Here is a 288,358-nt window from a genome sequence, read left to right on the forward strand (position 1 = left end):
TTCTCTAAGTTGACATTATTTCGCAAGGTATATTTTTTCCCCTTTTTTACAATCGTGATGTGGCACACCTGATTTGACGGTTGGGGGCAAGAAACTACTGAAGGCCAAGTCTTTGGGTGCTGAAATTGATGTTACAGGAAGGCTACTGGAAAGAAGGCTAAATGCTCTTGCAGTGGATGAGTACTTCTGGAGACTTTCTGCTTTTCAGTTCTGCTAGGTCAAACTTGGAACCACCAGTTAAACCATAAGTCTTGGTTAGCGGAAAGTATCGGAGATCTGGTACTTTGGCACAAACACACTTTAATAATATTTCTGTGAAAATCCTTAATTCACCTACTTTAGTTTCAAGAATACTGACTGAGATAAGGTCTTATTGCTCACAAACAATTATGCCCTGCATAGTTTTGTTGATGTTCATTTGCAAGGAATGTTCGTAAAGTTCAGTCAGTGAAGACTGCATTAGATGGGACACTGAAGGCATTAAGGGAACAGAAAGGAGTATGTATAGCACAGCCTCTCTGCGAGACAAAAAACAGCTTAGTGCTGCTGATGTATTTTTTTTTTTTTCCCACTCTCCAGAAGTTGGTTGAGACCAATAGCTGTGGACAGAAGGTCAACAAGAGGCCAACACTTTGGTGTGCCTCAGTGGAGAAACGCAGGTCCACTCAATCTGACTGCATTACAAGTGGCTTTCCACAAGATAAGCTCAGCCTGTTATGGACTGTTTCCAGTAGCTGTATTGTGCTCTGGGGGGATGGGGCTTGTTATTTATGTGCTTAACACCGCATCCAGAATGTGCAGAGGCTAAATTTTATATTGCCCATTCGAACTCTTGGTTTTGGTGTTTTGGTTTGGTGTCTGGGTTGTTTGGTGGTTTTTTTACCGGCAAGAAAGAAAAAACATATAGGGTTAAAAATACATACTTCAAAAATAGTATTGTGTTTCTAAAATCAGAGTCTATTTTATAAACAATTTAGTGGAGCTTCTTGAAAATGTTATATATGTCTCCAAAGGCAAAATTTAGAATACTTTATGTAGCAAAAATAAATTGCACATTCATAGTAAAAGTTTTGCATTTTGCGAATGCTGTGAAGGAAGAGTTGTTTCTCAAGGACCATTCAAACTTCTTGAATGCTTTATTACAATCTTAGAGACTCTGTGAAGCATGGTATTCTTGAGGCAAAGAATGGGGTCAGGGGAAGGACATACTGCCTCTTTTTACACTGTACTACTGTCCAATGGCACTTGGGGGAAGTGTGTCCTGATCCTAAGGTCACTGAATATTTGGAAGAGGTATGACTTTATCCAGTGTAAGGAAACTGATGGACAAGTAGGATTCTTTCTGCCATTAAGATACACTTTTAAAAGTCTCATACTATTCTGGCAGCTTGAAGGACAGAGTAGAGTGCTAATATAAGGAGAATGAATAGAAAGTGCTTTAGACTGCCATTTCACATTTAAGCAAAATCTATGTTATACTAACTGCTTCTTGTGATATAAAGTCTATAGTGTTTTTTTTTTTTTAAAAAACTCACATGCAGTATAACAGAACATAGTACATACAAGCTTGCTATTATCACTGTCAAAATCTACATCCTTCAGCCAGGGAAAACCAAACAGGAATCTGGAAATATCCCCCAGGTTCTAAAAATTCTCTTTTTACAACCATGCCTACACCAGGGAATTCTGCCAGTAAACAGGTAACAACAGTACACACTGATCTAAATGATATATTTGATTTATCTTCTTGTTAAAAATGTCCTCCTCAAGAGAAATTCTGACAGCAGATGGGTGGATACTCCTGTGCTTCCCATACCTTCACCTAGCTCATTGTAGAGTAGAAACACTTCACTTGGAGAATTTGGGGCACTCAAATCCAAGGAGTCATAGCTCCTCTTCTTGTTATGATCTTATCCCATACCGTCTAGGCCTTTGCCCTCCAATCCCATGGTCCTCCAAGGCTGCTCTTTGCTCTCACTCTTCTCTCAAAGGTAGATCCTGTGTAGTTAACAGTGTTCTGATCTCTGTTTTAGAAACAAAATGCATGGTTTCTATATCATTTCAGCTACGAAACCACTATGTAGTCCTAATTAAATTTTGTATTTTAAAGTTAAGTGCCAGCTTTCTGCTTAACCTTTTACTATATATGAACTTTAGCACTGTTTTCTAAGTGGGAAAGGTAGTGATATGGCTGTTGGCTTGGCTTGGGTGGATGGCTTTGCTGCTTTGAAATATACTTCCTAGGCAGCTTAGTGTAAACATTTCCACAGAAGTAAAGGTTTTGTGGGTATTTTTGCCGCATTTGTGTTTGCTGCCTGAAAATGACATACTGTCCTGTTGCACTTCTTATTACGTCTCTGGGCTGGGCTATTTTCTCCAGGAAGCATTTCTTTTCATCTTGCCTCCTTTGTTATATCAGAATTATGACCTGTACATGAATTTTCCTTTTGTTTTCCTGAAAGTGGATTTATGTTGAACAATGAATTTGGTTTTGCTTAAATCTTTTGCACAAAATATTATCTGTAGGAAATAGTAGTAAAAAATGTTCAGCCATTTTGCATGAAATTGACAACAACATCAGCAGTAGTATCTGGTTATATGACCCACATATTTTCTCCATTATCAAGAGGCGGCCTTCCCCTTGCCAAATAATCTGGTTTACTACACACACGTACATAGATCTATTAATTTGTGACAGGCTTACACTTTGAAAAATTGTCAGATTTCCTTGGTATCCATGGAACAATTGCAGATGCTTTTCAAGCATGCTAAGAATAAGATAAGTTGCTTGTGTCAGGGTACTTTAATTCCAGTTTCTGTTGTCTTCTAAGGGAGCATGCATTTGCAAGGAAGGTTATGGGACTTGTGTATCTACCATAGTGTTAGTGTAATGTGCTAGCACTACTTGCCTTCTCACTGCAGTGCTGTAGCAGGGAAATGACATCCTGAGAGGAAATACAAATGATTCTAAAAACAGATCTACACAAATAACTTCTATTGACATTAAAATGCTAGTCACTATAAGAATCATAAGGGTGTATGGCTCTTACTGACATTCTTGCATTAGCTTCTCAAAGAACAGCAATCCTAAAACACATATGCAATCACACTGGGGTGCCAGAAAAGCTTAGGATAACTGTAAAGGCATGAGTTCTAGTATCTGCAAGCAAATTTTCCAGGATGAAGAATTTTTATAGGTATAACTAGTTACAGCATAAAGTACAAACAGAAACCCTCCTATTGTCAAGTAATATCCATTTTTACTAAATAAAAAAGGAAATAAAATATTTTAACTTAAAAATAAAATAAGGAATGGAAAAAAATATTGCTAGGACTATGTGTAAGTACAGGAATTGTAATAACTCGGCTTGCGTCTCTAAAACACATTTTCACTGATGTTCCAAAAAATAAACGTGATTTTCAGTTATCACTAGGGGGCACTCCTCTCCTATATACATTAAGAAAAAGGCACAAACAGTACATTCCTATAAATAGTTTTTTCTCGGTGAGATGTTAGGAACATGCATATGGGTCTATTTAAAGAGTTTTCTATGTTTCTAAAAGTAAATGCTAAAAGGTAAGAATATGTTGGCAATTAACCTTTTGTCACATTCCTTGAATTTGTGAAATTTTTACTAAATTCAAATAAAAAAGTGTAGAAACATTGGTTTCTACTTTAAAAAGATGACTGTGTCTTGAAGAACTGGGATGTTTAATGTATTCTCCTTGATTTGTGTCAGTTCATGAAGATTACTATTAAAGATCTTATTCCTGCTTAGAACTCAAAGATACTCTCATAAGACTTTCATGTTCTTAATCTTCATTGTCAGTTTGTAATCATTAACTTAACATTAGTTAATACTTCCCTATTCATTACCCATATGATTTTGAAGAAATTTATAATTTAATACTCTTTGACTCAAAGGAACAAAAGATAAAAGCTTTCCAAATTTTCAGTGTATGTAAATTGTTAACTGTTAGCCTTCAGACCTTTAACCCAAGTGTGTATTTGATTCTCTGCAAGTACGTTGGCGCTGTATATAGGATGAAACAACTTCATTTCCAGCTGCATAAAGCAGTCTGTGAGTAGATCTTAACAGGATCAGAGAAACGGAGAAATGAAAAAGGGAAAGATCTGCCATTCAAAAAAAAAAAAAAAAGTGGCACTATAAAACATGAAAACAATATTATTACTCAAACCTCATAGATTTCAGTATTTACTTTACAGTTTAGTTTGCTATAACCTCTTAAAAAAAACTCACTCCAAAAAATAATAAAGGATTAGAACAATGGACACTTTAATCAATATGTACACATGCTTTTTCAGGTTGGGAAAAACACAGTGAACAAGTTATGGAAGGGACAGTTATATTTTAAATACCAAGTTTATTATTAAGAGAAAAGCATTAATTGCATACTTTATAACTGCCTGTCTTTTTATATTCTCTGTGTACATGGCCTAGGATCAGGGATAATCAGATTCAAACATAATTTCAAGTCTTTAGTGATTAGTGCAGACTCCTGGCATACATAATGTGACCTGGTATATATTGATCAATGCAGTCTACTCATTTAATGTTCTGTGTGGAAGATATAATTTGCTTCTGTCGTTCTAAGTCTATGCACCATTTTCAGAACAATTTCTGAGAGGAGGCATCAAGATGAAAATTTCATACGCACAAGTTCTGTATAAAAATGTCCGTGCTATGTCTGTCAAAATATTACCTATCCCCATAGCTTCCATTTTGGTCTGAGAGATAATGTCTATTCAAAAATCATGGAGTTAATTTTCATGCTACTCAGATAGTTACAGGTTGATGTCAAAAATCAGAAAGCTCCATGTCATTCCCTGCTGGCTTTCAAGCTTCTCTTGGTGCATGATTCTCTCCCTCTTCTAGGAGTACTTTAGGTGAAAATGTAATTGTTTGTGAGTCTCTCTCTCAAAAAAAAGGATTGAGTTACCCCAGCGTTCTGATTCTGATATGGAGTCAGCAATATAAAACATTACGGAGTGATGAAGAATGGGGATGTTCCTCATTCTTGATTAAAAGGTCTTCCATCATGTGGCTAAAACGGTTCCTTTTCTGTAACTCTGAAACTCTGAGAGAGACCCTGTTATTAGGAACAGGTGATTCTTTGATAGAGCTATAATAAACATGAGGCTGGATGCTATGCAGTATTATGGAAAAACTGGGACATTGATTTCTTAGAATTTGTCTGGATTTGTGTACTTTAATGAATGCAATGTAACCCTTCCTTCAAAGGTGTTGATAGTTTGTGGTTTGGATTCCCAAAGATGCCAGCGATTATCAACTCCTATGTTCTTGACTCTCCCTTTTGCTATTGAGTGTATGAATCAGAGTGGCACGTGAAAATTAATTTTCTGTATAGAGTCCAGAGCTGTGCTTGTACAAACAAGTAAAAAATCCTGGAAGGACCAACCTTCTTTCTCTCTTATATTTCAGTGATAACTTATTTTGGTACTTGGAGAGACTATGCTGGGTATAAGAGGTTTCTCTGAAACACAAGCAGTCTCCTTGAGATGCATGCTGGAGCTTGGAAGAATCACTCTAGGTTATTGATTTTAATCTGTGATATAGGGAAGTTATGTGGCTTCCACAATGTTTGAAGGTTAAAGGAAGTCTGAGATTCTTGGTGTTTATCTTGATGACCTGAAGTAGAGGGGAAAAAACCCAAACCCCCAAACAAACAAAAAATCCCCAACAAAATACCAAAACACATAGTACTGACAGATCAGAATTACTTGCTGCTGTACACTCATGGGTTGGCATGGTTAAGATGGGTGTGACGTGTGTTAATATAATAAAAGGATAAATCAGAATAATTGATCATGGTGACATAGGTATAGAAAAAATAACGATCTTTAAAATCTTAAAAAATGGGAAGTACTATATTGTGTATTAACATACTATTATTTTGTTCTAATAAATTAGGAAACCATTGGATACCTAGTGTTTTAAGCTAATAAAATATCCAAACAAGGACTCTCTGAAGAGCTATTAATTGCAGGTCAACTTATGGTCTAGTATATAGCCTAGCCGCCTGTGAAGACAGAGAAAGGGAAGAAGGACATTTCATCAACTGGGTCAAACTTCTGCATTTCTGTTGAGCTCTGTAGGAGTCTCTGGAGGAGATGATGTCTCCTGAATCTAGAGCGTAGCTCAGTGGGTTACCATCAACCTGATGCTAGCACCTCAACTGCTGTTTGTAGAGGCACCATAGAATACCAAAATATGCTGTAGAAAAACATGTGATCCCCATTCAAGACTAGAAAACTTCAGTAGAATCGTTAAACCTGTGACCTGACTAACCTAGTCAAACCTAGCTGGATTAAAGTCTGGATAGACTTTTAAAGGCCTATGCTCATCAGCATGTGTGGAGGGGCAAACAACAGGTTGAGCAATGTCTTCTTCCCCCCTGCTTCCTCTAGATGCACAGCCATTTGGTATAGTACGGGTCCATGTTAGGAAGAAATTGTTTGCTAGGAAAAAAACCACCTCAGAGGGATTTAGATTTGATATTGGATGTATGGCAATTCTCCCAGTGGTATCTTGTGCCTTTTGAGACAGATCTTCCTAAAGGAAAATCATCATTATGTAAAGGGCATGCAAGTTGCAAACAGATTTATAAACTGCTTTCCAGACTCCTGAATATGTATAAAAAAAATTAATTCCCTTCACATTTTCTTCCATGTTAAATCTAGATGAAAATTCAATGTCCTAAAACTTTCTGTAGAATCCAAACTTTAAAAATGGCTTTTTCTTTTAATTGTAGCATTTTGATTGCCCTGAATTGAAACATTAATTTTAATTTAATTTAATCTGAATATTCAGAATTTGAGTCTGTCAAATTGCATCTACTGGTATCTCTAAATTAATTCTTTGTCTCAACACTTTGTGTTCCTATTCTCTCCTATGGTCTACCTAAGAAGCCAGATGGTTAGAAATTTCCAGGTCTCTGACCAGGCTCTGCGGCAAAACTACATCTTCTACAATTTGTGGTCTCCTCTGAGGTTTAGACACATATCTGGCCCACAGAGACGGGGACTCTGAGGAACTTAGTCTTTGAAATACAGCAACTACAAATTGCAGCCAATTAATTCTGACCAACCTGGAAACTTACTGTTCAGTTACTTTTTGACAAAATGAAATCTTTCAATTTTGTTGAATAAAGTGATTAATTTTGCTATGTGAAAATGCCCACTGTATAAGCAGAATTAGCATCTCACAGGAAAAAATTATTTTGCAGAAACATATTTTAACTGCTTAACTGGATTATCTGCTAACTGGAGTACCACGGAACTGCAACTGGAGTTCCTTTCCTCAGTTCCTTAAGTATATTTTCTGTGTTTTTATATCTCTTTTTTTTGCTTTGGAACCTTGTTTCTGACTTTGATGTATCAAAGGTGCTGAAAAAATTAAAATAGTAACAGGAATGATCATATAGCAAAATATTGATTTAGTTCCTAGATGTCCTGATTAAGACAAGCTGCCAATTGCAAAACACTGCTGCCAACTCAAAATGACCAGCTCAATATAGAGAGATTTGGCTGGATGTTGCAATAATTTATAAATTTGTACCAGTCTACTCCTATGAGCTTCATCAACCCCAGTAATCTGGAAGGTCAACTGTACTCTATAGCAGTGGTGTTTGTGTTGTGGTGGTCTTCTTCCACATAAATTTTCCACTTCTGAAATAGACTCCATGTAATTATTAAGTTAAAAATACAGCCAAAGCAGTCAACTGAAGAAGGTAAGAGGATGAGGGAGAAAAGAAAAATATGGAAAAGAATAAGTAAAAGAGAAACTAGGTATTTGTATTCTGAAAATTATAGAGAAGGAAGTAAATTGGAAGGAAGTCATTTTGAAAGACAGCAAGTGACAGAAAGATGGGAAAGGTATAGATGGTTTTAATAAATGAAATTTCTATAAAGAGGGCCTGTGAAGCAATATGTCATTGAAAGGTTTTGTCCTGCAGCAAATTGATATTTTCATATTTCAAAATTGGATAGAAATGTGTGGAGCCTCTTCTGAGTTGTATCACAAAAATCCAACCTTATTTTTTGCAAGATTTAAGATTAATTTCGTTTACTTTTAAATTATACAGTAAGTTTAATGATTACAGAACCAGTTTATAAACAAACAAACAAAACCCCCCCACCAAGATCATTGCAGAGATCTAGACTGCATATCAAGGTTATTTGTAAAGAAATTGCATGTAATTGTGTAGCCTCCTCTTGCCTCTAAATGATTTGGTAACAAGGTAAGACATATAGCATGTGTAATTGTGCCTACAGGCCCAAAACAAATTAATGTAATGGGCACAAATGTGTACTCTTGTCAAATTACATATTTGATTAGAAATGGACTTGGCTCCAAAAGAAGATGTGGTTTTGAAGAAGAAAAATATGCCAGTAAAGTAAAACCATGTAATTCTGAAATGTCTTACGTAGGTATAAAAACAGAGCAAAAGAATGGATGTGGTTTGTGATCTGACTGTAAAAGCGAGTAAAATTCTTCTCCTGTTGTAATACAGTCCTTTAATGCTTACACTTTGCTCCAAAATCTAACACGATAACTAAACAAAGTCATAATTTCCTTTAAATTATGGTTGTATCAATAAATCTTCATACTGATACTCCCCAAATCCCAGTGACTTTTTTCATAAATTTTTTTCATAAATTACACTTTATTATGAACATTTTTAGGCATTATTAGAACTCTTTAGATTTTGTGAAATCCTCTGTAACAGTCTCGATAATAAGTCAATGAATACATTAGAAGTGTGTCATAATATGTGTTATATTCAGAAGATACAGCTTGATAGATAGTGGTGTCCAACATATAACAACCAAATATGTTGTGTTGTATCCAGTGCTTTGGGTATCATGCATAAAACATTTTACAGGAAAGCATTCATTTCTCAATAAATGAGATTTCAAAAAAGCCTAAAAAATGAACAGCTATAAAGCAGAATATTTCTTTATTTGATAAATTTGATTAAAAATTGGTTTAATTGTTTGAGTAAGCGTTGCCATTTTGATTAGTATTTTGGTAAAATAGAAAAAACTAACCTCAGTTTTGCACATAAAAAAGAAAGCAGAGCCATGTAGAATGTTGAAAAAATGAAAAATGTCTTAATGTTAGAATTTTATTTGTCATTAAATAATTTTCTTGCTTGACACATTATGTATAGGCTAAAGCTATTGTTAAGAGAGACATTCAAGAATTTTAAGAACCCTGTTTCTTCAAAATAAGATGTAAAAGCAGACAATGGCTTCTAGTCAGGGAGAGTAAATATTAGAAAGGAGATAATTAGCATACCAAAAGATCTTTACTAAGATGAGGAGGCTACAATGGGGCTGAAAATCTCCAGCTGTGCAGAACTATCAGGAAGGAGGAAAGTGGTAAATGAAGAATCAAAAAGGACCCCTACCTGTTTAATCAACCGCAATGATTAGAATAATTCATGGATTTTTCAAACTGTATGATGAAAAGATATTTCTGAAGAGATGCTGGTGAGCTCCATAGTAAGGAAAAACAGGAGAGCTTGTTTCAGAGAGAAAATAAATAAAAAAAAGTTTTCTGCAGATATGTAGCATGTGGTATTTTATGTTGTTTTCATTCTTATTCAAAAAATGAAGACCTAACCTGCACAGTAACTATCTGGGTTGGGATTTGTAAAAAACAGTTTCATTACATACTTCATCCTCTAGCTTTGTACCGGTAAAGCTCAAATAACTTATACAAGTGGATTTATAAAATGCTTCTTATAACTTATTTCAGACTTGAAAATCCATAATGAAATAAAGTCACCCAGCAACAATATACTTTTCACATTGCAATATCATCCACAGTACCTTTTGTCGAGCATAACTCAAATTGTACCTCTGTATTTCTGACCAATAAATTTGGGCTAACAGGAAACTTTCAGTGGGTAAAAGTAGCAGAAGTAGCTAACGCTCTTTGCTTATCCTTATTTCTTATTTTTGCCCGAGGATGAAAAACGTGTGGAAGACTTTCTCCAGTCATATACTTTGGAAAACAAACTATAGGGGATATGAATTAGAGAACTGCTGACCTACTCCTTAAAATTCTAGGATACTTAATTATGGAAAATTGTGAAGTAAACAGTTTTTCTCCTCTTGGGACCTGAAGGAACAAAATCACACAACTGAACAAAAACATCATATAGCTTGCAATATGTACACTCCTAATGACAGAGTTCACTAAAGCAAAAAATATGAATTTCCAAAGTATGTCTTGAATGATAAGTAGCAGAAGAGAATCAGGGGAATACAGTGGCAGTTGAGTCCACTCTGCTAATAAGGGAACCTGAACTCGCAATACTCTTGCCTTATTAGTAAGAAAGGAATTGAGAAGTCAAAGCTCACAAAGGGTACCTATGCCCTACCCAACTTCTGAATTGCTTCTGTTGAGATTTTATGGTATGAGATGGTTAAAACAGGTCATCATGCAACACAAAGCTCTACTGGCTGCCCAACGTTTTTTGGTGCTTAAATGGAGTCAAGGCTGAAAATCCATCCTCAGACATGGAAGCTGAATACTTCTGTAAGGCACATATAAAACAGCTAGAGGTGCCTAAACTAGGAAGGTGTTTTTTCAAGGAGATTGTGAGTAACACATGAAGGTTTTAACAGGCATTGCTTTAACATGATTTCAGTTAAAGGGTCCATCCATTTTATGATGTTATTACTGGGTTTTTTTTTCTACAGAATACCTATTACATAAAATGTTTGTTTGAAAGGGCGTGTCTGGGACTAGGGCATAGGGAGATGTTTGCCTTTTTCTGGAAGCTGTGATATCTGCCAGATGAAACTCCTGGGTAGGAAAAGATTCTGATTTTTTACAGAACTACTGAGAACAGTCAGATGAGAAGACTCTTCAGTTTATAATGAATAAACAGCATCTAAAAGATTTGATGTGCAGACATAGAAGATTGTCCTTGGCATCAAGACACTGCATATTATTGTGTTCTAAATTTTAACAGTTTAAATTGTTCACTGGATATGAAGAGTATTTTTGAACATCAGGAAATACAAAATTTCATTGTATGCTTTTCTAGGGATATAACCTTAACTTTGCCAATGACAACAACTGAAAATATTCAGTAGTCAAAGTGAAAAATTTTCTATCTAGACAAGGTCTTGAAAAGGCTGGGTCAAACATGAGCTGCTCAAGTTTGTGTGGAAGTTAAAGTTCTGCAGCTTGTATTATATAAAAGGCTAGATCCTTCTGCGTTGAAAAGTTTTGGATTAAGAAGAACTCAAACCCCACGAGATTCTCCTATTTTTGAAGGTTTGAGTTCCAGTATTTATCTATGTGAACTCCTGTTGCATCTGTTGTGGTTGTTGTGACTATATGGAATGGCAGAAAGATGACATGAGATGTCACTCCCGTAAGATGTTCTCTCTTTCAGTTCTATGCTTGTAAGAACTTTGCTCAGACCTGTCTTGAGGTGGTCTTCTGCCCTGATCTTGGACAAGCCCATTCATCAGTGCCTTATTCTGAAGGGTATATAAGCTGTCAGTAAGCACAGATGGATGTGTGGTTAATGGTGATCACCTGAGCTCCTGTGCTCTCTGGATCTTTGTTTGTGATTTCTGGCTTTTTCACAGTAGTTGTGTCAGCAGAGGTCCACAGATGTTTAGCAACCTAATCATATTCATGAAGAATGAGAACTATTAGCACCTTGGAGCATTCACTGCACAGGAAAAATATTAAGGATTAAATAGCAATAATAGCAGAAGAATAGGCAAAGTCATAGAAGACCAAATATATTAAATCGTGAAGTCTGCAGCAGCCTGAAGTAGAATATGAAAGTCAAGGAAGATTATGAGTTATGAATATTTCAAAGCAATTCAAGACACAAGTACCAAAAGCCAAGTGGAAGCTGAGATGCAGCTAGAAAAGACGTCAAGGTTAATGAGAAATCATTATGAACATAGTATGTATTAGTATAAAGAGGGTAAAAGAAAGGTCACTGCCCCATTGTGGAGGAAGAATGTAGGAAGCAGAAAAATGGAAGAAACAATAATTTAAAATCTACGTACCAAATGTCAATGGCATGTAGGTGGTTAGCTCAGCTACCACCACAATGACAAGAAAAAAGAAAGGCCTTAGATTAGACTTTGTAACAACTCCAACAACTCCATTTTGTGATTTTTGTAAAAATGTGATTGCTTTAATAATCTTATGAACTCAGCCACTGAATATTTACAAAATTGTTTGAAAGGATCTCAGAATTATTAGCAGTTGCTTTTGAGAAACAGTAGACAGCAAGCTGGGTACCTCATTACTGTAAAGAAGCAAATTAAAAGTTTTTTTTAAAAAAGGGACCTTCAAAGAGTGGGTTGAAAAAGGGTCAGAAGATGAAACTCCTGTAGTCCTACTCTCAACTTCTAGAAAATACAGGGATGGGTAATTCAGTACACTATTTTAAGTGTCTGGTAGATACCAAAAAGATGCATAATGGTCAGCATGTATTTGACACAACAAATCATATCAACCCAAAATAATTTCTGTTTGTGAAGTAATCTTTCTGCTCTGTTCAACAGTGGGAAGGCATAAACAAGGTATTCTAGTGCTCTAGACACTGATGGTGAAAAAACAGGTAGCCGGATCTGAAAGAATCAACAGGGTAATAGAGCAAGTGATCAGGGGTCTCAAAACCATGGTGTAAGATTAAAAGATTTGGGTAAAAAAAATGGTAATAAACATATCCCAGGGAGGAACTACCACATGGGGTTACAATAGTTTATAATATAGAAGAGACTGCTGAACAGCAGAAGATAGTGATTTGTTCTACATGTTTTTGGTGAACAATATTCATCCTAAGAAGTTGTAAGCTTATATTGCAACAAGAAAAACTTGTTTCAGGTATTGGAAACCTCTTCTGAAGTTAGACTAGTAAAAGTCACTGACATAGTGTGGAGTTCCCACCACTGACAGAGACTCTACCGATGATGACCCTGTGGTCTAAAAATAGATTTAGATTGACATCTGCCAGGAGTGACAAGGTATATCTGGTTTTGCTTGTGGGCACTGGGATAGCTAGATGGTCCCTTGGGATTCCCTTCAGCATAATTTAAAAAAATTATTTTAACTGCAAGGGCTGTATTGTTATATTTGAATAAACTTAACTCCATGCTTTAGTGCCTTAAATGAACCCATTCTTCATTTGCAGGAAGTGGGTAAAGCTCTTTTCAAACACAGTGTTCAGGGCATAAATTTCTTTGTATTTCCTAGTAATTTCTCAGCATGTCCCTTCTGTTTCATCAGTAACCTATGCATACAAACTTTTCTTCCAATGTATCTCAGCGTATCTATTACATAATTCTAACACCCTTTCATATAGCATACAGATGTGTATACAAAATATGTACTTACATACATACTCCCTCTTTTTTCATCTCTCTATCCTTTTCCTTATGCAACATCCATATTGTTTATGACAATCTTGTAACTTTCTGCAAGTATATTACCAGCTACATCATCTTCTTTGCTATCTTCCTGTAGACTTCATCAGCTAGTCAGAGGTAAAGCAACCTGAATAGCTGTGATTTTAAACTAGTAGGTATTAATATTTCAAAAATTGTTATTACTGAAAACTTGGAAAATATATCATATTTTGAAATTGAGAAAAAAGACGATTTTTTATTAGTAATAGCAATGTTTCTTAACGAGACAATGATGAAAAGAGCTGTTAGAGTTTCTGAACTCTCCATTTAAAATTATGTACCTGTTACCATTAGTATTATTCTCTCATCACTACTGCAGTACTGGATTCCCTGTCACATCTTAAAGATGCTATTGTTAGGCACATCAGTATGTAACAATACAGATATATTTTCTGTGAGAAATGTATGTACATTTAAAATAAAAGAAAGGATAATTGTGAAGATATGTGAATTTAATCTTTGAAGAGCAGTGAAATTATTAAGGAAAAAAAGAAAACTTCTTAGTTTTGTATCTTCAAAATGCCATTTCAATCAAGTATCATTTTTTGTGTGCTTGAATAAATGGAATTACCAACTTGTGTAAAGTCCTTGATCAGAATGAGGCTCTTAAACCAATTATGTGGAGATCAGAGTGCTTAAAATTATAAGGAATACATTTAGAATTATTACAGCCTTCAAATAGCTTGGTTCAGGCAAAATTACATGTAATTGATCATTTAGTATGTGTTATCAGTAGAAACTGCAGTCATAGGTGTGGAAGATTCCTTTTTAGACAAATTGCAGTGAAACTTTTGTAAAACCCAAACCGTGCCAGAGCTCCCTTTTCTAAGGATTTTTACTGAACCCAAATCCCAGCCACTTTTATTCTTCTTCTCTAAGTATGGAAGATGCACCATACTGAAGTACTGAATAATATTATCTGGATGAAAATGTGAAGCACGGATGAAGTTAAACCGAAATAGATTACCTTGATTTCTATATAAGTGAAACCACAAATTTGGGGATTGGGATGCTTTTAAAAAAAAGCTTAAATAAGTGATTCTTTAAAAAAAAAAAAAATCATTAGCTTTATAGAGAAATTTCTTCTTTGCCAAAGGGCAAAGTGATTTGTAGGAAATTAACATTAAGAGTGACAAATACAAACTGGATTGTCAGAGAATGATTGTATAAGGGACTGACTCTATAACCCACCCTGAGAATAACATGACTGTTTTATTGATTCTTATTTAGCCTCTGTGCAGTCCCTCTATCCCTTTGCTTTGAATTTTATGATTCATTTATTATCGAATATAATATCATTCTGGATAGGTAGCATTTTCAGAGTCAGGCACATAAATCCTAATCTGGCAATCATCCTTTGTATCTGTCAGACTGGTGACAAGATTCTCATTGATTTTAGTGATACAGGTTTAGCAAGAAAATGGCATGTATTATGTAGTGTAAGATGCAGGTTAGCGGATTTAATTCATACTTTACTATACTTGTCTGTAGTTACAGTTTATGACCAAACTCAAAACTTCCTAAGATCAGTCACAATCTCATATTCACTTCTTTTTTTGCATTAAGTGGCATTTTTCTGCTTATCAGATCTGAGAACCTCGTGATGGACTTGGCCCTAGTTTCAAGTTTGAAAGTAACTCTCAATTTTTACCATGGAAAATACTTTCAGATACCACACTAGGAGTGTTGTGTTCTCTTAACATACTTAGCAACCTTGTGGTGTGTTAGACTTGGCTAACAGCCAAACTTCCACCCAGCTGCTTGCGGCGCCCCCACCAGCAGGACAGGGGAGAAAACAGGAAGAACAGGAATGAGAAAGCTCATGGGTTAAGATAATAGCAGGGATATTGCTTACCAGTTACTGTTGCAGATGAAACAGACTTGACTTGGAGGAGACTAATTTATTGCCAATGAAAATAAAAATGTAATTCCTAATTTGGGTAGTGGAAACCAGGAAGACACATGTTAAAACAACACCTTTTCTCTCCCCTTTCCCACGCTCAACTTCATTTCGGACTCCTCTCCCCGACCAGCACAGGGGGAGCTGAGGGGGGTGGGAAGGGGCAGAGCAGGGGTACAGTCAGTATGTAATGGTTTCTCTTCACCCCTCCTTTCTTCTCATGCTTTTCCTCTGCTCTGGCATGGCTTCCCCATGGGCTGCAGTCCTTCAGGAAAACGTGGTCCGGTGCGGGCTCACCACAGTTCCTTTGGGTATATCCATTTGCTCCGGCATGGGTCTTCCAGGGGCTGCAGTGCTATGCCATTGAGCATCTCCTCCTCTCTCTCTCTCTCTCTCTGACCTTGCTGTTCCCTCCTTTCTTACCCTTTTTGTTCCCACCTCCTCCCTCCACGCAGCATTTGCCACCCTTTCTTAGCTATGCTTTCACGGAGGCACCACCAGCTTTGCTGATGGGCTCAGCTGTGGCCCACAGTGCCTCCACCGTGGAGCTGCAGGAACCAGCTGTCCCCAACATGGGGCGGGCAGCCCCATACCTCTTCCCACAGAGGCCACCCCGCGGTCCGTCCCCCCCCCTCCACTACCAAAACCTTGCGACATGCAGCCAAGTACGAACCTAAAAAGCAGAGTGTTACTGAAGTCTAGGGAATAAAGCTCACATTAAAAAATTAGCTGATGTAGGTCAACAGGATGGCAGATGGAATTCAAAATTAAATATGGAGTCAGCTATGCTGGAAAGGTAATTGAACTATTTATGCACCTTGCTCCTTTCTAAATTAAACTTAACTAATTCGGGAAAGAAACTGGATGGTGCCGAAGGCCTTGTGCTAACATACAGCTGCAGTTTAAAAGACAAAAAGCAAGAGAAGGAAGGGCGCGCGATTCGTACAGAAGGGACGAGCTAACGCAGGTGGCGTTACAATGCCAGCAGGTACCTGAACCGGCATTCAGAGGCGATGTGAGAGCTTGCGTGTCTCCTTTCCCCTAAGGTGCAGGAAGTTTCGTCTTGAAATCAGTGGGAGTTTTTAAAGACTCTGTCTGCCTAAGGATTTCCGCAGACTTGACTTGGGGGACGACGCGCCAACATCAGCCGCAGAAAACTTCCAGCGGCTTCCGCCCCCGCCTGGAGGTGCCGGCGGCACAGCGGGGCCACGAGGGGCGCGACGAAGGCGGCCCGTGCGACCGGTCCCGCAGCCGTTCCCGGCGGCAGCGAGGCCGAGGCCGAGGCCGAAGCCGAGCCCCGGCACGGCCCCGCGGCGCTCACCTCAGGAGAGCGGGCTCCGCAGGAGAAAGCCCCTCCCGCCGCGCGCCCGCCCGCTAGACCGTTAGCCCCGGCGCCGCGTCAGCGGTGGCGCGCGGAGGGGAGCGGAGCGGAGCGGGGCGGGGGCGGAGCGGAGCGGGGCGGGGCGAGGGGCGGGCGGAGCGCGGGGCGCGGAGCGCGGGGCGGACGGCTGCAGACGGCGGCGCGTGCGGGGAGGGAGCGGGCCGCCTTTCCGGCCGCGGCGAGGAGCGCGGTTGCGGGGCTTGCAGCAAGGTGACGGGCTGGGCAGCCGCCCCCTCCTCTCCCCTGCCTTCCGCGCCCCTTGCCCCTTTCGGTCGGTCGGTCGGTCGTCCCGGTCCCCCGCCGGCAGCGCCCGGCTGGGGTTCGGCTCGGGTGTGGGTAACCCCCCCCCCCCCCCTCGTGTCTCCTCTCGCCCAGATGCTCAAGGTAGCAGCCTTCGTGTGCGTGTGTGCGGCAGCCTGGTGCAGCCCGGCGCTGGCGGCGGCGGCGGCCGGGGGCAGACCGGACAGCGGCAATTTTCTGGACGATAAACAATGGCTCACGACCATCTCCCAGTACGACAAGGAGGTCGGGCAGTGGAACAAATTCCGAGACGTAAGTTCAGCCCTTCCACCCTGCCAGCCGGCAGCCGCTCCCGGCCCGCTCCCCCGGCAGCCCCGCGGCTGCCGGGCTGCTCGCCTTCTCTGAGGGCGTCCCTTGGGCAGCCAGGGCTGGGGCGCAGCCCCAACACCTCCCCCCCCCCCGAATTTTAATCCTTATTTTAATTCCCGGCGGCGCCTCGGCAGGAGGAGGGAGGTCCCACCGGGCAGTTCGCGGCGCGCTGCCGCCGCTGAGCGGCCAGGACCGCCCGGTGTGCCCCGGGCCGTGCTGGGCGCCCAAGCCCCGCACCTCCGGGGCCCAGCGGGCCCAGCCGCGGGCGCCGCTTCCCGCCCTGCGGGTCGCCAGCCGTTAGAAGGTGGCGGCGGCGGCGGAGTTGCGTTCGTTCTTCCCTCCTCCCCGTTTCCCGCTCCGCGGCGGGGGAAGCGGTGGCTGCGGGGAGGGCTGCGGCCGTTGGGCTCCGCTCCCCGCCGGGGCGGGGGTCGGACCGGTGCAGGGGGGCTCGCCCCGCCGCCGCCCCTTGAGTGGCCGCCTGGGGCAGAGCCCCCCGCCACCTGGAAGCGTGCGCCGGGCGGGACTGCCCCGTCTCACCTTGCCGCTGTCAGAAGGGCCGAGAGGGCGGGCTGGGGGGTGGGGGAGGGAAGGGGCTGCGCGCACGGCCGGGGGGGGGGGGGGGGGGGGGGGGGGCTGTGTGTGGGGTGTTGGAGCGCGGATGGTGTGAGGGAAGTCCACTGAGTAAGGCGGTAAGTTGTATGAACGGTGCGTCCGGGGTGCCTTGCACGGAGTGCTTGAACGGCAGACCCAAGTCTGACCCGAATCTCATCCGTTACGAAACCTGCTCCCGTGAGGTGGCTCTGGTCCTCCAGAGCGCTTCGCTTGCGCGCTTAGTTCGTTCTGTGTGTTGCAAGTTGAGTAAAACCCAATCAACTTTCAAAAGTCCTTCACGTTTCTTTCAATCAAAAACATTTTCCTTGATCTTCCGATATCCTGCGTTCTTTGTTGCCGCTTTTAAAAATCTGAACTCCAAGCGTGCTGAATAATTTTCTATTTAGCTTTACTGTATTGCTTAGTGGATTTCTTAGATTTGGTTTAAAGCTTTGCTTTGGCTTGCAACTTCAGAGTCAACAGGTTTCTCGTGCTACAGCTTGCCGGTTACTGTGGATCGCTATAGCGAACTGAAGTAAACGTCTCCAGGAAGTCTCTTTTTATTTTTTCTGAGAGCTGTAGGGTACTTGTGATGCGTGTATTTTTGCGCTTTATATATACGTTGCATGTGGGATGCAAACTTGGCTATTTATGTTAAGTAACTGGGAAAGAAGAGCTACCGTTAGAGTTCTGGGAGAACTTATCCCTCCAATAGTTTCTATTAAACAGCATAATTTTAGTGTTTGAGAACACTCTAATTAGTATTCAGATATTTTTGTTTGCTTTGAATATCTGAAAAAACTTAAGTTCATGTGAAAAAAACCCTATTCAGTGTACTGTACTTTGGGACCTATGGTTTTGGCAAAAAAAAAAAAAAATGCAGTGCTATCTAAATGTTTTAGGATGAAAGGCTGCTGCTAGGAAACTCCAAGATAAGCACATCAGTTATGTTTTATAATTGGGCAAAGTCATTTATGTAAGGACTACCCTGCAAGGCTGAAGAAGCTAAGTGCTCTCTAATGCCTGTCTCCTGGGTGCCTGCTGACATATACAGTAATATTGGAAATTAGCCAGATAATTTATTCTGTGACAAGTAGGTGTCCCCAAGGGTTTTAAGAGTGACTGCTTTGAGGAAGTACTGCATACCGATTCTTCTGAGGAAATTTACAAATATGCTGGTTTATTTATTTTTACACTGTAAACTTTTATAAGGCTGGTACTTCAGTGAGGGATATGCTTTTATTCCTTGTGCAGAATGCTTATATCCTATTGATTGGTACTCAGTCTGGAATATTTATGGATGGTCCTAATACTTCACAAGGCTCTCCCTTTAAAGCATAGATGGTTTTCAGTAACTCACAAGACGTAATTGTAAAAAAAAAATTTAAAAATTATGAGTTAATCTACCTGCATGAGAATGCATTGGAAATATAACTTACTTGTAAGAAGCACTGATCAGTTATCATCTTTAAACATAACATGGTGGAGAAGTTTTATTAACATCCTACAGTTTCATATCATTGGTACATTTACTTGTATGACTATAACTTGTTGGTTTTGAAACTGTGATTAGCAATTTAATCAGTGATTCAAGTGTTGCCTCCTGTTAAGGAACAGCACAACTGCATTTTAAACGTATGTAGGGGTAACTGTCTTGCAGAGTTAAAATCAAAATAATGGTATGCAGTGCCTGTGTTTGTAATTTAGTTCTCTGGTCGGAGAGCAGCATATTTTTTGTGGGCTTTAAATACCCTACAGAGGTAAGGGTGAGATGGAATTCTGGTGTGAAAAGAAGTATTTAAAGGCTTAACTTAAGACTTAACTGACAGGACTGATTAATGTGGAAGATAATGACCCTGACTTCTGGCTCATTGGCTCAGTTTCTTAAGAGTTTCAGATCACAGTGAGAAAGTAGATAGTCATTCAGAAAGGGAACCCTTACAAAACCTAATAAACCAGGATATGATGTTTTATTTAAAAAAAACAACCCAAACCACACCAAATGCAAAATACCTGAACCTAGCTCTCTTAACATCCTCTAAAATGTCAGATTTGTAGTAAATGTTATTATTAACATGATAATATTAGCTAAGATCTTTTCAGTACTTTGTACAGGCAAAACTGTAACAGTCTCTTGAATTTTCTTGAAAGATCTTGATCATTCTGACAAATATGTTGAAAATAATGCAATAGGTCTAGGCAAGAACTGTGCCTTAATGTGGAACAGTAGGAAGCTACGTGCTTGTTAGGGGCTATCTTCTCACATGTTTTTTTGTGCAAAAATTGAGAATGGGCTCTTTCTTAAATAGGAGACTTTCCATCTTAAAAAGGGCCGGGGGGAAGTGTATTCTTCATATGTCAAATACCAACTCCCTCAACTTGTATGTGTGAGTCGAACATTCTGGGTTATATACAAGGATATGTTTACTTTTTGCCTGCAGTAGCTGAGGAGGAAGACTTTTTAACCCAGTCTTAGTGCTGCTGCAGTCCAGTTGCTGAGGAGCTGCAGCTCTCATGTCTGTCACTAAAATAAGTCTCAGGGTTGATGTGTTTGTTAAAGTTTTTCAAGCTGCCTGGTTAGGCTGCTTCAGCATCCAGTGGTGTCACGATTCTGTGATGTGCTAGCCCATGTGTATATATTCATTATTTAATGCTTGAGAACTGAGGTTCTTTAGTAAATGCTAAGTTAGGGGAATCTTATTCATTCATAGGTTGTTACATCTTTAGTGCTTTGTGCTAATGGTCTTGTCTATGATGCTTGTACCACGTTTGATAAAAATGTATGTATAAATTGCAGTTTGTCTAAAATGAAGATTACTCCCTTTAAAAAATATAATCGGGTAATGGCATTAGATTTACACACTCCTACTTATAACATCCTAAATCTTAGTATCAAACCTTCATTACTAATAATGCTGTAAATCTGTAGAGGAAAACAAAATATAGGAATGATTCTTTATTCTCTTTATGACTTGGTTCTAAATAATAGTATTATTTTTAATCCTAGAACATGACATAATGGCTTTGTCATTTATAATCACTTTGTCTTTTTATGTGGTCTGTACAGCCAGTCAGACAAAACTTCATGTAACCGTAATTGTGTGTTGGATCACTATCTGAAAGCCTTTCAGAAACTTTAATTTTTACTTCTGTAAAATTCCATGAAGCAACATTCTTCAGAGTAGCTCATTTTAGTCATTGATATTTGCAAACAGCATCCTGTCCATTTGTGTTCATTAAAAGCACTGCATAATAAATGCATTTTATATGGGAAATTTTACTTGCCACTCAAGGAGAGTTATTTATGATCTAACTTGCTTGTTAGTGATTTTTTACTTAAGAGATCATAATTTAAGCAATTCCCGTCTTTGCAAATTTAAGATGCATCAGACACTTTGTAGTGAAAGATAATTTAGTATATAAATAAACTCTGCATAACTGAACTATGGCATAGTACTGTTATGAAATAATATGATCAGTTGATTGATGTGATCGGTTTCATCATAGCATGGTGTTACTATCATCCTACCATATTAATACAGTTATCAAAGGTAATAAAATTCAAGTAACAGACCTTAAAACCTATCAGCTGTGAAGGGGAAGTTTGCACTGGTAATACTACTTATTACTCTTCTTCACTATGAAGTGTTCTCACATTGACCATCAAATATATTGCCTTCTAAAACACTTGGCAAGTTTGGGCAGCTCATGTTGGCCTCCCAAATGAGTCTTTTGCAGATATTTAAAGAATGTGTTTTTTCAACATTAGTGCAGTGTAAACCTCTGTGTTTGGAGAGAGGAGACGAATCAAATAATAGGTGTCCATAGCAGTTCAAATTGCAAGCATGCATTATTCTTTTGTCTGTTTGGAGGTTTAAGGCTTCTCAAAAAGAAGCGCACATTTCCCCCCCCCAACTAAGCTCCCCACCAACTATACACCTGGTGACCTGGTGTTTCTTTAGTGTTGTGAGCAGAACATCTCTGCCCAACTGTACATCCTTACTACTGCATCTCTGTACAACTAAGAAGGCCAAAGTCTGCTTTAAAACGCATTCATCACAAGTTTTTTGCACTTGATTGTGTGATCACCATGTAAATACTTGGAAGGTTTTCATGTTTCCAGAGTGGAGTACTGATAACCTTATTTGAAGAGGAGAAGGACTTACGTTCAACAAGTTTCTTGCACTGGACTAGAATCCCTCCTAGTTTATGGAGGATGGTGAATATACTTTGGAGGAAGTCAGTATTTGGGATTGGATAGTGCAGCACCCTTCAGTCTTTACTCACTAGTTTTAACTCATTAGCTGTGAAAATAGGTCCAGTAGGCTTATTTGTCCTGTATTTTTTATGGTTCAGGGTAAATAAAACATACCTCTTTCCTTATTAGTGGGTAGGGCAGCTCTTTTACTACATACATATGTCTTGATAGAAAGTTATGATTATGACGTCAGGAAAAATTGGAATTGCAGAACAGGAAAGATGAACTTCTTCATTATGTTGTCCTAGGCCTAAGTTAAAGTAAGAACTTGCTAATAAATTAAAGTTACTTTCTCAATTAGGGTATTGGATCTGTTTTCAGCATGCCAGTTTGTTACTTGAAATTTATTATTGGCTATTCTAAAGTGGTATCAGTCTCTTTTTTTCATGACTTATTTTGTATGATCTTAGTTTTATTAATATGGTGAAGGAGGAAGAATTTTGAAATGTAGGAGATCTGACAGAAAGAATGAGTATTTCATACCTACATCTCTAATTACTGCCTTTGAAATGAAACTAATAAAGTAAGACTTGACCACTGTTTTTTAAACTGTGAGATACAGGAAAATGTTAGGAATTTGCATTAATTTTAGTTAATTAAGGGAATTTAAGAAGCTATTTAATTGTTCAGCACTTCTAAACTGAACATGGCAAATTATAATGGGAAGGAGTAATGGAAATCCTAAATTTTAATTTCTTCTGTATTGTAGAAAAAGGCTTCTGATTTTTATATGTGCTTTTAGTTCGTTCCCAAGTATTGATTCTTTTTTTTCTTTTATGTGATTACTTTTCCTCTGGTCTGTTTGCTACTTATTTCTAGTGACAAGTATTTTTTTTTGTCTGCAAAGGCAGAGTCTACTAATCTCAAACTATTGTTAACGTTGAACTCTTAACTGTCTCTTGGAAGGCATTAGCTTGGAAGCTCTTTATATAGCTAACGTTTAGGAGTTAAGTAAACTCTAATGTGCTTTTCCTTAGATTGCCCTCATAATCTAAAGTAAAGCTGATAACATTGTTTCGTCTTACCTTTATCTCCTTTCTCTGAAGAATAATCTTTATTTTATTTGCTGTAGGTTGTTTAGTGGATATGAATACCTAGTCTTCTCTTGTCTTACCATTAAATCTCATTGGAACTGACTCTAGCCATCTGTGCTTATTATAGTGTAGTATAAATAGCTTTGTAATACGCTAATAGATAGTAACAGTAACAGAAACTGCATAGGCTGTCTTGGTTTTATAATCAGAAAGGAAAGATGTCTGGAGCAAGAGGTATATTATAAGGGGAAGCTGAATGTAGAAAACAATGGAATATGAGAGGAATTGGAATACCTATGTTTTTAGCCTAACACCATCAATTCTTTTTTTCTGTCTCAGAGTATCTCTATTACTTCATAGTTTTTGAAGCATTTGAAGTAACTAGCTGCAGAAAGGAGAAATAATAGCATGGCTTAATATGTTTGCAAGTCTTGGCCAGTTCTCAAGTGTAACTCTTTCCTTTAAATAGGCACTTAAGTGTAAATAGTATGTCGTGTCTCTGTTGTCCCAGGTCATGTGTAGTGTCCCCTCTGCCCCCTCCCAAGATATGCTGAATGAAATAAGGAAATCTTTGAACAGTTTATTTTTTTTGGTACCTAGCTTTAGAGTGACTCCTAAGTTTTCAAGCGTAATGAAACTTTTATTCTAACCAAGGGATTTCTGTCTTTTTCCTATCAGTATATGAAAAGTACTTATTAGTAAAATAGCTTCAGTTTTGCTTTGTGGATATTTTTCTAATGTAGACATTTTTAAAAGTTGTGACGTTGATTTTACAGTAGTGTTTTTCCTATTGTGTGTTTGTCTTTAATCTGGCATATTTGAAGGTACTAGTAACCACAGATGAACATCATCTTTTTCTGCATCTGGTGTTAAGTCTCACTTTGACTATGTTCAGTGCTAAAAATCTGCCTTGCTTGCCTTAGAAACAAATAATATGGAGGCAATGGTAGTAAATGCTAACATACTATATCATATTAAAAGTTCTTGTAATTTTTGTATTTCTTGAAGTTTAATTTCTGAAAGAGAGAAGTTTTTGGTTAGTAATATCAGTGTTCAAAGCTTCACTGGGCATTCTTACCTAATGTGAATGATCTTTAGTGATTTGTTAGACTTTTTTTTTTTTTAAATGTTTATTCACTTTTGCTTTTCCATCTCACCTCATTTCACCCTGTTAGATTACGGTAGTGAAAATTAATGTAGAAATTAATGATTTACCTAAGAAAGGTGGTGCAGCGTAAGGTAGTAACCTTGGACAGGACACAAGGAGAGATGATATGAAATTCTAACACATGACAAAGCTTTCATTTTACAACGAGGACGTGATTTCACTGCTCAGTTATTATCTTCACAAGTGACTGCTTTAAGAGAACACAATAAGAGAATGAGTTTAAAAGATGTAAATAATCCAAATTTTTTTGGTATTTTGCCATTTCCAGAGAGTACTGTCTTTATACGCAGTTATTAAAGACTATCCAGTGGTTGACATTTTTCTGCAGAATATTCTTATCAACTAGTTTTTTATTTTCTCAAGTGTTGTATAATCATTGGCTCAAAGGAGACTGTCAGTTCGCAGCTTGTTCAGCATCTCTCTAAAAAAGCCTGTAAGTCATCAAATAATTTTATGTATGTAGTGTACTTACACTGGGGCCTGCATACAGCTGAAAACAAACTCCTTTGACATTCTTGAGCTTGTATTGATGATGAAATTCATTCCAGTTGTTAAATCTGTGTAGCATAACAATGAGAAGTACAGAATTTACTCTTTGGTATATGTTTCTAAGTATGGAAAATTACCTGTGTTTTAACAGCTATTTATAAAAATTGAGGGAAGTTATTAATATGAAGACTGTGGGATATATATTTAATGAGGTATGTATCTTTAAGGATTTGGTGGTAGCTGTGTTGGTGACTGAAACATCACTTTAGCACAAAAAACAATGATTCTTATAAGCAGAATCAATTGGCTGGTATGTAAAGCAGCAATACCAGGAATCCATTGTATAAAGTGCCCTTGAGACTTTTGCAGAAGTACAAGTTAACCAGTTTGGTCAGATTTAGGAAGGCCAATGTGAAACTCTGAGAACTGTTTGTATTCATAAAGTTTAGGTCCAAAATAGACCATTGGATTTGATAATATGCTTGCCCGTATGTAGTGGCTCATTAACTTTTATCCTGACAGATTGTATTAAACCCCAAAATTCTAGTTGGGCAAAAGTATTTCAGGTTTCAGGAGGCTGTACTGTATGCTACTGGCACGGATTAAGATAAAGATTTGCTCTCTGAGGTCTGCAATGTGCGGGAATTAATTAGCTGCAATATTCCCATATGATCTAGGTAGCAAACTTAATGCTGTTTTGCAGCAGAATAAGGAAGAATACCATTTAAGTTCATACTAATCTGATCAGGAGTGTTTTCTTCTTTGGCCCAAATATGACAATGACTAGGACTGGTGCTTGATTAATCCTTCTTATATTAATTTCCTGTTTAAAAGGAATTCTGTTCTGCCACCTTCATAGCATTTTCTTGCGTGTATTGTCAGTAATTGTGGCCAACTACTTTTACGCAAAAAATCACAAATGATGTTGGAATACAAGCCAATTTGAATCCTAAGGAAGATGGATAAATGGCTTCTGAATTTCCATTAAGATACTCACTGAGATACATACTTGTTGTCTTAATCTGAAGTGTAAGTGTTTAAACATACTAAGGATTAGGCAGGCAGTCTTGTTTTCAACACCCAGGCATGAAAAGGATGAACAGGAAGAGCTCAGTAGGCTCATATGTTCCAAAGTGAGCAAAGGCCTATTGGATCCCTCAGTGTACTGTAAATAGTATGCAATATTTCTTACATGAACTGGATTAAGCCACACTAAGTGCATATTTATTTTTTTTAATAAATCTAACATTTCCCTCCCAAACTGTTAAGCAATTTTTCATCCATGTGCTTATTTTATTTTAAAGTTGATGTATCTAACTTTACTCAGGAATTCTTGGTGGGCAGTTACAAGGTCCTGTTTTGCTGAACTTTGATACTTGGGGTGTGAATGGACAGAATTTCTTTATAGTAGTAAGAAAAAGACTTGGTTATGTTGGGAGAACAGGCAGTCAGTCCCACCTGTGATGTGATATTCATGGGCTCCTCAAAAGAAAATATCCTCTCAAAGAATGCAGGGATGTATGGCCAAAACTTGATTGGAGTTACTGTAAGTAACACCCTAACAAAGTTAAGTGTAACATGATGATGAATCATGGGATTTTGCTCTGAAATTTGCAGGTGTGGTCTCTTAAAGATGGAGAGGGAGGGATTTGCAGAAGTAGACTTAACTATGTAGTTTTGTACTGCAGATTAAAGCAATATAGATGTATAAAACCTCAAAACATTTCAGTAGGACTGAATGTGTATTTATAAACTGGATTCTACGCAGCCTTAATCTTGAAGGACCTCTGTGCCTCGTTGGGACAAAAGGTACCATACCTTTCTGTCTTTGCATACTTTTTACATACGCTGAATATTTACAGTTCCTTGTTTTTTTCTTTCCTTCATAAAAATGATAGTTTCTTAGGGCATATGAAACAGTTTTTTTCCTCCAAGTTTTCTAAGTTTGGATTATAGCATAGCTTCTGTAAGTTGAAGACCTAAGTAACATTTTTTCCCCAGCTTTTAATGTACTGATATTATGGAGTATTTGATGTACAACACATTGAAAAGTTGAGCTCTTATGTTTTTTTTATAATAAATATGAATGCATGCCATGTACATGTGTGAGTGCATGCCCACACACATGCGCAGGCTAAGTGGTATTTCAGATCAATAACAATTTAAAGAGTTTTTACTCTGTTTATCCCTCATGCTGGGGAGCCAAATACCTCACAGAATATTAGAATTATTTCATAGGTCCAACCTTATCATGTCTGCAGATCTTATCTTACCATCAGATTTTGTTCTCCCATTGATTGTGGATAATTTTTGGGTGTGTACCGAGAGTGAAATGGATTTAACCATGTTTGTGCTGTGAAGAATAAAATAATAATTCTGAACTCGTATGTCAAATATGTGAAGCAGTTGTCTACAATAGTTTCAGTTCATTGGCTGGAAGAAATACCTAATTTTTTACATGCCTTTACGTATCACATAAGAACAAGACAAGTATGGCTACAAATGTCTAGACATTTTCAAGAAGATGTTTGTGTTGAACTCCACACGAAAGGTAGGAGAAAGTATCAAAAATATTACAATAAAATTTGTGAAATTATTCTGTGAAGCAAAACTGAAGTTAGAATCTAATAGTGCTTATCTGGTTGTAAAATGTGATAGTATCTTACACAGGTTATGTTTTAAAAAAAGTTTTCTTGTCAAACTGATATTCCTTTAGTTCAAAAGTAAGGGAATCTTTATAATTTTTTTAACAAAGAGTCGGATGGTGACTTTGTGGCCCAGTTTGAAAGTAGTTGGACTATTGAATAGCATGAATGTTAGGAAACTGTTCTTAAAATGTTGCAAGTTACCGTCAAACATTAATAATAATAAAAAGTACAGCTTATTAATAATACCTGTATAATGCTGTTTTTTCCACAGATATTTCTGATTTTTAATCTTTATTCTAGTGGTTAGTAATTTGCACATGCTTAATTCCCGCATACGCAGATCCTACCCTTGCTTGATTTTATCAGAAAGAAACTTTTTTACTGAATGTACTAGTTGAAGCTAAAATTTCCATAGCTGTAAAATTATACACATTAGTTATACAACTGATTTAAGATATATCAATGTTCATCATTTACTTATACTGTGATAAAATTAAGCTTGAAAATCAAGCAGATATATTCTCAGATTTGACAACTGAATTTTTCAGTCGCTTATATTAGGTAGCTTTAGCGAAACAGCTTGCTTGTTAGACTAAAAAACCTGTAAAGAGTAATCAAGCATAGGGATGAAACAAAAGACATTGTGATTTACTATTTTATGCTTGACATTTATCAAAAGACATGCCTGATTGAAGGAAAAAAAAAAAAGAAAAATCTTCATAATGCTGAATTACTATCATAAAATTTGAAAAAACTCAGTGATGTATAGTCAACTAACCCTGTAATGCCTGAATTATTATAGGAATTCTTTAAAATGGAGTATTTTTAAGGAGTTTTGCAGGAAGTGAAGGGCTTCTGCTGAAGGTTTTTTTTTTGTTGTTGTTGTTTTGTTGTGGTTTTTTTTTTTTTTCCTCTCCCACCTTTATCAAACCTTCATTGTGGATTTCACTGGGATAATGTTATATTAGACTGAATCTCAGTCCATTTTATGTGGAGTCTTTCCTTGTCTAATTGAGGTCACTGTGAGAATATGTTCACTGATGTTTGTGAGAGGTGGTGTAAATATTTAATTATGCCAGTCTACTTATTTAAAATCATTCTTTGAACATTAAGTCTACAAAACAGACTGAATACGTTTTGCATCTTTAAAAAACAGAAAGAAAGCAAACTTGAACTGGAAAACAAATGAAGTCATCCATGCAATGATAAGTTCTTATCATTAGAAAATTCTACCTAGTGATCTATAGTAGAATACATATCAAGAAAATTGTGTGGTGGTTTTTTCTTTTTTTTTTTTACTTTTTGCTTTATTATGTATAAGGGAATTCTTAATTCATTGCTGCTTCTTGGAGCACAATGAAAACATTGTTTCTTTATTTCCTTAAGGTATTGGATTTGATTGGGGATTTTGTTTCACTTTTTAAATTAATTATTTTCCTGATTAAGTTGTTACTTGTTTTTTATTCTGCTCCTCCCTGCCCCGCCCCTATTAATGAGGTGAGAGTAGAAAACAATCTTTCAGTTTCACTGACCTGAATCACAATATTTCATTCTGGCTAATTAATCTGAGAGGGTTTCTGTTTCTGTATTTATAGTCTGTGTCTGATTCATTTGCTGCATTGCTTCTTGGAGTTTTACGTAGGTGCCTCTGTACTGCCTTACATGCCAGGCTTCTACAATGAATTGCATATTGTATGATGCTCTCTGCTTTCACCCCTAGCTGAATCCCATGTAGTACTGTGCAAAACAGTGCAGAGATTCAGTTAAATGGGAGGGTGGCAATTACTAAGTAGAAAAAAAGAAAATCAGACAAGCATAAAAAAGCTGTGCAGTGCATAGGAAGACTATTACTGAGGGAAGACTTTCATCCTATATCAAAAAGGCCATTTATATAGATAATACTATTAAAAACTAAAGCTGAACAACCTATTTTGTGAGAAGTATTAAAGCATCTACTGCATGGCATAATTCTGTGGGAAATTATAAGAGTTTATGGCAAAGCTAAGCACTGGGATGGATTTACCTAGTATTTGATCTTTTATCTGAAACTGTTTTGTGGTTTGGTGTTGTTTGGTTTTTTTTTTTTTTTTTTTTCCCCCTCTCCCTACCCATTCCGCCCCCCTCTCCCCCCCCCCCCCCCCTTCCAGAATCTGATGATGGAGTAGATTGATCATCTAGTATAGTAATTCTTAGATGTCCAAAATAAGGCACAAATCTGTAGGCAGTGCTTTATCTTGATTTGACAAGTATATGTTGTTTCTTTTTGCGTCAGAAATGTCACATGAGCAAACTGCAATGTGCCAAGAAACCAGGGATCTAGAGCAAATCAAAACCTGCTTTAAGATATACCATATTATAATTCAAGCTAACTTTTTTGAAGTCTGTAGTTTATTCTCTGTTCTTATTATATCCTGCTTACTTCACTTGTCTTAAGAGTTCTGAAATTTTGTTACACCTGCCTCAGCTTTATTTTCTTACAAGGTTGGCGAGTCACTTGATGTTTACAATGTTTGTATTTTTCCTCATCTTTATTCAGAAATCTATTAAACTCTTAGTTACTTCCCTCCTTTGCCTAGGCAACAGAGATTGTGTGTTTTGTATGTTTAAATATTTTCTCTAAAACCAAAACATTTTACATCACTTTCCTTTTATGAGGTTCACCAGAAAAGTAGAAACGAGGGGACAGTGAAATGAAAATCAAAATGTATTGCCATTATATCAACTATAAGGATTTGCAGCATGTACGCTCTTTGTATGGAGATTTCGTTGATACTGGTCATGCTGATAAATTGTCCCTGTCTATCCACTCTTTACACCAGGTTCAAGTCCTGGTTGTTCCCTTAAACATTTCAATGGCAGTGTCCTTGCTTAGAGGCTCCAGACAAGAATCAGTGATTTTATGGCTTCTTTACAACAAATAGTTGATACTATTTTTATATATCTGGTATGAAGGAACTGGAAAAACAGGGGTGAAGAAAGAAACCCTTTCTCTTTCAGCCTTGATCTAGATATTCAAGATCTCTTCTGTTTTAATCAGTTAAATGCATGAGACTAAACTCTTGAAACTGAAGGTCAGCACCACCAACCGTTGAACAGTTCGGAGAATACTGTTAGTAAACATGTAACTCCATTCTTTGAGCATAGATTAGTAGAAAGCTGCTCAGTATAGCTGCATTGTGTAAGAAATAGAACTTCATATCTAATGTGACAAAACTTGAGTATCAATTCAGATCAGAATTCCAGGTCTTATCATCACACCATGAATTCGGAAGAATTTTTTATCATTCTGTTTGAGATTTAAACTTCGAGTGAGAGTTCAGAGTTGTAATATTTTTGCCCTTTCTGACAGTAGACTGTGCGTATCTTTAAGTCTTCTTTCTTGACTCCTGCAAGTTTAAATTTTTTAAGGAAGGATTTGATTGAATGGTGTGCTTGCTTAAGTTAAATATCTCTAACAAAAATCTGTTTCATTTGTGTGTCTATTCTGTGGAATTTCACTGTGACTCTTAGAGAACGCTTTCTGCTTTTCAAAATACAGTTACTGTTATTTTTGTATTTTTCATTTAGGAGTTAAGATGTATCTGGTTTCTATTACAAACTAGGGCAATTTGGCAGGGAAGAAATCCTGAAGACAGTGTACATTGTTCACTGGGAAAAGGGTTTAAGAAATGATCCAGTTATATATGATTAAGAGGAGGTTAAGGGCTTCACTCCAATGGCATAAAATTAGTTAAGGACCTGATACTGTAATTTAGCTGTGCATTGCTGCTCTGAGTGATTTTTGGCTTGAGCTGTTAGGAACAGGTAGTTGTAATGACTGGCTGGTATCTCTGCTGCCAAGTAGATCTCTAGGGCAGGGGAGAATCCTGAAATCGTCTTCCAACACTATGTATTAGCTTTCTAAGAAAAGTTTGAGAAAGTATGTGAAGTCTTACAGAACAACAGAATACTCTAAGCATTTTATTTGTTAAATATAAAATAGTATTAGCCCACCCCAATAATCTTTGCTTTAAAGTTAAAAATAGGTGACACAAATATGAAAGAATTATTCCATTTTGTCCTTTGGTTTACTGTTTCTCTCCTAGTTTAATGTCCATATTCAATTTATGTTGTTTCTTCTCTCATTTCTTATAGCAATTAAATCAGTACTTTAGGGAGAAAGCTTAAGAATAATTTAGAGGGTTCTTAAAGAAAAAAAAAAAGTCAGTTTTATGATCACATGAAAAGAACAGTATTATTTAATGATTTTTTGTTGTGAAAATGGAGCAGCACAATTTCTCAGAATATGTTTATCCAAAGGCATCTGGGTACCCAGAGTTCTTATCTCATTGGTGTCTAGTTACCCTAGCTGGACAATCTACTATATGTGCTTGCTTGGAGAAGTGGAATTTATCTCTTTCTTTTATCTGTATCAGCTTCCTAGTTTATTTCTAGGGGTCTCTCTTTTACTGCACTAGAAAAATAACTTATTTCCTTAAAATCTCTTAGTAATGTGATGAAAATAAGACTGAGTGCCAAGTGTTAAGTTTTCACAATGATCATTAATGTTTGAACACACAAGTTTATTGCATCCTTAACAATGAATGATGAGATGGTCTAGTAGTCTGATCTGTTAATATAGCATTTAAACATAAAGATACATTTTTAGTCCTGTGCCATTGGTCAGTATGATTGACATCAGTCTTTGAGGGGTTCTGACACTGGGTTTCTAAGTTGAACCAAACTGACAGTGCAGTCATGCTTAGATATTCACTACTGGAATTGTAGATATTTCTGCACAATGAATTTGAATTTCTCATGTCCTGAGTGCTCTGTGGTTTATCCAGCAAAGAGTTTAGGCCTACGGTTTATGTAAGCCTTATGAGTAGGCTTCCTTTGAAATCACTTGCTATGTTTCAATTAAGTGAGACTCTTAGTTTGTGTTAAGATCGTTCCTATCTGGCCAGTTTCTTTTTCTGCTTTTCATTCCAATAGTTGTTTGTTTTTTTTTTTTAAAAACATATAATTGTTGAGTTTGCTTTTGGTGTAGATAATGCTATTACTGGTGGGCTTAAAATTTATTTCTCATTAAATGTTTTTCCCATAAAGCTTTTTAATGAAACAAACTTGGTTTAAAGTAGATGAGATTTAATGAAAAAGAGTTATGGGTGCTTTCTTCAAGTGGAAAAGTTATAGGAGAACTTCTGTGAATTGTTGCATGTCTTTCTCCAATAGGATATACAACAGTGCTATTAGGGGCTTTGTTCCTTTGCTAAACACCTTCCATAAGATGTCTATTGCAAAACCTGAAATTGGAAGCAGGAATGAACATAATATTGCGTAGGCTACCAGGGATGAAACTTTTAATTTTCCTCTTGTTAATTTTAATTTTTTGTTGCCTTTCCCTGAGTTTAGAAGCTATTTTCTCCTTACAGCAGAAGGCAGTTTTATTATGTGTTTTACTAACTACCAAAACTGATTTTTGGTGCCATCACCATTTAAAGTAAGGTATGTAAAGTTTTGAAACTTTGTTTTTCCTATGTTGACTAAAATCCCATTTTTTAAACATAGATTAAAAGTGTACCACTTGGTTTGACTAATGATTAGTAGACTTCTCTGGAACATGTAATGAGGTAATAAATTATGTTCAGAAAGAAATAATGTGGAAAGTGAAGTACTCTATGCCTTACATTCCTTTAAATATTCAAAAATTGAGGAATTTGGTTGGATTATTCATATTTTGTGTTCGATAAATTTCTTAAATAGCAAAACACAAATCTCAGTCTCTGTTAATTTTAGAGCAGAAAGAAAATAAAAGTTGCAGGCATTAATTCTGAGGTGGTCAAACAAGCTGCACCATTATATTTTGGTAGGAGAAAAGATGGATTTATTGCTCTACCTGACAATTATGCTACTATTACGATGTGATCTACATGATTGTTGAATCTACTTTTCTGAGATCAGCTTCTTTTCACTAACGTTTAAAAGAAATGTTTGCCTTTTTTCTTTTGACTTTTAACAGATGTTTCTCTGTTGAAAACCAACAATTTTTATCCATAAACATTAGTTGCATGGGAAATCAGATGTTAAATTTAATGGAACCAACACCAATACTCAGAATTAAGTTTTTATCCTGATTCTGCAGTGACTTACATTTTTCTGCACAGCTTGGTGTGTGTGTGTAGTATTTATTGCTGTGTAAAACAATCTCGATAGAAGATTACTTTGACACTTCAGAAAGTAAAACTCTGTTACTTTGGAAGGATGAATTGTAGCACTAGTTTCTTTGACAATCTAGTTCACATTTTAGACACAAAAAAGGAAATGGAATGTCAAGCTACTTGAAATGTAGTGACCGAATTTTTTTGCTTCTTTTTTTAGAAAATGTTAGTACTGCTGCTTTTGTGGACCAATGAAACTTGCAAACTTATTTTTAATTAAGTTCTTCATTACTATACAATATAAGTATCCAAATCATATAAATTGTGGAGGGATCTGCTGTGCAGGAGCAAATAATTCTAGTGCCAGTTAATATCAAATCAGGTGTGTAGAAACCTGTAGTTTAATTTCTAGATAGTTATTTGCAGGTACAACTATCCTGAGTATGCACTATTCTTTTCAGTATTTTAAACATTATTCAAGAGGAATTTACATCAAGAAACCAAAAGTCTTTTCAATAGTTTACAGAGTTTATCTTACTTGGGACAGCTTTGACATTTTTAGGCTTAACAGTAAAGCTGAAAGGAAGATAGTGTTCGAATTTAAGATGTCACTCAGTTTCTGCAACTTCAGCTATGAATCGCATCTTTTTAGTGTACTTTTCTTTGCCTGAAAATTCTATGATACTTCCTTTATGTCTGGATAGATCCTACCCACCCCTGCCTATGACTTGTTTCTTCTAAAGTTAAACTTTTCTGTAATACAGAAATTGACAGTTTGTTTTGCACCCTGACTTGCAGGACATGGATTTTAGGAACTTGCCTTATTTGTAAACCTACTTCTTGTTCTGTAAATGTGTTTTTGTTGTAGATCTTTCACAGTAACTTACTGAAGAATAAACTAATAATAGCTAATAAATAACTAATAACTAATAAATAACTAATAAATAATAACTAATCAATAACTAATCAAGCACAGCAGAAATCAAGGGTATGAGCCCAAATCCTAGGGGAGCGCTTATTATATGAAGTGTAATATGCATATCATGAACTATGGGCCAGGTTTCCTTTAGCAACCACATGCCGTAGTTTTTGTGCTTTCATTACAGTTAGAGCTGCTACTCTGAAGACGCTGTTCTAGATTTGTATGTTTGTCAGGTTTTTTTTTTTTTTTTTTTTTTTTTTCCTTCCCTGGGAGTTTTGTGTTGGTAAAAAATCATTTCAGGTTCTGTAGGGCTATTGATGAATTCAGCAGAAGAGTAAAAGTTAACTTTAAATTGAACACATGTATAAAGCAGTTGGCGTTTAGATGAAAGCCAACCTTATCCAGTGGGATTTCTGTATAGTTTTTTATAATTATTAAAAAAAAAAAAAAAAAAAAAAAAAAAAAGAAAAAAAGCAGTTGGGACTTTTTTGTGTGAAATTAATAATATTCATGAGACCTGATGATTTGCACTGAAATGTTTGAAACCATAAACGGTCAATTTGTCTTTATTAAGGCCTTTTTTGTAGGAGATGAAGTGACATGTGTTTGAGAAACTTGGTATGGAAAGTTGCATGCTCAAAGACTTGTAGTATTCAGTGTTACACAACACCATCTGGAAAAAAAATTTACCAGATGTACTTTTTATATGTGAAAGGTTCTCATGGGTTGTGGTGAATTCAAGGTAGAACTCTGACCTAGGAATGAAAATGATGTATGCTATCAGACTACTGAAAAAATACTGTAAAATACATTATGAAAATCCTTGAATGAAAACTAGGATTGTGATATATTGCTATTTACAATGCAGTGGTATTATGCACAGCCAATTCTTACAGTTGTTTAGCAATGCTAAAATTTATTTGTAGTCTATGCATTTCTTGGTTGTTTCTATCGGTATGTATTCTTCCCTCGCTGCTCCTGTATCACTGATTTAGTGTGAAAGCATACAAGATGATACTGCAATGTGGTTTCACAATAAGCATTTGGTTTTTTTATGGATTTGGTGATTGACTGTATGTAGAGGTATATGTAGTTCTTACACTTGTATTTAAAAAAACCAACAACAACCAAATCAAAAAACAAAACAACCAAAAAAGAAACAACCTGCTGCATATAATTAAATTTTCTGTTTATTTAGTTAGTATTAATGGATTTTTTTTTTGTGAATAATTCTTTATTTTTAGCGTACATAGTCTAATTGAAGGGACAAAGTATGCTTAATGTTTGCTTTCAGTTTTTAAGGAGTAGTTTCACATGCTTTACATTTTCATATACTTTCACGTTTGTTTTTATTGCTCTACTACCATGTTTTTCATATCGTCTTGTCTTGTGATTGCTTTCCTGTTGCTTTATTAGATAACTAATGGAACAAAGGAAGCTGAGAGGTTCTCTAGGGGAAAAAGCAAAATAAAATGTTGATAAATATACAACATAAGCATTAGAAGATATTCTCACTGATGTCAAAAATTATAGCAACAGTATGGTAATTTCTTCATAACTGGATTTTTAAAGTCAGTATTATGTGTTTTATATTTATTTAGGAGTAAAACAGCAGTGCAAATATGTGGCTGTTTGCAGCAGGAGCAGGTTTTTGTTTTTTTTTGGTATGCATATATGTGCACGTGGTGGATTTTTTTTCAGCATAGAACTCCTTTAACTGTAGGATTGAGACATTAATATGCTTCTATTTTTTTAGACTGCAAGAAAAACAGGTGAGACCAGATGTTCATTTTACTTCTTTAATTCTAATTACAGAGCTAAGCTTGAGGAAAGGATGTTCTAGGTTCTTTTTATTGGATGCCTTGCTATATGGTGTGGCACAGATTAAGTTTGTAGGAAAAATAAGTTTTTTTTTTTGTCTTTTGCAGGTAAAACTTCCATTATAAGTTGTCATAATTTTACTTTAAAAGGACTCTTGCAAAAATACACACTTGTTATATTTGTCATGTGTACATTTAAACCTTTGGTCTCATATAGAAGTTTTTCATTTAAGTTGGGAAGGTTAGGAAGACTTAAATCAGTTTGTGATAAATGGACAGTATGTTATCCTTGCCATCTCAATTTTAGTGAGCATAGAGAGAACCTTGGAATTACTTTTCTCCCCAAATTAAAATGGAAGATCTTACTACAGTTCTCTGTCATTTGCTCAAAAAAGTATTTGTCACCAGGGCATCAGTCATTCCTGTGAGTATTCATTTCTACTGAGTACTTTTTCTGTTGGTGATGGAAATATGTCTTTGAGTTTTATCTTGGAAGAGTGATGTAAGCTACTGATTCAGGTAATATTTTGCTGAAGTCACAAATAATCTGCTGAACTGAGTCCTGATTACAAAATTGCTATCAACTACCAATACGTGTATGTGAACATTAGTGTAGAATAAGTAGGGATGGAGAGCAAACAACAATGCTTTAGCTATTCCTTCTGATACCTTTCTGTGGAGACACTGAAGGTGCATCTACATGGCAAAATGGTCTCAAGAGATATGTGTAACGAGTGAGGATATGGAAGTAATAATAATAATTTAGGAATAGTATAGCCCCAGTAATGCAGGGTATTAAGCAAGCAAATTTATCCCATTTCTGAGCAAAGCCTACAAAAAGCAATATATGCTCACACTTTTATTGATTTTGGTATTTGAATTTGGTGTGCAGAGATGATTTGGATATACCTATGTGGTGCTTTGAATAAAATGTATGGTTATGTGACAAAGTACTTAAGTGCTTTTGTATGCAGTAGCTTAATATGAAACTTATTTTTACTACCTCCAGTTGAAAAGTTATTGCAGAACAATAGTTAGTTGTCTTGCTTGTACACAGCAGTTAGTTCATTGAGCTTATTTTTAAACAACAACCACTGAAAAAATTTACATATTGTGGCTAGTGGTTATGTATTACTGTTGCTTTCTGAAGCAAAAAAAAGTTCAGTGGCAATGTTGTTAAAGTAGATTGTTGATGTGTGGTGATTTGGATGCAATTGAAAATCACTGCTGTTATCAAAAAGGTTCCAAATATATTTAGCTTATGAATTGTTAAACCTGAAACTTGAAAAAATATTTCAGTTGTTGGTGTGCCTAATTTCCTGATTTGGTAACTAAATTTTAATTCAAACGAGGAAGACAAAATACTATTTTAAAAAAACAAACATATTTGACACATTCCAGAAGTTTTACTTTCTCTTTCAATAATACTTCAGAGCTGTCCAAATGCTTATGAGTATGAGAGGAAGACCCCATGGAAATCAGTGGCTCTGCTTACAAATATTATTCATAAATCAACTATACTGCTATAGCATTTTTGATATTTTAGCTGAGACGCAATTCAGGACCCCAAGGTTTAGAAGTGACTATTTTTTGATTTTTCAGAGTACATGTTTTCTTTGATTCCTTTTGTTGTAGCAACTGCAGTAGGTATGACAGAAGGAGAGATTCTTTAATCTATGGGGGAAATTCTTTGGGCATTTTTTCAGCCATGGTTAACCTCAGCTCTTAACTAAAGGAGTAAGAGCAGAGAGAAGAATTAAACTGAGACAGGAAAATAAGAGTATACACACTGAAAGTTTTAGATCAGAAGGGAGAGATGGGGCTTTTCTTGTCTGTTTCTGACAGTGGTTGGAGAGGGGAGAAGATTTCAAACAGAGTGAAAGCATTGTTTGAGATCTGTATGTCCTTTGCTATATATGCACATAATATTTAAGTAATTTGCCTGTTCAGCAGCAAAATGAGAAACCTCTTCCTATCGATGTGCTGCTTCAAAGTTCTCAAATACAAACCAGCCTCTGGGAAATAAAAATATGTGTTCAAATACCTTTTAGAGGTGTAGTTTAATTTACTTTAGGCTATTGCATCTTCCCTTTTCCTGTAAGTACAGATTAGGAGCTTGACCCCAAAGTACTGAAATAAAAGATCATGCTTATATGGGAAAGCACGTGATTGATGTTGGATATTGTTATCGGTGTTCCAAGATAGCTTTGTGATTATGAGAGTATTTAAGACAAGCTTAAGACTCTTTAAGTGTGTTTATAATAGTCTTGACAGAATTGATATTAGAATAGGAGTTACTAGTTAACATTACAGTAACCTTTATTCTTTGTTAACTATGTTCTTGTACATTAGACCCTTATTTTCTGTTTTTCATTGTGAGTCTATCTGGAAATGGAGGAATTAGTAAGACATTTATCTTTTTAAGCCTTTCAGCTTTGATTACTGTGACAGGTGGAGAGGGAGAAATTTTGCTAAAGTTTCCATCTGCTGAAAGGTCATCCCTTTTCCACATAATTTGAGTTGTAATTAAAAGCAAGAGTTGTTTAAAAGGGGAGTGAGCTTAGTAGATACTACACTTGATTAAAAGGGCAAATCTGCTATCAGTACAAATTCTGCTTCCCAAGTGCCTGCTGGGTTTCCTTCTCAAGAGATCTTTCTCCTTTCTCCCCCCTGTATGAGCCCTTTAAAACCTTATGTAAGTTTCTTTTCCCCTCCATCCTAATCATTAAGAATATAGTCCAGGCAGGGGTAAATTGCTAACATTATCATCAGAGGAATGAAAAGCCTTCAAGCTCTGTAGATGACCGCATTGGTTTTGCTGACTGGCTGTTACCATCACTGCCTTAAATCAGGTGTGGTGTGTTCAAGTTCTGTGCTCTCTACTGTTACATCAGTAACCCTGGTATCCTGGTCTGATAACTGTGAAGATTATTGCAGCTGCAAATAATAAATACTTGACTTGCTTCTGCTATACCAGGGTATGAAATTTGCTAGGGAATGATTTGACCAATATTGCTGTCTTTCCTGCTTTTGTATTTCTTTCCTGTTTCCTTCCCCATCTCTTGCATGCTGAATTTTTCTTGTCATCTATTTGTTCACATATGGCAACAGTCAGTTGGCAGAAATATGTCGTGTGAAATTTTCCAGGGCTGAATAATTCTATAGTAGCATTGCTCAGGATCAGTTCCACTGTAGATAGTTACTGGACTACTAGTGTTTGTTGCCTTTCTTCACAGCTATGAACATAGTCCTCATGGAGGAATTTTGCTTTAATCCAAATGTCACATACCTCAAAATCCTATTGCATTTCTCAAGGCTAGGAGGGGAAAAAAGTGTCCTGTGATAGGGCAAGAGAAGATTTTTAATTTTTATTCCAGAACAGTTTTGGTAGTAGAAATATAAGTGAAGAAAAAAATTTCTGACACCCATTATCCCTCCTCCTAAGCTCCATAAAATTTACTTGTGTCGTAAGTTGTATCTTGGTCATTGGGATACAAATTCTTTGAACCTGAGAAAGAACCAGGGCATGAAAAGTTTTCATAAACAAGAATGCTGTTTCTCAAGGATGTTGGGATATTGTGCAGTTCATCATGGCTAGATACATCTATAACTCTGAAAATTAGGTAGCTAGTAGTGAGAAAACTTTAAGGAGAGACCTGCTTTGTATAGTTCATATATCTTTGTGTATTCATTTTTCTGTTACAATTATTACTGGGCAAGAAATAAAGTTAGAATATGACTTCTGTGGCTTGTGTTGGACTAGGAAGGCTGTTCAATGACAGGACACTTGTTCCTTAAACAATCAAAATTCTTTCCCCTTATTTCCCTTACCTAATTCCTGTCATTACATTTCTGCTATTTCTCGTCTTCAAGTCTTCCAAATTATGAATGTTATTTTTACCCAGACTTGAGGCTAGACATGTACATTTTCTTTCCTTAGGAGTAGTGGAGAATGTAAATTAGATATTGCCATATTATAAGTGGAGATGTTGATTGCTTTTGCCTAGAAAAATGATATCAGCGTTAAAAATACTTCAAACTTTTTGTTTTGGGAGAAAAAGAAAAAAATGTAAGTGAACTACTTTTACTAGCTTGCAGAAAGCTAATTCTGATGGAGGTTGAATTAACTGTGATAGCAATGTATTGCTTCTTTTTGTTTGGAGTTGCTTAATGTTACAGCCTAAAACTATTACGTAGATTGAAAAGCCCACCCCCCCCCCCCCCCCCCCCCAGAATAGCTGCATTGGAGAAGTTCCTTATCGTTGGGTAAATTTTGCAAAAAAACCCACCCTAAACCCAACCTGTTCATTTTCCTAGGTAAAGCAGTACTGAGTTTGTGTGTCTTGTGATAATCAGGGTTTCCGTGCTTAACTGAGGAACTATTGGGAAGTGAAACTGAGTTATTCAGAAGGTAAAGCTGAGACTCCTCTTGCCTAACTGTAATAGTTTAGAAGCCTAGCATAAGCTCATTTTCTGCAGACTTCCTATATAGAAAGTGGAGACAGATGTCTGCTTTAAACAGTTTTTTGTTGTAATTTTGTGTATGATGTATCACCCTTTTAGAGTAGACACCCTTTTCTGTCAGGAAGGCTAGTTGTCTTAGATGCTCTGTACAGCTGAAATGGCTAGTTTTTAAATGGCTAAAGTTAGATACAATTAGCCTGTATTAGACCAAGACCTAATTTATGGGTGTTTTGTACAAGTGGAGGAAAAACAATTCTTTTTTTCTTCTGTAAATCCAGTCTGTAATAATAGAATAAAGTATAGAACCTTCATGTTAAAGAGTTGCTTTATGTATAAACTATTTTGTTTTTTTTCAGCATTACACTGCTAAAAAAATTTTAGAAGTTTGGACCTCATATGTGTAGTTATTATGTAGTTAGCTGACCTTTCTCTAAAACCTGTTTCTTCAAACATCTACTGAAGCCTAAAAATTATTTTGTCTCAACATTCTTCCATGTCCAACCAGGTTTAAGCTTATTACTTAAGAATAAGGTAGACTTTCAGAGTTATTCCCTATAGGCACTTCTCAGGATTTTTATTTCTTTTCTATCCTTTAATTTCAATAAAATTGTTGACAAATAGATACCGTTTTATGAACAGTAGATAACCCTTTTATGATCACACCTATGTTAGAGAAGATACATTATATACTTTATTTCTCAGATTTTTCACAGAAGTGGCTGATTGTCAGATTACCTTGTTTAAATGTGAAATACTGCAGTGTATTTTCTGTATGATGCAGGACTGATAAAGAGCACGACCTGAAATTCTTGGAAGTCTTCAGTGTGCTGTGGGTTGGACCTTGAAGACAAAGTGCTGATTAATGCACTCAGTGGATGCAAATGTCTCGTAAAAAACTTTTTCCCTGCCCTGCATGTGATATGGTACAGTACACCTGAAGTAGGTGTAGGCATATGTATTTTGTCAAGAATTCTGTTTTTTGCAGTACTGCTGCAGGCTGCAGAGCAGGTGTTGCTTTCTTGAGGGAGATACAGAAAGTACATTTTTATGTGTGGTATAGTTTGTTAAGGAAGTGTAGCTGTATAGCTGTGAATTGCTCTTCTGTCAGTCAACTAACCATATCCATTTATTTTCAATAGTTTCAGGGAGAACCTTCAAAAGCTGCTGGTCAGAGTAACAAATTGAAGGATCAGTAGTAAATTCTGTAGGAAAAAAAGGAAATGAAAGCAGATGAGGTCAATGTTTAAAAAACCCCCAACTTCATAAGTGAAGCGAAAATGACACAAATATGAGGTATAATATGCATGTATATTCATGCATAGGTAAAAATGTTCAGCAAAAAAAGGGAAAAAGCCTAAAAACAAGAAATGAAGCAAACAAAACAGCTTTGTATATACTAGATGTCATACTCTGGTTATCTAGGGATGCATTATATATATAGTATTTATGAAGTTGCTATTGTACATACAAAGAAAAATTGTGAAACCTGTAAGCTTTGCATTGCAACTGTTCATTTTTGAGCCTGAAGTGAAAAAAAAAACACCAAGAGAATTGCGCAATGTATTAAAATACCTGTGCAGAGATAAAAGCTTGGGACTTTACCCCAGAATGCCCAAAACATTGAAAAAATGGATGTGATGACTATTTTCAGCATGTTTTCTGAAATGAAGCATCTTTCATTATGAACATTCTTTTTTCTTGTCCTACATAGCCTTAGCCTGAGAGGCAATGAGATTTCAAAGTAAAAATATTCTGAATGTAGGGTCTTACCTAAGGGACTTTATTTTAGAAGGGGGGGGATGGAGGTGGGGGCAGGGGCATTAGGCTAAGAAAGGATATTGGTGGCTGGTTAACACCCAAAACATCCTGGCTAAAGGCATTCTTTCTCCTTCAGCTGAAAGAGAAGAGGCAGCTTTCTGTCAATAGGTGTTTGTAAGTAATTCTTTCACAAGCATTCACTGATTAAATTTATTTTTCTAGTTAGTCAAAAAGTATTTTATTATGGACTATGAGAACTCTTGTCTTCAGCTTATAAAATTACAGTGATTTTGGGCCACAGGATATACTCAGGAAAACATTCTGGAAAGAAGAATCAAAAGTAGACTGTTTTATATGAATGAGCTATGTAAAATACTTTTAAATTAAAAGTCTTTTGAGTGCATTAAATGGAGGCTTTATTTAATGGAGTAAAGCGAGCAAAGAAATTCTGAGCAGCTGGAAATAAGTAAGTACTGGTTTTGAATACAGAGTAATGCTTTTAAAAATTCTTGAGCATTAAAAATTCTGGTCTGTGTTGTGCAGAGAAATTAAGAATGATGACATGATCATCATTGCTTTTGCATTTAAAAGCAAAGGATAACTGGTACTGGGTACTGTACACTGGAAGAAAATCTTAGAGTTTACTTTTTTTTTTCTTTAATGTTCCTTCAGATAAGCTAGATATCTTCTATTTTTTGAGTGTTACAGCAACCTGTTCAACAAAATCTTACTGGGATACGAAGTGTTAATTCCAGATCCTGATCCCTCAGTCTATATAAGGTTTGTTTAAAGATGGTACTCTTGCCAGTTTGTTTTTCCATGCTCTTGGAACATCACAAGTGTAGAGGAGGATATAAGTAGGTTTAGTCCCATCTTCCTATTTTTTGTTTAAAACATACAGTGCAGTTTCATAGTACTAATTTAAAATAATTAGGTTACAGTTATCCTTACAGAGAATAGTTAATCCACTGTAATAGGAAAACAGTTCTTGTGTGAATACATTGTTCTAATGTCATATGGCAAAGTAGTTTTAAGTCTTGACTCCTTTTTACTCAAATTGAATGTACTCTCAAGCCTTAGACTTGTGACTTCACCTATATTGCTGTAGCCTAAAGATGAGTTCTCTAGTTTTTGGCAAGCTCTGATCTCTTTTTGGAGAGTTTTTGTCTCACATAGCTGTGACCATCTGGTGGTAGATGTTTTATTTTTTCTGGAAATATACTTTGTCCACTGAACCTAAATATTCTCTAATCCCTTTGAAAGTAATTAACTCTTGTTCTGAAGAGCCCTGGCAGTCCTTTTTATCTAGAATACTCCTATCTTCTAATAGTAACCTGGGAAAGAAAGCTTACTTTCTTTACCCAGGAAGCCTTCATCTCTTTGTATACTGAATGATAACGTAACTTTCTTTTCAGAGTTTCTGTTTTGTGTTTTCACTGGTTTGGAGGAAAAAGGTCTGTCTTTTATCTTCATTAGAACTCAGACTGTCCTCAGAGCCTAAAGTCTGGTATGGTTGCTTTGCTGCTCTTGAAAGTTTTGTTGACATTAAGCCACTTAATACTGTTCTGCTTTCTTTTTACCTTTCTAGAGAGCCTTTCTCTTGTTAAGACAATACAATATATACAATTATAAAGTATGCTAATGACTGGGGTGTTATGAAACTATTATAGGACAGCCTTAAATTTCTAAATGATCATAAACAGGAATAATTCCCTAGTTATTTTAGAATAATTACTCTTCAGTAGGCACTGAAATAAATTACTTTTCTGTAAATGTTTTAATTGTTGTTTCTTGTAAAGGACAAAGGCATTCTAAAATCTAGAAACAAGAAATATCTTCAATTTTACTGACACAAATTGTAACTTTAAAGATGGAGGTAATGCGCACATTTTCTTACTTAGGGTTGCATTTCAATGTATCGAATTTTATGGTATGAAAATAATCCTGATGCACACTCAGTGGCTTACCATTTGAAGTAAGGGCTTTCTGGCATTAGTGGCCTTGTTTATTGGTGAATTTACTGTATTGACTTTTAGATAACAGAATTAAGAGTGCTCTGACCTTGAGTTTATAATTTTTCTTTACACTTCCTTACAACACTCTGGAGAAGTTTTCTGGAAAAAAAAGAAACTTCTGAAATTTATGAACTAAATACATGGTGTGCTTATCAATCACCTGTCTATTTTTAGCAAATTTATAGGAAATTGCACTCATCTTTAAAATATAATCAGTATTGTTAAAATGAACTCCAGTACTACTTTTGTGTCTCATGTCAGTGGCTTGTTTCTTATTCTAGATTATCATAGATGAATCTGAATTCTAAAGAAAAGAAAAGATTGCTTTTGACTATGAGTATCGGTATGTTTTTCTTGAAAACTGTGTATCTGTTTAAAAAGAAAACTTTTTATTTTAAGAACATCACGAAGTTCTATAGAAAGGAAGGAAAACAATGCTGAATTTCTCCTGAAAGGAGTGAAATGTATGGACAATTTCAGAAGGTAGTTTAAAAAACAACAAGTTATTCTGATGCCAGAATTAATGTCACTGGTAAATAAACCTTGAATCAGGACTAGTAAAATGGCTTCTCCACTGATAACTGGTTAGATGTTTATATTGCAAAACTGTGAAGAGAAACCAGGCAGATATTGTCAGGTGGTTTTTTTCCTCCTCTGATTGTTTTCAGTAGCCTTTATTGCTGACAAGTGTCTGGCTTGCAATCTTGTTTTAATAAAGATATACCTGGAAAAGGAAGGCTTTGTGTAACTTGTGCATCCAAAAATGTGTTCTTCTATGACAAAAGACTGTCCATTTACTCTACTATATACTCAAGTATTGAAACTACTTAAGACAGAAATGCAAAAGCCACAGAGGCATAATGCTGTCATTTCAAAATTATACAAAGGCCCTTGAGCAAATAATATTACAGACTTCATCAGCATTGCGTCAGTTCTTTCTTCCATAAACTCCTTTACTATACAAATCAAAATAATCGGGTATGTGACAAAAGTGATATAAAGCAAAAGATGCTACTCATGTCCAGTATAGTTAAAATGACTGCGACTAAGGAAGACTTCATTGTTCCATCCACAATTCCCCAATTCATCTATAAAATGTATTCACAAGGACTTTCTAATTTTGGCACTATGTTCATTGCAGGTTGTTTTAAACTTAGTTGGCTCAGGTGCAATAATATGTCATCTTATGCAAAAGTCCCTTGAAATCTTGTTGTGGGTTTGTTTTTTTTTTTTTTCACTTAGTGACACATAAAAGTCCCTTTCCTTGGCTATATTATACAGAATACAACAAGGAAATATTTAGAATTGTTGCTTTAGCTGGTGGGCAGTCATTAAATGGTAACAGATGTTCTCATCTTGCTTTTGGTCTTTCCCAAAGCTCAGGCACCTGCCTCTGTACATTTATTTAGTGTGTGAGGCAGAATTGGCAGCTTATTGAATGTTTGCATTCAGAATACTTTTGTTGGATGTGGCAATAATGGGGCTGCAGGATTGCCTAGAATCTTCATCGGGATAAACTGTTAATGTCAAGATTGTTTGCTGAAAATACAGGCTTTATTTGCCAACTCTTGAAGTCTTGAGTCCTTTTTGATTTTCCTGCACTTGAAACTCTTTGTGCAAAAGAAAGCCCCTTTGAGAATCTACCAAGCTAATTGGTTTCACAAAAGGGTGACAATAGTCCTGGATATGATGAGAAGTATACAGTTGAGGCATATATTTGTTTCAGATTGTTGCAATTTGGGGAGAAGAAAATGGAAAGGAGTTGTTTTTTTTTTTTTTTTTAAACAACTTGGTGTCCTGCTGCATGCTCATCGACTTGCTGTTCAGAATCACAGAGAATCACATATTCTCAAGTAATGCTTATCTGACTAAGTGTCTATCTAGAACTGAATATTGTGAAATTTTTAGTGTGGTATTTCTGTGCAGCAGTTAGACCTGATTCCCTACAGAGATATGAAAGGGCTTATCTTCTCGTTTGACAATTCAGTAGCCACTGTTTATTTCAGGTTTGTTCTGTCCTGCTATGAGTTTCTTCATGAAAGTCTACCAAGAAATGTTCCCAAATACTCTACTGAATCAAGTTCTCTACACTTAGAGATGTATAGTGGAACAATCTGCTTTTGAGTGGTAGTTCTCACTTATCTATACAGACAATTTCACAAGTGCTTTTGAGAAGCTCCAGTACTTTCCTCTGGAGTTCTCTGTTTTTATCCTCTGATTTGCTAAAGTCTAGTGGCATAAATCAGCCTGTTATGTCTGTCCTCCTCTGTCCTCCTTCTGCACCTCTTTCTCTTTCCAGTAGATTAAAGAAGTTACATTCTTTTAGTTTTTAAAGTGTCTTAAATCTGGCCAAAGTCTTGGATCTGTACCAGTGGTTTGGTAGACACTCAAAAGTATGTAGCCAGAAACTGTAGGAGGAATATCATGTTAACAGCTACGGTTGTGTGCTAAAAATATATGAGGGGATAGATGAAGAACTGAAAAAGTAATTGTAACATACTTATTGCCTTTTAATTATACTGATCCCAGTGTACATTCTTGTTCTCTCCTCTAAACATAGCCAAGGTTGGAACTGGCCACCAGAGGGCAAAAAAAATGTACATGCTCCCCTCTTCTACATGTTCTTGAAAATCAGCTACAGTTGTTCATGTCAATATAATTTGCTTTTTCTCTACAGTAATTGCAAATATTTTTTCAAGAAAATGTTTTTTCACTGAAGAGGTCGTATTGTCTAGGCTCGTTGTGCGGTAATAATAACCTGGAAGACAACTCTGAAACAGCAAGGAGCTGTTCAGTAGGAATTACACATCTTATTGCTGGATGGGTTTTGATGGCATCTGTAAGCAGAGCATAGTCTGCGAGTCTTTTGCTTCTCCTCACCATCTGAAAGAACATTAATCAGTATGAGGCTATCAAAGAGGCTATTCTGTATACAATAGGACATTTTCAGTCATGTAAGAATGGAATAAACTATTCTGAAGTCCCTTTCCCCGATACTGCAAACACTGGCATTCAGAGGGAAGTTCCCATATGTTTGAAACAACATAAAATTTTGGTGTTCTGTAATTCAAAGTACTTCCAGGAGTTTCCTTTTACACTTGAATATAACTGTTGTTTACATTCCCTTTAGATCAAACCAGTTTACTAGACAAAATTTTAGGAAAGTTTTGGCTGAGGCATATACTGAATTGGTTCTTAGTTTACTCATGATAGATGACACATCTCAATGTTTATATATTTTTAGGTTAATAGAAATAGAGACACAATATATTTCTTTAATGAATTATGTATGAAATTAAAATGTATTAAGAATAAATAAAAAATCCACTCTGAAATAACAGTTTGACTGTTTAACAAGAAGGTAATTGATTATAGTCACTAAATTTAGTAGCTTAAATTGAGATTATTTTCTGTCATTGTGTACTGATAGATATATTTTAATTTCAATTTGGCTTTCCTTTAAAGAATCTTTCCTATTTGAGATAATCTTATGCCTGTCAGACCAAATAATATATGTAAAGAAATGCCTTTCTTGTCGGAATGTAATGTTACAGTGACTTAATTTGGTGTCAGTTTACATGCTGATTTTAGAATATAGGTGAATGCACTTTCTTCCCAGTGTTTGTTGATACCAGGCTATGATTTGGTGTGTTTCTGTTTGAATTCAGGCTTCTTGGCCATGGTTAAATTTATTTCATCAGAACTTGAATATGGCCTGGATTAAGCCACTGTGAAGGTAGATGAGGTATTGCAGGATAGAAAGAAATGCTTTGACAGGTTCTATATTGAGTAACTTTGATTTGCAGAAATTTTGGATTTATTAACCCTCATGTGCATTTTAGCTGTCTTTGCAAGACAGTGATTAATATGGCCAGTAAGTTTATCACAAAATTTCTGTCATTCTTTGTCAGAATTTTTAAATATACCTCTTTCATTTGTTACTTGGGATTCATATGACCTTGTAGAAATTTTGGATTGGGTTTATTTACAATTGTTCATTTTATAATGAGACCACTTCACAGCTGGAAAATGATAGTGACAGAGTAATTTAAGTATTTGACAACTAATAAGTGGATATGTTTTGTAGACAGAATGTAGTAACATAATTATGTTTTTGTTCTGTCTGATAGAGGGAGACTTTGAACTTATACATCTGTATACACGTACCTACTAAAATGAATTTTAGTAAAGGACCATTTTCTTTAGTGGCAGTTTGATGTATTTTCCAGAACATCTTGACCATATGTATTACACTTCACAAAGCTTTTCTTTTGAAAGAATGAGAGTGGGCAAGATGAACATGTCATTGTGTGGAGGTGTGTCCCTGAGTCATTAAAAAAATATAAGAAAACAAACGAAAGACCAGAAACTCTCCTAAACCAGAAGAATGGCAAGCTTCACACATTTGTTTCGTAAAGAAAATATATACATCCTCATACATACAGAATTGATTCTCAGGCTATTTCAGACACAGTTTTTTTGCATTTCCTTTTTATTATATGACTCCAGAGGTTGGATGCTGTTCTGGAGCAGTGCAATTCAATGCCAAAGGAAGGAACAGTCTCTCAAAAGTCTGTAGAAGAGGAGGAGGGCCCTGAAGTCAGCAAACACAGAAAAAGTAATCTTAATGGTAGATTTTTTTTTTTAGAAATTCTGTTGTATCTTACAAGTTGGAAATCAACACATCCAGAGTTCTTATTCAGGATTTAGTTACTCTATTAAAAATACTGATTATTCACCTACATTTATTCTTCCACTTAACAGCTCGAGAGAAAGTGTGTGTGTTAAACTGCATATAAGTGAGAAAGTGTAACTATGACTGTTCTTAAGAGAAAGAACAGCCTATGAGCAGAATGACTTCTCCTTTATTGGTGGCTCCAGTGTTCAATAGGTGGGGTTGGAAGCTAGAAAGGTGAATGAAGGGAATTTTTTGCTTGGAAATGTAAAGTTTTCAGAAACAATTTCTACATAATGATATTTCCCTACCTTTTACTTTCCAGTGACTTTTGTAAAATACTTGTCTCCTCTTTGTGGTGGATTAAATAGCTTAAAGACTCATTTGATAACATTCAATACTTTTTTGCTGTTTCAACAGAAGTTTCTTATCTCAGAAGAAAATTTGGTTGGATTTGAAAGAGATTCACCTGAATATAATCCAGAATTAACTGACTTGCATTCATAGGTTCTGATCCAGTCTGATTTAAAAAACCCAACCAACCAAAACCAACAAAAAAAACCCCCAAAAGACAACAACAACAAAGTGAAAAAACCTAATAAATGCTCCCAAGTAAGTAGGAAATGGAAGTAAATCCTTCCAAGTTATTGATATGCAGGAACCCATAATGCCTGCTACTTATCTGATTTCTCTTTTCTTTTTGAAGTAAAACACAGTAAGCATGAGAAGAGTCAAAAAATTGTTTGTTATTTTGGCAAATTGCACTAAAGATGAGGCATAGTCTATGTATAACAATGTATATTGTTCCCTTTTTTTTCAAAGCAGATGAGCACATGAAAATACTCTGTATTCAATATATACGCATACGTTTTTTAAACTTTGAACATCTTATTTTAATAGGAATTTTTGGCAGCATTCATTCAGAATTTCTACTAAATTGCCATGAAATCTCCCAGAGCTGTTTTGTAGCATGCAGCCTTGCATTATAGGAAAGAATTGACTATGCTACAATTGGAACAATGGTCTGCATTAATATTCATATGTTTATAATAGTAATGTGGGAGATAATTTTACAATGCCTTAATAAAAAACTATAATAAAAAATAAAAACCTAAAATTTTAAAGAAAAAGTACTCGGTCCTATTATATTACTGTTTCATTCTTTTAAAACTAAAGTGGTGGGTTTTGGCATGTACAACTGAAGGAGGTATACCTGTGGTATTACACAAGATTCTTTCCTGAATGTATATTGAAACATGTTTTAGAATTAATTTATAAATTGTTGTTTTCATGGCATTACTACCAACTCCTGTCCCATTTGAACTCCCATCTATATTGATAGTAAACATTTCTTTTCCCTCAAATAGACTTGGCCTACCTGTTCATGTTCTTCGTGAACAGATGTAGGAATATCTACTCCAAATGACTCCTAGAGAGGAAATGTCTTTTTTTGGGAGGTAACTGCAAAAATAGGAACTTGATGTATTTCTTAGTGTATTACTTATTGTTTTGGGTTTGTGTGACAGGGTTTTTTGGTAGCGCGGGAGGTGCTGCAGGGTGTCTCCTGTGAGAAGCTGGTAGAAGCTTCCCCGGCTCCCAGTGGGACCCACCTCTGGCCAGGCCGAGCCCATCAGTGACGGTGGTAGCGCCTCTGGGAGAACAGATTTAGGAAGGGGAACCTGCAGTGAGTGGGGGGATTGGAACGTGAGAGGAACCCCTCTGCAGACACCGAGGTCAGTGAGGAAGGAGGGGAGGAGGAGCGCCGGAGGAGGGGATGCCCCTGCAGCCCCGGTGAGACGGCAGGCTGTGTCCCCCCCCTGCAGCCCATGGAGGGGAGCGGGGGAGCAGATGCCCACCTGCAGCCCGGGGAGAGAGGAGCCCACGCCGGAGCAGGGGGATGACCCTGAAGATGGCTCCATGTGACTCCATGGGAAGGCCTGCACTGCAGCAGTCTGTGACTGAAGGACTGCGGCCTACGGAAGGGACTCAAGCCAGGGAAGTTCGTGAAGGACTGCAGCCTGTGGGAGGGACCCCAGACTGGAGCAGGGGAAGAGTGAGGAGTCCCCCCCTGAGGAGGAAGGAGCAGCAGAGACAAGGTGTGATGAACTGACACCAACCCCCACTCCCTGTCCCCCTGCACCACGGGGGGAAGAGGTAGAGAGAAACGGGAGTGGGGTTGAGCCTGGGAAGAAGGGAAGGATGGGGGAAAGGTGTTTTAAGGTTTGGTTTTACTTCTCATTATCCTTGTTTTGATTTGATTGGTAGTAAATTAAATTGATTTTGTTTTTTCCCCGAGTTTAGTCTGTCTTTTGCTTGTGACCGTAAGAGGTGAGTAATCCCTCCCTGTATTGTGTCTACCCATGAGCTTTTTTTTATGTCTTCCCTTTCCTATCTCACTGGGGAGGGGGAAGGAGTGAGCGAGTGGCTTTGTGGTGTTTTGTTGCCTGCTGGGCTGAAACCATAACACTTAGGTTTCATGAACAGAGTATATTGAACAGTGCTAAGGGAGGTGATTCATAATGTATCAACTGAATTATTGAGATGAATGAATTCCCCCAAATGTTCTGTTCACACATCAACAGAGGGATTTCCAGACGCATCAGAAAAAACTGACATAGATGGCTTTCCTTTCTCTGCCTTTTCTATTCCAAATAGAAGTTCTTGTTGCCTCTGCATGAGATAAGTAAGGGACAGTTCAAGGATGGAACACTGGAGATAAAAAAAAATTGGCTTTTCATTAATTGTATTTCTTATGACTACTCTAGCTTATATTAAGTCAAAACTGCCTCAGATATGGTGTTGACAACTTGAACCTTAATGACTTAGGATGCATGTTTTCTCTCTGTGGTTCTTTTAAAAACCTGATATTTTCAGATAATCGTAACCAATTTATTATTCTATCATTATGAACATATGTTGTATATATTACTGTGATACAGCTTTTTTTGAAGGTAATTTTGCTTGCTTGTTTAACAAAATGTCTAACTTTCAAGATTTTTTTATTATTATTGTTTTAATAATGGAGAGTTAGTGAATTATAGACTGCACCTTAATGAAGTAATTATTGTGGGAAGAAGAGTCTGCATCCACTTTATAATTGTCTTTTGCTGGGTAATGCCATCAAATTTGTAGTTACAGCCATTCAGCTTTTTGTGTCTCATCTCTAGGGTCTTTTAAGTGGATTGTTCTATAAATAAAATAGTTGGTCTATTTGATCTTGTAAATACTGTGGGGATTTAAAGTTTAAGGTCTTCTAGAGGAAAAAACCCAGTTCCTTAATTGATAGACAAACCCACACATGTGCAAGGTTGCTTTTTATGATGCTAACTATTAGCAGTCTGTTTTGTAACTCTTCCACGTTTTAATTGAATCTGGAGTTTTTTAGGAGTCACTTAGCAACCATCTCAGCTTCTAATAAAACATAATTGGACCTGATCCTTCTGCAGAATAGTATCTGAAGTAACTATATCAATGTCTCTGGAACATTTTCTCCAAATGTAGCAGAATTCAGAGAAGAAATAAGGTCAATTTTTCCTTAAGTTACGCAAAAATTAGGTTTGGAACCAAGGTGTTCAATCTATACATCAAACATTAGATATATATGTAACGTTTAGATTCTGGTAAGATTGTATGCAGATTTCTGTATTTCAGTTCTCTCCTTCAGTATTGCTCTCATAATCAAATAAGCTTTAAAGAGTAGATAAAGCGTATGACATATACGTGACACTGAAGGGCTCTGAAACAATAGCAGTACAAGATATGAAGGTTGGTAAATGGCTTTGGGGTGATGTGTTCATGATGTAAAGCTGTTTACCTATGTGTATTTTAAGGGAGAGGTATGTTAGGCAGACAACAGTTGACCAAAGTTAAGACGTATAGAGTGCAACTGAGTTACCTAAGCACAGACACCTACTTTCAGTTTAGGTGCTGTAAATTGTCTGCTCTCCACCTGCCAGTCCAGGAGTACAGATTTCCCTTAAATATTGTGTCATATACAACAGCCCCATGCAGATGTGTAGAATCTCCTAGGTAACACAATGTTTAGGCAGCTGCATCCCAACTCAAGTCCTAATGGGAACATTTTCATAAGGTAAGCAACAGATGAGCAGTATGAAAAGCCATTTTTAATTTGCAGTGTGAAATCTCAGTGTCATTTGTGCTTCTGAAAGCAGTATGAGATAGAGAGAAATTGAGTTAGCCCTACACAGTCTTTAGTACCTTTTTCTTGAAACATTGACTGATTTGAAAATGCTGTTGAGTAATAAATAATATTCGTAAGTATTTGGACTAGCTTGTAACCTTCATCGGCCAGTTATCAAGTTAACATAAGCACTTAATAGCCAGCAATCAAAAGTTTCCCTTATACACCAAAATGGTATCCATGGTATGAAGCAAATTACAGATTTCAGGTTATTGTTTTGCCTTGTCTATAAAAATTATCCTGTTTTATCAATTAACTCTTGCTTGTCAAGATTGCTGTTAGAATAGTGTGCCTAGTTCTGGTGCCCACATCACAGATGAACAAGTTTACATTGTGACCCCTATCCTCCTGTTTAAAGTTTCCCTTTTTAATATATTTGGTGATAGCTGTCCTATTTGAATTGAACTGTACTTCCTGGTCATAGATTTATGGCTTTGTATGAAACTTGTTTGAAATATACACTGTTTGCTTGCAGAAGGCAAGCCAGTGATGCACAACTATAGAGATGTTAAGCTACTATTGGCTTGCCTTTTGCATTATTTCTTTCTTGCTCTTGTTTTGGCTATATTCTCTTAATTTTTTTTTTTTTAGTATAGAAATACTGAAAAGGTAAAAGTTATATATGGTTAGGAACCTAGTGCTTATAATATCCTACAAGAAATGAATCTCATATATACATATTAGTAACTTCTCGTATGAAATACGTGTGGGAACATCACACAAGTCAAGCTCAATGTCCATCTAGCCCAGCAGCCTATGTCTGATAGTTGCTGATAACAGGTGTCTGAAACAGCAGATAAATGCAGAGAAGCAGTTAAAGATCCTTCCTCAAATTGCTTTTCCATCCTCTTTAAAATATTAATTTATTTTGTGAAAATCCATATTGCTATGGTATCTTTCTGTATTTCTGTAGTGTGATGTAGCTGCTCCCCTTTATGTTCTGTTTTGCTTTTCGTGGCTGTAGTTGCAGCCTTGAATGCAATTTACTATCCTATTAGTGGGATAATGATTTTATTTCATGTTCCAGACCTTGTCCCATGGAGATACTTTAAAAATTAAGGACAACATTCCACATAACTCAGTTACATGAACCATATCTAATCCATAGTTCCGTAGAATTTAACCAGGAGCTGATGCAACTGTGGTTAAAATAGATCAGATATCTTGTTACTTTTGAATAGAAGGGTATGACTACATGATTTGGCTTCTGCCAAAACAAGGAGCAAAAAAATATATTGGATATTTTTTACTTTGAATTTTCAACAGTAAATCAACAGCATTTCCATCTGATAATGAAGGAAAAACATATTTAGGGTTATATTTTGAGCTTAAATTACTTTCAAGATTACTCCTGCTTTCCTTAAGTTTGACCATATATTTCTCCCTTTTTTCCTCTTCATCAGTTATTTTTGGTTTCCTAGCACTTGATTTGTATCTGTGACTGTCAGTTATCCCTTTTCCTACTTTTGAAAACTTAAAAAAAATAGGCTTATCTTCCTTTTAATGGGGCTTTTAACTGTTATGAATGGCTGTGGGATTACCGCTATTTGGAAATCAGTGGTTTCTTAAAGAAATCTCAGTTGTCACTAGCATTGCTTGTTTGGGTTTTGTTGTGTACCAGTAAAACAATTCTAACAATTCTGATCAAGCTACAATCAATTCTGCCTTTTTTTTTCCTTTACCTTTGGTAAACAACTGGTTTAGTTTGTTAGAAGCAGTGCTTTCAAATTAGGAAGTATCATCTATAATACTTAAAAATTCTGAAGGTGTTTGAATTTTAGCAGTGCTGTTTTTTCATCAGATTATCAGACACGAGAAAGGATAAAACAACAAATTACCAGAGAATTTAACTGAGTACCATAGCTCTTTATATCCTACCCTTCTATCATTCTCATGTATTCTAACCTGTAATCTTTGGCCTTCGGTAATGAATAATATTATGGTGCATATATTCAGGGTGAACTTGATAGTCATGTTGAACTGGGCTCTCATTAGGTACTATTGTGGTACTTTAATTGCCTTTTTGTGGGTGTGGAAATCTCTTTTCACAGAAACAAAAACCTGTGCATTGTGGTAGTCATGACTGCATTTACAGTTTTCTGACTATATTTAGGCATTTTTTATAAGGTAGGCTCTTTTGTACTTTCTCTTGGCATCAAATTTACTAGAATGAACTGGTGTATTGCTGCTATTATGAACAGGAGAGACGCAGCAATTCAGGTTAGAAAGACAAATGAGTATCTCTAGAAATATATTCTGATAAGGGTTGGTCTACTGTATTCAAAGACAAATTTCACCTTTTATCGCAAGAATTTGAGTTGGAATAATTTTATACAGTGCTCTATATTTTTAAGCAGTGTACACTGGCTAAGTATTGTTTGTTCTCTTCACAGATCACTCATCTTCAAAAAAATTAACATAAAGTAACATGAAATTTTCTGATAATGTAGGGAACAGTTAATAAAGGAAGGAGAAAAATTTCAAAATTACTTTAATAAACTAGAAGTGTGATAGTTAAATGGCCTATTAAATTAATTGTAGAGGAATCTAAAACAATGAGGCCATTGACAAAAACTTAGTAGATATAATGGGCCCTCAGTGGCCCTATGGTACCAAACAGTGAGTTTGTGAAATGTTGTGGAAAAATGGTGGATAAAAGTCTTAAACTTGTAATGGTGCCTCGTGTCTCCAATTTGGAACACACAGGCTTCAAATAGGAGACAAGGAACAATTTTAAGATTGTGCAGATCACCTCTAAGGTTACAAAATCAGTATTCTTCACTTTTGCTCCTTTGTTTTTCTTTCTCAAGAAGAACATTAAATAAATGAAGCAAAGGGCAACGTATAGTTTTCAGTAACTCCAGTGTAATTCAGAAGATGAGTCTGTGAAGTACATTTTTGGAATGTGGTGTTCAGAAATTTTGAATTTATACCTAATTTAGGTTTGCTATGGAGGTAATTGAAGCTAATATTATGGATCTGTCCCACATATAATGAGGAAAAAAAGTAAAGGATATCATCTGGCAATTGGTGATGGCAGAACAGAATGTGTAGGCACGTGCAAGAGCTTTGCCACTTTGAATGAGCGTGTGCGTTCTTTTAGGTTAATAATGTTGTGTTATATTTTTATCATCTAGTGCAAAAATGTTTGCATTTTTTATATATATGTGAGTATATATATATTTAATTTCCTAAAGCTGCATTAATGGCAAAGAGTGAGGTAATCTTAAAATTCAATCATCGAAGTAAAATGCTACTTGTCATATACTTTGCAACTAGCTATTGCGTCTTCCAATGTCAAGGTTTCTTTGTGGTCATAGACTGAAGGTCATTGTTTTTTCTCTCAATTGTAAGCGTAGGTATTCTTTACCTCCAACAGAACTGTGTGGTTATGGTGTTGTGTCTTCCCCTGTGGTGCCCCCCTCCCCCCGCGCCCTTTTTCCCTCCCTACTTCTTTCACTTGTCAGTATATAGGAGGCAAATGATTGCAGGACAAAGGCGTCTTCATATGTGAGTTGTTTTTTTCCTTATTCTAGCTCCCTGAGTTTGTGTGAGGGACCATAGAGACTGTGTAGGTTATTAGGTTGTGGTATAATAACCTGTGTATGATAGCACTATAACATCAAAAAAAGATTTAAAATAGGAAGAATTCAGTTTGTGATCCCCTCTTCCTTTAAAATGTATGCTGGATTTGGGATTGTGGGTATTTTAATTTAGATGTATTCTGTACTCTAAAGAAACATATGATTTAGGTTTGAACAAATTAAATCATCTTCATTAATATTGTTAGGAAGAAAATGCAGATTGTACCTACCCGTGCAATAATTACCTATGTTTGAAATGGGCAGGCCGATGATGTGCACTGATAGCACTACACAGATACTTAGACTTGCACCTTCCAAACATGGTCTTGGGGAATGGAGTGTTACATGCTAATAACTTTAATTTTTCCCTTAGTGTCAAGTTAGATAATGCCCCAGACCAAGCAGACAGTATTTTTATATCTGGAAGCCAATGTTTAACAGCTTTAGCTGCTTTACTGATGCCCCTGTGTGGTGGGTTGACCAGCAACTAAACCTCCAGCAGCTGCTTGCTCACTCCTGCATGGCCCCTGCTTTCCCTCTCTGCAGGATTTGGGACAGAACAGGAAGAGTAAAAGCAAGGAAGAACTCATGGGTCAAGATAAAGACAGTTCAATAAGTGAAGTAAAAAAAAGAAGAAAAAAGAACTAAGTGATGCAAAGGCAATCACTCACCACCTCCCACAAAGCAGCCTGATGCCCAGCCAGTCTCTGAGCAGCAGCCATCTTGGAAATACTCTCTCCTGGTTCTTACTGCTGACCGTGATTTTATCTGGTATGGAATTCGGTCAGTTTGGTTTAGCTGTCCCCCCTCCTATCCTCTTGCCTACCTCTAGCCCACTTTTTGGGAGGGCAGAGTGAGAAATAGAGATGGCTTTAGTTTTGGGTTAGTCCTGGGACTAACTGATGCTGTGCAAGCACCGTTCAGCAATAGCTAAAACATTGGCATGTTACCAACGTTGTTTCAATTGCAAATCTAAACGCCACGCTGCTAGGATGAAAAGGAACTCCATCCCAGCCAGACCTAGTACTCTGTGTTGCCAGTTCATATCTTGCATGGCTCTCATCAAAGCTAAATAAAATTTCTGAAGTTTTGAGTACTCTTTTCTGTCTTGCCAGAGTTCTGGCTCTTCCTTGCTTCTTCCACGTTTGTTTCCACTACTACCCTGCTATGAAGCCTGCTGTGAAAGACAAGACCTTCAAATAATTTGCCTTCATTCTATCTGTAAGAGCACTCTTCAAACTTTGATTTGCTGCCGTAATCACACATTGCTTATCAATGGTTGAAGTCAGAGGTAGCTGCTTCTCCCAGACTCCAATTTAGCTTCTAATGTAGAAGCATTACATGATGAATTAGTGGTAAATTACTCCCCCGCATGTATTCCTCTCTTAAAAGGACAATTACCCACTTCATCAGTGTTGACTGATTTGAGTACTTTCTTAGTCTTCTGTCCCACTCCGTTTGCATTACTGTTTCGTGGTTTTTTTTTTCTTCTTTCACTTGTGTTCACTGTCTTTGACCAAAACAGCTGGAGTCAAGGCAGATCGCTTATTTCATTTTTTATGTACTTAAATACATGTGTAAAACTTGTTTTTGATGAACTTAATTATAGTTTCATCTTTTTAAAATTATTATTGTCCTTTCCCTAATGCAAAATGAGCACTTTGATTTGGCAAACAGACAAAACAAAGGATGACTCAGACATTTTAGAGTCCCAATGACCCAAACTATGTAAGAAACACTATGAAATGTTACTTCTGTATGGAAACTTGCTGAATTCTTGAAATTGTCAAATTGAGAATGGTTGACTTAACTCTTCAGGGGGTTTTGAAATTATGCTGTTGGATAAAGTGTGCAGAATTTTACGAAGTTTTAGTTTTAATGTTTTTTTGAGAAGTAAGATGTATCAGCACATAGCATGTGTGTTATCAGATGTTCACGCTCATTACAGCACATCAGGTTATAGGAGGGAACTTTTGTTTTTTGGTGTACTTGGCAGATTTTTGCTTTACATACAATTTCTGTAACATCAAAGTTTATCATGAAACTTTCACTGTAATGGATAATATGTTGCAGAGTCCTGCGCCTGACCACCTTCAGGAATTCATCCTTACTGTGTATTTATGTATTAAGGGTACTATGTACCCTGATTCTTTGTCAAGGATCCTTTTAAGATTGCAACATTGAAAACTTTATCACTTTTCATTGTTAGATGTGGTTCTTGTGTCACTATTGATTAATTATTTTTTTTTTTTTATTAGTTGCTGGTTGTCAGTGAACTTGAAGACACTGGAGATCTAAGGCTTTTTGCTTATAACAGTCATTACAACACAATGCTGTTAGAGTTACATTTAAGCATTGTCTTGCATTTACTCTCTCCTTTCTCTTGTTTGTAACCTTGTGGGATCATTCCATGGAATAAGGGAGAGAGCGCAAAACAGTGGAACCACTTATTCGCATGAAAAAAGTTTCTACTTAGTTCTGTTGAGTAGTGTTTTTTCTGCAAGTAGTCCAGTTAGTATACATCCAAAATTAAGGTGATGAGTTACAGAACATTATTGCTAACAGGAGCCAGCTGACAAAAAAAAAAAGGTCAAATTGTATGTTAGCAACTATTAAAAACAAGAAAACAAATTAGAAGATATGGTTAAGTTTCTGTATAATTCTATGGGGCACATTGTGTATATTGTAATTCCCCCTCTGCCCACCCCCCAAGATACAGTAAAATTAGAATAAATATTAAAAAGAGCAAAAGAGGTGACAAACAATATGAAAAAGAGCAGATTTTCATAAGAAGTTACTTAATATTTTAGGACTCTCCAATATGGAGAAGGAATGGTGACGAAGGGATACTGCTTTCCTTTTTTTCTCTAAAGACCTCAGTCTGTTTGTGTATTTTATCAGTCTATCTGTTCAATAACAGATCATAGCTATCTGTTCTTGGCTCAAGTTGGAGATGGAACTTGGGGCAGATGGTTGCATGGGGGGTTAGTTGCCTGAATACAGTGGCATATATTTTAAAAACAGAAACATGTATGTAAATGGAAGCATTTAAATGCTCAGGAAATCTAATGGAATGAAGACAAGATGGATTCATTTGAAATTTAAAAGCAAAGACAGTAGAATAGTTTTGACAAAAAAAAAAAAAGGAAAGGTCTATGTGTCATAAGTAATGGAAACATTAGTGGGTTCTCAGTCTTGACAGGGACCATGCATTTTGAGAACAGAAAAGAGGTACTTTTCATTGAATCTGTGTTCAGTTTCACAGGAGAAACCCTTAGGGTCATAGGAACACTAAATAAAATATTCTCCATGGCTTATGCCAGCCCTAGCAAATGTACAAGTTGTGTGAATTTTTTATTTAATCCAATTTCCATGCCGATACTAGTGATCAAAAAGAATTCTGAAAAACAGGTGGTGATATCATGACATGTTTTTGAAGCGTATTGCTAAATTCATTATTTTATAATAACAATAATCCTCTGTGGAAACGAGCTGTTTCCATGCATAAAAACCAAAATTCATGTGTATTTCATAATGTAGTTTTCCTTGCTAGTTGCTGAAAATCAAGATGGCAATTAAAAACCAGAAAAAACCCCCGACGAAAAGCTAGCAAACAAAACTAACAAAAAACACTTGTGAATTTTCCTTTAGCTTTTATTGTCTTCAGTTCCTCTCTTTCCTATTTTTGTTCAAGTTTAAAAAAAAACAAAAAGAAAAAAGAAAAAATCTGCAGATAACTAAGCACAACCTTCACCTCCATTAATGAATTGGGATTCATTAGCCCTGTTCTGAGACGTTCCGGTCTCCCATATTTATCACTGTACTTCCTATGAATAGAACTGTTGTAGTAGGTTTTAGTAATTGAGAAAGAGTGGAATCTTAACTACGGAGTATCACTGCTGCAAAACTGAATTAGCTTCTCTTTAGGTAAACTGCTGGAAAAAAACACCAGCTGGTGACTGATATGGTTAAGGAGAACTCTTTCTTGATTTCACATTGCTTTGTCCTTATCACTGAGATCTCAGTATCTTTCAGGACTTTTGTAATATGGCATGAGTAAGGTTTGACATGTGATTATTATTTTTTTTTCCCCATTTCACTAAGTGAATTTTTAAACTTTGTTTTTGCTGTATTTATTTTTCTTAGTTTCTGGTAATGATTTTCTTTTTTCTGGAAAAGTATGATCAGAGGAGGGGACATTGCATTTTGGAAAGGCAAGCTGTGATGCCTTTGAAATGTGGTCCTTTAAATCCTGTTGCTGGTATTGATTGTACAAGATACCCAAGAAAAAGAAAAACGGAAATATTCTGGAGAGTCTTCCAGGAAACGTTGTGCCTGGCAGATAATTCATCGTGGCAGAGCTAAATTTGAGTGCACTGTCAAAAACTGGGTCTGAATGATGAGCATTGAAGCTCATTGCAGAGGGACAGAAGAACTTGTACTTGGCATAAATTATGTAAGTTGCCTAAAGAATGAATTTCTTCCTGCTACACTTGTTTGAAATAGATGCAGTAACTGAATGAATAATTGGCTTTGTCAGTCAAAGCATGCACATTTTGTTCTTGTACAAATTCTACATCCAGATTCAGGGGAAATTTGACTCAAGCCTTAAAATGCTTGAAACTTGCAGGTGTGACAGTAAGCTGAATTCACAAAAGAGAAGTTGGCTGGCAGAGAGGAGCTGAGCACGTGGAGTGTTTGACACTCTTGTTTGGCAGTTATTTCAGTGATACCAAATACATCCTAACCCTGTTTGTGGCTATAACAATTCTTCAGTAAGTGTTTTGTTAGGTTTTTCTGGTGTTTTTTTTTTTTCTTTAGGTGCTTTGGTTTTTATTTTTTTTTTTTTTGGTAGATTGTAGAGGAAATACATAAAATATAGTTTTATAATAATAAAGATGCATGTGTTTTGGTTTTTTTTTTAAAGTAGTTTTGTTCCTTTTGATTTTTATTCCTTTTAAGTTGAATCAGCTTGGGCCATATGTGACCATAATTTTTCCTTTTCTTCTCAAATACTTTTGGAGGATTTTGTGGAAATAATAGGCTGCAAATCTGGCAATATTTTGGCATCTTGATTCATATCTGCTTGATGGTGTACACAGGAGAGCTGTTGCTTAAAGTTGCCTCCTCATAATGGAGGTGGAGTGTTTAAGGCTGTGTTGGATGACTTATTTAGTATCATAGAACCATTTAGGTTGGAAAAGATCCTTAAGATCGAGTCCAACCTTAAAAGTATTGCTTTTGCATTATTCTGATCCTTCTCTGGTAAAGCTGGAATAAAGCAGTTCTGAGTAAGGTCAATGGAATTTCAAGTATGCATTTTTATGGTACATGCTAAGATAATGCCCCTTAAATGCAGTGTGAATAGGCAGCATCATGTTTATAAAGTTTTGTCTTATTTTCTTTTGAACTTGCATAGTGCCATCCATGTCATTTCTAAAGTGTCTTAGGTTAGAAAGAACCTGATGAGTAAACAAAAATGAGTACTGAAATTAGGTAGCATCAAAGTGTGTAGAGTACCATTAAAGTGTCTAAGGTTAGAAAAAAGCTGATGAATTAAAAAAAAAAAAAAGTTACCAAAAGTAAGGAGGTCTTAGGTAGCAGAGCAGTATGTCTTCTTCCATGTAGTGAATGATACATTGACATAAAAGAAATATGGCAAACCAGCTTTTTCATTCAATTGAAACTGAAAAAAATTCTTTTTCATGTATTTAGCAGGGATTTGTTTGACTAATGTGGCAGGAGCTGGGCATGATAATAAAGGGATTTTACAGTGGGCTCTGCATTAGTAGTGCCCTTCGCAGTGTTAGACTCCTTGGAATACAAAGATTGATACTGCTGATTTTTTTTTTTAAATCCTTTCTAATGTAATTGAGTATTTTTATCCTGAGGTGTGTCTAACTCTGCTAATGCTTTTGGCCTTAGTTCTTTGCAGTGAATGTAGGTAACTTGTCATTTACTTTCGAACGTCTGTCCAAACTTTGCCTTGTCAAGTATTTCTAATAATGTAACCTTTTTTAAAACTTGACAGTCTCTATTTTTCCATATACTGTTTCTGAAACATGACAAGTAGACCCACAGAGAATGTTCAAGGAATGGGAAGCCATGTTCTCGATTGATAATTTTAAGGCCAGAAAAAAAAATCAGTACTTACTTATTCTAACTTTGTGTGTTACATAGGCCAAGTAATTTCACTACTAATCCCTGAAAAAATAAATAATTCCTTAATAGTCTCAGTCTGATTTGCAGGTATCAGGCTGATCCTGAGAATATGACAGTTATAAAGTTAAACATTGAGAAATTATTAAATACTTAAACTTTTGACCTGATACCTGAATTGGTCCTTTTGTTGATATGCATTATGATACAGGCTGTAACTGGATGCTCTTATCTTTTACTTGTTAAGTTAAAGGGATTTTCTGTGAACTGGAGATGAACCATGCTTGTTCTTTGAAGGACCTTGAGTCATTATACTTGTGTTTCAGTCACGTTTCAAAGTACAGAAAAGGTACTGCAAAAAGGCACAGGGCTGCAGGAAGTAAAAGGAAGGACTTCTGGTGAAGGTAGTCGATACTTCAAGTCATGTGCTGTAATGTAATCTCTTGTTTCCATGTTTTATTTCGTAGTAAACACCCCCCTTTTTGAGTATTCAAGCTTTCTAACTTGAGGGAAGTAGTATTGTTCTGAGTGTAACTTAAAGTTAATTGAAGTAAATGTTTTGCGCAAAGGCAGCTTTTGAAATGTTTCATGAAACAGAAGTGATGGATCAGTATTGTAGTACTGTCATGTCTAATGGAACATACACTTGGTTCTCATACCTGAAGAGAATGCTACGCTTAGAAGCCTGACTCTAATCCCATTCAAAGATTTTTTTATTTTTTTTTTTTCCGAGGAAGGTCCCAAAGGGGCTTTTTGTCTGTGAAACTCAGAGAAAAGTTGCATATCCCCGGAGTGAGTATACCTGTAAATCAGTTTAAATTCTTAAGCCTGATGCTACTTTAAAATATAAGGCAACTGATGACTCTGGCATGTTTTGCTGCAGAATAAACTGCAGAGACTAAATATAAAGTTTCAATAAAGTTTACTTCATGCAAGTTGTCATAGTGAATTACAAAATTAAAAACCCAGCTGAACATGGCCCTGAGCAACCTGCTCTAGCTGACCCTGCTTTGAAGCATGGGGGGAACTAGACAGTCCTCAGAGGTTCCTGCCAACTTGAACTTTTTTTTCTCTGATTCTGTGAAATGTAGGTGCTGATAGTTCCCTGAATGAACAGATGAAGGTATCAGTCACTATTTTCAAGTTTACATCTTACAGTAGGCTGTTGATAAACCCTTAAATGTCTTCTATGTTTAGGTTTTTGGTTGTTTGTGGGTTTTTGGTGGTGTGTTTTTTTTGGTTTTTTTTTTTTTTTTTTTTTTTTTTTGTGGGTGGTGATTTGGTCATGTGTTTTTGACGAGCAAAGGCATTTCATATGTCCTAGCTACAGGGATAGCATGCAACTCTTGTTTTGTTAAAGTGTTCTATTGCAAGTCCAGTGACAGCAGTGCAAGTGTATATTATGTGTACATACACACACACACATATATATATAAAAATTAAGTGATACAACTCTTCAAATTGACTTTTTTATTGTCCTACAAGTGCTTTTTTGTAAAGAGTAAGAAAATATACTATCGGGTTCTGTCCGGTGTTTCCTTCTTGCACGCTTAAATTGTTCAAGATGAAGTAATGTCATCCTCATTTTTACTCAGGATTATATTTAGATATTTGGGTTCCCATGGTAGTTTGTTCTTTTGTCTCAGTAGGACGTGAATATTGTGTTTCTTCATTGTCTTGTCTTTGTATTTTTTCTGGCCATTCTGTTTCTGTGTGTTTAGTAGAATCTTTCTTGCAGCTGGAAAGTATGTACTTTATATGTTGTGTAACAATACAATGCAAGTTGTGGCAAGCACAAAGTTTATTTCTGATATGTCTTTTGTTATCTGTATAGCATCAGTTTATACTTCCAGAAAAAATACTATAAAATTGTTATGAAATGTTGTTCTAAAATATTGTAATGTAAGTACTGCAGTGCTTTAGTGAGGATTTGTTTCTTGCTTTTGGCAATAGTATAGAGAGCAATTACTCAATATTTGACTTTTTTTGGGTGATTTTGGAGAACTTGGTGAAAAGTACTTGTCCAAAATCAGATATCTATAAATATTCCAGGAACAGTCTTAATATTTCAGTATAAGTAAGAAAGCTGCAATGAGGCTACTGATACGGATAGTAGGAGGATAGGAACTGAAAAGCACTTTCCCCCTGTATGTTCTTCAGAATCTGGAACTGAACACTTTAGCTCCGAGATACTAAATTCCTTAATATTGGCCAAAGCTGTTCAATTTGTATGCAGATATGCATACAAATTGCGGGAGTGGTATTGCTTCTTCTTCCTTCTTCACCGTAAGCCAAAGGAAATAAGGTCCAGTCTCTCTTACTGTCTGTGTTGTCATCTGAGAACTTAAAAGATGACTTAGTATAAAGGAGCTTGGTGTAAAAGGCCAAAGGAGTGTTAGCAATAAGGGAGTCTCCTCAGCAGGGTATCATGGTTAAGTTCAAATATGTTGCTCTCCACATTCAGAGGAAGCACAAAAATGGGATCTGGAAGGTGACAAGAGAACTGAAGTTTGCAAATGGATACAGCCATTGGTCCTGACATAGCTGCAAGCAGTGCTGTGAAGCCAGAATGGACAAGGAAATACATGCTTTTCTTTACTGAATAGGTTTTATCATAAAAGGCTATCAAGACCTTTCCATGTATTGAGTAGAAATCTGTAATAAAGATGTAGTTAGCGTTATAGGACAGTTCTACTCTTAGTCTTGGTCTTTCAATTATTATCATTTGGAGTAAGATACTTTAGCAAGATTGATGGTCAGTTTTGCTCAATGTAGTTTGGAAAATAAGAAAAGGCATTAATATGTTTGAATGTATTTCATGGAATGGGTTGGCTTGGGAGGGACCTTTAAAGGTCATCTAGTCCAACCCCACTGCAATGAGCAGGTATGTCTTCAACTAGATCAGGTTGCTGAAAGCCCTGTCCAGCCTGACCTTGAATGTTTCCAGGGATGGAGCATCTACAGACTCTCTGGGCAACCTGTGTCAGTGTTTCACCACCCTCATTGTAAAAAATTTCTTCCTTTTATCTAGTCTGAATTTACTTTCTTTTAGTTTAAAACTATTACCCCTTGTCCTATTGGTATAGGCATATTTGTTGTGCTTCTGTTATTTTGTAGGTCATTTTTTTATTAGCTAGGCAGGAACAGTCAGTAGCTGTCCTACAAAAACATCACACATGAAAGTACTTTATTAAAAAAAAAATATTCTTGGGCAGTGATCTTGAAAATTTTATGTGAGGCTGGAAATTAGGCTTGTCAATGCTGATATATGGTAACAACTCAGAAATTGGCAGGATATTCTTGGGCTCAGCTCTCAGTATTCAATCTATGCTGTAGAAGAACAGCTGGTTTGAGTATATTCTAGGGCCTGACAGGCAGAAAACAGATCTGTATTTTTTTTTGTAATCTGTAAATTATAGTCAGAGGATAACAAATTTATGTTATAGATTGGATCTGTATATATGTGCTATGTATATTTTAATCCCAAACTTGGGAATCTGTTGTAAAACTGAATGTCCAGTGTAATAAAATAAAAAAACATGGGCTTACTTATTTTTGCCTATTGCCTCTTTAGAAATATTTACAATGTACTTGAAAAGTGTTTGCATGAGAAGAGTGTGAGAAGTGCGTTGGTTCAGCCTTAATAAGTCAAGACTAAGGCAGATCTTGTTGCTGTTTTCAACTGTCTTTTATGGTAGTATAGAGAAGATGGAGCCAGACTGTTCTCCTCACTGATACACAGGGATAGGATTAGAGGTAAAGGACATGTTATAACATAGGAAATCCTAATTACGTAAAAGGAAAAAATTTGTTGTGAGAGTGGACAAACACCAGAATGGGTTGCCCAGACCAGGAGTTGAAATCTCCATTCCTAGACATACTCAAAGCTTGACTGGGCACGACTCTGAGCAACCTGTTCTAACTAGGCATGCTTTAAGCAGGGGTTAGACTACATGTCCTCCAGAGATTGTTTCTAACCTAGATTATTTTATGATCATAAGGAAAATTAGTATCAGATAAGAGACTTTGTTATACTTATGAATTATAACTTATAAGGAAACTATTAAAACCTTGTTCACTAAAGTTTTTGTGAAAATAATTTGTGAATGTAAATTGGAAGCTTTAAGTATTAGATCTGTTACTTTTGTGCTTAGTAAATTTACAGGATGTTCCATCCTTCCCTAATTGAAAATGTGTGTTACAATTATCCATTATTTCCTAGGTTGTTTGTCCAGCAGAGTATAGGAAGTATTTGAGGGAGAATGATACAATAAAAACCTCATTTTATTTTTAGATATAACACAAATTATACATAATTATAGAAGTTAAATTGCAGAACACGTTTTAGAAAAAGATGTGTATTTATGTGTACATTACACGCACATACATAGATACATGCGCTGGTTTACAAATTCAGAAATTCTAAAGTGTTACTGTCAAACTAGAAAACTTGCTTTTAATCTCTAGTCAAAAACGAGATAGAGCATAGGATAGACAAATGGTTATATCTTACAAAGGAAGTTTTCCGTTTATGCCATTTGGCAGCAGTAAGTATTGTTATTTAAAATTTTTGTGGAAAACCTGTAATTTTATTAAATCACAGTTTCATCTTGATCTTTAACTACATTTACCAACAACAATGCATTGAAAAAAGGTTGGTTTTTTTTTTTTTTTTTTTTTTCCCCACTGTTAGGTCTCTGTTTTCAGGGTATTTTGGCTCAAGTTTCCTTATCTGTTACGGCCTGTCTTACTGTCTCCCCTTATCTGTATCCACAGTGGTTTTGGTATAGTAATTTCCCCATCTCATGAAAGTAAAGATACCTGTTTGTGTGTGTTGATCATGATAGCAAAGTGTAGACTACTAATACCTCTTGTCTTGTATCAGTACATTTTTATTAGGACTTCTCCAGCAGGGCAGCTTAGAGACATACTTTTCTGCTGAGCCTTTTAACTGTTTTATCGGCTGCTGCTGAGGCAGCTGATTTTTTTTTTTTATTATTATTTTTTAATTTAACTTAATAGTGATATGGGGGGCAAAGAAAACACAATCTCAGACCCAGGATTTTTTTGAGGGCGGCTGGTGGAGTGTCATCTGCTTTTGGATTTAACAGCATTGTAGAAGCATCTCTCTTAAAGCCTGAGAGAGATGTTGTGATAGAGGATTTGGGAGAATGTATTGTGTTCACAGGCACCATGATTTTCCTGCAGTGCTTTTACGTCTATAGAGAAAATGAGTCTGAACGCAGAGGCTTGGAGTAAGGCTTCAGGTCCCAACTGACGTCATAGTCCAAAGCAGACAAGTACTCTGAAGTATTTCATGGGGAAGATTGTTGTTCCAATGCAGTAGGTCATAGCTGTTGACCTGGAAAACATTTTCTTTTTCGCTTTTATCACTGTAGTGAACTACAACTGATACTGGCAAAATTATGAGTAGTCGAAAATCGGAACTCTATCTTTAAAGTATCACTGGGAAGAAATGAACTCAAATGTTAACGTACTCAAATGCCCTTTCAGGCTGTTGTTTTTCTTTTCAGCAGAAAGAAGGTGGCACACATAGAGCATTAGAGATAATAAATGACACTCTTCTCCTATGATTGCAATTTATATATAAAGTGCATTATTACTGAACATTTTTGGTAGACTGAAGCAGGGAGTTGGAATCTAGTCTTAAATGTTAACTGTAGTTCTTGTTAGCATTGAATTCACTGCAAAGATTTGGTATGTTGTTTTGTTTTCATTTTGTAACTACCACATTGACAGCCATGACATTCTGCTACTGCTTGTTTGTCACCGTAACTAAGACAACCTGACATACAGAACTTGTAGGTGGACACACAGTAAAGGCACTAAAGCTTTGATCTCTGGTCTTGATATGTAACTTTTTTGTTGTGGAACTTCAGTAACAGAGAAAGGAAATATGTGCAGTATTTTAGAGGTTAGTTTTATGGTAGATCAAGATTTTCTAAAATGCCATTAGCATTGCACCTGCTGCATTGAGCCATCATTCTCTACAAGTATAGTTGTTTTCACTACTAAAGTCCCTCTGTTTTTATTATGTTCTTTCAGTCTACTTGACAGCTGCAAAACCTGTGCTCTTTACAGGATAAATCAGAATCAAATACCAACATCAACATTTCAAGGAAAGGTCAGGCAAAAAGGACACACAGACCAAGTCTGATTCTCCTTCCACTTACATAATGTACGTCTTTGAGAAACAAAGTAGAATTAAACTAATACAATGAGGTATCCATGATGTTTTCCTTGCAATCTCCAGTTTCCCTATTTGGAAATGGGAGGTCACAGCTGTTTTCTACTAAAGTAGTCTCCTCTGTGCCAAGCTTTACTTGGGCAGGGATTCTAGGTTTGTACTGGCAGACACATAAGATATCTTGCTGAATTTGGTATGCCATATTTAATAAACCTTGGTTAGAAAAATACTTCATTTCCATAGTGACATCACTGTAAAATGGAGAGCTATAAAATATAAATAAATATAAACAAAAATATAAACTATATTAGTGATATAATTTAATGCTAGTCGTCTGTTAATAAAACAGATTGTGCTATTTGGTATTTCCTAATGAAATAAACTCTCAATACAGGTGGTCTGTGTTAAATAAAAAGTAGTGGTAAATAGTACCCACCCTATTTCTGTTATTAAAAGATCAGTAATTCTTTTTTGTGTTACAGTTTGGGATGGTATGAAAAATGCAACTAGATATATGCTGGATGTGTGAAAACCACCATTTCAGCAAATTGTTATAATTAGTTGTACTTTGAAAGTCTTTTTTCCTGCATACATTAAGTGTGACTCTTCATTCATATTATTATTATTTTTTTTTAATACTAGAGATTAAACTAATGGTGAAGCCTGGTCCCAAGGTGAGGAAAATCTTTGGAAAAAGCTTTTATTGGCTTATGCAGATTTTCGGTCAAGTCTATGGGGAAATGTTCCTGAAAGCTAGGCTTAGAAACCTGCTATGATAAGATGAAAAATGGGGTGAGGTGATTTTCAACAGAATTTTTCAGTATAATGCTGTGGAGGTTCTTACAGAGGTAAGTATATAGACTGGGTTTTATAGATACTATAAAAATACATTTAATTTGATTTCATATCCTTTTAGCTCAGTTTAGGCTTTTAACAAAGATAAGCTTCAATAAAGTACTACAGAAAACTTCTGAACACAAGAGATAACATCGTTTGTTGAGGAAGAGTAGACAGTTGTGGTTTTTTCATTCTCAGTATAGAGCACTGCATCAGAGCTTAATTCAAATACTAAGAAAGCAAAGGAAAGAGTAGGAAGAAGCTGAAGTTCACAAATTGCCTTCTATTTGGAAAGATCCCAAAATACATTGCACTGTATGCTGTACAAATGATTAACATTTGGTAACACTGAAATTAATCTCATTCTGGGGCAGGATATAGCAGATTTTAGTGCTCAGCAATATGATTCTATTTTAAGGCAAATTGAAGGCTCTCACTGTTTTTGAAGCATAGGGAAATCTCAACAATGCAGAATGTAATTTCCTAATTGGACACTAAAAAGGCTAATATTGCCTCTTTTTTTTTTTGTGTGTGTGTGTATATAAAGAGTCATGTCAGTTGTAATTATAGCTGCCAAGACTTTAGCCAAAGTAAAATAGTCGAGTCTTCAGTATTAAGTCCCATAGAAAAAAAAATGCTTCTAGCAGCACAGTCCTTGCTAATATACTGCTCCATTGTGAGTTCAGCACTGACTCTGTGTCACGTACTTGAAGCATCAGCAGGGTTTCCTGCAGCAACTGGGATTATCCTTTGTCAGTCATCCTGGCAAGGTCCGAGTCTGGTCGGTTTGAGATTAAAGGCAATAATAACCTGACATAAGACCTGAGGGACTGAGATAACAGAATGCTCCTGTGGATCAGAGAGGAAGATGATGTTAGAGGTGCAGTAAGGTTGTGAAAGTAGGACAACGTAATTTCTTTAACTGTTGAATAACCATTTGTGTTGATTCTGGTGTTTTATTGTAATAGTTCTAAGGTTTTTAGCAGAAATCGGTATTGGCAGCTTGCAGGTAAGAACCAGGCTTTGTGATAAACCTACCTTTACATCTTCATGTGAATAAGCTAATCCTTTAGTAGAATCAATGAGTGGGAGTTACGCATTTGAAAATTTACCCTGTCTCACTGAAGTCAGTGAAAATATTCCTGCTGATGTCCTTGAGTTATGGAGAAGCCCTAAAGGCTCTAGGATTAGACCACTATTTTTTACAGATTTATTCTATAATGATTTTGGCATAGTAATACCCAGGGGACGTGTTATTGATTAGGCCAGGGCGCTCACTGGATTCTCCCTACCTCTAGCCCCCATCTTGTATTTCTGCTTACACTGTGCATGTCTTCATTGGAAGAGAACAAGATAGTCACATGTTGCTTTTCTTCAACTCCACTTAAACTAGCATTGTGTCTCTTATGGGATATGTGTGTAGTTTTCTGCTCCTATATAGGACCTATGGAATTAATTATAAACATTAAATAAATCAGGGTTTTAGATGAGGATTTGCAGTAAGTCAGACTAATAGACAATAATTTAAGCACCAATAGTATCTGTGGTGTTAAAAGTATAAAGTAGAAATCATTGCATTTTATTGGAATAGAACATGCTAGATTATAGTGCTGTGCTAAACTGACTGAAAATTATGCCAGAAAAACTGGTATTTCAGAAAACTTCCTGATCCCAGTAAGCGCTGGGATCTTTGCATCTGCGGTGGCCCTCATTGGTGAGCTGTCTGAGGGGGATACGTCAGTTCCCAGGCATCTGGTTTTAGATAATTAGCATAAGGTTGCAGCTCTTATGTAAAAATTCGGCAGGAAAGCAAAGAATATGGGAAGGAAACATAAGGAAAGATTACGAAAAATTAATGTGGTGGGTTGACCCTGGCTGGATGCCAGGTGCCCACCAAAGCTACTCTATTACTCCCCTCCTCAGCTGGACGGGGTAGGAGAAAATATGAAGAAAAGCTCGCGGGTCAAGATAAGGACAGGGAGAGATCACTCACCAATTACCATCACGGGCAAACCAGACTTGACTTGGGGAGAATTATTTCCAATCAAATCAGAATAGGGTAATGAGAAGTAAAACCGAATCTTAAAAATATATTCCCCCCACCCTTCCCTTCTTCCTGGGCCTAACTTTAGTCCTGATTTTCTCTACCTCCTCTCCTCCAATGTTGCAGGGGTACAGGGAGTGGGGGTTGGGGTCAGTTCATCACACCTTGTCTCTGCCACTCCTTCCCCCTCAGGGGGAGGACTCCTCACTCTTCCCCTGCTCCATGTGGGGTCCCTCCCACAGGCTGCAGTCTCCCATAAACTTCTCCAACATGAGTCCTTCCCATGGGCTGCAGTTCTTCTCTAACTGCTTCAGCGTGGTCCCTTCCATGGGCTGCAGTTCTTCAAGCACAGACTGCTCCAGTGTGGTTCCAGCACTGGGTCACAAGTCCTGCCAGAAAACCTGCTCCAGTGTGGGCTCCTTGCTCCATGGGGCCCACAGGTCCTGCTGGAAGCCTGCTCCAGCGTGGGCTTCCCACAGGGTCACAGCCTCTTTCAGGTGCATCCACCTGCTCCGGTGTGGGGTCCTCCCCGGGCTGCAGGTGGAGATCTGCTCCACCCTGGACCTCCATGGGCTACAGGGGGACAGCCTGTCTCTCCATGGTCTTCCCCACGGGCTGCATGGGAATCTCTGCTCCTGTGCCTGGAGCACCTCCTCCCCCTCCTTCTTCACTGAACTTGGTGTCTGCAGGGCTGTTTCTCTCACATGTTCTCACTCCTCTCTCTGGCTGCATTTGGACAGGTGTTCCCCCCCCCCTCCCCTCCCCTCCCCTTCTTAAATCTGTTATCCCAGAGGCACTACCACCATTGCTGATGGACTTGACCTTGGCTAGCGGTGGGTCCAACTTGAAGCCAGGTGGCATTGGCTCTGTCAGACATGGGGGAAGGTTCTAGCAGCTTCTCACAGAAGCCACCCATGTAGCCGCCCAACTAGCAAAACCTTGCCACACAAACCCAATACAATGAAGAATGGGATAATGTGTCAAAAGACTGAAATAAGCAAAATGTACTTTTTGAAGAAAAAAACGTGAAAAATTTCAAGGAAAAATTCAAAAGGTAAACAGTAAGTTAGGACAGAGTAGGTGATTAGTAGATGAAATTTGTAGGATACAATAGTGTACATTAGTGCACATTGCAACATGCTGCTGAAGCAGGTATGCCAGCCAATAGACTTTTTTCTTTCAAAAGATTGGATTCCAGTCTCAAATTTAGGGTAGCTTTTCCACTGTCAGTCTTATCCCAGTGCGGGAAAGGAGAATTTCTTTATTCATGCTTCTCTTTGATGACATGTCTCAGTGTAGAACTTTGTCCTGTTACATGTTCAGGATGTCTCTATAAACAGAGAGGATCTATACCAGTATTCAGGGAACCATTTAGGAACGGGCTGCTTCTTGCTCCTTATTTTGCTGTTCTACAGGTGATGCATTGTGAAGCATCTTACAGCACTATTGGCCAAAGTTGACCAGAGTTTTCCATATAAAGCAGGAACTTCATGTTATACTGTATATGAAGATGTCATATATTATTTCAGAATGCAGTCACTAATGATCTACAAGAAATGGGTCAATTAGTTTCAGTTAAATTGCATGTAAGAATAATTCCTTTAAGAGATACAGCACTTGGTGACATACTGGTTTCTTATCCTAGATGAGTCTAATAAAAGAATAATGCAGATATTTCAAACTTTCATTTGTGCTTAAGATTAACTAGATTCCTTTACTTGAACTGCCTTTGAACATGTTTATTTCTTTTTTCTTCAGGTTTCATCAGTAAAAGTTACACTTTTAGGGACTGACAAATAATGTTCTCCTACAGAGACCTGCATGTTGAAATGCTCTTTTTCTGAATAGCTACTGTTATTTGCAATGAGAATGAAGACAGTCTTTGCTCTTAACAAAAACTACTAATGGCTCTATTTTCTTTAGAAACAATGGAAGATAGCCATTTTGGAGGAGAACAATTGTTCATTAATTTCCCTGAAGACAACTATTTTTATGCCGCAGATTTTGCAGATAATATTCGGTGATTAAAAACAGTCGTAAAAAGTACATGGTTCCAAAGTGTGGTTTTGTACATATTATCATTTCTGCTCAATAGGGAGGTTAAGGATGAAGTTAAGGGTAGTATCTATACATACATATGGGAGAAAGAGATAGCTGAGCAAGCTAGGAAAAGAAAATGAAGGTAAGATGTGTATAACTAAGCAGAAGAATGGAGGTGCAGAAAGGATACCGAGCACATTTACATGCCCAAGGGAAGAACACTGTAGGGGCTGACTTACAGAAACTTCTTTAGGGCTGTTCCCAAGTATTTGGACTAGAATTGTGGCTAGATCAGCTGCTCTGGAAATGAATGGGCAGGAGGGGAAGGAGAGTGTGTCGTCTAACAAAGACTGCATGCTATATCTGGAAATACTAATAGAGGAAGATGAACCTGAATGAGCCCTATTTCCTGCAGCCGCCTCTGCTGTTAGTAAACCTACACCTGCCATTTGAAAGATGGAGAAAGGCCACTGTGTCTCAGCTGTTTTGTGGCTTCTGCTGATGTACAGTAGGTAGGGTGTTTTGACTCCCAGTGCAGCATATCCAGATTTTGATGGTAAGTATTTTATTAAAGTTAATATTTAATGAAATAGTTTTAATACACCTTAGTAATTTAAGATACAAAGTATCATAGGCAATATTTACTTGATGTGAGAATATATTTTCTTTTATGTGACATTTGTCATATATAGGTAGGAATTTTCCACACGTGACAACCTTAACTCTCCACAACACTGGCATGGTGGGTGGAGTTAGGGAAGAAAACATCTGCAATTTCTTGAAAAATAATTTACTTTTAGTTGGGATATCAAGGTTTCATAAACCTTTGGTCACTTCAATGTCAGTAGGATTCAGCCTAAACTTGTCATGTTTATAGACCTGGTATCACCATAATGCATTCTATTTGAAACCATTGAAACTCTCATGTGAACTCCATTTTTGTGTTACCTCCCTTTTGTCAAGGGAAGAAGTAATTAGAATGTACAGTGTTGTCAACCTTTTTTTTTTTTTAATTTAATATTTGCAAGTAGGATAAAGAAAATTTCACAAGACAGGTGTTTCTTAAGGGATGAGTAACAAGCACTTAAGGTCAGGCTAGAACTCTGAGAAACTGGAACATCAGAATGCTTTTTGAGATGGAAACCTCTGCTGATTTCTCAGAAGTATCATAATGGTATATTAATCTCTGTTAATGAACACTTAACTTTTTTCTTGGAAAGAAGACATTACTTATGATTAGGCAAAGTTCAGAGTAGGTGAAGTAATTAGTGGCATTATGAATTTTGGACTTAATTTTCACTTTAAATATAGGTTGAATGAACCTAAACCTTACTGGTTCTTTTTACAAAGGCTGGCACATTCTTGAAAAGAAGTTTGTAGCTGTGAAGTGCATATCCTAAGGAGATTAACTAAAGCCTAAATTTCTTGTTAAGCACAAGGGACAGAGACTTGCAAATATTTTTTTAAGAAATGAACCCTGGCTTGGTTTTCTTTAAACAATTAAAGACATACCTGTGAAATTCCTATTATCTGTAGAGTACTTTCTTTTCTGTGAGGCAGCTGATCTTTTCCAAATATATCTAATAATGGAACCCAATTCAAGTATATATTACTTGCAGAAATATTTTTTTTTATTTTTCCCAAGCTACATGATACATTACTATTACTCTACTAAATAACATATCACCCTGAAATCTCTATGTGCTTTATCTCTTGTGTTCTCTGATTTGCGGAATTTGTACTCCTCTGACATTGGGAAGAAGTGTTGGAATTTTTTTGTATCCCACAAATCAAAAGGGATGACTGACTTATTTAGAACATAGTTATTTTTGTTCTTACCAACATTATTTTCTCTTGTGTCTATACTTTTTCTATTATGGAGTTTTGTTTATAGTAAAATATGATATATTTTTTTTAAATTCCCCCCCTGCCGCACAATAGTTCAATCTTATAAAATTTTACTAAGCCGAAGGTACAGAGATGGCTCTCTGGTCATCCAGACTCAATGTTTTCCCATGGTTTCAAATTAAGTGATATGAATAGTGAACTGTGATAGTAATCTGCACCCTCACAGGAGATCTTTTATTATAAAAAAAAATTTACAATAGTTCAGGAGTATATACATACACACACACTCACACATTTAGTGTAGGGTTTTGGAATCACACACGTACTATCTCAAAACCTTCATTACCATTTTGACTTTTTTCCTTTTGTAACTGTTATATTTCTTAAAAATAATTGACGGTTCATATAAGCTTGGTAAAACTTCTCTTGGATTTTCTTGAAGTTACCAGTATATGCAAAAGTGTAATCAACATCAAGTCCTGTTACTTAATTCCTGCACAGTTGTGTATGGCAGTATCTTGACTGGTTAGGAGTTGGATATTTTTTTTCTTTTTCTCTTTTGATATGGCTGTAACTGCTATTGTTTCAGTGGTACAGTTAAATAGGGCTTTAAATCAAGAGAGCATCTCTTCAGGTTAATGGCTTATATCTATAGAAGGATTCTGAATCAAAACATATCACAGGTTTGAGTGACTTATTGTTCTTGATAAAGCGATACAGTTTTGTGTTACAGGTGTACATTATTTTAAATACTTCATTTATACTTCACTGTGCAAGTTCTTAGCTTGCTATGCATAATTTAGAAATTATGATAACACATAACTGTCAGAATAGTTGGGATGCACAATGCTGAGGTCATGTAAAGACTATAATTGAAAATATAGGAGAAATTGGATAGCACTTTAATGTGTCGCATCCAAATTGCAACCGAGCCTCAAGGATGGGGTACTGTTACAAGCAGTTGGGATATATATTTCACTTTAATGATAATATTCTACAGTGTACTGCTACACATCCATGATTGATTTTGCATTCCCAGTTCTGAAGTCTGGTGCCAGTGCAACTAGTTGTTAGTTGCTATCAAAAGACATCTCAGCCTGTGTCAGTTAAGGGTAATTCTGTACATGTTCAACTTTACTTCTAAAACCAGTTCTACCCAGGTCTCACTTTGAATTTCTTCAGTGATCAGTAACTGGTCATTTTTTAATTTGATTTTATATTCTTTGATATCATTCTGTGCTTGTATTGTGAAGGCATCTTGTATTATTATCTTCTTGTCCTTTTGGGGGCCCTGTTGCAAGCTACTGTTTTTCTTCAACAACCTTCAAGTTGTTGCTTTCTGAATACAGAACTCGTGTTTATTAACACAGCCTATTCGTGTGTAGCCTTGTTCTAGGTTCAGTGATTATTTCACTCTACAAAAGTAATACTAAAGTCATATCCATATGTTGATTTATGGATACTTAAGAGATGTTACAGATGTAATGCTTTAGCAACAACTTTTAAAAAAAACGGTGATATCACTGATATGTTATTGGAATTGCTTAACAAATGGGAACTGTTGTTAAATTTTTTTCAGCCTTTATGGACTTCTGTTTTTAAAACAATTGCAGTCTTCACTATTAATTTGACCATGTGATGCTTTTTCACTTTGTCATAAGCATATAAATATATTTAGTTTTTCAGATGTATCTAGTCAGTGCTAATCAATTTCCTTGAGTGTGAAATATTGTCCTACGAGAACTGACTCCTGTGAGTATTGGAAAAGCACTCTACTGAGCTGGTTTTCAGATGAGCATAAGAGAATGTTTGTGGAGGGAAGGAAGCAAAAGAGTTTTGTATTATATTCTTTGCTGCCTGCTTGTGTTTAGTGTTTTGCAGTAAACCCCAACAAATAGTAACCCAGGAGCTTTATGCTTGAGATCTAGGTGTTGAGATCAGTTCGTAAGTACAGTACGGAGCTGTGTGCCTTGGAGGCAGCCTTGCCCTCCTACTGAGAATTCAAAAGAACTTGGGATTTGAGTTGGTGGACTTAATATAAGTGATTGGAAGGAAAGTGCTTCAGGGAGATCTTAATGCTGACTCCAGTTATTGACATAGATACAGGCTTTAGCCCATTTTTCAGCCTGTTTAAGGCATTCCTTCCCCTTGATGTGTTTAATCTTCTGGATCATCTGAGAAGAGTAGCTGTTATCGAATGAGTATGGTTGTTGCTCACCATGTTAAACCTTTGTTTTTGGATCTATTGCTTCCTGTTCTGGCCTTTTTTTGGTAAAGTCATTCTGCTTCTCAGAGGAAAATTACTTTTCAGCCCTGAAGAAAACAGTTGTTCATTGACCATTCAGAATTTAGTTCTATGCTAATGAAATAAATACATCTCTATATGAGTGGCTCAGATTTGGAAGAATAAATATGTGTATGTCAATTTTTCTATTTCACGCTCAGAGACCAAGACCTATTAGCTTATTTGGGCCTTGCAGCCCAAGATAAGTCTTACTAATTTCTAATGATTCTTGTCCCACTCACTAGTGAGGGAGGGACCTTAAAAGGAACAACTGTTTTTTCCCTGTAAGCACAAACACACAGGGTATTTTTGAGAGTTAAAACAGCAAAGCTGAGACTTTACTGCCTGCAAAGCTCTTTTATTTTTGTTAAAGAAGAGTTCAATTACTGCCAAGTATTAATTTTTTTGTAATTTCTTTGATCAGCTCCTGCATATTTTCTTTTGTCTGTCAACTTTCCTCAGTCAAGCTAAGGCAGACAAAAAACCCCAAACAACAGTCTTGAGGTGCGCAGTACTTTCAGAAACACAGAGTCAAGGCCTTCTGATCTTTGAGAAATATCTAATATAATGGTATATGGCCTTGATTTTGGTGCTGCAGCAGTAAAATAAATTTCAATTTCTCAACACTAAAACATTGCAGTCCATCTTTTACATGTTCTTCTGTGAACCTGTTTCTCTCTGGACTGTAACTATCAACCTTGTGAACTGTTAACAAGATGTAGTTGAGTAGCAATTGCAGGTATTTATTTCCAACACAATTGGGTCTTTCTTTTGATTTCTGTTTAGTCTGGGCTCTAATAATTGATTAGCACTGAGGAGATGGCCTTTTTCATTCTGTTCTATGGTTATCAGTATGTTCAGTATGTTTAACTGATGACTTCTTTTTTTCCTTTGTACTGGAAAATGCTGTATCTTTTTTCATTTATGGAATGAGACCAAGAATACTGTTTCTTGTCACTGGGAATGCTTTATTTCACACAATTAAATCCATAGATGAACCCAACAGGAGACACAGATTAGGTTCTATCAAGGAAAAACAAGTTGTTCCTTGTGAATAGATACTGACAAAACAGTTTTGAGGGAGCTTATGAATTTTCATTAATAATTTTTGAAAGATAGGAATAGCAGCAGCATGTTTGATCTTGTAAAATAGCTAAAGCAATTCAATTGAAAAGTGTTCCAGTTCAGCATTTTTATCTTGTCTAAAAGTGAAATATAAGCTAAAGTTTTTTAGTACAGAGCTTGTCTTATAATCATTCTTGCTCTGTAATTAAATAATACTATGCTGTAGTAGTTTTGCTGGAAATTAAGATAACACCTCTAAAATATACAATCAAACTTGTAAGTGCTGTAGTTTAGTGTACATGCAGATACAGTTAAAGAGTACTTCTAGAAACAGCAAAAATTAGAGGTAAAAATATTGCTACTGGTCTATGAGTAGATTAGTGATTGAGGTGATGGTAAAGAGCCTGTTTTGAAAAAGTCAGTACCAACAGAGCTATGTATAATTCATTCTGAGTTGGGGAAAATATATATGCATCACCAATATACAATTACATGCCTGTGTTTAATATATAAAAATATTTAAGTATATATCTCTCACCTATATAAATATATATATATTTATATACACATAAACCCAATGTTGAGTTGAGGAAAGAAAAGTACATTCCCACCCCATTATTTCATGTGTTCTCTGCTACTGACTTCTGGGTTAATGCCAAACTGATGGAGCAAAAGATTTTAGCAAGATATGGAATGGCTGAGGAAGGGAGTCACAGAAGATACAGGTTTAAGCCTTTCCCAGCACATTCCTCCAAGGAAGCTTGCAGGATCTTTGCCTAGTTATGGATTTTGTGGCTAAATTACTGCTTATGTTGAAAAATGCTTTGTATGCTGACAGCATAAACGGTAATTCCTAATATTATTCCTTGGTCTTGTGGTGAAGTTTTGAATAGTTCCATGTATTAGTAGTATTTCTTATTTAAAGTATCTGATGATTTTATGTGAACTAATAATGCTTCCAGTCTAATGCTGTGGTATTTTGTCTGTGGCCAGTGGTGAGGAAAATTTGCGTGTCTACCTCTATTTCTATGAAAGACTGACCAAAGACAGATGTAGTAACCTACTCAAGTCATTCATCTAGACATGTAATGTATTTTGCACACTTACTACTAGATTGGTGAATTCCTCACAGCTTAGTGGCAGGCTATGTAAATTCATGAGCTACAAACTGCTGTGTTGTAAGTAAATGAGCTTTTTCCCTTAGAGGGCAAATATAACAATAATATCCCAAGTGAAAGTAATTAAAATGGGTTTCTTTCTGCATTTTGAATCACAACTATTTAGTTAGTCCTGTCAGTGTTCATACCTTTCTCTCTTTAAGAAAAAGCAGTGTTTGCAGACAATGAAAGAAATGCTTATGTTCTGGAAGTCTGTAAAGCAGCACATACGTGACTTGGCATTGGTTTCATGTTATATAGTCAGTTTTGTGACTTGTGCTTTCTAAGCTCTACAAAAGGGAAAAGAAACAATAAAGATGACAATAAAACTTAGTTTGTCCTTAAGTATGGGACCTTACTTTATGTAGGACTTGAACACAGCTTACCATTGACTTTATGTACTTGTCTAGAGAAACACATACTATTCAGTTGCCTTTTTCATGCGTATATCAACTTATGGGATATTGAAATGGAATTTACTCATTTTGGCACCTGACTGAAGATGTGATGTCTGCCCTAGCATCTAAGAATATGCAGTGCTCTGCAGACAGGGCTATGCAGTTTCACCCCAGATTTCACAGGTGCCAAAGAGGATGGGGGAAACACTAGCCTTTGCTTTGCAAGTCCTGTGAAAAGGTGTAAAACATTGCAAATAAGAAATTTTCAAACAGTGCTTACTTGTTTTTAATTTTTACCCACAGTGGAAGCACTAGGACCTAAGCAAGTATAGTGGGAAAGGTTAAAAATGATAACGAGGTCTATCAGTTATCTCATTATCCATTAGAGTGATTGGTTAATTTCTTAGGTATTTGCTAGATGACAAAATGGTTTAACCAAAAACTTGGGAGGAGGTATTTGACATTGAAGCAAGGGCCTGTAGGATGCCTAAGATAACATTTCTCAATAACTGGAATGAGATACCTTTATAATCCTTGAGTTATGTTAACCACTAAAATCCAGCTATGGTACATCAGTGACCAAAATTTATTGTCAAGTATTTGATGATCTTGTTGATATGAGTTTAGTTATCTTGCTAAAATTCACAGTACACTTGCACAGATTGCTTTTTTTTCTTTATCTTTTCAGTTGATTAAAAACCTACCTTTTTAAGCTTTTATCTGGGAACTTCCATGAGCATTTAATGATGTTCCTTTATACATCTAAAAACCTATTCTTGCCCAACAGCATCAGTAAAACATGTTAATGGCATGTGTCGGAGGATACAGCACTTCTTTGTGTATTATTAATTGTTTGATTTTATAAAAATGATGAAATTACAATGGCAATAAAAAGACAGTGTATGTTAAGGATGTCCATACTGTTTTCCATAGGCAATTGTAGTGCCTGCTTTTTCTACAGTTTTTTTAATTTTTGTTTAACTCAGCATTATATATTCATGAGGTTTGCCGATTCATATGATGTTTTTAAGCTTCTGTAAGTTCTGTAATTGCAGTTGTGCCACTAGGAGCAAGAGGGCATAAAAATACATTGAACTTGATGCTTTTTATTGATAAACTTAGAACATAACTCTTGAGAAATCTTGAATCCCATCTTGAATCAGAGTACTTTGCTTACATTATGAATACCTTTAACAAAAATAACATCTACCAGGGTGTAGTTGTATAATGATGGAATTTCTGAACAAATCAATATATGCATGTAGATTTGTTTCATATTATTTTAACAGTATGTATTTTTCTGTTTTTACTGTCTTTACTGTCTGTGTATCTACCTAATTTGCAGTATTTTTTTTTTCAGTCGTTCCATCTGGTACAAGCTACATAAGTTTCACTATACTATACATATATAAAAATAACCATCCAGTGTTAATATTCACAAAGAACATTGAATGAGTATCTCTATCACTGGTTTAAATACAGATTCTGAAGTGCAGCTTATGTCTTCACAGATTCTAAGGTCAGGTATTTGCTGATTTTTCTTTTTTTTTTTTTTCTTTTAAGAAGGCCTCAGCTTGTTTAAAAGCAGTATTTTTCTCAAAAAAATAATCATACAGATCATATAAAAATAGGTCTTAATTCTTTCAGCATAGCTGTGTTTACTTCTTAAAATCTGTGCAACACTCTTCTTAAACTGAGACCAATAATAACTGTTTCCTTCTATTATGTTGCAAATATATTGTCCTTAGTAGACCTGTGGTTTTCCTTCCATCCCATTTTCTGTTGCCACATCTGTTCTTATTTGCTTTGTAATGATAATTATGCTGTAATGCCTCTCTCATAATCTTTGTATTCTTTAATTTTTTCCATTTTGGGCTGTTTTCACACTAGGGTGTTCTCTGTCTCCATGGCAATGAGAGGTAGACCAGAACATTGTTCTGAGCCTTGGCATAAGAGACTACCTGTTGGGAGAAACATACCAAAATCCTGTCCATGTGACTAGCAAGATATGGCAGACCTCATGATTATCTTTGTAATGAATTTTCTGGAGACTGAAAAACAAACAAAAGCAATGGCAGCAAAAGTATAGTATCTGGTTTGTAACCAATTCCAGATTTTTCTCCTTGACATGCTAAAAATACAAAAATTTTCAGCTTTCTGAAAGAAAGCTGATGAGTAGCACTTTTCTTTCCTCTTGCTGTCCTCAGATAAGGTTTGAAAAAATGTTCTCTAGAAATTGAGTAAGGGCCAAGGCCTTTGCAAATACCTTTCTTAAACACAAAGTAGACCCTTAAAAGCTAGACTGTTTCTGTCTTCGTGCTCTTTGTGTCCTTTGCGTCTTTCAGGGCTTCTGTCCTGAACAGAATACAACAATTTTCATAGCTGCATTATAGGAAGAGAAAAAAAAAAAAAAAAAAAAAGAGGGTGGGGGGTGAGGAGAGGGGGAAAACAAGGAGGGTGGAAAAAAAGGCAGACAAGTTACATGAGCTCCTGTCATTTGTGGAATAGTGCAACATTTGAAGCAGAAGGACATTTTTCTTCTTCAAATTTTTGTTCATCATGTTTGGTCCAAGTAGGCTGCTGAGCCAGTCTACCATCCACCCCTTTTTTTAACCTGTAGGGCTTCAAATACCATGAAAATTGATACCTCCAGTGACTGTTCTGATTCTTACTGGTGATTTTTTCTCAAATTGTTTTGGTTTATTCTTCACTCAACAAGAGCCCAGCATCAGGAATTATGAGACTAATGCTTCTAAGGGATGATAGAAGTCTTCAGGATGTTGTAAGGAAAGAATGAGCTTTTCTCATTCAGTCTTAAATGAAGAAATGAAGCTATGACTGATCTTTTCTGGAAAGCATGCATATTATAAAGTAAAACGGCAATGTACATCAGCCATGTTTTTAGTGCTGTGGGAAGGTACTTCTTCTGGTGAAAGATATATCACTTGCTGTGTCCCACTCTGAAAATTGTTTGACATGAAAGAGACTTAGAAATGGGAAATTCAGTCTTGCCTCTGAATTTTCTTTCTGTGGTTCTCCATGTCAGTCAAACTGACACTATTTTTGTGAAGTTCCCTTATATCTAGGGTTTAGGGTTGGGGTTTTTTTTTCCCCTTCTGGCTATTGCTGACTTGCTAGTAGTTTGAAAAAAGACTGTTTTGTAAGTTGTATAGTATTGCTACACTATGTTTAATTGATACAGTAAGCTGAATAAACTGCTGAAGTTGATATTTTTCTGTATCGGATACTGTTCTGGAGGGTTCTTCTAATGAATTGTCTCAGAGCAAAGATCCAGTTTGCCTCCCTTGAAAGTGGCACCCTGCTTTTTCCTCTGCAAGGCAAAAGTGTCATTATCTGATGCAGTACAACAAAAAAAATTTATCTTCTGACTTTGTTTCTAAATATGTTGTGGAGTATGCTAAAAACAACTAAACTATTTTCTTGATTAGCGTGTTGTTTCCCTTACACATAATTTGAATCGCTTTTGTTTAGAAAACTCTAAGTTTCCCCAATTTCAAAAACAGGAATTGGTTTTCAATATATTTCTTACTATTGTTTCAAATAGTATCTTCAGTTTTGGATTTAGTATATGAGCCAATCAGTAAATGCATCTATTTCCCAATTTTAACCTTTGACTTTTATATTATGTAGTCTGCAAAAAATCATAGTGAAAGAAATTAAGATATCATATGGTCTTGCTCTTGAAAGTTTGGAAATGCCAAAATTAAAACTGCCTAGGTTTAGTTTGTCATGCATGCTCTATAATCATTAATTGCATGGTCTTTAATAAATGCTCATACACTGTATATTCATAAGACCCCTTACTGTTCACTGCATATAATAAAATGAAACACTTTCTATTATTGCATTCTATCCAAATTGTTCAGTTTGTGACCCTAGTCTTTGATCAGTCGCTAATGTTGACTTCCTCCTTATTTTCCTTCACGTGGCAGTTCCATCCTACTACTGCCTCCTGGTTTTATCTTCTTTCCTGCCCAGTTATCAGTCCCATTCTACCCATTTGTCTTCTAATGTCTATGTTCCAAAATCTTAGTTTCCAGAAACTACTTTGTGACTCCTCTGTTTAATTGCCTTATTCCAAACCCCTCTTTTTGTTTGATGTGCTCCAAGCTTCTTACCTGATCTACTTATTCGTTTTGTCCCCAGTCATCAGTTACTTTTTTTTTTCCCCCCGCATCCCAGTATTATAAACTATTGTATACACATATGCCAGTTCAACTATCCGAGCAGGAAACATAGGTGAATAAGGAAAATAATAATAAATTGCAAACAGATGGTAGAAATGAATTGTTCCTTTGATTCAAATATTTGGAGTTAAGAGTATTGACATACTGTTAATAGTCATTGATTCAGGTACGTTTTAGTTGGAAGGTACCCCTGAGGGATTTATAATCTAGTGTACCACTCAAAGTTGGGACTGTTGCAACACTGGATTGATCAGGTTAGCTGTGGATTTTTTCCAGTCAAATCTTGAAAACCGCCAAGAACAAAGATGCCATGATCTCCATGAGCAGCTTGTTCGGCTGATGCACTACACTCCTAGTAAAGAAATTTTCCCTTATATCTAGCCTGAACTTCCCAACCTGCAATGTGTGACCTTTGCACCTCATTTAAATCATTTGGAACTGCTGACAAGAGCAGGTAATTGCCCTTCAACTAGCTGCAGGCAACCATCCATTAGCCTCCTCATTGCCAGACTAAATAAATTCTGCTCTTTCAAATTCTCCTCCTGTCTGCTGTAACTCCCAGGCCATTTTCAACAGAGGCAGTTGTTTTGCAGGCTCTACCCCACATTCCTTCCTAGTTATTCCTTCAGACCTTTCCAATTCTTATTGAACCTCATTTTCTGCTGGGCAAACCCTCAAGTTGCTGAGGTCTCTCTGGATTGAGCCTTTGCTATTTATTGTGTCGTCTGCTTCCACTAGTAGAGTTGTTTATGAAATGTTCTTTATTATCATCTAGGTTGTTAATGAAGATGTTAAACAATATGATTCCCAGAACTGACTTTGGGGTGCTTTGGCCATTAGTGGGACATGAGGTGGATTTAAGCTGTTGACCACCAACATAATTGATTTTCAGCCCACTTAACTGTTCAGCCTTTACTTCCTGAGCTTCCAAATGAAGGCACTGGGTGACTATATCAAAAGCCTTAGTAAAGTGCAAGTACGCTACACCCACCGTTCTCCCCTTGTGCGCAAAACTATTATTTTGTGGTAGAAGGCAGTCTGGCTGGTCAAGCACTGTAAATCCTTGGTCTGTCTGCACTGAGTATTTATTCCTGTCTGTCATGTGCCTGGCAAGGGACTCGGAGAACATTTTCCATTGATCTTTACAGGGACTGAGGTGAGGCTGCCTGGCCTGTAGTTCCCTACATCTACCTTTTTACATTTTATTTTTTAAGATGCTAGCTTTTTTTCCAGTTCCCAGAGATCTCCCTGATACAGTCTACCATTTTTCATAGATGCAAACCATAGTCTCAATCATACTGGCCATCTCTTTCAACATGCTTGGGTAAATTCCCACCAGTCCCGTAGATGTGGTCTGATCTCTTTGTATAATTTGTTACTGTTCTGCCACTCTTGCCTGTCCTCTTCTCCAGACTGTGGCATTGTATGCAGAGATGAGAGAATAAGTTTTGCCCTTGTTGCCAAGGGCTTGTGCATTAGTGAAGAGGCACCTGAGGAAATTGAACAGTGACCCTTCTGAATAGGCATGTGAAGTCCCACAGATGGCCTTCTATCTACCTCATGTGTCATTGGTTTTGAGCTCTTCTCTCTCAACTGTTAGACTACAGGAGCTGTAGTCTAAGAAACCTGTATTAAGGCCCTCCTCACAAGTTGAATCTTGACAGTATAATAGAAGGAGCGTGGCCAAAACTTTTTGTATGATTTTGTAGTGAAAAAATGGTTCATTTGTTCTTTTTTTATTCATGAGAAATATGTCATGCACTTCTAAAGAAACAGCGTTTTAAATTTTATTGGGATTTAGAAGCTTGTGGTGTTTGTGCTTTGATATTAATTCCTTCCTTTTCAAAATGTTTTTCAGTATTTTCTCAGTATTTCTGAATATAAACTTTAGTGAGTGTTTCTTGGCAAATGATTTCAATACTGTGCTATTCAAACCTGCTGTTGGTAATGCTCCTAGTACCAAATAGACAGCCTCCACAGAAATCTTACTGAATGAGATCGTGAAACAGATAGAGAGGGCTGAAAAGTGGTGGCTCTTAGCCCAGCCTCATCAACGGTACTAGAAGCGTGAGGCAAAGAAGGGGAGCGGGATAAACATTGAATGCAGGGAGCTTTGTGCCAGGGTTGCTGGAAGCAGCTCTTGATTCTAATTGTGCTTTGCCAGCCCTATGAATACAGGCCTCAGGGGTGGCATGGCCCGGGAGTCTGGAGCAGCAGAGGAAGCTGACATCAGCCTCCCTGGAGGATGGCATGGAACAACAAACTAGCGTCCTTTCATCCATCGCTCCAGCACCCCACTCAAGGAGGCTAGGTGCCAAACAAGTAGGAAAGGAGTTTTGCAGCAAGGCTCAATTTCGCCCAGAGGTGTTTAGGTCCTTCACTAACAGAAGAGTAATGCTGATATTACCTCTGTGGTGGTTCATTATTTTGGAGATTTTTTTTCTCATATTGATTCTTTGACTTACTGAACAGATCTTTAAGATTATGTGATTCCCAGAAGTACTGGATGTGGAGTGCCGCTGCCTTTATCTGTTGGAGGTGCTTTATGCACTGAACTACTTCTGGTGGATTTGGCTAAACTAATTGTATTTCTAATGGAAGACTTAGTCTGGGGAGAGGAATCAAATCTGGCAGTAGTCAGCTTTCTATGCTAGCCTGTAAAAAATCTTCTAGACTATGTTTTTTCTTATTTCTTAAGTCCAGATAATAAATCTGGTTGTTTTTTCTTTAAACCTTGATTCATTAAAGAAGGGTTCCTGCTCTGTGCTTCGTGGAGTGTTGGAAAGGAATCCTCAAATGTGGCTTCATGGGAAGCATAAGAGGTATCTCTGCTGGTGAGGAGAGGTGGATCCTGTTGAGAAGAAGGCATAGAGCCAAAAAATTGACTAGACAAACAGTCCCTGCCCTCCTGGATTAGTTCTGCTCCTTGTTCTACTGCATGTCCTTAGCTACATGGCGTCACATGAGGTATGTGCATATTGTCCTACAGATGAAGCAATTTATTGAATGCGTCTGGGACAATTAGTAAAAAATGTATTCGGGAGCACATGGTCTGTCCAGGCTTCTTGCCCTCATATGTGTTCTGAGACGCATAAGACGCTGTGATAATAAATATGGTGTTGGGGAGTGTGGTAGCTACCTTACTCCCTTGAGTTGCACTATCCTGCAGCTAACAGCTAAACTAATGCTCCACATTTACACAACAGAGTGCTCACATGGCTTATGGTAGATCAGATGTCTATGCAGGTCAGCAGAGATTAAAAGCAGCATCTGATACACAGGTGCTATCCACATGCTGCTGAAGAGCATGTCTGTATCCTGGATGAGGATTCCAGACGGGCTCCGATTTCACATTGAAGAATTTCCCAGTGCACAAGCATCATGCGTTTTCATGGTGCAACTTACACTTCCCCAGTTATGGTTTGTGTTTTGGGGTAGCACTCTCCTTAGATGTGGTTGGAGTATCTTAGTTATTTCGTGTATGCTGCCTGTGGCCCTCATTTATTTGGGGAAACGGCAGTGTTCAGGAGTGGTATACTTCACATATAATGGAAGCTTTGATGGTGTCTCATCCTATTAATTGCTGTAACACTTCTCCATGTGATCAGCAATTTAAGGCTCTACAGGGCAATCTTACTGATACTAGGCTGGAGGTCCTGGAGCAAGATAGGAGTGGCAAAAAAATTTCTGCACGCTGTTGGTGCTAACTTTCTTCTTCCTGCACTGGAAAGAAGTTGAGACAGAGGTATGGGGTGACAACCCTCCCACAGCTCTTTCAGTGACTTAGAATATAAATACATGTTATGGAGTCACTGTGAAGATTTGGTGCACGAGTCAAACCCTCTGCTATTGCAGAGGTACAAAGACATGAAGGGGAGATACTTGGTGAGCTCAAGTCTGCTGCGGAAGTGAGCTTGAGGCAAGTGGAGTGCTGTGATGTGGGACTGTTGGCTCATTTCTGTTGGCTTGTTGAAATGGAATCTGAAAATAGCATAGCTACCAAATCGGAAAGACCTTGCCTAAAAGAGGTAAAGAGCTTTCAGTTCAGATGAGAAGCAGATGTATGTACTTGAGATGCAGATATAAGAAATGGAATAGAAAACCCATTAAGAACTCCTTGAAATTAAAAATAATCTCATAGCTAGTGGCAGCAAGGAAAAAATCTAAATCTAATGCTGTACATTTACTGTAGGAGCATGTGCAGCTTGAAAGACTTTTGTTTCTGAAATTGTCAAAATATGATTTCATGTCCATCTACAAATTGGAATATGTAGCTCTTCTTTGATAAAAATAAACCAACCCCTATGTAGGAATAGGGAGGCCAGCAGTAGAATGTATCTTTTGAATTAGGGTAAGTTGCATAAAATTTGAGTGGAATTTTGTATGGGCAGAATTTAGTTTGGCATTGAATAAAGTTCAGGAAATCTTACATCTTTCCTGCTTTGGTAACTGTTAGAAGTATTGTTTCTTAATACTTACTTAATGCTTAAAGGTATTATATATGAAGCAGTACCTCATGTTGAACAGTTGCCTATTAGACTTTCCTCTAAATAGGTAGTTGTAAGTCACAACCTGTGCTGTAGTAGTGAAGTTATACTTGGATAAAATAGGAAGATAATTATATATTCAGAAAACTGCTTCAGCTGCAGTGGATTCTCTGACATAAATCAGCTTTGATTTTAATATATAGGCTTTTAATGCATAGGCCATACTAGAGATAAAAATATGAAAACGAAAGAAGGGCTGGATTTGCTTTATCCATTTTTTCAGGTTAACCTTGATCTGAAAATATTTGTGAGGAAACCGTCCTCCTTGCTCTAGAATACCTGCTGTTCTCTGAGTCAGACTCATCATAATTGCCATGTATCATTATATTCTTTAGCAGTATAAATTTCTGTTGGATAATAATTCAAGTGATATCAGCAATATGTGGCAGCATCTGCAGAAAGTGTTGCAGAGGACAGATCAATAAAATGATGTAACAAATGCTGTACACAAGAAAGAAAATTAATAGGATCATATTTTTGTATCTCTATCAAAACCTGAAAACTTTTGCTGCATAACTACATGGTCAGATATGATTTTTTTACAGTGAGCTTTTTTCTCTTTTACTGTACTTAAATGTGTATTTCTTAAAACTCATGTAGCAATTCCTTTTTAAGCATGAGGAGAGAATAATTCAAACAGAAGAATATAGAAGTCCAAAAAGAAGCAATAAAAGTCTTTGAGGCAAAATGCCTTTTTTTTTTTTAAAAAAAAAAAGCTTTTCTGATTAAGCTGCTTTTAGTCATTTTGAATGGATGTCAGATTTTCAGACTTTATACTTTTTTTTTTTAAGGTAAGCCATTTTCAGGAAAAATGAAAAAATATTTATTAGTCTCAAAGTGCATATGTAGTTGTAGCATAAACTTCAATTCTTAGAAACACTGAAACACTTCATCACTGTGACCCTGACTGAGCGTAATGCTTAAACATGCATAATTTTAAGGCATGGGTATTAAACTCATTGAAATCCATCATACATGGCTATTAGAAGTGCTTTATGTCTCTTTCAGACAGAGAGAGACTTGAAAGAATTACTGACATTTCACATGGTTTCAAGTAGAGCAGTAAGGATAACTTTTCTATTTAAAATGCATGGATACCTTTAGCTAGAAAATGTTGAAAAAGCAGTATGGTTACTGTGACAAATTTGTGACTTTATTCTCTCTATTTCTACAACCTACCCTTTAACATGCTCAGGAGAAAGGCAAGGAAGCCCCTGAGGAAAATCAGAAGTCATAGGTTCTGTCCTGAGACATTGCCTTTTGCATTTATAGGTTGTTAAAGGATACTTTTGCTAGAGATGCTGTAATGCTGCTCAGCCCTCACTGTAAACTGTGTCTTTGTTCATTCTAATTTTATATTAAAATTATGAAAAATTAGGCTTTATAAATTATATAATCATCTTTGTGATATTCCGAAGAGGATATTGAACATTATTATAATCAAACTCTTACTGACTGAAGACCAGGGAAGGTCTGAACGTAACAGGATGCCAGGTTCTTAAACATGTGATAGGTTAAATAGCTTTAGGTATATTTATAAAATTGTGGAACTGCAATTTATTGAAGCAATTTCCTTACTTAATCTCAGAATCAATTAACTATTTTATTTTGGTTTTAGAGGCACATAAAGATTTAGCTTCACATATCCAAGAAGCAACTTTCTTTAAGTAAAAGGTGATTTGAAAAATTAACTCTTTAGGAAAAGTCAATATAGGTATATATGGCATATGGGTATATATTTTGGATTTAAGATAAAAAATTCCGTGCAAACCATAATCCATTCAAACCATAGTAGAAATAAAAAAACCCAAACAACCCACCCCCTGCAACCTAAGAAGGAAATGGTGGGGTAGGCATAATGGGGTGAATACAGAACAAAGTAGTGTTACTGTGTTTTGTATAGATGCGTAGTGCTGCTTCATCTTGAATGTTCTGCACAATTCTAGTCATACCATATCAAAAAAATAGACTTGGAAATGATTCAGAGAAGGGTAACAAGAAAGGTATGGAGTGGCTTTGTAGACAGAAGTAAGTCAGTGAAGACTCTTACTTCCAGATATGTCTGAGGGATGTTATATTTGGGATGTGGTCTGCAGTATAGAGATGAACAAGAACTGATTTATTGTTTGGTTGGTTTGAGGCCAACTTGAGAATGTGTAATTTATACAAGCACCACTTCTATGTTCTTCCTTAAGCATAATGCAGGATGCTTTGCCTTAGAAGGAATTTTGGTCTCACTCAGGATTACTGCTTTTTTGTTCTAATAGCTTTATGTTCTAGTTATTCTAACTTTTCACCATTTTAATAATAAACATATTGTCTGAATAGGCTCATTGTGGGTGAATGTTACTGATTTAGTAGAACTGGAAAGAGAATCTACCACTTTGATGTTTTTTGAAGAATTGAAAGTTTTGCCAATGTGGTCTGATTCATGGAACAGCATTGCATGAAAGCTGCCTCAAACCTGTTCAGAGCGCTACTCTAGGAGTAACATCTCCATAGTTGCTATTAGGAGGGATATTATTGGAAAACACTATCATAATTGTAATTTCTGCTTATCTCTTGCATGATTTAAACCAAAAATTTTATATTCTCTGTATTTATTTACTTTCAAAAGATAGTAATTAAAAAGGGAAATAACATATGCTGATTCATAGGTTGTTAATCTGTGCAGCATCAGAGTGAAGGAAAGTATAAGTATTGGTACAGAGCTATGGTTCTATTGTGCACTTCCAGATTCTGCTCATTTCTTTCTTCCTCTCTCAAAGCATGCTTTCCTATAACAACATTTTCACTAATAAACATTGTCAGTGAAATATGATTTAGGCTGCAACCACTTTTTCTCCCCCTTTGAGGTAAAACTGTTGAACTATTAAAACCCAAAGAGTGTTTTATCTCTGTAAAGATGTGCTTGATGCTTGATCATTTTTACATTGTGATTGTGTGGCTTTGACAACTGTATGAGACTCGTATTCTCCCGGTAGTTCAATTTTTTATGAATGGAGGTTTCTTTACGGTGGTCTTGGGGATCTTCTAGCAAGTGGAATGGAACTGCTGGATGTGACAATACACCCACTGCAGTTTGTGAACCTTAATGTATGCAGACATTAAAATGTTGGGTACAGTCTTTTTGTTTTGTTCTAGAGAATAACAAGTTAAATTAAGACATAATAATAAATAATTCTAGTCATTTTTCTGCTACACCTATTATCTGAGGTGTGCAGATCAGTTTATTTACATCTTAGCTATGAATTTGTAATTTATTATTAAATTTCTTAAAATCTTGAAAGCAGTTTGTTTAATTGAAGTTTTTCCTTCTTGAAATTGTAGCCTAATACAGCTGATGACATAATTAGGAGGATATTTTATGTTTAGGAAGATGTTTTGTAGAAAATAGAGCTGGTTAGACTTTATTTAATATCAGATCTTACTGACACAGTTGAAAACTACATAGCAGAATATATATTTTTCTAAAATTCACATGTCATTCTTTAAAATGTAGTTATATTTCAGTGATGATGACTTTGGAGCTTTGGTTTTGAAAAATCATTAATGGAAAATGTAATTAAGTTTTTTAACATATTAGAACTTAAGGTACAGGAATGTTAGAAACATTACCTATATAAGTACTGTGAGAAATACTTGTTCTTTTTTAAATGCTAGTAAGTAACATTGTTTGAATAGCATTTTTACTTAATGAGTGCAAATGGCCTCTGAATTACACTGTTTTATTCTATATGAGTAATTTGTCCCATTATGATGACTGTAATGTTTTTCTCATTTGTTTTTTACTGCTTGCCTTTTCTAGGAAGTAGAGGTTGGTATACATCTTCTGTCTTTCATGATTCTGTGAGTTTTTCTAGTATACATTGATTCCTTATGTTTTACTAAATATAGGTTGTTTCTCCCTCTCCAGGATGATTATTTTCGTACATGGAGTCCGGGTAAACCATTTGATCAAGGTAAGATTCTGCTACTAGTTATTTGTATGGGACAAAAGTTAAGTATTTATACTTGTACTCCTGTTCCAGAATACCTACAGGATTCTGTGAATTTGTGTCAGTTTGTCCCTCTTCACATGATTGATTTGTTTAAATCCCCCCTTTAGGGCCAGAAATTCAGCCTAATCATCATTTTATATCTGTGATTTTGCAAACTTTTATTGATTAGAGACAGAGACAGGAGCATTAGGAATGTCCAAAGTAGCTTAAACTTTACCTCGTATAAACAAGTTCATGGGGTTTGGGAGGTTTTGTTTTGTTTTGTTTTATTTATTTAAGTACTGTTGTGTTTCAGTAGGATATTTAAAGAAAAACAGGCATGCAATCTGATATTTGTCTTCTGCAGTTAAAAAAATTCATTAAAATGTTGAAAGTCTCTTCATATCTGGCTGATAAAAGAAGATCTAGAAAAACAGTTTTGGAAGTCTCTGTCATGTTCAAGTGATCTGTCTTGAGGCAAAACACAGATGGATCTTTGAGAATGCTACAGTACAATTTCAGCCTTAGAATAATTTGAGCAAACACAGCAAATTTTCACATTAAACATTCCCTCCTCAGGCACTGGAACTTAATATTTACTGTCGATATAATCCACTTCATGTATGTTGTTTAAAAGTGTATGACTAGCATTGTGAAACTACTGAGAATCTTGATACTTTTTTTTTGTGACTTGCTACAAGGAGTGCTTCAGAGACCTTGTCTTTTCTGATAATACCAATGGCACAAATGCAATGAAGAAACAATGTAGCAGCTTGTACACAAGAGACTGAGATAAAAATATGTTGCAAAATAATATTTATTCTATTTAAAGAACTCTCCATAATGGATACTGACTTTTAAGGAAGATTTATAATGAATTGTATTTTATTACAACCACATCTGTTAGAGATGGACTGTACACCATGTTCTATGCCTTTGTCACTTTAATTCAGGATTACTGTAGTAAGCCTGGGAAAGGGAATGCCTTAATTTCTTAAATGAATGCACCTGGCTTGTTTTGTCAGGCTGTAGGAGAGAGGAGTAGAGGGAGGGGAAAAAAGTCACATATATGTTATCACTTCTCTGTGAACTGTGGGTATTTTCTTCTGGTTTGGTGGGAATTTGTAAATGTTAATTTAGATTCATGACCTGAATATTTCAGAACCTGCCAATTTCACAGACCATGCGTCTCTCCTTATTATATACCATTATATACCAGTGCATCTAGGAAAAAGTACTTGACTTCAGTCTTCTGACTCCTCAGAGAAGAAGATTCATTTCTTTTAGTGAAGTACCTCATCTAAGAAGCAGGCTTATCACTTCACTAGAAAGTCTATTTAGTCTATTCCTTTTCTTCTTTGGTTTTTTATAGAGGGACATGGTCTGCAAATATGTTTTTAGTACAAGAACTGGAATAGGTTATACTTTACTTATTATTGGCAAAATCTTTCATCAGCAGACTTTGAATTAAATACACTGTAAATTTTGCTCTTTTTTTTTTTATTGCATACTTGATAAGTTTGGGGTTTTTTTGTTGTGTGGTTTGGTTGTTTGTTTGGTTTTGTTTTTTGTTTTTTGTTTTTTTTTTTTTCCCAATAGGCTCTTTGTTTTTTGGAAGATACACTGAAATACTATTTTTTCCACCAGATTTACACTTTTGCACGTTCTGGCTTGTTCTGTTACTCTGAGTTCTTTGGGGATCCTAATGCTGATGTTTGTAGACTACTTTTCTGAATTTACAAACGATACAACTAAGAAAACATGTTAAGGTTATCTGTCCTTCCTTGTTTGCAAAATACATTTTGTATTGGGTAGTGAATATTTTAAAAGCATGCCTACAGAGTTCAACTTTCTATTTTCATATCCTTGTTAACAGAAAATTAATGTTGAAGAGTGAAATGCATTTGCTGAGTAGTTTTATCTACATTTTACTGTGTAACTTAACTGAAAAACAAATAATGCTAGTTGGGAACACTTCTTAATAATAAAAGGTACACTGAATTTTTATTATTAAAAAAATATTTCCAGTGTCTTAATTCGTCAGTCTATCATTTAAAGAATATCAGGTGTTTTTACCTGCCAGTGCACTGCTTTTCAGTTTTCCTGCAAGAACTGCTACAGTCTTTGTATTTAATTTAGCAATGATACTGAATTGAGCTGTATGTCAAAAGATTTACAGTTTCTCAAGAATTAGATGTTTTCTAGACTGTGATTGACATACAGATATTCTTTATTAATCAGAAACTTGCATGCTATTGTTGGTTTTGTTTTTTTTGGTTGGGTTTGTTTGTTTTTTTTTGAAGGTCTGTAAATAACATTACTGACTAGATCTGGGTGATATACTAAATGATAGAAAAAGGTTTCCCAGTCATTATCTTGGTCTCCGTGTTGGCAGAACTGGCTTCCTCTTACTTTTGGGAAATGATTTTTTGAAGCGTAGCAAAATATTCCTGAGAGTAAAATGTAACTACGGAAGTACCATGTATTTGTTCATCATTCAGGTCTCTCTCATCACATGGGAAAAGTGATCACGGGTGATATTCTGTGGGAAGAGCCATTCATACTTTAAAAGTGTGTCAGCCTTCCAAATCTCAGTTCCTTAGGAGTGAATGTAATGTTCATGATTTACTGAAGAAATCAGGTCTTTTATGATTCCCTGTGTTTGCCAGTAAAAGACATACAGCAATGACAATCTCAGCACGGTTTTTTTTTTTTCTCATATTATTTAATGAGATGGAAAAAAGTGAGACATGATAGACTATAAAAACTAAGTTTTAGGTGTACATTCTGATAGTGTCTGTAATTGTTATTCCAGGGCTGTGCCATAAGCACTGCACCAGCACCATTCCACTCCAGTTGTTTACCACTTCACTACTAAGTTTAAAACAAGTAAGGTTTAACTATTAATTAGCTTTTTCACCTCAGTAACCATACATGTAGACTTTTAATCTTTTTTTTTTCCTTTTTTTTCTTTTACCAAAGTGAACTCTTCAAAACAATAAATGGGGACATCATGAATGACTGACTGTGGAGCCTTGTGATCTGCTGGGGCTTGCTGCAAGCCAAGCAATCTGTGTTAGAGAATCTTTACGATTGTTTCCCATTCAGTCTTCTGTTATTGTCATTCTGGTTTGTGCAGCAGCTATGCTCCGATGTGAAAGCATACCATAAAAAGTGTTCTCCCAAATGAAAACATGAAACTTCTAAGTGGAGGACAAATTTTTAAAATGTAGAGATAAATTTGCAGCGAGAGATTAAAATTCCTCACTAAAGATGATGTTTAAACATGAGCAGTAACAACTTCCATGTCTGTTGTCTTAAAGTTTGTAATAATACTGCTGAAGATAAAGGCAGATAAGTTCTTTGAGGACAGAAATAAATAATATCCTTAATTTATCTCTATCAGTGTTTTATTTTATTTGTTTTATCAATATTTGGCTTTTCAGAAACTTTCCCATAAATCTGTGAAAGTATGGAATAAGCAAGGCATCTTTTTGGCATTAAAAGATCTGAAGTCCAGGTCTACAATACAGGATATTTTTTTTTCTATTTACTGTGAAAACAATGGATTATAGGAATAACTAGTGCTTTTACAGAAATATTTTTTTCTTTGCTGTTTCAAATCATAGCAACTTTACATGATGAAATTACAAATAGATATTTGGAAGTTTTAAAATCTATATATGAACAAAATATGAAGATCTTTAAACTGCATAAACCCCAGCTGGCTACGTGTAATAGGAATGGTGGTGGAATATTCGGCTTTGTGTCTGTGTTTTCCAATGACAACTAACAATTTGAAAAATACTCAATCTCTGTTACATCCCGTTGTCTTTTAAGCTGTGGTGTAGGTACCTGATACACATGTGACTCCTTGTCCATAGTAGTCAGACAAATGGGTTCTCATTATTTACATTTACTTTGTGTATCCATACGCTGCTCGAAATCAACAATATATGGGGACGTTTTCAAGTTATTTTTAGCCAAGACCTGTATTAATTTGCAGGTAGTATTTTTGAGGAACCAGTACTTGCTATATAGGCATATCATTGAGGTCTACATGTAGTTATTATTTTCCTAAGATTTATATGACTATTAAAGCCTTTTCTAAGATTTTCATAGATTTACTGTATATGGATAATATATATTTTTTTTCAAAGTGCATCCTTAATCTGAACCCAAATCTTACTGCTAATATTTTGTTGTAATATTTGGAAAGTCTCTGTTGTTGAAGGAATCAATAGTTGTGCATATTATAATAAAATGAGTGTCTTAATAGTGTCTTAATTCACTCTTCTAGACTTTGGTGTATTTGAAAAGCATTCTTATGTTAATATGATTAAGTATGTCAAAATTGCTCAGGTAGACATATCTGTGTAATTCCTTTGGCATTAATGTTTAGAGAATGATTATATGGAAATACATGTCTAAGCATTCCAGGAAGTTAGCCCTTACTGTGAAAATATATAGTGATATTTACTCCTGGGCTGCAAAATCTTAAGCTATTTTAAAAGATGGAAGAATATTATGGCTTGCATTGCAATCCACCAATGCTGTTCCTTAAAGCAACATCTGACATTTGTCCAAAGAGTACTTGTCCTCTCATTGAACTCTCATTTGCTTATATATGTATAAGACAGAAAAATGTATTTAAATGTTTTGACTGTATATGATATATATACACACACATAAATGTTTATGTATTTCTATAAATATCACAATGTAAATTCTTAATAAATGATATGTGGGGCAGGTATTATTGTTGGAAAAAATCTGAATGTTCTATTAATTGTATTTAGTTACTGCTGAAAAGCAGGTTTTGTCCTTTCAGTGGTTTAAGAAACAAGCAATTAGGATGTTTTGTGTTCTGGACTATTTCAAGTTGAATATTTTAGTAGCTTTAATTTATGTTTCATCAATGTTTTCTCAAATTAGAAGAAAAACCCCTAACAAACAACAATACTTGCTAACATGTTTTCTTCACATACCACTTTTAAATCAGATAAAAATATAGAGGATACTTTTGGTACATTTTATTTTTAGACTATAGATGGTAGCAGAGCTTGGAGGGTGTAGCTATTGAATGAAATCGCATACACAAAAACATTGGCATAATTTTATAAAGCAGAAAGGATGTTTTCCTTTGCTCAATAGAAATACGTTGGAGGAACAGTGGAATATTTTCACGTAATGGAAAAAATATGAAATGACATTTCCATGGAGGATGAACACCCTGAAGGTATAATTGGTTTGTAGATACATTTGTAACATTTCTTGTAGACCATTCCACTGAATTATTTTTGGCTTTTATAGTATTAGGTATATTAGATGTCTGTTTACAGCAGAAATATTGTAGATACCATTTTACAGCAAAAATAGATTTTGAAACAATTGAAAACACTTATGTTTTAGTTGAGTCTTTGCCTTCTAGCTCTTTATGTTTCATTTACCTAGTTCTGTAATAATTTGGGTAACTAAGGATATACAAATACATGCAAACACATCTCTAATTTGTGAATACATTTCTGTACTGCAAACCGAAACCATTTAGAGTCATACTCAATAAAATCATTTGATTCACTCATTTGCCAGACCTAGGAAGTCGTAAGGAAGTTTAATAAAGATACGTTAGTTGAAGATTGTGAAAACAGTCATGTAGATTTAACTTTGCTACATTTGATATGTGTACTCATAATCTAGTTTTTATAGCAAAACTATTGATGTTTTTAAACTAGAAATATATGTCCATCACTTCCAAGATAAATTGCAGTACTTTGCATTTAAAATGTATTGCATATCACTTTAAATATAGTTTAGTCTTAATAGTAAATAAGCATGAAATATTTATAACAGCTTTTCACTTCTTTTTGAAATTCATAGCGTCCTCCTACAAAGATACCATTTCTTTATCTGAGCCAACATTTTAACCTGGTGAACAGTTTCCAGCTTCAGGTATTTAGGTATGTTTAGGAATCCTGTTCACTGAGAAAATACACCAAATCCTGTGTTAAACAGATTCCCACTGCTTTTTACTACTTTCTGCGAGCCCTTGCCTGAAAAGATCTTTCATAGATGTCTGAGGAGGGCTTTAATGGTGCTTTTTCTTCATTATCTGATGTTGTGCTTTAGTGGTTCTTTTATTGTATCTCTTTTTATAAACTTCTCTACTGTGGTAACACCACAGAAGTGCCTTGCCCTGTAAGGTTCACACTCTTGGCTCCTAACTCAGGTTCACTGGCTAGTACACATCTGCTTTTCCACTTGTGGATCTCAAGTTGTTTCAGTATTTATTTCTGTAGAATCATTGGATGGATTCTAAATTCTTACAGCTATTTTAAGAAAGGCTGTATAAAGGATTTTTAGTGAGGCCAAACCCAGCCCATAAGAAGAGATTTTGCTTGCCATCAGTAGCAGTTAAACCCCTTGTTCCTGCTCCTCTGCCACTCTTGCTTTATGTCCTGATGTTAGGTCTGTAGAGTCACCAACTCTTGATTTGTCATAAAATAAATTTAAAAGTTTATTTTTTGTTTATTTGTTTTTAACCTGGCTAAATCATGGATTTAGGTAGCCATTCAGACCCACAAACACTTATGTCAGAAAAGTGGAAATACGGCACAGGGCTGTAGTGACTGGTATAGGTAGAGCACCAGACCTTAATCTGGCAGCATGCTGAGCAAAGGGTATGTGGAACTGTTTCTTTGCATTTCCCAAGCCTCCTAAAGTTTAGTCCTGCAAATCTCTTCATTTTTGAAGTCCTCCTACTTCTGTCTACTGTGCTGCAATGTCCCAGCTAACGGTCTTGAGTCATGGCTGTCACTGGTCGCTGATGACTGTGTGCCTGAAAATGTTCTGGAGTGTACTAGGGCTGCTGCTTCTTCACAGGCTCACTTAATGGCCTAATGAACTTTCTTATGTTTGCCATGGGAATTTAATAAGAAAGCTTATAAAATAGCTAATAGAGGTAGTTATTAAGAATATGAAATCTGAAATCACACATTATTGTTTTGTGGTGAGGGAAAAGATAGCTTAATAAATCCCTTTAAAAAAAACAACCAAAGAATGTAAAGGAGAAAAAAGGCTGTACATAGTTTTCCTTCAACTTGAATAGAAGAATGACACTTCTTAAACCATGTTTTAAATGTTAGAAGTTTCCTTTTTGACTCATTTTTATTGAACCTCTTCATATTTAAAAACCTGTTTTCTTATTTAAGTTGTTGTCGTGGTTTAAGCCCAGCTGGCAACAAAGCACCATGAGGCTGCTCGCTCATTCCTCCCCTGCCCTGGGATGGGAAGGAGAAGATGTGAGGAAGAGTTCGTGGGTTGAGATGAGGACTGGGAGGGATCACTCAGCGCTTATGGTCACGGGCAAAAGACAGACTCAAGGTGGGGGAAAAAACCAAAATCAATTTAATTTACTACCAATCAAATCAAAACAAGGATAATGAGGTGTAAAACCAAACCTTAGAACACCTTCCCCCCACCCTTCCCTCTTCCCTGCTGAACTCCGCTCCTGGTTCTCTCTACCTCCTCCCCCCAGCGGTGCAGGGGGACAGGGAATGGGGGTTGGGGTCAGTTCATCACACCTTGTCTCTGCTGCTCCTTCCTCCTCAGGGGGAGGTCTCCTCACTCTTCCCCTGCTCCACCATGGGTCCTTCCCACTGGCAGCATTCTTTCATGAACTTCCCTGGCACAAGTCCCTTCTGCGGGCCGTAGTCCTTCAGGCACAGCGCGGGCTTTCCCATGGAGTCATGGCCATCTCGGGGGGCATCCCCCTGCTCCGGCGTGGGCTCCTCTTTCCCCGGACTGCAGGTGGGCATCTGCTCCCCCGCTCCCCTCCATGGGCTGCAAGGGGGGGACACAGCCTGCCGTCTCACCGGGGCTGCAGGGACATCCCCTCCTTCCTCACTGACCTTGGTGTCTGCAGAGGGGTTCCTCTCACGTTCCAATCCCCCCACTCACTGCAGGTTCCCCTTCCTAAATCTGTTCTCCCAGAGGCGCTACCACCATCGCTGATGGGCTCGGCCTTGTCCAGAGGTGGGTCCCACTGGGAGCGGGAGGAGCTTCTACCAGCTTCTCACAGGAGCCGGCCCTGCAGCCCCTCCTGCGCTATCAAAAAACCCTGTCACACAACCTCAAAACATTTGTCATCTTAAGTAAGGTGTTTCTCGTCTGTTTCTCTAATCCTGTTTATCTCTGGTTGACGTTACACATAACTGTCTACTAATTTTTAATTACAGTGTGTAAAGAACATATATCCCAGGACAAATAAGTTGCGTGTAAAACTCCTGTTGGTAACCTCGGCATTGTTCTTATATTTAATGGACAGGATTGTGAGAGAACAATAGGATTTTGGAATTATGCCTGAAGTTCTTGGGTAGTTAACAGAAATTCTTTTATTATTAATCATCTATGAAACTCTAAGAAACCGTTTGACCTCACATGTCAGAATCTGCGTGGCCAGCAGTAAATGACACCAATTTTATTATTTGGACCTTGAATATATTAGTTTTGAGAATCAGACAGACTAACAAGCGGATCCAGAATTTACATTTTTAGGATTCCTTCCCCCCACCCCGAGAGACTATTTTGAGTCCTTTAAATAATAATAGAAAAGAAAGGAAGCATATACTTCTGGAACATTTACTCTGCTTTTATATGCTACGTTATAATCAATTAAATATATTCAGGCTTTGTTTTTTAATTAGTTAGGTCTCATTTTTAAATGAGACTTTCTCCCTGTAAGTCATGTCTAAACCACAGGTTTTAAACTAACATTTTATTCATAAAAATGTGTCATGGATGGAAGGAAATGGATTGCCTCATGTATTGAAACATATGCTGTGACATGGGTACGTACAACCTAATGTCAAAACAGGACTTACCCAAAACTGTAAAAAATATCTGTAGGTCAGATAAAATGTGAATATTTGTACTATAAAAAATATTTGTGGTATTAATAAACCCAGGTTGTTAGGAAAATGCTCACTGGTTCTCATTAGACACTTCTCTGTATTTATCTGCTACTATAAAAAAACCAAGTCTAAGCTTTCAAATTGTGATATTGAGTCAAGTTGCCTTTTGGAGAGAAAGGCCAGGTTTGGCTGTGGAATGCCCTGTCTGAAGTATTGCATGCTTTGCTGCTCTGCAGTAACCTCATTTGACTTCTTATCTCCAGTGTTCCTTCCAAGCTACTCTCCACTCCATCCTGGAATACACAACTTCTTCCTTTCCTGTGCTATGCTAGGTGTTGATAGCTATGAGTCAGAACACAAGTGCATACTTAAAAGTGACTGAAATTGTAGATTTCTTTATTACAAGCTAGTAATTGCAGAACACCTGTAGTTCTGTCTGTATTTCCAAACTACAGGGTTCTCTCAATCTGGAGACCAGAAGTGTTTCATGCAAACATGAATCTAGTGATTCAAGAGAAACCCTGGAACGTTACAAAGTGAATTTTTAATGGAGTAGGTCCAATTTCTTTATAATTTTACAGAAGATAAATTCTTACATTTTGGGTTTTCTTTTTTTTTTTTTTTTTTTAAGTCCACTTAAATCTACTTGTAACTTCGACAGGTTTGGTATATTTGTAGTTGTTAGCTTGTAACATTGAAATATCTTAAAATACTAGAAAACTGAAGCATTTGAGGTTTGCCTTTAATTTCAGTATTTTAAGCTCTAAGAACTTTTCATAGATAGTTTGTCTGAGCCAGGATGTATACAAAAGCTAAACCGACTCAAAAATAGATGTGTTCTGTATATTGTCATACAAGATGTGATTTCACTTTTTGTGACTTCTTTACAGAAAGTATTTTATGTAGAGATCTTATTCAGTTTTATCACAAGTACGTTTCCTGATTATTTTTGTTATGCTAGGTTCTTCAAAATACATATATGTATGTATATACACACATATTACTGATGTACTAGATACTTTATATGAATAACCCACTGCATTCTGTTTTAGTTGGATTAAAAAATTTAAAAGCTGGACTGGATTGCAGTAAAAAAAACCCTCTGGTTAAAATGCCCTCTTTAACATAAAAATATGTAATTAAATACAGAAGTTCACCAGTTCTCCAAAGACACTGGAATACTTAAAATACATCTTATAGCATGTTGTTTTGCAAGAGTTAATCATCTTGGCGTGTGAGATAATAGCTGGGAGAAGTTTCAGGAAGATGCCTTTCTGCTGTTAGAGGTATGCAGATGTTTCTTTTCCCAGATTGAGTTGGACAACCCAGAAGTCAGTTCTGACACAGCCAGCATGTCTCTAAATTATGATTTAGTGTATTTAGGAAAAGATAATTGTGAACTTTCACATAGTCTTAAGGTGTTATTTCTTTCTGCCAAGTGAAGGAAGTGGACATTGTGATGTATAAAAAAGTGCTTCGCTAAAGCTACTGAAATCTTAAAGGATGCCAGACAAGTATGCACATGTATTTCTACTAGTCATAGCTGTTCTGGACATTTTTGCAAAATACTTGAGAATTTCTTATTATCCATAGAAACTGGATATAATTGTCTTAATTTTGTTGTCAGTTACACCAGTCTGAGTCCAAAGTAACTCTGTTCTTTGGCAGTTTAAATAAATAGTATTTTTTCTGAATTTGCACAGATAAAAGTAAGGGTGGCGTTTGACTTCTACTTCGTGGACTTTCTCATTTACATCAACTTGTGAGCTATGGGTAAGCTATGCTCTTGTAAACTTTAAAGGAATACCCAAAAGAGAGAACACAAAATTATGGGAATGTTTTTGAAGCAAAGCTCACCGATATTTGTGACGGGGAGAACTTCTTATAATTTAGAAATTACAAAATTATTACTGCTAACCATTGAAAAAAGAAAAAAATGCAGTCACTTCAGGCTGTGAGCCTGGGCAAAGATTGTCAAAGGTAACTACTGACTTTGAGGTGCCTTACATCTTGAGGGCCAAAAGAGTGTGGGGTTTGGTTTGTTTTGATTTTGTTTTAGTTTTATTTTCGCTGGGGGTCCTTTTGTTTTGTTTTTTAAAGGGTGCTACTAATCATAGGAGTAGACTGCTCAAATGTCTTTTGAAAGTCTGAAGGTAAGCACTCAATGTTTGAGAAATCTGGAGTCAGTAATTGCTCTTAAAATCTCGATAGGAAAGGTTTTTTTTATTTCATATTTCCCCCACTCACCCAGCCATACTCACACCCTTTCCCGAAACCCAAGTACATAAGTAGGATTAAGTATAACGTTTGTTCAGGTAGAAACTCTTGTTAGGAAAACCACAGACTGTGGTAGTATAATATCTGTTAATTTCTAAAGATTTCAAATGAGAGTTTAATAGCAAAGATATCAAAACATTTAATAGGCATTAGTATATGAAGAGTTGCAACACCCGTTTCACAGATGAGAAATCTAATGCACTCTGGCTACCGCGATGCTGAAAGATGATGGAGTGCATTGGTGGATGTTGCTAAGCACATGGTTTGAATTTGAGATGAAGTGTGTAGGCCAGAAATGCGGAACTTGGGCAAAAAGTTCTTCCACGAGATTGCATTTTTGATGATTTTTGAGATTTAGAAAATAGAAATTTAGAATTAAATTAGGAGGTCCTTAAATTACATATTGGTTATTTGGCAATCAGCAGTGAACAGTTCTGTTTAAAAAAACCCAAGTGGGACACAGATGCTTACTAGCTGTTTTACACACATTTAGTCATGCAGGTACATGCACCCACACGGATATATTTTTATGATATAAATTATCTGTCCTAGCTGTTCATCTTGGAATCTGCCCACTTGAAAAACTTGCTTACCCCTCATATCACATTTTTGAGGTTGCTGAGGGTAAAGTTTCTCAGCTGGAGACTGCAACGGAAAAGAAGCTGTTGGTGGAATACGTCCTGTGCAGTTTCTCTTCTCCAGGACACAAATATCTGCTTTTCTGTGAGCGAGAATGAGGGGGGATGGGAGGGGTGGGTTAGGACATATAAATAATGCTTAACGCTTCTGCACGAGTGACTAAGAAGTGTGTGGCTCAATGAAGATGATAGTTTTAAAGGGACTGGATAAAGAATGAGTGACGTATTTTGAAATTGCGGAAAAGAGATCAAGCTTTAGTGAGTTTGTTCCAGAGGAAGAATAGACTGCCACCTTTTATTTTTTTGAGCAATTATTTTAACTTACATTAACAGTACCCAGAATAGCAGTTACCATGTTATGAATAAGTATAAATGCATTTTTATGAACATTTTTTTTAAACTTTAATTGCAGCAATGAGCAAAAGGGAAGTATGGCAGTACATTATTTTATTTGTCAAATGGTTCTAACTCAGTATTAGATGTTTCTTTGCTTATCAGAACTTCATCTAGCGTAACTGCAACCATTGCAGGGCAACTTGACACTAAGTGCTAATGTACCAGAGCTTAGTAATATAAAATGCTAGGAACAGCGACGCATCTGAACAGAAGCCTGATAAGAGGCTTTACACAATTGACCCTGGTTCATCAGTATGGAGGCTTCTGAGCGCTTGTGAGAATAGGTATTTCTTTGGTAGAAGCAACCTCCACGCACACAGCCACCTTAGTTGTTGAAGCATTTGCTCACAAGTTAGAAGCCAGACTTGTAGAGATCCCATAACATTCAGGGGTTTGAGTCTAAACTCCTAACTACTTGGTTGGCCACCTACAGGAAAACCTTCTCTCTGTCCTTCTTGCTGAAGTTGTAGATTCATGTGGCCAGATGAAAGAAATACACAGGAAGATTCCTCTAGTGAACGTCCAGCTGTAGCTACCCATTCTGCTTTTCATGTTATATAGTGAATCTTTAATGGCAAATACAGTCCCTGGGAGAAGCAACAAAAATTTGAGATTCTTCTTTTTCAGAACATCCCCGTCAGGTTACTGAGGTAGGCTATTTCTTGTTTATTCTGTCATTTTTATTCATGATTCTCAGATTGTTAGCTGCACAATGATTCGTCTTCTTGTTGAAGTTAAAAGGTGTTTATTCTCAGTAGGTGTGTTGCATAGCAAGACAGGGATGTCTTGCTATGAATCCACAGCCGTGTGGATTCAAACCAGATATGGCTGAGGAGGGCCTATATGCACAGATGCAAATTTTGGATGCCAATCACTGTACAATTTAGGCAAAAAATAACCACTATCACTATTAACTGTTATGAAACATTTATCTGTATTCCACCTTAGCTGACAATATCAACCGAGTGTTTATGTGCTCTGCCTTGCTGTCCTCCCTACTGCTTCTGGAAATTGTGGTGCTGGGATTCTGCTTATCTCTCTAGACCCAGAACACTTTCTCAGTGAGAAATTCTGCTTCAGGAGGCGAGAAATCACCATCTTTCAAAATGGAGAAGTAAAGACACTGATGGTGTTTAGGTATCTTCAGGAATTGTGTTATTTATCAAAGTAGGTGATACGGGTCGTTCCATTCTAGGTGTCTGTCTGCCTAGGGTTGTAACCTAGGCATTTGACCTAATTATTAATATTTTTGTTAACACTTTAAGGTAATTTATATTTTTCTCCCCCCATTGTCAAACCTGAAAACTTTGTAGGCAAAGAAGTTGGACCTGCCTTTTAAACTAGAGGAATTAAACAACTCATGGGATACTCAAAACATAGCTTACTTTTTGGTAAGTGTAGTAAAGCAAAATGTCTAGCTGGTTCTTACTTTGCCCATCAGAAATGAACCACAAACTTTGGAGGAGGGAAATAGAATTTAAGTCTGAAAACTTGGTCCCTAACCTTTTTTTCCCCTTTTATTTTACTGAGAATGGAAAACTAGGAATGTGTCCGAATGCATTCAGCAGATTGTGAAATAATAGTAGTTTACTGTGGTTTCTGCCACAGAGCTCCTATTAAGAGGATTCCAATGTTATGTCTTGTTAATCTTGATTTCATATTATATTCCCAATAAAAATGTTCTGGCTAATGTCAGTCTCCGGGAGTGCTAGCTGTAAATTAATTTACAGAATAGATGATGGGAAGCTTTGCTGAATTGCTATTCCAAATTTGAATTATAAATAAATAGATCCATTAGTAATAATGGAATCAATTTTTTGAATATTAATTGCTTCCTTAGCATGTGAGAATAACAAATCCATATCCATCTATAAAAATCACCAGGTGATCCTTTCTGTTCCGTAATTTTTCAGCAGAGAGCGAATTGGTTTTCATTTACAATGTAAGTTCTTAGAGAAATAGTAGATGTTACAAAGCATTTTATACTTTTGTAATACTTTTTGTGACAATGATATTTTTCTGCTGGTTGAAATTTAATTAACACAACATTTGATATTACTTTAGGCAGTTAGATGGACAAATGTAGGCATAGAGGCAAATAACCTACAGCAAGCACATTTTTTTGAATATTAGGAGCTAAATGAAGCTTGATATAATCAAGTTAATAAAGCTAAGATCAGACCTGTGTCTTTAGAAGGTGGTTGTATCTGACTTTCTAGGAAGTCAGCTGATAGATTATAGCCACTAACAAATTATTTCTGGCAAGGCTTAAATAAACATACTGCTTACATCTAGAGTCTCCTCACCATAGTGGAAACCATCACCTATCTTTAATGACAATACCATTGTGCTGGACAATCTAAATTTCCACTTCAATTATGGAAAATAAAGGCCTCTAGCTTTCATAATTACAAAGATATTTTAGTAAATGTGAATTCGATAAAAACTCAGTTTTATGTCTGTTTCATGTTGAAGAAAATAGCTCTGAGGGATACATAAATGGCTCCATAGTGGGATTTTGACACTTTTGATATTTTTGGTGTGAACATCGTACTGTTTCATAGCTGCTTATTTTAGCAGAAATGGGAAGAAATATGTGGTGTTGTCAGTGCAAGTCTGCATACTGAGTGAGCTGGGGTAAAGCAGGCATGTTTTGTCAGGGTTTTCTAGAAGATGCAGTGAAGAATTAAGACTGAATGCCATGTATTTCCTGAGTTTACTGAGTTATATGCTTAGATGAAATCAATGGTACTTTTCCTGGAATAAATTTATGGATTTTTATAGTAGTTTTAAGATATTTAGGATGACTTCATGTAGAGACTGGACATAGTCAGATATGTCCCTGCATTGTAAGGGGAGTCCAGTTCTTCCCCAGCATGAAAAACTTCAGACTATGGTTTTGGAAAATGTTTTTCTTGCGGTTTCGCCTTCATTTTCCATGAAAATTGTCCATTTGTCTGTTCCAAGTATGAAGTAAAACAGGTTTAAAAAAAAGGCCAGCCATTTCCATGCTTTCATAAATATCTGATATTTTTTTTTTTAGTCCTTTCAAAGCTGGGAAAATGACTAATGCAATCCAAAAGTTTACCGTTTTTGTAAAGCAGGTTTAAAATTAAAAATTTAAGATTGTGCTTCATAGGATAAACTACAACATGTGATATTGAAAGAAAAAAGAGAAAGACTTGCAGTGCTTTTCACAGTTTATAGCAACATTTTTTTCTGTATTTTATCTAGCTTCCTAAGCTACAGTGTCAGTCCAGGCAGACATTGACTCTTCAGGTAGTTGACCTTTTCACATTCAAAAAATCCGTATCTTTACGTCCGTGATTTATTTGGTCTCTCCCTCTTGCTGTTGTAAGATACTGCAACATTTCAAAAAATGTGTCTGAGGACGTACATTCTACTGTGACTTCTGCATCACTACAACTGGTTCAGTAACTAAGAAATTTTTGTCAAAAAGTATTGAAAAAAGTGAGGCACCCATGGCTCTACTGGCTTACTGGCTCTGTACTTGCTCTGCTTGTGTAGTAGCCCCTGTACTAACAGAGTCTCATAGCCGTGCATGCTGTATAAGGACTGTATGCCACACCTGAAGTCATCAAGAGTTTCATGCAGGGCATGATAACCACTGAGTCAGCAAATACTGGAAGATTACATTGGTACTGTAAGGTTTAGATATACTCTAGAACTGTGTGTGTCCCCTGGCTTCCAGTCCAAGTGGTATATGTAAACCTTTGGTAGGAGAGGGCCCAGCGTAGCCCAGGAAATGGTTGACTTTGAAAATGTCCAAACCAGTTCTCTCAGACTGTCCTGTTGACTGTTCACTGTAAAGAAGTACCTCTGAGAAGTTACTGAACTCACTGGTATATTCTTCAATGTCTAATTGGTAGAGATCGTGTCAAAAATCCCTTACTCTGCAGCTGGACAGAGCTGCCAAGACAAAGTCTTATGTCTTAAATACACAGGTGTGTGCACACAAACACAAGTTTTGTTCAGTACTTCAGTTTGGTTTATAAAACAAACCCTGATCCTAAAAGAAACAGCCCATCAACCCCAACTTCTCTGTTCTATAGCAAATGAAAAAACCAATGTCCATATGCACAGAATGCGTTATCAGTTAACCACATTTATGGATAAGTCTTTGCTTTTTGTAAGCTGTTAGATTTTCTTCAAAGAAAATTCTTAAGAGGAGAAAAACGGACGGAACACAGCTGAGTCGGATATCAACACGGGGCCAGGAAGGGGTTGCCTTGCAGATATTGTGTTGTCTTGCACAACTGATTTCTAGCATTAGGTTCTCACCAATGAACGCCTATCGTTACCTTTCATTTAAAAGGCGCAATTTGTGAATGGGTGCTGCAAAAAAATGTGTTTTTTAACAGAGAATTCTAAACAATCTGGTTTATCTTTGGTGGAAGAAGCCTGTTAAATACATAAGGAGCCTAATGGAGCATCAGGACTCAATGCAGTTCTTAGAGTCTCTTTTTCTTCCCAACGTTTTCTTTCTGACAGTGCTGTCTAAATCCAGCATTTCTTTTTGTCATCACTTATGTGTTCAAAGCCATTTTCTAATTTGATTTCCTACTTAGATCTCTTGGAGTTCCATTGATTTTTATGGAATCCTCAACTCTGGCCCCTGGCATTCTTTTCTAGGGGTAAAGTCATTCTGATTCCAGCAATAAACTAGATGTCTTCCCCAGTGTGATACCCATCTTTATTTTGTCATAACGGCAAAGTCTGATAGTTATAATTTCTTGGTTGTAAAGTTGAGTTCTTCCTGTAACATTGCCAAAAAGATCTGTTATGGCTTGCTAAAGTTTGATGGAGTTGCCAAAACACACCTTCAGAATCCCAAGAACTTGGGAAAAGAAAGAACTATTTCAATAGGAATGGAAAATTACATGATCTCCTCCATTCACTGCTTTTCCTGAAACATGTTTCCTACTTGATACTGAGTTCAGCACCCTTACATTATTCCAGATTTCCCTTGCTCAAGTATTTTTATTCCATTAACCTATGCAGTTTTGCAAAACAGTTATCTGAAAATATGCCAATATCATATTCCGGTGTTGCTACCTTAGTTTCTCCATCAGGGAACATTCTGGGAAGAGGTACTTGGACCAGTACATTAAATGATAATTTGTTCATGCTTACTAGGGACTGACAGTACATTGTGCTTGACTTTAAGCAGAGAAAGTATTTGACGTGGATTCTAAAATCTAAAGTATAATGGAGGAGGATACTGAATAAGCTCTTGTTAATTTTGACTCAACTGTTATCCTAGTTCAGTCATTTTTTGCTGCATTTGCTTCCCACTTGTTTAGAGTTGTAATCAGACTTAGTCTGCATGACTCATTGTGGTTTTATGGCTGGTTTGCTGTAGAAATGAAAATACCTGGAAGAGGAATGCATCTTTGCACGTCTTACGCTGTAATTAACAATATACTTGTTTCCGTCTGCATTGAATTATTATTATATTAATGATTCCATCACTTTTTAGCTTTGTTGATTATATGATGTATATATTTTGCACAGCTGGATATATTGTTAGGAAGAAAATGAAACTGAGAAAGTTGCTGCTTAGAATATTAAGTGATTCTTAGCACCAGAGTCATGTGTCAAAACTGCAACTAATGATCAGCCTGGTTCTTGTTTCCTGGGTACACAGTTAGTTAGCCCTATGTTAGTATCATCTGGCAGCTCAAATAGAGTTGTGGTTAAAAGTTTACTTTTGATCATGAAAACCAGAAGAAACATAAATTTCTTTTCAGAAAATACATAACCAACTACATATTTTATAACCAAATGTGAAAAATGGGGAAATAGTATTTCTGAAATATAACTGAAGACTGGACAGTAATACACTAAAGTGAAGATGAACATGGGAAAACTGAATTATAGTTGTTCATAGCTTTCTTGCTTGATTTTGTGATTTAGGATTTTCAGTAGCGTCTCTTTAAGCTAGGCTTTGGTGTTTAACTTTTTAGGCTGGGTTGTTTGTTTTTTTTGGAGGGATGTTAAACTTTAAAAAAAAAAAAAGGGGGGGGGGGGGGGAGAGATACCTATAGGAATACAAAAACTAATTTTGGAATATTTAGATCTACCTGAAAGACACCATGGAGATCAGAGAAGGGAAAAGTTGATTTTTTTTCTTGTGAGAGCATAAATTGGCAGAAACTTTTCTGTATTGTCATGTAGGCATGGTTACTCAAGAAATATGCTATAGAAATTTAATAATAAGTAACAAACAGGATTATTTGGCCCTTCTAGTATTATAGCCATAAGTTAGTATTTGTAGTTCGAAGTGTGGTTCAAAAATGAGTATGGATTAATGACTAAAGGACCAGCTACAAAAAAACCCCACAAAGCAGAAATAAGAGACCTAGAATATCGCAAGTAGAATTTTTATTTAAGGACAGTCATGCAAATAGCTCGCCTGCATATTTTAGTATACTTTTTCTTTTACTAAAATCTCATCTGAGTTATAATTTCTCAGTAAATATCTCATCTGAGTTATAATTTCTTAGTAAATTCAGACAGTGTCATTATTTACTGCTTAATGTTGAGTTGGAAGAACCCAACTGTGTCTTAGTAAGCAGGAAAGGGAAACTTTCAAGGTAGAAATACTAGTATTTCAGGATTACAGTGAGAAAGTGGCAATTGTTTAAAGAATGTGGTAGTGAGTACTTTCTTAGCTATATAACAGCAGAATTTAGCGAATGGATGCTTTTTCTCTTCTCTGGGTTAATTTCCTGATGGACCAGCACATCACCATTTATATCTTAGTGAATTATTACTGTGCAATGTAGCTTAGTAGGTGTTATTATTTCATAGTAGGAATGACAAGAAATGGATTGAGTAGAAATACTAATTTTTTTATTAGCATGCTGGCTTACAGCTTTTAAAAAGATCTTGTATGTGGGAGATGTGGCAGCCAACATCTGAATGAACAACTGTTCCAAACTCCTGATCAAATGTTCTTTGCATTTCTGACTTCTTTTTCGTTACTTTTTGGCTTACGGTTTTATTGTGATTTCAGAAATGTGGTGGCTTCTGAGCTATAAAAATCACAAACCTATTTCTGTTTAGAAGTGACATGACTGAAATGGAGAACTGTAGGTAACAGAATCCAATTCAAAATTGTTTTCTTTGGGAATTTGGTACTCTGAATGACATGCAAGTATGCAAACTTCTTAAAAGTCCTAAGCAAATTCTAATATTAAAAAAGTGTTTTCAGCTACGGTAGAAACCAGTAGCCGTTGATTACCTGCATCACAAATGTTGACCGAGAGAGTTGGATAGGTTACTTAGTATTTTTATAAATAAAAAACAGTGCTATTGTATGAGAAGATACAGAAGTATCCAAGTTTCGTGAAGATCCGTTTTCCTTGGTAAGGAATTTTGCATTATCATTGAATGTGCTGCATTTTATCCTGGTGACAACCAGTGCCTTTCAGTCCAGTGTGCTGTACAAGCAGCAGGCCAACCCCCCTCCACATACTTGCTGGGTTTTATGTGTGGTGTGTTTCTTTTTGTAATTGCATGTTTCTAGATAATTGTTAACAATTTTCTAAAATTATTTTTAGCTTTAGATCCGGCTAAAGATCCATGTTTAAAGATGAAATGTAGTCGCCATAAGGTCTGTGTTGCACAGGATCAACAAACTGCTGTTTGCATTAGTCACCGAAGGCTTACGCACAGGTAAATAATTTAAAAGTTAATCCTATAGACTTTTTTAATAGTGTTCATGACTGACTGTAAACCATAAATACACTATAATTAGTTTAGTTATTTAATAACATCTGAGCAGAGGAGTGGATTTTAGAAGTAATTATGTATGCATAATTTGATTAGAATGTTTAATATTTGTTTTTTTTGATAGGCTGGTAAACTAGAGGGTGTACATAGTTAAATACCGCAAGACGCTGATAAAAATATATTTACAGAAATACCTACTGTGCTAGTACCAAGTGAATATAATGATTATGATAATGTCCTGCTGCTGTACTTTACTTTGACTTCATCACTTCATATAAGAAGCTAGGGAACTCAAAACTACCTGTTAAAGTGTAGGTAATGGGCTGTTACTGTGTAAGGGTTTTGGGGTTTTTTCCTTCTTTTTTTTCCCTCTTCTATGCATTCTAATTTTCTTTGCCTTCTGGAATGGTTAAATATAAGGAACAAATATATGACAAAGTTATTCTGGAATCCAAATGTAGGTGACACTTATTCTTACCTTTTTTTGGGAGAACAGTTCCAGATGCTCTGTTTATGTAGGTCTTAAAAGTGGCAAAATGTTAATGTACTTCTGTAGCTTTATCTGGGGCAGAAAGTGAGTATGGCCTGAACCATACACTTAGCTGAGTCATGAGATCATTGTTTTCTGAGGAGATGGAGTCAAATTGCATTTTTTACTTGGGATTGTTCTTTTTTTTTTATTTTTTTTGCACTTTATTGTGGGAAACAGAGCATAGTAGAAAGGCTAAACTTCAGTAGCTTGATTGAAATATGTGTGTGTTAAAGTGCTTTGCTCAGTAGGGGCTGAAAAGAGCTAAGAAAAATAAGAGACTTTCTTGTCAGATGTAAGAGGATCATTTCAAGCTTTTTAGAGAGCCTGTACAGTTTTATGAACGATATAAGGAATGTTCTTCCAAGTGTCTAGTTATGTTAAATAAGCCCATCTGTAGCTTTTCAAACAAGCAAGATAGTACATAGAAAAGGGAAAAGTTTAAACTGGTCTTGATCTGCAGCTGCAGTTAATTAACAAAAGAGCTCTACATTATTTGTAGAGCTAAACTGTTTATATCAAACAATCTCAGTGTAGAGCTAGACATTTTGGTTTGATAAAGTATTATATAAGGTGCAGGAATTATTATCAAAGGTAGGTAGTCTAATTTCAACTGCATGTGAACTGTCAGGGGAATATGTTAGTGTCAGCTGTGAGAAGACAACACAATAATTTGAAATTTCTGAGAGGTATTACATGCGTTATTGAAAACAGTGAAAAAATGACATGCCCGAGTTAAGTATACATGCCATAGGTAAGGACCGAAAACTTTTTTAGACTAGATGAAGGTGCATACAGTGGTTGAATTAATAAACGTATTGACATCTGCTTTCATACCTATATTATTCTCCCACAGTCCCTGGAACTCTTTTAGAAAGGTAGTATTCTAAGAGGCAAAGCTTGTCTGGATATAATACGATCTCATAATGGGAAACTTTGGAATGGCAGAAACTTGATGATTGTAATAAGCACTGCAAGTCTAGTCTTGTAAACTAGACAAAGCAGTTCTCTACCTACCTGTCCTGAGCCAGGGCAGGGATTTCCCAAGCTTAGAACCTCCTGTTCCCTGAGATTACCATGTTCAAGGAGAAATCAATTGATTTGTGCTTTCTTTCTAAACAGGTTTTTTTTTTCATGCAGTGTCTGACCTTTCTGTAGAATGGTGGAATAAGAGTACGAATAGCATATTCACAAGCAGTTGTGTCTGCTGGTCTCTTTGCCGTTAATTATTTTTAGCCCAAGATTTTATTCCTTTACGGATATCTACAATTTGCATATTGGTTTTCAACAGAGCCATCTGTTTTTCCAAGTTCCCAAATGACTAGTCCACTCATTTATAAGTCTTGGTAAAAATTAGATGAGAAAGGTTATATTATCAACTGTCAGGTTATATTATCTACCTGTATCCATTTCTAATGTTTCAGTTGTGTGTATTCAATCTGTTGGGAATAAATCTTTACAAAATTTAATCCCAGTAATTTTCCCTTTCCACTTCATCTGTGTGCGTGTGTGTCTATGCATGCAGTGTTCTTCAAAGACTGCATAATTTGAGTAATATTTTTTTTTTTTTTTTTGTTAAGGAAAAGGCTGTTGGGGATATCTTCTGGAAAAATTGTTGAGATCTTTTTCATGGATTACTGGGAGCTCTTTATAAAGAACTTGCCCATAGATTTCCATTTGAACATATTTGCTGTATAGATCCATAGGTGTTCCAGAGATTATTCCCAAGACTTTTGCACAGGAAAAGTAGTTTTAACCATGTGAACTATTACAGTGGCAAAGACTATCCTCAAGAGACAGGGAAGAGGAGACTCTGCATGCCTCCAGGATAAATGAAAGGTTTATGGGTACCTTTGGGCTACCCCAGGGAAAGAAGCATGAAATACAGTTATAGCTGGATAGATTATTCTGTAGTGTCATCAGGCTGAAATTCTCAGATTTACAGTTAAATTCTCTGTTATTAGAAGCAGCATTTCCAAGCACCCTATTACATTGTTCATAAATTACTGTATATAAATTCTGTTACTCTTCGAGGTAATAGCATAGACAGAGAAGCTACTGATTAGTGAAGGCTGATTATTGTCTCAAATGGAGAAATCACAGAAGTAATTTCTTCTGTTGTTCTGTTAAAATTGACTTGCAGAAAAAACCCTTAGGTATGGACATTCTGTTATTGGGTCCATGCTGTCCCAGGTGTTCTTATCTGTACAGTACAATTCCCAAACTATTGTAACCCTGGATGAATTACTGAGAGGGTGCGTCAGTACCACACAATGAAGCATGTGATTGGTTGGTGGACATCCCAGACATCTGCAAGGCTGTTAGTGACGTGATATGACATGGTCCCAGCAGGATTAATTAACATGACAGTACACTCTACTGATGTGATGATTGTACCTGTGCTTTCAAAAGTACTAAAATTTGTATTAGCTTGGGGATCTCAGCACTCTGCTCTTGCTGCAGTGTGCTTGCCTTTGCGTGGTTTCAAAACCAGCTACTGCATCTCACTGTCCTTTTCATGGTGCTGTGGGTTAGGCAAGCCTATGGTTTTGCGATTTCTTCAGTTTCCATGGCAGCAGAGATCATGGTTTCCCCTCAGTCTTGAAGAAATGCACACAAGGCTCATTTCCTTTTCTGCGAGACTGGCAGGATGGCAAGTCATCTTCTAGCACACTTCTGCAGTGCCACAGCATCCTGATGCAAGACCTTCATTTATGTACTGTCCTGGGAAGACTGAACAGTATTTGACAAAAAGGTGGAATAGGTGTTGTTGGTCATTGGTCATGAGAGTAGTTTGGAGTACCAGAGCTTTAGAAAGTATGGGGGCATGGTTAGAGGTTGCCAGTTTTTTGTTGGTGGCAGGTAATTGCATTTGCATCTCTGCTGGCTATAACTGTGTTGGAAGCTGTATTCTGTGTGCTATGCTCTTAGCTGTGTCGTAAGAAAGAAAGAGGAAGTACTTTAAGAGGGGAAAGCATGCAGGACATATATTAACGTTATTTATCTGAGTACTTCCATGTGGATTGCTGTGGGAAGGGAATAGCTGCCTGCACTAGAATGCATGATAAATAATTCAAAGTCTGGTGTGAAACAGAGTTTTTCATTGATTCTTTGAAACTCTGGAGATTGACATTAACTTTTCCTTTTGCCGAAATGGTGTTTTACCATCCCTTTGTGCTTTCCAATTTATCTTTATTGGTTAAGTGATAGGCTTTATGGGGAAAGAAGCCCTGTAAGGTATCAGTACATGCAATAATGAAATGCTTTGGAGTGTACCTCACTCAGTTACAAATACAACAGTATTGCAAATACTGTGATACCAGTGATGTGAATGTTATGGTGACAAGCAGGATATTTATCATACTAATCGAAATTTGTCTACTTGTTTTAGTTTTCAGTGAAAGTTACGTGAATGTTCAGCTTGAAGGGAATTGGACAGGAAATAAAAAGGGATAAGTCAAAGGAGGAGGACTGTAGGTGGTAATGGATATTTCAGAATACTTGCAATGGAAAGTGTGCTTTTTGTGTATGCAGAGCAGCAGGTGGTAAAGATAAATCCAGAAATTTTCACATACTTGTGGTTGCCACTTTGAGCAAGGAAAGAAAGAAGGAATTTGTGGTGATACCACAACGTGTAGGAACTCATTAAGGCCATGGAAAGCTGATAGCTAACCAGGCTCAGAAAAGTTGAAAAGTTAGTTCAGCAGTAGATTTGCAGGTCCTGATAAATAGTCTGTTAAATTCATCTTAGATTTGAAGCAGACAATTATAATATGAAGTGACACATCATGTAGTTTGCTCTAATAACAACATTCTGTGACTCATAGATTACTGCATTAAACTAAGGAATGTATGGATGAAATTCTAAGCAAGCAGATTAGCTGCAGGTGAAGAGCAGGACTCTAGAAAACTTAAAAAAATCAGGCAGGGTTGCCATCCAGCAGAGAATTTTAATGTAAATGGAACAGTAAACCTGGGATAGTGCCTGTGGTTTCAGTTGGATTACTTTTACTGGAATTCTTTTTTTGGTACTGCAAATTTGTCAAAACAAAAATATTAAGCCTAATGCTTAAAGATGAAAGAAAGGAGGTGGGAAGGTGGGAAAGCATCTATCTGCTTCAAATGTTTCTCTTTGCTTTTATCTCAAACCAGCTGCAGGAGACCAATTTACAAATGAGATTAATTCAGTTGAGACCCAGTCATTATGCAGTCCATTCCAAGATTCGACTGCTTACTGCAAGGAACTGGTGAAGTGATGACTTGCTCAGTAACATTCAGAAATGTGTTTTGTGTTTAAGCTCTGAAAATGAGGAAATTGCAAGACAGTTTTGGGCCCAAAGTTCTGTTCCAAGTAAATCTGAGTGTCTTTGATATATTAGAACCTACTTACTGAATGATCGTAGTAGCATCTGATAAAACAGTCTCTTTTTCTTCTTGTATAAGAAATGCACTGTATAAAACTGGATACATTAAATCAATCAATGCTTAGATGCATTAAATTATTCAATGTGTTAAATGCATGTGCATTTTTTCCTAGGTAAATGTAGATCTGTCTGTTTTATGAATTCCCCACCATACATTATACCCCTTGCCCCCATTGTGGAGCTCCTGCTATGCTTTTTATGGGTTTGTTTATGTAAAATGTGCAGATCAACACAACAGTTCCCTGCCATGGGAGAAATAGATTGCACCTCTCTCTGCCATGTTATAGCCATAGCATGTTAAGGTGGAATTGAAACGTTTAAAGACTGACAGCTATTAGTTGTGTAAGGACCTCGAAATTTCTTTTTTCTTTCTATTGGATTTCTCACCCTCTCATGTCATTTATTCTTCGGTTTCAGAGTAGGAAGCAATTGTAACACAATTCAGATATTCCAGATCAAGTTTTTATTTCATGTATTAGGTATAGGAAATCTCTAGGGAACAATTTAGAAATAAGGGATCATTTCTTTTGTAGCACACTTATGATTTATTTTCTTTCTCTTTGCAGATTATGCCTCACAGTCATTTACAGTCCCTTCTTTGTCTTGTTTTTGTACTGGTTTTTTTCTTCTTTATGATAGCAGCCTATACCTATGTCATTTTAATAATGTAGGGAAGGTGTTCATAGGAGGAATAGAATTGCCTTGTCACAGAGGTGCGCAGCTTTTTGCATCTTCTTTACAAGTAACTGATTCCCAATAAATGTTAACCAAGCAATAGATTCTGATGATACTAGCAATTCTAATAAAAACTAACCCATTTTGTTAAAGTAAAGGTTAAGGTAGGAGAGGTGACTTAATCAGGGTAAAAGCATTTCAGTTACAGATCATGATTCACCTGGAAAATGACAATGATTCACTAGTTATGGATAGGGAGTCATAACAAGTAAGCATTTAACTAAGCTGAAACAAAGAAACAAAAACTAATCATTGTTCTTTTGGTATTAGAGCTCCACAAGGCAGGTTGCAGAGAAGTGTGCAGACTGGACCTCTATAAAATGTGAAGCCGGATAGGAGGTGAGCAGTATAGTGGGCCTAATGAGACAGAATTCACCATTTTAAGAACTGAGGAAAGAGTGGTAGGTGCTATCTGGTTAAAATAGTTTCTCTGCTGTTTCTTAAGAGAGATCTATGAAATTAGGTTAGTTTTAGTGAGAATTGTTCCCTGCCCCTAAGCTCATGTGGAGTAGCACCTGAATTTAGGGCTTAACAAAAATTTTCTGGTATTACTGCCTGTGGGTGCAGTCTTCAAGTTACCATGATTTCACTTCTAAAGCATGTTAAAGAGCATCACTTTATTGTAGACTCACAGAACTGGTACTGGTAAAAATGCTATATCAATCAGTCTAATTTACTAGGGTAGGGTAGTTGGATAGTTTGATAGATTTTGTGCTAGCACATAATCTTATTACAAATTCCTTTTGGCTTCTGAGTTAAATGACCTTTCCAAGTGCGGATTTCGTTCAAATCATTGGTCATCTAGTCCATTTTCTTGCCTTGGACTCCTGCCTTCTTACAGTGTTTTTGGAGAATTTGAAAACCCAGTCTAAATACTTTTTTATACAAGCTGGATTATCAGAGGTTCTTCCTTGGCTGTGTTCACCTTAGAACATTTTCCTCATGTTATAATACTATCTCAGCCTTGAATTCATGAGTGTTGGGCCCTGAAGCATGAGATGGGTTAACTTTTCCTGTTATGGATGGTGTGACAGAAGCCCAGAGTATATTTCAAGTGCTGCAGAGCTGTAACACTGATTCTACTGCGAAAGCAAAGCGTAACCTCTTCTGTCTCCATGCTGTGGTACTGCATGGCTGAGATAGTGTCCCCAGGCATCCAAAGTGACCAAGTCCAAGTATGTGAGAGGCCTATTCAATAAGAAAAATGCACATGCATACATATATGCACATACCTACATATAAATAAATATATACACATTTATATGGGTTTTTTTCTGTTCATATCATATGGACACATGTATCCCAGATTTTCAAAACATCATACTTTGGAATTTGAAGTATTTTACTCTCACTGTCATTTTACAATAAAAGAAAGAGGGCTTTCAATTTAGATTTGCTACCACTAAGTTTTTGATTCTTTGAAAAAAAAAAAAAGAAACAAGAGCTGTAATTCCAAATCTGTAGTTGTATTAAGTAGTCTGAGGAGTTTTGAAAGAGAGTGAACTGATATGGAAGATGCTCAGTTTGATTAGAATCAAATAAAGCCTTGCTCTCATTTGATTAGGAAAAAGGAAAATAAGCAGAGAAGAAGGAACAGTATAGCTTTGTAGCTTTTCTGTATCTTTAGGTGCTGTAACATTTTATTATGATTTCAGGAAAAGACTTCCAAAAACCGAAGCAAAACAAAGGATTTGCTTTGGGCAGATTGTGTGAAAGTTGCAAACACCAGTATTTAGGATGTCATCATTTCACATTATAATGCTGCTGAAGAAGGCCAGCTGGTGCAGTTAAGTCCCTTATTGGAAATTTTAGTCTGATTCATTACTGTGATTTGTAGTTGTACACAGAAACACTTAATCATTCTTATGCTCCAAGCTCTATTGAATCTACTGAAGGCTTTCTGGTTCTTTGCATAATTTGTGCTGCCAGTCTGCCAGCTTGGCAGTGTTTCAAGCTTGTTGCATTATCTGTGTGTGTTTGCACAGGAAGTGATGCTGCACGTAGCCTGAATTTACAGTAATTCTTTTGTAATAGGCTAATGAGCAACACTATTTCATTCACAATACTAACATTATATAGCTTTGATTAGTCCAATTATTGCGTAACTATGCCATTGTGATCATACTTACACTCTGCAAAGTACTGAAAAGGAAATTTGCTTAGCCATAGCTTAATTGAACTTGTTGAGAAAATAATTTGGACTTTTATGTGCTTGAGAGAGGTAAAAATGTGAATATTTTGGAGATTTTTATATGCTATGCAATTTCATTTATTAAAGGAAAAAAGTGAAGCTTCTTTTTTACTAGTTCTTTCATTGTATTGGGAAGGAAAAAAGGTGACTAACACTAGGCATCGTATGTTTTGCGTATGTTGTGAGGGCCTGTTCTTTCCTTGGTGTGCACATGTTTCTTCGATTCATTTTAGTGGGAGTTGTGGATACACAGCTGGGGGAAAACAGGATCCTCTGATGGAATTCATTCTCTAAGTAACTTCTGCTAACACTAACGGAAGATATATATGTAGATTGCAAGAATGTATATTGCAGTACCAGTGTTGTCCATGTCAGCCTTACTATTTATTAAGGTTGTAATTTAGCCATACAATATTTGTACTTTTTGTAATCAAACTTCAAAACTAAAAATTTGCTCTCCTTCAGAAAAAAAATACCACCCCCCACCCCCTCCCAACTGTCCCTCTAGAAATCTAAAATAGAAAGTTTTTAGGTTTTAATGTGTTTTTCTTTTTTCCTTGGTATGTAATACAAGTTTTGTAAGAGATCAAAGCAAACTTGAAATAAAGGAGACCTAAACAGAACTTCTACTTATTAGCAGAACACGTATTTTCCACTATAATTTTCCAATACAAAATCTATGATACACCTATTTTTAAGGAAAATATGGAGTCCTACCCTAGACTAATGCAGGTGGACTTCAGTTAATTTAGTAAGTCCTAGGCCTACTCATGTTTTACCTGCTCCAGTAATCTCGTTCAGAGTCTCAGTGGTCTGTAGGAGCGAGAGGGTGCACTGGGTAATCAGTTGGCATGATGAGTTTTTCAGTGATCATGACTGTCCTACTTTCCACTTCTGCAATGAGGTTATAAATTAGGATTGGGGTTTTTTTTTGCAGGAAAATGGATCCCAGCTTGCTCTATTTCTTTCTGCCTTGCTGACAGTGCTTGAAGGCAGTTGTACCACCTCCTAAAAGGCAGTAAGTTAGGGCACTTCTGTTAAAAAACTGGAACACAGGAAAGAATTAGGAAATGTAACATCTGATCTAGGAAAGCATTGCTGTGATTGTTATTGTGTAACCCTGGGGGATGTTTATGTACTGTCCCGTTAATAAAAAATGCTTTGTGAGCTTTTATTTTGTTGGTTTTGTTTTAAAAATGATCTCTTCCTTCACAGTATTCCTGAGAATCTACTACTTTAAAAGATTGCCTTTCTATTAACAAAATTAAGAAAAATGATGAAGACAGTGCTTATAAATGATTTCTCTGTCCATAAGTATGAAGTTGTGATTTGTAGTCCGTAGCAATAACATTCACTGTGGACTGTTAGGTAAACATTAAAACATTACAAAAAAAATATGAGTAAAATCTTTGAATGTTCCTTTATCAGAAAAATTATGCAAAATGAATTCAGGAACAGTTCAATACGCCTTCTTACAAATACCTATCTGTTTCTTTTTGTAGTCCTTTAAAAATTAGCTGTCAGTATCAGTTTCCAGTGTACTTTATTAGAATACGTTATCAATTGTAAAATAGCTGATGCAAACATTTGTAATCAATTAGTGCTTAATTTGGAATTTGTTGGTGGGTTGTGTGGTTTTTGTTTTTTTTTTTTTTTTCTTCTTTTCTTTCAGTGTTACTGAAATACTCCTAACATTGGATAATGAAACAATAAAACTTCAGGATGCTTGTATGTGAGGGGTTCTTTTACAGGTTTTAAAATTTTCATGTGGATCTGGATCTGATTATAATTAGGTGCTTTGATTACTAGCTAGTGTCAATTCTAATGCATTTCATTTTCTGTGAAGGTCTTGCTTCATAAGTTGTGTTTATAGGCTCAGAATACATCTGTTGTTTTGCTTATGTACCAGTGGTGAGAAAACTGTTGTGTGTGAAATTGATTACGAGTAGTGTTCAGGGAACAGAAATCATTCTACTAATTTCCGTTTGTGTAAAACAATACGTTTAAGGTTTCCAGTGGTGAAAAATACATTAATTGTTGCAGCTGGGGATGTTTGTCATCATATAGTGAAGTGTGTGCATATATTGGTACTTTACAGTAAAATGTACTACTGCTTTTGGAAATCAAATAGTGTACTTATGATAGTAAGGACATGTCAGGAGTCACTAAATGTTTCGTCTTTGTTACATGATCAGTTATGAAGGGTTTTTGGTGTCTGGTAGTATTTTTATTTCTCCTTCATTTAAAATCAAACACCAAAACCTTTTTCATGTGTTCAGATTGTCAAAAGTAAGTTTACTTTATAAAATGCTGTAGTCTACTTCAAGATAACATTAATATACTTAAGGTATGGCTTCTTCCACAGACTACTATATATTCTATGTCAGCTGCTTATTGCCTTAAAAAAAGAAAACAAACACCAAACCTTTTTTTGTCATTTTATGGTTTAACCTAAGTATTAGAACACTTACACCATGCAAATACTTTTCCTAAAACCCTTATGCAACTTCTGTATTAGTAGTAGTAATAATAATAAATTCTTACAATCACAATACAGTTAAGGCTGGATCTAAACCTTTCTGAATCTGTGGGATCCACTGCCTTAATTCAGGCAGTACTTGTATAGTTGTTTCAAGGATGCTTTGGGATTATTGCACATGTGCAGACTATCTGCGTGATGCATGGCACTGTGATTCTGTGTCTGGAAATCTCAGACAAATGCTCAAGTTCTGTCTAGACAAAACTTCTGGGTGAGGAAAAGAAGAGGTTGTACCTGAGGAAACCTGCGCTTACTGTAGCCGTGACTCCAGTGTGCTCTGGTTCAGTTCTTTTGAGGGAGACTTCTTTCAGGTACAGACCTCCAATGATATATTTGAACATCCAAGGGAAGGTAAGCTTTGGGGGTAAAATTTATATAAGCATTTTATAGTAGTAGGGTGGTGGTTTTTATAGGATTTCAAAAGCAGACAGAATTCAGGATATATCATAATTTTGTAGACTGACTGTTACCTGCAGTTGCAGTTATAATAGCAATAGGTTAATACTTAAAATTACCAGTAGACACAGACTGCAATTCCTAGCCTGTTCTATAAAGCAATAAAGCAAAAAAAAAAAAACCAACCCATAAAAAAAGAAGTCTTTATTCTCTCTGCTCTTCAGGACAAGTTTTCTCCACTAACTAAAGGAATAGAGACAGAGGTAACTGACCACTATACAAGTTCATAGTACCTATAGATCAAGCTATCCAAAGTTATCATCTTAGAGAATATACAGTAATCAACACTGAACTTTCTTCACTGTGGTTTACGTTGATTTAATTCTTCATGTTTTCAAGCATGCCTGTGTGTGGCGACATCATTTATCTAATCTGCTTTCTAATTACTATTCTTTCTACCTTAATGTGGTGGGTTGACCCTGGCTGGAAGCTAGGTGCCCACCAAAGCTGCTCTATCACTCCCTCTCCTCAGCTGGACAGGGGGGAGAAAATATAACAAAAGGCTCGTGGGTCGAGATAAGGACAGGAGAGATCACTCACCAATTACTGTCATGGGCAAAACAGACTCAGCTTCGGGAAAATTAACTCAATTTATTACAAATCAACCAGAGCAGGGTAATGAGAAATAAAACCAAATCTCAGAACACCTTCCCTCCACCCCTCCCTTCTTCCTGGGCACAACTTCACTCCTGGATTCTCTACCAATCCCCGCCAGCAGCACGGGGGGATGGGGAATGGGGTTTACGGTCAGTTCATCACACATTATATTCTGCTGCTTCATCCTCCTTAGGGGGAGGACTCATCACACTCTTCCCCTGCTCCAGCGTGGGGTCCCTCCCACGGGAGACAGTCCTCCACGAACTTCTCCAACGTGGGCCATTCCCACGGGCTGCAGTTCTTCACGAACTGCTCCAGCATGGGTCCATTCCACGGCGTGCAGTCCTTCAGGAGCACACTGCTCCAGCGCGGGTCCCCCACGGGGTCACAAGTCCTGCCAGAAAACCTGCTCCGTGGGCTCCTCTCTCCACAGATCCACAGGTCCTGCCAGGAGCCTGCTCCAGTGCGGGGTTCCCACGGGGTCACAGCCTCCTTCGGGAACCCACCTGCTCCGGCGTGGGGTCCTCCCCGGGCTGCAGGTGGAGATCTGCTCCACCGTGGACCTCCCTGGGCTGCAGGGGGACAGCCTGCCTCAACCATGGTCTTCACCAGGGGCTGCAGGGGAACCTCTGCTCCGGTGCCTGCAGCATCTCCTCCCCCTCCTTCTTCACTGACCTGGGTGTCCGCAGGCTTGTTTCTCTTACATGTTCTCACTCCTCGCTCCGGCGGCTGTTTTTCCACATCCCAACTTTTTTTTCCTTCTTAAAAATGTTCTCACAGAGGCGTTACCACTATCGCTGATTGGCTCGGCCTTGGCCGGCGGCGGGTCCGTCTTAGAGCCGGCTGGTATTGGGCTCGCTCTCGAACACAGGGGAAGCTTCGAGCAGCTTCTTACAGAAGCCACCCCTGTAACCCCCCCTGCTACCAAAACCTTGCCACGCAAAGCCAATACACTTAACTGTAGATTATTTTAATGCTGATGCTAAAGTAAAAACTGTTGTAAAATACAAGCATTAGAATCTTAGAAATAGTGCCTCTGGGAAAGATGTTTTGCAGATGAATATACCTAGGTGGGCTTTTCCTTGTCAGAGAGTTTCATATATGTAAAATTTTAAATAGTTAACTTTATTGTAATCCAGGGATTACTCTATTTTTTGATTAGCTGAAGATCTGGACACGTATATACTTCTGAAAACATTTGCATGTCTTGAAGAATGAATTCCCCTTGACTTTGCCTTCACCACTTGAACATTCGTTTCCAATAAATGTTTGCAGTACCAAGGTTTGCATACTTGCGAAAGTTAATTTGAAGTTTTGATCCCTAAATTCAGCACTAGTTATGTTCTAAGCTTTTGCCATTGGGCCTTTTTAAAGAAAACCCCAAACATCATCTCCTCTCCAGCCCTAAACTCAACTGGTGCAAGGAAGAGCCAAATAAGAGGAAGGATTACCTAAGAAGAGATTTAAGCTGGGGAGTAGATCAATAAACATACAACTACAGGAAATAGATATCCTGAGAATATGAATGGTTGATCTTTTCATCTTTGGGGCATGCTGCTGGAGTCTATAAAAGGTATGAATGCACAGCCAAGATGATCTGGATCGGAATTAAACCCCTTGCTCTTAGATATAAAACAAACTCGCATGTTACGAAGTAGGATGTGAGGGCTTGCTGTCCCCTTACTCGTTATTATAGCCAAAGCTGGTGACCCATGTGCTTTTGACCCTTCTACCTATAAAATTCTCTTTCATAGGGAACCAATAATAGCAACACTTTAGGGTGACTTCACAGATTTGAGGATTCTGGAAAACCGAATTTCCTTCCATATTCTAGAAGTATACTGACATCATATAACCACATACTTCGAAGTACTAATGCTAGAGGTTTTCTACCTACACTGCAAGACTTTTGTCATGCTTTAATTCACCTGTCCTGTCTTCAAATTGTAAAACAATGTAATTTATGTTAGAATAAATATTGTCTATATGGTCTACGGAGAAATAAGCACAAAGTGGCTTTATGAAGAACCTGGAAAAGGTATGCAGGTGCACTAGTTATAAAAGCAAACAAAACATTGAGATTTATGAAGAATGGTAAAGAGAATAGTATGTAAATGCTAAGAAATCGTTTTATGAGTGAAGTCTCACAGTTTATTTGTGTTAATAGCCCTCGTACATCTGGCCACCTTGATAAATGACACACAGCAACACATAAAAATATGATCGAAGACCTAGAGAGTCTTCTAGATGAAAAGACACTGAAAAATGGGCACATAGATTAAAGCTAACTTAGTAAGAAAGACTATGACAGGATTTTATTTCTGGAATTGTTGCTCAGTTTCATTTATCCTCTCATAATGAAGCAGCAAGGAGAATACACGAGGCAGCATATTCCAAACAAATTTTAGGAAACTGTTTAATTTTGAGGTGACACTACACTACCACCACAGAGCTCTTGGTCAGCATTATGGTTAAAAGGAAGGCTTAGAAATGTGTGTGGAGAGCTAGAACAGTCCTCTAAGCTAGCATACAAGTAAGACAACTAATTTTTCTGACATGTGGCATACCTGTTCTTGACAATAGAGGTGTAAGTTTTGCCTGTAGTGACTTTCCTGTTAAATTCTTAGTACGGCTGCTGTCTAAAAGTAGGTGCTGTGTTTGATCAGCAGGCTGGACACTGGTTCGATTACATACCACAGTAGCTTTTTTGTTGTGGTTTAACCCCAGCCAGCAACTAAGCACCACGCAGCCGCTCACTCACTCTCTCCCACCCAGTGGGATAGGGGAGAGAATTGAAAAAAAAGTAAAACTTGTGGGTTGAGATAAGAACAGTTTAATAGGACAGAAAGGAAGAAAATAATAATGATAACAATAATAAAATGACAATAATTATAATAAAAGAATTGGAATATACAAAACAAGTGATGTGCAATGCAATTGCTTACCACCCACAGACCGATGCCCAGTTAGTTCCCAAGCAGCGATCTGCCCCTGCCCACCCAGCTCCCCCCAGTTTATATACTGGGCATGATGTCCCATGGTATGGAATACCCCTTTGGCCAGTTCGGGTCAGCTGTCCTGGCTGTGTCCCCTGCCAACTTCTTGTGCCACTCCAGCCTTCTTGCTGGCTGGGCATGAGAAGCTGAAAAGTCTAAACACTACTTGGCAACAACTGAAAACATCAGTGTATTATCAACACTCTTCTCATAGTGAACCCAAACCATAACACTGTACCTGTTGCCAGGAAGACAATTAACTCTATCCCAACCAAAACAAGGACATTACCAAAGCTATTGAGATACCAAAAGATACAGTAACTTATATATGCTTGAACCTGTAAAGACTGCAGTAAAAAACAAAGTTGAGTTAAACTGTAAATTACAGAGGAAAAAATACCACTAGAAATATTGGCACTGTTTGCTCTCAGGATTTTTAAAAGCAAAAAAATCATGCTTTGTGCAAACACATGCTTTCCCAAGCAAATTATGAAATACTTTTTATGTCCTACAGTGGGGCAGAAAATAGCTGTTTCCATTTATGTCATCTTTCGATAGATTACTTTTTTCCTTCCCCCGTGTAACCATGGCCTTTTTGTCATTCTTACTACATTGCAATTTGGGGACTTTAAAACTGGATTTGTGATTGGTCTTTTAAAGTAAAGTATTTGGAAACATGTTCAGGTTTGAGGCTAAAAGTGGTGGATTTGTTGTTTTGCAGACTCATGACTTCGAAGATAAAATCAGGTGGCTGAATTAGGATAAATGTTGTGTTTTGGTATGCAGAATACCAGGAGTGCCCAGCTGGGGCACCAGCAAGGGTCCCAGTTGTGTGAAATTTGAGTCCCTCTAGGAGCAATTGAGCAGAGCAAAAGCTGAGGCATGAAGTATCTTATTTTTCAGTTTTACAGAACAGTTTGAAATAGTTTTTAAAATATTGAGAGAACTTTCCAAACTCCACGTGATGCAGAATAAAGAAGTCAAAGTTTAAACAAAGCCCTAAAAGCTGAACCAAAATTCTCTTGATGCTACTATCATATAAATATTTATTATTACTATTATACCTTTTATAGCATGTTTTTATTTCTTTAGGATTTGATCCCTTGACATTTTTTTTGTAGTTTTCTTTACTGTTCTTCTCTTTTCAAATAACACTTCTCTATTTTTATGTACTACTTGGCTCTTTCACACTATTTCACCTTTCACTCAGCGTGGTTTAACATTCATGCAGTTATGCCTGCAAACCTGAAATAAGCCCTGTTAAGAGATGCTTTGTGGGCACTTGAATGGAGAAGGGACAGATTAGGTATTATCCTGTAGGTACTATTTTATGGAACCCACATTAGAGTAATTAAGGAAGGAAGAAAGGAAGAGGCTAGACTGAGGATGCTTATGTACATTAATAGAAGAAAAAATCAAGTTAAAATAGGAACATTACTGACTTTGTGATAGAAGAACAAGTTATATCTAGCTTTTTGGCTACTGAGTTATTTTGTGGAATCAAATTGAGGTTTTTTTAAAGACATGATGGGGAATATAATGCTGACATACATAAAAGAGAACTTCTATCATGCTAGACTAAATAATGTGAGACAACATTACAGTAGTTAGTAAAACTTCTTTTTGCAGTCTTATTGACAATTTGTTTCTCTTTGATATCCTGGCACAGATATTTTATCATGGATATCTGGTTTATATTACATTTTAATCTTTAAAATAATCTATTTATATGTGTGAATTAGCAGCTGAGAAAACTTCACACTTCTGATCTATTTGGTTTTCTTACCTCAAGCAGCAGCACAAATAATACTTTATGTTTTAAAAATAGTTTTATTTATAGATACCAATGAAAATGGCCAGCTTTTGTTTTAAACTGCTTGGTTGTTTTTTCAATACAGCAATATCCCTATCTATCTCTGGGTTTAATAGATCGATGACAAAAGCAGGCTAATAAGTAAAACCAGCTATGAATTACTTTAAATTGCAACTTTTTCAAGGTTTAAAATTCCACACTTACAGTATATAAAAAATGCTAAATTATTTCATAACTGTGAAGGGAACATTTTTTCCCCCCAGTATGAGCTTCACTGTTGATGATCCTTGGATTTGATCAGAGAGGAAAAGTGTATTATAAATTAAAACTAACTTTTGGACAACATCAGTACTGTTGCAAAATAGGATTAAGTTTCAAAGAATAAGGACAAACACAAGCAATACAAGGCCAGAATGGAGGCTGTGCAAGTCTTACTGTTTCTTTTAGTAAGTTTAGCTGGTGCAGTGCTTTGTTGAATTAGGTTTTATATTTATTGGAGTTTTCCCCTCTCCTCCCATGAAATTTGTCAACACACATCTTGATCTTTGTTCAGGGAATTTCTGCATATTTGGCAATATGGCTGACCACAGTATACAGACCTGTTGCACAGTGGATGTGTAATAGACATGGTACTCTCTGATGATTTGGGCTTGCCATGCGTATGCATGAATTTCATTGCGTAGGCAGATTCTGAGATGAATTAGCTCTCTGAGATTTAAGGAGAAATGCTCCTAACCTATGAGAAACTTTGACTGTCTTCAGTAGTAAAGAAAAGGGGGGGGGGGGGAGAGGAAAATTTTGAGGTTTGTTTTTTTTTTTAATGTAAAAGAATATCAATAGAATAATTTAGTACAACCCAGCAGATGATCTTCCATGAATAGTTTGACCACCCATTTTTTGCTCAACTATCATCTTACTATACACTTGCTGTATACTTTTTCTGAGCAGATCTTTACGTCAGCTTGTCAGCTTTATCTTCCCATTTTCTCATGTTATGAGACACCATTCATAAATTCAGAAGATACCATGCTGACAGAAAAGATAATACCAATTTGAAAGCCTTTCTGTCTTTTTTTTGTTTGTTTTATTCTCTTCTTCCCCTCGCTCTGGGGATGCGAGAAAAGTGGTGCTGATATGAGCACTTCTATCTGTCTAAAGAGCACTTGGAAGATTACAGTACAATAAGTTGACAGTTGGCTAGATGATCTAAAGGAATTCTGTTTTTCATAGAAATGCCATAGCTATTAACCAGTGCCAGAATACAGAAGTTTAGTTTTGTGAGGGACTGATACGCAGACCTACATTATTCTCTTAAAATCTCATGAGCTGTAAAGCAGTGTCGTTTGCAGCTTGCAAGTGCTCTTCTAACACCTGATTAACAACATCATCTAAAAACATCACAGCCTTTGTTACCTGAGCTAACGTAATCCCAACAGCAAAACCAATTCAAGTTAATACTGCTTCATTTTTAATTTAAATACCATGGAGAGTTTACTTGTAATCCAGAGCACCATTGCATAAGACAATTTTCTGTCCAAGTGTGTGCTATGCCTTAGAATCTATAACTACAAGAATGATATTGTGATGAGTTTGAAATTCTTGTAGGAAGATAATGCGTTTTGGCTGTAGAATAAAGGGCAAGTAATACTAGCACTACAATTAACAAGATAGCTGGCCTATTTCAAGCCTTATTGCTTCTCAGCACCAGGCAGTAGATAGTATGTACATAAAGAGGCTTGGTTCTGTGTATTATGTAGTTTTCTTGTTTAGCAGAATTATTCTAGATTTAGACTTGTATGAGTCCAGTTCAAAGTTGTTTCATTAGAACAGGTATCTATGGCAGGTAGAATTATATTACACAGCACCTGTAATATAGCAGATTAATGTAAAAAAAAAAAAATTAAAGCAAAACAGGTGTGGTACTTCTGGAGGTGGGGAGAACAATAAATGAAAGCTGGCAGGTTTAAGAAGTTCAGCTGTCAGGTGGTGGAAGCAGCATCAGCCATGCAGAGGAGCACACTGATGAATGGAGTTAAGTACTGTAGAATGAAAGCCAAAGGAGGGGGAGGGGGGGAAAAGTAATTCTCACTGTAAAGCTATGATACAGAGCAAAGAAAATTTATTAAAATGGATGGCTGCAAGGTTGTGTGCCATAAAGAGACGGAAGGAACCCTGATTCACTTATGCAATTAAGGGATACTCAGATCCCTGAACATGAATACTTTGGATGTATTCATTGTAGAAGTGGCTTGTTACTCCTCACAGGTGTAATGGGGAGCTTGGAATTGCTAAATACAGTCTAGAGAGGCACATCCTTCCTTATGCCTTTTCTTGAATTTTACAATTTTGGCTCAAAATAGTTCTATGTTACATATATACATTATAAGAAAATAAAGCTACTATGCTTGAAATACACTGCTGTATGTGGTGTTAGAAAACAATTTCAGGTAAATTTTGCCCTCTAAAGAATGGATTATTCTCTGTTCTTCTCCCCATGTCTCAGTTGATGTGAGAAAAGACATAATGATGGTGGAAATGTCATCATTATAAATAAGGTGGAAGAGGAGAAACAAATAGCAACTGTAGTGAATGCAACAGAAAGTTGTTTAAATTCGGAGCTAAGAGATTCATGTGGAACATGCTGATTTTAGGATACTTCCAGAAGTTACATTGTGCCATACCCTTTTTCTGTTGAAGTGCTAAAACTAAAGCTGATATAATTAAAAACAATAAGACATATGAAAATGTATCAATATAGTAAAACATTCAAAGATAAGTAGTGTCGCAAATCAATTTGCTAGTTGAACGATTATTAAAAGATATGCTTCATTTTCTCTTTATGGAGGAGGGGGAAAATAGGCAACTAGGAATTATTTTTGTTATAGTTTCTGACAAGGGATCAGAAAGAGAAAGCTTGTACAAGCTGCATCCATTAATATCAACCATACTGTATTTGTTTTCATTTGTTTTCCCCTGTAGTGTCATGATTTTGTCAGTTAAACCTGGTATGTGATGGAGAAGAGTCAACTTCTGCTTTGCTCGTTATAAATCAATGACTTGTCATTTTAGCAAGGTGTATGAACAGAGATAGTGTGTGTCCTGCTGACAATTGCAAAAATTATCATGAGCTGTGCGCAGAGGAATCAAGACCACAGAACTTGAGTGGATTTGCAATATACGTACATCCATGTGTGTATATCTCAATACATATTAATACACATTTTGGTATAAGTGTATCAAATTGTGAGGATAAGAAAGAAGCATGCTATATCAGAGTGACAAACCACCACATTCAAAAGTGTTGAAAAACTATTGAGATAAACCTGTAGTGTGACATTTGGATCTGAAATGATAATGTCAAATACATAATTGGAATGAGTTAGGGATTTGTGAGTACTAGTAAAAATCTATAGTAATAATTCTAAGAGTTGTTATACTAATGAAGTCATGTTGTAGTGATGCAGTACCTGGGTGTTGTAGATCTCCTACGTGAGAGAAAGCAGTTGTGCAATTTAATTTTTTTTCCCCAGTGGAGAATGTGAGGAATCATGGGACTGGCATGATAACCTTGTTATATTCTAAACAGTGCTTAAAGTGCTACAGACAGCATTGAGTTGGCTACGACCTTAAAGATTGCTAGATAGTTGGAGCATGCAGTACTCGGTCTCCAGCCCTGGATGACAAAGTGTGGTTTAGGAGGCACATGCAAATGTTGTGCTTTTTATTCCTCCTTTACAGTCAGTACACAGCATGGGAGTAATATTAATGGTATGGAGCAGGAGGTAGACTGGATCCTGCAGGTGTATGGAATGTAATGTGCCAAGGTCCTTTGAGCAATCTTGCAGCCTTTGTGGAGCGTACACATAGGTATGACCAATGTAATTTTGAATTAGGTATAGGGAGTTGTAATATCTCTAGCTATTCTAGTGCAATTGCTCACACAGTATTGTGTCATTTGAATGCCCATAACTCAGGAAGAATATTGAGAGTTAGAGAGTATTCAGAAAAGAGCCACAAGAATAACTGAAAATATACCTCATCACAAAAGACAACAGGAACATCATATGTATTTGTTTGCAATGGAAAAGATGAAGAAGGCTGTGCAGTTACTGGTTCAGTACTTATTTGGAGACAGAAATTTTTTAACACGCTCCCCAAGGTAGCAGAGATGTTTTAAGATTTCACAGAGAAATCCAAATTAGGAAGGGTACATTCTAACTTCATAATATACTCCTAACATGCTAGGCGAATCCTGTTCTTGTTACAAAGCAAGCAGTGTTAGTAGAAAGAATAACAATTTAGTCAGACATGAAGTAGTCTTCTGTAAATAGTACCATTTCTGTCCTGTACTCGCTTTGAACAGGGCATGTTGCCATACTTATCAACAAGTTTTTGTACATGATATGAGACATGCATACATTAATAATGAATTCTAAAATAAACATTGCCATATGATTGTTTGTCCGGGGCAATTCAGTATATATTCAGTTTAATCTTTCTTTCAAACAGTTGTATATGCATGTAGTTCAAATACCCTATGGACAGCACATCTTGAAAACAACAAAATCAAGAGAAACATGTAGTTGTACCTACTTATGTAGGCTTTGCTGAGCAAGTCATACAGGGTTTGTTTTTGTTTTTTTTTTAATAGAACTGAACACAACTGCAAATGACCCCAAAACCTCCTGAAAAGCCTTGCAAATAGAAAAAACTTAAAACCTAATGTCTGTGACCATAGTGAAGTTTTTCTGGAAAGAAACCTGTAAAATGGAAATCAAAAGTTTAAAAATATTTCTAAGGGCCTCATTCTTTATCACCAGATGTGGTGATTTATTTGTATATTGTATTCAGCTATTTACACCTGATTTACATTGATGATGGTAATATCCCAGGTCCAAATATGTTTGAAAAGTGTCCAAGCGTGCTTGGAAGTTTGCAATAAATTCATGACCGCAAGGGCTACCATACAGGAGGATGGTCAGCCAAACTCCTTGAATATGGTCAGCAAGCTTGTTGTGATGATACCTTGCTGTGATTTATTTAATTATAATTAAGTGCAGTATTTTTCATTGAGAGCTAGGCTTTTGCCCTTGAGCGTGATAGTGATTCTTATGTGTTTGGTACTGTTGATGTTCTTTTCACAAAAAAGTTGGCTAGTAGAAATAAGTTCAATAACATATACATGAATTTACCAGCAATGCTGATCAGACCATAGGCCTCTGTTGTTGTTTTAAGTCTTCCTTAAGAAAGGTTAAAAAATTCAAGAAAATAATATCAATTCTTTTAGCAAGTCCAGAAATAACCAAGTTCAAAAATAAGAATTGATTATTAAATATTGTTTGCAAAAAGTGCATTTACCAATGTTTGTATGAATTTGAAGGTGAGAAAAGGTGGTCTTTATTTTGTGTATTGTAACTCAGCTCTTGCAAGTGTTGTAAAGGCATTTTTAAATATAAAATTTGGAAATGAGTGGGGTGGTAAATTAGTTACTGAATATAAATTATAAGATGTGAAGACAGTTTCATATAAGTTCTGTGTAAATGGAAAATATATGTTCATGTTCCCTGCTAGCAGCTCTATTCTTACAAGTGCTTCTGTGTGGGAAGAGGCATCACAAGACTGAGACAATATTAGTACATACCTTTCACATTCCTGACGAACAGTGAGGATACAGAGATTATCAGTGTTATTCAAAATAACAAAAGATGATCTTATTAAAGTTTATGACATTGCTGTTTCATTTGTCTGCCTCAGTATCACAACATCGTAGGGAAGTATGAGTAACCATTCTGACATGTAATGGCACGATTTCTGAACTATATTTGCTCATTTTAAGTAAAAAAAAAAATAAAAAATTGCTTCTTCCTCTTCTCCCTACCCCAGTCCACTTCAGGCTGAAAAGCATCAGTTTGATTTTGTAGACTCTTCTTTACATATCTTCACTGATAAGTGTCCTGGGTCATATCAGAATGCAATTGACTTCTTTCTAGTGCTGACAAGTGAAGGTGGTTTTGACGAAATTGGAGTTTTTTAAATGGATTGGGCTGACCTTATAAAGCCAAGAGTGGCAAATATATTTGAGAGAATTATCAAATGTGAAATAGAAATACTAAGAGAAGGCTAAAACATTATTTCCTCAGATGTTTACTACTGTTTTATGTTTACCATTTTACTCTCTCACTGACTACTCTGTCAGAGTAATGTTTAACACTCAACACTTAAAACTGTTTCTTCTTGTAAAAAGCTGCATTTTACCACAGAGTTTAAAAAAGTTGATCTTAGACTCTTCCTTATTCTACAACCTGAAAATAAAGCAGGTCTAAGATTTTGCTGCTGTCAGCAGGCAGTCCCAAATATTACCTGCTTTGACTACACAATCTCATTTTTAAGCTTAAGTTAGATATGATTAGTGTTTTAATACGTAATATATGGTAAAAGCACATCAACATTCATAACAACTTTAAAGTTAATTGAGAGCTTTTCAATCATTGGTGTATGTGGGGGGCAGGAAAACCACAAGGAGAATAATTTGTGTTAATAACAGTTTCATAAAAATTGATAGGAAAAGACATATTTTTTATGTTTTTTTGAATATACAGTTCATGTGTAGTGTACATAAAACACTGAAAAAAGGAGTCTTCAATCATATAGATGAACTTGTACAAATTTTTTCACTATTTGTCACTTTATTTAAATGTAAAGCTGAATCTTATAGCTGAGTTCTGAGTTCTCATACAACAGAGAAAACAGGTTCTGAAACATCTGCCTTAGGATAACAACATAAGTGAACACAAATCCAAAGAAGTTTTCGGGGGGGGGGGGGGGGGGGGGAGGGAGTAACCTTTCTGGGAGAAAAAAAAAAAAACAAAACCTTTATTTAACCCATAAGAAAAAACAAGAAGGTATTAGAGATGCCAAGCAGTGGTAAAATCTTGGCAGGAAGTTGAGTAGAGGATACTACTAGATTTTTAGAGAGAAGATTTGATCAGACACATTATATGAATATATAAGAAAGTGTGAAAGGTTTTTTTTTTGTTGGTGTGGTCTGTTTTGGTTTGGTTTTGGTTTTTTTTTCCTGAGTAGTGTTGCATCATCTCAGAATTTATGTTATGTCGTTGCTGGGAGAGTGATATGTTTTCCAGAATGTTACAAATGCTGTTCATGAGAACGTACCATCACCTTGAAGTAATTTTAGCATTGGTATATGAATATGAGAATGCCTTCCAGTAGATAAGAGATTAGTTTACTACATGAAATACATCTTTCTGAAAAAGTAAATAAACAAATGAGTTTTTTGGGAAAAAAAATGATCAAGTACAGAAAGAGTGAAAAGCTTGAATCAAAGAATGGTTTAGGTTGGAGGGGACCTTAAAGACTATCTAGTTCTAACCCCTCTGCCATGGGCAGGGACACTTTCCACTAGACCAGGTTGCTCAAAGCGCCATCCAACCTGGCCTTGAACACTTCCAGGGATGGGGCATCCACAGCTTCTCTGGGCAACCTGTTCTACTGCCTCATCACCCTCACAGTGAAGAACTTTTTCCTTACATCTAATCTAAATCTATCCTCTTTGAGTTTAAAACCATTACCCCTTGTCCGATCACTACATGCCCTTGTAAAAAGTCCCTCTCCAGCTTTCTTGGAGGCCCCCTTCAGGTGCTGGAAGGCTGCTATACGGTCTCCCCGGAGCCTGCTCTTCTCCAGGCTGAACAACCCCAACTCTCTCAGCCTGTCTTCATAGGAGAGGTGCTCCTTCCCTCTGATCATCTTTGTGGTCCTCCTCTGGACTCACTCCAACAGGTCCATCTCTTTCTTACGTTGGGGCCCCCAGAGCTGAACACCATATTCCAGGTGGGGTCTCATGAGAGCAGAGAAGAGGGGCAGAATCGCCTCCCTCAACCTGCTGGTCATGTTTGTTTTGATGCAGCCCAGGATACAGTTGGCTTTCTAGGCTGCAAGTGCACGTTGCCAGGTCATGTTGAACTTCTCATCAACCAACACCCCAAGTCCTTCTCCTCAGGGCTGCTCTCAATCAATCCACTCATTGCCCAGCCTGTATTTGTGCTTGGGATTGCCCCAACCCATGTGCAGGACCTTGCCCTTGGCCTTGTTGAGCTTTATGAGGTTCACAACAGGCCCACTTCTCAAGCCTGTCAAAGTCTCCCCAGTGTGTCAACCACACAACACAGCTTGGTGTCGTCATGAAACTTGCTGAGGGTGCATTCAATCCCACTGTCCATGTGGCGGACATAGATGTTAAACAGCACCGGTCCCAATAGTGACCCCTGAGGAATGCCACTCGTCGCTGCTCTCCACTTGGACACGAGCCGTTGACCACAACTCTTTGAGTGTGACCATCCAGCCAATTCCTTATCCACCAAGTGGCCCATCCATCAAAACCATGTCTCTCCAATTTAGAGACAAGGGTGTGATGTGGGACAGTGTCAAATGCTTTGCACAAGTCCAGGTAGGTGATGTCCGTTGCTCTTCCCTTATCCACCAACACTGTAACTCTTTCATAAAAGGCCATTAAATTTGTTAGGCACAATTTGTCCTTAGTGAAGCCATGTTGACTGTCACCAATCACCTCCTTATTTTCCATGTGCCTTAGCGTAGTTTCCAGGAGGATAGACTCCATGATCTTGCTGGGCACAGAGATGAGACTGACTGGCCTGTAGTTCCCTGGGTCTTCCTTTTTTCCCTTTTTAAAAATGGCAGTTAAGTTTCTCCTTTTCCAGTTGGTGGGAACTTCCCCGGACTGCCACGACTTCTCAGATATGATGGATAGTGGCTTAGCCACTTCATCCGCCAGTTCCCTTAGGACCTGTCAGGTCCCATGGACTTGTGCACCTTCAGGTTCCTTTAATGGTCTCAAACCTGATCTTTTCCTACAGTGGGTAGTTCTTCATTCTCTCAGTCCCTGCCTCTGCCTTCTGCAACTTGGGCGGTGTGCCTGGAGCACTTGCCGGTGAAGACTGAAGCAAAAAAGTCATTGAATACCTCAGCCTTCTTCATATCCCAGGTAACCAGGTCTCATGTTTCCTTATGGAGAGGGCCCGCATTTTCCCTAGTCTTCCTTTTATCACTGACATGCCTACAGAAGCTTTTCTTGTTGCCCTGATGTCCCTGGCCAGATTTAATTCTGTCGGGGATGTAGCTTTCCTAATCTGATCTCTGGCTGCTTGGACAATTTCTCTGTATTCCTCCCAGGCTACCTGTCCTTGCTTCCATCCTTTGTAGGCTTCCTTTTTGTCTGAGTTTGTCCTTGAGCTCCTTGTTCATCCATGCAGGCCTCCTGGCATTATTGCCTGACTTCCTCTTTGTTGGGATGCACGAGTCCTGAGCTTGGAGGAGGTGATCCTTGAATATTAACCAGCTTTCCTGGGCCCCTCTTCCTTCCAGGCCTTTATCCAATGGTACTCTACCAAGCAGATCCCTGAAGAGGCCAAAGTCTGCTCTCCTGAAGTCCAGGGTAGTGAGCTTGCTGTGCGCCCTCCTCGCTGCCCTAACGATCTTGAACTCCACCATTTCATGGTCACTGCAGCTAAGGCTGCCCTTGAGCTTCATGTTCCCCACCAGCTCCTCCTTGTTGGTGAGCACCTCTCCTCATTGGCTCCTCCATCACTTGGAGGAGGAAGTTATCAGCAACACATTCCAGGAACCTCCTGAATTGCTTATGCCCTGCTGTGTTGTCCCTCCAACAGATAGCGGGGTGGCTGATGTCCCCCATGAGGACCAGGGCTTGTGAATGTGAGGCTGCTCCTACCTGTCTATCGAGGGCTTTATCTGCTTGGTCTTCCTGGTCGGTGGCCTGTAGGAGACCCCCACTATAATGTCACCTGTCCCTGCCCTTCCTTTAATCCTGACCCATAAATTCTCAGTGGGCTCCTCATCCATCCCCAGGTAGAGCTCCATGCGCTCCAGCTGGTCACTGACATAGAGTGGGACACCCCCTCCTCCTCTCCCCTGCCCGTCCTTCCTAAAGAGCCTGTGTCCCTCTATTCCAACACCCCAGTCATAGGAGCCATCCCACCACGTCTCCGTGATGCCAGTGAGATCACAGCCCTGCAAGCGTGTGCGTGTGTCTTAACTCCTCTTGTTTGTTCCCCATGTTAAGTGCGTTTGCATAGAGGCATTTAAGTTGGGTCCCAGATGAAGTGGATTTACTGGCTGGAATTCCTTTGTGCTGCTCTTCATGTGCTCTCCTGCTGATCTGTGATCCCTCTCCAGTCTCTGGGCATCTATTGCTGGCACTGGCATCAAACTGGTAGGAGTGGGATGGATTGAGGTTCCCCTCCCCCAGCAACTTTAGTTTAAAGGCCTCTTCACCAGCTTGGTAAGCTTATGACTGAAGATGCTCTTCCCTTTTTCTGACAGAGGGACAGGGTCAGCCCCCAGCAGATCAGGTTTCTCAAAGCAAGTCCCATGGTCTAAGTAGCTGAACCTCTGGTTGTGGCACCAGTCCTGTAACCATTTGTTGATTTGCCACGTTTGACTGACCCTTTCAAACCCCTTCCCTTTGACGGGGAGGATTGATGAATAAACTACTTGCGCTCCAGAGTCCCTTACCGCCGCTCCCAGGGCTCTGTAATCCTTCTTTATAGTCCTCAGACTGCTCCTGGCTGTATCACTGGTGCCCACGTGAAACAACAGCGATGGATAATAGTTGGTGGACTGTACGAGGCTTAGTAGTCTATTGGTGACATCTCTGATATGAGCCCCTGGTGAGCAGCACACCTCTAGAGAGCGCATGAGGTTGGAAGATGGGTGCTTCCATACCTGTCAGAAGAGAGTCACCTACTACTATCACCCATCGCCTTTTCTTAGTTGTGCTGGTGGTTATACGGGGAGCAGATTGGGCTGCCTTACTCAACTCCAGTGTCTCTGCTGCTGTGACAGGTCTTTCCTCTTCAGTCTGCAGAGCAGTGAAGTGATTCTGCAAGGACACCTCAGGCTTTGGGGAAGTCCCTTCCTCCTGCAGGTCCTTCCCATTGCAAGCTTCCGTTCTTCTGCGTTATAGGCCCCCTTCCCTTCTGTGCGTGTGCCGGTGGGGAAGTTTTTTTGGCTGTTTGGCTGTGGTCTGTGGCTCCACTGCAGACGGTGCTTGGAACGACCCCCCAGCTGGAGCTGCAGCCTTTGCTTTCAGGCAAGTGCCCAGCATTCTGCCTTGAGGGTCAGGTAGGATGAGTACCCTTGGCCTGCACAGGTGGTCACAGAATGGTGCCCAGTTGCCTGGTCAAGCTATACGTTATTTTAACTCCTACGCTACTTTAGTCACTTTTCAGAAATAATGTTTCTTTAGTTATCTTCTGTACTTACGATTCAGAAGGAAAAAATGGCATGTCCTTTTGAAATTGATCATTAACTGATATTTTCTGCCTATAAGCCTACCTAAGGAGTTGAATATAAAGTTTTGAAGAATGCTTATAAACTTCTTAAGTGCTCAAAGACATAAAACTTTTAGGCTGCCTGCTGGCTCTCAAGTGATTGACCCAGCAGACATGTATGATGATAATATTAAAGGGAGAAAATGGAAGTTCTTCTTTCAGATATTGATTACTGTGATGCTTATAAATGGACTTTTGTTCCCTCTTTTCTGTCTTAATTTTCAAGCAGACACTGTGACTGATCCCATATGAGAGAAGAAAGAGCTGAGAGCATGGGCAGCAAGAGTGCAACTTGCAATTGCAAGGGAATGAGAAAGATAGATTGTATGAGAATCACACTGTCTGCAGGGTACTGAATGTGATGAGCGGAATATCAGTCTACTTTTATAATGGCAAAAGAACATTTTTGGGGCAGCCAGTGTTTTAAGCCAATAGGAAAATTAGCTATTTTCTAGGGAAAACTATTCTGTAATTATGCTTAACATAAAAGAGTAAATCTTGTAGGAGTGGCCATTCTAATAGCAATTATTAATCAAAATATTGTCACTATTTGTCTTCTTTGGCTGTATAAGTGATTATTAGTTATTTCATTATGATTCATCTATTTTCATTTGGGTTTTAATTTACTTTTTTATGTTTCATTTATTTTTCTTCACTCAGTTACTTTTCATGAATCATAGGCTTTAAGATGCTTTCTGATGAGAACTGTATCTGTAATTGGACTATCAAATGCAGGTAACAAAAAGCATCATATTATGCAAACCAGGCTCTGAATTAATAACTTTGAATTCTCTCAACAATAGATACATAATCATTAAAAAATTAAGCCAATACCTAACCCTGCAATTTTACAAATACAAAACGTGCTGATACATAGGACCCACATTAAAATATCACTAACCAAATCTGATTAGTTCACTTTGCTTATTATTAGGGACTTTTTAGATTCCTGTTCAACAAACTATAAGAATGTAAGACTTGACACAACCTTCTGGTTATTATATCTAGTTCTTAAAATTATTTTCTTTGACTGAAGAGAACTGGTTTCTGTCTTAAAAAAAATATATTCTGCTTTATTAAATAATGTGTAAAAGAAAGGAAATTATTTTAACTTCTGTGTTATCTGTATTTGAAAACATGTTGAAGAATCTCTGCTTTCTTTTGGAACACAAATTGATGTCTTTGTTTTTTCCAATAGATAGTGAATATATTTATATTCAAAGAGGTAAACTCTGCAAGGCTGACACAAAATCTGTGTAATGTTCCGTCTTTGCAAAATAGAAAATTATGGGTTTGAGAGCTGTTTAATAATTCTTTTAGCTTTATAAAATGAAAACAATTTTGAGAAAAGGTGATAACTCTTAAGAGAAATTATTAAAAAAATTGCATTATGACAAGGTCAAACACTTAGATTAGCATAGAAAGCATTTACGGAAGACATTTGCATATCTTGTCAAGTGATCAAAAGGTGAAGTATAAGTTCATAAATTAACATACACTATTAAAAATCCTTCTAAAATAATACATTATTGCTTTACCAAATTGGGATGTGTCTTTATGAATCTCAATTTTATTTTTAATATTGCCTATACATTATATCAACTAAAATATGTATATAAAATTATTTGAGGCCTCAATTCTGGAATCAGTTAGAACTGTGAGCATCCCGTGTAGTCACTGGAGCTATTCAAACCTGTTCAACTTTATTACTGTCAGTTTCTGCAGTGCTTGTGAAAGATTTAATCATTGATCATTAGTGAGAGATATGGAATTTTTAAGATTCTACACAATAAAAGAATAATAAAGCCATTTTTTTAGAATAGCACTTAAATAACTGTGTAAGTTAGGAGATCCTGAGTTTCTCAATGTCTCTTTGGTTGAGTGAAAATGCATGTATTCACTGAAAGGAAAGAAAATATGTTTAGGTCAATATTTTTATGAAGTGGAACAAGTTCTCTAAACAACCTAAATTTGGAAAAATAGTAGGTGAGTTGCTAAGCTTAAAAATTATGAAGTCAATATTGCCAAGGTAATTTTGCACTATCTACAATATATGAAAACAATATCTAGCCAAGGAAGCATCTTTATCATTTAAATGACAATACGTTTTCTTATAATTTCAAAATAATTGAAATACCTTTTTCTTTAACTTAACTGTTCTTTCTCCACCTGATTTTATTTTATTTACCTTTATATCCCTACAAAATATATCCTTCAAAATGTTGCATTAGAGAGGAAGAAAAATCAGCCCTTGTGTGACATTTTGCTTTGCATATGAAATCTACATGGAGCTTTGGTTATAGTAAACTTCTTTCATGTACAAGGGTCATTTTATGTTTTGTACAGTTTCTGAAACCAGTAATCCTTGAAAACTTCTAATAGTAGTTGTTCCTGCTATCATAGGAATCATTAGTAACTCTTGGCTTCTGCTTTGCTTTGTCATTTTATGATGTGTTTTGTCAGAAATTATTATTTGCTGTGGTAATTTATCTGTATTAAACCCAGCAGATTTTTATCGTGATTGCTAAACTAGGTGTCAGCCCAGATCATTGCACAGAACTAACAATTTAGGATAAGCAAGTAACCATTAGAGATACTTCCTTCTGCATTGTTGTGTAAGATAACCTGAAAGAGAAAAAGAATTTGCCTCAAACGCGTTGATATTACAGAGTCTGGATTCAAAGCTTATGTTTCTTTAGCAGTTTGTGTTCCTGCAGTTTGATTTTACTTGTCAATGCCATGGAGTCTTTCTGCCCCTGGGAACTTGGTGAAGAAATAATTTTCACCATGAAAAGGGAGGAAACAAAAGTGAAGGCCCCTGCTTGTGTATGTAATCTATAGGAATTGCTGTTGAGCATGGATGGATGTGTGCACTGGGTCTGACAGGTTTCTGTGTGTCTGCTGTCCAACTCTTTCTTCCTTTGTAGATTCACGGACCTTTCTTCAGTCTCCACAGAGCCTGGAGAAAAAGTGAAGGGCAAGAGAGTGTAGGACAAACTGGCACAAATTAGCTGGTGGTATTTTTTGTGTTTTGGGGAGGACAATTTGGTCCGTGGAAGAAACAGGGTTCTGACAGTGATGCTATAATTCACAAAGGCACAACCTCGATAAATTGTTCTACTCATTGAAAACAAAAAATACTGAAAGAATAGGGGTGATTTTCCTGGTCGTCTGTATTTCAGTGAGCTCTTCTTTCTTTTACTGATATTATGGACTGGTTGATTTGGGGTGCAATGAAGCTAATAAAAAGAGTAATGTAATGTTCTTTTGGAAATAATTTTTTTTCTTCCTCAAAAAACATATGCTTAAAAGAGGAGGAGGAGAAGGAAAAACTGAAGCTTAAAAGCAAGGCAGCAAAAAAACCCATATGTCTACATTAGTGTTTTGGTTCAATTGGGAGTGTGTTACTATGTGAAAATCTGATCATCTTACTTGCTTTTGTTTTAATAGTGGAGTGGCTCTCAGGTTGTATGGAAATGGATTCATTTTGAATGAAAAAAACCTAAGAGATGTTCTCCAAGACCCTACCTAATGTGTGCCAGCATGCCAGACTAGAGCAAGTTCAAAGTTAAAAAACTAAACAGAAAACCAACCCATGCCCCCCTATCCCCCAAAGACATGGGCATTAGGTTCTCACACCAGGTGTTTCACTGTATGTGTAATCCTGTGGTACCTGTTTGCTAATGCATATACACTAGTTGTGTTCATTGGCAGAGTCCTGTGTTAACTCTGTGATCCAAGGGTGGTACTACTGAATTAGCCCCAAACCTTTATAATCTTTAGGAATCATTCTCTTGTTACTATAGAAACATAGCATCTTGAACTGTAGCTGTGATACGTGAAGCCTAATGCAACAGACTAAAACTATCACCCACTGGAAGTTGATAGGAGTTTTCTTATGAGTTCAACAGGACCAGGATTTTATCTACAATCTTTAAATCCTAACCTACACACAACTGGTATAAATTAAAAATGTTACATCTTAACTTTGCACACTGACCGTTGTACTGCAGAAGTTATAGAACGTGAGGTTTGTATTTGATGATGTCAGCTTTGAAAGATGTAGGAAATTAGCTTGTCTCCCAGGATATAGAATTTATTTACCTTCTTATATTGCATATATCTATTAAGTAATGATCTTTGCTAAGTAATGATAGGTGATAAGAAGATTTCTCAGTGTGGCCTCTAGATGGCACAGTGATTTGGACATCCTGTACATTCATATGATGTCAAATAGATGCCTGCATAGAAAATAGCCTCTAGAGAAATGAGATCCTTTACTGTAAAAGAAAATAAAATTAAAATGCAGTATTTCATATTGTTTTTTTGAAAGAAATTACAGATGTAACAAAATCACCAACATTAAGAGAACTGAAAAATATATGAATATACTAAGAGATCAACCAATGCATAGTTTAACTGTCTTCTAGAGGTAGTGTTGTTTTTATAACTTATAGAAGAATTTGTCACTTCTCATCTTGGAGGCCAAAATAACTATGCTGAAGAGCCAAATCAGACTTCCTGTGATAGGCGAATCACTCTGCGCAAATGCCTTCTTCATCCAAATTTTTCTTCCACTGTGTTCTTTACTTCTGAACCTATATTTATAATCTTCCCTCTCTGGACCACTTAGTTCTAGCAATTTTTACAGTTCACAAAGACTCGGTAAGCAGGATACATGCTATCTAAAAGTACAAAATTATTTATCGTCAAATAGACAAAATATATAGCTATGACTAATTTGTGGTGAGACTAAATGTGAAGATGCTCTTTACCTCTTGCAAGATACCCAATGAATCCTTGCTGGACAGACAATTCAATCAACTATAACAAGTGTTGTCTTCCATTGCTCCTTGAAATGGGCTGATCCTCAGTTCAAACAACACTGAGGCGCAGTTTAAACTTCTGAATCTGTTTTTTCCTTTTATGATTTTATAACTTTTCATACTTGTTGCTAGTTTTCCCCCCACCCCTGACTGACTATGTCTCAACAATCTTAGTTCTGCAGTTTTACCTTTCTTATATTGCACGGTTCCACTCTACATAATTTCTCATAGCTCTTTCTCACTATTTAGTAGTTTCCTCAGAAGTCTGAGCCAAGGTTATTCAGCCATGCCATATCAAAACTTCAGTCCTTAGGAGGACAGATAGGCAGTTAGCTGTGAGTTAACTCTGTGAAATACATGCCATTCTTCCTCACTCTGATGGTCCAAACTTCAGATACTCATGGAGTGACAGAGTGTGTTTTGGTGCTCCATTGACCTGCATGTCCAGATTTCCTTCTTAGAGATAGTGAGAAGATGGTTTATGCTCAACTTTCACCCTTAGTGGGTGAACCTCAAGTTTTGACAGCTTCTGTGGCTTAGGACTTCTAAGTCAATTTGTGGAGTAGGCAGGAGTAAAAGGCCAAAAGTTCACAGAAGTCATACAGAAAATTACTTACATCTGTGGCTTTCTTATTAAAACAAACCAAACCCCCTGGACTCTGCTGTCATCTAACCTGATGTCATGGTTTAAGCCCAGCTGGCAACAAAGCACCACCAGGCTAATTGCTCACTCCTCCCCTCCCTGGGATGGGGAAGAGAAAATGTTAAGAAAGGCTCCTGGGTCAAGACGAGGACAGGGAGGGATCACTCACCACTTAGGGTCACGGGCAAAAGACAGACTCAACTTGGGGAAAAAAACAGTTTACTACCAATCAAAACAAGGATAATGAGAAGTAAAACCAAACCTTAAAACACCTTCCCCCAGCCCCTCCCTTCTTCCCTGCTCAACCCCACTCCTGTTTCTCTCTACCTCCTCCTCCTTCCCCGTGGCACAGGGGGACGGGGAATGGGTTTTGGGGTCAGTTCATCATACCTTGTCTCTGCCACTCCTTCCTCTTCAGGGGGGGACTCCTCACTCTTCCCCTGCTCCAGTCTGGGGTCCCTCCCACAGGCTGCAGTCCTTCACGAACTTCCCTGGCTTGAGTCCCTTCCGTAGGCCGCAGTCCTTCAGTCACAGACTGCTGCAGTGCAGGCCTTCCCATGGAGTCACATGGAGCCATCTTCAGGGTCATCCCCCTGCTCCGGCGTGGGCTCCTCTCTCCCCGGGCTGCAGGTGGGCCTCTGCTCCCCCGCTCCCCTCCATGGGCTGCAGGGGGGGACACAGCCTGCCGTCTCACCGGGGCTGCAGGGGCATCCCCTCCTCCGGCGCTCCTCCTCCCCTCCTTCCTCACTGACCTCGGTGTCTGCAGAGGGGTTCCTCTCACGTTCCAATCCCCCCACTCACTGCAGGTTCCCCTTCCTAAATCTGTTCTCCCAGAGGCGCTACCACCATCGCTGATGGGCTCGGCCTTGTCCAGAGGTGGGTCCCACTGGGAGCGGGAGGAGCTTCTACCAGCTTCTCACAGGAGACACCCTGCAGCACCTCCCGCGCTACCAAAAAACCCTGTCACGCAACCTCAAAACACCTGATTATCCACTAAGTATTTCAGTGTGTATTCTGAAATGATAAAAATAAGGATGAAGGATGTCTCCAGTATCACTAGGTGAGAATATGGTTTTGATCTTTCGTAGATCTCAAGGAATTCAACATTTCTGGTGTTTAAATATCTTAACATCTATAATACTGCTATTCTGTGGGAAGATGCAGTCTTGTTCCTTGTCTTCAACAACACTTTATACCAGTTTGTACAAACAAAAAAAAGTTTGTTGTGTTCAAAATTGTAAATACTCGTTTAATGTCTCATAATTTAGATATTGTTTGCGCTCATGTACCTCACTAGTTTTTATTGATGTAACATTATGTGTCTGCTACTTCAAACAGAGAATGTAATAGAGTTATTACAGATATTAAGGGTCAACTTACATCTCTATCTTTAGAAAAATTTGAGTGCAGTGGTTTCTGTGACAGAAAATGAATGCTTTCCATATCTCCAGTATTTGCCAAGCAAAATCTGCTTCAGATATGTGTATGTGACCATTTCTAGTTAAATATATAGGAAACACATGGAACTGTCAGATCGTTTCATAGGAATGCAATAGGTATATCCATAAATAATGCTGGATTTTAGTGGAAATTTATTATATATTTTTGACTTCACAATGCATATAAATGTCTGTGTTAGATAATAATGGACAAATCATGCTCTATAGAACTGGTGTTCCAGAGAGTGTTATCTTTGTAGTCTGGGGCCCATGCTGGAAGGAGAAGTGAAAGACAGGAGGGGTGTGAAAAATGTGCTCATTTTTGCCATCTAGATTTTACTGATTTTCCTAGGGTGTTGAGGAATAGTGTCAGCTGGGAAGGAAGGGAATTTATATTTATGGAAGGAAGAGAGCAAGATTCTGATGCAGTACTTGCTATCTCTTATAGTACAGCTATCTTCTTAATCCTTTAACAAGTCTATATTCTGTCATTGTCTCTAGGCAATATGTGAACATCCTTTTTCTGTCTTTGCTCTTTAACTAAAACAAAAGATTTTAATCAGAACTTTTTAAAGAATAGCTATAGGTGGGAGGGGGGACTCCGAGATGTTGAGCTCAAAAGAGCTACAATTTTGAAAGCATATTTGGAGCCTTTTCTACAGAGGTCAACTTTTCCTTCAGATTTCAATAGCGTTCTCTTACCATGAACTAGCTTTTTTAACACCACATACACATAATTGACTACCATCTGGAAGTTAGGGGCGTTGGTAAAACATCTGATTACTTTTATTTTTTTGAAGTCTAAGTCTCTAACCCAGGTTTTCTTTCCCTTTATTTGCCCATTATCTCCCAATTACCTACCCTAAGTCTCCTTATTTTTTTTTTTTTTTTTTTCATTTAGGTAATTTGGATTTCCTTTATAAATTTTTTTTGTAGCTGTATGTCTCCTAAAGATGTGACTGACCATATAGGAGTTCTGATCAGAAAACTATGATAACAATGTAATGATTTTGACTCAAGCTTTTTTAATGTTGTTCCTTCTTTGTAAGTTATATTTTAAGTGTTAGAAAAATACGTGCTAATCAGTGCATAACTATGTAAAATACAAGTGTAGCAATGTAAGAGGTCCTAAGAAAAGCCTTCAGTCTACTTTGTGCTGATAACCTTTCTTCAAAAAAAATCATACAGGATTGGTATCTCTAATAGGCACTTTTTATACTTCAACTTCTCAAATCTTCACCACAGTGCCTCCCCTGGTGATTTACATAGTAATTTGTAATAAATTACTCTTTGAAATGCCTGTATCATTTGCCAACGTAGTGGAAAAGAAGGCTGGCATGAGCACTGCATTCAGCTGCTCCTATATTAGGTCCCTTTCACCTCTCAAGCAACTCCAGATAAGTTAAATAATGAGAAAACTCATTTTGGTGTTGCTGTGCAATCTTTGCTTTTCTGTCTCATTAAAATACTTTACTAGCTAACTTCACTCAGTCAAAATGAAGCAAATACTATTCTAGGAAATTTCAGTAGCATTACTTAAAACTCTTGGTTGTTGGGGTTTTTTTAAGTATATAAGGCTGTTTTGTTTAGATTTTCATTTATTATATAGATATTTAGAATAAAATACTGATTTCTCTGCTTGGCAAGAGTAGGCGGAATGGTACTGAAAATAATGGAGCTGTGTGACAACAAGGCAAGAAACTACCTTAAAATGTAAACTTATCTTTTTAATAATACATGTAGGTGGAAAGAGGTAGCAAGAATTTCTATCTTTAAGATAGCTACTTGTGTTCCTTCTCTGGTATAAATGAGTAAGTAGCATTTTCTTTTTACATGCACAGAAATAGTCTTCTAAATTCTGAAATAATATTGAGTATATATGCTTAGTGATCCTGACAAAATTGATAGATCATACATAATTTTCTAATATAATGTCTTGGGTGCAGATGCTGGGAAAGAATAATAGCTGAATTTATGTAATCTCACGTGTTTCTGCCAAATATTATGATGGTCCATCAATAAATACAAACATCTTGCCAACACTTAATTTAAAGTTGCTAAAATATATTGTATTTTGATTCCCATATTAACTTTATTAACCTTTGCTTTATTTGTCTCAGATTGATTCAATTATTATTACTTTCTTAAGACAGATTGTTCTTGTATTTGTTAGGAATAGTGCAAAATAATGAAACAAGTCAAAATAGTATAGACATACACACACAGAGGCTGGTAATAATGTCTTGGTTTCTTTTGACATTTGAATGAAACTTCTCAACAATATATTGACAGCCATAGTTTTCTTCGAGGATGCTTCCACATGAAAAGGGAAGTTTGAAGGAAATCCAGTGAACTCTAATGAAAGCAAATTAGATTCCATGATACAAATGTTTTCTCTGATTATGTTAATCTTGCACAGCCTGATTGTGTCCCCCAAAGGCCATGGCAAAACATAATCAGGCAGTCTCTAAATTGGAGTAATTCTAAAATCTCTAAAAAATGCAAATGTAGTAATCAGAGAAGAGTTACAAGAGTTCTTTGAAAGATTAGGTTTTTAGTAACTCAGATTTGTTTCTGTTGGCCTGTATTTGAAGACCTGTGTTGAAGATTCTCAAATCTAGCTATAAAATATCATTTTTTTCAAATGAATTGGGCACTCGTGCATTTTATACATATCATTAAATAAGTCATGTTGCCAAAGAGTTGCTTGCAGCTAAATTTTCAATGGGTTACATTAACCATTCTCAAACTATTTGCAGGCATGATGACTGTGTATACAGGAAGGTAAGTTTATGTATGCAAACAGGTACATAGGATAGAGTAATTGCGCAGATTTGCTAATTATGTTTCTAGGCATGCAGTTGCATATGCAGCCTAAAAGCATATGCACGATTTGGTGTATGCAAATTAAAGCAATCACAAGTGTTGCTGGTAAATTAAACCCATATATTTAATTTTACCCTTTAGGTGTCAACAATGTCAGATAAGGCGGAGCTTCTGCATTCAGTAATAGTTATTTTATTACTAGACAGATTCCAAAGCCCTTTTCACAAAATTTAGAAGTATAAAATTTGTCAGTGGAAGAGGTTGACTTTTACATGGCATCATATATTTATTGTGGCAAAATACTAACAAGTGCAAGAACATTTATAGTGATTGCAGTGGAATCGCAAAATTAAATGGCAGAATTTTAGTAACTACAAGTTGCATTGATGTGGGTCTTCTTCTTGCATATCAAATCAAATAATAATACAAGGAATAGGAAAAAGAAAATTGCTTTCTTATAGTAATGTAACTGATTTCTTTGTTTACTATTTGTTTTGCCATCTTAATGTTTTAAAATGTAAAAATATATTGCTTTATTTGCATATCTCAGGTTGTGGTTTAATTCCAGTCAGCAACTAAGCACCACGCAGCTGCTCTCTCACTCCTCCTTCCCCCACCCCATGGGAGGGAGAATCAAAACCAAATAAAACTCACGGGTTGTGATAAGAACAGTTTAATAACTGAAATAAAAAATAAATAATAAAATAATAACAATAATTGTAGTGAAAAGGAAGATAACAAAAAGAGAGTGAAATATAACCTAAGAAAGACAAGTGACGTACAATGCAATTGCTCACCACTTACCGACCAGTTAGTTCCTGAGCAGCAATCGCCCCCAGGCCAATGCCCCCAGTTTATATACTGGACATGATGTCACATGGTATGGAATACCCCTTTGGCCAGTTTGGGTCAGCTGTCCTGGCTCTGTCCTGTGCCAACTTTTTGTGCCCCCCCCAGCCTTTTTGCTGGCTGGGCATGAGAAGCTGAAAAATCCTTGACTTAGTCTCTAACACTACTTAGAAACAACTAAAAGTGTCAGTGTGTTATCAGCATTCTGCTCATACTAAATCCAAAGCTCAACTTTATACCAGCTACTAGGAAGAAAATTAACTATCCCAACTGAAACCAGGACACAAGGAAATGATGACAGGTTATTTATATTGTAGTTAAACAGTATTTCTCTATCTTCTTTCATGACATTGTGGACATACATCAATGATCTTAATTCAGGATTATTTACATCACCACAGTAGTTTCTCAGTTATTTCCATGTCAATAGTTTGTGTGTTTGCTCATTGCCTAGCTGTAAAAAGAATAAACACACCACCTGATAGCAAAGAAATAGTCAATAGGAACAAATCTGATGCAGTTAAATAATGGTGAAAGGAAGTGTTTGAGTACATAAGTAAAAATCATTATTAATATATTTATGAAATGCATGTGTCTACCATAACTAGTATTAAAACTGTTTTTAATTAACTTTTCATATTTGTCTGTCATCTCAATGACTGACAATCAAAAAATAGCTGTTCAGCAGATCTGATAATACAGAATCTAGTTTCTGCACCATTGTACTAAAGCTTCTGAACAGATGTTCCTTGAAAGCATTTCCATAACGAGGTATCTCTGGATTGATACCTTCAAAGTATCATTATTTATAATTCATTTATCATTATACCAAGTTTGGAAAAATGCAGATATTTTTGTTTTGTAGAAACAGAAGTTACATATTATTAATTATACAGAAACAAAGATTTTTGAGAAAGTGGTCTGCTGAAGGTCTCAGGTGAGTTCTGTGTATAAAAGGAAACTTGACTCTCTTCACACTAAATGAGTACCCTGGGACAACCTGCAGTTAAAAGCCTAACAAAGCAGAGGTTAGTTGGGAGAAGGTAATCTATGTGACTACATAAAATGTTTTCCATTTTCTTCATACCACTCCGCTGGTTGTCACAGATTGCAATTTCCATGTCCTGAGCTTCTTCTAGTGTCCACCCCCCTTGTGGTCCTTCCTGAGACACATCATTCTCCTTTCCTTCCTTTGGGTGATTTTACTTATCCGTTTTCCTCTGTCTAAAAGGGCTTCCTCCCCCCACCCTGCCTGTCTTTTTATGTCTTTAAACTTCATTGAGGGCATGTACAAGGGTGCAGATATGCTAAAACCCTGTAATCACCACTAGTCCTTTCTTTGATGTGTTTTAAGCATTTGTCGTGAATTAGTGGTTTGTGCAGCTTAAAGAATCACCGTCAAGGGTATTAGCAAAAGTGAATTAATAAAAGTTTATAAAAGCACGGCTTCACAAAGTTCGATAGCAAGGTTCACTCTATTACTTAATACACAGATGAAGCGTACAAAGGAAAATTAAGTTAGGATCAAACTAGAATGATTTATACAGAGACCAAAGACGCAAAAGGGTAAGGGAGAAACATAAAAAGGGAAATCGAGTTAGAATTGAGTTTTCATGATTTGCATGGAGATGGGAGATGCAAGAAGGTAAGGGAGACGCTTCCATTGAGTCACAAGGTTCAGAGAAGACCCCCTTGCTTTCTAAACTCCTGATGGAGCTTGGGTGTGGCTGGATCTACTTCTAGTCCCAGACTTGGTCAGTGGTTTTTGTCTAAAGGGTTTATATGTGTGTAGCAGTAGTCTGAGGTTCATTCACAGTTTAAGATGGATCACAAGATTTAGCAGCACTTAATCATTGACTACTCTAACATTTACAAAGTGATAGAATTTGCTATAATCACAAGAGTGGTTTAATTATAGATTTGAAAGGGCATTATTTATACTGTACTTGCTATTGGATACGTAGGTCCATTCACATGCATGCACACAGACTCAAAGATAGAAATAGATATATAAATAAATAAAAGGTATACCTGTTACAAATTCCCCTCGAGTTCAGTGGAATATCTACGTCAAATGTCTCGGCATTTCTCAACGGGCAAAGGGTTGAGCCTCAAGGAGTGAAGGGTTTCAGCCCAGATCGCATTGTCAGCTTTCGACAACGGTCCTCTGATTTTCATAAACGGGGAGGTTTGCGAGCTCTTTGAGGCATGCACTCAGAGGGAGATGCTGGTCACAGCCTGCTGCGGTCCAGGAGATCTCAAAGGGCATCACTTGGGACTGCTGTTTATAGGTTCACAAGATGATTGTCTTTGGTCAGTGTAATTTTATACCAGCCACAATTCTTGTCAGATCAGACACCTTCAAAGCTGGGCCATGATCCCGTCAGCAGGAGTTTCAGGTACAGTGAGGGAGTGCCTGACTGTTCTGACTGACTGTACCATAGCCAGGATAAGAAAGCACCAGGTTGTCCCAACTCGCTGCACAAGAACACAAGGTTGGCCGGTCCTGACATGGCAATATGGCCCAGGGTGGGAGGGCTGCACCACCACAGCATTTACACCCAACAGCCCCTGTGTGTCTTAAAAAATCCTGCTTCCAGTTTCTGTTATTTGCTGGTGTCAATGTTGTTCTCCCAGTTGATGTCTGGAACTTTTGTAATTGATGAATGCAGCGTTTTAAACTTACTGTATTTCAGATAAACAGAAATTGCATCAGGCTGATAGTTGGGACTCTGGTCTTGTCAGTAACCTCAGGCTACTGGGGCACTTCTGGAAAACTGTGAGCTATAAAAGTAACAAGAAGTAAGAGAAAGATGCACCCATCTAAATGATCTAATTACACTGGAGCTCATGTGGATGATTGGAAAACTCTAAGTCAAGTAAGAGGAGCAGCAATAGTCAGGTTATTACTATATTTTATACATAAGCAAAGATTCAATTTTGTTCAGTTCAACAGTTCAACTATGCTTTTCTTTACTATAATAGAAATGAAATGGTTTATAGTCTTCAAATGATGCAACACAGCAGAAAGGATTGTTATTTATTATTAATTAGGGTGGTATGTTTGAATTGTTACCTTTTTTTAATACTTCCTGATGGACCTAAAAACTTCCTGTACAGATATTTTACCACTCATTATGCTACATGTAATTGAAGCTATTACTGGCTTTTTCAGCAATAACTGATAATTTCTCTGTACAACTTTTCAGGTTCCTGTTTACACTGCAAAAAAACCGTGTACTTCAAAATTTCACCACACAACATAATCTGAACGTAAACTTCTATAGATTATATGACTTATTTTTTTTTTCTTTCTAAAGACCATAGTTACAGCCAAAATCATGAACAGCATAAAAAAAAGAGCATAGCAGAGAGATGGGGTTTCAGTTTTGATCATCATCAGTTTGCTGTTAGGTGTGTGCTTTTAACCTTTAACTCTGCACATCATAAAACCAGAGGATGAGGATTTTATTTTCTCTAATTTCCTTTCTTTTTATTACTCCAGACAAGTTCTTCTCAAACAGTGATCATGACTAATTAGCAAAATAGTTCTGTATTATCTGTAGGCGAATGAAGAGGAAAGACTTCTGCTCCAGTAAAGAAGATTTGATTTAAGTTTTTTTATAAGATAAGTTTGAACATTTACTACTTGAGTGTGTCCTGATAAGTCATTGCTGTATTCTAAACATAATCATTTTTAGATTCCTCATTAAGATACCAAGCAGAAAACACAATATAAAAATCATGCATTATTGTTCTATTTTCTTATTTATATGGAAGTCATTAATATATAAAGCAGATTGTAGGTCAGTCTATGAATCAGACAACTCTCATAAAACAGCTGTTTCAGGATACAATGGCTGCTAAATGCTTTCATTGCTGCAAAAAGCAATTGAAAAAATTCATGAATAAAAATTACTTCAAAGCGACAGAGAGAAAACATATTTGTCTGAGGATGACCATATGCCACAAATTATTGAAGGCTAGGAGAGTATTCTGAGGAAGCATCAGTAACTTATTTTCGACTTTTAGTCTGACGCAGTGTAGCTTTTTTCTGTGTTAAAATGATCCACCTAGCTATTTCTATCTGTTTGTATAAGCATGCATGTATACGCTTATGCAGATCAATTCTGTGCTCCAGTGGATTACCTTTTTTTTTTCTTTGAACTTTACATTGGGTGCTAGAGTCTGAAGTGTAAGCTGCGAAAGGCAGTGGTCAAAGTGAGGCAAACAGTACTCTGAAGGACCACCTACCTATTTCTATAGAAGTATTAATGATATAATTTTCTAATATTTAAATGTTACCTCCTTAAACACCAGTATTAATACAATAGCTCCATTCATACTATTTAATAACAACAACAAAAAGTAAATACCACGCAAGTCAGACGTCTTTCACTGATTAATAAGTGTAAGAGTCACCAAAGCATCATCTTAATCATCTTTTTCTACTAAGGTTTTAGAAAGATAGATAATACACAGGTATCACTACAGTGAGTAATGTACAAAGGTGAGCGAGTATATACCAACGACTGTGGAAGCTCTTTACTTGGAAGAGAACTTTTTGGCTGAAATCATGTATGGCTTACTGTTTGTAAAGGCTCATTAAAATACCCTGAATATGTTCATTTTTACTACTGCTTATCAGAATTACATACTTTTTGTTTACTTACAGTATGAAAGAGGCTGGTTTAGGCCATAAACAGTGGAGGGGTGGTCCCATTTCATCAAACTGCAAGCAGTGTCCAGTAGTTTATACCAGTCCTGTTTGTGGATCAGATGGTCACACATATTCTTCTCAGGTAAGAATTAAATAAAGAACTAAATTATTTTTTCATTGTTCAGTCAATTCCAGCTCTTGGAAAATAAAATACTGTATTGCAACACAAATCAACATTTATTTGTTTTGTCTAAAATATATGTTACAGACTGCAACCTGCAGCAATTCTAGTGTATTGTAAGACAAGAAAGCAAAATGGTAGCAAATCCTAAGGAGCATGAAACTGTACTATCCCCAGCAGCATAGCGTAAGAGTGCTCCACAATATAATGGAGCTCCAAGTCTGTCTGTGACAGACACCAAGGCGGGGTTTTGAGTAAGGAAAAACTTGTTGCGTGTCCCCAGTTTGGGGTTGGATAAACATGTTAAGTCAGATTTTCCAGGTGGCCACTGAGGAGACGCTTCACATTCCAAGCATCTAGGCATAGGTGTAACATACCCAGATAAAAAAATATAATAATGTAAATAATTCTTGCATATCTTTCCTTCTTGCAGCAGTATTTTATGTATTTTAAGACCATAACCAAATCTTCCTTCTGTATTCCTGAACCCTCCTGTCTTTTCTGTCATTCTTATTTGGAGTCAGAATAGTAATTAAAAAACGTTACTGTCAGTTTACCCAGTCATTTTTGAAGAAAAGATTTTATGCTGGTCATGCTGAAGTCCAGAAAGCAAGGGACTGCGTTAGTACAGAGCTCAGGTGAAACTTGTGAGATGGAGGGACTTCATAATGCTGAAAACAAATCAATTTGTTTAGCATCCTCTCTTAAAATTGGTTTATGGCTATTGGATTGAACACTAAGTATTCTTTCCAAGGACATTTTCTTCTTGATAAGATAAAAACATCAGACTATAACTAGTGTTTCCTCAACCTTGACAATTCTAATACTTTTATTCTAAATCTTACATTAGAAAATGTTTTTCTTACTAACTGAATATTTAGTTATGGGGAACTGGTCAAGAATTCATTGCTTATTTCCTATTTTATCATATAGGAATGTTGTATTCTAAGTAGTCCCATAGGCAGAAGTGACCGTTATGGCCTCTCATGGTCTGGTCTGAAGTAGATGTGCAGAAGTCTATAAATAATGATGATATGCAGGTATTTTTACAGCAGTTCATGTGTTAAAGGTAAGGGTGTGCTTATCAAACAGAATGACGTGAAATGAGTGGATTAAATAGGTACACTCTGCTTCCATTCCAGTGCGTTATCAGAGTTGCAGACAGTGCAATAGTACATACTCTCCAACCCCTGTATCCCTTACGTGCATATAATGCTGAAGTAATGTAGCATGAGAGAGCTTTAGAAGGGTTTTCCTTTTGTCTTACACTACCTCATAATGGTAGATTTCAAATCTAAGTTTATGGCAGCAAAATACTAAAAAAAGTTAATGACCACAGAAGATAATGTATTAGCCTATAAATATTAATTTTTATTTCTTTTCAATGATGTTATGATTAGAGGTCATTGCAAGGTTATTTCAGGAGCAGTCATTTTAAAAATTGACGTGAAGACAAATACTTGTGTTGCTTTACTCCAGGCAAAGTTTAGTTTCACTGTGTCATCAAGCTCCAGTAGGAGTTTATATAGCAATTTTCTTCTATTTAGAATGCATTTGTCAATGACTGTGGCAAATTGTAGAATACATTTTCTGAAAATAAGTCAGTAAATAGTAATGGTATTGTAGAACACAGCCAGGCAGCTGGTAGTTATCAGATGGACACTACTTTGGGGTATATGCCCTCCCTTTTCAGGCCAAGCCCATGCAAATGTTTGTATTAAGTTATGTAACTCTAGATATTTCACACATGTTTTTTGCTTTGGGGAAAAAAAATTATGTAATGGGTAGACAATGTAGAAAGAAAGGTTAACTTCCAAATTGAGCTTATCCAGAGTCATGTAAGGATGTTTTGTTTCCCATTCATTTTAGCAGGCTAGGTTAGGTTCACTGTGTTTTCAGCCCACAATTTGTCCCATGCAGTCAGTGTAAAGTAGAAGTAGCAGGTGTCAGATATTCTTTATTAGCATTACAACAATGTTGAAATAAAAATACTATGTGCTGAAATGTTGAGTAATCAAAGTGAATGTTAATTATTATGTGAGAAGAAATTCAGTATAAAGAGATCCTGCAGTTTCCTTACCAGGGTGGTGTTACAAACAATTTTTAGTTAATAGCCTTTAAATAATACTTCATGCGTTTTACGCTTCATTAGTCTAGTTTTACCTTCTGCATTTCTCTAAACTTTGGCACTTGAAAGTGCATTATTCATTTTAACTCTAGGAATTCTCAAGCAGTGCTGTAGCATAGGGCTAGTAAAGTGAATTTTTTATGAAATATTTTTTCTCCTATGAAAACTTCATGTGATTGATGACATCCCTATAGGTATAAATAGCAATACAAATAATGTTTTGCAAAAATAATGGGTCTAAACTAGCTTCTCAGACTAAGATGGAAAAGTTATAGAAAATCAGTCAGAAAAGAGGCTATGAATTCTTGATATATTTTACAGATAGATAGGTGTGTAGATTTAGATTTTTTAAATATTCAAATACTTCTTCAGTCTCCCAGATTATGATTCCTCTCTCATTAGAAGGGTGAAAGAGAGCCACTGGATAAAATCACACTGTGTCTAGCGGGGAGATTTTGATACTGGTTGCTTACTCTGTGCAAACTTTGTTTATAATTTTACATGAACTAAATTCCTAGATTTTTATTCTCAGGATATCCCATATTTAACATTGTTCTTTTTAAACTCATTGCTGCCTTTATTCATCTTGGGTCTTTTTAAGAATTTTACTTAATAATCTGTATCTCTTAGCAGTGTGTTTGTTATAAGACAGCTTGTTTGGAGGAAGCATAAAAAATAAGTATCAACATTTTTAATCTTTGATGTTATTTTAAACATTGTCCTATTATAAAAGTAAAATTGATTTAAATTTATTTATTAGCCTATTGTGAGTTTTCAGGTCACATGCCTGAGCTGTTGATGGTTCTTTCTACTTAAGAAAAGATTGCTAGAAATAGATTTACTATTACAAAATAGGTATCTATTTTGTAATAGTAAATGAAAGTAATTTCCGCAGACCTGGTTCAATGTATGTCAGTTCTACTTTTTAAATTGGGCTAATCCACTTGCCTTTCGTTTTTTATCTGCATTGTTACTAAGCAATCTGCTGTAGACTTAACTATCAGTTGAAATGTAGCCAAAAATAGTAAGGTTAAATCATTGCCTGCCATCTTTGGTAATAAAATAATTCAGTCTCTCTGAAATAAATTATTTGACAGCATGCTGGTCCATATTTTTGCAGCTGGCAAAAGCAGCTTCTTCCAGGTGCTCTGCCAGTACCAATTCGTTTTTCTACTAAAACCAACAAACCATGACCAGCCCTCCTTCCACCCCATCCTCTCCCCTCTCCCCCAAAAAACCCAAACAAAAAACCTGTAATCTCATTTCTTGAATGGGACTGACCAATAGTCAGTGAGATAAAATGTATCTTGCTTGATTGATCCATGGAGTATACTTTATGAGGATAAAGTGATCTTTACAGAAATACTGGAAACTCCTTGTTTATTGTTTAAATGCTTTAAAAAGGCTAATAATAAAAAATCAGGAAATGAGATTGTCTGGTTTTCCAGCTTCCGCCATCAATGGGTTTTGCCAGTAATGCTTGTAATTTTATCTGGAACCTTTACATTGACAGGATGTGGTGTTCAAAAAAAGGCAGAGAAACATCAGAAGGGTGACTCACTTCACTTAATCCAGTTTTTCAAATAGGCTGATGTACTAAAAATTCCAAATTATATATAACTGATCTCTTTTTTATCAACTGCATTCAAAATAAATAGCTGCTAAAGCTGTAGAGAATGGAGATGGTAGCTTAGATGACTTTATGGAACCTTCAATATTTTGAAATTCTGAGCAGCTCAGTATTTCTTAGACTAGGATGGCATATTTATACTACCAAGAATTGAATTTCTCCTTTTTCATTTGCAGAATGCTATGTTTGTTTTATATCAAATTATGTGTTGGATTTACATTAAAATATACATAAACATTAATACTTTAATAAAAAAATTAAAAATGCTACTTTATGGATTGGAAAATATTTTCTTAAGCCTCCATCTATCTAATAACTTTACATTGTTTCTTAAAAAAGTATAAAGTTTTCTTTAGAATAGAAGCAATCTAGGCTGGAAGGACAAACTAATAAAAGAATAGGACAAATAGGGGAAAGTGAAACAAGTGTCAGTGTTTATTAAATAACTCTCATATCACAGCAGCAGTATACTGATACGAAATAATAAATTTAGAAAGAAGTCAGATTCAGAACCTATTCATGAAAATCTGAATTTATATGTTAACTGTCAAACAGGACAGCCAGTAAAACAAGAAAAATCAAATTGCTTAAAGTGAAGTTGCGAAGATAGTTAAAGATTCAGATTTCTTAAACTGTTAGGTTGTATTAGAGACACACATACTTATCTGGAGAACAGTCTTTCTCTGAATGGTAGCTTTAACCAGCAGAAGTTAATCTTTTGAAAATAGTATTGAAAATGCTGTTACTAGGATTACAGCTAAAATAATCAAGAATCATTTTGGCACATGAATTCTTTTCTGGGAGAGTGTATCCAAATCATATGCAGGCAGAAGTGTACAGGAGCTGCCACTAGCATAGTTACGCTTGTGGAGTGATGGTGGGGAGCAGAAAACAGTTCTGAAAAGAAACCAATATAAAGATGGATCTGGAGCATTAAGGACAATAAATAATGTTCTTAAGTTTGTGTAGCTGTTTGAAACATTAAGGCACATGAGAAAACAGTGGAGAGGATAGTGATGAGCTGTGCTGATTGCAAGAAGGGGATCAAAAGAGAAGATTGTCTCAGATTTACCAAGCGGAAGCTCATTAGTGAGCGTGGTTTCAGTAGAGTGAAGGATAAAGAGGTAGTTAGGTGGGATAAGAGGTTTTTTATGATCTTGGGAGGCTTTTGTTTGGGCATTTGGTGGAGTTTTTTTGAAACAAATGGGAAAGAACCTTTTTATAAAGGAAGAGAGAGAGCGGTTAAAGACAGTGGGCATGAAACAAGATACTGTCAACCTAGAGAACAAATTTTGAGAGTCAGTAGCAGACAATCTATCATAAGAATGGGATTAAAGAAGATGAGATTGAAAGTGGTAAATGGCAAACAAGAAAACTGTCTCAGGTCTTGGCCTAGTCAAAACATTCAAATATTACAGTAATAATTCTCTGAAAGAAGACCCCAAAGAGTGTGCCATTGTAGGAAATGGTATGGAAAATGCAGGTAAGCACTTATTAGAAAGGAAGAAGTTCAGTGGTGTGTGGTGTAGTTCTGTTCTTGTGTCTCTGACAGCCTTATATCCCACCCCAGGCATGTCATTCCCTTCTCCTTGGAACATTCCTTCCTATGTCCCAGGGGCAAGGGAGAGCCATGGCCACCTAAATTGTCCTTGCACTTGAGATATGTGAGGAAATGGAAGAAAATGTAACAATAAAGATGTTTCTCCTTTGGCTATAGATATATGAATGGGATGATTATACTTTTTTTTAGAAAGCAGTTTCTCTCTTTCTGTCACCAGTATGCCATAGAAGTCACTAATTTTAGGTCCTTAAAAGAGATCATTTTCCTAAATTTTTCCTGTAGGGTAAAATATGTAGCTACACAATGGTACCTTAAAAAAAGAAAAAGAAAAAAAAAAGCCAAAAATCTAACTTAAATGCCTGCTACCTTTTTTTCCTCTGTTATTTTCTCTTAATTCCAATGCACAATTTGTTTTTATATGCATATTTAAACCTGACTTCACTTCCTAGTGCACTGAACTGTGGGACTGGGACCTCAGGGGTTTTTTTCTTTGAATATGTCTCCTTGTCTCCTCTTAGTCGTAGTGGAATTTAAATATATGCTTATCAAGTAGCAGTGAACCCATGGATCATTTTGTTGCTTTAAACCAGATCCTCTTCCATGTACCATGTGTTATGGAGAGTTATAATAAATGTAGATTGGTTCTAATTTCTTTCCCTTTTTCTGTATATTTAATTTTCTTCAAAATTAATTCTATTTTTCGTTTTAAGAAGGGTTTTCGAACAACAGAGATGTAGCAGGCACAAAAGAAGATGTACTTAACATTACTTACCCATTTTGGTTTTCTTTAGCAATTAACAGAACAGTAAGCATTAAAAGCTACAGAACTGCAAATGAAGTGAAAATTACTAAAAAAATGTAATTATTCAAATTAAAATTTTTTAGAACTTGCAATTAAATTTAGTAATCAAACAGAACAAAGTGTTTCGCTTCTAAAAAGATATTCTTACATGCTATTGATGTAGGTCACACTTGCGCTTAGTAAGAAACTGGAATACTGTGAAGTTTCAAGTAGTAACATCAGACACAGTAACAGAAATGTAAACCAACAGTGCTATAAACTAGTTATGCTGACCCAGAGAAAAAGAAAAGCTTCAGTCCTAGTAATTTCACAGATGTCAGTAAGGTAAAATATCTGTAACATTAAAGAATCATCTTTGAAGTCTCACTCTTTTTTTTTCTTTTTTTTTTTTTTTAATTTGTAATTTTGAAAAGCTCACAATGAAGTACTGTAAACATGAACCAATTACTATGTAGCTATTTCACTGAAAACAAACTCACATGTATCTTAATTGTTTGAATATTCCTTCAAGTTTTCAGTATTTCTGATGCTCTAATTCCAATATACTGGTTTTATATACTTAAGATTCTCTGCTTAGAATACATCCATAATATAGAATTTTAAAATTATTTTGAAAGGGGGTTGATGTTTGTGTAGTCTTCTGTTAAATGCGTACTAATCTTATTTCATGGTCTTTAATAAGACACATTGAGCATTCAACATTGTGATACTAAACAAATACATGTTGTCATAGCTCAGGCATATTAAGATTATGGCTGTAAAAGAATACAGTTCTTCAACTGAACCACAGAAAACTGTCTGGGATTCAGGTTTTCTAATGGCATACCTGGTAACCACATTCACTTCCCTCCTCAAATCATGTCACTTTAAAATATCCAGAGCCACATATGGAAACATCCAGAAGTTTCTGGGTTGTGTGAATTTCACAACACTGGGTCTTGCTGTGAAGTTCCTGATCACTTCAGGACTCTTTGAACCATTAATATACACCTGCCACTGTCCCTCTTGGAAGAAAAAAACACAAAACCAACCAAAGATGAAACCTTGAAGAAATTGGTATTCAGAAATGTTCAAAATGTTTTAGCCATCTCTCAAACAAAATCCTTAAGGTTTTCCTGAAATATGGAGTCCTTCAGAAAACCTGTCTTATGTCTTCCTTTGTCAGTTTTCTTCAGGGGTGTGGTTGTGATCTATCCCAACTTCAGTAATTTCTAGCAAAGAGAACTGTCCAACCTTTGTTTACATGTCCAATGATTTTTAAGCATCTGCTTTCTGCTAAATTTACAAGGAGCAAATAATAATAGACCTTTCTTCCACAAGTTAAGACATTGCTGCTTGCTCTGCTTCCTTGTTTTTCTACATTAATCTTGAGAACAAATGAAACCAAATATTTCTCATCCAAGATGTACTCTTGGATGAGATCTTGAGTAAACAAGAAAAAAAGTATGAAAGTAAAATCACTGAAGTCCCCAAAGAACAGATCTGGACATTGATGAGAACCAAGAGACAGATAGGGATCTGAAAAATATGACTGAGTATCAGAGGTGGGTCCTCTGCATCATAGCAAAGTTTCAGGAAAAAAATGGAGCATTGTAGGCCACCATGGACTTACTGGAAGAGAAAAATAAGAGTTTGTGTAGCAAAACTTGCCGCTCTAGCTCTTAATTCAGAAAGACATATGAAGACTTGGCTTTGTGTTGTCCTGATTTTAATCCATATGTGTTTGACAGAACAGGGAAATCTTTTATATGTTTTAGAGATCAAATACTAAGAGCAAAAAGTAGAAAGATTTAGGCACAGTTCTGTGTGTCTCTACACAAGACATATCTCTGTAAGTTCAAGAAGAGATACATGTAATCTAAGGAAAAACATCCATGCTTTGGAATATTAACCTCCACTTGCACAACAGCATGTTTCTTCCCTGACAGTGTGAAAACCATTATGAATGTGGAATTTCGTAAACATTTCCTTCACTGATAGCACATGTAACCTTCTGTTTTCGACTGTTTAATAAATAAAATCTAGTACTTGGAGTTCAGATGAATTTCAGCATACATTTCTAGGTGGGCGAAAAAAGAGTAGAGAGCTGTAGAGGAAATGGTAAGAAAACTGAGAGTGCCTAGGTGTGTCTAACGTCTGATCCAAATGGTGATTCTGTAGTGCACTGATGAAGGTTTCACCTAAATGTAAGTAACCATACCGAATTTCTTTTTTTTTCTTTTCTTTTTTTTTTTCTTTTTTTTTTTAAACAATTGACATAATGTAGTTTAAGTGTCTTATAAACTTGGATGGGATAACCCAGCATGGACTAGCTAGGTCTGTGCACATTACTTTTATTACTTTCATTATTTTTCCTGTATTTGAAGACTAATGAGCACGCCCTTTAGATGCTATTTTAGCTCACATATAACTTTATAAATATTTCAACTTAGATTTAATTAGATAAATTGAAATTGTTTAATTAGTAATGCAATCAGTCAGCATGGCTTAGGAAGCCATACCACATTAAAAATACAGTGATAATGCATGTTAATAAGCAATAAGCAGATTCTTTTAACAAAAAATTCTATGCTTTTAGAAGCCATTTGTGTGTTATTATAAAGCTTTGTAGCTTTGCCATTACTTTTATTTTAGCATTGCCATTACTCAGAAATTTGCATGACAGCCAAAAAATCAGTGAAAATCTTTCTTGGCTGATTTTGAACCAAAAATAGGCAGCTGTTTTTAAGATGGTTTAGGAGAATTAAATGGGTTTGCTCACATTTTAGATTTTTCTTTGAATATTAATTTTCAAATTTGAAGTGGGAACTTGAAAAATGTAAAGTTAGTTTTGTCTGAGCAATGTTCCTTTTTCTATCTCAAGAAATTTTCTCGAAATTGCAAAACTGAATGCTAGCAATGAGGTACACCAAGGATCTCATGTACATACAGCGTTGAGTGACATTCTGTGCATCTGTAGCTTGGGTCTGCTAAAAGTGATGAAGTTTGAAACAAGGAGCCTGGTGAAATGCTGAAAGTTGGACTATATGGGCAAGAGTTCTGAATAAGAATCAGAATTTATATACTTAAGTATATGCATGTATATGTCAGAGAATTTTTTTTATATTAAGCATGCTTACAAGAAGCTGTTAGTGTACTTTCAAACTGCATCAGTGTATATAATTTTGGAATAAGCTAAGATCAGAAGGAATAATGTAGGTAGGAGTAATACGGTTATATATTTTTAACCCTTTTGTTAATCAGTTTTTTTAAAACACTCAAAATATTTTTTTTATATTTTTATATTTGAAATATCTTGTTTTTTACAGAATTTATTGTCTTCAAAGAAAATTGAAATATTAATTTGGATATGAGGTAATATATTACTTTTTTTACACAAAAAATGACTAGAAGCATTATTATTAATACTTTTGAATTTACTGGAAATAGTATGTTTCAAGTAGGGATATCACAGGGTTTTGTCATTTAGCATTAATTAAAGCTTTATGTTCTCATTTGATGGTATAAAATATGAGTCTACCTGTTTGCAAAATGTGTAGAATAAGATGGTTAGGTATATATTTGCCAAACTGAGTAGGTGCCTAAAGATTCAGAGGGCTGACTTAAAAAGCAGATAGGTCCTTACAAGGATTTTCAGAAGCTCCTAAGCATCCTGTGTCTCTAAAAGCCTCCAAGTATGAAAGCAAAGAAAGGTAGGTGCCTGATTTGAATAATCCCAGTAGGCATCTATCTGCATGTTTCTGTGACTTAATATGTTTTCTAGGGTGTCCAAAAAAGATTTAATAGCTAGTTGACCTGATTTCAGGCTTTTCTTTTTATGCCATTGCACTGCAGAGCACTGAAGAAAACAGGCAAGAGCTATAGAGGTGAACAGGAAGAAAACTGCATACAGATTCTCATTTTGTCATGTAAATTGCTTTCCCTAGTTCATAGCTTTATAAACAACATATCATCAGTTCTCTTTCAACCACAAAAGATTTTCTTTGCTCAGGGTCTTGGTTCAGTAGGCACTTTTCCTTTTGTTGTCTGGTCAAAATGCTAGTTGCATGTCTTTATGGTTAATATTTTTTAGGTTATTTCCATTTTTAATGGTAGTACTTGTTTGCTGAAAAGCTTTTTACCCAAACTCCAATTGTTTAGGTAAGTAATACACGTGATTAACAGGTTACTGACAGGACAAAAGACATCTGTAGATCTGGATGACTACTCATAGATAAAATTGCACATTAATTTTTAATTTCTAAAGCTTGAATTAGTTGAAAATGTGGTATCTTGGAATTATGTCTAGCTGGTTTTAGTTTGAAGTTCTGTATTGCAACTGCTTAGCCTTCTTGGCTGCTTTTTGTAAAGAATTATAAAATGTTATAATAATTTCAAAATTAGGTTTAGCACATGAATGTCACTAACTCTGGCCATATTTTCACCTCCATTTTAAGCCAACGTAAAGAGACACCCCTGCACAAAGAAGCAGTACCAGACATTGCCTGGAATCGGCCCCTTGTGTCAAGCGGTCCTGTATCTCTCTTCCATGTTCTCTATCAAGTAATGCTCCATGTTGAACTGGACCTGGACCATAGCCTGATCAACACTCACTCTGCCCAGTCCGCCCCCATGATTGGTGACAGGAGTCACCAACCCAGTTAAAGCATACTGTAGTTTCTTAGATATTTTACTTTAGGAGACTCAAATCTGAGGCCATAACTTCACATAGCAATTTGCACAAAATACAGTAAAAGCAAATTCTGAGCAGGGGAATGTATGTAAGTTTTGTGAAATAGGGATAAAGTGAGAAAATGGGTAACATGGATAAGCAAAATAGCATGAAATTAAGTTGAAAGCACCCAGTACTGAGTCCTGGTAATCAGAGATTATCTGTTCAACTGTCAGAGGTACCAGGTTCTAAAAACGGAGAGAAAACGGAGATCTGTATTGATGCATGAATGTGGAGCTCTACAGGAGAGATTTCTACCAATAAGACACATGATGATACTGGAAGAAATTTTTAACCCTTCATTCTCTTCTTCAGCATCTGTCTTCATGGTACTATAGCAAAGAGCTCTTTTCTTAGAGATCCTATTGATTGCATCATACAAAAATCTCCTAACCACCCATTGCTGATCATCTAGAAAATAGACAGGGAATGAAGAACTGTAAGCTTTTTTGTTAGGAACCTGTAAATTTGAGAGGATATTCTAAATTCTCTCAGCCATTCTATTTATTCATACTATTACAGCTAGGTTTTGCTGCTCGACCTATGAAGATTCAGTTGGCAGGTAGCAGTGGAAGGCTGTGGTGTACAACTTGTAGACTACAGTGGTAAGATTTTGGAATTCCCCAGTGCCTACTGATATCCTCAGTTTCACCTCCACTAGATCACTTATTCTCCTCTTCTGTACACTGGAAGGTTGGTTAGAGCTGAATGAACAAGGAAGAGTTGAGGGGTCAGAAGTAGGGCCTCTTATTCTCTTCTGTCTCACTGGTTAGTGTCAGAATCATTATCCACACCCACAGTTGCTAATAACAAGAAAAAAAACCTGTTAACTTCTTCCCTATATGGAGTATACGTTCTAATTAAGTATTTGTAGCATGTGAACTAATAATTATCAGGTGAATCTGAATTTAATTATTCTTCAGTGTATTTTTTCTTAGAATTAGATACCATGCCCTGTTTCATTTTAAATGCACAAAAAAGTCATGGACTTCTACAGAACTCTCATTATTGAGATAAGGTACAATTAAAGATGACAGTTACCTTTCAAAGATGAAACACTATTTAAAGTTGCATAAATATTAGTTATCGGCTATCTAAAAGTAATTTACTAAATGCTCAGCATTAAATGTGATGGTGTTCTAGAAAGCATTTCTGTAAGCATCATATACCTCAGCACATGAAAATTTCTAAAAGACTTTAATTCACATTGAAGTCACACTTCACCCAATACTGCGAAGTTATGTTTATATGGTAGAAAAGGGTGTGTTGACATATCTGGCTGAACTTCAGTCTTTCACCATCAAGGGCTTGAAGCACATAATGGATGTGATATGCATCAGAGATCCAGGTGTATTCCCTGGCAGCTAACTTCTGCTGACTTGCATACTGTAGGGATGTACCCCATCTGCTTCCAGCTGTCCAGTATGTATAAGGTAAAGGAAAGGAGGAGTTGGAGGGAGTGTCTGGAGTCTGCAACTGAAGGCACTAGTGCATGAGCTTCTGTTCTTTACTGTCTGGAGAAATCTCATGTATCCTCATTATTTAGCTTTAGTTAGTTTGTTTAAAAGCTGCTAGATCTTCCTGGCAAGACAGTACTACTGTGGAAAAATAAGTTATCTTGCCACTGAGGTAGGAGCATTCTCAAAAAGGAACAGAATTAAGTCTGTGAGAAAAAAAAAATTGATAATATGTTGGGAAATGCCAAAGTTAATTTTGCATAAGCACTGTTTGTCTTTCTTTTGGGGTAGACTTATAACGCAATCTTAATTCTGTTGCCTTTTTTTCCGCAGGACTCTTCACTCACTTAACACACAGAATGGACATACCTGTCTTCTATCTAATCAGTAATTCATTTTCTCTGCACTGTTCAGTACAGTCTCATGTCTTCTATTATACAGATTTTGAGAAGTCTGCAAATAGTAACTAATTTATACTCACACACAGTCCCTCTGTGTGAGTGTTGTTTTACAGGTAGAATACGGTTCTGCAGACAGATGGAAGCAGAAAAAAATATTTGTGAGATTTGGATGTCCCATTAAAGGATTGTTTTTTCCATGTTTCACATTGCAAAGCATTTATATGTTCAATTAATTTTTGTTTTAGTTTATGTAAAAATATTTAGCATGTTCCCAAACCAGATCTCAGGTTCTCAAGAGCTCAGGAGAGCACAAATACACTCAGTACCAAACCAAATTTTGCTCCAGTTATCCAAGATCCGTGGACCAGCATAAGCATTATTTTCCTTTTCTTTCATGCAGTCTCCCTAGTTCATTCATTACACATCTTCCAATCTCTCCAGCAAATGAACAAGATTTATGCAAGCAATAGTCTTTTGACACTGGTTCATTTCCAGATCTGGTCTGTCCTGTACTTCTTCATTGAATAAGCTTGATACCATCTGGTCCACCCATTTTCTCAAAGCAAGATAAACTATACAGGTGTCATTCCTGACAGGTTTATCTAATCCTGGTTTTAAAGACAATGATTAAGATTCAATAAACTTCTCCAACAATTTATTTTAATAGTTCACTAACCTTATTGTTAGAAAGTCTTCCTAGTTTCTAATCTGAAACTTTTCTGCAGCAATTTAAGCCAATTATTTCTTGTAACATTCATCAGGGTATTCTTTTTGGGTATCTTTCAGATGCCTTTTTCCTATTTACCAGCTGTTATGCGAATCCTCTCTTCTCAAGACTGAACATCCCCACGCCCTGAGCCTCTTTCTCAGTGACTCTATTTTCCAGGCCTCTGATCATTGTTGTTAATCTTTTTTTGGTCTTTGTCCAATTAATTCCCATCTTATTTGAAACCTTGTCACAAAGCTGTAAAGGATGCTCTATTTTAAGCACTGCCAGAGCTGTGTGGAATTATTTTACGTGTTTTGTATGTTGCAGTCCTATTTATATATCCTGGTATGGTGATGTTTTTAAACACCAATTGTTCATAATGATCACTAGATTTTTATTTTTCCATTGGAAGGGTTGTCTAGCCAGTTGTTCCATAGCTTGTATTTTAAATGTGATTATTATGTCTACCTAAGAGTAGAACTTTGCAGTTTTCTGTATTGAATTACATTATATTTTTAGCCTATTTCAATAATATGAGTATTTTTTATTATAGTCCTGTCTTCTAAAGTTATTCCAGCCTCTTTCATGTTTAATAGGATATCTTTTATTTCATCTTCCAAGCCATTAATAAAAAGACAGAACAGTTCCAGGGTTGTGACTTACCCTTGCAAAAGTCCACTCAGTGCAGCCTTCTATTTTAACAGTGATCCGATCATTGTTACTCTCTGAGGATCACTTTCAACTAGTTTTGTACTCATCTTACAGTATGAGCACACAAATAACATACTTCCCAGTATGGCTTACCAGTTTGCCATGTAAAAGTGTGTGACAAGCCTTGGTAAAATCAAGGTACTTGCAATCTAATATGTCTCTGTTTTCTAGAATTTAATCCATAGAATGAAACTAGATCTATTGTGATTTGCCTGATAAAACCCTATGTCATGGTCCCTCTCCTTTCTTCTTCTAGGTGCCCAGAAATCAAACTTAAAAGCTGTTTTTTTCTGTAATTTCTGAGACCATCTTTTCCTTCCTTATTTATTTTCTTCATTTTTCATTAATTTCCAGTCTAATAGTACATCCTCTGTCCTTCATAAATTCTCAATGGCTGTAAATTTGCTGAGCCCGTTCAAGTGTTCAAGGATGTAAATATCAAATTCAACTAATTTGAAAAATTCTAGACTATATAAATATTCTCCGAATATTCTTTTTCGCTCAACATAGAGATTTTACCTCTGTATGTGTGATGCTCATGCTGACATATTACTCCTTTCTGTAGAGGTTTCCTGTGTATTTGAAGTCATCAAAGAGTTTTCCCAAGTCACAGATTTTTATCAGCATCCTCCCTGTGTATTAGTGGCATGCATACTGTCATTCACACTTGAAAAATTGGGTCAGTTGGTCACGGGGGGGGGTGATTTGGGGGTTTTCTAAAGGTAAACATGTATATATGGAAATGTATGATATTTACCTGGAACTTGGTTTACAAACACAAGGGAAGTTGGAATTGTTTGGAACTTAATGTAACAAATAAAATCTATCCTGTCCTTGTATTCATGCCCATCAAATGCACACAAAAATAATAAGTTTTTTTACCTTGTATCTTCATTTTTTTCATTATTTTGCCATGGAAAAGTAGGTGGTTTTTTTCCATTTTGGGGCAAAACTAGACTCTTTTATATATATATGTATATATGCACATATGTATATATGTATCTTGGCAGCCTTTGACAGATAGCTACTTTGGAATGGAAGGTAGCAGACCTTAATGAAATATATTACTGTCATTTAATCTTTCCAACTCTATAACAGTAGTTGTAAGAGCAGAGTTCATGAATTTCAAAATAACATACACTGTGGTAGTTGTTCCAGAAATATAACTATTCTCATCTTTACTGTAATAACAGTAAAGCTGCATGAGTCATGTCTAAAGATGACATATATTCTTTGATGTTCTTTGATGTTTAATTGCTCGTCTCTAGTTCACTAAACAACTACTTTGGGCAAATGCTGAAGAATGTTTGAGTCCATTTAAGACTCAACAGTTTTTCAAACAGGCATAATATGAGTAAATAAATTGCGTTTTTCTATGGGACACTTGACAGTACAGAAATGAGGAATTTTTCATCCTGAAATACATTGCCAAGAGACCCTGACGTGGTACATATTCTTTGTCTGTATTGAATTTTTTTTTTTTTTTTTAAGCACTGTGCAGCATATTGCTCTGAAGTCAGAAATACCTGTTCTTCTGTCTTGAAACAAAATGTGTGAAAACTCAAACAACTGAAGCATCCTTAGAATCAAACATACAAATAAGACATGGTGAAACTCCAGTGTAGAAAAATGACATGCTAAAAGGAAAGGGGAATCAAGATCAGAAGATAAAAAGCTAGATATATTCAGAAGGAAAATGGTATTTTTGCATGTATATAAGGGATTGTGATGACAGTAGCACAAGCAGTTAACAGTTTATAAAACCAATATAAATAAGAAATGTTGTGAAATCCAAGAGATGAGTTTCTTGAAAATTTCATGACATATTTTCCCCATATAGAAAAGTCACTAATAAAGCCAAATAAATTGGAATTATTTTGTTGCTATACATCACATAATAGTTCTTGTGTTTTTCTGCTGTTTAAACTATTCAGATATTTTCCCCACAAAACAAATTATTTCATCACTGTTCCCAACACTACCTCTCCTTTGTACCGCTACTTCTTATTGTGTCCTCATATTCTGTATGCCACAGATTTCTTTTTCTATGGAGTTTTTCAGGTATGTTGCTTGCCTCTTTACTAGTTTGAGAGCAACGTTGAGGGAACTCTGACCTGCCTTTATTTAGCTGAGCTGCCTTTGCAATATCCCAGTGCATTGTTTATTTGGGGAACAAGGACAAGAGGTTTGAACGAGAGTTATATTCCTGGTGTCATTAGCTGCTGATATGAAATTGTCAGAACAGCCTAATGATTTATTTCTAACTTAGGCAAGCACCATGATTTTGCTTTGTTTCTGGAGACAAGGAATCTCTCTCTGCTGCCTGCCTGTCCATAAAATGAGTTCAGTGAGTGTAAAATTCTAGCATACCTGTGAGTGGAGTACTGATTTGGAAGTGTTACGTGCTGACCTTGCACTCACTAACTCAGGTATCAGTGCCGGTGGCAGGTGTCAGGCATTAAATTTTTCTTAACATTTAAAAGGTCAGTGTTGTTTGCAAATAGGGCTGCGTAGACAACTTTAAAGAAAAATAAATCAGAAGGACTAAACTCACAAGTAATTATGTTAGCAGGAGCAGCTTTGAAGTATTTACTAGTTTCTTCAACATTCAAGTGAAACAAAATAGAAGCACTGGAGTCTGTAAAAAAAATCTGTCAAAGAAAGGATTAAAGAAATCTTCAAAAAATAAAAAAGTATTCATCTGTTTTCCACTCTTCATGTTCTGATGCTCAGTAAAACAAACCTGAAATGGGTTTGTATGTCAGTTTTAAATGGTTATCTCATTAACTTCAGTCAACAAGAGGAAGTAATCAAAACGTAAAGCGCAGCTATTTGTAGATTTGACTCTTTAAGCTACTAAGATTGAACGATAAAAGTTCTCCAATCTTAAAAAAGGGAAGATACCTCTTTTCCACAGAAGCACATATTAAATTTGGGCTATGATCCATTCTACTAACTCTGAAGATTGTTTCAACTATTAAAATATGGATTAGGTCATGCACTGTCTGGAAAGAGGTCTGGTGGGCATCATGGGTAATGAAAGCAATCTCCTGTACAGCCAGGATAATTGTGCAGGGATACAAAAGGTATTCAGTTGTTTCATGGTCAACATAGGCAGAGCTGTTTGCTTTGCTTCAGTTTTCTGGTCCTTTATGAGACACTAATACTATTTGTATAGCTTTCAATTGAAGTTGATCGGTTGTTCTTTTATGTCAGAAGATTCTTTTAGTCTCATTGTCCTTTAACCATGCCTTTTTGGCAAAAGATAATGCATTCAAAACTGAACTATAATGATGATTTTATGTAAATACACAAAAATTGACGTATTCTTTTCTCTCGCTTCTAATATGTCTTCTTTTTGGTATTGGCAGTGGTGCAAAAAGGTATTATTTCAATACAGTGATGCAGTTCAGCTTGTGCTGGGTAGAGAACTGCATGACAGTGTGACATGGTTAGAAGTCTGACTGCACAAAAGGTTAATAAAGTTCTGTAAATTCACAGTGCTTATATCTGCATACTAGTGGAAACCTCAAGTGCAGTCTTTCAGGAGGCTCCTTTGTTCTTACATAGCTACAGTGCTCCCACCCCTTACTCATTTTTAGGAGGGAGAGAGAAACTTCAACTTTAGGGATTGCCAGAAATCATAGTAATTGTATAATGGAATTGCATTAAACTGAAGTTAAATATCCAAACGGAAAATGTGCCAGGGAATATAAGGCAGAAATTCTGTTGAGATTGTTCTTCTGAAGTGTTGTGATGCATAGAAAACACTTCATATTTTTATTTGTTACTTGAAGTGGTTTTCTGACTCCTACACTTTTAAGTTACATATCTCTTACCTGACTAATGAGACATCTTCCATCCTTTGTTTAAATGAAGTGTTATCCATAGCCATCTTCCTCCTTTCGTTTTCTTTTTCCTCCTTTTCCTAAAAAGCTCTTTGTAGATACTTAACTTCTTTTTTTTTTTTTTCCTTTGTTTTGGTTTGTGTTTTTCCTGATATTACATTGGCAAAATGTCCTGCAGAAAGATCTGTATGTCAAGAACTTTCCTTTTAGAATAAAAGTTCAGCTTCTCAGTAAGAGTGACAATGTTTACAGTAGGGTTATTCTCCATGTATGTGGTCTTCAACTATGTTATTTTTATATGCTTGAAACAACGATTCCATTTCCTGGTTAGATTTAGTTAATTTTTGTATGGTTTCTCAATTGGATCTGTAAGTATACAGATCAGAACCACAAAAATTAATCTGTTTCTATATCAGAAAAGACTGTCACTGTGCAGAATTGCATCAGGTACAGGCACAATACTGTCAATACTACAATACTGTCATCTTAAAGGTAGAAATTAAGTGATAAATTCTATAATTCACTGTTAATCACTTCCTATCAGTAATGACTATTGGTGCTTTCTTTATTTACTCATATAATACAAATAAAACCAATGCAGTCTACTTCCATTTAGTATGCATATTCAAATCAGTCTAACACCACAAGTGCATTCATGCTTGAATTGAGTCTGAAACTGTAGCCAGGTTAGGGAACAAAAACTTTTTATCTAATCTAATTCTTAGTACAAAGGTAGCGTATACTGCACAATTTTTTTCCTACCACCTATGTCTGCAAAGGTTTAAGCACTTCATGAAAGATTGCTTCAAAGTACTTAAAGAGCTATGATTTTTATTATGAAAGATGTTTATATTAATGGTAGTCATTCTCTTTCCTTACAGTGCAAATTAGACTATCAAGCCTGTGTCTTAGGAAAACAAATCTCAGTGAAATGCGAAGGACGTTGCCCTTGCCCTTCTGACAAATCCACAAATGCAGGCAGAAATGATAGGAGAGGTGAGTGATGGTAATTTGTATGATATATTTAACAGCTTGTTTCTAGAAGGAAATAAGTTTTTGCTCACAGAAGAGTACAGTGATCACAAACAGTGATTATTCTTGAATAAAACCAGCATTATTTTATTTTATTCAAGGTTGTTTTCTTTGCTGTAGGTTTTGAAATTGTGCCTACAGTAAAATACCACTGTATTTTTCAAATGCAGCTATTGTAGTATGAGTTATTGTTGTTCTTTTTTTACTCTTTAATACTCCTCAAGATGCTTATGGCTGTACTTCAGACAAAGAAAAATTCATTCCTTGCTCATCAGTGTTTTCAGTTGAATATTCAAGAAAATGAAGTGTGATAGAAAAGAGGAAACTTAAAAGTCCTTGTTACTGCTCATAGGAGCAAGCAGATGCACTTAAACTATGGAACTATTAGTAAAGGCTGTCATACAAAAGTGCGTTCTTTGTTTGAAAAGTGATAGGAATAAATCAGCTTCCTTTTGGACCATGCATGAGATTAGGCTGCTGGAAAATGCAGTTTCTTTGCAATGCTTCTCAGCCATTAGTGCAACTGGAGAAAAAAATTTGTGACTGAGTGTATTTGTATTTCAGTGACTCCCAGGTGACTTTGGAAGGTTGTTGTTAAACAAGACAGGATACCATCTTTGGTACTCCTGAGTAGAGAGCCATCGTAGAATGAGGTTTTAGGCCACCATGGACCTGAATTTGCTGAGAACAGCATGACTGGAGGTCTGCATTTTTTTATTTCTTTAGACTGATCTCTGTTAGATGTATTTTTTTTTCTTTCTGTATAGTCTTCTGTATAGTCACACTTTTGATGAGTAATCTAAAATCTTTATGCAATGTATCCTCATTGGAAATACACCAAAATTTGTTTTTGAAGGGGTTTTTTTTCCTGTAGCAACCTTATAATGATAAAAGAAACCAGCGTTACATTCCTGGATTATGTTAACGTTGGTAATCCATTATGGTTTGATGCTCTATTCCAAATTTATTGTACAAGAGACTCTTACTGTTTCCATGATAAGCTGTAGCTACTGCCAAAACTATTTTTTTTCCTAGTTTAAAAAATGAATTAATGTTCGTTTAACAATGAATAGAGAAGACCACTGCAAACATGGACCTGTGTGCACACATACAAGTCATTAAAAAACTTCTCTGAAACACTCCTTTAGGTCAGTTTTTTGGTCTTCAGCAACATCATTGATTTAATTAAATATTGATTGAATATGTGTAATTAAATATTCTTTATGCTATAACCCCTTGTTGTGGTTTAACCCCAGCTGGCAACTAAGCACCATGCAGCCACTCACTTACTCCCCGCCATCCAGTGGGATGGGGGAGGAAATCGGGGAAAAAAGTAAAACTCCTGGGTTGAGATAAGAACGGTTTAATAGAACAGAAGAGAAGAAACTAATAATGATAATGATAACACTAATAAAATGACAACAGTAGTAATAAAAGGATTGGAATACACAAGTGATGCACAGGGCAGTAGCTCACCACCCGCCGACCGACACCCCGCCAGTCCCCGAGCAGCAATTCCCTGTCCCGTCCCGTCCCCCACTTCCCAGTTCCTAAACTAGATGGGATGTCCCATGGTATGGAATACACCGTTGGCCAGTTTGGGTCAGGTGCCTTGGTTGTGTCCTGTGCCAACTTCTTGTGCCCTGGCTGGCCATGAGAAGCTGAAAAATCCTTGACTATAGTCTAAACACTACTGAGCAACAACTGAAAACATCAGTGTTATCAACATTCTTCGCATGCTGAACTCAAAACACAGCACTGTACCAGCTACTAGGAAGACAGTTCACTCTATCCCAGCTGAAACCAGGACACCCCTCTGCAAAAAGATACAGCCTTGAGGTTTTTTAAAGCATTAATTTACAATTTCATGTAGTAACTGTAAATAAATAGATAAATCTGTCATCTGCTCGCATTGCCAGCCCCAATGAAAAACACTGGAAGACCCAGCCTTATATGGTTAATGTGGCCGCTTTGATAAGACATAGAGTATAGCATTAATGCAGCTGCAGTTTTCACTAGCAACATTTTCTGCATCTCCAGCATAGATGTGGGGATATTTGCGTAACAGTGGGCGTGAAGTGAAATTAAGATAATGATCTGAGAAGCATCTCTGTGTGAGCAGCAAGCCTACTATTCTCCAGTGTTAGTTTTTTAATATAGTATCATTGCCCTCAGTTTTTACCAAAAAAAAAAAAAATAAAAGAATTAGCATTTTCTCTGCTGGAAGCTGTTTTACCTGATGCAGTTGGTTTTTGTCTTTGTGTGTGTTCTTTCAAGCATACTGTTTCTATTTTTAGTACTCCTGTACTTAAACACTGAAAACTATCTGTAGACAAATGTTATTGGCCTCAAGAAAATGGAATAGTTCTTAATTACAAATAAACTCCTAGGAATGAACTCTTGAAAATTTATACTGCCAAGGGATCAAGATTACTTGTGCTTAGTTATGTAAAAGAAAAAGAAAAAAGATCCTTTATGAGTATGGGAATTAACACTAATCCTGTCCTGAGAAATTCTCAGGGCAAGCAAAATACAGGGTTTTTCCAACTGCTACATTTTACTGCAACATTGAAATTTGAATATTATTTCTTTACAAGGCCAAATGCCAGGAGACATGAGAAATATGAAAGTGAGCTGAGTATCATTACTGAAATTTCAGCCATTATTGTAACAGAATACAAAATTTGTTACCACTTTTGTTATAAGAACTTTTGTTCTAAGAATACAAGTTTTTCATTAAGTGTTCTAAGCTGCATACACACATGTCAGTTGCTTAGAAATTTGACGAAGCTAAAGAGGCAAAGTAAGATTAGTGAGTGAGTGTTTCCTAAAATACGTCCCCAAAGACAGTTTTTCATTTCTTCAGATTGACAAATTCTACTGAATTTTTGGTGTATCTAGGGAGCAAAGTATGTCTATGAACTTTCCCAAAATAGTTTTGTTGTGGAACTCCACACTCGTATGGGAAGCAAGGTTAAAGCACTATTCAGAAAGACAGATTTGTCTTTTAAAATATATGTGAACCTGATTGTAAAATCATAGGAAACTATTAGTTGGAAGTAAACTCTGAAGTTTATCTAATCTATCTCTCTGATGAATGCATGGGGTAGGTGCAGGCTTCCTCGTTTTTGTGAAAGCTGGCTCATTTTAGTAATACACTCTGTAACATTGAACCTGACCGACGTGCAGGGGCTGTTAGGTTGAATCCAAAAATGAAAGGGCTAAGAATTTGATCTAGAACTAAATATATTAAGTTGGTAAGAAAACAAAACAAACAAGCAAAAAAGGACACAATAAAAAAAGGATCTTTCCTTGTCATATTTCTGTTTTGGTTTTAGTTTAGAGAAAGCAATGAGTATCACATAAACTACAGCAGGTGCTCCAGTAATTTTTAAAAAAGAGAAAGAAAAGAAAAACAAATTTAGTGCTGCCATAAAAAGAGAGGGAAAATCTGAAGAGCACTTGAGGTACTGTTAGAGGAAAGGGTTACACAAAGTTAGAAATAAATTAAGATGAGCAGTATGGAAGAAGGAGGTGGCTTAGGGAGTTGTGTAGAAGCAGAATGAGAAAGAAAGGTAAACCAGAATGAATGGGAGGCACCACCACTAGAGACAGAGGTGTTAATTAAGAGACAAGTGAGGAAGCACTTACAGGAGCCTGTCTTATTTTCCAGGTGTAGCCATTGCCTCATGTTCTGTTTTCACCCTAATCTCCTTTTCAAGTATATGCCATGATTTGGGGTATCCAGGTCATACTGGATTGCACAGTTGTGAATGTAGGGATTTCACTGAGCTGGAGTCTGCAGGTGTTTATTTTCCTAAGCTCCTCTGAGTCTTTTTTTTCCAGTGGTTATGTGGAACCAGAAACTAGGAAGGCTTCTGTGCACTGCACATTTTACAAGACTGGGGAGAATTCTGTCTCTTTGGCAGTGTCTGGGCACCATTTTTTTCCCAAAACAATCCTCCGAGACATACTGAGCCCTGTCCCTTGCCCGTTGTGGAGGACAATGTTTTTGCTTGTCCTGCTTTTCAGTCTGATGGATAAGAACAAATATACATGATGCAAAATGTAGGCTTACCAACTGCGTCACGGGGATAAGGAGATGAGACCAGTCAATGGGGTAAATGCAGAAGTTGCGCTCATTTGTACAAAAAGTCCTGTTAACCTTTAATGCTTACCTCTGCACACCTTGTCTGCTTTACCTTCTGGCATTTCAGATCACCCATCCTCCCACCCATCCCCAACTTCCCAGGAAACAAGCACCAGATCAATCCTTTTTCTGTTTCTCTTTTGGGTATGAAGCATGCTTAGCTTCCACATTCAGCTATCTAAAGTGAATAGGAACATGTACACCTACCATCTACAATGACATTTAGCCTATTCTGTAACTAGGCAAGACAGTAAACAAGAACCTGTAGTGCATCTGAATACTGGAATTAGTTTAAGAACTGATGCGATTACAGCTTTTACTCAACTTCATTTCATCTCTCACCCTCACACCCAGCACTGCCTTCAGTAGATCTCAGCTTACCTTCCAAGCAGGGAGGTCACTGCTGACCTGGAACAGTCAGGCAGAACATCATGTTGGTTTCTGCTATGCAGCTGCATGCAGTTACCTCTCAGGTGTTACTGGTCATGGTGTCCCCCAGCATTCGTCTCAATGCATCTTGCTGATCTCCTCACTTCCAGCATCTTTCTACCAGCCAGGATCTTAACTGTCTTCTTTCAGGGCCCCTTTCCTCTTTCTGGGAAGCCATTCTTCTTCCAGGACACAACCTTTCACTCCCTACTATCCCCACCACCCCTGCCCACATTTTCCCAATCTAAACAGTCTTATGTGCAGGGGCACAGTGTGTGATCAGCCTCCTAATTGTTAGTTCTGTCCCATGTCTCTTTATTTAATGTGCAATTCACCAACCTACATCTACCCTTTAGTAATTTAAAGTGTATTGCAAAGCTTTTGGCAATTGGCTGTTTTGACTTTATTTAAATCGTGTTTCTTTTCAGCCAACCTGAGATTACAATACTGACAGCAAAATTTCTTCAGGAAAAATTAGGTGACTTAATAATAGAGAAGTAGAGGTGAAGGAGATAAGGTTTTTCTATTGGAATGTTTTCTTGTCTCATTAACAGATTTTCATTTTACATAATATAATTTGTTTCCTTTAAAAAGTGCGGGGTTTAGAACAAAAATCATTTTATTGAGTGCTCTTCTCTCATTTGGCACTTTCTGCTAATTTTAACTTATTCTTTTTTTCAGCTGTGTCTTTTCCCAGTCAATATTTAAGTAATATTAAATTTTATTGCAGTTTCATCTCCAGTTTTCTAGTCCAGTACTGATTCATGTTTGATTTGTAGTGAATGGATTTGAAACCTATGAATAGACACCCAAATGGACAAATTTGTGTAACATAAGTACACGTTGCCAACATTCCTCAAAGAAAATAAAAATTTAAGTTTTAAAATGTTATTGAAGAAGTGAGGTTGTGGGAGAGTTCTTTCAAGTTCTCAAATGATTTCAAGGCTTTGGTACAGGAAATTTAGTATCCTGTTAGAAAAAAGAAATATTTAATTTTGTAATCTAAATAGTTAATAATGGATGGAAACCAGCAAGAATAAAAAGTTGAATGAACTATCGTCACAAGTGAACTTTCTGCTTCACAATGATGTTTTAGTTTGCAGGTTTATATATTCAAAATACGTTTCTCAGGCGCAAGAGCTTCTTTTGATATTAATGAGCATCATTAATGACCGTTGCAAGTGCCTAACAAACTCATTGATACCTTGGCATGACCCCAGAAGTATTGTCTTGCTTTTTAGTTTATTTAGTGTTGCTTTTGCTATTTTGAATTTTTGACAAAATGTAAAACGTATCTCTCTATAGCAGCGTACTCATATTCTCAAATAAGTGTTTACAATCCATTTACTGAACATGACATATTGACTTGAAACCTGTTACATTTTATATTTTTTGAGTATATATTGAAATGGTCCTTATTCAGGAGATAGCAGATGTTGCTTCATTCCTTGCATTATATGTGATGTAATCCAAAAGTTGTGATTAAAACCTTTAATGAATAAAGATATGCTTAGTAATATGTTTTTAACAAAAATCTCTGGATATATAATGGAAAGTTCCATTTTTCTCCTCTCTCTTTCAGCATGAATGAAAGGTTGCACAAACCTTTCTACTTTGAGGATAGTTCAGCTTTGTTCAGTGACTTTGGCCATTCTAATTGTAATGAAATTACTCCGACAATGTGTCTGACCCACTGTTTAGTCGTACACCATATTACCATCTCCTAATAACTGTAGTCTTCTGTTAATTTCTACAAAAGTTTAATAAGTACCTTTATATAATAAGGTGGGAAAATAATCCCGAATATCCTTTAGGATATACTAGAAAGAAAATTATATACCAGAAAGCTTAATTAAAAGCTTACTAGGTGTGAACACTTGAGTACGTGCCTCACCAAATAAAGTCAGAATTTGATTTTTGATGTTCATGGCTCAAGCTGTAGTTAGAAGGAAGATAAGAATAAGAGGGAAAATCAATATATTACATGATTACCAAGCAATGTATTTTTACACTAAATGGATGAAATGACTTCACTTGTTTGTATGTTTTCATGTTTAGGCCTGGCAGGCATTAAAAATTTATTTACCTTAGTTTGTCAAGTACATGTGCTTCTTAGATTGTATCTTGCAGGGTCGAGAAGGGCAGGGTTATTAAGAGGTTTTGTTAATTCAGAAGGAGGAATGAACGCCAACAGCAAAATCCTCAGAGTTTTTAACAGTCGAAAAATACCAGTTCAAGACATTACAAGAACAAAAAGATGGACAGGTGGAAGTCATTTTGTACTGTTATTTAATTCTCATGGTATAGGTCAAGACCCATGTTGTCTGTTTTAGACTGTCATGAGACAGGATTTAGATTCATCTGTAATCTTTCTGTATGAAATTTGCCTTGTTTCCAGTCTTAATATTTTCTTGGTTTTCTTTTTTACTAGCATTGTACTTATATTACTAATTGAGAGATGGAAAATGAATGATATTGGATTGGTAAGTATTTCTTAGGAAAGTAGAGGTTGGTGGACTGAGGAGTTCTATACCCCACCCTCCAGAAAATAAAAAGAGAGGTCCAGACAACTGCCTTCTCTGTAATCAGCTATAGCATTTAACGTCTCTCAAAAGCTGCAGAATAACGCAGAGGAAGGAATATGTCAGTCTCTGAAATAAAATTGTTTCACGTGCATTCAGAAACTGAGATAGAAGGAGATTATTTGCTCTGCCTTAAGTGATACTGCACTCATTGCATCATTGTAGACAATTCCTTCTGGTTTTCCTTTACTTGTTATATAGGTTATATAGAGGCTTATCAACTAAATAATAATTTTAAAAGTATAAAATATTAATAATAATTAAAACCTTCCAGACACAACAAGATGGTGTTGCTGGACTGTTTTGGTTGAGTTTTTTTCTTGCCTGGACCAAATACCTGGGTATGTCTCCTTTTCATTGTCACAGCACCCTAATATGAAACATTTGGCAATGTAGATGACAAAATCCCACTGGGTATGTCAGACTAAAGGAATATGCTCAATGAAGACATACATAGGATTTCTGCACTTACAGAAGATCCTCACTAAACTTGTTTTGAATGCCAGGACAGCAGATGAGTGTATGGCTCACAACTCTGTGGTCGAAGACCTTCCAAAGGTATCTAAGAAAAGCATCCATTGTCAGTAGGCTTGAATTTGCTCTATTCTAGAGCGCATGCATTGGGAAAGTTTAATTATCTTTAAATCCAAAAAGCTTGACAGAGTGCCCATGTTTTATGTCCCTGTTCAGCTACATTAACACTGTGATAAATGTGTGCCATGATATGCCGAGGATTCTGGTCTCTCAGTCTGTTTCAAAGATTAAGCTGAAGTGTGCTACAGCATCCTTCTGGATTATGTCTTTGGATATCTTCTTCACTGAAACAAGGTTGGGATTCTGCCCTGACATAGAGTCAGGATGCAGCTGGAACATGCAGCCATACCCAAAACCTCAGAATCAGTTGAGGGTCCTGCATTTTAGATGGAAAAAGCTATAACCTTGTAGGTAAAATACTAAATGCCCATTTTGATTGGCTCCGGAAATAGAAGAATTTGCTCTCAACAATTGTTTTAGTTAATTTCTAATAAATCCTGTGGTAACAGCTTACTTGATATTTTCACTAAAATAAGAGAGGTAGACTTATGTTCTTGGGAGAAAAAAAAAAAGGCTCTTTATCTGATTATCTGAGGAGGACTATATAGGTAACGTAGGAAGCTGCTTTAAGTGTCATACTCTTTGAGTCTAAGCTTTTGCCAGAGGAAGCAAAAAGGCAACATTACATCCTGAAAGTATTTTAGTTAGCATATATGAAAGACTTTAATCACAGAACATAGGTGCTCTCTCAGCTGCATCCTATTTTATACTGAATACTGCTGAATTGTTAATTGCTACAGAGAGATGAGGATAAGTAACAGTAGGATTAAAGACACTGTGGATTTTGTTTCATTCCATGTGCATCAGTGCTTGAAAAACAAATATAGGGACTCTTTTTAAACAAATAGCAAAACAGCACTCTCCCAAATCCTCTTATTTTATTTACATAGCAGCATCTTCTCAATACATGACCTCAGCCACTCTTCATATAGTACAGGTATAGATGCCAAAAACCAGCTTTTGTTTTGTTTGTATTCAAAGAGAACACTGAATTGTTTCCATCCCAAATAAAGAGATTTAGGGCCAAAAATAACATTTGTGTTAACTCCTTAATCTCTACTTTGTATTATTACCTTTCAAGGACATATAGTACTATTGTGTAATTCCCCTTTTCTCTTCTGCAAGATTAACTCCAGGACATCAATAGAATAAAATCTGCATCCAAAGCAACATATACTAGACTAATTAGGCCTAATACTATCAGTGATCATTTATGGGGTAGCCAGGAGAAGTCATTTATATGAGACAATGAGCAAAATTCCCATCTATAAGATGAAGAAGTTCATGCTGTGTGGTCAAGGATAAAACTGAACTTTCAAACCTCAAGTAAGACAAAAATAACAAACCAGAGAAAATTACTGTTATAGTGCTGTTTGGGGTTTATTTGCAAATATGTTAATATGTTTTAAAATATTTCCCAAAAGGTCTAATTATAGCATCTAATTTTATGCTGCCATGCTTGTTACAGAAAATAACTGACTAACCTATAAAAAGAAATATAAAGAGAAGTATGCTGTTTTTTGTCATTGAAGAAACTACTCTCAGTTATTAACTTTCTCTGAAGAATATGCACAGTAAATGGAAGGAGGCAGTCTCAGTAGTTTGGGAGTATAGAGAGTAGCAACATTTTATATATGTGAGTTATATTTGTATTAGGTAATTGTCAGCTTTCTACTGGTTTTTTTAGCCATGTATTTATGATTCAGTAAAATATTTTGTTATGTAATTGCTACTGCAGTTCTGTAGAATGCAACATTAAATGAAAACCTCTGTACTTTTTTAGTTGCTTAATTTTCATTAGAAAATTTTGTTGATTTTTCTGAAAATAGCCTTTAGATGAACCCTGAAATACAAGTGTACAACTATCAGTGGAAGCACTCAAAAACAGGAATTTGTCTCATCTGTTTTGGCATGTACAGTTTGAGATTGATGTCACTGTAGGCTGACCACAAAAATCAGATCTGGGCTAGTATTTCTAATCTTGCCTTTACTACTGGCATCAATGTGAATCTTGCCATTGATTTAACTGTAAATAGGTTCTGACACTGTGACTCAGTTTCCTTGTCAGAGGAAAATCTGTAGGTAAGCTGTCTTACTCTACTAATGTTTCTGAACTCTGGTTTACTAATGTTTCTGAAACATTTTATAATTTTAAAGACACTGCAAAAGTAAAATGTATTACTGTATATCCATTTTAGTTCTTTAGAGGGTATTGACTTAGCAGTAAAAGTCCACTTTGGCTTTATTGCTTTTTATACTATAATACATAGTATTCACTTTTCAGTCTCAAAGCTGTTCATCTTAGACCTATATTTGTCCAGGCATGCAAGCTAAAATATTGGTTTTCACTTTGTTTAATTCATTATATACATTTACAGTAAAGTCAAGCTGTAAGTATACATTATATATAAATACAAGCTTTTTGAAGGTAAAGTGAAAATTGATGCATTGTAGATATTTATGCTTTGAAATTTGGTCAGGTTAATTCATTAAGAATGTCTTCTTTTCTCTCTGTTCTATATAAGGTGAATTATATACCATTTTTTACTTGATTTTTAATAGGAAGTACTATTGTTTAATCAGATTTTATTGCTTTAGTGTCTTTATACTTTATAAATGTTAGGTTTTTTCTAAGATAGCAGACTAATAATCTTAGCAAGAATTCATTTGTATCCGTAAATGATTTCCATATCTATGATACGATAGAAAGGGAATTTGCTCGCAGAAAAATACTGCATTATTTTATTTGTAAAAGACTTTTATTTCATATTCATTGCTGTGTTTGTGTAATAACTGAAACTTAATGGAGCCAATTTTATTGTTTATTCCATCAATGTTAAGTAAATTTTCTTCACGAATCTCTTTTAGATTCTTGAACAGAATATAATTTTTTTTTGCTTGAGCGATGCTAAGCCAAGTAAAATTATCAGCAGTCTCTTCTTTCATTAATCAGACTCCATGTTAAGACTTTCTAAAAAGAGACTTCTCCATCATAATTAGTAGTAATCTAACGTAGTGTGATTAGTAAAGCACTCTAATGTGGTGTAGAATGACAGAGAATGTGTTTGGAATGAAAAGGTGTATCTGACCTGCATGCTTACAATCCCCTGGTCCCCTTGTCATCTAGCCTGGGGCTTAGCCAGAGCACACCACGTACCCAGGCGCCCTTCCCCTGGAACCCAGGGAAAGGTTGGAAATGAGGAGCGTAGGCTTCTTGCCAGGTCTGGTCCATGTGTGATGTGGAAAAGCACACCTGAACTTGGCAAATGGGAAGCTTTGAAGACTCCGTAGTTTAGTTAGATGGTTGGTTGAGACTAAATGGTAAAACGTGGGAAATATGAAGGGCCTGTGGCTGTGTTTGAAGGGGGAAATGGAGGTGTAGCTGGGTAACCTATTGTTAGGCTGTAAAGGTGGCTCCATTTGCATTTTTGCTTCAAATGCATGAGTTTCTCCTGTAATTTCAAACTTGTCTTGCATGGAACAAGGTGTGTTCATTTTGTTTTAAGCAGCTTTATAGTTCAAAAAAGATAACTAGAATTGATTAGTCATTGTCATGGTTTAACCCCAGCCAGCAAGTAAGCACCACGCAGCCGCTCACTCACTTCTCTCCCCCAGCCCAGTGGGACAGGGGGAGAAAATCAGGAAAAGTAAAACTTGTGGGTTGAGATAAGAACAGTTTAGTAGAACAGAAAAGAAGAAACTAATATTGATAATGGTAGCACTAATAAAATGACACCAGTAATAATAAAAGGATTGGAATATACAAATGATGCGCAGTGCAATTGCTTGCCAGCTGCTAACCAATGCCCCGTTAGTCCCCACGCAGCAATCCCCGTGCCCCCGCTCTCTCCAGTTTATATACTAGATGTGACGTCACGTGGTATGGAATACCCTGTTGGCCACTTTGGGTCAGGTGCCCTGGCTGTGTCCCCTCCCAAATTCTTGTGCCCCTCCAGCCTTCTTGCTGGCTGGGCTTGAGAAGCTGAAAACTCCTTGATTGTAGACTAATCACTTCTTAGCAACAACTGAAAACATCAGTGTGTTATCAACATTCTTTGCATACCTGACTCAAAAACATAGCACTGTACCAGCTACTAGGGAGACAGTTAACTCTATCCCAGCTGAAACCAGGACAGTAATTTATAGATAATCTTTTGGCTAAAAAGAAATTTCTGCTTTTGCTTTCTGTTCTTACAGGGGTTAAAATATTTGGGAACAAGGGATAGAAATACATGTCTTGCAGAAAAGAAGAGATGCCACAAATAAAAGTAGTGTAATGAGGCAGAGACATTCTGGTAAAAAGTGTACTATGAATTAGAATCAGAGTGGAGCTGGTAGTGTTAAAAAAAAAAAAAAAGGTAGCATGTGTTTGAACAGTGATTTATATTTATTTTATTCTCTGCAATGAAGTCATAATTGCAGAAGAAATTAAAATTCCATTGAACCTGACTGTTAGAAGGAAGAAGTGAAGGATTAAGGGGAGACTGTCCATTCCATCATAGTACAGTTTATATAAAAAAGGCTAGAATCCAAGAAACTGTTTATGCTGTGTATATGAAAAATAACCCCCATAGCACTGCAGAACATATTCAAGAATGCTGTGAAAAAGAACATCTTATTGTTGCCAGGATTAAGCGAAATCCTTAGAAAGGATTGTTAGCTAAGTGCTTGTTGTCAATATTACAAAGAGCTGTAACACTAAAGGGAAAGCTGGAATATTACATTCCTATCGCTGGAAACAGCTCTTTGCTCACAGTTCCAAGAGTCTTTGCAACGGCAGTCTTCTCCAGAACCTCTTCCTCTTTGCTTTTCCTTTGGGCTGCTTTGTTATTTCCGAGTTCTTCCACTTTTTATGGCTGCTTTTGGCAGCCTTGAATACTCAAATCTACACAGCTTTGTCAAATCCAGGTATATCGGGTCCCCACATTTACGTTTAAAAGGAAAATTCCTTGGGTGTCAAGGCAGTGGAAAGCAGTTCTAGCCTGCTGTGGGCTGCACTTTGAGACGTTGCTTCTCATGTTTCTTCTGTTACCAGCAAATGGGCATTTAACTGGCAGATCTGGCCCCATGCTAAAAGTATCTGAATAATAAAGTTTTTAATTTCTAAGTGTCTAAAATAATGTAAGTGCTGCATCTCTGCTCACTGTGTGAGTATTTTTGTCACAGGACACCAAGGGCATGTATGTCCTGTGCCACTTGCGCCTTTGAGAATGGGTGTGCATATTTGAGGACACGAGCAAGCTGGGATTCCTCGGTGGCCTTGTCCATCCTGTGCCCAGGGAGCAATTTCAGGATGAACTTCACAAACTTCATCTCACGCAAAACTAGCTGGTTCACTACAAATCAATATGTGAGAGTGAGCTTGCACACATGGGATGGACACTTAAGACTTAGAATACATTGCCTTTTTTTTAATCCTTGATTTCTATGGGACTGTTCAGACACTCAGAGACATTTAGACTCTGGTTCATTTTAGGTAAAGACTCAATATATACAAGATGAGTAACTAGTCACTCAGAGTTGTTTTCTTACTACTACAAATTATTCATATACTTTTCACAAAGGAAAAGACTTCTGTATAGGAGATTGCTTTAAATTCATTGATTATGAAAGTTTTGATTAGCCCGGTTGATTTCTTTATTTCCTTTCCCCTTGTTTTTTTAGTAGGGGAAAAAAAAAATCTGATGATAAATATGTCTTTAGAGGCAAAAATGTTATCTTTAGTGTATCATCCTGTGGTTTTGTGTGTGCTGCTGCAGTTTTAAGAGAGTTAGACAAGCCATTATGATGAAAGAAGATAATTAATGCTGTTTAATTTTATGTTTGATAATCATTAATTTTAACCTAGGTCATGAAACAATTCACGAACAATTTCAGTCCTAGAGTCTCCAAAACACCCAAATTGTTAGGAAAGTTTAGTCTGTGTAGCACAACAAACTCTATTAAACTATTTTAGATAGTCATGAGAGCATGGTTTTTTTAGGATATGTTCATTATCTTCTTTTACTCTCTGCCAACCAGCTTTTATGGATTATAAAGCTGGAAGCTTAAATGTAGTCCGGACCATTAAAATGGTGTTGCATTCGATTATAAAGGCTATAATTGCCTTAATTATGTAAATGAAGGGGCCTTGCCAATCTTATGATACATTAAAGGCTTTAGAAGTGTGTCGCAGTAGTTCTATTGAGAATAAATAACCAAAGAGATGCAGATCGTATGCTAAGTATCTGGATCAGCATTATCTTTCTGTTCATGCAATGTTCGAATAAGCTAACAGGATGCAGCTATGTTTGTGTCTCAATTACTGATGTGATGGTAATATTTTTTGCTGATACTATTTTTATCCCGTCAACATGCAGTTATATTTAAGTGTTTCATTGCTCATCGATGGGAGATAACTGCTAGAAAAATACTTTGTCAGGTAATTATTTTAAACTAGTTTATTAGCCCCTCCTGCTTATTTTTGGAAGGTAAAGCATGTGGTGCTTTAACAGGTTCTATAACCTACTGCTGAGTTATTTTGTCCTGTAATTATGTCAGAGATTGTTGGGTAGTGAAGCTACTTGAGATCCTTAGGAAGCTCAAGAATGGACTGATGATGGTTCAGTAGTTGCGAAGGAGTGTTGTATCAGTGAGATTCACGGAGTTGTCTTCAAGTAGGTTATAAACCCAGTGGTATTTAAAGAACATGTGATATCCTTTTTGCACCAGTTCTCAGTAACAGTAGTTGAAACTTTAGTAGTCTAATCTCCTGTTTACTTCACAACTTCAACTGCGTTATCTATGGTCCCTATTGAATAGTTGCAGTATCAGTTTTCTGAAGTGACTGTTTTAACAGCTGGTGGAATTTTGATATTTTCTTTAAAATATCAAAGTCCTTTAAAAGCCAGGGATTAAAAAGTCTGTCTTTGGAAGCTGTTGGTAATGTTTCTATAGCTACTACACTGAAATTGACAGAAATAAAATGTGCTAATTACAAAGTTAACATCCTGGTGATATGATGTCACTTTCTGAATTGGGGGGGGGGGGGGGGGGGGGTTTGTTTGTTTGTTTAAGATGCATGTTGGATCTCGGGCAAAAATTTAAATATGTATTTTCTGAAGCTGACCTCTGTCATGAAAATTAATTTCTACTTAAGCTAACTTTAAGCATATATGCTAATAAATTACTATGCAACAAAAGAATTTCACTTCTGTCCTTACTTGGTTAGACAATTTCCTCTTTCTTCCAATAATTAAAATATAATCAGTTCTTACACATAAAAGTACAAATTTTCACTAAAAAAAAATTACTCACCTCTCCTGAGCATGTAGACAGAAGGACAATATTGATTTACTGTTTCACTTTTACTTTCTTTGCATAAATGTTTGAACCCTCTTTCACAATTGAGAACCATTTTGATTAGTGTAATGCTTTGAGGCACTAGTGGAACAGTTTATGTGGCTACTGTGTATTCACTGATGCACTGAAAATGTTTCTATGTGCAGTGAAAGTATGAAGATACTTAGGCGATGTTCACATCATCTGTTTATCCTCCTAATTTCAAGCTGTGATAATTTCTAAAAGTTTGAAAAGATGATGCAATGCTGAAAAGAGTTTAACAATGTGCCTCCTCTTCAGGGCAATCCTTACAAGCTTCTAATTGTTTGTCTTTGAAAAATAACGACTTCCTCTTGCTTAAAAAAACCCCCAGCCTTATTATTCATGCCTAATTATCATTTTACAATTTTCTCAGTCCTGCTAGCTTTGAGTCCTCTTGTAGGTTACTATAGCTTTACTCAGAGTCTTGATAAGAAAAGTTAAACAAATATGCACTACTATCAGCATGACCTTAATCTATACCAGGTGATACATTTTTATATCTCCACTACTTTCACTACCAAGAGGGCAGATTGGGTATCTGTAAATAAACAAAAATATAATTTTTAATGTACTCTTGATGAATCAGCATTATGAAAACATATATTAATAAAACTATTAGATAGATACACTGTGGTCCCAATTATCATAATTACCCAACTGTGTTGCTTTTTATCTGCTTCACAAAGTACAATATTATTATTTTTTGATATCTTAATTTTATATACAAGATGCAGCCTACTTGACATGTCAGAAATCCTCTAAATAAAACATAAAAGTCTTCATGGAGAAGGAAAAACCCAACTTCTTCCCTGAAGGCACCAAGATCCATGAAATTAACTGTGGCATCTGTTTTAACTCTTGTTCCTGCTGATACTGCAAGATCAAGTGCTATAGCCACCTTGCTTGCAAGCATCAGCAGTTTTCACTTGTATCAACTTGTAAGCTTTGGCTCATTAGCATGGTGGCACCTTTATAATAGTCTGAATACTGAATTAAAAGCATTCGGCTTTAAAACATTACTACCCCCTAAAATTAAATGGCTTTGAAAAACAGGTTTGTATTGTGATTTACTAGTACTGAAATGTGTTTTTGTAGGAGAAAAACCGATCTCATGTTTGCCATTGATAAGGGTGCAAGGCAAGTCAGAAGAAATCCTGGAGAGAGAGAGATATATATATAAAAAAATAATAATTCTTGTCAAAACTGCCTGCATTATTTATCCTGTTTATAATAGAGGTCTGTTATAAATTCCTGAGATTCTTAATAGCAGGAGAGCATGAAACATTTAAAAAGAGTTGTAAACCCAGCTTTAGGGGAAACTAGGTAGTTAAGATGGTTTTGTTCTGTTTCATCTGTTCAGCAGGATTGTCTCCTTATCTGAATTTAAGTGCGAATGAAAGTTTTAAGCAGGTTTATAACACAGTTTACTATGTCTCGTAGGAATCTGATCTTTTTTTGTCTAGTTTTCTTTTAAGGTCAGTATTTGAAGTTGATCACCCTCTGTAGTATTTCTGTATGCACAGTTCAAGAGGCTTAAAAGATACTTCAGAGGCTGCTAATATGCTGTTATTATTTAGCTACCTTCTTTCTAAAGGTTTAACTTCAGAAGCAGGAGTACAAAAAGAGCATACAGTTTTAACAAAGTGAACAGAGTACTGCTGCAGCTCAGAAAAACAAAGAAAATACAATTATTCTTTCTGCTCTTTTAAAGCAATGGAAAAATGAAACAGAGTAATGTTTCGATAATATGAAACAAGGAGAACTTGTTGCTAATACTTTTGTCTTTGGCAAATTCAAGAAAGACCAACAAGCCTTGCTCTTATCAGCTGTCAAATGAAGTAGTAGGAAAAAGTATAGGAACAAAATCAGGATCGTAGTTATTGGGTTGCACCCTATTTGAATCTATCCAGAAGAAAAAAACAGAGTTGGTACAAGTATATCCAAGGCAATTGGGATGCTTCTGACAGTTGGGATGTTTCTGACGTTTTCTGACAGTTCTGTGGAACTGAGCATTGTGATTTACTTTGGAGGGTAACATAACCACATAAAAGATGTAAGGAAAAGTGTAATCATTAGTAGTAGTCTAGAAGCATAATGTATTTTCAAGAATATGAGCTCATAGAAACTGTTTGCAAATAGTAAAGCCTGCAAAACAGTCTTTGCTTTCTCTGTTGTAGCCACAGTGATGCAACATTCAATTTAATCTGATATAAGCTTTTTAATAGGGTAATGATTTATTCTTGACCTTTGGAAAAAGGACAGGAGGAGCCTTGGAAGTATTTCTTAAATTCCTAGCCGTATATATTTATATGTAGAAGAATGATGACTATACATAGCGTAAGGGTAAAATTATACTGAATTTCATTACTGCAGAGGTCATCAGATAATTGCCAAATCTGCTATTCCTTGTTACTTTTGCTGTACCTCTAAGCAAGATTTCTTCAGACTGGAAGAATGCCCCTTTTGCTGTTTGGCATTGGCATGGATTTTTTAAGCACTAAGCGCTAAGCAGATAGCCAATGCATATGTGTAGATTAGTTGCACTGAGTCTGGTGCATCCCAGATGCTTGCAGCTTAATGACTTGAATTGTACACTCTTCTGGGACAGATGAACATGGAATGGCCTGGTCAGAACTACTGCTCTTGCTCTCGTATGGTCTGAAATTCCTCTTTTATTCCCAGAGTTTTGGGGTAGATAAAGAAGAGATTTCTAAAAAACTGAAATGTGGTTACCCTTGTCCTGTGTAGTTGAGCAGTTTGTTGCAGTGTATCACGTGGATGCAGACACGAGTTATTCTGTTATATAAAATAAAAAGTGAATAAAAAATCCTTATAAAAAATTTTGAATGCTCATCCACATCATTATGAATAAGGAAAAGTTCCTTTTACAGTGGAAGCCAAAGAGTAACTAGGAAAACAAAGTGCATCTGCCTATTTTGATCTTTGTAGTATAACAAACAGAAAATTCTGAGTGTAAGTTTTTCAAGGAACTAACATATAAATTAATAAGACAAAAGAGAATCCAAAGTAAAGAGTTTAAAGTCTTTATTTTTGGTAATAAATAATTTTGGTGATATTGCTGATATCTTATTTTTTGCTATCAATCTCAGTGTTAAACTGCCTTTTTTTTTTTTTTTTTTAACTTTGAATATGATCAATCCATGAAATACCAGATCATACTGGATGTTTTCCTAAAGACTCTATTTGCTTGCTTCTTACCTTTCTGTAAAAAAATGTTTTACATTTTAATATTTTTCCAAAAAAAAATTTACATCTTATTTTGCTCCAGAACAAAATGGACTTAGTAACAATATAATTGTAAAAGGTGTTTTGATACAGAAATATGTGCAAAGTGAAAATTATTTAATTTCACAGAAACCTTCTGAAGACCAAAGTGATTAAATGTGACACCTGTATTGCATGTTGTAAAAGAAAATACAAAAAGAAGTGTGGCTCATTAGCTCTTGACACCTCAGAATGTGAGGGACTAAAGAAAGAAACAGCTTAGAAGGGCGAGAAGGGTAAAAAAAGAAAACGTGAATAGCAAGGAGGTGATGATTCTTTAACTATGCCTTTGGCTCAGGAGTGCAGTTTTGGGCCCACCAAGCAGGTGCTTGGCATCCCTGTGTAGAAAGAAGAGAGGACAGGAACTCCCTGGTTTTCTATGTTTAGATTCAACCATATATTTACGTTCCTAACTTCTGCTGAAGAGCTTACCTATTTTTTTTGTGTGTGGTAGATGAGAAACAAATAAAATCTACATACCTAATGTACCTAGTTGAGCACCTTCCAGAGAAGTATTGAAGAGTTTGTGTGAATTGCTCCCCTGAGGGCCGTTATCACTGTCTATATCCTCAGGAAATTTCTTGTGATTATCATCGCTGTTGAGTGACTGAATAATCAAAGGAGCTGATGCCTACATCTTCACAGGTGATGGATGTCAATGTCTTTTGAAAATGTCATGGTTTCTGTTTCCTTGTTTAATAATTCCTACTAAGATATCTATCTAAGTCTCTGACATATTTGGGCTTAAAGCAGTGACTAGGCATTCAGTATTCATTTATTTTATTTTGGTAAGCTATTTACTTACATCAGATATTTAATACAGCAATGCCATGGTGGTAGGGGGAGCATTTTTTAGTTTAATGGACCAGGCATTGTACAGTACTATTATTTGGACTCAGCTCCCCCATGCTGACTCATATTGAAAGAAACAGTATTACGTAGTAATGCAGGGCACAAGTGAAAAATGGGGAGAGGAGTGGCTGTAGAGCAGCCCTGCAGAAAGGGATCTGGGGGTGCTGGTCGACAGCAGGCTCACTGGGAGTCAGCAGCGTGCCCTGGCAGCCAAGAGGGCAAACCCCATCCTGGGGGGCATCAAACGCAGGATAACCAGCCAGTCTAAAGGGGTGATTATCCCACTGTGTTCAGCGTTGGTACGAAATCACCTTGAATACTATGAGCAGTTCTGGACCCCACAATTTGAGAAGGATGTGAAGGTCCTTGAATGCATCCAGAGGAGGGCAACAAAGCTGGTGGAAGGCATGTCCTATGAGGAGCAGCTAAGGGCTTTGGGCTTGTCTAGTTTGGAGAAAAGGAGGCTGAGGGGTGACCTCGTTGCTCTCTACAGCTTCCTGAGGAGGGGACGTGGAGAGGGAGATGCTGATCTCTTCCCCCTGGGATCCAGTGATAGGGCACGTGGGAATGGTTCAAAGCTGCGCCAGGGGAGGTTTAGACTGGACGTTAAGAAGCGTTTCTTTACCGAGAGGGTGGTCAAACACTGGAACAGGCTTCCTAGAGAGGTGGACAATGCCTTTAATAATTTGCTTTAGCTTTTGGTCAGCCCTGAATTGGTCAGGCAGCTGGACTAGATGACCATTGTAGGTCCCTTCCAACTGAAATTGTCTGTTCTATTTTATTTTAAGTCAGTAGGCATTATTTTCATCTGATTGCGAAGTTATGATTCTATTTATGGATCTGTCCACTTACTTTATTGTTTAATAGATTTGCACAAAATATAGTGTAACATGTCTTGAGGCATCAACAGCAAAATTCACAAATTTACTTTCTAGCGTCTGGAAGATAATAAAAACAAATTCTGTTCCGTGGTTTGTAAATATTTTTTTCTTCTCAGCCTGTACAGGAAAATCAGTTTCTTTTAAAGTTTAAAGCCTTAATGGGTTTTTCTGTTTTATTTTTATGTTCTGAGGCTTAAACAGTGATGTTACAATACCATTTTAAATTGCAAATGAAATGCCTTTGGGTTTGGTGGGCTGTCTGTTCTGATTGTAACTTCTTGTATCAACTTGGAAACGGTAGGGTTCAATGTAATTTTTTTAAATAGAAATCTTTCCGCAGCTCAGGTTACTGGCTAATTTCAGAAACTACTAGTTGAAGTTGTACTGTATTTTTTTACACAGAAAGTTAAACTAGATTACTATAATGGCAACTGCTGGCCATGCTGCATCATGTCCTGCAACAGATTCATTTAGCCTTCTTAGAGTCTCATTTTTCACTTACCTGTGTATGATTATCGGTAGACAACACTTTCAGCCGTCTTTGACTTTTTAGCAGGTCTTTAGTCAACTGTGGCAAAAGCTTAAAAGTGGCTATAACCTTTTTGCATACACTGCAGTCCTATAATCACTGCAGAATTAGTGGTGATGCTTTGAATGCACGTGCTCTCGGCTGCTGCTGTCAGGGCGGAGCCAACAGAATGAATACTGTGCTCTTCAACTGGTTCTGCACAAAGTCAGATACCTTTAATAAGAATTAAACACAAAGTATCAATACATGTAAACGAATTAGATTTTCCATTGGAAAGGAACAGGAACACTCATAGCCTGTTCTGCCACATGTGCTGAGGGCTGGTCTGTGGCACTGTGGCAGAGGAGCACGTATGGGCCTCTGTCCCTGGCTGTGATTAAAAGCAAATCCTTAATCCATTTTGGATTTGTATTCTAGGGGGTATAGTAGGAACTGTTAAAAAAACCCTACCACAACACCCAAACCCCAAACTTGCAAATGTGTTAACATTACAGGAAACAATCAAGCTTATAAGTCAAGTTTGCACAGATGTTAAATCAAAAAAGCTCCACAGTGGTCACATTTTAGTTGTCAAATATGACTTAAAGCAATTTCCTGCTGATCTAATACTATAATTCAGTAATTACTGTATAGTATTATTTTAAATAAAGTTATTCTCTATACTTAATGACCTTTTCAAAGTACTTACTACATGCAGTCCTACTTAAAACAATAAAACCACAAATCAGTCTTTCAGGATTAATTTTAAATTATGACAAAGGTACTCTGCATTGTGTACAGTATGTTATAGGATTATGTTATATTTGTCCTTCCTCATAATTATCCTCATAAATATTCCTCTTACTAATCCGTGAGCAGCCATAGAAAATTTTTTTTTGTTGGTAAAACAGGAATTCAATATAAAATGAGACTAAACCAGCATTTTTCATTATTAATTAGCTTGTATATTAAGAAATAATAGCAATCTTGGCTCTTAAAGTAGAAACATATGTTGACGACGTCCATTTGTAATATATACAGACAGCAACAACTGAATAAAAAGCCGAGTCCACTCAAGTATTCAGGCAATAGACAGACTATAGCCTTCAAATTACAACTGCCAAGCCAGGAGGAAGGGTGGGTTTTGTGCAATAGAGTAATGAGGTTTTTCATATTCATTGAAGGGAAAACTGGCCTGACTAAAATCACTGACAAAATTCCCACTACATGGAACCAGGATTTCTGTCTCTTCAATGACATAAGAGCTATGGAGAAACTCTTAAACTTGGACCAGTGACTCTGCAAGTAAATTTTCATGGTGATGGTACCTGCTATTGAATCCAGTAATCTCTGTCTGTACACGTTTGCTGTGCCTCTGCTTCACTTTGCTGAACAGGAGTATGCTGTAGTCTGCAAGTCATTGAGGTGCAATATCAGCATCTTGAAACCAAGGCAGTGAGCCATGCAGACAAGAAAGCAGCATCATTCTGAGCTCAGCACAGTGATAGCAAAACCGTATGTTTTGTGACCGCAGTTGTTTCACGTGTGACTGTCAGTGCCTGTATTTTTAAGAACTTACCTGAATAGCCTAGTGATCCAGCTGGCCCAGTAGAATATAATAGTTTCTTAGGACTCTGTAGTGCCATGTGGATCTTAATGGTGATCATTGTTGAAGGAAGACCCGAGAGTGTAATTTTTACTACTTTTGTGTGACTACTAGACTTCAGATATCACGGTGATATATTTCTGCATGTTTCTCTGTAGTTAATGATGTGTTTTCAGAAAGACAAAATACTTTTAAGAGCACGGCCCACAAAGTGCAAAAGAGAAACACGCATGAAATTGAAGTTCAGTAACATAAAATACAGCTCTGTCTGAATAATAACTAGAAAATTATGTTAAAAATCTTTTGACAGAGAACAGAGGAGTCTATGTGAAAAATTGACATAATTTCACGCTATAAATATTTCTTTCTGCTCTTGCTAGGATATCTTAAAAACTATTATCACTAGACATTTGATTATTTCTTAAAATAATTAAATACTGGTTTTGTTTTTTAACTTTTAAAGCCTCAACTACTGATGCATTATTTTCAGACTCTTTCTGACCAAGTACTGATGTCACTGACAGTTTAAACAATTTCATGAATTTTGCAAACAGTACAGAACAGTGATGCCATTATGAGGGGTAATAGTTGTTTCGAAGTCTCAGATGCAGTGGTGAAGAGGTTCACAGTTGATGACATTTGACAGTTCTTTTCAGCTGTAGGCAGTGGTGCTGATAATCAGCACATCTAGTTAGTTCAAATACCTTTCATGCTTTATGATTAACAAGCAAAATTATAACTGAACAGATTACTGCCTGGCATCTCTAATTGTCCATACTCTATTTGTCTTGAAAGGTCCTTAATGACCATATGGAAAAGCAATGTACATTCTTATTGTATAGATTTTGTCTACAATACAATACATTTCATTGTATAGATTTTATTTTTTTTCCAAAAAATATCTTACTTCTTTAAGCAAAAGTGTTACATTTTTTATTTTCTTTCAATGGACTGTAACTTACAAAATGTCACTTTTCATTGTGAAAAATGTCAACAAAATTGTTTAAACAACCACCAAGATGTCTGTTTATCAGTGCTAGCATTCCCTTCCTCTTCAAAGGACCAAGTAGTTGGTCTAGACAGCACAAAAGTGGGAATGAAATTCTGGCTGTACTGAAATCAGCAATAATTTTATTAGTGATTTCAATATGATGAGAATTTCTCTAAATGTCAGAGAATACACCAGGATCCTCAACACACCCTAATGTCATAAGAAGTTTGCTTAAAGGTATAGCGGTCTTTGTTAGCAATATTAGCTTTGTTCTGTTCTGTGTACTAATGGTGCAGATTTGTGCCAGCTGTAAGTAGCTCCTTTCAGAAACTTCTGTACTTGAAAATAGCCACACAGATAGACTGCATGCAAGTAGGCTGCAATCCCACGCAGATAGACTGCAACTTGAAAAGAGGCATTTCCTAAAATATGTTATGATACCTTATGGTGCTTGGTTTGGATCTGGAGTTGTTTAATGTCACAGAGCACCTCAGTTTACTCTGAGTATTAAAGAACCTCTGTAATACACCCATCTTATATGAGGATTGCAAACATATGAAGATGACTTGATGGTTTTCTTTGGAGCTGGGTCCGTCTGAGAATGACCCTTTCTTATCTGTGGTTTGCACCAGATGAGCTGATGGCTGTACAGATAACACTGATATCTCTCAGAGCTGAGACAGTTAGAAAGTTGGATGTCTCAGTGAAGACTTGGACATGGTTTTGGGACTTAAGAACAGCTGGTTAATGTTAAACTAGCATTTTATTTTGTATTTGGTGTATTTTTACTTTTGTTTCTAGTTTTATGTCTAAAAGCGTGACCTGAAATTTTGTTTTTAAAATTTGTGGATTTTTTTTTTTTTTTTATTACACATGCCGTGGGTTGAGGCCACCAAGAGAGGAACCAGATTAGTTCTACTAACTGTATAGATTCATAGCTGGCTTTAGAATTCCCTTGTGCACAGGTGATTGGAGACCAGGCAAATGCCTGTTCTGTTGTTATTTGCTTCACTATGCATCCACTTTTTCCCATTCTTGGAGACTGAGTACTGGGCTAGATGAGCCTTTGCTCTGACATACCACTGTCACTCTTACATTCTTCCATAACCCACACAGACTGTGCCTTGTCAGGGGCTAAGTTTTGAGAAGTTGGTTCCAGTATTTATAGGCCATGTCCATTTTACAGAAAGAAAATGGCTGGAAACACTGCCTGTTTACCTGGCTCAGGTAAACAGTAAAGTCTCATAAAGAGTGATACAGAATTGTATCACTATCCTGTTGTGTTGGCTACAGCGTGATTTCTTAATAGGGTTTGCAGCTTGTGGTTTGTAAGTTTACACTTATGGGGTAACAAATAGATAGTGAATAGATTTCAGGAGGATCTTGATCAAGCAGATTTTCTCTCCTTGTCCTTTCATAAAAACAAAGTCTGTATTTCCTTGAGACATGGAATTTGCAGATAGTCAGAAATGATCAGGTTCTGCATTACTTTACCCATTTAAATTCTGTGAACTCAAGACATCTCTGAGCCATGGATCAAGCAGGAGGAGAAGGAATACCACAGAAATACTGCTCTTTCCACAGCACTTGCGAATAGCTGCTCTTGGAGACAAGACATAAAACTTGACAGAGTTTGTTCTGACCATAAGCAGCCATCCTCACGCATGGCTCTGCAGCCACTGAACTGTCATCCTTAATAATGAGATGTTACTGTTTTTCTGCATTTGCTGTAGTCAAAATTTTCTTCTGTCTCCTTTTCCTGTCTAGTAAGCTTGTTTTCCCTACAAAGGAGGTTAATGGAATACATTCACTTGCAGTTTTACAGTCCTTTCCTTCTTCCTTTTGCAGATTTTTTGATTGAAGCCTGATTTTCCTCTCTGACAGGCTCAAATTGTAACGCATACCATAGTTCTTGTTCAGCTACTGAACAAGGAACACCGTACGTTTTCCTAGATGCCCTAGGAGGTGTATAGATAGCAGAAGAATGCACTGAGCCATCTGGAGACCAAACATTCATCTTAACAAAAGAAATGCCATCAATTCTTCCAGAGAAAATTTATAGATTTCTGAAATCGTAAGTGGCAGTGTTTTAAGTCTGGATTTCCTCAACATTGTATTTTGTGTTATTGCAAGTGACAAAAGCTACCAAGTCTCTGATGGCCTTGCACATTAACTTCACCGAGTGCTTTGATTTTGTTAAACTTATAAGTAGTCTTCTGTTGCCAATTCAGATAACTTAGTTTCTATTTTTGGTGTCTCAGGTGGCATTTTTTTATCACTGTGTTTAACAAGAGGTCTTTTAAAGAGTTTAGGAGAGTTATTCAAGGCAGCTGGTCAAATGGCAAATGTCTTCTATTTCTTCCCTTGTAGTTTTTGTTCAATTTAAATGGAAAGGCTATATAGATGAAGAACTTTCTATTTTTTTTGCTCACTGACCGGATATGTTAGAGCAGAAAAGCATAGTTTAAGCTTTCCAAAAATGGCATGCTGTTGCTAGGTTCAACTGGATATCTGTATTGTGTCTGCTTGCATGGACCCTAATCTGTAATGGGAATAGAGCAACCCTGGGGTTAGAATTCAGACAAAACCTGTATTACCTCAGTACATCAGTCAGTAGAACAGGTTGAAAAAACTGAATATTTTTATGAAAAAAAGGAAAGCTTTCTTGGTGGAAATTTTTCACTTTTTCATCAATCTGTCTTGAGAATTTTACTTTGAAAGAAGGGTGCCAACCTCTGGAAGACTTATTTTTCTCTTCTCCTGTAGAAAGTTGAAAGCTTTACTAAGGGTAAATCTATACATATTTATTTAATAACTGCTTTATGATGAAGCAGTTTATTAGGACAGCCAGTTCATCTTCAGCATTGCCATTCAATATCTCCCCTGAAGAAAGGTGTTAATCTGTCCCTTAAATGTAGAGATCACATCTTTTCTGAATGTTGTCATCCCCTGCAAGATAGTTCAGTGACCATTAACTTAACTCTGGAGCCATTTCTTCTTATACTGAACGTGACATGGTCTCCATTTCTGGGCCACAAACTTGGGGTGAAGGAATATAGGAAAGCACATAAGAGTATATTTGCACTGTCAATTAATGTAGCTCATTGATTTGCTCCTTGGCTCTTGTCCTTGTTTGTCCACACTCAGTTCATTGCCAGACTCTCTGCTGAGGTGGAGTAGCTGTTCCCCTTTCAGATATACCTCTGGGAATAGTTTTCTCCATGGACTTCTTCCTGCAGACTATATGAATGAAAAAGTAGCAGATTATAGTCCTTTAACTTGCAAAGTCTCCCACTGTACCCTCCAACATTATTCACACACCCACATGCCACACCAGTGCATGCTTCTCATATCCTTCTTATTTATAAAACAGCACTTTGAACATGTTTCCCCTTCCTCTCCAAAAATAATAATTGTAATTCAGTAGAGTCACTGAGGGTCACTGTTGGTAATGCAGGATTTGGGGATTTAAAAGATCTATATGCAATAACCGTGTCAAAAATTACCAAGGCTAAATAAATTCTTATCTCTGTGAATATTCATATACATCTCATAAAAATTCTCTGATCTGTATCAGACATTCATGAACAATCCATTTGGTGTTCAGTGCATAGACTAGCAAAACATAATTACACTTTGCTAACATATTTCATGTATGCACATGTACACATTTCAGATATTTGTATCCTAATCATGTCTTTTTTTAAATCATTACTGTCTTAATTTTTCCTTCAACTTCTGATTAGTGAATTTGTGTGGAGACACAGCTGCAGATTACATTTAGTTAACTAGAGTTGTGATTTTAATGAGGTGGTGGTACAGTGTAGTAGAGTTTGCATCTCAGTGGATGTGATTCTTGTGCTGGGGGACTGGGTCCACTGGTTTAATGGATTGACTGCCATAGTTTCCTTCAGTAGTAGAGAAAGAGCTTGTCTACCTCTGATGGCCCCACTTTAGGAAAGACACAAATAATTAGCTAAATTGGAGTGATTCCACCCTCTCAGTCCTCACTGAGAGGTCTACAGGCAACTGTGTTCTTTACTGTGCAATTGTAAGTGATTAAGAGCAATGTTAGTAATTAAGCATTCAAGAAGGACACAAGCAAATGGTTAGGGTAAGTACAAATTGGTTTAAAGCATCAGATCATAATCTAAATACGAAAAGAAGAAAACTGCTGCAATGCCAGCCTTAAATCTGTCAGACTTTAGTGGGATCCAGTGTGATGTAAAATTCCTTTATGCCAGATACTTGCAGGACAGAGTTTAGTTGATTTCTAGTAGTCGGTGATTGTTCAGCCCAATGTTCTATTCTGCTATCCTTCCCTGCAAGAGAAAAGGTGCAAACCAGTAGATAGTCCTACCAAGGCACAACGGTAATTTTCTCTCACAATAGAAAGGTGCGTCAGTCCCTTCCAGGTTCTGTGCACGGAGTTACCTGGTGTGTTAGACCTTTGAAGCCTCTTATCAGCACAGAACATTTCTGATTTCAGAAAATGTCTAATTTGAAATATTGAAATAATATATATATATTTAAGTTTTCTTTATAAAGAGCATTGTTAAATGATTTTTCATCCTTGTCTACTAGGTTTCAAGAGGTTTTATGTCAAATACAAAAAAAGTCTTTGTGGGACCCTGTCAATCTTGAATCCTTGAAACTGAATTCAGGAAACTACCTCACCTTTGGGTACGGTTGGCTGGAAACCACTAAGAAAATTGCTGTTCTGTCCCTATTTGATGCTTTCTGTATCTTCTATTATGTGAAATACTGGCTTCAAGTGAATATGTAAAAATATTTGGGGACGAAAAGATCTTAGAATATAACACATTACAGTGGAGTGTCTCCTTGCTATCTAACTTTTTTTGCTGACTATCTAGCTTCGTAAGTATGCAATTTACAGATTAATAACATCATTTTCATCCTCAGAAATTAATAGTTCAGAATAACAGAGCATGATGAGAAATGATAACCAACACTAAAGGTTAGCAGCAGTTAGCAAAGGAAGCCTTATATATTGAATGTCCTCCAGAAAATAAATTAACAAATTCTACAATAGGTCCGTGATACTTCTGGCAGATTAAAGAATTACTATGGTCTTATTTAATTGCAATGTTTTAATAAGTTTACATATTTTAAGTTAAAAACAGTATTTTAGCACATAAATTCTGTATATTGTGGTTACTACTATTTTTCCTGCATTCAGAAGTGGTCATTATATTTAAATGTGAAATCTTTAAAACTGTGAGGACACAAAAACATCAGATTTATTTTATGAAAATGTAATTTAATTGAAATAATTTTAAATTTTATGAAACATTAATCATGAGCAGAATGTCTGTATGAAACATTAATTTGAGGCAGTAAGAATAAGCAGCTGCAGTTCCCTGATATGGTATCTGCAGCATTTGTATTAATTATCTCATAACATAGACTAACTGAAGTAGAAAATTCATTATGTTTAGTTAAATAGTAAGGAAATCAGAATGCTTTTATTTGTTACTTTCAAGGTATCTTCCTAAAATCATTGGCCCTAGAGGTAACAGATGGCTAATAAACTTCATGAGCTTATAAAAATAGAAATATACATATAAAGTTTTTCAATTTACAGACTTTTTTTTTTAAAAAAAGTTCCGATTATACATATGGGACTGTAAAAAAGATGACTGAAGTGACCGCCCCATCCTTTAGCTACAAGTTTGAATGGCTTTTTGTCATTCTGCCAAATTGTTGGGTTTTGCGACCGCATTTCTTTTTGCCATGTGTTATTCTTCCAATTTGTGTCAGAGATGATACAGAGCTAGAAATGCTGCTGTATACTGCAGGAATTGTAAGGCCATTTGCATACAATTTTAGTTCCGGTGTTCTTAGACATTTAGAGTTAGCTAAATGAGGACTAGCCCTTAGTCTGGAGCCGGGAATTTTCAGTTCAAGCAATCAGTTCCTCAGGACTAAATTCATAAACCTTATGCAGAATGGCAGCTCTGCAGAGTACTGACGCTGAATAGGTATGCTTTATAAAATGTTCCAGTTTACTTTAATAGATACTGTCTTTAAAGGCAGCACTGAATTCTAATGACAGTATTAGGGTTACCATATTTTCACACAGGGGCCCCTGGAAAAGAAACACGTTTAAGTGCATGTGCTGGATGTGCAGTTACTCAGAGCATCTCAGATACATAAGATTTACTGTGCAACCATACAGTAGTACATGAATGGTAGGTAATGCATTGCAAGGGCATTAAACTACATAAGCATCAGGTGTGGACTGCTCTAAATAGTCCTTCTCGCAGATTGAGTTGGAATTGCTGCGGTAGCCAGGTTTCTGGATGTCTAGCAATCCTGAACAGATGGTTGCAGTCCTCAAGTTACAGCATGAGAAAACGCTCTTGTACTTTTTGGGGAAGACAGTATAGAGTAACAAGATAGTAGATAGTAGTATATTGTACCTTTTAAAGGGGGGTAGTCTTTCATGTAGTGAGGAACCTTCATGTGAATGGCATGATGATCACAGGACGTGAATGACCAGACACTGCCATGAGCAATCTGATGTAATTAGACCTCCTTTCAGCAGAGGGTAAGAGACTGAAAGACTTCTGGAGTTCCCTTCCAACATAAATAATTCTGTGATTCTGTGATCATGTGCAGTGGTTCCAACACATAGAAAAAGTTGGAATGATCAGAAGTATTACTTTAGCATACACTGATTGCTAAGTTACCCATCTCACATGGAGTAATTCCTAGTTTGCTGTAGCAGGTCGTTGATGTGTGCCCTGGTCTTCAGATTGTCCATATGCTCTCTGTATATTTACTTCTTAGTTATTTTATTATATACATGAATTTATTAATATAGTTCTCTCTGATTGTATGTGCTGGGGATGGTCTTCTGCGGTTCTGGTTGTCGGGGGCCTGTATCTTGAAACATGCGATAGCGTTGTGTGGCAAGCGCAACCACATGTTGTGATAGCAGAGTACCACATTGTGTGCCGTCTGGCAGGGCAAGGTACTTCATATCTCACTGAAACAAAGCCTTAATCTTGCTCCAGCAGCTTAATCCCACTGGCCATATCGTCAGTAAACCATAGTTTTCAGGCTAACTGGTGTACTGGGTTTGTGTGGCAAGGTTTCGATAGCGGGGGGGGCTACAGGAGTGGCTTCTGTGAGAAGCTGCTGGAAGCTTCCCCCATATCCGATAAAGCCAATGCCAGCTGGCTCCAAGTTGGACCTGCGGCTGGCCAAGGCCAAGGCCATCAGTGACAGTGGTAGTGCCTCTGGGATCACATATTTAAGATGGGAAAAAAGTTGCTGTGACACAGGAACTGCAGCTGGAGAGAGGAGTGAGAATGTGTGGGAGAAACAGCCCTGCAGACACCAAGTTCAGTGAAGAAGGATGGGGGAAGAGATGCTCCAGGCACCAGAGCAGAGATTCCCCTGCAGCCCGTGGGGATTTTCTGGTAGGACTTGCGACCCTGTGGGGACCCACGCTGGAGCAGTCTGTTCCTGAAGAACTGCAGCCCGTGGAAGGTACCCACGCTGGAGCAGTTCGTGAAGAACTGCAGCCCATGGGAAGGACCCACATTGGAGCAGTTCATGGAGGACTGTCTCCCATGGGTGGGACCCCACGCTGGAGCAGGGAAAGAGTGTGAGGAGTCCTCCCCCTGAGGAGGAAGGAGCAGCAGAGACAAGGTGTGATGAACTGACCCCAACCCCCATTCCCTGTCCCCCTGCACCGCTGGCGGGGCAGGAGGTAGAGAAAATTTGGAGCAAAGTTAAGCCCAGGAAGAAGGGACGGCTGGTGGGAAGGTGTTTTAAGATTTGGTTTTATTTCTCATTATCGTACTGTGATCCGATTGGTATTAAATTAAGTTAATTTTCCAAAGTCGAGTCTGTTTTGCCCATGATGGTAGTTGGCGAGTGATCTCTCCCTGACCTTATCTCAACCCACGACCCTTTTGTTATATTTTCTCTTCCCCATCCAGTTGAGGAGGGGAGTGATAGAGTGGCTGCATGGTGCTTAAGTTGCTGGCTAGGGTTAAACCACAACACTGGCCATTAGTAGATTCGGGAATGGAAGTGTCATATTATGTTATGTTACATAAAGACTTTAGGAATATTCTGGCTGGGGGCACAAAAGCAGACAGATCAACGGGTGAGTTCTACACTTAAATTACTGTTAAACAGTGTGCTAATAATTTATTTATGTTTGTATGAGCTTCCTTCATAATCGTCAGTCCTTGTGCTCTTAGAATTGAATATTGAACCGAGATCTGTTGCTGAAAAGCAGGGGAAAGTATCTCTTCCTGAAGTGAACAGAGACTCATGTTCTATCTACAGCCTCATGGTCACATATATTATTGTGGGATGGTACATAGTGTGAGGTCTGTTTATCGCTGTTGGGTTTTTTTTTATAAATCACCTTTTAACCATTCACTTAACAAAAGCTACTCCTTAATGCAACAGTATCTCAGTGTGCTTATTATGTGAATATGGTAATGATTTACACTTGTTAAACTACAGATAATTTTACATATATGGCTCTGTGTGTTTATGTAAAAAGTATATACTGTTAAAATAACCTATATTCTGTTATGTCAGAAACCAAAAACTGGTTTAAATATGTTAGGGAATACAATCCGTTATGCTAGTCCCAAAATATGTTCCACATGTCTTTATAGCTTTGAGTAGCACTATTTTTACTTCTTCATCAATTAACTTGAGTTGAAAGGCACTGAAAGAACACATACTGATTAGCATTTTCAAATATTCTACTTCCAATCAGTAAATTATATTCAAATGCCACACAAATGGTAACATTTACTGTATGTGAAAACAAATTGAACAGTTGGTTCCACCTAACATTAAAGTAATATTTACTATAAAGATATTTCTAGATTGGGTACCTGTAAGTTTTCAGATCCCTTCATTTTTTACATATCTATATACGTTGGTTTTAAAAGACAGTCAGTTTTTATTAATTCATGACAGGAGACTCCAGTAACCTTTGAGCTAGTGACTGGATTTCACCCTATACAAATTCTCTTAATGGCTACTAGAATTGATTGTAATAGCAGGAATGCCTTGCATTGGCATTAGATAAAAACAGAAGTACTTGTTGGGAGGTTCCTGAGTGAATTCATGTGATTTAGTATGCATTTTTTGATTACTGTCTAACCTTCTACAACATTTACTGTCTGTCTTTCACCATAAAAGATTCGTCTCCCAGTCTATCAGGTGAAATAATAGTCTGAATAGATCTGCATTACCTCATCTTGACCTGTTTTAAATCAGTACAGACCAATGCGTACAATAATTTCAGCAGCATGTATCTTTAGAAGCTGATCACCAGGATGGAGAGTCCCTAAGCATATTCTAGCATGCATCAACCCATTAATTAATGTATTTTTTCATCATATAGCATAACCCTGAGCAAGCACGTTTCAATGGCAAATAGCGTTCTAGTGAATGGAGTGTTAGGCTGATCCTCTCTTGTTACAGCATACAAGGTATATTCACATAAATCCATGTGACTTAAAGTGGAATGCTGACTCAGGAACTGTACTGAGACAGTACAGATCAGAACCAAAGCCAAATGTAGACACTTTCAGTAAATATACCTGATTTTCTTATGTGACTTAATGATTTTACTTAAGCATAACTCAGGGTTACATTGTGCAGCCCAGCTCCTCTGAAAAAAAACTGTGTTTGTAACTGTAATATTGTCTGAATGTTGTTCTCTGCTTCTTACTAGTTTCTGAAAGCTACTTTTTAGACTGAACTCTTTTATATCTGTTCTGTGTTCATCTGAATGTTCTTGGAAAGTTGAACAAAACATTGATAAGTTTCTGTGTGAGTGGGAATTAAATTGTTTATTTTACTATTTTAAAGGTTATTTTACTACTTCTTTACGTTTTACATGTCAAAACAGGAACAAAAATCTGAAATGTGGTAAGTGCTTTTAGGAAAAACTTCCATATAGTTGAAGTTATTTGATCTAATTGTATCTAATATGTGGAAGATGTTAGAAAGGATTTTATACTTTTTTAATAACCCACTTGATAAGAATCTTCAGTTTGTCTGTGTGTGTGTGGCTGACTCGATACATGGAACATGAAATAGGATTCTTTCTCTAGTCTGAGGCCCTCAGTTTATTCAGAATGTACAAATACTGCCTTAGTAATTTTGGCCACAGTATAGAAATATGACTTTATTATGAAACAAAAAGTAAGGAAAGATTCCATAGTAATACAATATTATATTAAGAAGTAATATGGTATCTGTGTACTGATTTGATATAGAAATGGTCAAAGAGCTGATAACAAATACTAGCAGCACCAGTTTTTATTCTTTGAATAACCTAACAAATTCTATTAGTTTCCAGCAATTTTAATCATATATGTTCATGAGCACTGATATATGTGGCAAAAATCAATGCATTTTCAGCATTACTTCTATATACGCAGCATTCTTTTTTTTGCTGGACTGAATGTGTGAGCAATTAGTAGTCTATACTCATATTTTGTGGGGGCAGAAATATCTCTTGTTACCAAAAAATTGCCAGACCATAGTGACTCGGGTACGGTGAAGTCATTGCTGACTATCCTCTAAGTATGTATTTTTTCATAAATTATTTTAGTAACTAAAAACCCATGAAGAAATGGAGGTAGGTTTGTCTAACTTTTGATCAACTCTACGTGGTCTGTGCTTCTTAAATAAAACAGTAACGTATTTATCACATGTATTCTTTTGATAATAAATTGGCTGTTAAGTAATCTGAACTTTGTATATTTTGTTTTATTGTCTTTTCTTTCTTTTGTGCTATGAAAGTTGGATGCTTCCTACTTTTGACCAGAGGATATTTTAATTTCAAAATAGTTTTCAAATAATTTCAGACATGAACTGTATTACCTGCTCTCTGGTTCACTGAAACTGTAAAATGTTTTATAGAGTAAATAATCTTACCCTAGGCTGATGGACAGTGTAACACCATTGTGCTGTGATCAGTCTACTACTGTACAAGCCCAGTTCAAGGTATCGGTGAAGGGAGAGAGAGACTGGGGCGGCAGGCTGCAGCAGGAGCAGGATCCTGTCCTGAATTGCCAATCCCATGGTTTCTCTCGAGATGTCTCTGCTACTCCCGTGGAAGAGATAGGGTAGTGAACCAGAAGTAGTGCCGGTGACGGCTACTTTCCTGAAACAGTAATCTGTGTGCACCTGAGACAGGGACAGGAATGAGAACAGAAAGCTGCTACGTCCTCTCCCACACCTACTTCTTACGGTGGCTGCATGTTATCCAGACATCAGCCTCTTCCTTTTCCAGGGCAGGACGCATAGCAAATTGAGAGGACAAGCAGAAAGCACAGGATGTTTTCACGAAGGGCAAGAAAAGAAAAGAAGAGTTTATCCAAAAGCCTCAAAACAGTGAATCATCCCCATGTCTCATTTAACCTTGCTTAACATTAAAGCTGACAGGCCCATCACCACCTCCCCAAAGGTCTTGTGCTACTTTCTGGACTTAATTTCCCCCAATTTTTTTCTTTTATCACCAAAAATATTTTCTTCCTGAAAAGAGGTTTTGTAAAAATCGGACTTTTTGCAAGGTGATAAGACTCGAGACAGCTCTGTTCAGCAGGTTGGTAGAGAAACATAGATAATTTTAGGCCATATTTATTAATATTCAATAGTCTGTTTGGAGGTTGCACTACATCTATAAGTTCTGAAGGCAAAATTTCCCCCCTAGACTGTACCTAAGTATGGTACTTGCCCTGCAAGCCAGAAATTGTGCTGTTTTCATAACTTGAGAGTGACTGCTTGATGTGCCACTTAAAATTGTTGCGGGGTGGTGAGTAGTCTGATCAGACTGATCCAAATAGAAAAAAGTGTTAAGCTTTGAATCAACATTAAACCAAGCAGTATTCATGACGTATTAGGTTATGGTAGCCCCTATTCTTATGAATAAGTTTGAACCATAGTTGTAAAGCAGAATTGTACAAAAAGTTGTTCAAGCATAACAATGATCTTGAATTGTCCTGGAATTTGCTTTTAGCTATTCATGCATTACCATACAAAACCACTTTAATGGAAATTTGTAAAATGCCGTTTCTGCCATATAACATTAGAGTTACAGTTAGTTTTGCAATTTGCTATGCATACATATGACAGCTGTAGAGCAGCTTCCAGATTATTTTCCCAATGTAAGAACATGCAAAAAAGCTAATCTCTGGGTTTATGTGTTTGTAACTGAACATGGAAGCAGGTTCATACAAGGTGGACTGTTTCATGTACTGTGTTAATGCTAATTAAATTTATTTGGATTATCTTTGAAATATCAATCATAATATATTTAGAAGTACAACATTTGAAGCAGTAAATATATTAATGTTTAGCCCCAAGCCTGAAAATATTATCATTTTAGATTTTTCTATTCATAGAAATATATAATTTTAATGAAGAAAATCTTATGCAAATTTAACGTTAAGAAGTTGACTTTCTAGATGCCACATGAATTGCTACATATATAAAATATAGTGCAAGCACCATTGTGCGTGAAGAAAGAAGTCTATGTGGTGGTTCTTGTCTGTCAAGTTTTGGCAAACGTCTGTATTGAGATAGGACCGGACTGGGGTTTTACTACCCAATTTACCTTTGGGAAGGTAAATCCTTAATCAAAAGATTAAGTTTTTTCCTTTGAGAACATTCCTTTGTCAAGCCACTAGTCCTCTGCTTCTCTGTGTTACCTGATGGGGTAATGAGTGCAGCTTTCCTGCCACTTGTCGTGGTTTAAGTAGTCCAAGCACCTTGTACCTAATAATTTACGAAATGGGACGTCTTGGCCCAAAGGTACTCAAATGCAAATCTCTAACTATAGAAATAGCTGTACTACTTTAAGGAGCTATTTGCCACTACTAATACCTTATGTTCTTACATACTTATGTAAATCTGTTCTCTGCTTTGTCATTTTCCAGTATAAAATAATCATGTTCTAATAAGGTCTCTCTCTTTTTTAATAAGTATTTTAATTCTCATGTCAGGATAGTACTAGTTTTTTTTCACCAGTAATCACAACATAAAAAACGGAATTATTTTTGTCAGATTCCTTTATGTTTCTTAAATGGTTCAAACAATATAATGCAACAATATTTAGAGAGGACCATATACAAGAGTAACCATAGAAGTGAACGAATACCGAAATCAGATGATAAGGAATTAACTTTAAGTAGTCCCAACCAAAACCACTTAACAAGAACCATAAAATGAAAAATACATTCTTAATTATTTTTTGTTTCTTCTTATTCTACTGTTTTAATGCTAGGATAGCTAGATCTTGAAAAACATTCTGGAAAATAGCAAATATACTGGAATCTGAAACTTAAATTTCTCAATGGAAAATTCCAAAATAGAGAAGAAAAAAAAAAAGGGGGTGGGGGGAAGGGAGGAGGGGTGGGAACAAAAAAAATAATTCAATGTATTTTACTTTCTAGCAGTCAAAATTAAATTGCATGATTAGTTGTTATTTAACCAACTCAAAATTTTAACATATTTTAAGCATCCTGTGGAAATGAAATGATTGATAGAAATTTTCATGGCAAGAATTCTAATTTGCTGTCTCGTTCTACCATTTAAATCTTTTTCTGAGATGCTAGTGAATGATCTAAATGTTCTTTGATAAAAAACTGTGATACTTAAATTTGAAACATGAGACATTGTTATAAACCCATGCTTTAAATCCTTGCTGAGAACACAATTTGTCCATGTAAATTATTGTGTGGATTAGTGTAGTTCTGGTGCATCTCGTGTATATTTCCCATATAGAAGACATCTACTTTTACTTGACATATTAGAAATGTCATGAACCAAAAATTCACTGTGCATTTAAATTAATAATACAGTAAATGTCATTACCTGCCATGTTTGAGAGCTGACTCCGGCACTTCAGTAGCTACAGGGTATAAAATAGGAAGATGACAGTTTGAATCAATCTGGTTTGCATTGTCTAGATTTTTGAAGATGATCTATTCCCACGATAAAGTTATCAAAATCATTAAAATGAGCAAAAATTATTACAGTTTTCTCATTCGTTGTTTTGAGATACAACCCATAATTTAGATTGTCAAGCAAAGTTTGGGAAAAGGGTTATAAGATGTTGAAGTTGGAAGAATGCCCCTAATCTGAGATCTGGTATGGGATGTGTCTGAAGCCCAAAATGTGCCATATGTACCTTCCATTTTGAAAGGAATGCAATTCACAGGAGCACAGAAAATGTCATTTTGTGTCATATTGTGCATGGCAGTGGCTAGTACCAGATGCTGAAACAGCAAGCTCTATTTTATTCTTATACCTAATAGCTAAAGAGGCACTATCTCCTTTTCTTAGGACTTTTTTACACCTTAATGAGCTTAGGAGATGATCCACTTCAGTGTGTCTATTTGGCTGCTTCTGCAGGAAGGAGGAATTCATACAGTCTCTCCATCATGCGGCTGCCACGTGCATCCTTCTGTTAGTGTTATTCAAGCTAAGCTTTTACTTGTAGCCGGCACTTCCTCATGCTCTGCCTTTAAATATATATATATATATATATATACACACACACACACACACACATACATATCTGTATGGTTATATGTGTCTGTCTGTGCCTGGAAATGAGCTTATGTGCTGGCTTTTGAGTAGATCACCTCAGCATCAGAGGTTAATCAGAGTAGCAGTGCATATGGACAAGTTAGAAGTAGATGAAAATAGCCAGGTCAGTGCACCACATTAATGTAGCTATGTTATTTCTGGGACCTGTAGTGGTATTACACAGTATTGTGCAGGGTAGATAAAGCAGCTAGATGGCAGGTCAAGTACCCCTAATGATTGTTCTGTGCTCCATACCCTATGATTCTATTCTAGAAGTCTTTCTCTTAAACCAAGTGAGGTTAGTTAGAGAAGGGAAAAATATAATTCTATTTCACCTGAAATGGGAGGGGAATTGAAGAGCAGCAGGCTGTCCCAAGTTAATACCTGATTCTTTATGCTGACCTGTCAGCTGGTGCAAGGACTGGTAAAGGAAGGTGTCATTGTAGCAAACGGTAGAAATCCCACAAGTTTGAATTATGTTGTGTAATCTCGGCTCAGGAGACCGTTTTCATCTAGTTGTTGCAATATGCCATTTTTGAGCATACGTGCCCATATACCATTAAAAAAAATATTTTCACCAGTTCCGTATCAAATTATCAGAAAAAAATTTGTTCCGTTACACAAGAGAAAAGCACAATACAAGTTTTATTAAAATGTCAGTTCATAATATGTGCAAATGTATGTATAGATTGCACCTAAGTCTTGCATGGAGAGAATCAAAATCTCAAGAGACTTCAGCAAAGAATGAATAAACAAATGCTTAGATGCCTGCTGTTGTACAGGCATTGATAGTTGTTGGCATAATGACATGTTTCAATCTTACTCTAAAATACAAACAGGTATTTCACAGTATTCAGTTTCATAAAGTGTGCTGAAGGCTATGTCACCAAATATTCTGGATTGCTACATAATAAAGGAAAAGTAAGCTAACTAGAGATTTATTTTCAAGAGCGTCACTGTGAAGCTCTGCTAACTTAGGTATGAGCTCTTCAGATGGTAGCTTAGTCAGTTACTGGTAGACCTGGAAAACAATCCTGATTTGGAAGTGGTGACTGTTTTCAAGGGCAGTGGAAGGTATTTTGTTACCTAGGGAAGCATTTATGCAGTGCCTTTCCTGCTTTTGTCATCTTCCAGATTCTGTTATTTCTCTTCTCTTCTCCCAGCTTCTCTCAAACACATGAAATAGGAAAACAAGAGTTCTGGAAGGGCTGTCTGCTTGCTCCAAGCATGCCTTTTTTTTGTCTTCTCGAGCAGCTTAATAGTGAAGGTGAATAGGGCTCCTCACTGCACATCTCTTATCTGCTTCTGCTGCTGGCTTCGCTACCAATTACCAGCACTGTACAACACTTCAGCCAGTCTGCTGCTAGTCTGCTGCTCTTGGTGCTACAGATGGTCTCTTTGGCCTTGCGTGCTTTTTCTACCTTTGCTGTTTCTGGTCAAAGAAGCCATCCTTTCTGTCACCAAGCGGCTGTACGGTTGCTTGTTTGCAGTAAGGTGCTTACGAGTGTTGGCTTGTAAAACTACGTTCAATGAAATAAGCTTTCAGGACATACTTGAAACACTTCGTCAACCCTATTGCCTCTTTTCATGCTTCAGCATAGGAAAGCAAACTGGGTGTTCCTGCATTATCTGCCTAAATCACAACTGTATCTCCAACTTGTTCTGGTAGGGCTTTCGTTACTCTTGCCTTAATGAACGTAGAAATGAAACTCCAAAAGACTGTCATGAGAATGTCCGCCATACAGCTTCTTCTACAGTAAGATGTGAAAATATCTGTGCTAGAACTTTTTCTAGTAGTTCGCAAAGGATGTTTTTAATTTCTAGATATATACAATTCTATAATTGCTTTACACATCAGGCATTTATTTAGGAGGACCTTAATTAGGTTTTGAAGGCATAGCTAAGTAATGAAACTGAACTTTATGAATTGAAGAAAACTGCGGAACATATATGTTCATATTATTTTATATATTTTACCTTTTTTTTAGCATAGTTTGAAAAGTACTGTTCCACACCCAGGAGAAAAATATTAAACAGCTCCGCATTTTGTTTTTCAGTGTGCAGTGACCTGGAATTCAGGGAGGTGGCAAACAGATTGAGAGACTGGTTTAAGGCACTTCATGAAAGTGGAATTCAGAATAAGAAGACTAGGATTGTTCAAAGGCCTGAAAGAACCAGTAAGAGATTTCTACTTATCTTTTTTGATGTTCTCTTTGATACTTTTCTGTGCTTTTGTATTTCCATTGCTAAGACTTGCCTTATTCTCATGTGCTTTAAATAGGCATGTGTATGAAACCATAACTTTGTGCTTTTCTAAAGCTAATTTCTTATTTATGCCTTAGTACTGATATAAGATGTTCACATTAAACTTTCAGTGTTACTTGGGAGCACTCTTGTTTGTAAGAATGTATGGCAGCTACCATTCGCAATGCTTTCGTTTGTGAATGCTATCAAATTGTCTATTTGGTAGAGCTTGATAATCAGCTGCTATATAAGGAGACAAAACAAAACAATCAAATAGGGATTTTGAGCAACTTTTCCATAGAGAAAAGTGAGTTGCTGAATGGCCAGCCCTAAGAAACAATGTACAGGAGCTGTAGTTATGTGTGACCCATTGTTGCTAGTTGATGCCACTGTGGGTGCTGGTATGGAAAAACACATGGAAAAGAAGCTTGGAAGTAAAAAGGAATTTTCAAGGATATTCTTCAAATTGGAAAAGACTGAGGAGTACTAATGAAGTGGAAACAGTAGGGGGCATAATTTGTTTTTAACCCTCTCAAATATTTAAATAGGTTTTTTGTTGTGGAAGGTAGTAAAGTTTTAAAATGTAATTATCAAAGGGCTTATTTAAAATAGCAATTGAAGTGTGCAGTAATAGTTTCAAGAGTGATGTCCCACCGTGAAGGAGAGTAAAATTAGATTCCTTAAGCCGTTAAAACTTTACCTTTCATTAACATGAAGAACAAGCTATGAATTCCTCCAGAGTTTGTTTCACAGAACTTGGCCACCACTGGCTGCTTAGCTTACTTCCTTCATTATTAACTTTTTAAGTACTTGTGATTTTTTATTTTTTTTTTTTAGCTTTTGTTTGATTGCTATTTGTAGCATTACTTTTTCTTTTTTCAAGAAATCCATTTATTTCATTTAATTGGAAATGTAATTTCTTTGTGTGATTTTTCATGCCAAGGAAATATGAATAATTCTGTAAAACACAATGAATTAAAGATGATTCTGTGTTATCTGGGAATATTTCTCTTAACATTGACAAAAAATGTTTCTGAGGTAAGGTAGTAATACAGTAATGTCACTTTTTATTGATATTGAAAAAAACACATTTAAAAACATAGATTTCCAATTTACATTCTGGTTGGTGCCCATAACTGGCATGTGATCTGCTTCTCATCCAGTAACAAAAACAACAGAAATACAAAGTTTGCAGCTCTTAAGTAAGCATTTATTGTATAGTAACAAATAAAAAGTATCTAATAATACAGCTAGTGTTAGCTTATCACTCAGTTAAAGGTCAGCTGAAACACTGCATAGGGTCCTGTTTCTTGCTGAATACTCACTTTGTTGAGGGTAACATGCTGAATAAGTAAGGTCAAAAATGCAGCACAGCTTTTTTGGAAGCCTGATAATACAGTAAAAGTTCAAAAAGAAATTTGGGCAATGATAAAAGAAGCAACTGTACAGCTAGCAAGTACTACAGCATACAAATAAAAAGTCAGTGTTTCAAGTAATTCAGTTCTATGTAATACAGGAATGTAAAATTCATAATTAATACTCCGAATACATTGAAACATAGTGCAAGCACAGAGTTCTTAAGAGGGTGAGATTTTTCCCTTAGATATTTTCCTTGGCTTTTTTTCCTTAAGCACACAGGTGTCATTGATAAGACGTAGTATCTATACCTGAGACAGATATTTGTATCATGATGTGTATGTGGATATATTATACTCACTGACATGCAGTCAAGGACTGTATTTAGGCTTAAGATCTAGGATTTTAATGTGTGACTAAAAATGCAGGAGTGTTGTGGATTTTGGGACCTTGTCAATTTTTGGACCTAGTAATATGTTCTGTAATCCAAACTGGTTGGTTTGTTTTCAAACATCAATGGTCACTTACTATAACTTTAGCAACACCTGTAAGATTGAGTGGTGTCTACCTAATGTTGATTTTACATCTAGTACATCCTAAATGTTCATGTTTTGGCACTTCATGTACAATACTGAAGATAATAGGCATCTGCTTAGATTATGTAGACCAAAGCAGTTGTGAGATATGTGGGTATTTTTAGAACAGATTGTTCAATTGCATGAAGCACTTTGGTCTGTGAGGTCTGTGAGCATGAGGAGCTCTTCTGCAGAAAATGTTATGGTCTCATTCTGATTAGCTTCCTCCAAAGTTTTGGGGTCTGTGGGATCTTTTCCACCTAACCTGAGCTAGTGATGGAATCTTTCTAAGGCAGGTAGAGAGATGTATTTGCCTTTAAAAGCCTTCAGATGAGGATCTTTACAAATAGAATTGTTCCAATTGAGGGGAAAAAAATGGGTTTCTGGCCCAGTTTTCAGAATATCCTTTTGGAAGCCTTCAAAGTCATGAAGTTCTCTCCTTTGACAATATAAAGAATTCACACGTACTTTAGGAGGTACCTCAAATTTTAGGCACAAGTTAGACTGGATCCTACCCTATCCGTTTTTTGAGAGAGAGAATCAAGAGTTGATTTGAATGGCTAAGAATAGGCTTTTCAGGGGTCTTTTTCATCAACAGGTAAGGAAATATAATCTGTGTGGAAAAATCTGGTTTCAGTGTACTACTGACTTAAAATTTGCTGTGTACATGGTGCTGTCAGAAATGTTTGAATTGCACTTGTAACAAGGTACCACAAATTAATCCTAAACAGCTAGAATGTTGTACAAAATATTCATTGATTACTATGCTGGTTTTAAATTAGATTTTCTGTTTCAAAGAGTTATACCTCATCAACCTTAAAATAGAGGTACTGTTGGTACAAGAATGTTGAAAAGTTTGCTATTTGTTACAGAAATGCTAGGAGGTAAACATGAAAGTTTGATGATGGGCTTTGGCATGTTTATTTTCTTTTTACTAAAGCAAAGCAAATCAAATTGTAGGAAATGGTTACATGTGAGACATTCAGTTTTTCCCATCTTCTTTTCTTTTTCTCTTTAAAAAAAAGAGTTTTTCGACAAAACCCACAGTGTTTCACAAAAACATTTGAACAATAACTGATTAGAGTCTAGTGTTTTAGTACTGTGGTCAGTTACTCAAATAACATATATCTGTGAAAAAAAATTGCTTTCAAATATAAAAGATCCTATTTGTGCAATATTTACTTGATTTTATAAATAGCCAATAGTTACTTGATTGAATTAATTTGACAGGCTACTGCAAAAAGACAGTCCATCTATAGACAGAAGGTGATGAATGTACGATCAGTAGTTTTCTTTCATTTGTGGATTTGTGGATGAAAAAATTGTTTAAAAACTGGTTTCATTAGTGCAAATATATCGGTTTTCTGGTATGTACATTTCTGAACTTCAAAATTTCTCATTTGAGGCACCAAATGATACTGTATCTTATGAGAAATTAACATGTCTGTGGTTTAGAAGAAAATACTAAGTCACTATGTCCCTGTAAAAACATAAAGAAACAAAAATAATGCTAACCATTCAACATGGTAATGTCCTTTCTAATACCATTAAGAAATTCTTAAAACTGTTCTTCTAGAGCTAAGCTCTTGAGTAGTACCACATATCAAATCCCTCAAAGCTAACCTCCAAGGTTGTAGTAGGTCCAAGACATCAGGCACATTAATTTTTAAGTATACCAGGGAGTCCAGCCCCTATTTAGAGATGTCTGAGAGCTACACCTAGAAATAAATCTTGCAAAGAACTTCTTAATCATGTATAACAACCTTAAACTTAGCACATGAGACTTAGTGATCTGTAGAGAACAACAGTTACAACAAAAAGCCACCTGAATGCAGCTTCCCCTTTCAGAGTCCTAATTATTCTAGCAGGTCTCTGGCGTTGTTCATTACGCTTGGGGAGTTAAAAATCTGTTCTGGCATCTTTTCCCCCAGGCTGTCCTTTATTCTTGTCATAGAGTTCCTCACTGAGTAATCATTCTGCATTTAAAAAAGCAATTTGTGACATCCTTTCTGGTTGTCTGTTTGCATTTAGGATTTTTCATATTTCAGTCCCTCTGGTGGCACTTGGGACAGGATTTATTAAAAGGCTTGGGCACAGTCCTTCTGACCAAGGTAGATGTGGTGCAAGTTTATAGTGCCTTGCTGGTGCTTTTCAGAGTTGTTCCGGCTATTAAATAGTCCATGTTGAACTGTACGATCATTAATATTATTTCTAAACAAACCAAACAGTAGTATTTAAGTTGTTCTTCTAGAGCCATCGATATGCTGGTAACAAGTTAAAAATGTAAGGTGCCTCCATTGTTGTGTTTTTACAAGAGTTGCATACTTTTGTTCACCTGACGCTTTTTTCCAAAGCTGAATCTTATTAGTAATGCAGACTAGAATATTTCAAATAATTAATAGGGGTTTATTTCCAAGATCCCTTTTGTGTCCAGATGTATTCAGTTTGCATGTGTCTGGAAGTATCATTACTATAAATGCTATATAAACACTTAAATCTTGTCCTCAGGCCATTTGTGGTCTAAATAGATGACACAAAGGGGAAAAGGATACTTTACCCCCATACTACAATAACACCCCATTATTATTATTGCCTTGTGGATGGGGAAATAAGGAGTTGAAAAATTAAGTGAGATTTTATGTACCTGTTTAAAGTCTTTTAAAATATTTGTTCTATTTCTGTATTAATTTTGTATGATAAAACTCTAGGCAATGAATGTATCAAATGCAAAGCACAAAAAATACTGTAGTCCCACAAATATTTCTACTAACAGGCAGTCTATTTCTGAAGGATACTTGTGCGCCTTGTCATGTTAGAAGATGAAAGACCAGAGGCCAAAGGTAATAGAGAATCTTCTTATGGCTTGGGACTAGTCTGATTATTTGGACTCTAATACACTAACAATTTTGAAAATAACAGAAAAATACAAGAAGTCTGAAAGAAAATTACTTATAATTGGCTTGTCTAGAAGTAGCATGGTGAGATATTATTACACTAAAATTGCCAAATACCCTTACAAACACGCAACAGGAAAAGACCAATTTTGTATAGAAAAGGGTAAATAAAGTTAACAATTTCAGATTTTTGCTTGGAGGTTTTTACTTAATTCTGACTATCCTAAGTTCCTTATTGATGAAGAGGCACAGCTGACATTATGCAGAGATAAATTAAATTTCCCTGATCTTCATTGATGAAGCATATTTGGAAACCCTAACGTACAGACAGAACTTGCAAGCAGAACACAGTAAGTTTCTGCTTACTCCTGTCAGTACTCTCCCATACAGTCATTGTATAGTTATTAGAGATAAAAAGAATTGCCGTTTTAAACATCATTTTTGATGTCTTGAAAATGCTGACTGCCTGAGAATTTGGCTACTTCCTGAGATTATCTCAGAAAATGTCCTGTAAGCTGTACCGCAAGGCTGTGCAGGCTGGCAACCTGAACGATAGTTCTAATTTGCTGGAAACGTTCTTCCAATTACTTTCTGCATGTGTAACGTTGTGTAAACCCAGGCATCCTTAACACAAGAATCTTGAAGAAGAAATCCAGCCTAGAAGTAATTCTGAACAAGAATTTTAACTTAATCCATCTTTACTTAGAATTAAGACCTTGAATCAACTAAATCAGTATTGTTGACTGAAGTTTGTTTGGACTCAATCTTTTGTACAGAATTATCCTTATACAGAATGTAACATATGCAGATGTTTATTGTAGCATTTTATTCAATTTGTCCCTCTTCAGGTATCTTCTACTTTTCCTTAACAGTGACTCCTATTAATAAAATGGTCAGTCTGGTGTCCCACAGAATACATTTCATCTGAACTGTCAATCTATCAGCAAACCTGTAGCCTCCAGCAACAGGATTCATCTTGATTCACTCACCGCCTCCCCCGGCCCTAAAATTCTCTAAAACGCATTCTGGAAAAGGAGAGACTTCAGGATGCAATTTCTTTCCCTTGTACCTTTTTCTGTAAAATGAGAACCAGTTATCTGAGGTTCATTGTAAGACCTTTGGTACCTTCCCCGTGTCTTGCCCTAACCCAGCCTCCGCTCTGATCTATGTAATCGTAGTGAGCAGGAATATAGTACAACTTCAGACAGGTGACAGAGAACGTCATGCCTAATGCTGTCTCCTTCTTGGGCTAGTATGGAGCCAGATGAGTCTCAGCTAGGTCAGCACTTTTGTGAACAGCAAATACGACGGAAAGCGTTCACGTCTGCTTAGTCCGCTCTTCAGTCATTCATGCTCAGGTCTCTCCTGATAAAACTACATTAGGAAGGAAAACTTGTTCCCAGCTTGTACATGGTCAGCCCCAGCTGTGAGATGCTGTTAACTGAAGATTTTCTGATAGCCAAAATACTAGACAAATCCATCACAAGTGAAAACCTTCTTGCTATGCGGCTTGCACACTGAACAAGTAAAAGCCATGGTCTAGATGGCAGGCAGGACTCTAGCAGAGTGCATGTGTGTTTATTCACGTGTATGATTTGCCAGCGTCTTTTATTGTACTGGACAGTATACTGGTATTGGAAAGAATCATGTAGTTTACTTCTCTTGGCATATTAGACAAACAGTTTTATATAATGCATTATGTGAGCCATATGTATGTATGCTGTTTTGATTTCCACATAACGTCAAAAGCTATCTTCCTCAATGTATGCAAGGATTTATTACTTATGAGCTTAATAAGCAGGCAAACAATAGTTTTACCTTGAAAAGCAGATTATATTTACTAAGAGTTGAGATTCTCCCCTGAGAAATAATCGGAAACAGAGGAGCATTTCGGTTGGTTTCCTTTTGAGGAAATGTTTTGAATGCTAGTGTGTAAGCCATAGAGGAGGGGAATATTTCTCAATAATATTTCCCTTGGGATTGTTTTGACTGAGGAAAAGAGCTTAAGCTGGTACTTCACATTTTTTTAGACAATGTTCAGAAATAGCTGCATAAAAGCTCATTTCATTATGGTATATGGAAATAGATTTCAAATAAGTGGTTAAAATGAGAGAAGGAGAAAGTCTTCTTTCATGATGTAGACATCTGAGCAGCAATTTTTGCTCCCCTCATTCTAATGCCCCAGTACTTAATCAAGAATAAATTACTATCCTTCAACTATACTAATTTTCCCCCTTTACCTTCTGCTTTTTGTTTTGTGTCACAGCTGTGAAAAATGTCGAAGAACAGCATTCTGGTTGGTAGTCAAAGTGATAATATCTGTAGTCTGTGATTTGGGCAATTAATTTCCTAGTTCTAGGTCACCTGGTGATTTTGTGATTCTTCGTTCTGTATGACCTGACCCTCTCACGTGTCAAACCATGTTAGCAGATGTTAAACTGTAGGTATGTACTTAAGTGCTTTCCTGACTCTTTTTCTCAATTATATCACCTTCAAGAGTGACACCTGTATTATTTTATTAATATTATGGTAGAGGAAGAAAGTCATTGCACAGAGAAAGCACCTTCCATAATCTTTAGACAGTTCCTTAAAGGTTCCATAAAATTGAACTAAGAACTTCCCTTTACAACAGTAACCTCTTAAGGGTTTATAATACAATCATGGAACTGAGGTGATGATCTTTTTGTGGTGTGGCAGTTGTGGAGGAGGTGGCCTGCTCCATTTTAGATCAAACAAAGCTGCTTTTGTCTCTGTAAACATGTGCCTGGCTTACCTCTGAAATACTTCAGCAATTTGTGACTGATGGTCATGAAAGAGTTTGGCTTGGTGAAACAAGCCAAATGAAAACTAAGAAGATACGTGATTTTCTCTATTTAAAACACTAAAATTGTAAATACCAGGGAAGAGAAAGAACTAAAAAAAATAGCAAAAAACGACAACAAATATACCTGGACTGTAAATAAAAATGCAAACTACGTCAGAAGCAAATTCTGAAAAAAAGAAACATAAACTACTTTCCAGGTAAAAAGCATGATAGTTTTTGAAAATATTACATCAAACCATTATTTTTAGTAGAAAGCTAGACCTCATGACCCATAGTGCTTTTTCTCCAGTATATGATGCTATTTAATAGATAGGTTGTGACAGCTTTAATATATGTCAACTTTATTTTTCAGACTTGGAAATAACAAAAAAAGTTTCTTATATGAGATATTATTGTTTGAAGTAGGTTTATTAATTCTGATGTCCCAGTTGTAATATATTTCTGTTTACTAGGAAGCGTATATCATAAATACCAGACTTCAAACGCTATATTTAAATTCTAAACCACAGTTATGTTGAACTTTAACTTGATTTATAGAAAACATTAGAACATAATAACATTTTTCTGGTGTTTTCCTGTTGATATCAGTGATCTGTAATAAAATCATCTGGTTTTTAATGATATTGCTGACTCCAATGCAAATGTTTTAATTTCAAGCTCTGCCCTTAAGTAGGACAAATGTAATAGATAAAAATCCAGTGGGACATCACTGTTAGACACACTTTTTAAAAATCTAAAAGCTATATAGAAAGAAGTGAGAAAAAAAGGAGAAATGGTAATAGAGGATGGACTCAATTCACAAGCTAATGCCTGGGGAATCAAGAAAAAAAAATGGGGATAAAATCATCTGCAGTTATATAATATCATTCCAACTTTAATTTAGTGATGCATAAAACCTTTGAAATGTTCAGTGGTCTTTCACTATTCTTCAGGTAAATTTATTTCTTTTTAGAGTAAAATTTGAAACTGGCTGAGAGAAATAAAATAAGCAGGTGTTTGGGGTTTTTTTTTCCTTTTTCCTTAGTAGAGTTTATTAAATACATAACACTAGCTTCTAGTGTCCTAAAATACAGAGTACTTAATGATGTGAGTTTTCCAGCATGGACCACAAATTCTAATTTAAAAATACTTTGTCCCAAGCTTGAAAGTGATGCCTCTTTCAATAAATTTAGGCTTAAAATTCCACATGCAGATGAATTAGCTACAATGATCTACTTTGGCCCACAAGATCTGTCCCTGAATACACCTTTAAAGGGCTTTTATTTTACATTCACTTCTAGCTGGCATCTTATTCATTAAAATCTGTCTCCTCATGGTTGTTGTTTTTCTGCAACTTGTCTTACAGTTTGGTGAGCTGGCCAAAATGCCAAATTCGGAAAAATTTTGTGAGCACAAGAATAATTACTCCCTTCATGCAGGTACACAAAAGGCAGGATAGGAAACAGTATGTTTCACATCGGCCCTTTTCTGAATCCAAGGTCTTGATGAGGATCTCTAGCTAAAAGCAGGACTAGCAGACAAAAGAGAAGTATCTGGGAAGTGTTAAGAGGCTGTCAGGAACAGAGCCTTAGAGGTAAATAAAGTTATACTGAACATTCATCCTTAGACAAAATGTTTTAAGGTGGTGGAACCTTCCAGAATTTTTCAAATCGGAAACACCTGTTAAATAATTTTGATGTCTTTTACCAATAAAGTTGAATAGCATATCTGCTATATATCCTTATTCATTCAGTCAGGTCCTGTCTCTCTCTGCTCTTCCTAATCCACAAAAAAATAAGTTGTTTTGTCTTGACGTTTTATTAGGGGCTGGAGAGAAAGGAAGAGAGAGACCATTAGTTGAATGCCTGGCTATGTTTTTGTGTTGAACACATCAAAAAGTTTCATAAATATCAAATGGCTTACTTTATTTTTTGCTTTTTTCTTTTCTTTCTGTCAAGCAGGAATAATAATGAATGTGGCAGATCAACAGGGAGCAAGAAAAAATGAGACTGCCCTGATAAAAAGTCATAGTTAATTTAGGATTTCTGGGGAAGGGGAGTTTATGTGGTTGTCTGATTTCCATGGGGAGTTTTTGGTGCTATCAGTTTTCTTTTCCTTTCTGAAATGGTTGTTCTACCATAGCATGGATATTTCCACATTATATGTATCTAAAGGTAAATTACTAATTTCTAAACCTGATTACTAAGTTATCCAAGTTGACCTGTTTTTACATGAAAGAAACACTTTCCAGATTTCTTTATTGTTTTCAGAACAACAGCTAAGGCAGGCAGGCTTGATTTTAACAGCAGTAGAAACTGGGAATTCCTGTGTGCTCTTATGTCAACTTTTCTATAGGCATATTCATGAATCTCATTTTTTCAGTGCTCAGTTTTAGCTTAAAAGTTTTTAGAAGAATAGTATTTAGCAGCACTAAACCTTGTTCTGTATTAGGATGTATACTCAACTGCCTAGCCACATGCACCATAAGACTGTGGTACAACCCATAGCACATGAACAGGAAAAAATGCGTGTGTGTGTGTGTGTGTATATCAAATGCAATTCACATCTTCTACATAGGCAAGAGGCCTAGCAGTTTCTGAATTTCCCATCCATGTCCATATGAAAGTCTACATGTACTTTACAGTTGATGCAGGAAAAACAAACATGAGGTCTGACCTCTGGCTACAGGAATAATTAACTCAGCCTGTTCCTGATGGCCCTTTTTCCAAGCAACAATTTAGGAAGTTGTAAGCTCTATTAGTAGCTCTGATACTGGCAGCCAGCTGCTCTTAGCAATCATCTTTTCCATGGCCTTCTCCAAGATATAAAGTACTTCAGGTAAAGATAAAATATCATAACTTCCAAGGCATTGCTGAGGCTAAGTATTGTGTACCTTTTTCATAGAATTGAGTATATGTTACAGGAAGAAAAAAAATGGACTCCAACAAGTTACGTGGAATTTATTCTCTTCTTAGTTCTGTAAACATTGCAAAACCACTTAAGCTTCAGTCTCCTGATTTATAATATCACTAAAATTCCTCAACAGAATTATTTTCTAGGAAATCAATGTAGAACATTTATTATACTGTGTGTGCTATAGGTATAATGTTTGACAAGAAAACTCATATTTCTAAATGCTTTGAGACTGATGGTGGGATTAATTTTTTTAGCAGGTTAATTTAATCATTTTTTAAAATGAAGCTGACATATAATTTATACATAGTACTTCAATAGCATACACTGTTTAAGTACTGTATCTATGTACTGCTGGAGCAATTTCCATGATGCAGCATTCTTTTGTGGTGGCTGAGCTCAGCAGCTGCTAGATCTTTCCTGATACACAATTTTTTAATTCATTTTTTTTTCCTCTTAGGATTTGATACCAGCATTTTGCCAATTTGCAAAGACTCCCTTGGCTGGATGTTTAACAGGCTTGATACGAACTATGACCTGTTGTTGGACCAGTCAGAACTTGGAAGCATTTACCTTGACAAGAATGAACCATGCACCAGGGCGTTCTTCAATTCTTGTGACACATACAAGGACAGTTTGATATCAAACAATGAGTGGTGCTACTGCTTCCAAAGACAGCAAGGTAAAAGATGAGAACAACCTGCATATGTATATGATTGACCTTTTTTGTAGTGCTTTATCTTTTTTTAACATAGTAAGAAGATTACAGTGAACTACAGACTCTTAAATGCTGTACCGTGAATTTGTGTTAAGGTTTTTGACCTATTGTGAATACCTAAAATGAAGTTAAAAAAAAAACCAAAACAAAAAAAACCAGGGAAAAGAACCCAAAGAAACAACCCAAGCTAAATGGAAAGGCTTGCTAGAAATTCAAAGATTCTAAATAAAGTGCAAGAGTGTCTAATGCTTTTACAGCAATATTGTTTCTCATGCCAACTTCCAGTAAGTATGCAGAGGAAAGAGACCAAAATAAAGAACAAAATTACTTAAATTATTTCTTTCCCAATCTACTTCACCTACATTATAAAATAAACTTTTTTATTGCTGAAGTAGGGCATTTTAATGTTCCATTTTGTGAGCCTATTAAAATAACTGAATGAACATTATGGATAAAGTTATTTCCAGTCATTTGGATTTAAAACCAATTGATTTTTTACTGTCTAGATGAATCTCTTGTTAATGTCCTGATGTGATTTCGTTAAACAAATAAACACAACCTTAAGCATTATTTTCCTGAGGATCATATAACAATTTTAGATCTAGGTAAGGCATCACATAAATTATATAATCAAACTAGTTGTAATGAATCAAAGAATTTACTTATTAAATATTGGCTGAAACTGGACGGAATTGCCCCTTCATTTTTCTTACTAACGTGAGGGAGATTTTCAAAGGGATAAATAGCAGCCAGGGTCCAAATTTCTACTGCCAGCAGAGGAGATAAGACTGATTTGGTGAAAAGTTCACAAACTCAGTTCAGGCATTCTGAAAATTTTAATATCAGTTTTTAAATCTCAGTTGTGCCCTTAAAACTCTCCTGATAAATTCCCATTAGCACGCAGCATCCATGGTTTGACTCTGATTTCTGTGGAAATAAAGATTCATGCCACATCTGCCAGATGTAAATCTGAACAAAAATAAAGCTGTACTTCTGTAGATACATACTGAATAGCAGACTTCTTTTCTTTGGTAACGTTAGTTAAAAAGTTAACATTTAATCTTTCAAAACACCTTGTTTGTTTTACAGTAGAACAATATTTTGGCTTTTATTTGTATAAGCGTGCATGTACTGCTAACAAAATTAGCAAAAGAAAAATAGCACATCCCAGAAGTAAAGTAGTTCTTAAAGTAAAGAACATAACATTTTTTGTTTGGTTGTCTTCAAAATAAAAAAAAACCCCACCACAATCATTTCAGCTTAATATGTAAACACCCTAACTCTTTAGAGGGCAGCATAATTCTTTTCAATTGTCAGAGAAAGTACAACACATAACATGTGGCCTAGTATGGTCCAAGGCTCTTCTACCAATTTCATATAAGTTGTGTAGAGCATAACCAGGAGATTAAGAAAGCACTTCCACAGATTAGTTTCAAGTACTTTTGCATTCTCTAGGCTATAAATTCTATTTGTCTAAAGTATTTACTCAGTGTACTGCTAGAACCCAAGGATGGTATCGTAAAGACTTATCTAAACACTGGTGAACTATATTAATGGTACCCTGCAGGCTGAAAATCTGGGATCCAGCTTTCAGTGACACAGATTCTCCCCATTGAAGAATCCAACATCATCAAGCTTTTCTTCCTTTTTCACCAGTTTCCTCACTGTCTTGACCATGGTGGTGTGATAAGGTGCTGATTTAAAACAGATTAGATAGCTTGTGATACCACAGTGTGTTTGAGCATACAGCAAAAAAAGTTGTATCCTCAACTTTGTAAATGAGGTGAAATCCGAGTTTTGGCAATCCTTGCACATTAAACATGCACTCTATCCCTCCAAATTAACACTGTCAACAAAATCTATGGTCTCCTTCTTTTTTGAAGATGTAAGGAGGAAAAAAAGCTTGTAGTATTCTTTTGTCACATCTTATTATTAGCTCTTGCACAACTGTGAGTGCTAACCGCCTAGTGTATTAGTGACCCACTGAATTCTCTGTTCATAATTTGCAGTGGTATGCTAAACCTTGTAATATGTTTATGTTTGGTTATGTTTTACTTGATTGAACAATGTAAATAAGATCTTTAACTAGAACTTTACTATTAATAGCAAAGAGATGGCTAGGTAGAGAAATTCAGTGGCTTCTTTCTGACATTTACTAAAATAAGTTGATATTAACAGAATGCTTCAAGCCATGTAGACAGCGCTCTCTATTCATTGAGCTTAGTGGGTGTTTTCTGGGCAGATCTACAGTTTTACGGCACTGCTGTTGATCAACAATGTTCAAAGTGAATACAAAATTCAGTCAACAATGTGTATCATACTGGGATAGAAATTCCATTGTGCTTTTATAAAATACTTAGTATTTGCTTGAGTCGTTATCTGAGAAGCCCTCTTCCTCTTTGATCTTAGCTTCACAGTTCAAGACTGCCAGGATCAGACAAGTACTTGCAACTCTTCTCATTCTTTCTTTCTGCTTGAGTTCTGTCATGATGTATTACAGTACACTAGACCCATTACTGCACATTACTCACAACTTCTAGTCAATATAAGCAACTTCTTATGAATACTTAAGTCAGGTGTTTGTTGCTCAGAAAAAGATCTGTCCTGCCTTGACTAATGCTTAAACACTTATGTACGGCTCAGTGGTGCTTATTGCATTTTGTCTTGGCCTTATTCTGCTTTAAGTGTAGTTTGGTATTTCTGAGGTACATCCAAGACACTGTAATGCATTTCTGCAGTACTTCAAAATCTGCACTTTTCCAGTGCTCTTTGCAAGTCTTCCTGTACACTTTGGCCGCCTCTAGTTTCAGCTACATTTCATGCAAGTGCTTCAGTGCTCATCTTCTGAACTTACTTTCTTAGTTGTTTGATGCTAGCTTAACTCTTTAGTGCTTATCTAAATGCTGAGGCACTTGCAGTGTTGGCCTTTTTACAGGTTGAGTTTCTTTCTGCCGATATTTCATCATTATTACACCCTTGGGTTTTTTGCATTACTGCTTTAGAGTAGGAGAGTACTGAATTTTGCTGGGAATGTTAATGCTTAGCACCTAAGTATTTCTTTACTGCAGGCCTCTGCATGGATCTGTTAGTCCAGCACTTTTCTAGATGGCTTTTTCTTACAGGCTCTTCTGTCTGTCAAGGCTGGAAGACATCTTTATGACTTTAAAAGTAGTCCATCTTACGGAATAATGATAATTGTAGTGATTTGTTAATCAGTCTTTTCAGATTGCAGGACTTCAAATATATTTGTAGATGGTTCTAAAGAAAAGTGTAATGTGCCTTAACACGTAATTGAGGTCCCCAGAAAGATTTCGTGAAGTTCAGTATTGATGGTTCAAATCCTTAAAGTTCAAGCCTTGGTTGTCCAAGAACAATTATAATACTTGAACCCAAGCACAGGCAAGGCACAACATGGCAGCCTAATCTGCAGTGCCAGAAGCTAAGGTGCTCTGCCAAATATTATCGACCTGATAGATGGAAAATCACTATTTTGTAATTGAATAAGATGGAGAATCTGTGAAAGCTGGAGGTTCACTGTGTGGGTGGCAGCTTCTTGAGGCACATCTGTTAAAAATCCTAGACATTCTTTGTCAAATCTACCAGTTTTACTCCCATTGCTCTGTTAATGTGCCTCTTTGTGGTAAATCAAAGCTTAATCATACCAGCTTTGCAGCACCTCTTGACACAACTGAATATTGAAGTCTCAAAGGCCGGTATTAATAACATGGGATACTCTGGTGTACATCAGTACTTTGATCACTGAAGAACTGTGGATGGTTGCTAAGTGGTTCATGAATCACCATAACAATGCAGTGATATTGTCAGACAATTCCTGCCACATCTGTGGAAGTAAATTAAGGATGAAGAGGATTAGGTCTCTTATTTGTATTCAGATTACCAGAAAGGCTGATGTCAGATTCATTTCTATTTCAAAGGAAGCCACCACACTGATTTTTGTAAAGGAATTTCTTCTCCTTGGCTCAAGAGTCCCAAAAGTGGTCCAGTGACACTGCTTTTTTTATTGAAATAAGTTCAGAAATCTAAAAGAAAGCTTTTCCAATCTCGGGAACTAACTGGAATATAAAGAGGGAAGCGTTATGATCTGGGGAGAGAGGAAAAAGGATATGCTGTGGACCAAAAGGAATTGGTTGAACTTCTAGCCTGCCATTCTCTTTGACAGTTTTAAGCACCAGAGTGATTTAGTATTGTTAAGAGTTTTTGCTGCTTTTATCCTGAGAAGCAAAGCTTAAGTGTGAATCTTGAAGACCTAGCTTCTGAGAAGAAGAGAGTTTTGGGTAAGTAACTTTCTCATATTGCCTTGTTACCTTTTGGTTAGTGGAATTCCTTTTTGTAATTATACCACCAAAGATTTATAGCTGTAAATGAAGATTTTTTTCTTTAGGCATAGTCCATCATTTTTACATTTCCACATGTTAGTGCTCATGTGTGCAACTTTGTGTTTCTAATTTAGGATTTTTTTCTACAGAACAAAATACGTGTATTTTTCCTATTTGACTAGTTCTTCTCCTTCAGCATATTTTCCATCTTCTTTGAAAGATAGAATAGAAAAGAATAGAATCATTTAGGTTGGAAAGGACCTTTAAGATCATCAAGTCCAACTGTTAACCTAACACTGCCAAATCCACCACAATTCTAGATCCTTCTAGCCTGTGGCACTTGCATGCATAAATGACTATAATTTTTTAGATTACTGATTAATTGCAAATACCTTTGGTTTAAGAAATAAGTGATCCTCAGAATGCTGTACAATTAAGAGCTTAAGTCTTTAAATACCAGGAAAGACAGAAACCTTAGTTCTGAAAGGTAATGAACATCTCTGGCATAATAGTGAGCATGATCATCCAAAGCATCTCTTACAACAAGAAATGTAAAACTTCATATAGCCTCAGCAAATACTCAAAGACTAAATACTTAAAACCCAGTACCCACCCAATGATGTCATGTCCCCGTAGTTTTCAAGAGCACACACAGAAAATGGCTTGGTTGTCTGGAAAGACATCTCTTGAAAATTTGTTCTGGCATTAAGACTCCTGTGAACAGTATTTTAAAAGTAGAGCCTATTTTTGAGGCCTTCACTCTAGAAAGAATCATTATAGATTTAGTGTGAAAACCTGGCCCACCAGTCAAGGCCACTCATTTATAAGCTTCTTTAAAAGTATGGGATATGTAAAAAGCATTTAAAGTGTAAAGCCAAGAGAAATTAACAGCCTGCTGTCAGTAAGGGGTTATTATTGTCCTCCAGTTTCTATTTACTCTGTTAGATAAGAGCTCATGAATAATACCAAAGGCCTATTGGTATATCTAGGCTATGGCAGCCAAGAAAGAGGCTCTGTGTTCAACAGAAATATATTTTTGATCCCCAGTTCATCTAGGCATTTGTCATAAGAGTTTGAACATTTCTACAAGAAAGGCACCTCCATGTATTATAATGTCTTCTTGGTGTTCCTGCACTCCTTTGTGCATCTTGTGCTGCTCTCAGCTGGCTAAAAGGGTGAGCACTCTTGTTTTCCTTTAGGAGGAATTCAGGAAAGGCTGCTTTGGACTATCACCACTCAAGTGATTTTTGCCTACCCATTGCCCTACACAGTGACCGGGTTCTGGTCTAACTGTGTGCTTCATCAAGAAGCTAGGCCAGTCCTACTCATCTTTAAACTAGCTCAGAAGATTTTTTTCTGCTTGCGTGGAAAAAACGTCGTTTCACTATATTTCAGAAGGGAGCCTTGAGTTAATTCATGGCAAAGATGTATTCTAAATAATCAGAGTCTGCTAAAATGGAAAATGCATTTACTATTCATAGAATGTGAGATTTTAGTGAGATATTATCAGAATATCGTCTGGGAAGGGTATAAGCTGAAGACACATGCGAGTAAACTCAGTAATGCTACCGTGGATTCAGACTGAGAAATGCCTTTGTGCTAACAGTCTAATGTTGTATGCAATATCAGTGTTCAGAGATTAGTACTTTGTTGACTTTGATTCTTTCACTTACTCATCAGTAACGTATACACATTCACATCTTATTTCCTTCCCATTCACGGGGCATACTGTGACTTGCTTTTGTAGACAGTAGAAAATTAGATGATTTAGAACTGGAGTAAGCTATAACTCTGAAGAATGGAAAACTGAATTTTAATACCTGTTCTGCCTATTAAAGCCATCTAAATTTCAGCCACTGTTTCTAACTCAGTTTGCTGGACATGGGGCTCTGTACCCATGGGATTCAGTCTTAAATTGTTGCAATAGAATCACAAGTTGCAGACTTCAGTGGAGAAAATTCTTATTTTCTTAGTGTAGTACATGAAATATGAAACTTGAACATGACTTCTAACAGGAACAAAAGGGAAAGAATTCAAAGAGCCATCCTGTTTCTAACTAATATATGAGGCAAGCTTCACAGTCACACTCTGATTTCTGTAGACTGATAAAATAGGGTGTGATAGAGTTAATATTTTGGTCTAGCATTCCTCGATCCTCCAGCCTAGTGACTAGATGCTTACTTACAGCTGGGTTAACTGGGAGTGGCCTTCTCACAAATCCATGGTGGTGCTCTAATTCATAATTCTGGAGCTATAGCAAGGTGCAGTAATTCTTTCATTTCAGAGCTTAGAACATGACTACTAATGCAGGATGGGTGTGTTTCTTAAGGTCAGTAGTTAGAGTTACCTTAGGATATAGCAAACTGTGAAAACTTAGTCATATGCTTTCTTTCCTAGATACAGTGTAATCTGTTTAACATTTTTTATGTAATTTTAGACCCACCTTGCCAGACAGAACTCGCCAACATTCAGAAGCAGCAAGGAGGAAAGAAGCTCCTAGGTGAGCCATAGATCATTCTTTTGAAGGTTTTATTGCTTACATAAATAACCCTAGAGAAACAGCAACATAAAATCAATATTAATCCAACAAAGATAGACCGCAGTAAATTCCAGCAACAAAATTTATGAAATTTTTGAAAGCTATTAAACTTAGGTTTATTACCTTACCTACCAAAAGATATTACATCTGTTTTATTACCCTAATAGAAGGTACGTTTTTACAGTTATAGAAGGGACAGTCTAAGGCACTCCTAAATTAGTATCTCTGCTGATCCTTTACCTGTAATATTCTTTAAGTAATTGAAATCTTTGTCTTGAATCAGTTTATATTGTATCAGTATTACTGAAATGTAAAATCTTCATTTTACTGTTAGCCACTGTATAAAAGTGGCAATAAAAGGCTTGGCCCAATGTAGTAAAAACTGTATTTCTGCTACAACTGTATTTCTAACAACAACTATACACTTCAAAATGCTTTCATATGAATGTTTTGTTCATAGTGGTTTGTCTACTTTTTATGTTTATTTCAAAAAGTCTCTGTTTGTTCCAAATGAAAAACAGTGGATTATTCAGCCTTGGGCAAGTCACTGCCTCACAAGTTCTTGATTGTGTCTCTTGTACTCTTGGTGGGGAATCCTTTTGGCTTAGAGACTAATTTGACTAGGTACTTTGCATATAAATGCAAATTTCATTCATTTTTTACATTTGCTGTTGATAAAATTGGTGCGTTACACTGCATTTGTCTTCTGTGGTGAGGGAATTAAATATTAGTAGATAACTAAATGAACTGTAAAATATGTATTAAATAAAAATAGCTCCTAAGCCTTGTAGCAGATAGTTCGTTAGTCCAGGAAGCCTGGCCCTCACTATTCAGACTTGTTTGTACTCCACAGGTTATAGAACATCCCATTCAGGGCTGGGTGCTACATTTGAACTTTGTCCCCAGAACACAGCAAAGATCTTGACTGAGATGTTCAGGGAGTAAGGAATATGTATCACAGGATCAATGAAAAAGTTAAAGGGGGATTGGTCACTTTATTTCTTGAAATCAGTCCAAGACTGATACGTGTTATTTTTCCTCCCACATTTGACATATTCAGTCATTTTCTGCTTAACTGAATTTAGTAATAGTAAACCAACCAGTGTAAAGTCTGGAATGAGGAAAAAGCAAAAGGAAGTTACTTTCTGCTATAATTGTTACATTGGCCAAGAGGCGGTTTTTAATATTCTTATTCAATATTTATATATCACAGGGCAGTACATCCCCTTATGTGATGAAGATGGGTATTACAAACCAAGTCAGTGCCATGGAAGCGTAGGGCAGTGCTGGTGTGTTGACAGATACGGTAATGAAGTAACAGGATCCAGAACAAATGGTGTGGCAGAATGTGGTAAGTTAAGAAGCCTTTGTAGCATTTGGTTTAGAGTTGTTATTCCCTTTGATTACCAACCAGATTAAATTTCTTCAGTAAGAGCAGATGTGGGGCCCAACTCATGGATTTGGAAACAAAAAATAACAAATTATAATTTTTTATTGTTATTACTTCATTATTTTTTGCAACTCCTATCACTGTGTCAGCTATTAATAAACCTCATATATGTGCTTGGCATAGTGTATATAAACCTAGGGAAAATTAATTATCTAAAGCAACATTAGACAAGCCCCAAAATGCTTGATGAAATAAATCCCTTTGGGTAATCAGCATGGTAGTGAATTCAGTTTGACATATTTTTCAATTTATATTTGAGGGAATTGCGAGAAGTTCCTAGCACATTAAATCTTCCCTTATTTTTCCCTTCCCTGCAGCACTGTGCAACTTCTTCCAAAAATTCCCATGTCACCTTTCTTTGATGCCCCAGATACAAAAAATGGCAAAAAAAAATTTCCTTTTTTTTTTAAAAAAAAAAAGTCCTACATTACTCCTTTCCACTTCTTCTGCAACAAAAGAACATAGCCTGAAACAAAGGGTAAATTTAAAACCATATTTGACTTGCAAGCTCAGGCCTGTTGTCCATCTAATCCAGGATCCCTTCTAGATAAATGGACAGTTCTAAATAGTTCAAGATAATATGTAAGAACTGACCAATAGACAGTGGATATTATCAGTAGTCCTTATTGTCATTTGTAAGTTGGACTTAAATATCTTTCACTTGTTCCTGACACTCATTACAGTTCTTTCTACAAATCCATAAAATTTGTCTCCTTTGTTAACATTGAGAAATTAATCCTTATTGAAGTGGTTTTCTTGTAAGACAAAAAAATTTTTGTATTGTGTTTTATTTCTAAGTCACACTGTATAGTTTAAAATAAGTAATTGTCCTGAAACTAAAAATTCTGGTGTGCCTTTTATATGCTTATGTATATCATACTATAAATATGTAGTGTATCTTGTGTGTCTTTTCTATAACTATCATACCTTTTTAGCTATTGATTTAGAGACTTCAGGTGATTTTGCCTCTGGCGATTTCCATGAATGGACAGATGATGAAGATGACGAAGATGAAATAATGAATGATGAAGATGAAATTGAAGATGATGATGAAGATGAAGGAGATGATGATGTTGATGATGACGATGATCATGATGGATATATTTGATGATATTAGGGGGTTCATGAATTGTACCTTTCTAAAATCCACAAGATGACATTTCATAAAATCCCTTTGCTCTCCAAGATCAAAAGGATTCTAACAAACATGTATATTTTGTATGATTATTTCAAACATTGCAACTGGAGTCATAGACTAGTTTTGTTTAAATAAAAATAATTATATTATGTGCTTTTGAGTTTTTAAATGCCTTTGCGCTGAAGAAAACACATTGGAAGTCTAGCCTGAGGAAAGAAATGTTATGTGCTACTGAAAACATAAATGTGCAAAACACACTATAAAGACAACCAGTCTCTTTAAAACTCCAGTGAAAAGGTACTGGCCCTTACTTGGAACTGTGCATGTCCTCTTCAGAACACATACTGTAACTTAACTTTAGTTCTGTCAGTGTTTTAGGCCCTGCGGGCTTTGCAAAGTGTCCATTTAATAAATCAAAAATGTATTACAGTAGAAAAACATTGGTGCACGAGTAGGATCTCGCCAGCCTTTAATTAACCAAAGGTATGGAGAAAAATTATCAGGAGGGAAAAATAAAGCAAAGTCCTCCTTTGTGTTTGCATTTGTAGTTATGTTTTTTTACTAGGAAATGGCTAGGTTATTGAGAGGATTTTTCAAAAGCAGTAGCATGGACAAGCACCAATTCTGTAATTCTAAAGTTTTCTTGTCCTTTTTTAAGATTTTTTTGTTCACGTCAAGGTCATACAGGCTTTATCATTATTTACTCAAACATTGCTTCACCCTTTGTTGTTTCTCTGTATTTCTCTCTAATCAGATTAGCGTAAAATATTTTCCATGGGGAAAAAATTTGCTTAAAATTATATTACCTTTATACATGAGTGTATTTCAGAGTATTGGCACTTGCCCCAAGGTAGTTTTTAATAAATGTATAATGATACTTTTTATTTTCTTAATTCAGGAAGTAGTTTTGCATCTTTATCTTAATTCATGTTGTTTTCTGTTACTAGTGCAGAAACTTAGCGTATTGTAAAGGTGCCTTGCAAAATAGAAATAGAGAGGTTTTAGCATGCATACCAGTATAGGATGTTAGGCAATAGCTAAGCACACCCAATTACCAAATTAATACCAGTATAGGTACTGCTGCTGGAATGAAGAATATGGGTTATTTTAATTTTTTTCCTATTGTTATGTAATTACCATGTGGACTAGATTATAATTATTGTGTAGAGTAGCACTTAAGATTTGACTGTAGAGAAAATTACTTTAATCACTGTATTTATGTTAGCATGTTAATTAATTGTGTAGACATTTTGGGACTCCACCATCTTTGTTCATGTCATATCTATTGCTTTTTGCCCACAATAAAATTGACGTGACCTGTATAATGTAATACTACAGGTTCTATAATTTCAAAATTGGATCACTGGTTTCCCATCATTAATCAAAAGGAAAATCAGTTTCTTATTTGAATTAATTTCTACACATTAAGTACTAAATTTAATGTTTTCCCTATGTAATATTGAAAAGTATAATGCATTTTCTTTTTTAACTGTTTCTGTATAGTTTGCAAAATAAAGACTCTTGTAACCAACCTTTGGCCAGTATAGCCCATCATTTTGACTTTTTGCATATTTTGAAATTTTGAAACAGGAAGAATTCATGTTTCAGATACATTTCACATATTATAATATATATTTATTTGTATAAAGCCACTTATTAATGTTTTATTTCCAGTAAAGAATTTTTGACTAAGGCATAACCCATAGGGAGCTTTTATTTTTCTGTATTTTCCTGAATTTTCTATAGCTTTGTTATGTACTTCTATGACATTGTCTCCATTACATAGTAAAGAAAGAGATATTTCTTTTTAAACTCCATCATAACCTGTGGGACATAGTTGTATTATTTTCTTAAATAAAAGTAGTTAAGAGTTTACCATTCCAATATAGTGGGATTTTATCAGAGAACAGTTTCTTATGGCTGAAATTAACTGATATATTAACTGATTTTAAATAAAGAAGCTAAAGAAAAAAATGTTGTCATTATTGGCTGATGTAGCAAGTACTGTTGTGGGGGTTTTTTCTGATGTGACAAATGGTCATTAGATGACAAACTAAAAATGGATGTCATTAAAACTTGTGATATTGGGAGAATTAAAAGTATGGAAAGAGAATTCATAATGTGTTTAGCCTAATGGGATTACAGTATGAAGACCATTCTAAAATGAACTGTCATGCAGAAGAGCACAAAAGAAGTTTATATTATTTCTTTCCTGAAAATTCCCCACTGAACTAGAAAAGGAGGGAATAGGCGTGGATTTTAGTCCCTGAGTATCAAAGCTACCTATCATAAAGTCAGAAGTAAATCAAGATAGCTAAATTTACTAAAGAACAGTGACAATGGAGATTCAGGGTTATTTTGAAGAATTTTTGTGGTCCAAAACTAAAACAGCAACAACAAACACTTGAATTGTTTCTCATTCATGAGTAAAAGCCAGAGAAGAGATTGATAGTGTGAGGATTCCTTTGAAAACACCCTTTCTTTTTTTTTTAAAAAAAAAGGTAATTTTCTCTATGGATTAATATTAAGGGGTTGATTTGCTTTCATGATACCAAATGAAATAGAAACTGCTTCACTGTGGCATCAAAGAAATGCATGAAATTAGGAGCAGGTAGAACAAATAAAGGTAAAGGCTGATAATATAAAATCACTAAATAACTAAACACTTCAGAAGCTTTTTCCTTCTTTCTGTCATATCCAAAAATTTGCACAGAGGTATGTCCTTAGGAGTACAGTCAGGCAGAAAGCAGTAGGGAGTCCTTGATTTTAAGATTCATTATTTTTACAGTGTCACTGTCATTTGTTGTTGTTTTTTCTTGATCTTATAATTGTGCACATATATATGTACATATAAATATGCAAAGATACTGATATGAATTTGAAGATTTTCAGACACAGTGATTAATCCTTGGGCTCTGCTGAGAATGTGTGGAATTATAATTCTCAGATTCAGTGAAAAGTAAGGAATACCAAGTTCAATGAAATCAATTATTATGTAGTCTTCCAAGGTCAAGCCACATAGATATGCCTAGTTTAAAAGCAAATGAGTTAGCATCGTTAGTTTGCGTGTACAAAAATTGGATCATTTTACAAGACTGAGGAAGATGGACCATAAAGATAGTAGGAAAATTTTTACTTGTTTTGTGCACATGGACAAGAACTGGATTTCTTTTATTATTAAAGAATCCAGTGCCCAGGTAGAATAATAAAAGTTTATCAGAAAGTGGATTAATTTCATGCTTCATAGGAAATTTTTAAAATCTGTATTTACAGGGTTTCTTCATTAGAATGGTGTGTATATTTCTAATTGCTGAAAGCTTTTAAAAATTGGATTTAAATATAGCTGTGGCAGCACAAATTTATTTGAAATACAGTAATTCTTTTTACTGTTTTTCCACTAATCTAAACATATTAATAGGAAACCATCCATAGTTCTGTTTTAGCTAGTTCAATGGACACTAAATAGTTTGTCGCCAACTTCTGTTTGAAGAAAAAGATCAGGATAAACATGAAGAACAATATAATGGATTGGAGGAATCTCCATCTTAACAAGTTATCACTGGGTAAGTAATTAAAATTAAAATATCGGAAGTTTTAAAAAAGCCCAACCTGCTCCCGAAGGCAAGTACCATACTGGACATGCTGAAATAATGGGGTACCCCTTTGTCATGAGTAGGTCTCTGCGAACACAGTGTCATTGTACTCGTACAGGATGGGTGCAGTTTGCTAAGTTGTTAAGTCATCCAGTGCAATGGCTGTAGAAATGACTCTGAAGTTCAGGAACCAGAGCATGAATGGGAAACAGTTGCATAGCCTAAAAGATGACATCTCTGCTTGAATTTTTTGTTGTGTTTCAGATGCTAATTGAATCAAATCGTGAAAAAGACACTACTGCACAATATCGGTCTGTCCTCTTGAAGGTGAGTTTTACAAGTGAAATGTGTGAGCCTGTTTTTAAAAAGTATCTCTGTGCTATAATATTTGTAATAATGCAGAGCATTTTACATCTCTTCACCAGCCTTCTACATGACCCCATAGAAGAATTTGATTAAAACTTCAGACGAAGGTATCGACAAAACTCGTGCTCATGCCTGTAACCATTTTTGCCAAAACGGTTGAAATTTGTTAGTTAAAATCAAGATGGACAGGGAGGTGGCCTGCTGTCCCTGTCTGCCCATAGAATTCACAGCTACTCTGTAAACTCACAGAACATTCTGCAGTCTGCTGAATTAAAAAAAGTTATGAATACACATCCCTCCAACTCGGGTCGTTATACCGCTCATCAGGCAAGTGCAGTGGTAAAAGTGGGGGCTATACCCAGCACAAGGCACTAAGGGTGTGCTCTATAGGTCTTGCTGTTAATATCAGATAGCCGTTTTTAGGAAGACTCTCAAATTCCTTTCCCTTTTCATGGTTTATTTACCTCACAGGCTTACATACTGCCACGTTTTTGTGAGATTAAGTTGTCGGCTGGACTTCAGTCCCTGTGAAGAAGATGAGATTGGATCTCTTCTACTGTAACTGTAATGCTTCTGATTGATTTCTGTGTGCCTGAGGGGGCTGGAGGGCCACACCAAGTTTTACTGAGTTTGGGGTGTTAGAACAGAGTAGGGATTAACAAAATACTTTGTTGAATTTGTTTGAAAGCTAGCAAAGATTACTGAGGTTTTCTCCTCTTTCAAAAAAACCGCAGCAATAGCAATCTGTAGTAAGAGTCCAATTTCACAGCCATAGTGCTGTTATTCTTTTTCCTTCTTTCTCAAGTATAATGCAGTTACTTGAAAGCATACCGTAATTCAAAATTGATTGGTTTTGAGCATTATGCAAAACTTCTTTGGGGCTTGCTCAGTTTTACTACACTTCTGTATATTCCATTGTGCTGCATTAGTGTTAAGGAACTGAAGCATGCTTTAATTCAAAATCTGTTGTGTGAAGTTGTCTATCTGTTCTCTAGTGTAAACATTCATTCTTGAAGAAAAGAAAATCTAGAGATGATTTTAAAGATGTCACCAGTATAAATCCAAGCCGAATCCTCCAAAGTAAAAAATTACTATAAAAACATGATTGGTTCATATGAGGCATGCATTTTAAAATTGAGGTTGAAATGGTTAAAAACTGTCTAAGAATTCTTAAGGTCTAACATCTGTGGCAGCTACCTGAAATGTACAGTTGTATCTATATGGAAGTTTATGTATTTATTTGCTGTTGGGAAGTTTTCATGTTTGCTCAGTGTGATGAAAAGATTTGTGCAAAGCTAATGTCACTGGGCTGTGTCTTCATTGTAATAGTGACCAAATGGATGTCACAAGTTTATATGTTAACGTAACGCAAATGAAAGGATACACAATGTGAAATGACAGTGTAACAGCACAAGGTGATGATCCCAGGCCATCTTTCTTCATGTGCAAGTGAACTGGCTTCCCTCAATTGCCCCATATGCTCGGAAAGGTAGACTAGTTTCCAATGAAAGGAGGAAATCAAATGTTGAGTAGGGCTGATTCCTTCAGCAGTAAGAGCTCTAGGATCTATCCTTAGAAATCTTGCCAGAATGTAGGAAGGAGGCTCCTTTGAAGGCACAGCAGCTTAAAATGTATGGTTTAAATAAGACTGATTACTCTTAATAATTTTGTAAAGAAAACCTACCAACAGTTTTAATTTATGCCTTGAAAATGCACCTGAATATAATCTTTGCTCATGGGAAGACAATTTTATTAGTTAAAAAAAAAAAAAAAAAGGAAAAGAAAATTAGTAATGCTGTAAGGCAAGCTCAAAGGAAAGGAAGGCAGGAGAAGAATTAGAATCAGACAGTGTTGGGGCAGCATCTATGTATTTGAGTAGCTGACTGATCCTATCACTGAATAAAAAAGTGTGAAGATTCTAAGTTCATTGCTCATGCTGCTCTTTCCCCTCATAATCTCCCCACACACATGTTTTTATTCGGCTATGTGGCTTTATAGCATATCATTCACATCAGAAATTACGTGTGAGTGCTGACATGAGTTCAGCTCCCGTAGTGGCATTGTGGCACAAAGCATTTGTAGGAATTGCACCATTGACCAGCCTAGAAGCTGAGGATGTGTTATTGGCACATTACAGAGTTCCTCAGAAGAAGTAGTTTGTAGCTGGTGTTTGCCCAGATGTAATCTATTACATCCATTACAAATGCTTGCCTGCCTCAGTGCAGGGAATTGTCCAGGGCTGTCGTTTGTATAAATGGTAATTTACTTAGATTCTGATGCAGAAGTGGACTAATGCCATTGAAAGCTGTATATCTTGTCCATTAAGATAGCTTGAATTTTATGTGGTAGAAATTAGATTACTATTTTATCTCTCTGCACAGTAACTTTCATTTGAATCAGCAATACTGGCAGAAAAAGCATTGCCATCTAAGTAAATTTCCTGTATCAGTTTTTTAAAGATAAAAGAAATGTCAGTGCTGGCACAAGGTACGTCTTAAGGCCAAACAGGTAATTAGTAGATCCCCTAATTTACAGTTCACTCCTGTGATTGATAGATCTGACTTATATCATAAGCACTAGCTGCCTGGTTAACAGTTCTCTGGCCATATTTAGTTTTCAATTATTATGAGAAAGTGAGTGAAAGAAGCTCTTTTTCCCCCCTTTCAAATCTGTAATATATGTCTTTTTACTGTTAATTAGACGTCAATTTATCTTAAATTCTCTCCCACTCCACTGCTGCTTGAATACCACTACACAACAATGGAAAAAGAAGGCCTATTAATCTTCAACAGTAGGAATAAAATTGCATAAAATTCCTGTCATTTTCAGCTGTACAGGGATAGGTCTTTTTCTTTCTGCGTGCAGACAGAAACCTTGCCATGCAGCCCCGAGTGAATGTTGCTATCGTGAGCAGCACAGGGTTTCAGAAACCTCTACTGCCTGGCACGTCTCATCCCTCTCTGTGTTTCTTTTCTCTGTGCTCCTGTGCAGCTGATGTAGTTGTGTTGAGACCCTGACCACAGAAGGATCAGTTCTGCCACAGAGTAAAGGTTTGCTGGAGGGCAATTGCATAAGCCTAAGGGCTTTATGGTAGTGCTGCTGCTGCTGCTTGCTCAAGCATGAATGAATAAAAGGAAAGATTTTTCTCTTTTTGCATAGTGAGGTTATGCAAACTGGATAGTCCCACAACAGTGGCCTCTCTGGGCTCTGAACTTTATCTTCATAAAAGACATTTGCTCTTCAGGTGTCTCAACTTTCCATTCATTTCTCCTGGTTGGACTATTAAGTGCAGAACAGCTAGCTGCTTTTCCCTACTGTTTTATCTATCTCAAAAAGAAATAAATTTTCTGCTTGTGAGGTTTGTTTCTAATTTTTCTTCTTAACTTCACTTGTAGAGTGTTCTTGGTCCAGCTATTGTTAGAGAAATAAAGAAATTATAGCAAAGGGGAAAAAAACCAAAGCAGAAGTCTAAAAAAATAGTAAACTACTGTGATGGGTTGTCCCTGGCTGGATGCCAGGTGCCCACCAAAGCCGTTCTATCACTCCCCCATCCTCAGCTGGACAGGGGAGAGAAAAATATAACAAAAAAGCTTGCAGGTCGAGATAAGGACAGGAGAGATCATTCACTAATTACCGTCATGGGCAAAACAGACTCAGCTTGGGGAAAATTAGCTCAATTTATTACAAATCAGCCAGAGTAAGGTAATAAGAAATAAAACCAAATCTCAGAACACCTTCCCTCCACCCCTCCCTTCTTCCCGGGCACAACTTCACTCCTGGATTCCTTCAGCAAGCCCCCCCAGTGGCACAAGGGGGATGGGGATGGGGTTTACGGTCATCACACGATATTTTCTGCCGCTTCACCTCCTCAGGACGAGGGCTGATCACACTCTTCCCCTGCTCCAACGTGGGGTCCACCCATGGGAGACAGTCCTCCACAAACTTCTCCAACATGGGCCCTTCCCATGGGCTGCAGTTCTTCACGAACTGCTCCAGCATGGGTCCATTCCACGGCGTGCAGTCCTTCAGGAGCACACTGCTCCAGCGTGGGTCCCCCACGGGGTCACAAGTCCTGCCAGAAAACCTGCTCCGTGGGCTCCTCTCTCCGCAGATCCACAGGTCCTGCCAGGAGCCTGCTCCAGCGCGGGGTTCCCACGGGGTCACAGCCTCCTTCGGGAACCCACCTGCTCCTGCGTGGGGTCCTCCCCGGGCTGCAGGTGGAGATCTGCTCCACCGTGGACCTCCCTGGGCTGCAGGGGGACAGCCTGCCTCACCAGGGGCTTCCCCACGGGCTGCAGGGGAATCTCTGGCGCCTGGAGCATCTCCTCCCCCTCCTTCTTCACTGACCTGAGTGTCTGCAGGGTTGTGTCTCTCACATGTTCTCACTCTCTCTCCAGCTGCCATTTCTGTGTGTCCCAACTTTTTATTCCTTCTTAAAAATGTTATCCCAGAGGCGTTACCACTATCAGTGATGGGCTCAGCCTTGGCCGGCAGCGGGTCCATCTTAGAGCCGGCTGGTATGGGCTCTGTCGGACACAGGGGAAGCTTCCAGCAGCTTCTTACAGAAGCCACCCCTGTAACCTCACCCCCGCTACCAAAATCTTGCCAGACAAAACCAATACAACTACCAAGGCAGGTTTTTGAAAAATAGTAACCTAGTGAGGGTGAGAAAGCCCCAAACCACTCTTGCTCCACCCCCCCCCCCCCCCCCCCGCTTTTTCTAAAGGCTCTGTTAGTCTTGTGATCTTTATCTGTATCAGTCTGTAGCTAATGCTTTATCCCATACCTCTGGGATTATACCTGCTCATGGAGCAAACATCTGTACATTGCCAAAACTATATTTTTCACACTGGGAGGGATTCCAGTCACTCTCCCTTGGGATAGAAGTGGTCTGCAGCATATTTGCACAAAGAAAAAAGTCAAAAGTTGCAGTTTTGCTTTGGCATTAACACGTTTTTGTGACAAAAACGTTTAAAAATCAAAAATCACATGTTGAGAGTTATGCATTGTAATCACTGTCTTAAACCTAATTATCGCTTGTTTCGGGTTTTTTTGCACATTAAGAATGCTGACGTTAGATCATGTCAGGTACTTTGCTTAGAAAGCAATGGCTTCTCATAATTTCCTTTAGTTGAATCCAGGAATCAAAAATGTTGATTTTTGAAATTATCATAGAATCATAGAACGGCTTGGGTTGGAAGGGACTTTTGAAGGTCATCTAGTCCAACCCTCCTGCCATGGGTGGGGATACCTTCCACTAGACCAGGTTGCTCAGAGCCCCATCCAACATTACCTTGAATGTTTCCAGGGATGGGGCATCTACCACCTTTCTGGGCAACCCATTCCAGTCTCTCACCACACTCATTGTGAAAAATTTCTTCCTTGTATCTAGTCTGAATCTACCCTCTTTGAGTTTAAAGCCATTACCCCTTGTCCTATCACAGCAGGCCATGCTAAAGTCTGTCCCCATCTTTCTTAAAAGCTCCCTTTAAGTATTGGAAGTCTGCAATAAGGTCTCCTCAGAGCCTTCTCTTCTCCAGGCTGAACAACCCCAACTCTCTCAGCCTGTCTACATAGGAAGGGTGTTCCATCCCTCTGATCATTTTTGTGGCCCTCTTCTGGACCAGCTCCAACAGGTCCATGTCTTTCCTGTGCTGAGGACTCCAGAGCTGGACACCGTACTCCAGGTGGGGTCTCACCAGAGCAGAGTAGAGGGGCAGAATCACCTCCCTTGACCTGCTGGTCACTCTTCTTTTGATGCAGCCCAGGATACAGTTGGCTTTCTGGGCTGCAAATGCACATTGGTGGGTCATGTTGAGCTTCTCGTCAACCAACACCCCCAAGTCCTTCTCCACAGGGCTGCTCTCAATCCCTTCATCCCCTGGCCTGTATTGGTACCAGGGGGTAGCCCAACCCATGTGCAGAACCTTGCACTTGGCCTTGTTGAACTTCATGAGGTTCACATGGGTCCACTTCTTGAGCTTGTCCAGGTCCCTCTGAATGGCATCCTGCCCCTTGGGCATGTCAACCGCTCCACTCAGCTTGGTGTCGTCAAATGATTACTGCATCGAAACACAGCAGTGAAATTTCCAGAGCTCCCTGAATTTTTTTCTTAGCTATGTTGCTAAGAAATTAGCTAAATTATGCAGTTTCAAGGTGACTTTAAATTTGAAATCATCCCAACTGAAAGTTAAGAAATACTTAGTAAGAATATCAGCTACAGTTAGGCAGAGATATGTGATCCATTGTTGTGTTCCATCCTGGCTTGTTTGTCAGAGCTGAAATCCTTTCCAGGTTTTCAGTGTCCACCTCATAGACTGCTTGTAGCTTTACAATTTTCCACTCAACAATATATGTTTGAAAGGTGTGAGCTGATTTTTTTTTTTTCCCATGTCTGAAATATAAAATGATGTTTAGGCACTAACTTTACACACACAGCAAGGTCTAAATTAAATATTACCAGTTCAGAAATGAATAATAACTTAGAACAGATTTATACACAAAATTCTTCAAAAATATCACTTGAATGCTCAATGACAGTCAAAGAAAGCCAATTATATCAGAAATTATTTGGGGGAGAATGGAAAGAAATAGGGAACAAAACTCAAAGAACATAATTTATCTCACTGTATAAGCACATGCTGCTCCTTCTCTGTGCTAATCTCTGTGTCTTCCCTGTTTCCAAAGAGTATGAAATTTACAGGAAAGGATTACAAGGATAATCAAAGGTAACATTGGTTCAAATGAGGAAGATAAACAGGTTGGGACTCTCAGTCCTGGAGTAAAGGTGCTAAGTGGGGATATGATATAGTATGGTAAAATCATAGGTGCCTTAGAGAAAGTGAGTTATCAGTTTTTCATATCCCCTCGAGTTCTGGAGGAGCAATTTCACATGCCACTAAAGGTATTCATTGACTCAGTATAAGAATACCAACATATCTAAAACAGGACATACTGAACCAAAGACAGGGATGTCCATTGGGCTTTGCCTTTACCCTAAGGAAGACCATAACAGCTGCTATTTAGTAAGAGGCATTATGCCTAAGCAGTGCTATCTAGCAGACACTACCTGGCAAATAATAAAGAAGGAAACTGTTGTGGTTTAAGCCTAGCTAGCAAAAAAGCACCACGAAGCTGCTTGCTCACTCTTCCCCTCCCTGGCCCCAGTGCGATGAGGAAGAGAAAATATTAAAAAGCGCTTGTGGGTTGAGACAAGGACAGGGAGGGATCACTCACCACTTAGGGTCACGGGCAAAAGACAGGCTCAACTTGGGGAAAAAACAACTTACTACCAATCAAATCAAAACAAGGATAATGAGAAGTAAAACCAAACCTTAAAACACCTTCTCCCAACCCCTCCCTTTTTCCCTGCTCAACCCCATTCCCGTTTCTCTCTACCTCCTCCTCCCCCGTGGCACAGGGGGACGGGGAATGGGGGTTGGTGTCAGTTCATCACACCTTGTCTCTGCTGCTCCTTCCTCCTCAGGGGGAGGACTCCTCACTCTTCCCCTGCTCCGCCGTGGGTCCTTCCCACTGGCCGCAGTCCTTCAGGCACAGACTGCTGCAGTGCGGGCTTTCCCATGGAGTCCCGGCCATCTTGGGGGGCATCCCCTGCTCTGGTGTGGGCTCCTCGCTTCCTGGGCTGCAGGTGGGCATCTGCTCCCCCACTTCCCTCCATGGGCTGGGGGGGGACACCCTGCCATCTCACCACAGGTTGCAGGGGCAGCCCCTCCTCCCCCTCCTTCACTGACCTCGGTGTCTGCAGAGGGGTTCCTCTCACGTTCCAATCCCCCCACTCACTGCAGGTTCCCCTTCCTAAATCTGTTCTCCCAGAGGCACTACCAGCCATCACTGATGGGCTCGGCCTGGGCCAGAGGTGGGTCCGACTTGGAGCCAGGGAAGCTTCTAGCAGCTTCTCACAGGAGCCGGCCCTGCAGCACCTCCCCTGCGACCAAAAGCCTGACCACACAAACCCAAAACAGAAACAAATGAAAATGATGAGTAGTTATAAGAATAGTTACTTTTTCTATTTGTCCAGGGCAACAACATGTTCTTCACTTTATGATCTAATTGTAGTGGCAATCTGAGCCCTTCCCTCTGAGTCTTACCAGACCAGATACTGGTTTTAGACAAGTTACTCTCATTTCTTCCCTATAGTAAATTCAGAAGGTCAACACATGGACTGACTACACATGCAGAAAACCCCAGCCATTAGTGCCATTAGTAAGACTGCCTCTTTTTGCAGAAAATTAATTCCTGTAGCTCTTCTTCTAGTCATAGAAGACACTCGGGTATCTTACTCCAGAAAATGGCTTCAGTCTTCTTTGAGCTATGAAAGCATATAGCAGATCCTGACTTTCCTCCTTGAAGCTGTTGGAGAGAACCAAAACAGAACTTCTACACATCCTTCCTGTCCTACAAGTCACCCTTAAGTGGCATCTTCTCAGCAGGCTCATGAAGCAATCAACACATCCTCTGAAGAAATGGCCTTGTGTTTAGAGGGAGCAGGTATGACTTTCAATTGTACCTCCTCTAACGATGCCAAACTGTAATATGTTGTTCCCTTTTTCAAATGTGACTTTAGTGGGGAGACTTCTTTTTCATTGTGAAGAGCCCATTAAGTGTCATTCTGCTCTCAGGCTATTATCTATTGACAGTCATCATAGCTAATAGGTATCTGCTGCACAAGTCAATTCTCCATGTATCTGGATCTGTTCTCCACCTTCATTGCATCTATTTTGCCACTAAATAATTCCAGTCTTCTAAGAATTGCTACAGCAGTCAGGAAGCTCCAAGGTTGCTCTTAGTCTCAGGATTTCATATGCTCAACAGATCTCTTTCAGCAGAAGACCCTTCACATATGATTTGAGCAGCAGCAGATGGCCAACTTCATACTCCTTGGGAACTAGCAATTGACTCAGAAAGTAAGTGATTTTATGATTTTACAAGTACTTCACACTGTATTATTTTCCCTCTTACACCACCTTTTCTTTGTTCTCTGGCTTGTTCCTTGAAAGAAGGCTTGTCTAGTGGAAATTTGTCAAATGCTTTATAAAAAGTCTCAATAATCAGGCCATACATCTTGCCGTTGTTGACCTTCATTGTAAATTCTTGAAAGGGAAACCTAGTGTTAGGCAAAAGCTCCTGGGGGACTTATTGTCCTTTCCTTTTATTGGTTGAATATTAGGACTAGGAAAGCCACATCTGGATCATCAGAGAAAAAAAATTGCATGACCTATTGACTGGAACTGGTATTCTTGTAACATCTTACTTAAGGATCTCATCCAGTAGTATTAAAAAATGGATGTAAAAGTAGTAAGCTTTCCTTTCACCAAGCTTTTTGACATTAATAGCATTTGACTGGCATAAAGGAGTCACTGATAATTTACTCTAACATGCTTGTGAAGAAAAAGACCTTTATAGCAGTTCAAATGTAATATTGCTTTTTCATGAGAAATCATTTAATGCCCCATTCCTATTAGAACCTGGATTTTTATTTCGGTCTTGGTTAAATGCTAAAAGTTTCTTTGAAAATCATTTATTTGATTTTTTTATTACTGGAAAAAAAGTAATTAATGCCTTTTTAACTAAAGCAATTTTAAGAGATGTTTATTACTTTTTCTTTCTCCCTTTTTATTTTCTTTCTAGAGGGAAAAATATATACATACAAAAAGTTATATCTCATACTTACTTTAATTTCATTTTTTAAAAAAACATCTGTAGGTAATTGCACTTGCCACCATCTGCCAGATCCCATAATGGAAGTAGTATAATGCCATAGTGACTTTGCTGGCAATGTTAGAACTAACGTGAATTTATTGTTAGCCTTGCTAACACTAGGAAACACTGAAAATCTCATCTGAAAACCTCCTCTTAAAATTTTCTGACCTAAAAATCTTCAGTAGCTGCCAAACTTATTTACTTCTTAGAGTGAAACCTCAAAATTTTCTCATTTGGCACTTGCTCATTTCACATTAAGTGCATTTCTTCAATGTGTACAGCAGGTACCTAGGGACAAGGCAAAGTTTGGTTGTGGTCAAATTCTATTTATGTCCCCACAGGGACCTTGCATTGTTACGAGTTAATTGTTTTTAGCCTTTTTGGTCTCCTTATTTTCTTTGGGGAGTCATTTATAAGATCGAATGCAAGTTTCAAGGCATGGAAGAGAGGAAAGATTAGTACTGCCTTCAGATTTGCTTTTTTGTATGCATTTTTAGGGAGTTGTTTCTTCAGATACAGGACTCTACCTATGAAATAATTGCTAAATTTCCTTTAAAGACTTTTTGTCCCAGATCATGGCCCTTTCCTTTTCCCATTTGCTTGCTTGCTTGGAGTGGAGTGACCAAAGGTGTTTCACATGGTGACAGTGATGTTTTACACTAGTTTATTCTTAGGATTTGTTCTTTCTCAGTTGCTAGTCTGTAGTCCACCAGAAAATACTGATTTGGCATGTAGCTATAGAAAAGGTTCTGAGGTGTTATTCCACAAAAATGTCAGTAAGTGCCTTCCTGCAGTCTGCAGATTTAGGTATATTGATTGTAGTATCTCTGGGATACCAAAATTCATCATCTTCATTTTTGAGGGAAAATTATGACACTTCTTTTCAATGTAATTAAAAGGAATTCCATTATTCTTTTAATTTTATTTGAGTTTGCAGTGTTAGGATCAGGTTTATGATTAATGCTGTCTGTGAAGGCAGCGTCTAATGAAAATTTTTAGTAGACAAGTATAATGCCACCGTTAATAACTTCAGAATGGGATTTATTCTATGAAAAGGTGATTCCAGAAGGGCTTGGATGAACACTAGATAACAGAACAGAATATTACATGCATGTGTTTGCTGCCCAGAAGATAAATTTTAGCTTCTTCTCCTTAGAAAAGAGTGATCATAAATTCTTCTTTGCAATACATAAACAGGAAGGCCTTGTCTCTACACAAAGAAATAAATAAAAAGTAATAACTGTGGTAATTAAATTTTTTATTATGTAGCATATGTTCCAGATTTTGGTACAATTAAATAGTTGCATAATTATCCAATTTGCTTTTAATGTGCAAAATACTGCATAAGTATTAGTGTATTAAGTGTGTGCTGTGCGATAGCTTGGAAAAACCTATCAATGTTCTATTTGTATTTGAGTTCTGCTCCTGATCATATAGACCACTAATCATGTTAAAATCTTGACCATCAATGAATGTCCTAAAAACAATTAAAAAACACAACAAAATTATTTGGGAAAAAAAAAAAATTTTTAGTTTTCATCAGAAATTTAAAAAAAATCACAATTTATTTTACTTTTTACATTTTTTTAAAGTGAGTTTCATAATGTGTCTGGAGAACAGACTTCTGAAATGAACCCAGAGAGGTGGTAGAAACTCCATCCTTGGAGGCATTCAAAAGCCAGCTGGACATGGTCCTGAGCAACCTGTTCTAGGTGATCCTGCTTGAGCAGAGGGTTAGACAAAATGACCTCTAGAGGTCCCTTCCAATGTCAGCCATTCTGTGATTCTGTGAAATGGAAATCAGAAAACTGTTTTCTGTTCACTGTTTGTCATTGATCTTAGATGGCTTTTAGCACATGCCACCCCTTCTTCCTCACCTTCCTCATCCTGTTAGAGAGTACCAGAAGACAGTATGTATTATTCAGGGACCACATTATTTAAATATCACTTACTGAAATGGAGCCAAGATATTTCTGGCTCATCCATGTGTTGCTGTGACACAAATCATTATAACCAACTGCTTTATATGTAAAGCAGATACATGATGCTATTTGATGTGAACTTCTGCCCTGCCCTTGGTGAATTCCAAAGAATAATGTCTATTAGGAATTAATAAACAGATTCTTCCTAGTTAGGAAATGCCAACAGCTAGATAGACGCAAGTTTTTGAAGGCTGATCTATAATTCAATGTTTTTATATTTTTTTAAAAGAAAAGTGGTGTCCCAAGAAAAATGAAAGTTGGCCAAATAGCCTGCTAAATAGTTCATTTGGATGGGATTATCAGCTCAGGACTGTGCTGTGGCTTTTACACAACGTTATTAAAATAGAAGACCGATGTTTTAAATGCTATGAGAATATAGTGACTGTGCTCCTGAGTAATGCCAAAGACCTGGATGAGGAGACACTGGTAGAAGTTTCACTGTGTTCAGGGGATTATTTTTTTTCTTTTCTTTTTTTTTTTTAGTGGAGACAGGGGATATAGGGGGAAGATGAGAGTTCGTAAAAGAAGTTTAAGAGAATTGATAGGCCAAAAGTTGGTATAAATAAACTCATAGGGCTTCCCTCCCCCAGAAATAGAACTGTTCGGTATAGCACATGGCATTTATGATTTTTAAGTTAAAAATACAAGCAAACTGCTGCACTTGTCAAGAGTTACTACAGTCCATGCATCACTACAATATTTTATTCTAAATCATAATTGTTACTATATTGATACTTCTTCTTGATCTGGCTTTTCATCTTTTAGAAAACAGTTGGGTTTTTTTACCATTTCCATATTTGTGAAACTTACTGCTAAGTTTTCCATGTCACTGTGTTTTGTGTCTATGCATCCTGCCTGATAATGGTTTTAGTAATCAGCTTCGTTCCCCTGCTACTTGATTTATTTCACTTCAGATCTGACCTTAAAATAAATCTGGGATTAAAAGCTTAATTTTGTTTTTCACTGTTCAGGAACAGATATCTGTAGGTTCGTTGGGCTACTTACAAAAGAAATTTGGATTTCACCAGGCAATATTGAGGAAAAGTTACTAGGAAGACCAGTGACAGGAGAGAGCAATCCTCTCCCCAGTTTTTTGACATTGGGACTCTCAATAGCAGGTTCTTAACCAGTATGAAGGAAAGCACTAGCGAAATCTTTGATTTTTTTTTTTTTTTTCTGCTCTCTGCCTTTATTGGGTACCTTTAATATTTATTGCATGTTAGCTGTCAGGAAAGAAAGGTTATTGTGGCTAAGCAATAAAGAGAATCGGGGTTTGAGTAGCTCCACACTTCTGACAGAAACAGACATGTTTGTTAGTGACAGCAGGGACTGGGATAGACTGGCAGCATGCTGCGAGATCTCTGATTAAGTCTGTAGTTACAATGTGATGTGGCAGCTTAAGGATAAAAAAAGAAACCCTTTTTGTATTATTTCCAATGAAAAGAATGACTTATGGGATGCCAGATATTTTTTTTTGCCTATTCTCTACAGATTTTTGTGATTCAGAAGGAAAATGCAGAAGCCTTTATGCGATTTGCAAGTAATTCCTCGTCATCTGGTAAATGGTATTTTTGTCTGAGAAAGAAGTGAAAAAATCTCTCCTGATAAAAGTTAGTCTTGCTTTATTACCTAAATATTGCAGGATGTATCCAATAAAGTTCCTCGCAAGGTAAGTGCTGCAGGTCATCTTTGCTCTAAGGTCAGATAACTTCACCGTGGGATTTTTTTTAATGCCATTCTTGAATCTCTGTCACTCCATGGTAGCTTGATGAGTTACCATTGGACTGGTAGGAGAGCACATTTCTTAATTCTTTTACCATCCTGAAAAAAAAGCCCCTAATTGGGTCTAAGGAACTTCTGTTTGCTTTGCAGTAAAAAAAAAAATAAATTTGACAAATTAATGACAACACACACAGGAGCCTTTTATCACTGAAGACGTCACAGCCTCGAGAAGCTGATTTGCCTGTCAAATGTGAGAAAAAGAAGTCTAGCTAATCCTCTAAACACATAATAATTAGCAAGTTCTCACATTTTTACACCTGAATTGCTGTTAAAAATACAGAAAGTGACCTAAAAAGAGCTCTAAAAAAAAATCACTCTTTTCTCTGTTAATTTGGAAATGCCCTGTAGTGAAGTTACTGGCAAATGAGTCTATGCTGTGTCTATAACATATATACTGAGAAGCAATGAATATCTGTTACAGGAGGATTTATATTCATTCCTGCTGTGACAAGGTGGCTGTGCTGTAAAATCAAATAAAAAATGGGTATTAACATGTGTGATCCACATTTGGTATCACGTGCCACTTCTGGAGTCCGTGGGCAGCATGTGTCCCTTCAGCTATAGATCAACACTACAGTTGTTCTCAGCTGTCCACACCTAACAGGACTTGGTGGTCTTTTTAACCCCCATGCTGCTCTGCTGCAGGGTGATGGAGTTGCATTGCATGGGAAGCTTGATCCTACTCCTCTTTGGAGCCAAGAGCAGGTTTAGAAAATTTTTTTCTTTTCAGATTTCCGACTTCTTCTTGTGAAAATATACTATGGATAGCTAGGGAATAGCAGAGCTGTACTTTTGGGACTGCACAGTGATGTGCAAGGACAGAAAGGCAGGACAAAGGGGGTAATGGCATTTTTGTTAGTCTAGTGAAAAGTTTCAGATCTATTGGTCTAATTATAGTTAAATACCAAATGTGAGTGGGAAGTCATTTAAATTCCCTAAGCCAGATGGTCTAATTCATCTCTCATTTAAAGCACTTTGATTTGAAAATTTTGAAAGGGTCTAATGCTCGAATTTATCACATTTAGTTCTATAGAAAGGTGGGAGAGCAATGTATTTCATGCTCAGGATTTTACAATCTGGGTGTATGAAGTGAGAATTGCCAGCATCTTGCTGTTATAGTAATAAGCCGGGCATGGTTTCCTACTTGTGCATTTCTAGCTCTAGATTAAAACCACTAGGAAAGCAAAATCTCCTTAGCCACCCCCTTTCTAAACCATGTAGATTTGCACTTTTTTTTCCTCCCTGCAACCTAGAGCAGGTATGGATACTGGGGTGGTCCTGACCAGTGTGGTTTTCTCTTTTCAAAACAAACACAGAAGAAAGCCTCAGTAAGTCGAATTTGATGCATAGCTGAACTCCTGAGACTGGTTAACGGACCTTCTCTAATGACTATGGGAGATCTGAAATGGATTACCTCTGAACAGATTATCTCTACCAGACATTCACTTGCTGAGGAGCTGGACGTTTTCCCTTTAGCATGTTGACTGGCCTTCCCTTCAACTGCTTTGTACTGAATGAAGTTTGAAGCCCAGGGAGACTAAGGGATTAATCTATAGGCTGAGGCTTTCTTTCCCAAAATGTGTTGTCATGTACAAATGTGTTTACCTGCAAAAAACACCATCAGGGTAAAAGGATTTTGTATTCTTTATAGTTACGAGGATTTCGAAAGGTTTACCAAGGCCATCAGCAAAGAGATTGCTTAAAACGAGTTTTCTGTGGTCATCCATTTACATTAGTTTAACGTGAAGCCTTCAACTTATTTTATACAGGTAATAAACCCACAATAACAAATGATGCTTAGTTACTCTGACCTCCTCTGTTTCCAATCAGAGGTAATGTATTATCTGAAAGAGATTGCGTATTCAGATATACATGTACTGAAGAGAGAAAAATCCTGGATGTTTTATGCATTTTTTTATTCGGTTATTCAGGCTCAAACTTTGATACTGAGTATTTGCTTGAACCTGAATCCCTTTCTTCTCAGTTAGTTTTCAAAGTGGAGTCATTCTGCAGCTTTAAATTTTGTGCTATTTCAGTGAATTTATAAACATGTAGGGACAATTTTACTGGAAATTTTTTCAAAATAATTACCTGACCTTGGCATTTTTGGGCTTACCACGTAATAATTTCTTTGATGGTCTCAATAAAAAGTTTCTAAACTTTTTTTTCTAGTGGACAGGCAATACTCCACACTCAGATTTACTGTGGAGTTCAAGAAGAGTGCTGCTTTTTGCTTAACTTTCTTCCATGACTGATTTGCTAGGTAGCTGCATTCATAACACTCTGCTGTCTCAGCTTGACAGGCTTAGCACCTTTTTCTCTTCCTCTGAACTTCCTTAACTGCCATTCTGGCATATTTCAGGCTTAGATACTTATAACTCATTTTAAAGGCAAACTTATAATGATGTACTGGGAAAAATGGTTCTCAGCAGAATTGTCAGAGCTGGTGGTCGGAAGAATGTATAGATCCTTTTAGTAACAGGAAAGATGGCATCTATCTGAATGGGGCTGACAGGGATAAAAATTAGTTTTGCCAAGCGAGTTCTGTCCTAGTGTTCAGAAGCTGTTTCCTCTTGGCCCATATTTTAAGTCATTGATTTGTTACTGATAAAAATTACTTACTATTGATGGCCCTGATCCTCAAGGGCTTTGCCTTGGCTCAAATGATACTTTTTCCTGGTGCATATGTGAGCAGTGCTTACCTGGGAGGCATAGAGGACAACACAGAGGAATACATGGGTATGTAAAACTGAACCTGAAAGTGTTATTGTGGTCCCTGCCATACAGGATACTGTATTGCTGATGCAAATTCTTTAAAACTGTGTTGTAGAGAAAGGAAACGTATCAAAGTAATTGCCAGGCTGCCATTAACATTGTGAGCTATTGCAGATGCCAACCAAGGGGTGAATAATGAAAACAGAACCTCTAGCAAACATTTTTTGGCCAACTTTAGTGCCTTACTTAAGAAGCACAGAAGTACATTTAGTCTGTCTGTTTTGTCACTATCACATTACCTTTCTATTTATCTTCTCATCTAGACATAATAAAGGAAAGCACAATAAACATATGTATGATTAAGATCTCTATCCATAACATAAAAGATGCATGAACCCTTCAAGCCTGGCCTGTAATTCCATGTGTGGCCAGTGATTAAGTTACTTGGTGCTCCTCTCCACAAACTCTTGCTAAAAGGTCTTGATGAGCCTCCTTGTAAATGTGCCAAACCAGCAAGGATGGGGGCAAACTTGCTTCTTCTCCAACACCGATGGCAAAACCAGAAAATAGCCACTCTCACTCTTGTGCCAAGTCAGAACAGGCCTACTTGTGCAGAGTCTCTACACAGCAGAGGGTTTCATCTGCTGCTTCTAGCTTGGTAGTTTTTTAATATGTTAAAGGCTTTTGGGTTTATATCGGAAGAAAAAAAGATTTTTTTCTTACCAAAGCCCAGGCACATCTTTCATATCTTTTGTTTTTGAGACCAATAAGTATAGTGCATCACAGATTTTGCACATGTAATTTTGAGTGTGGTCAGGAAGTAAAAAACCTGTACTAGGCTGAATGGCTGTTTTTTCTGAATTTGGTAGGGGAACCCTACAATCTATGGCAACTGCAGATTTCCTAACATTAAAATGCATGTGATTATATGCATTCACAAAAACAGATGCTCTGCTTGTTGCCTGAGGACGGTCCTTGCCTTCGGGCACAGGTCAGTAACTGAGGACAATCAGCATGTCCTCAAGAAGCACTCTGAAGTCTGAACTAAACTGCTCATGTAGGTCCACTTACCTCTTTTTTGTTTCCGTTAATATATTGTCTGACAAAGTGCCTCAAAGTAGCTTCTGAAGTGTCTGTGTGCACTGGAAGTTGGTACTTTTTTCCCTAACTATAGATGAAATATTTATAATTCTTACTGGATTGTGCTATTCATTCCCCATCTATCTGCCTGAAATAAGATCTCAGCTGAGGGAAAAACACAAAAGAAGGGCTTGTATGTGAGAGAGTGTCTAAAGAAGGAGCAGACTTTTCCTTTGTTGGGTTTTTTTTTAATATTTGGTAGCACAACCACATAAGCTGTAAAGAATCGACAGTAGTGACTGCAGAATAGGGTGTTTGTTGAAGTTATTGATACTGAAGATATATTCATCTTCTTCTGAAGTTCAATAATACTTCTTAAATAAGATCAGTTTGAAAAATCCTTCACTGCAGAAAATGATTTATCTGTGTTCAGTCTGAAGTGAAACAGGTTAGAGTTTACGTATAACCCAGAACGAAAAAAAAAAAGATTATATATTTGGGCTCATGTCAGTACGTAGACAATTTGAAAGTCAGAGATGTGCTCAAAAGTGAGAGTTATTAGGAATTTCTGGAAAGCACTCCCTTTTTTTGGCATCTCAAAGACTTGTTTTGTGGTCAGCAGCTGACATCTGTTTCTGTGTACTGGTATATCATAAGTAGGTTTTCCTGCTTTCATCTAAAGATTAGAAGATAATGCTCTAGGCCAAATCTTACCCTAACTTAAACCACTGAAGTTAATGAGCAAAACTCTTCTCTGTCACATCAGTACACCTGCTGCCCTGAAGTGTGTTTTGGTGATAGAACTTATCAAACCACAGAATGTATTACTGCTTTGGGTTTTTTTTCCCTCAGCAGCATGGATGCAGTTTCAAGAAAATCAGTAAAGGTGGTCCCTGAGGTTATATAGAGTGTATAGTCAGCAGAGGATTTTATCTCTGAAGTTGCCATAACACATTTGAACTAACCTTTAGAAAACTCATCTTCTCATCGTACCTTTTTTTTTTTAATGTAGCAGGCATAAAAAAAACCCCAAAGCAGTAACTAATTCACACAGAAACAAGTAAAGACACAGGTAAAGACAGTGTTTTGGGGGACCTGCATTAACACAACTGAAATTAGAAAAAAAAAAAAGGTAAGTACATAGAAAACTGTCACTAGCAGGAGCGATCTTCGAAGAGAAACAGTGGCATAGAATGAAAGCCCACAGCCCCTAACTGGAAGATTTGAAAACCATCCACAAACTGCATGGATTATACGGGGGAAATGTAGGGTGATCCAGTGATAAAAGCTTGCCTAGAAACCAGAAGTTCCTTTTCAGTTCCCTCCTCTTCATAGGACCTATCAATTAGAGTAATTTTTAGTGTGACAGTACTCACATTTCTGCAGGTCTGATCCATGTAACAGAATTTTGAGGGGAAATATGAGAGTTTCTGGGGATGTTTAGGTGTTTTATATTTAAAGTCTTGAGAGTAGAGACCAGAAAAGGTCCTGTTTTCTGGATTCAGCTGCAGGCTAAAACATGAGATAGATACTGATTTGCTCAATCTGTCATTTGAGGAGCATTGCAAAAGGACTTGATGCAACTGGGAATAACAAAATGGTATACAGGAGAAGTAAATGTTTTTTTTCAGGACTGTAGTTGTTGACATAGATTCTGCTCCAGTCCCACAGTTTCTTCTGTATGGATCTGGTCATTTATCTCACTATGGCTCATTTATTCATCTGTATAAAAGATACTAAATATTTTGTTTTCCTTGGGCCTTGAGAGACAAATAGTACTTTTTTTAAAAAGATTCAATGCTCAAAAGGAATTGTAGCAATATCTATATGAGTTAGTAATAAATTGTTTGCAGAAGTTTAAGAAAACAGACTTGTAAACTTTAGACAGCTAATAATGTTCTTACAAAAAGAAAAATTTTCAACTAACATTTCAGAAGTATAATGTCATAACCTGGTTATAGGCAGGTCAGTCAAATATTGATTTCTGTGGAGGGGAATGTATGACTGATAATGGTGTGACTTTCTTAATAAAGCATTCATAATTTCTGATGAGATTAGAAATTAGTTGGTAGGGATTATAGAAGTATATTTGGTATAGACTCAAACTGATAGGCATCTATTATTTTACCTTCCATTAATTCTTTGTTATTGGGGACCCGTATCAAGTGTGTAGGTTTTTTGTGTACTTTGTTGGTTTTTTGCCAAGAGCACCAACATTCTGCAAATGACACAAAGACTGGTGGAGTAATAAATAGTGAAGAGGACAGGCCACAGTCCCTGGTTAGCTAGACCCAAAATTCCTGTAAGCATTTTAATATAGACAAAGTTTCAGCCGCACATCTGGGCAACACACAAGGAAGGCAACACACCCTGTGATGTACAGGGTGGGCTCTTCTCTCTTATGCAGAAGTGAATTTTTTTCTGAAAAGAACTTGTGAAGAATAATTAGTGCATCACAGTCACAGAGTGCCCTTTTGGCCAAACACTGCATGGACGTAGATATGGTTGTACAAATACTGGAATATTAAGATGACTACGGAAACGTGTCTAGGTCATCCAACCATGAGCTTCAGGACATTGTGGGGCCCTGCTTCACTGTCAGCCTAAGCATGCAGTGATCTGTAGGATGAATGAATCTGGACCCCCCTATAACATGTGCCATCAGCACTCGCAGCAGCTCATAGGTTAAGAAGGATCACACTTTACAAGTTTGCCCCTGGGGAACACCAGTGTTAAGTTCTGTAAATAATTAGTTAAAACTATAAGGACTGATGACCAGAAGCTCAAGCAATACGAACTCTGTTTTTCTTAATGCTGTAGAATGTTAATAGTGAGAAGAGGTAGCTGCTGAAACAGGTTGCCACGGGCCACGAAGGGGTCCCTCCACACAGCTGCTGCAGTCAAGCAGGCTGCTGCCTGCTTGAGCAGCTCCATTCAACTAGAGGATTCGGACTCGAGGCAGAAAGTCGAGGAAGCTCCAACATCTGTTTTATTCAGGTCAGACTGAAGGTTTGTACAGATCCCTTTGGTTTTAAAAATCTATTAACCTGAGTTCTGCTCTGTTTTTTTTAACATAACACAGTTGCCTTCTGTTAGGAAACAAAAAGAAACAAAACCCAACAATAGATGGAACAATGGATTTAGATAATAATAAACTGAGAAAGTCAGGAAATATGAACATGTGTAGATTATAATATTTAGTATTTTTCCTATAAAATATAAGCACAAACACTTTTATGCAGTCATCACATTCCAGTTTGGTGATAACCTACAAAATACATGTGTAGTGATGAGACATGTTAAGCATAACCTTGACAAATTAGGGAAAATTCCTGTGGCTACCACTGGAATAAATCCTATGATTTATGATGTAAAACTCCTATGAGAGTTTTCTGTGCCAATGACTTATACCCAGTAGATATGTAGCACCAGATAGAAACTAGCATATGGATGTCGAGAACCAAGGCCGCAATACTAAGCATTCATGGTCCCCATGCTATAAGGATCCCATAAATCCAAAGTTAAATGCAGCACTCTTTCCAAATTACGATTGTACCCTGATATTGCATGACATAAAAACCTGGCCTTGATCATGATGCAACTTCAGAGAGTAAAATACATGGTCTGTTCATGGCTGTCAGGCCACTGATGCCTTTGAAGTTATAGGTGAACTGGTGGCTCTTGGGTTGGTTTTCTCGGGGGATTTTGTTGTTGTTCCTAATTAAAAGGAAGACAAGTAGAAGAAGGAGGAAGGAGAAGGAGCCCACAAAGAATACTCTGTATTACCCTGTACACAGAGTGCTCAGACCTCTGCTCAGTGCTCATCACAGCATCACATACAGAGAATGCCAGGTACCACAGAAACTGTCGGATACATTTGTATATACCTCAGCGACATACAGCTGGTTAGGCAAGGTGCTCTGCCCTGACAGCTCTGACAGGCTGTGATGGGATTCTGCCTTTGTTAGGTAGAAAACATTCCTATGCTTTCATGGAGATGGTGTTGTCACTTCTACTCTAAACAAATGCTACTGGGAACACTATCTCTTGCCATTTGATTTACAAAAGGAACGTAGTCTCAAAGGAATTCTGCATGCAAAAATTAATCTAGTTTATGTCCTGATGGTATGGATTATTGTTTAATAAAATATCAGCCATTGGTTTTTTTTAAAGCGTCTAAATAAAAGAAGGCATGGTTGGTACAGAAAAAATGAGAGGTGCATTTGCTTACCTGCTCTTAGATATGAAAGCATTCATACAAAGAAGGGAGGCAAGGAGGAAGGGAGGAAAAGAAAATCTGTGGGCCTAGAATCCTGGTTTATTACTATTTTTAAAAGGTCTGTCCTATATGTGGCTTTTCTAAAATATTTATTATTCACCTTATAGCTTTTAAAATAATACACCCAATACTTTGGTTATGGAAAGGGCTGAGTACTGAGAATGTTACCTGCTGTGTGCCAGTAATGAATGAAGAAACTAAGTCAACACAACCTAAAGCCAGAGAAACGAAGTAACCTAAAACCTGTGAAACACAGAATAATGAACATAAGGGAAAAAGGCAATTAACACTGAAAAGCTGAAATGGATTCAGAAGACAACTAGACTATTTTCTTTAGAAGCAGAGCACTAAAATAGTCTGGTAACATACAAGTGAGTGAATGTAAACATAAATGGAAAAAGAGCAATCATTTTTAGCCAGATGTTCCCCCCACCCCCCAAATTATTCACAATCTGCAATGTAGTACATGCTTTGGGTAAGAAGGAAGGGGGGGAGAAGGAAGAAAATAATTTGTAAACATCTTAAATTTGTGTTGCAGTTTATAATATGCCTCCTGTCATACTTTAAATGTAGAATCAATTGTCCCTGCAGGCTGAAGTCAGCTGCTGCACCTCTCTAGCAAAGTCAGCCTACCTTCCCTCAACTAGATGAGGCATGTAATTGGTGATGGGTTATAGCACCAGCCATGGAACTTACTCATTTGAGAATAGACCCCAAATTTTATTTATATTGCTGGCTTAAGGCAGGATAGTGTCTGAATGTCAAATCAAGGAGTTTCCTATGTTAGTTTGCACATTTTTAACCTTTTGCATACAAGCATAAAAAGAAAGGGGACTCTCAGGAAGGTTCACATCTCTTGGAATATTTAGTACTCAAATGAAAAATATCTCTGACTCAGAAGAAGGCAAGAAGAAGCTGTTTTCTGTATCTGAGTTCTGAACAATCTTGTTAAGGATCTGCTCATCCAAAATAAAACCAGCTGCATGACAAACTCAACTCCCTTTACAGGGGTTTGTTCTTACCACTACATCTGCTGCACCCCCTTGGGATTTATACTTTTCAAATATTTACAATATCATATCATGCACCTTTGAGAGCCTTGCCAAGTCCAAACTTGGCAACTTGAGTGCCAGCTTCCTTCCACTTTTGCCCTTCTCACTCTTCCTTAATAATCACGCAGGCTACAATTCTCTTCCACTTACTCAATATTTTTCTTGTATTTACGTGCCTGGAAATGAAGTATGGTATTCCTGCTATCCTTGTAGCTGAGGCACACTTGTTTCTTTTGGCCAATGTGAATTGGATTTCTGCATATTTAGACCAAAATTCTTTCAACTATCAGTTATTTTTCAACATTTGCATTTAGTATCTATGTCACTATCATGGAATAAGTTTTCCTGATTTATCTACAGATCAAGTAGCCAGTATTTTACAAAATGTAATTTATTGTGGCATATGATTTTCTGTAGTTCGGTTCTCTTGTTCTGTTTCTCTTTTTTAATGTTTTGTATCCCCTTCCATTTTGGCTTAATCTTTATATATCATTCTGTGCTGTTTATTACCTTTTTGTAATGAGTAATGAAGATGGGGACCAACACAATACCTTATACTGATTCCCATGAACTATCCTTCTTTCCTATCCAGATTAACCAGCTCATAATATAGCCTTTCTGCTTGTGAATCTATCAGTTGGAAGACTTTTTGTTTAAGTGAAAGCCTTTTGTTACCAAGTTGCTCTGTTAATGTCAGTCTTTTTACTATAGAAATGGAATGCTTTGAGATGTTGAAAGAGTAAAAAAAGAAGGAAACATACTCTGTAGCTACTTAAAACACTTCCTGGAGGGTATGTTGGATGGGTTTTCTCTTATAATTCATTTCCATAATATTTTGTTTTAATAAGTCCAATAAAATTACAAGGATGATGATGTGTCCGTAATTGGCTTCCAGGGAAAGAAATTGGCTTCTGATTAGCAGCTAATGTTTTGGTGATTCAAGCAAGCTGAAAAACTGACTAGTGGGCTACAGAAGTAGAAAGTTCTTCTGTTTTCACCAATTCATATATTGAATTACTGTGGTCTATCGCTAACACTATTTTCTTAACCCTAGATTACTTTATTTCCCTGGGAACACTCTAAGTTTTTTCAGATAGCCCTTGAAATTTGCCTTTCTTATGGATTTCCACCGACCTTCAATGCCACACTGTCCAACCACTTCATAAAGTTTTGGAAAGTAGCCACAAAGCCGAGGCAGAACTGAGGCAGAGAAAATAGATTATATAAGGTCATAACATGTTCATAGTAAAATCAAAGCAAATCATCTCTATTCATCCTCAGCTGAAGGTTATCCTACTTTCCCTAGGAAAATGTATCATGTCAAAATTTCTGTGAAACTTGGGAAAGGTTCCATGTGGTGTTTCTGACACCACATTTCTGGCAAAGCAGTGTAAGCTACAGCAAGTATTCTGACACAAAATATCTGCTTTCAGGTAGCTCACTATCCCCCTGTCTTTCCTCCAATTTCACTAGTTAGACCAATAAAAGTACAGTTTCCTTTCCTACAGGGAAAATGGTCGAAGTGACAGTGATGCCCACTTCTCACTATGCTGTCCACCTGAATCCTTCTTTACTGCAAACAATGTGCCTTTGTTTTAAAACACGGAAGCCATTTCTTTGTTAAACATTGTTCTTCCTTGCTTAAGGAATGCAGTTTTAGTAGAAGAAATACAGTTCTAGCTAAGAAACATTCACTAAAATGCCCTGAAGAATACACCATTTTTAATATTGAAATATCCCATTATGAAAGGGAAACTGGAGTAATGTCTAGATGGTTCTTTTATTTTCTGATACAGTTGTAATTTGTCCTAAAAGAATTTTAGCAAAAAATGTGTGTCCGTGCTTAAGTGTATTTTTGTATGTGAATGTAAGGTGAAATTCCGGTCTTATTGAAGACAAAAGGAGTTTTGTCTTGTCAGCTAGAGAAAAGACTCGGGATCTGAAAAAAATATTATGTCCTTAGGGGTCTTGTAATGTATCACCGCGATCCATCACGACTGCATCCATGTTAGGAGGCTGATCTGCATAAGCACGTTAACATATTTTGATGATGTATTTTTGACTTGGTGTCGTGGTTTCAGCCCAGCCGGTACCAAAGGACCACGCAGCCACTCGCTCACTCCTCCCCCCCCCTCCGGTGGGATGGGGAGGAGACGGAGGAGAGAAAAAGAAAAAAGAAACTGGAACCTCGAGGGTTGAGATAAAGGCAGTTTGCTGGGACAACACAAAGAAATTACAACAACAACAACGGCACTAATGAAAGAGTATACAAAAAGAGTGATGCACAGTGCAACTGCTCACAACCCGGGACCCGACACTCCGCCACTTCCCCCACCGAAAACAGAGAGCACCCCCCGGCCCGCTCCCCATTTATATACTGGGCAGGATGTCACATGGTATGGAATAGCTCCTTGGCTAGTTCAGGTCAGCTGCCCCGGCTATGCCCCCACCTCCCAGGTTCCTGTAAAAATTAACTCTATCCCAGCTGAACCCAGGACATTATCCACCCCTTATTCTATACCATCTACATCATGCCCAGATCTTACATTTTCCAATCAACCACTACTACTTTCCTTGTCTTATATATATAAGTATATGGACTCCACCCCCCGACCTCGCACACACACACACGGTGTTCCTTTAGCCCATGGGCTATCCCTCTAAAGTGTCCATCGATTTTTGGGGCTCTATCTGTTGTAACAGTTCTTCAGGATAAGAGAGAGATGGTGTGGGATGTTGGGTTGTTGTATGCTGCCTCTGGAACTTGTGGCTAGTACATTTGGTGCAACTCATGCCCTTGGTCTGCAGGTCGAAGATGTTGATCTTGAGGAAATTGCTGGGTGCCAGTTCAAGTTCTATCGCTGTTGTACTTGGCTCAGTTTCAAAAGTCCATCCTGTAGTCATTTGGATAATTCTCACAATAATACCCTTGATATGGCATATAGACACTACGGATACAATGACATGCATTGGCAGGTTATTTAGCAGTTAAATATCATACAGCCCCATTCACTGGCTATTCTCTCCCAAAATCAAATCTCCCTGAGGTACACATTGAAGTTCCCCATCCTTCTGCATCACCCACCAGGTGTACCCAGGCCCTTGAGCAAAAACAACCCCTTGAATGGGTTTGCCTCTGCTTGAGGGAGGACTAACCCAGACTGTCTTTCCTAACATACTCCTCATGCGCACTACAGGGACTTTATCCCCTTCCACTGTATGTGGAAGTCTTGGTTGGGCGGGGCCAGCCCGATTGGTGGATCCTCTAGTATTAACTAACCAGGTGGCTTTTGTTAAACGTGTATCCCAATGCTTGAAAGTTCCACCCCCCATCGCTCTCAATGTAGTTTTCAGCAGTCCATTGTATCGTTCAATTTTTCCGGAGGCCGGTGCGTGATAAGGGATGTGATACACCCACTCAATGCCATGTTCTTTGGCCCAGGTGTCTACGAGGTTGTTTCGGAAGTGAGTCCCGTTGTCTGACTCGATTCTTTCTGGGGTGCCGTGTTGCCATAAAATTTTCTCTTCAAGGCCCAGGATAGTGTTCTGGTCAGTGGCATGGGACACAGGGTATGTTTCCAGCCATCCAGTGGTTGCTTCCACCATTGTAAGCACATGGCACTTGCCTCGGCGTGTTCGTGGGAGTGTGATATAGTCAATCTGCCAGGCCTCCCACTGTTTATATTTCAGCCATCGCCCTCCATGCGACAGGGGTTTTTGCCGCTTGGCTTGCTTAATTGCAGCACATGTTTCACATTCATGGATGACCTGTGCGATAGTGTCCATGGTCAAGTCCACCCCTTGATCTCGAGCCCATCTATATGTTGCATCGCTTCTCTGATGGTCTGAGGTATCGTGGGCCCACTAAGCCATAAATAGCTCACCCCTACGTTGCCAGTCCAGGTCCACCTGAGACACTTCAGTCTTGGCGGCCTGATCCGCCTGCTGGTTGTTTTGATGTTCTTCAGTGGCTCGACTCTTGGGTACATGAGCATCTACGTGACGTACTTTTACCGCTAGCTTCTCTATCCGAACAGCAATATCTTGCCACAGTGTGGCAGCCCAGATGGGTTTACCTCTGCGCTGCCAATTGCCCTTCTTCCATTGCTGTAGCCACCCCCATAGGGCGTTTGCCACCATCCATGAGTCAGTATAGAGATGGAGCACTGGCCACTTTTCTCTTTCAGGAATGTCTAACGCTAGCTGGATGGCTTTCGCCTCTGCAAACTGACTCAATTCGCCTTCTCCTTCAGCAGTTTCTGCGACTAGTCGTGTAGGACTCCATATAGCCACCTTCCGCCTCCGATGTTTTCCCACAGTGTGACAGGACTCATCAGTGAACAGGGCATATTGCCTCTCATTTTCTGGCAGTTTATTATACAGCGGGGCTTCTTCAGCCCGTGTCACCTCCTCCTCTGGCGACATTCCAAAATCTTTGGCTTCTGGCCAGCCCGTGATCACTTCTAACATTCCTGGGTGACTGGGGTTTCCTATGCGAGCTCGCTGTGTGATCAGTGCGATCCACTTACTCCACGTGGCGTCAGTCGCGTGATGCGTAGAGGAAACTTTCCCTTTGAACATCCAGCCCAGCACTGGCAGTCGAGGTGCTAAGAAGAGCTGTGTTTCAGTACCAACCACTTCTGAGGCAGCTCGAACGCCTTCATATGCTGCCAGTATCTCCTTTTCAGTTGGAGTATAGCGAGCCTCGGATCCTCGATATCCCCGACTCCAAAACCCCAGAGGTCGGCCTCGGGTCTCCCCAGGTGCCTTCTGCCAAAGGCTCCAGGTAGGGCCATTCTCCCCAGCTGCAGTGTAGAGCATATTTTTAATATCTTGTCCTGTCCGGACTGGCCCAAGAGCTACTGCGTGAACAATCTCCTGCTTAATCTGTTCAAAGGCTTGTCGATGCTCAGGCCCCCATTTAAAATCGTTCTTCTTCCAAGTAACTTGGTAGAGAGGGCTTACAATTTGACTGTAATTTGGAATATGCATTCTCCAAAAACCCACAACACCTAAGAAAGCCTGTGTTTCCTTTTTATTAGTCGGTGAGGACACAGCTGCTATTTTGTTGATCACGTCAGCAGGGATCTGACGACGCCCATCTTGCCATTTTACTCCTAAGAACTGGATCTCCTGCACAGGTCCCTTGACCTTACTTTCTTTTATGGCAAAACCAGCCTTCAAAAGGATTTGGATTATTTTCTTCCCTTTCTCAAAAACTTCTTCTGCCGTGTTGCCCCATACGATGATGTCATCAATATATTGCAGGTGCTCTGGAGCTTCACCTTTTTCTAGTGCAGCCTGGATCAGTCCATGGCAAATGGTGGGGCTGTGTTTCCACCCCTGGGGCAGTCGATTCCAGGTGTACTGGACGCCCCTCCAAGTGAAAGCAAATTGAGGCCTGCACTCCGCTGCCAAAGGAATGGAGAAGAATACATTAGCAATGTCAATTGTGGCATACCACTTAGCTGCTTTTGATTCCAGTTCATATTGAAGCTCTAACATATCTGGCACAGCAGCGCTCAGCAGTGGCGTGACTTCATTCAGCCCACGATAATCTACTGTTAGTCGCCATTCCCCATTGGATTTCTGCACGGGTCATATGGGACTATTAAAGGGTGAGTGAGTCTTGCTGATCACTCCTTGGATCTCCAATTGGCAAATCAGCTTATGGATGGGGATCAGGGAGTCTCGCCGGTGCACCATCGTGGTAGCAATTGGCACCTGTTGTTCTTCAACCTTCAGCAACCCCAAAGTCGAAGGGTCTTGGGAGAGACCCGGCAGGGTAGACAGCTATTCAGTGCCCTCCGTCTCCAATGCAGCTACACCAAAGGCCCAACGGTACCCTTTTGGGTCCTTGAAATACCCCCTCCTGAGATAACCTATACCAACGATGCACGGGGCCTCTGGGCCAGTCGCAATGGGGTGTTTATGCCACTCATTCCCGGTTAGACTCATTTCAGCTTCCAATACGGTTAGCTCTTGGGATCCCCCTGTCACACCAGAGATACAGATGGGTTCTGCCCCTTTATAACTAGATGGCATTAGGGCACATTGTGCACCAGAGTCCACTAGAGCCTTATATTCCTGTGGGTCTGATGTGCCAGGCCATCGAATCCACACTGTCCAGTAGACTCGGTTGTCCCTCTCCTCCACCTGGCTGGAAGCAGGGCCCCTCTAATCCTGGTTAGAACATCCGTTACTCACTTTCTGCACACGTGAATTGGCGGTCCCTTCAAGGGGATCAGAAATGAGATCAGCCCATCTACTGCGTCTGGGGGACTGCTCACAGGAAACTGGAGCAGCAGTTTTCCAAGAATTCTCTTTTCTGGTTGCTTTTTCTCGCAACTCCTGTACCCGTGCATCCAAGAATGAGGTAGGTTTTCCATCCCACTTCCTCATGTCCTCTCCATGGTCACGCAGGTAAAACCACAGGTTAGCCCGTCGTGTGTATTTTCTCTCTCCTCTCTCTTGGGCAGAGGAACGCTTACTCCCAATAACTGCGATGCGGGCCTGTACAGGTGAAGAGGAGGACAGATCCACTTTGAATTGCTGGAACTCTCGGGACAACTCCTCTACAGCTGAGACACAGGCCCGTAGGGAGGAAGAGAGACTTCCTTCATATTGCTGGAGTTGGACAGCCAATTCATCCACCGTTTGTCCATAGCCTTCTCTCCAGGACATTACTGCCAATGAGTTGGCATAGGTTGGTGGTGCACTTCGTAGAAACTTCCGCCACATGGGTTGCGTGCATTGGACTTCATCTGGATCTGTGGGTGACTGCGCATTTTCTGGATCATTATAAATCACCTCCAGCACGGCTAATTCTCTCAGGTACTGGATACCTCTCTCCATGGTGGCCCACTTGGACATGTAACTTCATCCCTGAAGGGGTATCTTTCCTTTACACCTAACAGAAGTCTCCTCCAGAGGCTGAGGACTTGTGTTTTTCTCCCAATCGCCTTGTCGATGCCCCCTTCCCTAGACAGAGATCCCAACTGCTTAGCTTCCTTACCCCCTAATTCCACACTGCTAGCCCCACTATCCCAGCATCGGAGCAGCCAGGTAACAATGTGCTCACCTGGGTGGCGGCTAAAATCTTTTCGCATGTCACGCAACTCACTCATGGATAGGGATCGGGTAATTATTTCAGGTTCTGCCTCTACCTCCTGTTCTCGCTATGACCCTGGTTCATCTTCATCTCTCACTAAGCAAACTGATTTCTTTGTGTGTTTCTTTTTCTGTACAGGGGCGACTGATACTGGCACAGGTTGGTTCTCTGGTTTAGCTGCAGTGTCTGTCACCAGGGTAGGGGTAGTCATGGTACCTGTTGTCATGGTAGGGGCAGCCACGGTGCTTGTTGTCGGGGTTGGGGTAGCCACGGTGCATGTTGTCCTGTTTTCCATCTTTTCTCCCTGAGGGTGCTGCCTAGTATCAAGCAGTGTTTGGTAGATACTGGCCAGGGCCCAGCACAATGTAGTGAGTTGTTTGTCTCTGGGATAGCCACAGTATTTGTCTTTCAAATATTCTACAACTTCATGAGAGTTCTGTAGTTGTTTGGGAGTGAACTTCCAAGCCACTGGCAGTGAGAAGTTCTCTAGATACCTGCCCATATCCTCCCACATGCCGTGCCACCCATGAGTATGCAGCTGTGGGGCAGATCTCTGAGTGGTCCTCTTAAAGAGCCTTTTTGTAGCCCTAAACAAGACCTAAAAAATATTTAGGAGGCATAGCACTAACAGCACACTGGCTTGCGCATCCCAAGGATATTCAAAATTCTCGAAAGCTGTTGTAATTAGTCGGAAGGAGAAAAGAGAGGCGAATGGACGGGGGGAGGTATCCCCCCCTAATTTCCCCATGGATTGGGTGTAATTACCAATAAAAGCCGACAGAAGGCGCCCAAAGTATGGAAATGATATCACTGCCTCATACAGATACCAGCTTAACCTCATGACCAGTGATGTAATCATTTCACAAGTCGACATTGCCCAGTACAGCAAAATGATAATCCCAATCACTCTCCCAGAGATGAGATACGCAACTACAGGCAATACATAGAGCATATAAGAGCTTACAAAACGCCACCATGTAAACAAATGAAACAACATTGTGACTAACATCTATTTATCTAAGAAATGCGTTTGGCAAATTTGTTTCAACATGCTCTGGCCAGCTCTGTCGTTATCTCAACCCTTCTGCCCCACGTTGGGCGCCAAAAAGGACTGTCGTGGTTTCGGCCTGGCCGGTACCAAAGGACCACGCAGCAGCTCGCTCACTCCTCTGTCCCCTCTGGTGGGATGGGGAGGAGACGGAGGAGAGAAAAGAAAAAGAAACTGGAACCTCGAGGGTTGAGATAAAGGCAGTTTACTGGGACAACACACAAAGAAAAATTACAACAACAACAACAGTAGTAATGAAAAAGTATACAAAAAGAGTGGTGCACAGTGCAACTGCTCACCACCCGGGACCCGACGCTCCGCCACTTCCCCCACCAAAAACAGAGACCACCCCCCGGCCCGCTCCCCATCTATATACTGAGCATGATGGCACATGGTATGGAATAGCTCCTTGGCTAGTTCAGGTCAGCTGCCCCGGCTATGCCCCCACCTCCCAGGTTCCTGTAAAAATTAACTCTATCCCAGCTGAACCCAGGACACTTGGTTAAGTTGTGAATTCTGTGGTGCCAGACGAGTTGGGAGTATTCTTTCTTGCTGTTATCTGTTTTACCAATGGCTGATCTTTTTCTCTGTATGATTTAGCTTTTCAGATATTTGTAGAAATCCTCATGCTAGCTGTGTATGACAATTTTTCTCCCTGTTCTAGTCTTGCTGGTTTTGAGTGTTTAAAGCTGGTAAGCAAGAGAGGTGACTTTTAGCCTGTTGGGTGGCTGACCTTTCTGGCAAAGCAAATGGAGGGTTTATAACAGATCTTACTTGTCTGCTTTTTGAACTATGGTAACATAGCCCAAAATAATGTGTGATAGATACAGTGTATTGCAAAGGGTAAGGTTATGTTTCAGACTATACTAGTCTATACTAGCAACATTGATAATCACATTATCCTCTGTAAATTCGTACTTCTGTTGACATTTTGCCATTTGAAATTTTATTCATTTCCCTATGGTGTTTTACATTTGTTTTATAAACGGCATATGCACAAAGCTATGCCATGGTCTAGAAGAAGGGGGAAAAAATCTAATATTAAGCCCTAAAGGCATCTGTTCAGTAACCTGTATCTGAGAGTAAGGCAACCGTGCTGCCATCTGTTATATTTTCTGTATGATGGCTATTGCCCTCATTGTAGGTTATTGCAGGTCTCAAAGGGCTACGCTCACTTTGCCTTTGAGCCATTTTCTAGAAAATAAAAAATATCTTGCATTTTCTCCTGTCACTGCACAAGCTGTATTGTAAAGATTGCTTCAATTACTAGATCACTTATGTTATTTTTAAGCAGAATTGATTTTGGTTTTGTGTTGTGTAGATGAAAGTGAGCTCTCTAAAAGATTTTTAAAGTGCTATGTTGTTGTACTTTCAAGTACCTGAATGCCTTGCATGATTTTGCATAATGGTATGACATTATTTAGTATTTATTTCAGATATTTAGTCAGAAAAAAACTCTTCTGAGAAACCATCTGCCATCTGTGTACAACAAAAGGAAGACATTCCTTAGAGTTGAATGTTACAAAACAAAAATATAAACCAACATGTCTAGCAGGTTTGTTTTTTTTCAATCTCATTCCAGCCACTAATCTGTCATGATCTTTGTCAGCATAAGTCAGATGTTTTATGAAGAAAAAAATTACTCTCTTCAGTCACTATGTTCATGGCTCTGCTAAGTGTGAAAGGTGCAATACACTGCTGTGATTCTTCTCAGATAGTAATTTCATTTCTTTGCCAAGACTAACAAACAGGGAAGAAAAACACCCCACCTTCTCGCCTGCCAATATTTGGATTTAAACTGTGGCTTTTCTCTGAAGCAGAACTTTTCTCACTTTTCTGAGTGCAAGAAAAAAATATTTCATGGCTCTGTGAGGATGAAACACTTATTTCTGAAGAAAGAAAGAGTCCAGAATTTTCAGAACCCTTTCATGACCCCTAGTTCATGAAATGAAAAATGAGTGGCAAAAATGTCACCTCCCCTCCCCTTTCCTTGTTTATTTTATTTTTAAGAAAACAAAGTGACATCTTCTTCAAAATGGAAGCTTTATTAAAGCTAATAGATCTTCAGGGGAAAAAATATTCCTAGATTAAATGGTAACATTGAAAGAGACTGGGGTGGGAGTATTTATAGTCCTTTCTTTAAATACCTTCCAGGAAAATCTAATCTGTTAAAATCTGAATGTTTTGGAATGTTGTTGTGGTTTAACCCCAGCCAGCAACTAAGCACCACGCAGCCGCTCACTCACTCCCCCCCATCCAGTGGGATGGGGGAGGAAATTGGGAAAAAAGTAAAACTCCTGGGTTGAGATAAGAACGGTTTAATAGAACAGAAGAGAAGAAACTAATAATGATAATGATAACACTGATAAAATGACAACAGTAGTAATAAAAGGGTTGGAATGTACAAATGATGCGCAGGGCAATAGCTCACCACCCGCCGACCGACACCCCGCCAGTCCCCCAGCGGCGAATCCCCGCCCCCCCACTTCCCAGTTCCTAAACTAGATGTGACGTCCCATGTTATGGAATACACCGTTGGCCAGTTTGGGTCAGGTGCCCTGGCTGTGTCCTGTGCCAACTTCTTGTGCCCTGGCTGGGCATGAGAAGCTGAAAAATCCTTGTCTTTAGTCTAAACACTACTGAGCAACAACTGAAAACATCAGCGTGTTATCAACATTCTTCGCATGCTGAACTCAAAACACAGCACTGTACCAGCAACTAGGAAGACAGTTAACTCTATCCCAGCTGAAACCAGGACAAATGTACAATTGTAAATTCTGTACTTACAACTCAGTGCTTCACCTCAGCACTTACAATTCAGTGCTGCTGAGAGAGTAGGAAGGGTGAGGAACAACAGACCTTTTCATCCAGATAGACTACAATGGCAGTCTCCTGAGCCATCCTCGCTGTTGTTTACCAAGTGAGTTCCTGTAACAATGGCAGCAATTTGAAGCATAATATTATGAAAGCCCTCGATGCATCATTTAACATCATTTAGCATCTTTTAATGTCATTTAACAGCTGAAAACAAAGATGACAATCAGCATCCTATCAGGCAGTTAGTGGTTGCCAGACCAGCTTTAGAAATTAAACTAGCAAATACTTTTTGAGTTGCAGCTTGCTAAAGAGTAATGTAGGCCATCTTCTTGCATATTTTACCTTATGATGTCCTGCATGAAGAAATGAGTTGTAAATATGCTAAGATATTTCTCATTTCTTGAGTGTGGCTGAATGAAAGCAATTGCAGCAGAATCTGGCATTTCTTTAACCAAGATATGCACTTCCTGTGAGGTGAGCAATAGATCAGATTAAGCAGTGTCTCATTTTAGACAGAACCCTTATCTCTCTCCATTTCATCTCTTGTAAATGCTTTCCTGTAATTTAAAATGGTATTTCAGGGTTCAGCTCAGTGATTCATGTATCCTGAAGAGCAAAGGAAGAAGACAAACCTGTTTGGAGGGGGAAAAGGAAGTGGAGGGTCCTGCAGCAGGGGTTGGAAAAGGGGCAGGGAGGGGAGAGCACCTGTTGGAGGTGGACCAGCTACCTATGTGTTACATGTTTAGTCCCTGTGAACCTACTAAATGAGAAATATGAAGTGCTGGGCTTCTAATTAGATGCAGCTTTGAGTTAGAGTGGATTTAGAGGCTGACGTCTTCTAAGCCAAAATGAGACAAACTTACCCTAATGTAGGTATGTTGAAAAAAAAAAAGATAAGATAGATAGTCTAAATCACTTGAACAAATGAAGTATGAACTCAGTGTCTGAGATATATCCCTGTATTTTCCTATGAACAATGGTAGATTTAGATTTCGGTTCGACCTTAGCAAATGTCTCAAGTGAATCTTAGTGTATCAAACTTTTCTTTATAGCATCTGTAGATTTTCACTTTTTGGTGCAAAAATGAAAGGCAATAAACAGAGATAACTATTGCTCCCTGTGGTGGTACAATATGCATATTTTGAACTTTAGTTTCAGCTGCAGGAATGATTATCAGGTAACCATTCCTCCTTCAGACAAACAGGTTGAGGACAGCAACAGTTTCGAAAACGTCAGCCAGTTTCGTATCTGATTATCTTTTCTTTTTATCCTCCATGGCAATAGTTTCTCAGTGTGGAGTTGATGAATATAAAGAGAAACTTAAATGTGAATGAGTGCCATTATTCTTTTCATTACTTCATTAGTGCTGGTATGTAACCTAGGTAAAATTTGTCCAAGACTAGAAAATGTGTGATTAAATGAAACTGGCGATGTTTTCTAGATGCAATGAAAAATCTGGTTTAGAAGTGATAGAAAACACCTATTAAATAATCCAGTCCATCTCCTCAAAATGGGCATTTTGCAGAAAGCTGTCATGAGAAAAGGAAGCAGAAGATACCTAAATAAGCATATTGTATTCGTCAGAGTAGTTTCTTCCATATTCCAGAAGCAAAGGTAAGGGAGGCTGGTCTAAAAAACTTGACCTCAATCGCTTTATCAGTGCACAGGATTACAAAATGGAATTCAACATGAGTAAGAGATGGTAGTGGGTAGAAGACAAACAGCTTCTTTTAGACAGTGTGGGGTTTTTTTTTGCATTATCCAAGTTACCGATTCTGTCTTTGTGTCAAGTAAGGAATCTAGACTAAGGGCAGTCTTTGGAAAGGTGACTGAAAATGCAGTGGTGACTAAGTTTCTTTTTTTGTAAGGGTTTTTGCAAAAGCCTATTGGTCACTGAGGCTATGGCTTAAAAAGAAAAATTAAAGATGTGATTTTAAAAGGAAAGGAAGAGGAAAGAAATGAAAGAGAGAAGAAAGGAGAGAGAGAGAGAGATGAAAGGCGAGGAAAAAGGAGAGGAGAGGACATGGGGAAGGGGAGGAAAAAAGAAAATGGAACCATCCATATTTAAAACTGGTCTGTTGGTTCAGAGAGACTGGTATTTAAATATTTAAAGCCTCCTAGGGTCTCTGGTACTTTTCTTTACTGCTGTCCAGCTCAGCTTCTATTCTACCAAATTCTTTTCCTACTCACCTTCTTTCAACTTGGAACCGGAGACCATGTCCATAGTATATTTGGAAAAAATATTTACAAGGCTGCCTTTGGAATTTTTACCTGTATTTGTTCATGGATGTAGTGTCGTGGCAGCTGGCTCATGCTATCAAACTGTGTGCATGGTGTGTCCAATTTCATATGTAAAAAAGATAAAGTTATAAAGCCATGAGTCTCAAAAGGTGAAATCTCTGCTAAACACTACCGTGCAAGATATAGAGCCCTTTATTACTACTTTAAAAAGACAGAGGAAGACACAAAGCTTTTCTAAAAGCAATCCTTTCAAAGCTGAATTTAAGAGTCTAGACCAGAAAGCCTTCTGCATTACAGACACTTTTTCCCTTCTATTAAGAGAAGTCTATTTAAAATAAACCTTTTGAAAATGGCTAAGGGCAACTCTAATCTGTTATGTGATGTCTTCCAACTCCATGTTTGGTAATTAATTCATTGTAATTGCCCATCTGTTTATCCCCAAACTCATCTTTTGACACATTCAGTCTTCTTTAGCATTTTACCATTTACTTTGTAAATTTTTCTGCTAGCTTTTTCTGCTAAACCTAGGCTACTTGGGAATCACTTCATGCCATTTTCCTCTCTTTATCCACTTCCTGTGCTTTCCTCATTCTGCAGACAAGTCCACGGAAGAGGCTGCTGATCTGAGGAAATGACATGGCATTGAGACTGATAAAGACATTTGGAAGGAGTGGGAGAAGAGACCCTGAAGAGTCATCATAATTGTAGTAGGGGACAGAGGGAGTGAGCTAGGCACTTATGCACTCTACTCTTCCTCCAAGTTTATAAAAGAAGCCTTTTCAGTAACTCGCTGCTCCTTCTGTTCTGTCGTGTCACTGAAGAAAAGGAAACTTCCCTCTGACCAGGGATGGTTCAGAAACCGTGGACCTTTTGATACAAGTTGTGGCAAGTTGTTCTCATAACAGCTCAGAAAGAAGAAAAAGTGATTACAGATACATAGATGTATAACACTGCATTGACTCACTCAACACTGCTGCATTCAGTGTGCCCTGGAGTACCAGCTGCCAGGACTATGACACCATTAGAGTTGTTGCCACATTTATTAACCAAACCATCTGTCACTGTAAGATAAACTTGAGGATTTTTTTCCCCGAGACAACAGAGAGTATCCAAAAATCAACAAGACCTGATTGCTCAGTGTGACAAAGCCAACAAAAATGCCCTTGGGACAGCATCTTATTTGATATCTTTAAGGATCACATAACAGGGTTCAAAACACCAAATGAAAAAAATATTAATTGGTCCTGCTCACAGAAATGTTTGCTAAGTTAAAAGCATTTCAATCTGCTGCAGGTAGGAAAATAAAATCTTTCTCAAAGGATGCTATAGTCTGCTCCATCATTGTCAAAATTTCAGATCAAGTAGGTTCAATTCTCAGGAGCTCAAAATACAGAATGACAGTATCTGATACACCAATTCATGTGACCAATGCTGGATAGCTTCTGCCTTTATTGAAGAAAAACTACGTTTCTGTAAAGCTGTTCCAGGGCCCTCAGCAGGCTAATGCCCATTTCAGAAGCTTCAGGAGGCAATCAAAGATATCATGGACAGTGGGTAAAGCATTCAGGAATCTCCCCAAATAGTGACAAGTCAGTGCTAGGAAAGGATAATAGCATAGTCCTTCAAAAACATTCTATAATACCTTATGGATTCCCTACTTTAACACATCTCCAACCTTTTAATGCTAAGAAAATATCTAAAACCCAGTATCAGGTTCCTTCTGGAGCTCATAATAGCATATGATTAATTTAAAGCTGATGAATGACCCAAGTGTTTAGAATTACTTTGTGATTGCACGAGTTCTTGAGATGTTTTGGATAGCACTGCAAAAAGGTGCTTGTGGTAATCGAAAGAGCTAGATCAATAGCAGAAGTGGGAGGTTTCCTGACGAGCCAGTAGTCTGTCCTTACTGACATCTTCAATAATTCACTATCTTAACATATTTGAACTGCTTTGCTGACACATTGGGCAGTTAAATGAACTGCACTGTTCCTTTCATGAGTGAAATATGCATGGCAACATAGAAGACTCAGGGAATGGCCTCCTTCAGACCAAAGGGAACCTGCGGTTAGTTCTTGCTTCTGACTCTACCAGAGGAACAGCTAAACTCTTCAGGAAGTTGCAAGTAGCCCATTGAAAAACAATCTTTTGATATGTACAACTATTTCCCTTGTAAGCCACAGCAACCAACACCAGACAGAACATCTCTGATCAGCAAGAGCTTCATCTGTGCTTGTAAGTGGTTAATTTTAATGACCAAATTTAATTCCTGGTATGGCTTTGAAAGCAAAAAATATTTGGGTTTGTTTTGGTTTTTTTTGTTTGTTTGTTTGTTTTTTATTTTTATTTTATTTGCTGTTAAAAGCTTAGGAGAGAAAGGTAAAAGAGAGTCTTCTTACATAGGAAAATTAGTTACTAGTTTAGACAATTAGCAAAACTAGGCCTTGGGCCTAACCTTTTCTTTGTACAAGATGTTGCCAGAATTATCTCTTCTCTGTGGTTTATATTCTGAACATTTTTATATTTTTTTTTTCACAATAACTGCTTGCCAGACAACCGAATGAAATAATTTCTAAATCCTTCAGGCCCAGTACAGGTCTCAGGTTTCATATGTATGTCTGCAGTCAGTCGCGACATACATTTCTGTGTAGCCATTCATTTTTAGATGTCTTACTCCTAGCTCTTTCAACACTCTTAGTTGCTCTGCTCTTCATCTCTTGCCTTTCCATCTTGAGAAAGCAAGGAGGTAGCCTCTCTTCATTCCTTGCTTTCTCCTGCGTTGAAGCATTGAGGTGCTACATTCCCATCTTACAGCAGAAGGCTCGTCTTGGACATAAACAGGCACTGCATATACACAATTCCTGGCATTCAGTCCATCTCCTAAAATTCATTAGCTGTCCAGTAGTTGAGTAAGATGACGTCAATTCTCAGGTCAGAAAACACAACATCACCTTCAGCTTGTTCTCCTGTACTTAGAGCATGACAAAGCAATTGATGGTGCCCTTTTTATTAACCCTTATATACATATATATATAGATACATATACATGTGTGTGTGAGAGAGCTTAAGAGGCAAGAAAAAAGAGAGGGTAGGCTTATGGAATTAAAACTTTAATTATTATAATGTGAGACAGTGAGATATTGCCTGAACCAGAGGCATAACCAAGGGTAAAGATAAAGCAAAAATTTCCATTGAATCATATATAAATGTAAAAATAAAGATTTCACATTGGTGAATGTCTTCTTTTCACAGTTAGGGAAAAGGTCTTTGCCATACTGATTTAAGAGTTAGGAAATACCAGAGGTACTCTTTAGAAGCAATCTATAAAATGTCTTATTGTTCAGACCATCCTTTTTCTTGCTTCCCAGAAATGATATAGATGCTCCATTCAGAACTTTTCTACAGGTTTTCCTTTGAGTGTCTCAGCAGATATAAGAAAAGGAAAGTCTGTACAAGAAAAGTGACCTGTAGTTAGATTTTATGCCAGACATGTCATCATGTGTATCTCTACGCACTCTATCTCTGCTTTATGTCCTGAGTACTTCTACCCTATGCCTTTAAATATTTAGACTTTTTGCCCAACAGATTTATTAGGTTTCAGGTGCAGACCTCATTCATTTTTGTATGTGAACATTTTTCAGTTTTAAATTATTCTCTGCAGCATGTCTTTCTTACCACTTGGAAGCTCCAGAGCTCTGAAATAATGGATTCATCAGCTGAAATGACATTGGCCTCTACTGAAGTTTCTGTGCTTTCACTTGCATGATAAAGAACCTTACAAATAAATGTCAGTAAAACCTTGTTGCTGAGAGGAGAGATTTAAAAGGAGGTTGTAGCTGAGTGAGGGCAAAAGATTCCTTGTCTTCTAATATGAGGACAAAAATCAGCAAGTGCTAACAAGAAGACCTTGAATTTGGGACACTACTGCCAGGTCCTCTGCAGAGCTCCAAGAAATTAATTGGCTTCATTTATTGCTGAAGATTCACCTTTCTTCACTCAGGACAGATACTGATGCTTCTTTTTCTTCTTTTTTTTTTTTTACCCCCAAACCAGCAGGTTTACTTACAGCTGGTGTTTCAAGAACTGAGCATGATTTTACATGTGCAAAATGACAGATGCTAAAGACTCAATGAAATATTACATGTATGTACATAGTGAACAAATACCTCATTAAAACAAGAACGACAGTATTACTGCTGAGATTGTGCTATTATTTTCTCTATTTTCTACAGAGATTTTTCTAAGTGCTTCCTCAGCTCTCTTTTCCATATGTCTCCCTTTTGCAACATTTAAGTAACACATGCCTTCAAATAGTGATGGAGAAAATCTCTCAAAGGAGAACTGATTCTCAGATACAAATACTTTGAAATGTGGAGATTGTTTGGAGGCTAGAAAGGTGCTTGCTACATCTCTTTACAGCTTCTCTGTGCAATATCTACACAAAGCATATAATAAAAAGCTCTTTATTCTTGAGCAGGGTTTTAATGCTAATAAGCAAATTTTGTGGTTATAACTAGTGATATTCTTGTGTAGAATGCCTTGTTAAATAATGCATCCTTGCACACAGTTTATATATATATAACACAATATAAATATTGCAACAACAATTCTTTCAATAATTAGAATGGGAAGATGTCCTTGATGCTTTCCTGCTTGTTTTTTACCAACCCTTCAGTTCTTGTTTGATGTTCAGTGACCATATTCTGAGGCAGTACATTCAGCAAGTATTTGTTTCCTCAGCAATAACATTCGAACTTAACCAATAAGTGCCCCTAAATGTTGTACAGAAAACTCTTTCTAGGAGGAATGAAGAAATAATTGTTTGGCAACTACATCTTGGCTACAAGATACTGAAAACTACTCCAAACCCCACTGAAATAGTTGGAAAGATTTTCACTGACTTCAGTGAATTCAGGATCAAGCCAATTAAAAGCTGATAGCCTCAAATTCTTTCCCTAGCAGTAATAATACTTAATACCTATTACACTGGTAACTACCTCTGCTTCTCTGTTCTCCTTCCTTCTCTCCAGATGTTGTGACAAGCACATGCTGTGTTTCTTTCCTCTGGCCCTGAAATGTTAACAGATTTCTACATGATGTGTGCTTTAACTCTAAGATACTATGGCTGATGCAGGAAAGCAAGAAAGCTTTATTTTTGTGAATAGGTTAAGGTTAATTCTCATTAATTAAAATTAATTTGCTGATTTTTTTCTCAGTCCCATTACTGTGGCTGCAAAACCCACTAATAATTTTACATACAGTAGTATTAGTATAAGCTGCTTTTTCCTGTTTTGTTACTAGATTCTTTACCTGATCATCTTTTATTGCCTCTGCTACATGAGGAAGAGATTGCTTCCTGATAGGACTTCATTGTTGGAAAGCAGAGATTAACTTTCACCATTAATAACAAAAGCAGGAAAACACCAGGGATTTCTTTTCATCATGATAAAGTATTCCATTTTGTATGTTCACAGCTACTTTGTTTATAATATGCTTAGACACAAATAAGTTGGCTGAAGTAGTTTTTTAAATAATTAATAAATTAAAAGTATTTTGGTCCTCAGCTTTCCTGCTGAGACCCACATTATCCTTCCTAAATGGCAGCAGTAAGAGCTGAGTGACAGACAAAAAATTCTGGTCTGTTTTCCAGTTTACAATTAGTCCTGCCTCAAAAAAAAAATTAAAAAAAATTAAATGTTTGGCATATTAAGAAAAAAAAGGAAAAAGAGATCAAAATAAATTAAACATTTTTATTTAGACTATTTGAAAGTGAAATAAATGGCAAATCCAATCACAGCTTGAAATGGGAAGTAGAAGTTCTGATTTAATTTTCCACAAAGGATGTTTTTTACTAAATCAACCAGGTAAGCCAAAAGAATGCAGATTCAGAAAACTCTTCACTGGTTCTTAAATGGCATTTCTGATGATAAAGAAAAAGTTTTCATAGTATTTTTCACTCAGCTATACTGAAGCAAGGGATGCTGCTGTAGTATGTCTTCAAGGGGGTCCACCAGATTTTTGAATGGACCACAACATGTGTACAAGCCATGCCTCTGAAGATTACTCATGATATCATAACACAAAGCTATTGGTGTTATTGGTACCAGTGCTATTGTTCCCAAAGCTATTGGTACTATCCAGTGGGCAGACAAGTATCCCGTATTTTTAGGGCTTTCTGTTTTCTTGGAGAAAAGGGTGGAAAATCAACTTTAATCCAACTGTAATCCTATGCTTGGTTACTTCACAAAATTTCCATCCATTTTCTGTGGTGTGTCCCTCTGGTCCTTCCCCTCCCTTTCTCTCTCTCTTTTTCCTTCTCAGTGGTCAACAGCAAGCAGGGGGGTTTCGTTCCTTCCTTTTTTTCAGGTTATATTGTGGCAACTGCCCAGAGTGTAGCTGAATATGAAAATCATGAATTTCCAGAAGGTAAAATTTCTGACTGTGGATAGAAATTCTTCCTGCTCATGGGAATGCCACTGAATCTGCAGTGATTGCGCCCTGTTTGGTGCTACCTTTGCCCATCCTGCTTATTCTAAGGAGGAGAGCTGGAAGAGAGGAAGATGTAAAGAGATGACTAGTGAGTTTGTGGCAGGGATTCAACTAAGGCATGTAGCTTTACATTGGGTATTTTGGGATTTCATGAAACCCCAGCTTGAGGAAGGGGATCCTTTTCACTGTGTGATCCAAACTGCAGACAGATGTGGTCCCTTGGGCTGGACTGAACTGTGGCAGCCTGAAAGGGCAGGACTGACAGCCAGGCATCTGCAGCCCTTCTCAGGCAGGGCACACCGCCAGCCTGGGCTTGCTCGTCACTGCGTACAATCTTTGGATAAGGGGGAAAATACAGAAAGTTTTAAATGTTAATTCTGAAAAGAACTTAATTTGAAACTTTGTATAATTCTGTTCAATCCTCAGTGTAACAAGAAATGAAGTAAAGCATCAGCATTTGCACTTACTGTTTCAACTCTATACAGAATCATTAATCTTCATTCAAACACTTGCTGAATGATTAAAACTGTTAAACTTGAGCTTTTCTTACCAGACAATTAAGTAAAGATTTTGTTCACACACTTTTGAGGTCCCAACTAGGTGACGTTTGCTTCACTACTGACAGGTATACCTAGCCCAGAAGGGACTTGGAGCTAGAGAGCCCCTGAAATACATACCACATTAAGCAGGACACCTTAAAGGGAAGGCAGGTGAAAGTTTTTTGCAAAATCATGTCTCAGAATGGTTCAAAAGAAAAGGTAAGTTTGAAAAACCTGAAAAAATTCCATCTGGTCTTAGTCATTCAACAGAATTTTTTTCTTTCTTTCTTAGAAAATCACTGTCTTAGCAAATTCAAAGCTGTAACAAACAACTGGAGTGAGAGCACATTACTATAAGAGCTCTTAATGGGGGTTGCACATTAAAATTGTGCCTGAAATGGAGTTGAGACAGAATAAAAGCAGCGGTTTTCATAACTTGATTTCTTGGGGTGGAAGAGGGGAAAATAGTTACTGAGGTACGTGGGGAAAAAGTTGAAGGGTTTGTTATTTTCAAATTTTCTGTTCTTATCCTACAGCTTTTCTTTGTCATTCAGGCAGTATCCTGACAAGTGGAGGCCCTGAATATTGCCAAAATGACCAACTTTCAACTTCTTGTTCTGGTCATGGGTAGGCACTTCAGCAATAATTCCAAATCCTCGTGGCATCAAATAGTTTCAAGATGATTTTTCTCTGACCTGTTTAATTTTGCCTTTAGGAAATGTCAGGTCTGCCTGCTAAAATGAGGACACATTTCAGCAAGCTTTATATACTGCAAGATGAAGAAAAAGTATCCCCAAGGTCTATATTATTTCACATTGTTTTGAAGGTTTGGCACAGAGGCAAAATATTAATAACCTCAGTATTGATTAAACTGCTACCATTACCATTGTTATCTTTGGGTTCTTAACTTTGCTAACTGATACTGAGCATTTCTTATTGCTAATATTGGGAAACTTTTAAGGCTACTTTGAAGGAGAATGAGAATCAATTATGGATCTTCAGTGTAGTGACAAAAGAAAACCCGTTCTGAAAACCAGAACCAGTGCATGAATATTGACTTGTGAGTCCATTGCCACAATACTTTCCTTGCTCTTCCTTTCACAAATCCATTTTAAAGTCCTACTAAAAATCTAAACACTCAGAATTCTTCATGTACTGAGTAAGCATAAGCAAAACAATTGAAAGCAGCCACATCTGAGTGGGAGGAGCAGGCTGTGAGTGCATAAACTTTGCTGGCTAAAGAAAGAGTATCTCAGTAATTAGGGGTTTGTTTCTGATGGTGGCCCCTTTCAGTGGTGTCGTGGTTTAACGCCAGACGGCAACTGAGCCCCACGCAGCCGCTCACTCACCTGCCTCACAGTGGGATGGGGGAGAGAATCAGAAGGGTAAAAGTGAGAAAACTTGCAGGTTGAAGATAAAGACAGTTTAACAGGTAAAGCAAAATCCATGTGCACAAGGAGAGCAAAACAAGGAATTCATTCACCGCTTCCCATGGGCAGGCAGGTGTTCAGCCATCTCCAGGAAAGCAGGGATCCATCACGCGTAACCCTTACTTGGGAAGACAAACGCCATCACTCCAAACATCCCCCCTTTCCTTCTCCTTCCCCCAGCTTTATCTGCTGAGCATGACACCGTATGGTCTGAGACATCCCTTGGGTCAGTGGGGGTCAGCTGTCCCAGCTGTGTCCCCTCCCAACTTCTTGTGCCCCCCCAGCCTCCTCGCTGGTGGGGTGGGGGGAGAAGCAGAAAAGGCCTCGGCTCCGGGTAAGCACTGCTCAGCGGTAACGAACACATCCCTGTGTTATCAACACTGTTTTCAGCACAAATCTGAAACATAGGCCTGTAGTAGCTACTATGAAGAAAATTAACTCTATCCCAGCCAAAACCAGCACAAGTGGTCACACCTGTGTACCCATAGACTCTAGGTAGCATCCCAAACATGACTGGCCCATCTCTACGGTTGTGACAGTAAGGAGTCAGATTTACAATGGCAGTTACAAATGATGCAGAATTTTCAGAAGGTTCAATTCTGCTCCAGGGAGCCAGTGAGGCTTCACCAGAGAAGTATTTTTGGAAACCCCACCTGTATCTTGCTGTCAATGTGAAATGCACATTTTGGAGTGTATTTTTCATGCCATAATAGAACTCTCGAGAGTGCAGGAAGAAAATAGTACCCACAAGAAAAGAAAGCCTACAAAAATCAGTCTTGAAATAATGGCAGGCTAAAAACCAATTTGGAAAACCCACTGCCTAATGAGGAAAGAAGTAATGCAGAGGTGATTTAAAATAAAAGTTGAATATTAAAAGAGAAACAATGTTACAATGACCTTCACTGTATAGTTCTTTGAGGCATGTCACCACAGCCATTGGTTAGGTTTTGGCAGCAGCACAATCACTTTGATCTCAGTTAATCAAGGCAAAGAAGCACTTTCTTCCCCCTAATTGAACAGTTTCCTCCCATGGGCACAACATAAGTCAGTAAATTTGCAGTCATATCAATAGGATAACTTTGCTTAAAAACTAACAAAAACTTTCGACAAAGTGCCAGCCAGTTCAGTGCCTGATTCTCCCCGCTGCAGAGGTTACAAGTTACCGAGGCCAGGTGAAGATATTTTGACTCCTTAGGCAAGGATCCCAGAAAGATAGAAGAAGGTAAATGCCACCAAAAAGTGCAAGTACCAGAAATGGATCAGTGCTTAGCACAAATTTCTGCATGAGTCCATTAATCACATAAAGGGACACTTCCATCCTTAATGGCATTATAATGAGGAAAAGCTTAGTATTTAACTAACTTCAGCAATTGGTAATGCTTGTGCAGAATTTTAATGCATTACAAATGCAATACAAATAGCTGGAAATAGACATGTAGAGGAATCAATTGAGACTTGATTGTTTGGTTTCTATTTTTGATAGCAGCAAAGTTCTCAGCTGCAATAGTAACAAAGCCAGACATCAATATGTTCTCCAAGACACATTAAAATAAATATTTCACTAACACCCCTTAACTTGCTGCTGCAAGATTTACTGGGTGATGGAAAAATCATGAATTAACATTATCTGGGTTTTGCTGCTTCAGTAACTTGAATGAAACCTGATGCTCCAAGCAGTGATCTCCAGCTTTTCCACTCTATGAGGAGGCTGTGAGCAACATATCATATATTGCTTTTCCAGTCAGCCTGTGAGATGACGTAGTTATGGATAGCGGAAGGTACAAGCAACCTGAGAGGGTCTTGTGGGCAAGGTACTGCCTGTGAACCATAGCTTGGGAATCACAGACCCACACCCTGGCAATTGAGTTAATGTGTTTTTTAACTGCTGCTCTGAATTAATCTGTCTTCTGTAGCAGGGTGAGTCTCTCCCATTGTTAGAGGGGTGAAAAAGGAGGAAAGAGAGGAAGTCCGAAAAGGCTCTGACACCTTTTGCTTTATAAAGCTAGTTAAAATACCTGCATATTTTTTAATTAAGAGTGATTTTGCTGAAAATTCTGGAAAAGAAATTGGTTAGCTAATCTAGGAAGTAGCTTGGTTTGATTTTTACTGTTTGACTTTTTCTGTCACTGGCAAAGACCTAATGCTGAATACATTATAGAAATTGGACTATTCTAAGTCCATGTACAGGGGGAGTGGTACAGCTTTCACTGTCAGAGAATATCATTGCAGTTTAATAAAAACATCTATAACTATATCAAAGAAAGCTTCTCAGTCATCACGCCAGATGACAGGTTTTTATTTTTTTCTTTTGGTAAGCAGTACAATAATGTGACAGTTTTGCCATTGCGGTATATATCAAAAACAGTGAATATTTAATGCAAATAGATACGTTTATTCTGCATCAGAGCTGCATGTGTTTGTAAAGCTAGCCCCGCTATGCTTAGCCTCCTCTCATTGCCAGTCCTTACCTTCTACCACCATTAGTATGCAGCAAAAATTAAAGCTGTCATCCTTTCCTTCGAACTAGTGCATAGCCAAGTAATGATTGCACATATAATGGCGTTGACCATCAAATTAGACTGAGATTATATAGGATGTAATATCTTTGCTCAATTCAGCCATGAGCTATTACTGAAAAGCTAAGGTTGTCTTAAACAAAAAACAGGAGGGAAGTGTCATCATTGCCCATTAAGATCAAAGAAGCAGACGTTTGATAGCTATCTGTTTTTTCTTGAATACTCACAACATTCTTGATATGGAAAAACAAGATAGCCAACAGATGTAAAACGTGATATCTTTGGAAAAAAGCTGCTTAAAACACTTTCTTAAATGTGCCTCTTTATAGCTCAAAGCATCTAATTAATGAATATTTCCTAATACATTATGTTTTATGCCCCCAATTAAATATCTATTACATTTATACTTGCAATATTGTTATGATTCTAGTTATCTTACAACTATTTTACAAAATTACTCAGTGTGACAAACCATTTAAATTATAATTCTCGAATAATATCAAAACATCCTTATGCACCTTGAAATATTTCTAGTCCAAGAAATGAGTATGTTATACCTCATTAACAAGCCAAATGTCTTCCTCTGTTTTAAAGTAAAATCATTCTGGTGTTTTTTGGTTGTTTGGGTTTTTTTTGGTTTGGTTGTTTGGGTTTTTTTTTCCTTTTGCCTGCCCACAATATACCAACAGCTAGGCATCTGTGGATATGTATTTAGATACTCTAATATTTTATAATATTTAGAACTAGGACAAAATTATTATAGCAAGACTACATAATAAAGTTGCC

The 288,358-nt window shown here is 37.2% G+C and overlaps 1 protein-coding gene across 1 annotated transcript; it reads left to right on the forward strand.

The window, feature by feature from the left end:
- The first annotated feature begins 16,902 nt into the window (after positions 1-16,902).
- Positions 16,903-238,764, forward strand: SPOCK3 (SPARC (osteonectin), cwcv and kazal like domains proteoglycan 3). Its single transcript, XM_049833886.1, has 11 exons — positions 16,903-16,992; positions 17,158-17,334; positions 93,870-93,915; positions 113,743-113,857; positions 156,840-156,966; positions 175,845-175,959; positions 215,903-216,022; positions 227,091-227,312; positions 234,123-234,185; positions 235,438-235,575; positions 236,610-238,764. The coding sequence occupies exons 2-11, from the start codon at positions 17,158-17,160 to the stop codon at positions 236,780-236,782; spliced, it is 1,296 nt and encodes a 431-aa protein (XP_049689843.1). The 5' UTR covers positions 16,903-16,992; the 3' UTR covers positions 236,783-238,764.
- The last annotated feature ends 49,594 nt before the right edge of the window (positions 238,765-288,358 follow it).

Source organism: Accipiter gentilis, chromosome 3 (genome assembly GCF_929443795.1).
Source record: "Accipiter gentilis chromosome 3, bAccGen1.1, whole genome shotgun sequence".
Taxonomy (NCBI): domain Eukaryota; kingdom Metazoa; phylum Chordata; class Aves; order Accipitriformes; family Accipitridae; genus Astur; species Astur gentilis.

Coding starts and splice junctions, on each gene's coding strand:
- SPOCK3 (XM_049833886.1), top strand. CDS start 17,158: ATGCTCAAGGTAGCAGCCTTCGTGTGCGTGTGTGCGGCAGCCTGGTGC. Junction 156,967..175,844: donor GTCACACATATTCTTCTCAG/GTAAGAATTAAA, acceptor CTTTCCTTACAG/TGCAAATTAGACTATCAAGC. Junction 234,186..235,437: donor AGGAGGAAAGAAGCTCCTAG/GTGAGCCATAGA, acceptor TATATATCACAG/GGCAGTACATCCCCTTATGT.